The sequence below is a fragment of the Epinephelus fuscoguttatus genome, linkage group LG14 (assembly GCF_011397635.1).
Source record: "Epinephelus fuscoguttatus linkage group LG14, E.fuscoguttatus.final_Chr_v1".
Lineage (NCBI taxonomy): Eukaryota > Metazoa > Chordata > Actinopteri > Perciformes > Serranidae > Epinephelus > Epinephelus fuscoguttatus.
In genome coordinates, this window is record NC_064765.1 from 21,287,241 (window position 1) to 21,571,464 (window position 284,224).

The 284,224-nt window shown below is 40.8% G+C and overlaps 9 protein-coding genes and 1 non-coding gene across 22 annotated transcripts; 5 read left to right on the plus strand and 5 right to left on the minus strand.

Moving 5' to 3' along the window:
* The first annotated feature begins 13,254 nt into the window (after positions 1-13,254).
* eml1 (EMAP like 1) lies at positions 13,255-90,091 on the plus strand. 6 transcript variants are annotated; one of them, XM_049595736.1, is made up of 24 exons: positions 13,255-13,424; positions 59,040-59,222; positions 59,448-59,501; positions 64,349-64,487; positions 67,208-67,336; positions 67,518-67,546; positions 70,430-70,456; positions 75,912-76,041; positions 77,563-77,712; positions 78,575-78,644; positions 80,631-80,741; positions 81,620-81,715; positions 82,653-82,787; positions 82,964-83,063; positions 83,255-83,406; positions 83,921-84,046; positions 84,687-84,818; positions 85,837-85,904; positions 86,042-86,130; positions 86,320-86,417; positions 86,764-86,851; positions 87,072-87,167; positions 87,251-87,381; positions 88,148-90,091. In XM_049595736.1, the coding sequence occupies exons 1-24, from the start codon at positions 13,397-13,399 to the stop codon at positions 88,271-88,273; spliced, it is 2,487 nt and encodes an 828-aa protein (XP_049451693.1). In that variant the 5' UTR covers positions 13,255-13,396; the 3' UTR covers positions 88,274-90,091. The 6 variants fall into 6 exon arrangements, with proteins under 6 accessions (XP_049451693.1, XP_049451689.1, XP_049451691.1 ...); XM_049595732.1 differs by lacking the exon at positions 13,255-13,424 and adding an exon at positions 31,515-32,170; XM_049595734.1 differs by lacking the exon at positions 13,255-13,424 and adding an exon at positions 31,515-32,170 and having other exon boundaries at positions 80,634-80,741.
* LOC125901486 (U6 spliceosomal RNA) lies at positions 38,872-38,981 on the plus strand. Its single transcript, XR_007450980.1, has one exon. It is a non-coding gene; the product is annotated as a U6 spliceosomal RNA (small nuclear RNA).
* Positions 90,092-92,785: 2,694 nt separating the features above from the next.
* evla (Enah/Vasp-like a) lies at positions 92,786-155,292 on the plus strand. Of its 4 annotated transcripts, none has more exons than XM_049595740.1 (14): positions 92,786-93,212; positions 133,138-133,306; positions 135,542-135,722; positions 143,292-143,349; positions 143,607-143,668; positions 144,567-145,514; positions 149,731-149,984; positions 150,186-150,301; positions 150,574-150,601; positions 150,935-150,977; positions 152,186-152,246; positions 152,503-152,560; positions 152,685-152,742; positions 154,004-155,292. In XM_049595740.1, exons 1-14 carry the CDS (start codon positions 93,208-93,210, stop codon positions 154,039-154,041), a joined length of 2,079 nt encoding a protein of 692 aa, XP_049451697.1. In that variant the 5' UTR covers positions 92,786-93,207; the 3' UTR covers positions 154,042-155,292. The 4 variants fall into 4 exon arrangements, with proteins under 4 accessions (XP_049451697.1, XP_049451696.1, XP_049451699.1 ...); XM_049595739.1 differs by lacking the exon at positions 92,786-93,212 and adding an exon at positions 100,746-101,030; XM_049595742.1 differs by lacking the exons at positions 92,786-93,212; positions 144,567-145,514 and adding an exon at positions 100,746-101,030.
* Positions 155,293-158,189: 2,897 nt separating this feature from the next.
* Positions 158,190-165,249, minus strand: degs2 (delta(4)-desaturase, sphingolipid 2). The gene is made up of 3 exons (XM_049595752.1): positions 165,091-165,249; positions 160,940-161,682; positions 158,190-159,410 (listed from the first exon to the last, which is right to left on the minus strand). Exons 1-3 carry the CDS (start codon positions 165,170-165,172, stop codon positions 159,267-159,269), a joined length of 969 nt encoding a protein of 322 aa, XP_049451709.1. The 5' UTR covers positions 165,173-165,249; the 3' UTR covers positions 158,190-159,266.
* A 1,553-nt stretch (positions 165,250-166,802) lies between these two features.
* On the plus strand, positions 166,803-173,734 carry yy1a (YY1 transcription factor a). Its single transcript, XM_049595750.1, has 5 exons — positions 166,803-167,418; positions 168,404-168,554; positions 171,534-171,594; positions 171,842-172,000; positions 172,245-173,734. Exons 1-5 carry the CDS (start codon positions 166,920-166,922, stop codon positions 172,425-172,427), a joined length of 1,053 nt encoding a protein of 350 aa, XP_049451707.1. The 5' UTR covers positions 166,803-166,919; the 3' UTR covers positions 172,428-173,734.
* An 8,229-nt stretch (positions 173,735-181,963) lies between these two features.
* On the minus strand, positions 181,964-192,486 carry tpp1 (tripeptidyl peptidase I). The gene is made up of 13 exons (XM_049596356.1): positions 192,406-192,486; positions 191,864-191,938; positions 191,113-191,252; positions 190,779-190,929; positions 189,202-189,323; positions 188,118-188,302; positions 187,815-188,013; positions 185,811-185,999; positions 185,107-185,179; positions 184,651-184,771; positions 184,406-184,567; positions 183,485-183,610; positions 181,964-183,262 (listed from the first exon to the last, which is right to left on the minus strand). The coding sequence occupies exons 1-13, from the start codon at positions 192,414-192,416 to the stop codon at positions 183,122-183,124; spliced, it is 1,695 nt and encodes a 564-aa protein (XP_049452313.1). The 5' UTR covers positions 192,417-192,486; the 3' UTR covers positions 181,964-183,121.
* Positions 192,487-194,539: 2,053 nt separating this feature from the next.
* Positions 194,540-203,695, minus strand: mis18bp1 (MIS18 binding protein 1). 4 transcript variants are annotated; one of them, XM_049597061.1, is made up of 16 exons: positions 202,671-203,695; positions 201,845-201,982; positions 201,434-201,711; positions 201,139-201,215; positions 200,857-200,978; positions 200,637-200,706; positions 200,315-200,439; positions 198,566-198,726; positions 198,393-198,462; positions 197,610-198,315; positions 197,320-197,498; positions 195,938-196,071; positions 195,714-195,853; positions 195,546-195,633; positions 195,369-195,423; positions 194,540-195,057 (listed from the first exon to the last, which is right to left on the minus strand). In XM_049597061.1, exons 1-16 carry the CDS (start codon positions 203,530-203,532, stop codon positions 194,960-194,962), a joined length of 3,303 nt encoding a protein of 1,100 aa, XP_049453018.1. In that variant the 5' UTR covers positions 203,533-203,695; the 3' UTR covers positions 194,540-194,959. The 4 variants fall into 4 exon arrangements, with proteins under 4 accessions (XP_049453018.1, XP_049453017.1, XP_049453015.1 ...); XM_049597060.1 differs by having other exon boundaries at positions 194,540-195,054; positions 200,616-200,706; XM_049597058.1 differs by having other exon boundaries at positions 200,616-200,706; positions 201,139-201,212; positions 202,671-203,694.
* A 1,365-nt stretch (positions 203,696-205,060) lies between these two features.
* On the plus strand, positions 205,061-212,141 carry LOC125900377 (serine protease HTRA2, mitochondrial-like). The gene is made up of 8 exons (XM_049595321.1): positions 205,061-205,761; positions 208,123-208,327; positions 208,929-209,123; positions 209,663-209,695; positions 209,877-209,985; positions 210,110-210,179; positions 210,279-210,374; positions 210,478-212,141. Exons 1-8 carry the CDS (start codon positions 205,295-205,297, stop codon positions 210,641-210,643), a joined length of 1,341 nt encoding a protein of 446 aa, XP_049451278.1. The 5' UTR covers positions 205,061-205,294; the 3' UTR covers positions 210,644-212,141.
* A 121-nt stretch (positions 212,142-212,262) lies between these two features.
* Positions 212,263-230,500, minus strand: hif1aa (hypoxia inducible factor 1 subunit alpha a). 2 transcript variants are annotated; one of them, XM_049595320.1, is made up of 15 exons: positions 230,198-230,500; positions 220,149-220,339; positions 219,385-219,536; positions 218,518-218,602; positions 217,806-217,915; positions 217,484-217,686; positions 217,184-217,290; positions 216,891-217,038; positions 216,385-216,689; positions 216,098-216,300; positions 215,896-216,018; positions 215,533-215,780; positions 214,450-214,549; positions 214,265-214,355; positions 212,263-213,495 (listed from the first exon to the last, which is right to left on the minus strand). In XM_049595320.1, exons 1-15 carry the CDS (start codon positions 230,227-230,229, stop codon positions 213,332-213,334), a joined length of 2,262 nt encoding a protein of 753 aa, XP_049451277.1. In that variant the 5' UTR covers positions 230,230-230,500; the 3' UTR covers positions 212,263-213,331. The 2 variants fall into 2 exon arrangements, with proteins under 2 accessions (XP_049451277.1, XP_049451276.1); XM_049595319.1 differs by having other exon boundaries at positions 219,385-219,539.
* A 6,958-nt stretch (positions 230,501-237,458) lies between these two features.
* prkcha (protein kinase C, eta, a) lies at positions 237,459-274,425 on the minus strand. The gene is made up of 14 exons (XM_049595811.1): positions 273,651-274,425; positions 264,796-264,859; positions 260,478-260,631; positions 260,353-260,387; positions 260,175-260,257; positions 256,001-256,130; positions 255,766-255,899; positions 254,930-255,061; positions 254,489-254,662; positions 251,847-252,001; positions 243,764-243,902; positions 242,892-243,080; positions 239,155-239,301; positions 237,459-238,986 (listed from the first exon to the last, which is right to left on the minus strand). Exons 1-14 carry the CDS (start codon positions 273,999-274,001, stop codon positions 238,837-238,839), a joined length of 2,037 nt encoding a protein of 678 aa, XP_049451768.1. The 5' UTR covers positions 274,002-274,425; the 3' UTR covers positions 237,459-238,836.
* Between the last annotated feature and the right edge of the window lie 9,799 nt (positions 274,426-284,224).

Consider the following 284,224-nt stretch of genomic DNA (forward strand, 5'->3'; position numbering starts at 1 on the left):
AGAGAAGGTGGATGACACGCAGCGCAGGGCCATAGGTTGGAATCAAACCCAAGCCATTGCAAAGGACTCAGTCCGTTTGGGGTGCACATTCTACCTGTTGAGCTAGAGGTCACCCTGAGGGCTGCTATTTTTTAAAATCTGGGTTGAGTGAATTTAAAATTTGTGGTTGCTATTGATGATACCTTGGCTATTTAAATATAGCTAGTTTGTGCAGAAGTCCCAATGCCATGCTAGTTACTATTCTCTCTGACCTCTCTCTCTCTGTGATCTACAGTGTTTTATACAACAGTTAGTTCCGGCCCTGCAATCTGATTGGTCGAGAGACAGTAAAACCGTGATGATATTGGAGTACAACATCACGGTCATTTCACTGTGTATGTATCACTGCGCCTCACAGCTGATTGCAATCAACAATCAAATCAAAACTGACGGTTAGTGTCAGTTAGGTCAGCAGTTGCGTTTTAGGCTAATTAATTCATCTGCTGTCAAACAGCCAAAAATATGGATTTATTTCCTAAAATAAGTTTTGAATTGAACTATGAATGGTCATCAGAGGAAGATGAGGGAGAGGAGAAGCTGAATCCATGTGAGCACACATCCAGGTTTGTCAGTGTTTCATCAGCAGAGCTCAGTGACTTAGAGAAAAGCAACATAGTGTCAGATCAGAAGGCAGAGTCGGCTGTGCCTGTGAAGCGACAGTCCACCATGCAGTCACCACAGACTTATTTCACCAGCTGCACAATTAATGGAAATGTGCAGATAAATGTGTATAAAGAGTAAGTGCCTGGCGCACCATGTCTGCGTTACATAGCAACGGTGACAGCGGAGTCCTGAGGGAACTATTTTTGTTGGCGGAAGACAAATAAAATGCTTAAATTATCTATTTTGTCCTCATTTTTCAACATTTCTTAATCAGCCTTGCTTTTTTAACTGCGGCCTCGTGCCTATGACCGAATCACAGCCGTGACGATATCACAGTACAACATCACTCCCTCTCGTGTGATATTGCTTAATTAACTCCACCTTCTAGTATTGGCTCAGCTCGCTTGGAACCTCAACTGAGGTGGTACCAAAGAAGTATGGGGCTGCCCATTGTTTTGATGACCCAAAATTCCAAAGCCCTGTTGAGTGAAACATGTCGCATTGGACCGAAAGCCCATTTCTCCGATAGTCTGTTATCCTAAAAAGAATCGCCCATTGCTACTAAATCCGGTTTCTCCGAAAATGCACACTCCCTGCAGTTAGACAACCCAATCACCAGAATTTTTTTTGCACTGTGTGCTTGTGTAAACTACAGATAACAATATTGTGGTGAATCTGAGTTTAGGCGCGAAAATCACTTGGTTACGCTAAGGAAAGTATCATGTGTTGGCTTAAAACTCCCAAAGTGGGTGGCACAAATGTTGCTGGAAAAGCAGGGACGTGTCAGTCAAGAACACCTGGATTCGGTGGCTCAAGTGCTGCTCAGAAACTCAGTGAAGGTACAAACACAAGACTGGTGGCTCAAACACTGCTGGTAAACTGAAGCTAACTGCAGCGAGTTTGTATTTGCAGAGAATTGGGACTTTGGAGCATTGGGCATTTTTTTGGTGGGGATAATGGGCTGTAAGAGAATAGGGCTTCTGGTCCAACAGGACATTTTTCAGACTAATGGGCCTGCAGAATTTTAGGCTGTCAGAACAATGGCATGGCAACAAAAGAACTATCCACATCTAAGGTTAACGGAAAACCAAAATAGAGCAAGTCGAGTTGAGTAGAAGCGCCACGCTGTACCATGCAGTGGAAAAGTGGTTTAAGTAAACCAGTCACACAGAATAATTTTTAAAGCATTTATTCACATCTAAGGTCTCCTCCCTGATAATGATCTCCCAGTGATAAGCTTTAATTTATTGAAACGTACAGCTGCAGCTCATCCTCCTCCACGTCGACACGGAGAAGAAAATGTCTGGCGTCTGTGGGGTTTGTCTTGGCTCTCCTTTTGACAGAGCTAATGGATGTTCTGGCATCGTTCGCAGCTTGCACATGTTTTTATGATGAAATGTTCTGAAACTAATGCTGAGTGCTGATGGATTCATTAGGTTATTCGGTTGAATTTAGTATATTCACAGCACAACAATGCATCTTTCCTCATGTTCAGGTTTGTCGGAGCGCCTCGGGTTGGTGGATCAGCATCAGGATCTGCGGTTCTTTCAGAGGAGGTCTTCATAGTTTTTGTATTCTCAGTTGAGTCTGAAAGTATTCCCTTTCTTCCCTCTGACTTTGTTTATTTAGCTGGAAATATGTGTGGAGGTTTGAAGGTTGAGCTGCTCTGAGACCTTTTTTGTTTGTTGTCTTATGAAACCCTTTTTTTTTTTGTTTAGGGATGTTTTGATATTTTCATCGCAGTGAAACATTTAGAACGATCATGTGGTATTGCTGTCCTCATGTTCATGTGTGGCACACTGTTCCTCTGTTTTTAACCGTGTAATTGACAAGTTGGCCCTTTTTTTTTTCTTCTAAAGGTTGAGGGAACGAGCGGGGGAGGAGACAGATTGTTTTTTTTACTCAGCTCCATACTGCTCCATTTCTGTTTTTTTAAGTTTCCAGTTTCACCGACTTGTTTCCGTCGGGTTTTATTCATGACCTCCATCTGGAAATAATATATGTTCATGAAAACAAGCCATCAGCAATTTTAGGGAAGAGTTGTGTGTGTGTGTGCGCGCGTATGTGTGTGTGTGCAAGTGTGGGGAGGGGGACATTAGGGCCTCTTCTGTCGGGTTCAGGCTCCACCAATGTAACAGTGTTAGTGCAGCGAGAAAGACATGTATGTGTAAGCTAAGAACCGAAGCCTCCATCATCCCCTCTTAAAATCCTGCTGCAATGCATTTGTGGTCTGGCTAAAGTCTTTGATTCGAATGCAAAGTTAGTCATCAAATGTAAGAAAACCGCAGCTGCTGGGAGAAATTACGTGTCAGGCAGGTCTTTGGCAAAACGTTTGACCTTGGCTCAGCCTAAAAATATGCATTAACTCAGTGAAAGCCTGCATAGTTCTGCAGGAAAGAAGATCTGGCTTGTGTTTGAGTTGCTCACAGCAGCGTATGCAGCCTGTGACGGGAGAGATAGAGCAGATATTCACTCGACTCCAGGCTCACAGAACACCTCTGTGCCTGTCTGCCGCCTTGGCTGTGGTACACAGGAGACCGGCCGGTCACACCTGAGAGCCTCTGAAGAGTAGCCAGACATTTAGCCGGCCTGTCCCGAGCACAGAGGCTTCTTAGTTTGCAGGTCTGTATATCTAACTGTCTAACTGACTATTTGCCTGTCTGCCTGGAGCCGATACGATCTCTTTTAGAGCCATAATGGCTTTAGCAGGCCCTGAAGGAGAGAGAGCAAGTAGGTGTGTGTGACGAGAGGTTTTCATTTCTGTCTGTCTGTGTTGGGGGTGTGTGGCTGGATCATGTTTTAAAAGCCCTGAAGTTAACCCCAGTCAAAAGGTTTATGCCTACCACTAAAGCCACAGAGGCATCTTGAAAGGTGTAATAGCTCAGCGTTGTATCCAGTGACATCTCCGTGGACCCACTGCAGAGTTACCCAGCATACAGTGAAACTGATTAGCAGAAGTGGTACTGAGTCATTGTTTTGCAAGTCCCAAGTCAAGACAGGCAAGTCCCAAATCCCAATGCACAAAAGTAATGCCAATTTTGAATTTACACAGATTGTGAATGCTTTTTAAGATTTGTATCTATAGCTTGTTTGTAATCACATGACTGTTATGACGTGTAAAATTCAGATGGAGAGCAGGAAGTGATATATCTATAATAAAGAAAGGTGACTACATAGAGGATTTGGACTTGCAGGAAGCAGGTATCATTAGAAAACTGAAACTCATGTTGGATGTGAATCATATTTTTCCCACAACTTGACTGATTTGCCAGGTGTGGACACGATCATTGTTCCAAATTACCTCATCCTTCAGATCTCCTAATATTACTAATGTTGCATGGCGAGCCGATGTCTGTGCATAACAGTCTAGTGGACTCATAACCATTTTGTGTGCAGTTGGGTCCACAACTAAAACGATGGCTGTCTTGTTTTTGGCTGGGTAAAACAGTCTTATGTTTCAGCTCTGTACACACTGCTGTTAGGTTCAAGTTACAAGGTATCCTTCGTTACGTTTACTTAGTATTTTCTACCTGCTACATAAACAGTTCCCAGAGGTCTGGTGAAATGCTGTTAAAAATCTGGGTCATGGTTAAAACAAGCACTCCAAAGTCGACAAAAAAAAAAGCCATCCGTCGGTGTTTGTTGAATGTGTCCAACAAACACCGACCACAGTGGTGTTTGCATCCTGTAAGATTATAAAGCCAAACCCTGGTCTTTATTCCTAAACCCAGCCAAGTGCATTATATATCTCTAGCGTTGTTGAACTGACCTAGAGCATTTATTTTGAAAGAGACTGTATGTACACATAAATTTCCTGTGAAAACAGAAGTGTATTTTGAAAGAAGATAATGCATGTTACAGGCAGAACTTGATACAGCATCCCAGAACGTCAACAACCAACGAACCCACTATTTTCAAGACTGAAAGTGGCCTTTGTCTTTTTCTTTTACCCATTTGATCGATTGGAACAGCCGTGAACAGCACAAATCATAGGTATTTGTGCAGTGTTGGTAGTCTTTGCCCCCAGTAAACTGCCCTCCATCTGGACAGTGCAGTGACGTATGACATCATATGCTATTGTTGTTTGTGGAAAAAAAATGATATACCTGTCAAGCTAATGTTAGCTAAGCATTAGCTCGCTAACTATGCTAATATTAACCTCGACTTATGGTTCTTGTCAACCTTAAAATGTTGACTAAAGCTGGAAGTTGTTTCATCTGTCATTTTCGACCCGTACATTTTGCATACTGCAGTTTGTTTGTTGACAACCATGTAATTCATAAGTGAATGAGAAGATCTGTGGCACAATTTTTCCAACTGGTGTTCAGTAACATAACATTACTTCTACATGGTTCTCTCCTGCAACTACAACACTGAATTCTATTGGACTGGTTTAAACAAAGTGGATCCGGGGAATTAAGTGTCGACTATAGTGATCATGCTGATTCATTAAATGAAGGGAATTTTTTTGATTTGTGGCACACTTTTTAAATATCACTTTTAATCTTTTGGGTTTGAGGAAGGCATCAAGTATTTTGAAGTCAAAAGGCTCAGTCTAAGTGAAGTCCTCCGTCGCCATTGTTAAAATCCAAGTGCAGTTGCAAGTCTGGATTTTTTCAAGTCAAATTAAAAGTCACAAAATTTGTGACTCGAGTCTGAATTGAGTCCACACCTCTGCCGATCACTGCTTTGCTCTACTATCTGCCTCAAAATGGAGCCCTGGAAGAAGAAAACAGACTCCGAGCCAGCTTTTGAACATTATTTATTTATTCCAGTGTTTTTCTCTCTGCTGTCTGTCTGTGTTTGGATAGCTTCACAACTACAAAACCCTTTTTTGGTTATGAGATCCCCACATGTTCTTCTGCCCTGCATTCCCTCCCACTACATCACAGCAGCAGTCTGGGTCATTTTTCTTTTGAACCTCTCCCTCTCCCCCCTCCACCCCTCTTCCTCACCAGTCCATCCATCATACAGAGTCTGTGGAACCTCCTTTCACCCCACCCGTCCTTCCCTGCTGCTGCCGCTTCCCTCCCCTCTCTGTTTGAAACGCTCCTCCAGGCCAAAACCTCCGCAGTTTCACTATTAATTTAGGCCTCCGCCGCTGCTGTTAAATTGTTCCACTCCATACATAGCTTCAACCCTCCATCAGTGACCTCCTCCTGCCAATCTTCCACTGCTTCTGTCTCTTTTTTCCAAGTCAAAGCCCACAACTGCTGCGAAGCATCTGGAGTTTCCCCCGTCTTTCAGCTGGCTGAGACCTGAGGGCAGGACTGCTGTGGATCAGGAGCTGTGGTGTGTGTGTGTGTGTGTGTGTGTGTGTGTGTGTGTGTGTGTGTGTGTTGCTGACTAAAAGTCCTGTTCAAATCAAAGTGCCTGCCTTTTGTTGCGTGCTCTGGAATCCCCTCCGTCACACCTCAGCCGTTTCCCAGCAGGGGGACGACTGCCCCCAGCCAGAAGAAGACTTCCTTCTTTACAGTTAATCCTCTACCACAGAAATACACCACAGCCCCCCCCCTGAGTCACACAATTATGCACAACTCATTGCATTCAGGACTTTTAATTTGATAAGGTTTTCCCCATTCCTTTAAACACACGAATACATTTAGGCCTCATTTTGCACATCTGATCTTTTCATTTCGTACTCAATTAACAAACATTATCCTCATTAATCTAATTAATCTTTTAACATTTAACACTGATGTTTTGTTATTTTTCTTTGGGACAACTGTGCAAATGTGTAAGCCTGAGAGATGAGGAAGAGTAAGTGCTATTTGGTGCACAATTTATTCAAACTTGTTCATATAAATGTACAGTATATTTACGGTTGGTGATCAGATGTCTGGCTGTCTTTCTGAAGTCCGATTCAGCAGCAGCGACTGTCTTGTTGTCCCCCGTGGAATGGGCCGAAATTATCAGGCAGGACAGTGAAATCAAAATGAACCAACTTTAATTGCATTCTCTCGTCTTGGGCACAATGCAGTGCAGCCTCAGTTGCATTGTGTAGGTTGTTAAACCTGTGGAGAGCTGTGAAGAGAGCTCTTTGCCACAAGTCCCCAATTAGGGTTCTGCCCACACAGCCATAAAACAGTTAGTGGAATCATTCAGAGGCTGTTAGATTTAACGCTATTAAGAGTTCATTAGTACCTGCATACACAACTGCTGCTGCCACGGGAGGATGATTAACACAGACCCGTTAAAGTGGGCAGAGGCTTTTTCACTCATATTAATTAAGCTCCCTTGTGGCTATCACCTGTAGTGGTCCTGACTCAAAATATATTTACACTCAGTCAGTTTTTATCTTTAGTGCAGTGTGACAATAGTACATCATATCTGCTGTATGAAGTGAGAGGATCCAAACAACAGGCTTGAACTGCAAGTCTTAATTATTAAGCTGCAGCTAAACTAGTAATAGATTAACAGTCTTATATGGAAGGTTTAGACTGCCAACTGACAATACATCTTTAAACTTGGTATAGTATAATTAATCAATTAAATTGTCATTTTTCAAATTAATTATTATATATTGATTATAATATGTGTATAAGTTATATTAATTATAATAAATTTAATTTGTTAATATACATACTGATTATTATTTTTCTATTGGTGATATTTAACTGAGTTTTAGAATATTATTTTAGGGCTTTTCGGGCTTTTAAACGATAAATCAGAGTAGGCCACTGATTACACAGCACTATACACACCATCACAAAAAATTATAGTACAGTTAAGTATAGTACTTTTTTTTTTTTGTAAATTAATTACACTCAGAATGATATCCATGTAGGTGGAGAGGGAGATAAACTAAGAACAGTAAGAAAGGGAAATAATTTAAGAGGCACAAGATTATTGACACGATATTATCATATGGGTATTGTTAAGATGATATCAGTATTTCAATTTTCAATTCATTCATTCATTCATTCATTCATCTACTAACCGCTTCATCCTCTTGAGGGTCGCGGGGGGGCTGGAGCCTATCCCAGCTACATCGGGCGAGAGGCAGGGTACACCCTGGACAGGTCGCCAGACTATCGCAGGGCTGACACATAGAGACAAACAACCGTTCACGCTCACATTCACACCTATGGACAATTTAGAGTCACCAATTAACCTAGTCCCCAATCTGCTGTATGAGGTATACTGTATGAGGAAGCCGGAGTGCCCAGAGAGAACCCACGCTGACACGGGGAGAACATGCAAACTCCGCACAGAAGGGCTCCCACGCCCGGGATCGAACCGGCAACCCTCTTGCTGTGAGGCGAGAGTGCTAACCACCACACCACCGTGCCGCCCAATTTTCAATTCAATTCAGTACAATTCAGCTTTATAGTAATTTCACTATACATTTGTTGTCCAGGACAGAATGAGTGAGCACTTCTCCGAGATCTTGGGTGCAAAATGTTGAAATAAATACCCATAATAGAACTATAGTACTAAAAACAAACACTGAACACAAAAAAACACCCTTAGCAATAAAACTACTATTAAAATAGACACTAGCAATAAAGACAAGCAGTAAAACAAAGATAGTCCCGAAAAACAGATAAAGTAGTTCAAAGTGCCCTGTACAGGTATAACACAATCATGTGTACAAAATTAAATTAAGTTTCCAGCGCAGATACGGGTATAAAAGTGCAAATAAAATCTTAGCAGCAGAGTCAGGTGTATTGGCAATATATTCAGCTTCCTAACAGCCTGTGTAAGAAAGCTTTTTAGTATCTTGTGGCTCCAGCTTTGATACTCCTTTGTATTGTTTGACTGCGGGTATTTTTTTAAATAAGATTTACTTCAAAACCCATATAACACCCCTACGGCTGGAGAATATGAAGTCACTTGCAGAAAGAAATTAAAAAATAAACAAGACAAAACACTGCAGTGAAATATTGTTTCCACTCATAGCATGAAGTAATTAATAAGAGACAGTTCACCCCAAAATCAACAATACACATTTTTCCTCTTACCTGTAGTGCTAGTCATTAGTCCAGATTGCTTTGTTGTGAGTTACAGAGTGTTGGAGATATTGGTCTCCGAGATGGCTGCCTACTCTGGAATAGCATGTTACTAGATGACACTTGACTTGTGGTGCTAAAAGCACCCAAAAAATACATTTGATACAGGTATGAATGTCTCTTTCCAGAAGTAATGACCTGGTTAATCCACAGACCTTGCTGTGAGCAGTTCCATATAGGAACTATTTTCTTTCTATTGAACTACACCCATAAACTGCATCACTGTGCAGAAGGAAGCATGCATCTACTCATAGAGGAGAGGCTCAGGCTCATGACAGCACTTCCTTAGATGCTTCCTTCTGCACTGTGATACGGTTGACAGGTGTAATTTAGTTGAGAGAAAATAGTTCCTACATTAAACAGCTCACAGCAAGGTCTGTGGATTATCTTGAGTAACTGAGTCATGTGTCTGGAAAGAGACATTTCTTTCGAGCACACAGAATGTATACAACAAGGCAAGAGCATAGAGAAACACATCTAATTTGCTGCAGTAGATAGAGTAGTAAAGGAGACAGGAAACCAAGATAGTTCATGACCAGGAAAAGTAATTAGCCTCTTATCTCCTATAAAGGGCTGCTGCACTGAGCGCATATTATGAACTGAAGAAAGTAGCAGCAACTTGTTGAGAGACACAGAGGCTGAAGAAGACAGGGACTGACTGACAGAGGGGAGGGGAGAGAAAGAAAAACATCCGTGGAAAGAGAGAGTGGTGTAGCAAGAGGTCAGCAGAGACTTTGTGAGACAGTGACAGTGATGGAGAGAGATAAACTGAGGAGAAAGGCCAACATACAACAGTGGTGACCTCGATAACGCAGAGGTCACCATCCAGTTTGTAAAGGATGATCCATCATCTGCTATAGTGACACAATAGTTTAGGCAATTTAATTCAAATGTTGGGAAAATACTTTCCATCATCTATTAACAATAAACAATATATGTCATTAATCAAGTTGTATTTAATTAGATAATGACATACAATAAGATAATGTCTGTTTATGCACTTATATTTTTGTATCAAAGTTGTAACTGGTTAAACAGAGTACATTTCAGGGAGTGTCCACAGAGAGGGATCAGTGCCACATAAAAAAAACAGACCACACTGGCTTTGAAGGAAATTACAAACGGCCACTATCCATCTGGTTTCCGGACAAATCACAGAGCAATTATTGCTACCACTTTGATGTTACTGCTACCCTAGATAATAGGCAGCATTGTGAGGCCACTTGATTTGATTTGTCAGAGGGAAATTACACAGTTGACCATGAATCACTGCAAAATAGATTTACTTATTTTTGACATTTGTGAGTAAATGTTTTAAAAGAGAAATAAGTGTATAAATGTAGGGACAATGCCACACACGTTCCACAGGATCCATATTAGGTCCCATTTTATTTTCTGTCTATATAGAAACAGTAGTGTTGCCTTGTTGCTGCAAGTTAGCAATATTCATTAATATGCTGATGACATGATTCTGTACTGTAGCACCAGTAGTGGCACCACCAAGGGGTAGGGGGTGCCATAGTCCCATGATTTGCTTTTATCTTTTGGACCCTCTAGAACCCGCAAGTCTTCTGGAAGTGGCCTTTTAATCATCCCTAAAGGAAGAACAAAAACCCACAGTGAGGCATCATTTCATAACTATGGTCTACGTCTGTGCAACACCCTGCCTGAAGACCTAAGGGCCACAGAGACCGAGAGAGAGAGAGAGAGAGAGAGAGAGAGAGAGTGCTTTTAATTGAACTTTATGTCTTTTCTAATTGTTGTCTTTTTTTTAAATTTTGAATTTATTATCATTGTGTATTTATCAATCTATTTACTTTTATTAATCTGTTTTTCTAGTTGGCATATTCTTCTATTTTGTTACTTACTTATTTGTTTATTTTACCTTATTTATTTACTTTTTTATTGACTGATTTAAATTTGTTTTCTATTTTGAGTTTTTATTCTGCCTCTGGTGTTTCCCCACTTACAGCATAACAGCGATCCTTCAATTTTAGAAGGCTCATTCCCAGTAAATGTTTTGTTCCTTACAATCAATGTACTCCTTCAAATTAAAACTGCATATTTGTCTTTTTAAGGAGAAGAACAACCACCTCCTGAAGAACGACGAATCGGCTAACATGTAGAGATACATAACACATTAAAACAGGATTGTTGTGGAACTCAAAATTATTAATTAGTAATAAAACATTTAAAAAAAACAAAAAACAAAGTATATCAGTATGCAATTTCTTATCTCCCATACTGACATAGTTTTCAACTATCTTATATACTACAAGAACATAAAATGTAACATAACAACATAAAACCCTAAAATTTTCAAAATATCTATGCCACCTTGAAGCACCACTGTGTGCATTTACAGTGGCTGTTTAGAAATTTGACAAGAATATTACAAAAAATACTTTCTTTCTGATTCAGTAAATCTTGTAAAATGTGATTTTGGCAGTTGGCTCAGAAATTAGCTGAAGTTGGAAGTCAACATGTTACATTCATTAATTAAAGAGAAATAATTTTTTTCCTGCATTCCAGACAATGGACATGACTCATAATGATCTAAAACTGAAAGGCTGTTAATCATTGTACTCTTGTGTGTTTAATAAATGCTTTAACTGTCACTTTGATTAATGATGGCAGTCTTTCTGTGTATAGGATACTAACTTTGCTGTCTTTTGATTTGTGAATCTTTTCCTCACAGCTAATGAACTGTTAAACTAATATTTAATTACCTTATACCACCATTTGATGACACTCAGTTGCTACTGTTCCTTTTATGTCTTATTGTAGCATCTGTTTTAGTCTGCAAACAGGTCTTGGTGCTGTCTTATTATTGTAATATATTTATAACTGATTGCAGTAATAAGCCTAATGGATATAGGTAAGATCTCCAACTTTAAGTGTTAACTTTAAGTTTGTCCTCAATGTCCTGCTTCAGCCTGACTTCTCCCGATAACCTGATTTCTTGTGTGCTGGTAATGTTGCGTTGTTTATAACCAATGCAAGATAAGTCCAGAAAACTCATGTTAAACCACTTTACAATCTAATTAAGCATCATTTGGGCACCGTTTTAGATACTCTGGGGTATATTACCTCAGCCAAAGTAATTGCATGCGATCATTAGCGTGTAAAAACAGTCATCATGGTGGATGGTCCACTTTCTGTTTGCCCGAGTGAGAGGGGTCGAGAGGTCTTTATGGGGTGAAGGTTTGGGTTGCGTTTGCAAAAGGGCCTTCAAGCTCTTCTGCAAACAAGAGCTGGAGATCAAACATCAAAGCTGGCCATGGTGTGAAGGCTGGGGTGCTGTGTTAAATTAGAGGGGGGTAGGTGGGTGGGGGGCATTGACAGGTCTGAAGGACAGATAATTGAACAAGAAGCTCCTCCAACATCTCATCCCCTGTGTCCTCTCAAAATCTCAAGATAACCCATGTCACAGGCACTAAATCTTCACCTTTGTGACACTGGTCTCACTTGACAAGTCTACCGTCTGACCCTGCCCGGTCACATGCTGAACCTCTGCCTCGTGATAATCCTCCCAGTCAAGTGACAAAGGGTCAGCTGAGTAAGCTGAAAAATAATTCAGGAATGAGGGTTCGGAAAAGTTGGCGACGAGCTTAATCAAAGCTGCACAGTATGTTAAGTATGTTCTGAGGAACATTTGTGCGCTCCAGTGGGCCAGTAATCTGCACAGCATTACCAAGTGCCTGGCAAGCACTTTTCTTTGTTTCCTCCGTTATGAAAAGACTTTAGAAGGAGAGGCGAAGCTGGCTGCAATTTTTGATTCCCTTCCATCATAGATTCTTCTTTATGTTGCCTCTTAACTTCTTGTCTCTCCACCAAAGGAAGAACTTTCTGTTTTTCTGCTTCCCTGCCTGTCTGTGCTCAGTAGAAATTGGCAGCAGCAGTGCAGCTCCTCGTAAACTTGGACTCCGGACTATTTATTAGATATAAAACAGACCATTGAGATTAAGTTTGGCTGTCAGAATCAGCACAGAGTCACTTGACCCTGGAAATTTCTTGGTATCCAGGCGCTGGAGCAACTGGAGACAACAAAGGACTTCTCCTCATGTGAACACGCTGCTATTCAATGAAACACAAGCGCCCCCTGCAGGTAAGAAAAGCTACTACTGCCTTAAAAAACCCTGAGCTTTTCTGGAAAAATGCCATGGTTTGGCCAACCTGTCTCTCAAGGGATAAGAAGTTTACTGGAACTTTCTGTGTTTTCTGTTACAGGCTCAAGGGATAAGGAGAAAAATCTACTGGAAAACAATCATTACATGGTCTGAGTTTGTGAAGCAAGAGCTCTGCCTTCTTGTTTTGTTACAGGCTACACAAAATAAAACCGTTTTCTGCCTTTTATTTTCTTCAAATGGCGAGATATGTGTTGTAGCTACATGAGAAGTCAATGAAATCCTATCTAAAAGGGCCTGTCATATCTAAGGGAAACAGTATCCCATGGGAGGTTTGTTAGTTACAAATTTAGTATCCAATAGCATAGTGTGCGATGCTTGATTGGCATATCCACTGGCCACTGGTCAGATTGTTGAGAGAGGGAGAGAGGGAGAGAGGGAAGGGGGAGGACAAGGAGACAGAAAGTAAAGTAAGTAAGCTAAACACAGAGAGAGTGTGTGACAGTGTGGAGCCTAAAACAGAGAGTTTGACCAGAGATACTGCCGTAAAACTAAGGAGTCACAGATTCAGAAGAAGTTAGAAGATACTCTCCTGATCCTCTTCTCTCTGTGGCCATGTCTGACTGTGAGGGGCTCCCAATGGGTGAGGAAAAGCTTGAGCACGTACTGTTCTCTTGTGCACATGTGCATACATCTGAGAGAGATATATGGGACGCTTATCTGTGCATACATCTTTGTAAATTGTTTGGATTTGCATGTCTGTCTGTGTGTGTCTGTTTGAGGAAGGGGGTCCATCCTGTTTTTGTCTAAGCCCTCCACTGGGACAGCTCACCCGGCAAGTATTCAGCTGCAAAGAGGAGCTGGTTCAGTTTTGGCCCTTATATGGAAATTTGGAGAGAAATCCCCCTGGTTTCATGAAAATAATGCAGAGTGACTCTGTAGGGGTTTGGATCAAAGATATGGAGAGAAGCGAGGAAAGGATAGATGGAGGTAGGAAGGTGGTTGTACCTTGTGTCACATGTGTGGATACAACAGAGCTGCGTGTGACCTGTCTGTTCCAGGGTTGCAACGGACAAATGGTACAAAGATGTGTGTATGTGCAGGTGTCTGCTTGTGTTTCATGAGCGTGCATGTATAGTGTGTGTGTGTGTGTGTGCGTGTGGGGCTAAGCATTAAGTTAAGGGTCATTTCCCACAAGAGCAGCCAGGCTGAGAGAGGAGCTGAAGCCCTTACTACCGCCTTGCTGACAGACTAACAGAAACAATCAGTTATAAATAGAAACCTTCCTCTTGTCTTGTTCTTGCACTCACTCATACAGTCACACACGTTGCAGTCTCTTGCCCTTTTCCTCTATCTCATCTCTCCTTGTCCTTTTATCTAGCCTACTATTTTTTTCCTTTTCCTCTCCTCTCTGGCTCAGGCTGTGCATGATTCTCTTCTCAGATTGATCAAACATGACTCAGCAGTATGAATACTGTTTGATGCTGTCAATTACAGGCCCTACAGCCTTGGCAGCAGCTGCCAAGACTGTGGTTATTGCATTTGACGGGCTGCTGACCACACCTCCATTATCTATCATATCATAACTCTAATGGATTTGCCAGGAAATTGCATCAAAATGCTAAAGCAGAATCGCTGTGATTTACTTACTGGTAGAAGAACCCCTTAAACTCAACAAATTGATAAAATGGCACAGTAGCTAGTGTAATTTTAAGGAGTTGAAATCAGTGTTTCCAGCTTTACACTACATTTCTGACAAACAGCCTTTTCATAATGTAAGAACATATGTTTGTATGCAATACATCGGTGGGCCAACCAAGGATATTTGGGAATGAAGATCTTTATCTGAAGGAAACAGAACTTTAAGAAGTATTTCACTGCTGGAAAGAATGTTTTTTCATAAACTGGGCTTTCTCTGCTGTAGAAAGACGCAAATACTTTTGAAATTGGTGCTACATGACCAGAGAAAACAATGGAAAAAGGCTGTGGCCGTGGCTTTTGCTCAAGAGGTAGAAAACCTACAAGGACCAGAATGCACCGTGCCGCTCCTGCCGGTGGGTGACGCAATGCGAACTTGGTAGTTTAGCGAAACAACATGGCGGCCGGCTGGAAGCGAACGGTTTCGAATTACAGCCAAAAGGTAAGTTGAAATATGTTTCTGGAAACATTTTAGGCGAGAAATACACGACGCAGAAACCGAATCTCGGTTCATATTTTATCAGCACTGCTTAGTTTTACCGTTTTATCTTATTATCTTCAGCCCTCCTTTTTACAAAACAGGAAAACAGAATGGCGCCCGCTTCTCGTTAGCAAACACTGCACTTGTAGAGATCAACTGTTTGGAAAGTAGGCTATTCTAGTAGCCAGAGAGTGAAGTATGGGGAAGGTTTCACGTTCAGTGTTAATAAGCTGGTGCCCTCAGACAAAAACACTGAATGCATTATGTCCAAATTTTGTCCAAAATAATATTAAATGTGCTTAACAACTAAACCAAAGGTGTTTTCAGTTAAGCTAATTTTAGTTGATGAGACCTCTTTTCAGGGACTGAACTATATGTGGACATGTACTATAAACTGTATTCAATTAACATAGTTTTTAAATGTTCTTTATTTAAGCAACAGTGTAAAAACATTAAGTTGAAAGTGTACAAACACAACAATAACAGAGAGCCAGGGGGATACCATAGCACACAAAAATATTATAAGGCGAAGTGCCTTTTTGTTGGTTGAATCAAAGAGCAGTTTCATGTAGTGTCCGACATCCTTCAGAAAAACACCAAGATGAGGTTTATTATTGCTAAAATTATATTTATGGATAAAATACTTTGCCAAAATCGTTACCAAATTAATTCTAAAAAAGTTTTGTCTTCTTTTTGTAGTTTTTGAGGAAACCAAACACCACATTTTTCCATGATAATTTAAAGTCTTTAGAGATGACAAATCTACAAAAGGCCTTCAGAATTTCCTGGTGTGAAAATAATGCCAGAAATGGTGTAAAACATTGTTGTCATTTTTATATTTCTGCGTAGTGATTGGCAGGGTAATGTTTATGAATTATTTTGAAGGACACCTCTTTAACCTTATTCACATTCAAACCTTTCTTCAATGTCATTTACAAAGTGATCATAATATGCCATGACATGTGGAATAGAGACATCATCTTGTTGAAATAGGGCATGTATGGTTCTGTTATATTCAATAACATCTTTCTGAGTCTCTTGTTAGCTTTGTTATACCTGTAAGTGCGAGACAAATTACACCTTTTATCATTCTCCTGTGTAGATAAATACTGCATTCACGTGCTCCTCGGATGGTCCTGTTTTTCAGGTTGGGAGGTCATTCTTCAGACTTTGGCATGTTCATGAGTTTTAAGCCCTCATGTGGAAACAACATGAATGCTACAAAAAAAGATGTGTTGAATTTTCATGCTTCATGCATTTAGATAGCGCAATAACAGTCTGAAGCTTTATACTATGAGGTGATTTTGTCCGAGACTTGTTGCTGTACCAGCACTTCCCCTCAAACTACTAAAATATTGCTTTACCTGACTAATGCTAATACATAAGTTTTCTAACTAATCTCAGTGACTCTTTGTAGACAGCAAATTACAAATTACATGCGAGCAAAATTTGACATTCAATAATTAATAAAACGTTTATTACCGTTAACCGAACATTTACTTTCATCCACTGTGTTTCTGCATATGCGACTTTAGCTTGGTGACTCATTTACCAGATATTTCAACAACACTTGAGGGGGCATTTACATGAATTTTACCACGTGTAAACTCATTTTTCAGATTATTCTGACACCACAGGAATGCGAGTTTTGTGACCTCATACATTCCCATCAGATTTCCCACCTACCTTCAACCTGAGCAGAGGTTTAATGAGCCGGAATAACTGAAAACACCCATGGGTGTTTCAGAGTGTTCAGAGTCTTTAACCCTTCTCATACCAGCTGTATATTTTATTCAAATTATGTGTTGTACGTATGTATAACATAACGTAACTAGTTTTTTTTAAGTTTTAGGAAATAGGTCTTTCTCACAGCAGCCATTTTCATTCGAAGTAGCAGGAAAAGCACAGGTGTTACTAACACTAAGAATGGGCTTGTTGTACTCAAGTGTCCCAGTAAGCCATGACGGTGTGACAGCCAGCATGCACATTATACCAGGACCATGAAAATGAAACAGCTAAATAGAATTCAGCCATTTTTAATTCCATTGTATTAACCTGCGCTGTTCCAACTGTGTATTTAGAATTGATGGTTAAATTTGAACATTGCAATGACATGATACAATTAGGCTAGATGCTGATAGTCAGAATATGATTTTACTGTCAGCTTTATCAGGCATGGGACAAAATAAACAGCAGCAGCAGTTCAGCGAGTGTCCTGCAGGCGGCAGCACTAGCATATTTTATGAAATGTGGTCCTGATGATGGGGGAAGGAAAAACTCAGGGTCATGAAAAATGGGAAGTTAAATGGGGAAAAAGGGATTAAAATTGGGCTGGGGATACAAAAAGTGGATAAGGTGTAAAAGTGGAGCAAATTATATGGGACAAAAGAAGGGTTGTGAGTGGGAAATGAGAGAAGAGAAAGGAAGATAGGAAGTAAGGAATATAGAGGGAGACATGGGGGGATGAAGGGGCGAGGAGTGAGGCGGGTGGTGGCTGTCTCCAAGGAGATCAGTTTGGTGAAAAATGAAAAGCAGGGCTGGTCACCATGTGTCATAACTGAGACTTATGGGGACACCAATAGGTGCTGACAAGTCTTTATTTGATAGAAAACCATGCAGCTGCCACCGCCTGCAATACAGATGCTGTACATGGAGACTTGTGTGTGTGTGTGTGTGTGTGTGTGTGTGTGTGTGTGTGTGTGTGCACGCGCGCGCGCACGCCACAGTGAGTGTGTTCAGAAATGCAGATGAGAGATGAAGACGGCATCATGGCCCGCTGACGTCAGCCCTCCATCTGTGCCCTGAATATGAGGACAAGTAGCTTTGCTGATGTTAAACCTATTCCTCATGTTCGCAGACAGGCTGGAAATGGGTCATTTGAGACAGGTTTGAGCACAGTCACCTGCAGTTTTTGTGTGTGTGAGACACACAGGGAAGAGCATGACTGCCACAATACATGCATTAGAGTAAAGTCTGCAGCAGACGCCAGATTTCCCCGGCAGAGTTTATTTTAGGTTGTATCGATCGGAGGGGCTGAGTTGCTGTGACTTTGAAAGGAACAGGAGAGGAGAGACAAGCAAGTGCACAAAGAGACGGAGTTAAAATGACCAGTAAAGCAAAATAATCATATGAAATGGAACAGTGTATATGGTATATGTACAGTGCAGGCTTAGAGAGAAAGAGTAGAGCAGAGTTCTTGGTTGTTCAGGAAATGGGGGAAGGGTGTACATGGATGTTTCAGCAGCCAAGTCAGATGTGATTAATGTTGTCGTCGCTTGAGAGAACACACAGCCCTGCACACTCTGGGATACACAGTGTGATTCCATTTTGCACACTATAGCTCGGTTGGATTTTCATAGTAGTGACCAGGTGTATTCAGATAAATGGACTGTTTTTACAGTCGTAGAGGCTTGACAAATTATAACATCTCCCACTGACCTGCAACTGGCTGTTTCCTGCTTTTTAATGGATATATACAGTATCAATCACATTAGTATATTTCCATGGGCTGCAGTCAGCTGAACAACATTCCTGTTCCACTTCCGTGTCCAAGTTATGGCTCATTAACATATAGATTAGATGTAGAGAAGTCAATGTGGCTTGTAACCCTTCTTCCCCACTCTTGCGGCATCATTAGTGTAACGGCGAGGAGGTCAGGCAGTGAGGAAGGAGGCGGGAAGAGATATTAAAGGTTGACACAGAAGCAATAAAGGCTCAAGTAATACCCACAATGTGATTTGAAATGGCGCCACGATGTTATGAATGTCGTACTTTTGTGCAGAATAATACAGTAGATCCCATTTACTGGCACATTCTCCATGTCAGAAGGAGTGTCCCTCTTTCTGTCCATTTGCTTTTTTCCTCGCCTGCCTGCTTATCTGCTCATGTCAGTCATCTCAAAGTGTCTGCATGTGTGCTCACTGAAAATCTAATCCTGCTCTCTGCACATATACAATATCTATTGCATGTCTGCCCACTTCATCCTGGAAGAAGGAGCCCACCTCTTTTGCCTTTCTTGTTTCTTTCCCTTTACCTTTAAAGGATTTCTTTGGGTAGTTTTTCCTTATCTAAGGATAAGGTGCACAGACTGTAAAGCCCTTTTAGGCAGATTGTGTGATTTGTGATTTTATATATATTACTCGACTAAACTTTACTCTGATAGTTATGTTCAGTAAAAGGTGAACCTTTCATCTCTGAAAAGCACATTTTGGTGACACAGTGCTGGGTGTGGGAGTTGGTTTTGGTGGATTACCCTTAAAACTGGGTCACATATTGTATACAAACTCCTGGGGCTGGTCTTGAGTTTACATTTTCACCCTACAAGGCATTCCACATTTGAGGGATGAACACCAGTAAATTGTCTGCATGTCACCTAACAATTTACTTATTTGGTCATTCAGTCTCACTTTATTTGGACTGCTAAGTGTTACTACCCAGTAAAGATTAAATATGTATTATCACTTGTCATTGGAGGCAATGTCCCCCTCAATATTTAGAATTTGCATTGCCCCCCAATAGCAGCATTAAGAAGCAGAGGACTTATATTTTGATACATTTAAAGATGTTTACACCATAAATTGATGCAGAAACGGCAAAAATCGGTGCATAAAAATTCACCAGAATGCAAAAGAATAAGTGTCAGATGCTCAAACTCCCAAATATCCTGATTTTATTTGTGCCCCCTCCTTCCCCAACATTGAAACAAGACCTTTGCCCTTGATAGATGCTGTTTTGTTTCTTTTGGACAGAGCCAGGCTATTATTTCTCATCTCAAGTATTATACATTGCCACATTTAATGTTGCATCCATTGCAGAGTAAAAACAAGTCACATTAAAAAGATGTGGAGGGAGCCAAATCAGCAGCTAAAGCAATGAAGAAGCTGGTATCCTGTGTCTGCAGGAGAGCAAAGCTATACCGAGACGACACTCTTGAAAAGGCACCACGTTGGCAAATGTTAACATTCATTGGTCGGTGCAGGAGAGATTCAGTTGCAACTGGGCTGGGCCTAGCAGTTTGTTAACAGTACAAAACAAGTAAAACCAAACCATTAGCGTTACTGTATCTTGACACAAGTGAGATTTATGTTAATCAGTGATTAAAAGCACCGGCTGGCGATCACACTAAGTGACCCTAATCAGACACGTCTACAATATTGCCTAAACATCAGGTGCAAGCTGGTCGGAGCTAAAATACTGTAATGCACTGGGTGACATGTTAGTGTTTAAGTGTTATTATGAGTGTTACTGTATCTAAAAGATAGGTGTTCACCCATGACAAAAAAGACTGTCAATAGCAGTTACTGAGATTTCCAGGATGTAAGTGATAAATTTAAAAGTCTTGACGCCTGTCAGTCATGCCAGATGTAGAAAAAGCCAGTTTTGGGAGCTCTGCAATGGGAGGCGAAGTGAGATGCTAATGTAGAAAGCACACAGCAAAATTTTAGAGTTTAAGAGTTCTCTTATTTTGCCTAAGGCTACGACCCGCAGTGGCCTGTGTGCTGTTTGTTCAACTGCTAGTGAACCAGCTAACTTCTCTTTGCTTTCTTGCTGAGGAATGGACTCTACAATACCAGCTAAGTGCTAATATGCTCACTGTAGATCTTCCAGTGGTGACTTCTACATATACTGTGGAACCACTGCCGTCACTGACGTGCGTGAGGCCCTTCTGCTGTGTTTGACAGTAATGTCTGTCATAGCTTTGACTGCCAAACACTATTCAGCCCAAAACCTTTTTGAATAGTGAGGTAAGACAGAGAGTAGGGCTGCCACTAACGATTATTTTCATTGTCGACTAATCTGTCGATTATTTCTTCGATTAGTCGACTAATCATTTCATCGAAAAATGTGTTAAAATGTTGAAAAATGTCGGTCTGTCTCGCCCAAACCTCAAAATTACATCATCTAATCTTGTTTCATACTCACGCCAAAAGGTTTTAGTTCACTGTCTCGGGAGAGTGTGTAAAGCTGCCAATATCTGAACATAAGAAGCTGCAATGAGAGTATTTTGGGGTACTTATATAGTACTTTTCTATGAAAAATGACTCAAACCGATTAGTCGACTACTAAAATAGTCACCAATTATTTTAATAGTCGATTAGTCATCGATTAGTCGACTAATCATGGCAGCCCTAACAGAGAGACTGAGTGGACTTGTTTTATTATGCACTAACAAAGAACAAGCAGAAGAGTTGAACCTGGAGGAGATTTTGGAGGACTTTGCGCCGCACAAGACTCATAGAATGATTTTCAGACAGGTCAATGCAACAACATTGACAATAATAATTCTTATTGTTAAAGTTAGATTACTTAATTTCTGTAGCCTAATAATGCTTGTTGCACCCTCTGCTACAGTGCCCATAGCTCTTTTTGTTTATTGGTAGTGCTTATTTGTGTAAATGTCTCTTTTCTGGTTAATTCTTGTAAGGCTACACTGAGGAAGGTGGTTGTATATTTATAATTTATCAAGTTGTATGCACCAGCTGCAAATGTCTGATAAAAAAGGAATTTAGTGTTGGTTTGGACATGTATGGTCACCATCCAGGGACGATGTAATGTTGTTGCACTAGTGTAAAGTTAATATGTTAATACACTTTATGTTGTTGTTGATGTTCTTCAATTTAATTGTTCTATCAGATAGCATCATCACGTCCTTTTAAGTATATAATAGTACCATTTACTCAGAACACATTTTAACTAACCTACTTTTTACATTTATCCGAGTAGAGTTTCAAGCAATTCTTACAGTACATTTACTTGAGAAAACTCTTTCCACCCCTACTAAATTGAATGCCCTGATTGTTTGTCAGTCATCATGAAGTGCTACCAATGAAGCTGTGCTATAGAGAGAACCAGCATACTATATTATACAAGTCGTGGTGGTGAATTCTTCAGCGCTGTTTGATCTGTGACTGACAGGGTTATATATTCCCCAACACAGAAAAGAGGAGCTAGAGTAGGACATGTAACGCTGCTCTACAGCCTCAGGATTAGGAGCTATTTACAGCCCAAAAGCAGATTCTCCTCTTCTACACTCACGTGCCATGTCTGTCTCTCTCCCAAAGTCTGTCTTGACACGACATCCGTAGAGACTTAACGGGGGATAGGGCTTTTTTTTCTTTTTAAACCCCAGCCACCAAACACTTTCACTATCATTCACCTTGAATCCAATAGTCATGTTTATCTTACAATGCCTGCAGCCACAGCACCGTATCACGGTCTGCATTTACAGATTTCATTTAAGCATTTAAGTGCTGATCAAGCATTAGTCAGATCAATTTTAGCCCTACAATGTTATTGAAAAGGCAAATCGATCCAGTTTTAGGGTAAGAAACAGAACTGCTGTTAAAATCTTTAAAAAGCATAATTGCACCACAGTGACTCTGGCAAAATACACTCCCATGACTCCCTCTTTCTCTAAAATTCATAAATGTGGGTCTTTGTAGATATTACAGAGTCTGGCAGGGGATTTCTACATGCATAATACTCTTAGAGGCCATGACCAAAAGACTGCACTAAAAACACAAGTGGTGACCCAGTTTTTGTGAACCATAACATCATTATTTGGCATCGCTGTTGCTTGTGTGGCCCAAAACACAAGTGCACGGCAGTGTGTAGCTGCCATTTGCTTTCATCCTATAACCTTGTTTCTCTGCACTGATATGCTGGAGGAAGCTTTGTTAGTCGACTGCTGGGTTCAATGCAATATTAATTTATGGATAGCAACAACCATTGAATGGACTGCAATGAAATTTGGTAACAAACATGGCTCCCAGGCAATGAATCCTAATGATTTTGGTGAGCCCCTGACTTTTCTTGTAGCCTTAGCTACAAAACATTGGTTGACATTTGTAGTTAAGAGTAGTTAGAAGTAAAATATATTAACAACTGTTGGATAGCCATGAAATTTTGTGCACATCTTCATATCAGGCCCACAGAAACAGTGCAGGACTTTGAAGCCAATTTTCGTAGTGGCCAAATAATAGAACTACAACTTCAGAGTCTGTCATGTGATGCTTGGGCCCAAGAAGATTCCTTCCAATAGACTTATATTGTGAAACTGATGTCTGTAAATGAGCAGATACATTTTTTTGAGTGTCACAACCCCCAAGAAATTATTTATTTAATATGTGGGATTTGATCCATTCAGTCCAATAATATTTAAAAAATGTTAAATCAGTCAGTTAAATCAGTTTATCCTCTGACAGGTTAGCAGAGGGCTAAATTAGAAGTTAGCCGCTCCGCTGGCGAAAGTCTATAGTGCTTCTGCTTTATGGGCCCTACAGTGCAGAAGATCCAGGTAATTTTATTCCTGGGGAAGTTGAACTGTTTTGACTGAAAAACTTTAATAAGACTAATGGGGCCCTGCTCAGATGTTGTATGCAACTCTCTATATATCCATTATTCATGTCTACTTCTGGATGAATTGTAATAACTTTGGTGACCTCCTGACTTTTCATCTAGCTCCAACATGAGATAATAATTTAAATTTGCCCAGTGCTTTGCTTTATGACCACATACCTTCAAAACTAATGGCATTTTTTTCCAGCTCAGCTGAGTTTCGACTGTGTAGTGCTAATTTACCAATGTTAGCCCGCTACAACTCTATACTAAGATGGTGCACATGGTAAGCATCAATATCTAAATATCATCATGTTAGAATTGTCATTGTGAGGCTGTTAGCATGCTAAAGGTAGCATTTATCTGGCCCTACAGATCCATAGGCTCGCTAACATGACTATAGCTCGATAGGCTTATATAGCTTCTTACATTAATGATGTAGTGCTAATGGCAGGTAAGAGGATAGATTATTCATTGGGATAAGACACAGATCATGGATGATGTCGTGGGTCTGAATCCGGCATATGATGCTATAAGAGTCCTCATATTCTGCATGATGCAGCCATCTCTGGTTTTCTTTGAAGCAGAGCTGTGAACAAAACATTATCGCTCTGTTGGATTCTCCCCCCTCATTGAAAGTAGGTCACATTTCCTCCACATAATTCATGACGACAAAAACTTTCAACAGTTCTTTATGGGTTTTAGTTGATCTCTCTCTCTCTAACAAACACACAGACACATACAAGATGGTGGCTTGTCAGTTTTCTGCTATTGTTGGACTACACCTTGATAAATTGAACATCAGCTGAAAGCACTGACGCACCGTCATAGGCAGTCTCTTTACTTCATATTCTTGACGCTAATGTCTGCTGTGAGGAAACCGTGGTGAGTAATGAGTTCATAATTCAGTGTCATAAAATGTGTTTTAGTCTGGACTCTGCGCCCACACTGATAAGCATGTATTAGAAATGACGGGTTATTTCCTCCAGCAGGTGGGAAATGATGTATTTCCAACAGTCACTCCGTTGATATACTCTCTGCTCTCACATTCAATCTATCTCCCCCTATCTCTATCTCTGCACTCCTGTCCAGAGAGTTATTAGAAAGAGTGAACCTGTCAGTCACAGACAGCATTACATCCTTTGCTGCTCTGGCCTCTTCTCACCATCTAGGTGCATCAATAGCACAGCTGCTGTTATGAGATGTCAAACTGTCACCCCCTGAGAATTGATCTTGGTTTTATCTACTCAAGCCTCAGGTAGGATAAGATACGAAAATAAAACTGCTATGTTCAGTAGCAATGGAGGAAGTTGGTCATTTTAGTATGAAGGAAAAGGATAGGCCTACACAAACTGTAGATTTAAAAGAGAAAAAAAATAGAGAATAAAAATAGTGGGACAGGATTTAAGGACATAGAATAGACATTTAAAAATACATATTTTTCCCCTTACCTGTAGAGCTATTTATCAGTCTAGATTGTTTTGGTGTGAGTTGCCATGTGTTGGCAGTATTGACGGTAAAGATGTCTGCCTTCTCTCAGTCATAATGGTGCTCAGCTTGTGGTGCTTGACATACCAAAAATGAAAAAAAAACCTAAACAGAAAACAGCAATGTCTCTTTCCAGAAATCCTGACCCGGTTACTCAAGATAATCCACAGACCTTGTTGAGAGTTTCATGTAGGAACTATTTTCTTTGTACTGAACTACAACCATATCACTGCACAGATGGAAGTTCGAATCTACTGTTAGCTCACCGAGCAGCACTGAGCTAGATGATGTTACATCTGACACTGTCACAAGCACAAGTCTCTTGTCCATGAGTAATATGCACACTTATATTCAATAGAAGGCACCTTTTTATTGTTGCCAGGCAACCACAGACTCACCTCCTTATTCTAATCTTCCTGTGTAATCAATGTACTGTAATTTTATTCATTTTAGTTATTTGACAGTAGTATCTAGCTGCTGAAATGTTCAGGCAGAGGGTACTTGCTGTAGCTCTGGTTGAGGGTGAGAGGTTCTCAGCAAACGGTTTGTTGGACACAGGGGAACAGAGATCTGTGTGGGTACATGAGACCCTAAAAAGACGGTGGATCGTGGGGAGTATCATCAGTTGGTTCACTATAGTATAATTCGGGGGCAGTTTGACAACCTGCTGGCTATCGTCGAGCTGTATAGCTCTGGGTATCCAGCAGCCGCTACCACCGGTTTCTCCTCCATTGATTACCAACTGTATACTTGTTGTTGTAACCACCACATAGGACCCACCACCTCTCAAATCATCCAATCGGACAATGGGAAAAAAGATGACGTAGTGCGTTTTTCCACTTTGAGTTGAAGTTTTTTCAACTCGAGGAGTTCAGAGCGGTCCGGCAAAAACAGCAGGCGGGTCACAACGCAAAAAATGCGTGCAAAAAGCTTCATTCCCAATAAAAACAATTACAAAAAGGCGCATCCAGCTGCTAAAACACATCCTGTGTGATCGGGGCCTAAGAGTTTGCTACAATTTAGGTACATTACTGAATCCACTTTTACTTCTGGAAACTCCCGTCGACAATGGCCTTGAGATGCACCCCCGTGGAGGACTTCCTTAAGGAATTTGATCCCGTTGGTTTCGACTGTGGGAACATCATACAGGCGACGTTGATCTCAGTAGGATTCAAACTCTGGACCACATGGAAGACGAGTGCTCTAACTACTACACCAGGGAGGCCCGGTCTTTCAGGCACATCGCTGCTTTGAGCTAAATGCTAACATCAGCACACAACATGTTAAAAATGACAATGCTAACATGCTGATCAATATGTTCATGTTTGCTACTTTCACAACTTTACTTGGCGTGTTAGCATGCTAACAATTGCATGGTATTGCAAGGTATTTAAAAAAAAAAAAAAAAAAATCAAAGTTGTGGACAAACAAAATTTTAACTTGATGATGGCATCAACATGTGTACCAAATCTCATGGCAATCCTTTGTTGTTAGAGGAACTGTTGGTTATGACAGAATTCTAAGAGCTATACCGCTATGTCTATCAAAAGATTATTTTAGGTCTAAAATTTGTGTGAGTCTTTTACTGCTTCTTTGTAAGACACTAAGTCTGCAAAAGGACTGGACTCTGAACTTCATGTTACTGTTACCACCAAGGCAATAAATGAATAACACTCATATCACTCCTTCCTGTTGGCTCACCCTCTTCACCCTGGCACAGGCTTATATTGGGTGACCTTTGCTACCTGCTGCTACATTTACATTTCAGATTTTGCACGTTTTTTCACATCGAGTGAAAACACAATCCCAATGTCATGTTTGACTTTTGAGTCATTTATGAACTCTCAGCTATAGTCATCTTATTTCTTTATTCTTACTTCCCTATATCTTGACAAGGACGGTTAAAAACCCCTGTAAATCTTGAACTTTAAATCTGTAAATCTGGGACTTGGATACTGTAATGTTTAACTAGCTGGAGCAAACTTTCACACAGCTTGCCTAAAATATTTTCATTAAGATTGAAGACAGTGTTTAGCTGACTAGATGGACTGACTGTAAAGAATTATATGCGTCACCTGATTTTGTTTCAAATTTAATAAATCATTAAACCCCAGGTTGGATTAATTCATGGTGTAACGCACAAAACAGCCCAATAACCAGGACAGGCACACAGATGGTGACTGGATCATACAGAGGATTGACCTTGTTTCCTCCTTAGCTCTGGATTTGATTGTGTATAATCCTGGCCCACTGACAGACTGACTGATCATCTGTGGATAAAACCAATGTCAGCAGTTTCTTTTAAAAAAAAAAAAAAAAAGAAAAAGAGGGGAAAAGGACAACGAGCTCAGTTTGAATATGACCTTCAAGTTCCTCCTGAGAACCAAAGCTGTAAAAACAGAGTCAGCAGGCCGGGTGAGAAAGCAGTGGAGGCCTGATGCCAAGTTTTGCTGAAGTGTTCTTAATCAAGACACTGAATCTCTGCTAGTTGCATTATGCTAAGATAACGGCATTGACACTGCAGATTGTACAAAAACATTGTACTAATTAAAATCTCTTTTGTTTTTGTATGATGTGTGCCTTTTGAACCTCTTGATTTTCCCCTTATTGCCCCTGAAGTTGCTTTAAATTTACAGAAAGCATTAAAATCATATCTATTAATATCATATATGTACCCTTTACAGTAAGTTACAGTATGCTTACACTGACTAAAGCCGGCAGACACCATCTTTTATTGCTGTTTTCATTACATCATATGAAAGTATTCTAGATTGTACATCATTTTGTACACACATTTGTAAAAATGGAGTCAGTGGTTAAGTTTTAGTGGTTCAACCAGCAATTATTTTATTTATTTTTTTGACTACATGGGGGCAGCAGAAACAAGTTGTGGACACAACACAGACTTATCAACACTTTTTAAGTTGATATGGTGGACTTGTTGGCAAACACTTGCTTCCACCTTCAGTAGTTACGGAAAAGTTACTCTCTTTTAGTTCAGTTTTGGTTCTCCACCAACTCCTGAAGGGGAATATCGGCGTCTTTCGCTGCTAAATGATCCATAAAGGCTCAAAAAACTGCTAACACCTGCTAACATTTGGCTTTTTAATGTAATGGGAAAGGTTACAATTAGCATTTACATCTGAGGCAAATGACTCTTCAGTGGTCACGGGTAGTTATTGGCTACAGCTCCGATTATTGATGGAAACACAACACCTGGGTGAACACACTCATTTTAGCCCATAACTAGCAAGATGCAATGATATGGCATTAGAAAATACCTTCCGTCTCCGCTTAAGCAGTGTTTAAGCATCCCTCAAAATTAGTCTGCACTGAGTTTATAAGAAAGACTGAATTAGTAACAGATATATAGAAAGAAGTAACCACCGTAAAGTTTTCACTGGCCTCCATGCTGCTTTCTTCTGTTTATTAACCTGTTTTCTGGCCTTTCTGTGACATTGAACATAACACACCAAAAGAAAACCCCAAAAACCCAAAAAACCCACACACAGGAAAAGGCAATGTCATCTGCTGCAGAGTCCTGTACACAGCTTTAATCTACTGGCAATGGGAAAGCATTCTATTGCTTGTTTTTAGCGGGTTTTTCAATGTGTAAAAGACCTGTGTACACATGCTAATGTTTTGTGGAAAAGGGGTATAATGTTCACTGGCTAATTGCTAACTTTGTCATTTTGTGAGCAGGTAGTGTAAAGTGGGTTTATAGAGATTTTTCTCTGAAAACAGGTGTCTGCTGTGGCTGAAAATAAAGCTGTAAGAGCTGTGAGAATGAACCAAAACAGTAAAGACAGATTGCCTGTTGCACTATTTGCTGGTAGATGTGAGATATCCTCACACTCTCCACAGCACTATCCTGTTTATATTGTAAGTGTGTGTGCGTGTGTGCACCCTCTGAATTCACTGATGGGTGGTGTAAGGGGGGGAACAATGGGGAGTTGTGGAGAGGGGAGGGGTGGCAGAGCAGCAGTGATTCCACCACCTGCCACCCGCTGCGTAGTAGGTGGGGTTTGGGGATCCATGGGGGGGATTTTGGGGGGAATATACCCCAGTTTTAGCTGCCTCATCTCACGTGAGCATATGCGTTGAGAGGCAGACACACAAAACCCAGACCTTTGCCTAATCTCGATCCCAAATCTGTCCCAGAATGAGATTTACAATAATCTGAACCCCTTCAGACAAAACACCAGTTTGGCTCACAATCCTCAGACCAAAAAACACAAAGGATGTTTACAATGTGTGCTGATTTGACTCTGGGTGAGAAACTGCATGAAATTCCTCTCTGTATCTGAATCAAAACATTAGACGTTGTTGCCTTTGGGTGGTTAAAAACATCTGAAATATGGTTTCATATTATCTAAAATAAATGCAGACACCTTGGTGCATTTTTCCACATCGTTGCTGTAGATAAGAATGTGCAAATGGTGTGAAGGTCAAGACATAATCTACTTTCAGCGTGTTTTGAAATGTAATATCCTTGTGATTTGACTGAACAACTATTGCAGTCCTCAAATGCAACATTGGCATACAAAGAGCACCTTGTTTTCTCACATAATCCTGGCTGCGAGTGAGGGTGGTCGACCTATTGGTGGCCCGATGTTATTGTGTAATAAGTGAAGCGGAGTGCAGTGTTTTCCTGAGGAGGAGGAGGGAGAGAATACAAGCGCCGAGGTCAACAACACAGAGGCCTTGAACCATAAAGTGATCAGCTGTTGTGAGGTGCTTCACAGCATCCTTTTTATCCTTCCTTTAAAAGTCAAATCTAGCCTGGCCACCTTTAAACCAGACAGGATTCTAGATATTAGGAGAGATACCTGCACAAAGACAACCTCACACAGCCAGATTATATCACACCTGCTGGGCTACTATAAAAACACAGGGAGAAACAAATGCGTCCTTTCATGGTCTCTCCCTCTGCTGTCTTTAGAGCGTCCCTGCCTTTGTGTGATTTTGTCGGCTCCGTCTTGTGATCTAGCAGGAAAAGGGGGCAATGTTTTACACATGAATATAGGCCACAGACTCTTTAGGCTTATTATTTTTCCCTGTGAGCTTGAATTATAAATAATGCAGAGAGGCCCCCCTTACATGCACACACAAAACCCCCCAGTTAGAGTTCAATTTTTTAGGGTATCCCCCTTTTCCCCCCTCGCCAAATTCCCCACCCTGCTCACTTTTTAATTTGCTCCTTCTTTCTTTACCGCCCACCCTCTTCAAGCACTCTTCCTTTTTCTCCTCCATCCCCTCCCCCTCTATCCCATTTATTTCTCTCCTTCCTCAATCCCCTAGTCTCCCTTTCATTCTCTCCCCCTCTCGTCCTTGTTTTAAGGATCCCTCGGTCTCTGTGCAGTCTGCAGCGGGGCAGATAAGACAGACAGAGGACAAAATGGTAATCATGTTTGGCCACAGTGGAGATCCCCAGGCAATGTTGAGTTTTGAATGTTTGGCTGCAGGAAATGCCGAGGAAAATGTGACGGTGGTTTTGTTGTGGTGTGTCCCCGTGCAACTCCATACCATTACAAACACACGTGACTCTACGTCAGTGTGTGGAAGGGCGTTCTGTAGTAACTGCTATATATTGACTGAGGAAACCACAGAGACTTAGTCATTTTGGGAACCAGCCATTGGTTTGGTTTCCTTCATTTCTAATTTTTTCATCTCTGCTATACACTACGTAGTTCCTCCATCTTCCCTTTTCTCTTACTCTTCTTTCCTTTCCTCTCTTCTTCTTTATCCTCTCCCACTGTATATCATCCTCTCATCTCCTACCCTAATTTCTCCCCTCCTCTGCTTCTCTTTTATCCTCTGCTCTCCTCTTACTTCCTCTTCTACCCTACCTTATCCAGTCTCCTTTCCTCCTCTCTTCTCCTCTCTTCACTTTTTTCCTGTCCCTCCTTCTCCACACCTCTCTTGTCCTCTCTGCGCCCCTCTACTCCTCTTTCCTCTTTTATTCCCTACTCTCCTCTTTCCTACCCTACCTTTTCACCTCTCCTCATTGGTCCTCCTTTCTCATCTCGTCTTTTGCTCTCCTCTCCTTTCATCTCCTCTGCTTCCACCCCACCTTGCCCTCTGTGCTCCTTTCCTCTCCACATTCCTCTTTTATCATATACTCCTTGCCTTCTCTCTTTTCCTCCTTTTCCTCACCTCTTTTGTCCCCACCTCTTTTATCCTTTCCTCTTTTCTCATTTCCCCTTTTCCCCTCTCCTTTCGTAACCTTACCTTGTCTCCTTCTTCCTCCTCACCTCTTTTGTCCTTGCATCTTTTATCCTCTCTCCTCTTCTCATTTCCTCTTAATTTTTTCTTCTTTCCTTTTCTCTCCTCTTTCTCCTCCTCTCTACTCCTACAATGTTCCCGTATTCCCTTTCCTCTCCTTTCCTTCTTTCTCCTCACCTCCCATGTCCTCACATCTTTTATCTTTTCCTCTCTTCTAATTCACTCTCCTCTTTTCTGCTCTTCTTCCCTTTCTCCTCCTTTCTCCCCCTCTCCTCTCCTACCTTGTCCCCTAATCTCCTCCTCCTCACCTCTTTTGTCCTCACCTTTTTTTATTCTTTCCTCTCTTCTGGTTTCCTCTCCTCTCTTCCTCTCTCCTCTCCCACCAGCCGAGAGGAGGAGGATCTATCCGACAGGCCCAGCCCCCTGCGCTCTGACTCGTCCACACTTTGTGACAGGGGAAGGCTGGGCTGTCCCGAGCATTATCTAAACACTCGCACACACACCGCCTCTGACACACACACACACACACATATATGCACACACATGGACACACAGTAACTGCCTGTGCCAGAGCCTGCCTGCGCTCTCAGCTCAAGCCCTCTTAAAGCTGTTTTTCTGCTGGAGATCAGCGAGAGCTAACGACACACAGCTGCCTCTGCTGAAGACAGAAGGACAAGAGGAGAACAGAGGGAGGGGAAAAGAGGAGCAGGAGGGAGGAGAGGACAAGCACAAGAGGAAAGAAAACCACCAGCAGCCTCTGAACTTCTGTCTCTCCGGCGTTCCGGTGCAGTCATTCTTCAGCAGGGAGTGTTTTCAGCTGTAGTTCAGGACTTTTTTTGTAAGAGGGGGGTGGAAAAGAAGAGGAAAAGAAGAGGGGTTGGAGTTCACATGACATAATCAGAGTGAATGGGTTGCCATGGTGACTCACCCAGGGAGCCTGACCCGTGCAGAGTGAATGGAGGGAGCGCCTTGGACGCCAAGTGAACGATAAACTAGTGGAGGGGAGTCACCAGAGAGAGACAGAGAGAGGAGAGGAGAGTGAAGGAGTGGTGGATAGCAGAGGGAGCAGAGAGGAGCGGAGCAGAGGTCGAGAATGGAGGACGGGTTTTCCAGCTACAGCAGCTTGTATGACACCTCATCACTGCTACAGTTCTGCAACGGTAAAACTAATCCTCTCCTCACTCTTCCTCCCCCCATCCCCTCCATTCCCCCGGCTGCATGTTGTTCCTCTGGACTTGACATGTCACCAGCTGACTGGCTAAACTTGACACCAAGTCGATGTGTGTGTTTGTGTGTCTGTGTTGCAGACGTGAGCTATTTTAGCTCCAGCTTTTAGGGCTTTGGTGAAAAAAGGAGTGCAGTCTGTGTGTTCTTGTGTAGCTCAACACGGTGTCATACTAGAAAGCAATTGACTTTGAACACAGAGACTTTGGTGCATATTTGAATTAAAATATCCCCCAACTCCACAGGGCATTTAGGGAAAAGCACACTGTCGAATTAGCAGGAAGTTTCTGGAATCAAGGCCAGAATAATGTCAACAGTCTATGTGAGCCAGCAGCCATCAGCAGAGCTAATAAACAAAGACAGAGGGTGGATGAAGAACAGTCCTTTGCTCACAGCAGCTGCCCTGATTACTCTGGTTCTGCTTGATGTAGTGAGCGGTATGTTATGAATATATTTCTCCCCTGTTGGCTGATTGCGATCGGTTTGCTGAAGGAGACAGAACAGGGATGACAGAACAGGACACCATTGCTCATGTTGCTCTGCTGCACTAATGTAATTTATCTGCTGGCAGAGGGTGAAACCATACTTCATGCTGCTAATGTTATGGGTGGGAGAGGGTGACTCAGGGAAGAAGGAGAAGCAGCATGACACATCATTATGACATCAGTTTAGGATTTATTTCCAAGAAGCATGAGTTTCTTTTTGGAAGAGTAAAACCTTGTAAGATTTATCTCCAAAACTACTAAACTATGCTGGAACAAGGTGGATGAGTATAACTCAAACATGTCAGAGGGATTTTTCTCTCCAGTTATGTGAATGAGTGTTGCTCAGTTGGATGGGACCATCACTGCCGACATACTGACGAACTACAGTTAGTGAGCCCCCTACACAAAGGGGATTATCCCCAACACAATAATAGAGACTACTACAGTAGCAGAGGGACTTTAAACAAAGCTGCAATGGCAATTTGAGCTTCAGTGAACCAGCTAAATGAAGACAGAACTCAATATATCATAAGAAAGAGGAGTAACCTCTTGCACTCGTCAGTGTGGCATCCCCACTGCTTTTAATTGACGTGTTGATAGAGATATAAGTATTGGAAATGCCTCTGATACTGGCTAAAATGCTGGACAAGGTATCGGTGTGCTAGTCTTTGCACCAACCTGATACCACGTAGTTCATTTATAAACGTTAAATACATTTCACAACGCGATAAAACAGCCAGCCACATCCCAGAGTATCCTTTATCAAGATACTGAACCCCAGATTACTCCCAGTGGCTGTTCCATCGGTTTGAGCCTGTTAAAGCTGTGTAGCAGGTGGCACCTTATACGGTAGCCTCGGCCAGCAGTGTATGAATGTGCGTGTGAATGTGACTTATAGTGTAAAAGCTCTTTGAGTGGTCAGAAGACTACAAAGTTGTGATACAGGTGCAAGTCCATTTATCAACATCTCTATTTTGAATGTGTATCTAACATTTATCAGTGTGTACTTGGCAGCTGCACTGACTGTTTGGTGGTTAGTGAGTGTAAGCTATCATTGCTGAAGCACAGAGTAATGTAATTGCCATCAGTGGATAATGAAAAAGTCAATAATATTTACTGTGCTGTGTAAGCACCAGCCGTCGATGGGATGAGGGAGCGCTGTTGTCTGACAGAGGAAATCACAGATGTGGAGTTACACAAAGGTATCTCCCTCCATGGATACTGGGTACCTCAGTACTTTAATGAATCACTGAGGCGAATCCAGTTAAAAGCTTTTATCCCTTATGGATTTCCCTCATTGAATTTATAGCCCTCACAAGAGAGGAGATGCAGACCGAGAAAGAGATGAGTTATAGAAGCTTGTAGTTTGGGTTTTATGTCATCCAAAAGTGAAAGATGTCTAAAAGATTTTATATGCAAATATAGAATAGAGGGGGACTAGGTTAATTGATAACTCTAAATTGTCCATAGGTGTGAATGTGAGTGTGAATGGTTGTTTGTCTCTATGTGTCAGCCCTGCGATAGTCTGGCGGCCTGTCCAGGGTGTACCCTGCCTCTCGCCCGATGTCAGCTGGGATAGGCTCCAGCCCCCCCCGCGACCCTCAAGAGGATGAAGCGGTTAGAAGATGAATGAATGAATGAATATAGAATAGAGAGATATGACGATTAGTTTCCTGCACTTGTGTGGCTTTTCTTTGTACATCAAATCCATAAATGACTTATTATATGATACATCAGCTTCACTTTTGATGGTGTGTTCCACCAGGAACAAGGAAACAGGAATAGCTCACAGATTAATTCTAGCTAGAAAACTGAGTCACCATCCCATATGTCACAATAGTAAGAGCTGATTCCAAGTAAGTGAAAGTAACTGAGGAAAAGGACGAGAATTTACCCTCTCTACTCAAGTGTTGTATTCCTGTGTGATGAGCAAAGTGCTGACAGCACAGACGATAACAACTCAGGTGGGCCGGCTGGATTGACCTGAAAAACAGGTGTAGCAGGTGTTGTACAGTAACAGAATTAGATCTAAGACTTCCACAGAGAGGAAATGACTGACCTTCAAAAATCTCCGAAATTACAGTGTAGTGGCAGGTATAGAGTTTCAGCAGAGGTAAAAAGTTAAATATGTTTTGCCCTCGAGGCTCAGTGTTATGGTGACAGTTGAGAGGTTAGTGTCAGAGCAGTCGAGCCCTTCTTCAAATTTGGACTACATTCTTTTTCTGCTCTTCTTCATCTTACATTACTTTACTTAAAATCTGGAGAATACAAACTACTCTTTGGCCACTCAGTCTGCATTTAGTCAGCTTGTGATTACACCCTCCAAGTTCTTTTAAATGATTCCTCTTTTTAACTTCTGGCCAATCATGACCGTCATCAGTTGGACAGCCTGTGAGGTGTCTGACACTCGGGGTTGTTTGTAATCCTTTACAATGTCATGTTTCCACTCAGAGAGAAAGTCGATGAAATAAGACGTGCTGCTGTTGCCAGGGATTTTCCAACCTCTAGCCTCTAGCCAACCTCTCTCTCTCTCTCTCTCTTTCACTTCACACACACACACACACACACACACACACACACACACACACAAACCTATAACACACTTAAATTCACGGCAAGGGAACAGCGCCTTGTTCGATGTTCCAACAGACTGCTTAATTGGGTGAGCCTTAGTTAAGATGTGCGTGTGTGTGTGTGTGTGTGTGTGTGTGTGTGTACAAGCTGCAGTGCTCACACATGAGCAGGACTCGTGTGTGTGTGTGTGTGTGTGCAGGGCCTGTAGGCCAAAGTGATATCATACTGCTCCGCCGCTGCCGTCCAGCTGAACCCAGATCCACTCAAAGCAAAAGTCAATGATGTCATCTGTTCGCCTCTCTCTCTACCTCTCTCTCAGCCCGTGTGTTGTGGAGCATCCAACCAGACTAATGTTCAGAGACTAGGTCAGCTAAACTGCAGAAACACACGCAGACTGCATGCTTTGTCCTCAGGAGGTTGAGGCTAGCTCAGGCTAGCTGAAAATTAGCCCCATTATACACTCGGACACACGGACACACACACTGATTAGAGCTGATGGAGGAAGTGGATCCCTTCAGAGAAGCTGTTTTTGTTTCTGTGTTAAATCGATGAAATCACATTTGGAATCTGCTGGTCCTGGAGCAGAGGACAGTTTTGATTAGATTAGTCTGTGTTGTGTGCCTGGTAATTAGATTGCTGGTGTTTTTATAGAATTTACCAATGTTCAGACATCAGATGAGCAGGATTCTTGTTCGTTTTAAGGCCCAGACTCACCAAACCAACATCATAGAACTAGTAGTGACAAAGGCCTCATGGCACCTGTGTTTTGGCCAACAAGTTGTACATGAATGCACCACAAGAACTTCAGCCTATGGCCAGCTAGCATGTATGTTCTGTGCCTGCTTAAAGGAAATAACTCCCCATACCAGCGGGCAGCAGTAGTCTGTACTGATCATTCAGAAAGGGAAACTGAAAGACTGATAGCACAGACTCCAAGACGCTAGTTAGTCAGTTAGCACATTAACAACCCAGTGTTGCGATAACAGAGGATATTTACTGTTTGCGAGTAAACAATAATGCTAACAATTATTAACTGTTTCTGCTAAAGAGCTACATGGCAGTATAACAATAATTTCGCGATATAACAAGTGTGTTTTGATCTCATGCCCTCTTGACTTGACTTGAGCTCTTTGTTTGCATTTCGCAATCAAGTTTCTCGTCTCCTGCACCGAGCTCATCTGCCAATCAGAGTGATTTCATCCACTGATGGACTCTGCCTTCCCTGACGTCAATTCAACAGACTGAATTGGCCCAAAAAAACCCCGGCAAGGGCCAACTATTGGCAGCAGTGTCAAACACACCACAAAAACTAGGGCTCAAGATGCCCAACATTGGTTGACGGTCAACCATTGGTTTGGTGTGTCAGGGCCCTTAAGGAACGGAAAATATGGATTTGATATATTCATCACTTTCCAAGGCCGCCGTGGTTGTTTTTTCTACTTTTACTGCTGCTACATTTCAACCAACTTTTATCCAAATCTCACCATAACTTTGAAGTTTGATTTCATGCATTTGTGATTGATTTCCATTCATGTCTCTACAGTTTGCATATCTGCTCACAGAGAAATTGCAACCCTTTTTTTTTTTTTTTTTACACAATAATAAACCATAGTCATATGACATGCTTCTCTATCGTCCTGTCCTCTTAAGCTTCATCTTCTGGCTTTTAAAAGATGAAAGAAATGTATTTTGACACCCAAATGGCAGATATTTTCACTTGGTTGGATTATGATGGATGTTGTAGACTGTTGATTAATATGTCAGTTATTATTATTGCATAATTGATCATTTGTTAAGTCTATAAAATGACAGAAAGTAGTGAGAGCCAAAGTCTTAATATTTATTCTGCCCAAAATCCCAAAACATCACAAACTGCAGAAGTAATGACATTGCCATCAGCCTCAGCTGTACTTTGTATTTAGTGCTAATTAGCAAATGTTTCACACAGAGAACGACTGAAGCTAGTGGCTGCATGGAAGGTAAAATAAACTTAAGTCCAAAAACTTTTGAAAGGCTATGCTCTGGACTATGATTGGCAATTATGTTGAGTACATGAAATGTGTAGCAAAAACCTGCCCAATCATTAGTGTAAAATCATGAGTTAATGCGCTTCTCTGTTCATTACCTCCTGATGTACCAAAAGCTCACGAGAAAATCTGTTAATAAGTAAATCCGGCTCACTTACAGTGCTGTAACACTGATGATCACACACCCGTGTTCATCTCAAAGCACCCAGCCGCTCCATCCAAACAAATCCATTCGCCTGCGTTCATTCGTGAGATTTGTTCATTTACCTTTTGAGCTAATGATGTCTGCTCAGATTTGGATCAAACGGCCTTTTATCTCCGGGCTCCACACTTCACGCTGTACACCCACAGGCACACTGGCAGAGCCCTCACCTTACCAGCAATGGCAGTGTACCATGATGGGAACCAAAACGTGCCAGCAAGACAAGAGGCGGGGGCATGTTGGGGAAGGGAAGATGGTACAGAGGAATTAAGAGCAAAAACCAGCAAAGTGAGTGCATGAGAAACACAGACTGAGTGCAGATGGGTGAGACAGGCATGCAGGGCGGAGAGCAGAAGTTCATAAAGACAGAGGCTCATTTGATGTTTGTTGGAGGTATTTTGATGCACAGTGGAGGTGACACGACTTCATCCAGTCTCCTCCCCTTCCTGGCTGAGCATCTATAGCTATCTCCATCCAAATCCTGATTCATGATGGCACTTGTAGAGGGATTAGGACTAAAGCCCCGCTCACGTTACCAACCGCAGTAAACAGGGGATGCCAGGGAGGAGGAGCCTGAGGTGTTTGTTTGTGTATGGGTGAAGTGTTGACTTTTGTTCTCCTCAGAAGATATTGATATTAATAGGTGTTTGATTTGTTGTCAAAAATTGCCTTCTAAAGTGAGAAATCAAAGTAGTTTCTGTCATGCCTTGCTGTTGAGGTTAAAGGGATGGTTTACCCCAGAATCAAGAATACACATTTTTCATTTTACCTGTAGTGCTGTTCATCAGTCTAGATTATTTTAGTGTGAGTTGCTGAGTGTTGGAGATAATGGCCGTAGAGATGTCTGCCTTCTCTCCAACATAATGAAACTAGATGGCACTCGGCTTGTGATGTTCAAAGAGACGATAAATACATAAATAAATGATTTTAAAAGCTCAGTAGCAATGTCTCTTTCCAAACACATGACACTCGGTTGCTGAAGATCAGGGGTGTCCACACCTTTTTGAATTGGGACCAAATTAGACAATGTTAAAATACCTAGGGGCTTCTTAAGTGTTTCATCTTTCAGTGAAAAATTATTCAACTTTCCGACGCTCCTGAAAGTAGCGGCCCTGGCTGTCAACTTTACGCATCTTTTCTGTGCATGTCTGCTACCTAGCAGTAAATGTCTGTTACCAAGTAACCATTTCGTTTGTTTGTTTACCACCTGTTTATGAAAACAAATTAGCTCGACCCACTTAGTTCCTACTTGATGAACGTCTACGAACTGTATGACAGTCCAACCATTGTGAGGAGAAGGAAAAATGCAAAGTGACCCTATTTGATTAACAAATATTGCGTGGCAGGCCGTGTTACAATGTGTAACACATGTACTAAATTGGGAACGCTACAGAGTAGATTAGCGTGGCCCCTGACGCAAGGATGCCACGCACAATCGTGAAGCGTTCTCACAAATATTGTGTGGCGGGCCACGTATAGTATATTTTAAAAGTCAAGCTGAGGGCCATTTAAAATTGGTCACTGGGCCACAATTGGCCCTGGGGCCGGACTTAAGACATGCCTGCTCAAGATCATTCACGGACCTTGCTTTTAGCTGATTAACGGAGAAACTATTTTCTCTCTATCAGACTACACCTGTTCACCATGCAGCAGGAACAAGTAAGGAAGCGAGGCCATTAATGTTTACATCTCGTGCTGCTGAGTGGATGCACGCTTCCTTCTGCACGGTGATGCAGTTGATGGGTGTAGGTCAATAGAAAGAAAGTAGTTCCTTCATGAAACTGGTCATAACAAGGTCTGTAGATTATCTTGAGTAACTGGGTCATGATTTCTGGAAAGAGACATTGCTGTTGAGTTTTTCAAATGTAATTTTTGGGCGCCCAGAGAACCACAAGCCGGGTGTCACCTAGCTCCACTGGCTCTCAGCTTAAGAAATACTATGTATCTCCTCCTCCTGCTTATTTTCTCCCTCCTCCCTGCTCTTTTAAATGATCTATCAGAGCCTAGTAAAACCTGCTGGCAAGCTGACCTGCACTCTGATATTTCCTCCTCTCACATAAAACTGCACAAAATGTCAATAGTGAAACAGTGAAAGAGGGGAGTGTTAGGAAATGATGTGTCTCTCTGCCATCACTCATCTGTAACTGTAACATGTACCAGAGTGGCAGTTTAATAAATATCGACCTGGATGGGATAGCTCATCCACTACTGCTGATTCATTTAAAGGTTGGCATTGATTTTCTGTTGCTCTGTCAGTGAGAGCACACACCACTCTCCATTTCCTTTATCTCACGCCAGCCTCCCTCAGTGTCGCTGGATTTTTTCTATTTTTACCACTCTGACTCTCCCCGTCCTTCACCTAGCTTTGCTTTCCCTCTTTCTCAGCTCTTTCTGTTTCCTCCTCACACTCATCCCGACGTCAAACTCTCTCACGCTCTCTGTTTGATCTTGTGCGAGTGCCCCAAGTGGAGCTCAGAGTGCTTTTCTGTTTTCTTTTTTTTTTTTTTAATCTCCAGACAGCCAGATATTGAGCGGGTGGTTTGGGCCTCTGTAGTCACGAGTCACACTACCCCCTTCCTACTCCTTATCTCCCTCACTTTTTTCTCCCTCTTTCTCCTGATAATGGTCCGACTTGCACTCGTCTTTCACGTTCACGCTGCAGAATAGAGATCCATTAACTGTTACACAGAGTGACGGTGTGTGCTCATTGTAACTGTACAGCTATATTGTGTGTGTGCAGCAGGCTACAGCAGCAGATTGTGCTGCAGGAGAGTCAAGCTGTGTGTGTGTGTGTGTGTGTGTGTGTGTGTGTGTGTGTGTGTGTGTGTGTTTAAGATCTGTGGGAGCAAGCAGATCTGTGGCTGCCCTTGTATCCCAGTTGGGAAATGATGCCACTTGCATAACGAAATCAGTCCGGTGTCCTCGTAGTGGCAGTCCTGCTCTCTTCATGTGCCTTAAATATTTGAAAGTATGTCATTCTATAGACACATACTGTATACAGAGGAGAGTATACTTGCATAGTGTGATGGGTTGTCTGCATAGATGAAGGTTGGGCCACAAGCCAGGATCATACTGAGCCAAGATCAGATCATACTCAATAGCAAACAGCAGCACAGGTGGACATTTTAGCAGAAATGTGCACAGCCCCAGTAATAATCTGTTCAGTATCTACATACATGCAGAGAAATGCCATGAGATAAACATACGCACACTGACTCAACCTCCTGTCAGTAGTCTGTGTTCATTTTGTCTGTATTTGTGCAAGTTTTCTGAAGGTTTATAGACACAGACCAAAGGGAGCAGTAGAGATATTAGGGACAGTGCAGTGTATTTCCAGCAAGACACAACCATAGGACACAACAAAGACATTTTTAAAAATGGTGTGACAGAGCAAATCAGTGAAATAGTGAAAAGAATTCTCTGTCCATGTGTGGCAGTATATTTAATGGCTTCACAGACCATCTGTCTTCAGTGCTACCTCTGTTAAAGGTACATTATTACGACTTCCTCCACCGTCACTGTGTTTGTTGTCAGAAATTTTTGATTGTGCCATTCAGTGGTTGTACCTGTGTCAACGTAAAGGAAGCATACGTGAGCCCCGACTGTGACCCATAAATCTAAAGGGCACTAAGACCTAGACTGAGTGACACTGAGTGACTGAGTCATTATTTACATCTTCATAAACTGTTCCCCCCCTAAAAACTTTATAATGTTTTATGATATGTAATGTTCAGGACTGCAACTAATGATTACTTTCATTATCATCTAAAAATGTAATTATCATTATCATCTATAATTTCCCAGACTGTGTGAGAAATGGTCCAAAACCCAAAGTAATGCAGCACATCTCACATTGAGAAGCTGGAACCAGATTGTTTTCTGCAGTTTTTGCTTGGAAAAAAATTACTCAGATCATTATTCAAATATGAAAATAGTTGCCATTTTATTTTCTGTTGTTTAATTTTTGAACAAATATAGCCCACCCTTCAGTCATAATGTCTGAGCTTTGTTAAAAAGCTTAATAAAATCGCTGTTGCTGCCCTTTTTTTAAGGCTGAACTTCAACCGTTGTTGAAAAAAGGTAATAAATAACAATATATTTTATCCCAGTACTCAGCATATTGCAACACATTTAAAATTGCAATAATATTATCGTGATAATATCGTATGGTGGATCCTCTGGTGATTCAGACCCCTAATATCAGATACGTTTCTCAATATTAAGGCACCGGTGTCATGATACTTTCTGTTGAGGCAGAGGCACTGTCCTCCTTTTTCTGCAGACATGTTTTATCTGCTTAAGATCAGTTCCTGACAAAACTCTCTAAAAAATATTTTTTGCTCTTAAGCTACACAAATATTGTTATGCATGGCGTGGTTATCTTGTGATACTGTGCATTTTATTCAAAAACAAGGTCAGAGCCGGCATGCTCATGGAAACAGCCTCTTGGTGAGCCAGCGGGCAGAAGATACCATTTGTTGTCTGAACTGAGTTTTCCCTCTCCTCTCTTTCTCTCTCTCGTCTTTTCCTCCACTGACACACATTCACGCAGCCTCATCCTCATCCTCATGACCCACTAAAACAATCAGGCATGTAAAGCAGGAGTGTGCGAGTTCCTGTGCTAAATATACATACTGACTCTGCGTGTGTGCTAGCAATGCTGCTGGCAGTCCAACATGAAAAGGAGAAGCATTCACTGGTTATATGTGTGTGTGTGTGTGTGTGTGTCCATCTTCAAGTTTACTATGTGTGTTTGCATACCATAACAAGGTCAGGAGAGGAGACACGCAGGCTGCATGAGTCCTTGAACACAATGTCATAGATGGGTAAAAATACCATGAAAGAGCCAGAAACAGAATGGAGTGGTGCAATGCTTCCACATGGTAACACTAAATATGCTCAGAAGGACGTTGGCTTTTACCTGTGGGGGAGGGTGACTGGTAATAAATTACACAAGTCAGCAGAATCCCGTGGAGAAGCCATTATTTTTAGTCTGTTCTTGCTGCTCAAAGTATCACCAAAGCTATTCTGTCCAATCAGAGAGACACAAGAACAGAAATGAAGGATTAAATTATGAATTTCTACACATGAAGATGCTGTAAAGTGCACTCAGGTATTCAAATGTGTTTCAAAATAGTATGCAAATGATTTCCCGCACAGATCATCAGTGTGTTAGTGCAGGCATGTGAGTACGCGTTCATGTGTGCACATGCATATCTGTGCATATGAATGTCTGCGCATAAATCTCCCTTTTAATCTCGCAGCACATCACCAAACCGTTTAGATTAATTTAAGATCAATTCAATTACAGTGACAAGGTGAGTGTTGGCTCCATTATATTTATGGTAATTGTCTCCATCAGTCTCCAGTGGGCCTAAAGTCACGGCCTGCTGGTTTTGTTGCTCTTCATCTCTAAACCCTGGCCAGGATTTCATCTGGCCAGTTGTGATGTGAACAGATATAATTAACCTCTCAGTGCCCGTGGTGCAGCTCCCAGAGGCCGCCCAGCACCCTCCCTTTCTTACACCTGCCGTTAATGGAGGAACCAAGGGGGAAGCCCCGGCTCTGCATATGTGTGTGTTTGTGTTCGCGTGTCTTCACCCGGACTGTAGCAGATGGAGATGGCGAGGGAGAGGAGGAGAATCCCATTAGAAATTCCATTAAAAATAGATTCATCAGGAACACAGCTGCGGAGATGAGAGGAAAAGGGGGTGGACATGATTATTTGGTTTGCTTTTCCCTCTATTGTTGCCAATTTGTCAGTTTCGATGAGGGGTTAAAGGAATATGTCATCCCCAGAATGATCATATGCACGTCAGTTACTCACTGTGTATTAGGTTGAATTTGGGAAGAACACAATTGTTTTGAATGGCTTTATCTTTATAAACTAGACAGTATGCTTTCATCTTCCAGTAGTTCTAGTGCAGCTGCAGTGCAGTATGATTTGAGAAATCTTTCACCATAAACATCAGTGGCAAATGCCATATTTTGTTCTCAGAATCAAAGAGCAAAGACTTTGTTTTACAGCGAAGGTCAGTTAGGCAGCCAGAAATATTTCATAGGAGAGAACCAGCTACAGATCCCAGTCTGAATCACTCAGAATAAAAGCTCTGCTGATTTACAAACAGCTACTCTAACTATACAATAATACTGTATACAGTTAAATATGCTTATATGTTAAATGCACTCCTTTGACCTTCTTCAAAATTAAAATGAGCGTGTATTATTTAAGGTGCACAGGGACAACCACAGCAAACCAAAAAGGGTTGCAGGCAATTTAATGGGACATGTGAGCCGACTGTGATCTGACTCCACTGACAGGCGGCTTCTTGTCTTGTTGTTTTCATGTATACCAGAAATGACAGAGCCAGATCTCACATATATGATGCTGGGAATGCACAATGCCACAGTGAATTAGGTGTGAGAGGGGAAAAAAATCAATGTTTAGATGCATCACGGTTCTTTCTTGAAAGATTATGTCTTGATGTAAGAAGTCAATAATTGGAAATTTAAAACCCAATTCTTGACATTATGATCACCTGTTAGAATTCTGTAAGACCAGACCATACATTTCCTAAACGGCTAAACCAAATGGATGGTAAAACATAACTGACATAAACATGCATTGTATTCACGTTCTGAGCTAGTTTATTCGTTGAGTTTTGGTGAGGATGGCTGAGCGTGAGCAACCACAGGTGGATACAATCTGACCACCTTAAAAGCTAATGTATGGATGCATTCTGGCCTCTGTGAAGTTGAAAGGAAAAGAGACCTGAAAAAAATACATCATACAGAGAAATCCAAACTTTTGATGCATCAGGATCAGGGTCAGAAATTACCTTTTTTTTGTGTACCTGTCTAGCACTGTGGTTGGTGAATTCCAAAATCTACCAGCCACTCAATAGATTACCATACTTCTTGTGGCTGGTGAGGGAAGCAAATCCTGCAGCTACTTGCATATTATACAAACATTTGGCTGATGGCTGGTGTTGATCAAGACTCATCATTAATCGTTTTAAAATTGCATTGTAGTCCTAGGAATCAGAATCAAATCATTTGGTGCCTGGAGATTTCCACACCTACAGTGAACACAGACGGCTGGATATCCGTCTTCCACAAGAAGACAAAACCTATTCATTAAGCTTTTAGCCACACACAATGTATGACAATGTTATAGTAAATCTTTAGGCACACTTGGCCCCTTCTCAAGGCGCCGACTCTGGGAACCTCAGTCTGTGCTTAGGTTAAATCTGGGCAGCTACCACTGACAATAAGTTAAGCTCAGCAGCTGCACTGACACTGATTGGTCCAATCAGTGACCTCTCAAAACTCCCAGTCAACCATTCATTAGTTGGTGGAAGATCTTTGACAAAATTTGAGAGTAAAGCAGAATACTTTCAAAACATCCCTGTACAGTCCTCTTGATTTGAAACCGTCCCAAACAGCTGTCCACTGTGACCACAGAGCAAAGAACATTTAATAAAGTGTCCTTGTGAGATTTTTCGCTCACTCAGTCTAAACATAGCTGGATGTAACAGGCGCAGGTGTGTTTTCTGTGTGATGTCAAAGCTCTGCTTATGAATACATACTGCATGTAGGAGCTGACGTGGCCGGTTGTGCGGAAAGCCAGAATAGTAAATCATCACAAAATAACTCCAGTAGGGGTGCATTGGAGGGTTAGTCTGAGTGGGTGGAAGTTCACTTCAAAGATCAGCCTCTCATTGGGCGGAACGAGCCACCCGCTGAAGTCCCGCCCTACCACCTCTGGTTGCAGTTTTCAACACGTCCTTTACTAACTTTTGTGGTGTTTGATCTTGCGGGGATGTAGCCATTTTTCTGTCATGGTTCGCATCCTGTAGGCGATATTTTTGTGGGCGTGTTACACCAAAACCTGTTTCCCCCAGGCAATATTTTTGCAAGCGCACCGTTGCTGTTGCACCGCCAAGAACGATTGTGATTGGCTGAAAGAAATACAAGCAGCCGGGGCGTTTTTTTCTCCAATCTTAAAGTGAGAGTCGGCCCAGCCAGACCTTTCTTTTCTTGAGAAAGGTCTGGTAAGCGAGACTATTGGAGGGTAGAATTTGTTTTTTAACATTTCTTTCTCCAGTGTAGTTGTGTAATGGTGTTTTTTTTTCTGCTGCCAGTTCTGCCACTGTATGTTCTCCCCCTCCAGATGGCAGATATACGATTGGCCGATGTTCAGGATGCTGACAGTCTCTGGCACAGCGTCTCTGTATGTGTGTGAGACCATCCTCGCACCATGGAAATCTGGTTTCCCATAACAACACTGTTACTGGATGGAACAACATGAGCACACGCGCACACACACACACACACACACACACACTGGATAGAACAAGCATCCCGCCTCCTGTTCCTTCCTGGTTGTTTGTTACTGAGGGACAAAGCCCTGTTTTATGTGGAGAAAGGTTGAGACTGAGAAAGAGGCTTGTGTCAGAGCCTGGAGTCAGAGCCTGGAGTCTCGCTGCCAAGCATGACTTAGTGCCTCTGTGGTCTGTTTCTGCCCTAAAAGTCACAGCCTGTTGTACTGTTTTTTGCCAGTTCCCTTAGTTAAACTCCAATTTAGACCGAGATATCTCATGAAATTTATTTTGTTGCTGTCCTCTGAGCCATGCTTTATTTACAACCTGTTCAGGTCCAAATCAGCTGTGTTTTGATGAATATTGTTGCCATAACAACTTTTACTGAGTCAGCACACAGCCCCTTTGTCATTGAGAGGCTGGGACTGTCTGTTAACAATATTACAGCTATTATGGGATTTGTTGACAAGAGAAAAATTGAGAATACTGCCAGAATTATTACACAGCTGCAAACTGAAAAACACGACACCCTCGTGATTAGTTTGCAAAGCAGATATGCCCTGTTCTCAGAAGTGTGTGCAGGCTGTTGATCCCTCAACCCTCTCTGCCACCGTGCACCTGTCTGAAGAACCGATGAATAAAAGTTATTGAAAAGCCTTTAAAGGTTTTGACCTTTTCCTGCATGCAGGGAAAGAGATTAAAGCACAATCTGCGTCGCTATCACATCGTGTTCTGTGAATTGCTCATGCATGAGAAGGTAATTTGAATCCAGCATGAGAATGGTGGACTCCATCGCTAACAATGAATACTGTGTGGTAGGGTTGTCACGATACTAAAATTTCAAACTCGATATCGATACCCAAGAAAATATTCAACACTTGATACCATTTTCGATACAGCAGCAAAAAATTAAGAGGCATGTCATTTTTTAAATAAAGATCAAAACAGTAACATCAATGATAACAACAAAAATCCCCCCAAAATAAATAACAACCAGAAACAAGATCTGTCCATACAAATGTATTGTATCTATGTAATGTAATGTAATGTATCTACAGCCCTGTTTATTTTCTGTGCTTCTGGTGAATTGGCACCATGTTTTCATTGCTGATCAAATAGAGTTGGTAGTTTAGGCTCAGGATGCTCCTGTTTCTACCTCACTATGTGATCAGAGAACCAGGGCTTACGGGAGAAACCAAACTTTTTTTCAGCTTCAATCTGTGACTTTACAGTTAACATAACTTTTCAGACACACATAATTGTGTTGTCCTGTTAAACTAACATTGTCTATTAATGTTACTGACGGGAATGACTGATGAAGTTTTCTGCTTAGCTCCCACAGTAACGTTAGAAGTTATATTTTAGTTTGATGCTGGCGACACCAGCTGCTCAGCTGCTAGTGAGGGGAAGGGCTGTACCCGCTGTCTGCAGCGTGCTGTGTTCACTTCACTAAATATTTCCAAAGAGCGCTTTTTCCTTTATCATTTTTGACCAAAACTGGCTGCTCTGATCCTCCTGCAGCCGCGCTGGCCATATTACAACTCAACTCAACGCTTGAGTATCGATACTTTTCAGAGTATCGATACTTTTGACAACCCTACAGTGTGGAAATGTAATTACATATTGTAAATACATTTCCGACCATAAAACAGTGTGTGAAAAACAGAAGAATTGGGACATTATGTTAAACTATTCCCCAAAATCCCTATTACATTGTTAGCTATGTACATTTTCAACTCAAACTTAAATTGCACTTGCCATTCTTTAAAAGTCAATATGATTTTAATGGCACCACTACAGGGATGCTTTCTGACTCCAGCTACAGCTGAGCATAATGATGCTCCCACGCTCTGAACTCTGCATATCCTGTTAAACAATCTTCCTCTAAAGCTAATCTCTTATTCGAGTGAGCAACACAGACGAGAGCAAGAGAAAGACAATAAAGACATATTACTGCCAAGCCCCTTTTTAAGCATAATCCTTCAGTGGCTCTTTTTCCTCCCACAGTCAATTCATTTCTAGCCTTGTTTCCAGACTCCATCCCACCACAGTTTCCTGCGAGGGAGGGAGAGAGACAAATAGAAGGAGAGGTGAAAGAGGTTACAGACGGGAAGAGAGAGAGAATACAAATCAAGCCTGCTGCTAAGATCAAACCCTCTGAGTTTAGGGATCACTAGCACTGAGCAAGATCTGCTCCACATATCCAGCATAATCCCCCCGCCACACCACGAACACTTCCTCTTTGACAGAGGAGAGTGTGTGTAGGAGTGTGTGCGTTTTGTTAAAGCAGGGTGTTGGGATAGTGGTGTGTATATACAGTATGTGTTTGACTTAAGAAGGAGTTATTCTGCCTCAGTGGGCCATGTCTTTCTACTTTCTTTTTTTCCCCTCCTTATCTGTTTCTCTCTCTTTGGCTTCTTCACACTGTCTCAGAAAGCTTTAGGGACTGTACCAAAATAAAATCAATAAACCAGAGTTCAATCTTATATTTCATCCATTTAAAAATGCAGGACCATCCCATGCATTATAGTTTTATTTGGACTCGGAAAAAAGAACTGCAACCCCCTCTATGCCTCCTTTGGTTGTGACATACATCTACGCGCTGTCCAGCTGGAGGGCAAAGACTGCCACACTGCACAAATGACTGTGATTTGCGTTATTTACGACTGTTCCAATCGATCACATCTTGAAAAGAAAAAAAGTTTCCAATGAGTCCCAAAAATAGCTGTATGTAAAGGAGAAAAGTAAAAAATAAACAATCCACAGAGAAACAGTGGCAGCTGTTGGATCAAAATCCTCCGTCTCTGGTCTGTAGGGGTCAAATGTAAATGTTAACGTTAAGGTGTTGAATAGAATTTGTCTTGAGTTGGTATAACCACACAATTACAATTTGCTGTGACAACTTCTCTGGTTTTTAGCCACGACCAGGTTTTAACAGCGTTTCAACCATAGACTGTATATAAAGATGGATGATGTGTCTTTACTTAGCCCCACTGAACAAAAATGTAGTGATCTCCACAGTGTTGAGTTCCGGCCCATACACCCGTCCAACCAATCACAAGCAGCACCACTGATCGTGAGCACACCAACTGGCACTCATAGCTGTCAATCATGACATCAAATCCCCTTTTTATAGCATCAAATAACTAATTAAAACACTTGGACATACAGCAGCGTGATAATAAATACCTAAAATGACAGAAACCACCTTTTGGGAAAAATGTATTGGATGTGTACCTCGAGTTTTTCAATTTGGTTTAAAGAAAGGTATTTGCACATCAAACTGTCTCAGATACAGGTGCGTCGGAAATATCACTCGCGTCTTTGAACTGAAAGTCCCGCACACTGCTCATGCTCAGCTTTACAATTTATTGATAACACTAACGTTTCTTTCTCCAGGACCTTCGTCAAGAGTGTTAAACACCATTGTTACCAACATTGAGCTTAAGTTGAAACTGCCCCACCTTTTTCACAGGTGTGCACTGGTGTGCACCATATGTCACGAATCCCACAAACGAACACCCTTGAACACTTGACGAAGGTCCAGAAGAACCGAAATGCTAGTGTTATCAGTAAATGGTGAAGCTATGGGAAATCAAGATGTTTTGGGGTCACTTTTGGGGAACTGTCTTGTCATCCAACTTTATATACAGTCACCAGACCTTTGGTGAATGGTTGACTTAGTAGGTAGAAAATAATAGCTAAAGTTAGCTAGCTAACATTAGTATGTTAGCTAGCTAGCATACTAACATTGTATGAATCACATCCTAGATGAGTTTCAGTTTTCTGATGATACCTGCTACATGCAGCTTCATCCAACTTTTTTATGTGGTCACTTTCCTGTATTTCCATTTTGGACAGAAAATGGATTCATCACTTCCTGTTTTCCATTTGAATTTTGGTTGTTGTAACAGTCACATGAGAGCAAACAATCTACCATCGCAAAATATTGGGTTCTAAAAAGGGGCAATGCACAATTTGGAAGGAAACTTAGCACAAATTTATGGCAAATAAATCTGAATTTGAATCATATTTTAGGCCAACTTCATATAACAGAAGAACCAACCTTTGGCAGAGGTTAAATTTGGTGTCATGGGAAAAATAAATCCCTGAAATAGGGACATGTTGTCTCCAAATGGCACAGCGTACCTTTATGACTCATTGTGCTCGCTAGAACATTCATTTGCAATCTTTTAATAATTTGTGTACAGCCCCTCATGACTGTGTAGGCAGACAGAAATGCTGCTGGTGTTTGTTGCATCATCTGATCACACACACAGCCATACCAAGTTCTGCTCAGTGGTTTTACAAGTGTATGTGTGTTTGGACAGTCAGTGCTTTATGTGTGGGTGTTTGAGTGATGGCGAGAGCAGCAAGGTGGGGGAGCTGTATCCCATTTGACCTGAGATTGACCCCAGGAAGGATGTAGCTGATGGGAGGAAGGAAGGAAGGGTTTAACGTGTTCGTACAAGGACAGTAGGATCTCTCGGGGGGGTCGTTCAGCCTCTCTTCATGCTCCTCTTTGACCCAGACACACTCTTTATGACTTACACAAGCACACACACATTCACAGCTCCATCTTTCTCTCAGTCTTTTCATCATGAAAGCAAGCTCTCGCTGCTATGCTTCTCTTTCTGTTTCTCTTCTGTATTCTTCACTCAGGTCGTGTGCGAGGACTTCCCCTCCTCTGATCCACCTCTGTTTATTTATAACTCCTAAGCCCCGGTCCAGCAGGAGCCACCAGAGGCAGCTTGTAAACAAAGCGTCTTTCTCCCTAATCCGGCCACTTGATTAGCTAATTCACCTCCAGCGGGTCATCTGCTGCTCGCTGCAGGTGACACACACAGGACTGATGACACTTTAAGTACACTTTCTTCCTGCTCCATTCCTCTCTTTCTCTCTATTCTTTCTTCAATCTCTAACTCAATTGGTTTTTCCAATTTCTCACTCTGCTGACACGAGCCTGATGGATGGTTTCAGTCATACCTGGGGCAGACCGCAATTTTCTACATGCTGCAATTTCAAGCGTGACATTTTTCATGTGTTGTACTCTGCATAATTTCTGAATTAATTTGCAGAATTTGCCATTCAGCAACATACATGTAATTGTTTCTTTACTTTTTAGTCATGCTACCATGTGGCTTTGTCAGTCGGTCCACTGCGTTAGTCCAGATTGAAATATCTCAACAGCTATTTGATGGATTACCATGGAACTTGGTACAGACATTGACATGGTCCCCAGTGGATGGATTTTAATAACTCTAGCTTACTCTCTAGTGCTGTCATCACATTAAAGCTAGAATTTGGCCATTTTTGGTTTATGACCAAAACAAAGTCATCGCCAGTGGAATTTTGGATCCATCTTTTTTTTTGAAGAAGAATGAGTTGGCACAAATCTCCTCAAACCTTTTACTGAAGAGTTGCAACTCTTGCAAATTTGCATTGTTGCCATTTTGAATACTTTTGATGCAAAATATTCTCATTTTCGCAAAGACCTCTGGTTAACTTTCGATGCCCTCAGCATGTTGGTATTGTCATTGTAAGCATGTTAGCATACTAGCTATCTCTATAAACTGTTTGTAGGCAACGGGACAAATTTTTGGTATCAGAAGTGTTCTGGTTTCCGTTTGTCGTCTGTGTCAATACATTATATGAGTTATGCATTGATGTGATGCATGAAAAGGTTTGCCATCTTGAACAGCTACCTATGGCTACACCACTTTGACAAACCACATACACTCACCGCCGCATGCGTGGCTCACATTGACACAAGACTCATATTGTGTATTGACAACTCACATTTGAATGCCAAGTAGACAATCCATGTGAAGACACAGAATACATTGGCCAAAATGCTATCTCAGAACCTGTCGGCTAGAATCTGACAAAAGCTTTACATGAGCTTTTCAAAAATGTATCTGCATCCATATTATGCAGATATCTGTTTATAAAGTCCCTCCAGGATTTCACTGGCTGTTTTGGGGATTGTTGCGGCCTGGAATGCCTGATTTCGTGGCAGCTTTTCTAAAAACATTTAGTGCAAGTTGCTCTGTTTATAGGCATTTTTTGCAATGAAATTGCGAGGTCAAGTAAAAATTGCATTCGGAGCTTATTATCATGAGCCTTAACTGCTTCCCACAGTAGAATCTATTTGTGATGGGGGGAAACAGGGCTGAACAAGGACCATGAGGCGTTCTCTTGCTGATCTCTCTGCTCAGTTAGCATGAGCGAACAAAGCATACTTGTCATATTTTGACGATTGGACAGAAGCCTGCACATCCAACACTGAGCCTTTTATCTCGCAGTGACACTTAAATGGCTTGACTCGTTGTTAAACCTAACTAATAACAGTTGAGTCACAAAGTCAAATTTGTAGTAAAGTTGCAATGATTGAACAACATTTCCAGGGTCACGCAGAACTCACAAGGATAGGCTGAATTTTCTATAATTGTTATGGTTGCAACAGCGCAACATTGTTTAGGGACTGTTTGTAGAGATTAGCCAAAATGATCAGTGCACAGAAGGGGAAATGTTGGCTTGGATATCTGCTGGTTATACCGGATCAGGTGCAAACAATCGTCCTTGCCCCCAGAAGCTTTCTGTCCTTAGACTGATAGCCAGTGAGTTCTGATATTGGCATAATAGCGTTAAGCTTAAAGCACTGCTATGCCTAAGTACAGCCTCACAGAGCTGCTAACATGTCTGACTCTTGTTTTATTACCCAGGTTATTCACTGCCCCACCTTCATTCACTCTTATTCAACTCTGTCACCATCTTCGCTCTACCATTCTCCCTGCCTGTCACTAAATCACTACCACTTTTAACTCTTGGCATAAAATTTAATCCTGCATGCCACTTGATTATGATTGGGTCTGGACTTCCATTAGTGGAGCCAGCAGCAGACTGAAGTCAGGTTGTTTAATAAGTGTGATGCATTGGTCTTGGGAGAAATGGCTTTCCTGAAGGCGTAATCTGCAGCAGCTGAACTGGCACTACGGCAGCGCACCACCTGGCTGTGTGCATTCATGTTTTGAAATTAAAACCAGTTGGCAAATTACTGTTTGGTATCTGCATCCAGCAAGTGCATAGATGTGCCAGCAGTGTGGTATCAGTGCTCCCTTTCTGTCTCTGAAAAACAGGAATGGTTGTCATAATGTTGTGACAGCCCGTTTCCTGCAGTCTCTTGTGTCTTTGATGTTTTGCTTTTCTGCAAACACTGGTTGTGGTTTTTCAAACCCCCCCATTGTGGCGCAGCGTAACCTGGCTGCTGAACTTTCCATCAAGTCAGTTTAGCTTTATTGTCTGGGTTCTCTGCACCGCTGGGTGAAAAGAAAATAGACATCAATCACTCTGGTTGTCAGCGGATTATTGTCAAAGTGCGTGAACACATGGTGGGACAGCTGCCATCATGACATTTCCTCAGAGGGAGTTTCCTTAACGTCATTTTCTTTGATTCCTTGAGTGTGTATTTATATTCGCATCCTGGCATGTGTGTTTATTAAGTATACGGATGTGGAAGTCTGTAAATGCTCTGGTGAAGGAGTGAGTCAGCTAGAAAGCCAGACGTCAACACTGGGCTGCTGCAGAAGATATTTTATACATGAAGTCGCCGTGCATTGCTCTAAATATGAGAGTGCTCCCTCAGCGCTGAACAGGAGCATTTGCCCAGGACTATTTTAGTCTTTATACTCCTTCAGTGTATTGATCCTTGTGGTTGATGAGAGTGCAGGAGGGGGTAAGTGGGTCAGAGCATGTGTGCACGCTCCAGTGTTCATTATTGATGGCTGTGAGGTCAGTAAATGACTCACAAATAAGGTGGTGATGAAAGTAAGGGGGGGTGGGTGTGGTTGTTTTAGAGCAGGAAAAATGAACTGAGGGGAAAGCCTGTTTTCTATTTGCCCTTCATTGAGTCCCTGTGGCTGAAGTGATGGACAAGCACTTAGGCAAGCAGGTGGTCCGGCCAGAATGACATTGCCTCACAGAGGAAGGTAATAGGGAGCAGCATGTCACGATGCATTAGGGTGAGCAGATAGATGGGCTCAGAGATCCGTCTCAGATTTGTGACCCTGCCACATATTGACCAGATAATGAAACACGGACAGAAAAAGACACCGAGAGAGAAGCTGAAGAAGACTGACAGAAATGAAGTAATTTAAGCAGCCGGCTGACAGGTGTGAATAGCGCACTGGAGCGAGAGGAGATCAGCGGGGTGTAATGATCTGCTTTTGTGGGTATGAAAGAGAGATGCGAGTGTCTGGGGGTGTATGTGCTGATGGATTTGTTGTGAAATGAAGATTGACATCTTACTGATTCGGACTGTCTGGACAGACAACATGTGACCTGAGCCTGAAGAGTGCTGTCACACAAAGAGAAAATAACCCACACTCACACAACTGTGCTGTGGTCAGTGTCACACCATCGACACACACTCCTCTGTATGAAAATAAACACTAAACTTAAAGGTGGAGTGTGTATGATTTAGGGAGATTTAGTGTATCTAACAGTGAGGATTGCAGATTGCAACCAGCTGAAACGTCTCCTGGTCAGAATTCCCACAGTGTTCATTGTTCAGGAGGTTTTTACTGAGAGCCAAATTATCCCCAGAAGTCTCTTCCTCTCCTGAACAAATGGACTCAGTGATTAAAACCAGTAAAACACTGAATTAAGTAGCTTCACGTCACAAGTCAGTGTTTCCCCTGCACCCTTCAACAGATGATGGGCTGCTGCCCCAGCAATTACAAATGTGTGCTCTTTTTTTCTCAGGTAACTTAATATGTGCTCACCTTTTTTTCTGATACAGACTTTCAGGACGTTAAAACACTAAATAAAACAGTTTAACATTAAATAATCAGTGTTTTTCTGATGCTGCTCGTCACGATGGGCTGCTAACTATGCCGGCTGACGTGAAAACTGAAAACATGAATGGTCCTTTCTACAGCCAGTGTTTGGTTTGTCTTTTCTGTGCTACTGTAGAGACATGGCGGTGCAACATGGCAATCTCCGTAGACGATGACGCACTCTCTATGTAGATATAAATGGCTCATTCCAAGGTAACAAAAGCACAATAATTCTTATCTTCAGGTGATTTTATAATATTTAGTTTCTGCTAGTATATCGCCCTGAATCCTACACACTGGACCTTTATGCCCCACTGACCTTTTCTGATTTCCGTCGAGCCTGTGAACGCCTTACAGGGCGTCAACTTGCCCCAGAGGTGTTAACCAGGGAGCAGGGTGACAGACGGAGGATGTTAGCGCAGAGCTGGGGGAATCATGGTCGTGACAGCCAGTCATTGTACTTCCACGACTGATGGTATCATGCTGTCATTGTGTCAGTGTTGGGAGCAGACCCAGAACAGATGCTGAGCAGATAATAGAAGCTTTATCTGTGGATATTCACCCACGTTCACATGTGAATATGAACAAGGACTGCTTCAAAAAAGGCGTCTCAGGTGAGCAGAAAGTTATTAAGATCCTCCGAAAAAGGCTTTATGTTTTCAGACAGAGAAGTGAGATTGGCGTTACGAAACAAGTAGAAATCTCTGGGTAAGTGAATGTATAAGCATATTACATGTAACTGCTGGGAGTGTAATGTATTAAATTATGCACCTGCAGTTTTCATCTGCCTCCATTTGTCCAGATGGGGAGTTTTCATTATGGAATCTCACTTGGAGGGCCGCTGCATTGTCAATGTGAAGCAGTGTGTCAGTGAAATCTTTTCTTATGCGTCCAACAAGTCATTAATCACAAGACACCAGTAATGGCAGTGACAGTGACTAACGGGACACTTCTGTGTGTGTGTGTGTGTGTGTGTGTGTGTGTGTGTATGATGTACACTATAGCTGGTGTGTCTCTGTGTGAACAGTAATTGGTTGATTCAGTCATTCTGAATCTACTCAGATTTCCATTTTCTGCTACAAGCATCAAGTGTCCCATCTGCCTAATGCACCAATTTACCATCCTGTCTCATGGAGGGTGTCCCCGACTTAAACAATTCACAACCGTCTAACAGGCAGAGGATTTTACTCACTAATGGAATTCGTCCACTCATAAACAAATCTGTGAAATTGCTTTTTCCAGCATGTTCTGCCAATTAAATTAAAATGACTTCACTGGACCTTGTGGGATTATGTACATCTGAATACTTGCTGTGGTGCATAAAGAGTGTGTGATGGTCTTGCAAACACAGAGACTCACAATTTTTATGATTATTTACACATTAAGAACTACATTTTGAAGATTGCAGTGGTTTAAGTAAATGTATCTGCATATTTTGGAGATTTTCTTCCAGAAAATACTCAATTTTTACAACGATTAAGACTTAAGAGTTTCAGGCATTAATTGAAACATTTATTGGTTTTTGATTGGTTTTCAATTGATTGAAATAGCATTTTTTATTGCCAGCAATAATCTACTCTGTATCAGGCCAATACTGTCTCATAGAGCTATATCTGGTATCGGTGACAACGGAGCAAATCTATTTGATTCAATTCAGTGTTTACATCCGATTATACATGTGCGCACTACATCAATTAATGTAACTAAGTACATTTACTCAAATACAATACTGAATTATAAATTTGAGGTACTTTTACTCTGCTTGAGTATTTTAATCTCATGCCACTTTCTCCTTCTATGCTATACTTCCAAGGAAAATACTGTTCATAACTTATCACTTACTTTAATTAAGAATTTTGCACACAAACCATATAAGAATATACAAGTGAAGCTGAAACAATTGATCAATTGATTGACAGAAATATTTTGTTATTTTCCATGCAAAAAAGTTAAAGGTTCAAGCTTCTCAGTTATGAGGACTTGATGCTTTTCTTTTTAATTAATTTTTATTATTTTTGATTTATTGAATTGATTTAAAATTTATATGCATGGATACTTTTACAAACTAATACTCAAGTAACATTTTCAATGCATTTTTACAAGTAATTTTTATAGTGTGGTATTAGTACTTTTACTTAAGTAAAGAATCTGAATACTTTCTCCACCTCTGCGTAGTTTTATGAAATTGTATTGCTGTATGCTGGAATTTCCTTTTTTTTTATTGCCAAGATATTTTTTTTTTGGTCATAACAGTTTTATTTTATTTAGTTCCTGGTTCACAATTTATTATTTTGATAAAAAAAAAATTCAGTAAATTGATATGAAAGCAGCATTTAAATCAAGCCTGACGTTGCATTACACATAAATGAGTGATCCCAGTCACTTCCACACAGGCACACACCTTATGGGATTGTCACTAAGTATCGGCAGTGACCCCAAACTCAGTTAGATTAGGTTAGATTGGTGCACCCTTAATCATTTTTCAAATTAGAATAGCAACAAACATCAGTATTGTACGTCTTCCATGATAATATGATACTGAAGAGCACCTTTGCAGTTTCACAAAGATTTTTTTATGTGGAGGCAGGTATTTGATGGGAGGCTCTGGTCATGTCCTGAATCCCCTTAGCAGCTTTTGTTTATAGAAGAGACGCAGAGGTTCATCACACCAATTTGTTTTCACCAGAAATCCAGATACTTCACACATTTCACTGTGTTTAAAACACTGTTGTACTTGATAGTTTAAGAATCTTATTTACAGAAGTCAAGAGCTTCCTCAGATTTCCATAATGTTAGCGGGCAGTCGGGTTTCAGCTCCGACTCTGAGAAGGAACACAGACTGCAGATCTGCCTAATCACCAGATGCCTGCTCTCTAATGCATAATGCATCAGACTGTTATTACAAGTCTGCAGGGAACACACAGCAGTGATTTACATTAATATTTCATCAAGCCACTGTGACATCAAAGTCCTAATGGGGGAGACCTTGCGTGTGTGTTATCATTAATGGGGGGGACCTTGCGTGTGTGTGTTATCATTAATGAAGTGGACCCTGGTGGCCTGTGCTTGGCCTCCATCGGGGTGTCAGGTGGAGAGATGGTAATAATATGTTAAGTTAGTTTGAACTCAAAGAACAGATACGGACAAACAGGCTCATGAATAAAGGTTTTAATGGAAGGACGGTTGGCCTTCTTGAATCATACGAGGCAAAGGCTTTCACAAAGAGTCTGAAAGTATAAAAGCACGAACACGGTTTGAAAGGAGTTTGCTGTTTGTGTTCCATCCCTGACTTCTTTTTGTCCTTTTTGTCTACGTCTGCATGAATTAAAATGTTAATGTATATAAACAGATGATAATAGAGTCTAGGACCCAAGTAATTTCAGGTAATGGTAAGTAAGGCTGCACAATACGTTGTTTTTTATCTTCACTGCCATGATAATTTGCTTGATAAACACATTATAAAATACCTCCCAAAATCCATGTATCTCCACTAGGAGCGTTTGATCATGCATGTGAGTGTGTGTATCTGTCGGTTCGTAGCTAATCACACCAACTACTGGACGAGTCAGCCTAAAATTTTGTGTACAAATGTATGACTTTATGCTCAAGGTCCTCCTGTGGTTGCCGTGATTCAGAATTGTGAATAATCTGTTTTATTGACTGTATTATACTTTTATAACCTGCTGCCTCCTCACTCCTCTTAATAAGCTAGTAGTTTTCTGGAGTTTTCTGGAAAGTTTTCTGGAAATTGGCTCGACTAAAAGCAACAAGCCTTACGGTCTGTTTCAGGGCAAATTTTGGCATTCGTTGTAGCTCAAAAACTGACATCCATTGAAATGTTTGAGCTCATTTTGAACCAGAGCATCTGCAGATTAATTTCATGCCCGATACGTCATGATCCACTAAAGTTAGGCACAATACAAAATGGAAAAAAGCCAGTTTGTTATCTTCGCTGCCATCTTGACTGTAAGGGAGACAGGAAGGACAATTTAACTGGGTGCAGCTCTGCAGCGTGTATTGTCTAGAGGGACATTGATCAACTCTGGCGGCAGCCTGGTGGAGATCGTCACTCTTGAGTTCATTTTCCTTGTTTGATCATGAAAGAGCCTTGAAAAGGATACAAGTGTTTAACTGTTTTATGTTAAGCTAAGCTAACCATCTTCTAACTCTGGTTTCATATCGAAGTTTTCCCCTCTAATTTGTGACAAAAAATTGAATAAGCATATTTCTTAAAAAGTTGAACTATACACTGACAGCACTAACTGACTTAATATATTTGATATTATGTAAAAGGCAACTATATGCCAGCGTTGTGACACATGTTCAGATCTCTAACGTGAGCTCCCTGTGTTTCCTCAGATGACAGTGCGTCGGCAGCTAGCAGCATGGAGGTTACCGACCGCATCGCCTCCCTGGAGCAGAGGGTCCAGATGCAGGAGGATGAAATTCAGCTGCTGAAGTCTGCTCTGGCCGATGTGGTGCGCAGGCTCAATGCGTCCGAGGAGCAGCAGGCCATGGGGTCACGCAGAGGACCTACCAAAGGTAACATACGTACACATCTTTCATGGGTTTATCAGTTACTTCTCCTGAGATGTCGAGCAACAGGGTCTGCAACTTTTTCTCCCTTTCCAGTTTGTTCTCTTTCTTTCCTAATAATGTCTCCTTCCCTTTAAACCCTGCGTATTTCCTTCCTTTTTCTCTCCCTCCTGTCCTCTCTCCTCCTGGCATCTGTCATGTCGTTAAACGTGTTGTGCGTCATGTGTATAGACCCTGCTTTGATGAGAAAGTCTCCCTCAGCAGACAGCAATGTTGGGAAGCCAGGTAGGCTGACTGTGAAGTCTGTCTGCACTAACCAGGCTCGGTGTTGTGTTTACCAAAAGCACATTTCAATCACTGCCTGCCAGTACTATGTGGTATACAGTAGTAGTATTTCACCAGGAAGCACACAGTTACTGTCAGTAATGCACTGCCTGAGGTCAACGCACTGAGTCTGAAGACACAGATGGAAACAGATGTATTGTTAATCAGGGGGAAGTTTATGTCTGTTGTGTGTATTGACCAAGGACTCACTGATAATTAAAGTTACAGCCCAGTCGCCAAAAGAAAATGTTGGCATTGTACATTCCTGCAAACCACAGATACGTTACATTTGCACGCCTCATATGTATCATATTAGTGTTTCTGAAGTGACTTGTATACGAGTTAACTTTGTTATCAGGATGTGGAGGGGATGGTGGATGGCAGGTTAAGACACGATGCCTGCCAAGCTGCAAGAGTGTGTAGACCAACAAACAACTTAACCAGTTGTAATATAGTGAGTCAGTGCTGTGTTTCCAGCAGCTTTTTAGGCATCAAACATGGGTGTTTTTTTAGCACCCTGGTGCTCTTTTTCTAGCAGAGATAGTGCCACAAAAAGTGTTTTCTACTGAGACATCACTGCTTTTCTAGTGGGGATTGTGCTTCCAAAATCAGGTATTCTAAGCTAAAACATGATCTTTCCAGAACCATAACCAAGTGGACCTAGCCCTAACCACACTGAAAACAATTTGCTTTGGCTGGGTAACTTGAATCCCACTCAGTGTCATCACTTATAGACAAACACAGGCAGAGTCCAGAGTTTCAAGTTCATTTTAAAGTTAATTTTAAAGCACAGGCAAATGAATGATGTTGTTGTCCACAGGTAACAGGTGTAACAGGCAATGATGATTGATGATTGATTTGACTGACAAATGATTTCTGAAAGACATTAGAAAAAAAGAGGATGAAATCAAAAGGCATTCACCATTCATGTGGCCTTAATGGCACAAATAAATGACATTAACATGAAACAATGGTCACAATACAGTATTTAAAGGCTGGAAACAAGGTGCTAAAACTGCATTAATAGGCAACAATTGCAGTGATTTTTGAATATTAATTCAAAGGAGATCAACTTCAGATGACTGCTAATGTTTTCTACACTAAGCAACATGAATAGTCATAAAATAACACAGCGAGTGTCCCGGGTCACGAACAACTGAACAAAATGAATAAATGGTGACGTGGCACACAAAGCTGGCAGCGTGCCAGTGTGACACATAACAGACACACTAGATTCAAAGAAAAAAATCAGCCTCCTTATTCCCAAACAAGACAATAAAAGTGGACTCACATGGGCAATCACTCATCGGGTCAGTCAGTAATGTTTGGAGGATTGGTTGAGATAGAATAACACGAATTGCGGCCCTCTGACGCTTCCTCCTCATACCTGGCTGTATTCAGTGCGCCCTGTGCGTCCGGGCGGTTTATATAGAGTGTACAATAAGCAGGAGCAGGCCGTGAGACAGCGACGGTCAGAGGAGACAGAGGGAATTCTTCAAACACACATTAACCACAGCGTTGTTGAAATGTTAAGTTTTAAGGAGCCCACTACATAATAACATACATATATAACGTATCTGTGGTTTGCAGAAACATCTGATCATTTTTTTCTTAGTGACTAGATGATAAAGTTATCAATGAACTGTCACAACATGGACACTGTTCAAGGACACTTAGCCCCTAAAATTAATTTCCCCATTAAACAAGAATGAGCCACTGCCGATGTGTGTTGTTTTATTCCCTTTGTTTTATTCTTCTATTTCTTCCTGTAACTTTAAGTGTCAAGTTAATGTAGTGGAAAAAAGTACAGTATTCCCCCTGAGATAGCAGAGTAGAAGTAGCATGAAATAGAATTAGTACATGTACGTCTGGATATCACATGCAGCATGATCTCATCTGTTCCTTCAGTAACATCACTGTGACAAATGTAGGAAGCTGACTTAACAAAGTAAAAAAAAAGTAGCCAGGCCTTTTCTGTGTTTATTGCGTAACTTTGTCTGCATGTGTCGATTCTCAGCTGAGGTGTGTTTCTGGACAATTTGTCTCTTTTATAGCATTCTCACCCACGAGGCTGATGAAGTCTGCATGTGAAATCAGCTACACTTCATGCCTTTTTATGTCTTCAAATGTGCATCACAGTGATGAAACAGGAACAGATTATGATTCGGAGCCGCTGCCAGTTTGGGTCTCCAGAGTGACTGTGGACGGATGGAGTTTCAGTTTGATTTGGGAGCTGGAGGATGACTCAGACTCAGAGCTGCTTTCCCTTATTGTTCTCCACTTTTAGCTGCAGGGAGTCCGCAGCTTGCTCCCCTCTGCTGAAGCACGATGATCTGTTTCAGGAAGCACAACGCATGCATGCAGGCTGCATACAGACACACACTCAGAAACACACACATTCGTCTTCTTTAACATGCTAACAAAATTACAACCTCAGTTTGCCCCTGCTGCGTAATTACTACATTAAAGATAACAGAGCAATGTGTGTGTGTAGGCCTGTGTGTGTGTGTGTGTGTGTGTGTGTGTGTGTGTGTGTGTGTGTGTAGGCCTCTGTGCGTGTGTGTATGTGTGTGTCTGCTGGATGAAACGGGGTCTATTAAATATTTATCACTGCAGATAAAGCAGCAGCTTGGATTTGTTATTCTGGGCTTGCTGGCATGTGCTGCGTGTGTGTATGTGTGTGTGTGTGTGTGCATGTCCCTTTTGTGCTGTCAAACCACCTCCTGCCAATGATTTGTAAACACATCATCTGTACAGAAAAGTGATCAAAACAGAACAATATGATCAATTATGATAAATTTTGTTCATTAATATTTGAATTACATTTAGGATTTCTTTTGTGTAGGATCTATTGTGCTGTCTCTACTTTTACTCTGTGCAATTATTTCATGTCTCTTTGAACACTTACTGAACAGCATGATAGCGTTGCAGAGGGTGTGTTTAAGCAGTGCAGTTTAATTTAAGTTTTTAATTACGTTATCACTGCATTAAACAACAGCAAAGAGAGAGCGTCTCCTATTCCACACTCAATTAGATAAAAACACAAAGTTAATAATGTTTGTTTGCGATTTAAAAATTACTTTAATGTGATCATTGTGGTAATTATGACCATTTTTTAATTCAAAAATGTAATGACAAATGGCCGTATATAAAGATGGGCGAATTGACAGCCACCCAAAAGTGAAGCCAAACCATCTCGATCGCCCCCTGGTGGCTGGCTGCAGTATAGGTAATAGCACTGTGGCTTGACCACAAATTGGAAGATCGGGAGTTTGATCTCTGGTTCCTCTAGTCAAATGTCGAAGTGTCCTTGGGCAAGACACTGGACCCCAAATTGCCCCATGTTAGTGGTTAACTGATGAGCAGGTGGCACATTGTATGGCCTCGGCCACCAGTGAATAAATGTGTGTAAGTGGGTGAATGTGACAAATAGTGTAAAATCACTTTAAGTGGATGGAAGACTAGAAAGACGCTATGCAAGTCCATCCAGCCAAGTCCAAACCCCGTCCCCTTTATGTTATTGGATGGGACATGGGCCAAACTAAAACATCAAAGTATGGTAGTAGGTAGTAACAGTGATTGTTTGTGTGATAAGTTTGGTTTGAACTGGTTATTTGATGCTTTTAAAACAGGGTGTGACATCATAATTGGCAGCTTTATGTGCCAACCGGTGTGCTCGCAATCAGTGGCGCTGCTTGGGATTGGGTCATTGGATGCTATTACGCAGACTCTGGCTCCAAATGATGAAGATGGCGGCTGCTGTATCCAAGATATTTTGGCTTAATTTTTGTACAGTGGGAGGACATGGAGACACATTGTCCACCTTTGTATACAGTCCATGACTCACAGTTAATGACTCACAGTTGACTCACAGTTAAACCATATTCACATGGACTCGTAATACTCATGTAAATAAGAAGAGATGAACTGTAGGAGCAGTGGGAACACATTAGAACAGAGGTCTTCAACAGTTTTCAGGCTAAGGAGCCCTTAATTCAAAGAGAGACAGAGCAGGAACCCACTGATACATGTAACATATAATGCTGAGTTGAGATGATTCTCTAAATGTTTTCATGTCTTTTCTTGTTGATTGTAGCTGCTAAGTCAGCAGCAGTTGTAGCATGGCGAGGTGCCTTAGCCTCAATTGCTTCACTCTCACCGGTAGTTTCTGAGTCTTTTGTCAGAATAATTACAAAACAATCATTGTGGCTCACAAGAATATCCACAGACTTATAATAATAATGCAGCCAGTTGCCCGATAAGTTTAAATAGTATGTAAATTAGCTCACCTCACAGTTGATTGATAGGTGCTGCACGGTGTTTTAGCGTTAGCTAGCACACATGATTGCACAAGAATTAAACAGATAGCCTCTCATTAATGTTGTGTACTGTACATTAAATAGGTTTTATGAATAGGCCAATTCATCTTCGCTGCTAACATGTTGGATTCATGCTTATGTGTATTTTCAGACACATTTTAATTTAGAAAAGCAGTAATTTGACCTTGGCTATCACTAAAACCAGTGATGTTGTACAATGTTGCATTAACAGAGTGATCTTCATAAACCTGTTACCCCGTTGCATGCTGGGAGGTTTTCCAATACACCCTCTGTGCCCTCCTGGGATGCCGCAGTATTTAAATAAAGTTTTGTAGATTTTTGCTCAATTTCACTAATTATCAAGATAATTAAACACCAGGAAATGCAGATGTTACTCTAATGACACCACAGCAGCAGCTGACTCTGGTACTAGTCTTGTATCCAGCTTCTTTTTCTGAATATATTGTTGTCATCCTTTTTTTCTTCCAGCCAGGCCAATGATCGCCACCCTGCCATTACGGCCCACAGTTAACAACGGGACCATCCTACCAAAGAAAGGCAGCAGCACTCTGCCCTCCCCGTCTGGATCTGGGTCCAGGAAGGACAGCAACGCACCGGCCAGCAAGAGGTAAAGAAAAGGAAAATTATTTAGACTTTTAAGGAGGTCTTCACTTTTTTTCACTACTAAGTCGAGTGTTAAAGTGTTTGTAGTGCATTGTTTCTTTACTGAACCGTCAGGCCTTGTTAACACTGTTCTAAATGTGTTAAATCCAGATAGGTCAGGTTGTGAGGTCTTGCATGTATCACGTCTTTCTCTCCAGACATTTAATTTGTCTCGAGACATTTTTCAGTTGTCTCTGTCTGTGCCATGTCAGATCATTGGAGCCATACATCTTCACATACAGTATCTGGCTTTTTATCAGCCAAAGCGACTGACATTTAACAGGGCTGATAAACAGAAAGCAGTATTGTCATCTCTGCATCCCTGTTGTGTGTGTGTGTGTGTGTGTGTGTGTGTGTGTGTGTGTGTGTGTGTGTGTGTGTGTGTGTGTGTGTTTTTAAACATGCATTTGGGAGCACAGGTTATCAATCTTGTCTGTCAGGGGAACAATAGCCTTTTCCCGTCTCTGGATGACATTACCATAATCAGATGAAGCTCAGCAGCACACGGCAGGGACCAGCTCCAGTCCAAACAGCTGTGAACTCCCCTGTGGCATTGTTTGCTTGATTTTTCGTGTGTAGTTTTATTTCTGCCTCGGGGATGTTTTCCAATACAGAAATAGAAAAATGTAATGCTTGCTGACTCTCACGTTAGGGTTTACTGGAGAGGACAGTTAAAAAAATTGCTCTGCAGGTTGAAATGTAAGCAGTTTGGAGATGGTTGATAGGAACACAAAGAAAGATTGTATCAGTGCAGGAAATTTGATTTGGCCTTGTGTTTGTCCTTGTTGTTCCTGGAGTTTTCTTGTGCTTCAACCTTAATTGACTCTTTTACTTTATGATTTTTTGAACTTTGGGCCTGTGTTTGAAATGTCAGGCTGGGTGACGCCTAGAACAAGCTCTAGTAGAGGGATACCATATTCTTCATTATCTTATTTATATATTGACCTTTTTAAGTTGACAAATTTGGATGTTTTGACTGTAAAAAATACTGGAATGAGCCAATTAAATACGCATTCTGTCCAAGTTTTTAATGCCCTCCAGGCTGTTTGCACACCCAGCACATGATCTCAGTGTCTGATGGATTGAAATGAAGCTAATGAAGTACTTTTCCTGCTGCTGCGCTAAATTGGAGGGGGCTTAATTCTGACTGAAACAGAATGTTCAAAATGTTAGGGTCACCTTCTTGACATTAAACTGTAAAAATCCACAGTCCCCTTCTTAGAAACCTCCTACATTTTTAATTAGTGTAGATTTAAAGGTCCCATATTGTCTTTTTTTTATTTTAAAACAGTCAGGAAAAGGTGCTACATAACTGCAGCGAAAGTGTTAAAACGCTCAATCTACAGAGAAATGCACAAAGTCTATATTTTAAATGACGCCTGTGAAGTTGTGATGTCACAATGTCACGTCTTCGGCTGCAGTGACAGTGCAGAGACAATATGAAAGGCTAGGAACCTCTGACCAATCAGAGTATACTGGGATTTTCAGGAGTGGGACTTAGAGAGACAGGTGCTAAATGGAGCGTGTCAGACAGACGGTAAATACAGGGTTATTCATAATATGGGACCTTTAACACTGTAAGATAGATATTAGCTTGAGTGACGTCAGTAGTCGTCTCCTCTGTTTGTCTTTGCGTATCGTGTTGACTCTTTCCCATCTCTCCTGTCTTGCATGTCCACCTTGCACTGTCTCTCTGATGTCCTTCCCAACCATGATGTTATATCCTGTTAATGTTCTGTCCACCTACAATGTGATGTCCTGCCAATCTGTCCAGTCTGTCCTCTCTGTCTCGCCCTTCCAGAATCCTCTACCTGCCGCTCAGGTGAGAGGATCGCCAAGTGACAGTCTGTCACCGGTCACGATATAACATCATGGCTGTGTCATAGTGCTGATGCATACTAACAGTTTATGTTTTGTTAGTTCCTAAATCATCATTAAGTTGCATGATAATTCCAACACTGTAACATTTCTCTCATTGCCAATATTATACTGTTTGTTGTTTTAAATCATCGTTCTTTGTTTGTGTTGTTTTCCGTCTGTGTGTGGGATTAGTCTAAACTGCAGATTGGTCACAATCCCATCAGTGTTGGCACACACACAACAGCCTGCCCCAATGCCCCGTGGCCCAATTACTATGATTCCTCATGGGATCACACAGCAAACAACAGTTTCTCTCTCTGGCTCTCTCTTTTTTCTGTTCTGTTCTGCTCTTTACTGAACAAACACACACAGGCTCTCCAGAAGGGATAACAGCCACTGGCCAGTTTTAGGGTTTGAATAGACTTTTCTCCCATAGGGTGGATTAGGTGACTGGGCCTACTGGCCATTGGATTGCTGATGGAGCCTTTTCATTGTTACAAACAGGCAGGCTGTCTGCAGCGCCAGTATGCAGATTAGCACAGGTCTGTACAGTCATTGTAGTTATGATCAACAGAGTGGACAAGTGTAGGGGAACAACAAATATCCACAATTCTTTGTTTCTCTTTGGTTTGGTGCAAACTGCTGCAAAGAGTCATAAGTTTAAGACTTTTTTTTTTTAAATGAGCTGAATCATGAAATAAAGCTCTTCCTTAGATGAAAACTTTACCAGAGGGCAGTTTTAGGAAAGCAGCGTCAGGTACTTTTATGACCTATTTATTTCCTGTCTCTTTCTGCCTCTGGCCACCTCCCTTCTTCTCACCGCAGCACTGTGAGGAGAGCCAACTCAAACGAACATGTGGGAACTCTCACGCGGAAAGATTCAGGCGACTCCAAGGGCAATCGAACTCGTGCTGGATCCACCGGCAGCAATTCCAGCGGCAAAAGAAGTGACAGGTATCACTGAGGTCACGGCTGTATCAGCTTTCTCCATTTAGTGGCTCACACATTCACCTTTGTAGTTTGACACACCAAAAAAGAAGCTGATCTCCTTATGAAGCTCTTTTAAATCAGAAACATACAATGGTTTATCTGGAGGCGGGAATGACAGCTGTCTGTTTACTCATCTACTTTGCAGCAAACAGAGGGATCCAGTGTTCAATGCAGGTAAGAAGATAGAGAGATAGTTTCATGCTATGATACAACCCACTGAGAGACATTACACACCACATGCTCAGTGGCTCCCTGTGTCAGTTAAAGGTCAGTGCAGTCCCGTCAGAATGAAGTTTGTATATTCCCAAAACGAGACAAACATTGATGTCATCTATAATTTTAGACAGTGCCTTGAGCTGTTTTCTGCACACAGAGGGCCACTGAGGCTACACTCTACATGATGTTGTGTCTTAAACATTCATCCTTCCCATAATCCATTCCTTCACAAAACTCCAGTCTACTTCATCCATTAATACATCCTCACATCCAAACTTCTGTTCATGTTTTGTTTTTAATAAGCTCCTTCTGCGCAGTTTAAGTTAAATTTTAGTTGTGTACAGTGTACGTTTTTTTCATTTGAATCTCATTAAATTCTGATATCTTTCTGTTTGGTCTCAAAATTGTGACCATTTTGAGGATGGGTCATCAAAACTTTGCACTCACAACCTAGTGACTGAGGAGACGTGGAGTAGAGGGTGACACAGGAGTGGATTTTCACTCTTTTCCCATCTATCTTCCACAAAAATAATCCTGTCTTGTCCTAATCCCAGAGGAGTGACTCATCCTGTTCCATCCCATTGCCTTAAAACAAACAAAAAGAAAATAGCCAACATGATCTCATCCTTATTCGTCATATTTGGCACAAGCCCTCAGTGTTACTAAAATGACACCAGGGAGCAGCTTTTTTGTGTTACGTCTTGAAGCAAGTAAGAAGGGGTCAGTGGTTAGGGTTAGTCAACAAAACTACTCGGTCACGGTCAGGAAAAGATTGTTTATGTTGCTTAAAAAACTCTTGGCTTTGAGTGCCACAAACACAGCTAAAAAGGCAGCAGTGTGTCGCAACAAAACATGTGGCTTTCAGTGGCTTGAATGGGGATGGAAAGGCAGCATTATGTAGTTAAAAAACATCTGGCTCTGAGTGGCACAAATGGTGCAGCCAGTGTTGTTGTTTGATGGTCTCAAACAGCACTCCCCTGGGTCATAGTGTGAGTTTGTTGGACCCATCCACCTGAGCAGACATTCGCACTCTTGAAACTACTAACTTCTAATAATGGGATGGGTTTATGTTGGAGTTGGTGGAAAGCCTGCTGCGTCTCACACAGATGCTAAACAATGCCCCCGACATCGTTATAGTGACACTGGTGTATTTTGATGTTCTGGGAGTGAGACCAGTCTGAAATAATGTTTATTCACATTAGAAATGCATATGTATATATAAAACCCTGCCCACTCCCATCGACTTTCTTCCTGTCCCGTCCCAGTTGAGAGATGAACACTGAAATTGACTCCCACCCTGCAGAAATCCCACAGGAATCCCAAATAACGTGGAGTCCTCACTGCAAAATGAGCCGCCCAGAGCTCTTCAAATTTACAGCTAACCAAACTAGCCTAACATTTATAAAACTGAAATATATTTGCAAAGCTTAAGGAAGTTTGATACACGTTAGGTTTTTGTCTTAATAGTGAGCATTTCTCAAATCTTTACAACATAGGTGGCGAGTGCAAAGTTAGCAACACCCAAAGTTATTATGGCTACAATAATAAAAAGACCCATGTTACAGAATACTGGAATGTCCCTTTATTTTGTGGTAGCTGTCTTTATCTGAGCAAAGCGCCCTCCGACCAGTGTTAGCTCATGATTTTTCATATTTTTCTGGCACATCTTCTCAATAGTTTACGTGATATTCATGAGCTAGGAGATATTTACAAAACATAATGAAGAGTTAAAGAATCACAGGAGGAGCCACACATTAAGATTTGAGTTACATGTATCCAGAGCTACAGTATGTACAAGACAAGTGGATCATCTCACACACAGTTTGTTCTTTAACACAAAGGAGGAAACACGAGGTAACAAGACAATGGGAGTGAATATGAAATGAAAGGAGTATTGATCAGAAGCTCCATCTCCAGCATGCTATTGATTTTTGTGTAAATGGAACCGCTGTTTTTCATTTGGTTTACACACCTGGCTCCATCTCTCTTCAGTTTAGGCTGAACCCTAACAAAGCCTAACTAGAGAGGCAGATGCATTTTGAGAAGTTAAAATGGTGTGAGTGTACTGCTGAACCACTCTGTCTAACAACACTGTACCTTTAGTATTTTTTTTAGTTTGAGGTCCAACTACTGCAAATAATGAGGTGTTCTTTGGATTTGCAAACTGTAACCATTAGATTGTGAGGTAGAAATGTTAATCATCATGCACATGTAGCCTGTTTACAGTCTTTACAAGGCTGCTTCTACCTGGTGGAAGATGCTGATTGTTAGTAGAAAATGAGCCACAGGGTTAATTATTACTGCTGTGCACCACTTATTGAACATTTGAATTAATTACAGACAAATAATCTCCTGCAAAACGGCACCATCAGGGTACCACCATGGACATAAACTGCCACTAGGCGACAGTTAACCAATACAAATGATAATTGCAGCTGTAAATTCTGCCAATATAATGCTTACCTGCAATACATGATGTGATTAGATGCAACATGGCTCGTTTGATACAACAAACTGTGCTGCAAGTGCCAGCACATGTGTTTGTTTGTTTGTTTTTTTACTTTTGTACTAGTCAGAAACAACAGTTTATTTTTTAAAAAGGGAAGTAAGCAAGTCACATCCGAGGAGCAGAGGGTGGGACACTGTCACACAGAAATGAGCAGTGATTAATTTAAACCATTAAGGAAGGAGCGCTGATTTATTAAGAACATTAAGGACAGAAGCTGCTGTTCCTTAACACCAGGAAACAGGAAGTGCACTCATATTAGGACAGACCAGGAAGTGAGGAAGCCATGCCACCCTTCACCTGGTGCTTGTGTCTTTCTCTGTGACCTTTACAAGGGATGCGACGTGTGACCCACTGCAAAGGTAGGCTCCCCCCCCCTCCCCTCGCCTAAAGCCCTCAGCCTACACAGCTCTCTGGACACTGCATTTTGATCTCTGCACATGCTCTGAGCTGCAGTGCAGAGGCAAAGAAAGAAATCAGGACTTTAATTTTGAAATTCTAACTCATATCCTGTTTGGATTTTTCTTCCAGAACTTTCTGGTGATATCAGAAACTTTAGAGATTCCCTTTGGTGCAGTGATCAGAGAGCTGTCCAGACGGGGGCAGGAGTGGGTTGACAAAGTGTGTGTGTGTGTGTGTGTGTGTAAAAGTTACAATCCCTTTATTGTTCTTAGACTTAACTAACACACACACACATGCATACATCCTACCTAACCTCCACTGAGAGCTGCGTCAGAGTGTGTTTGCAGTGTTTGCACTTGTGTGTCTCCACACTTGTTTAACTGCAGACGAAGCTGCTGCTTCACCAAACGTGTGTGTGTTTGCTCACAGCCTCACTTTTTGCTGGTAGGCATTTAGTCTCTGTCACCATAGTAACAACACAAAGATTTCTGACACACGCTTCATCGCAGTCGCTTTGAGTTTTCCTGCGAACACTTAAATCCTCTGTTCTGAGATTCCTTGCTGCAGCTCAGAGCAAAGTAGATTGCCGCTACTCTTATTATCTTCCTGCTCTAAAAATGAATATTTGCATTACAAACACATTCAGTTCCTTTTTTGGGTAGTTCCTATTGAAGTCTGTTTGATTTTGCTGCTTGTAGTTTTCTCACATGGCCTGAAGTGTCGTCTTTTTGTGTGTAGTCTCCCTCAGCAGAGTATTTACAAAGCTGCCAGGAGTTTAAATGAGACTGGAATTAAAGCTCATTTCCTCATATATATTACTGTTTAGCCATCATTGTTACAGGATGGTTACACGGGTACTTCAGCCCTATAAATGACCATTTATAAATCACTTACTCACCCTGTGTTATGTTGAAAAAGTTTGAAAAGAAAGAGAAAGAAAACTTTGTTGTTCTCTCATGTCTCCATGGTGAACCAAGAATCCAAAAATAGAACATTTTTGATGTATTAAAGTCATACGAGACTGGATTAAACTCAAGTAAAACTATATTGGAACATCTGTGTATATGTTATTGGTTACAACTCGTGCAGCCAACAAACCTTTCTGCTGGGAGCTAAACGGAAAGTGAAACTTATCTATGCTCTCTTCAGAGCCAGACTCCATTGACAAAAACAGTAATTTTACCTCGCTGAACACATTAGCTGCTGGTCTACTGCTGCCCTGATCAGTAAGTTCTTGTTATTGGGTTACTTCGGTGTTTTAAAGGGTTTGTTCAAATTCACCAAAGTCACACAATACACAAACTAACTGATCGAGGCAGTGGTAGACTGGCAGCGAGGTAAAATTTGTTTTTGTCAACAGAGTCTGGCTTTAAAGAGAACATAGATTAGTTTAAATTTTAGTTGAGTTCCCCATCGAAAAGGGCTGTCTGTTTGAGAAGTACTGAGCATACGACTGGATCAGTGAGACTTGGAATATACTGCACAAGTTGTGTAAGAGTTTGTAAACGGAAATTTTTTATATTGTTTTGCTGTTTTTAAAAAGAGACCCCCGTTTCTTTAATTATCCAAGAATTTTCTCAGTTTTTGGTTTCTTCGTTCACCAGAGGCATTCAAGAAAAGCTGGTATTCCTCATGAATTCAACATAATATGAGGTGAATAACGGATACACAAATGATCATTTGGGTTGTGAATTATTCCTTTAATCCTTTAAGATAATCTTGACATTTTACCCTTGAAAGTATCTGGACCAGAGGTTCTGACACCTAAAAATGAGGCAGTGTCTGCTTGTGTCCCCTCACCACAGCACATCAACAGTATACAGTACAGGCCAAAAGTTTGGACACACCTTCTCATTCAATGCGTTTTCTTTATTTTTCTTTATTTTCATGACTATTTACATTGTAGATTCTCACTGAAGGCATCAAAACTATGAATGAACACATGTGGAGTTATGTACTTAACAAAAAAAGGTGAAATAACTGAAAACATGTTTTATATTTTAGTTTCTTCAAAATAGCCACCCTTTGCTCTGATTACTGCTTTGCACACTCTTGGCATTCTCTCCATGAGCTTCAAGAGGTAGTCACCTGAAATGGTTTTCCAACAGTCTCGAAGGAGTTCCCAGAGGTGTTTAGCACTTGTTGGCCCCTTTGCCTTCACTCTGCGGTCCAGCTCACCCCAAACCATCTCAATTGGGTTCAGGTCCGGTGACTGTGGAGGCCAGGTCATCTGCCGCAGCACTCCATCACTCTCCTTCTTGGTCAAATAGCCCTTACACAGCCTGGAGGTGTGTTTGGGGTCATTGTCCTGTTGAAGAATAAATGATCGTCCAACTAAACGCAAACCGGATGGGATGGCATGTCGCTGCAGGATGCTGAGGTAGCCATGCTGGTTCAGTGTGGCTTCAATTTTGAATAAATCCCCAACAGTGTCACCAGCAAAACACCCCCACACCATCACACCTCCTCCTCCATGCTTCACAGTGGGAACCAGGCATGTGGAATCCATCCGTTCACCTTTTCTGCGTCTCACAAAGACACGGCGGTTGGAACCAAAGATCTCAAATTTGGACTCATCAGACCAAAGCACAGATTTCCACTGGTCTAATGTCCATTCCTTGTGTTTCTTGGCCCAAACAAATCTCTTCTGCTTGTTGCCTCTCCATAGCAGTGGTTTCCTAGCAGCTATTTGACCATGAAGGCCTGATTCGCACAGTCTCCTCTTAACAGTTGTTCTAGAGATGGGTCTGCTGCTAGAACTCTGTGTGGCATTCATCTGGTCTCTGATCTGAGCTGCTGTTAACTTGCCATTTCTGAGGCTGGTGACTCGGATGAACTTATCCTCAGAAGCAGAGGTGACTCTTGGTCTTCCTTTCCTGGGTCGGTCCTCATGTGTGCCAGTTTCGTTGTAGCGCTGGATGGTTTTTGCGACTCCACTTGGGGACACATTGAAAGTTTTTGCAATTTTCCGGACTGACTGACCTTCATTTCTTAAAGTAATGATGGCCACTGGTTTTTCTTTAGTTAGCTGATTGGTTCTTGCCATAATATGAATTTTAACAGTTGTCCAATAGGGCTGTCGGCTGTGTATTAACCTGACTTCTGCACAACACAACTGATGGTCCCAACCCCATTGATAAAGCAAGAAATTCCACTAATTAACCCTGATAAGGCACACCTGTGAAGTGGAAACCATTTCAGGTGACTACCTCTTGAAGCTCATGGAGAGAATGCCAAGAGTGTGCAAAGCAGTAATCAGAGCAAAGGGTGGCTATTTTGAAGAAACTAGAATATAAAACATGTTTTCAGTTATTTCACCTTTTTTTGTTAAGTACATAACTCCACATGTGTTCATTCATAGTTTTGATGCCTTCAGTGAGAATCTACAATGTAAATAGTCATGAAAATAAAGAAAACGCATTGAATGAGAAGGTGTGTCCAAACTTTTGGCCTATACTGTATGTTGGGAATGGGAAGAGTTTATTTAAGGACTAGTTTTGTCCCCTAAACCTCTCAGCAGTATTTCACAAGACAAAACAAAATATAATTGATTTCCTGGACCAGACAGTGTAATTTGGCATTATAGAGAAAATGGGAATTTTCTTGAAAGAAACCTAAAAACTAAAAAAATTATCTATTTATTAGTAAGTCATTATTATTGGAAATTTAAATCTCCGTGTATGTTGGATTGTACGCTGCCTTGGCAAATTTCATGTTTTTGCGTGTTCAGCTGACTAAGAGAGTTTAAATTTCACTAGTTAGCTTGAATCAACAATGAATTTGTTCATCAAAACATTATTTCTCTTGTCTCCTGCCTTATTTATTATCTTGTAACCCTTGGGTTAACCTTAGTCCAGACGTTTAGGTCTCAAATCAATGATTTATATCAGTGAGGCAGGATTTCACTGCTGAGACAGTTAGAAAAACTCCAAACTTCTTAACTACTGCTTCAAGATAAGATCCCAGTGTTTGATGATAGCAATCAACATGTCATTGGTTAATAATAGGAGGCAGTTTTCCTACTTCCCTTTTGATAGTTTGTGTTTTGCCAATTTTATGATGCTTTTACTAAGTGTTATATTAAAAAAAACAGCCATTACATCTGTCTAACTTATTTTACCCACCTCCTCCACCCTTTACGTTTCTTGCTCCTTCGCCCTGCTCATCCCCATTTGACCCCCATCCCCACCCAACTGGCCCCGACAACCTCCACCACTCCTTGGCTCCTCTGCTTTGTCCCCGTCTTCATTATAGTCACAGTACAGATTTACCTCAGCCGCTCTGCCAAAAGGACGGGGACCAGCAGCAGCTCTGCGGCTTCGTCTGTAACAACCCGTTCAGCCACCAGCCCCCATCAGACGTCAGAAAGCAGCAAGGCAGTCATGGCCAGAAAGGGCGTTGCCGCTAAGGCGCCCCCAGTCAGAAAGACCCCGAGTTTTAATCTCCAGTTGAGAAAGTCAGGGAGCTTGTCATCGTACTCTCCCCTTGATACACCCAGTTATCGCAGCCCCATCAAATCTCCCAGCCAGTACTTCCAGATTTGTTACTAACTGAACAAGTTGAGGAAGACAGAATAACAGCACTCACTTAGATATCATATGTTTATGTGTCATAGCCGGTCAGTACAGAGCCAGAGTCATGGTTTTATATCAGATTATAAACACCACATGGTGTTGTCTTGTCACTTTACATTTCATGTGTCTCATACCAAAGAAGTTGCACAGAGATAGCAGGTTTTTTTAGCATCACTAAATAAAATCTCACCCATAAGTCCATTTTATTACCTCATATTTTAGTCTTTTCTTTGAATGGGCTTGGGAAAAAAATGGACATTAATAGTTTTGTTTGTTTTGGTTCCCTTAATGTTTTTCTGCATGATTTGTTTTCCAGTGTTAGCATGTTTTAAATTGATGAGGATTTCTCATTATCCCATTTTCTAAGCTTGGATCTGTGTTGTTGTTTTTTTCATAACATTTCCATTGCTCTGCTTGTGTCTGCATTTTATGTTGGTTAACCTCTGCTGTGAGCCGAATATTTATGAGTTTTGAAAGTGTTTGCAGTTCATTTTGCGCTCTCTGTTGTCATCAGAATGTATTTGAAATGACTAATAAAGTCAGTTAAAAAGCTATTTCGTTTGTGTTTGCAAATTCTGTCATTTGTTGTCTTTGAGTCCTTTTCAAAGCAAAAAAAAAATCAACATATCACATCTCTTCATTATCTTCTAATCTTGTCACACAATCATCAACATTGTCACCCTTGTCACTCACATCATAATAACCCACTGTATAATGCTTCAGTGTCATGTCTGTGCTTTTGCATACTTGTCATATATTTAAACACAACAGCATACCAGCAATCAAATCTGTTTTTCTACATGTGCATTGTCTCATTGATATTTTCTGTTGCTTCTTCCAGAGGAAGGTTATGTGAAAATGTACTTGAAGGGCCGTCCCGTCACCATGTACATGCCCAAAGACCAGGTGGACAGCTACTGCCTGGAGGCCAGAGCCGAGCTGCCCAGCAACAAACTCAAATTGGACTGGGTGTATCCTTTTTTTCCTTTTAGTTTTTCTTGCAGGGGGAATCTTCCGAGGAAATAACAAGTTTCAAATCCAGTCCTGCTCGTGATTTGGAAAGTTTTGAAAAGTAATCTTCTGAAGAGAGTAAATCCAGATTGGCCTGTGATGCAGCTGGGAGAGGAAGCTGACAAATGTGTCGTCTCCTCTCCCCCGGCTTGTCAGAGTAGATCTGCTCAGATGCTTATTTTCACTGTGTGGTGCTGCCGCAGTCGGAGACGGGCTCATCGCTCTGCAGCCTGCAGTCAGTAATAACCTGCACACAGCTGGCAGGCTGAGGCGCAACGAGTCAGCAGCTCCTCTTGTGCTCTTTTATTTTTATTTTGTTTCATTTTGTGGTTTCTCTCTCTTTCATTTGTTGATGAAAGACTGAATGTAGTGTATTGTTCAGTCTAGCAGAAACCCGACGGGAAAAAAGCCGTAAGGGAGACAAAGCAAAGATTAAATCTGAGAAGAGAGAAGAACACACGCACACACAGAAATAGATACGTGGGCTGCATAGTTTGTATATGTTGAATCCAGTATGAACTAGATACATGTGTTTTAATATTGGAGAGAGTCGTTAAGATACATTTTATTGTATTTTTGTGGTTTCTTACGTTCATGTGACGTTCAGAACAGTAATATAGCAACAAACCAGTGTTTGCTATGTAAAGATACAGTGGAGTAGGCCTAATGGCGTCCTGAGCAGAGAGTGATGTCACACACCCTCTCTGGAATCATTGGGTTCCCCCCAGGTTAACACCATTAGCTGCTAGCTGCCGGCACAGCTATGGACAGGTTATGTCAACGCGATAATGTCACAACCATGCAAGGTGGAGTCACGAAACTTTGCAAATATGTAGTTGCGATCATAATGAAGTTGGAAGATGGGTGTGGTCTGAGCAAGGGTGCCAGAAGTAGGGAAGGGGCCTCCCCACCCCATCACTACCACTTAACGCACAAAGTGGTAGACACAAAACGAGGCCTGAAAGAGGCATAGGCCACTTCCCTAACAAGAATTGTGATCTATAAAAACAGACATGATGGTAGAAACTTTGACCAGCTTACGAACATTTTGGAGACTGGAAATTGGCGACGCAGAATGTAAGCCTGAACGTAGAAACTGTCAAACATTTTTTGGCCATGCCATTTTTGTTTTTTGTCCATACATAGATTTTTAGTATGTATTTATAAACAACACCCTAGGTCAACATTTGCTTTAAGTTGCAGGTTGCTGTATCGTGGCTGGAGTGATCCCATTGCAAGATGGTTTCTAGTTTTCACTATTGATTTGATCTGCCAATTACTTTCATATCTTGGTCTATAAAACATCAGAAAACAGTCAAAAACCGAAAGAAATTTTGTGTATTATCAGAGAAAACGAAAATCAGTAAAGTGAGAAGCTATACCTGGGGATGTTTGGCATTGTTGCCTAAAACTAGATTATTTGTTTCAGCTCTACTTTAGATATCATTCCAGTTTCATTTCTTGACCTTTTTGATGTCCAGTTATGGTTACCGCGGTCGAGACTGTCGCTCCAACCTTTACTTGCTGCCCACTGGAGAAACCGTGTACTTCATCGCCTCAGTGGTCGTCCTGTTCAACGTGGATGAGCAGCTGCAGAGACACTACACTGGGCACACAGATGACATCAAATGGTGAGAGAGACTTTGGGATTATAAAACACACACACACACACACACACACACTCACTCACTCACTCACTCACTCACTCACTCACTGTCTCTGTCTCTGTCTCTGTCTCTCTCTCTCTCTCTCTCTCTCTCTCTCTGTCTGTCTGTCTCTCTCTCTCTCCCTCTCTCTCCCTCTCTCTCTAACCAGAGGGGCTGCTCCCACTGCTTCAGTCATGTACTGCAGCTTCACATCACATCTGTCATCCACCTTTCATCTCTCTTTCCTGTTAGATTTGATATTTGCACCTTTTCTACACCCCTAAAGTCTGCAGAGTTTATTCACAGAGTGCTTTCATTTCTTTAAACCCACTAAGTGCAAAATAACTGTAATGAGGGAAGGTAACAAGTGCACTCAAGTGCTGTGTGTGTTAGCATGCAGGCATTTGGTGCACGAGCATCAAAGGGAGAAAGTGTGTAATGTGATGAGTTACGCTAAAAAGACACAGCCATAATTATGTTATCACGCTCGGAGGTTAATAAAAGTTCAATTTATTAATGAACACGTTGGATTACAGATCAAAGCATGGATTGCAAACAGATTCTTAATCCTTTGAAGACAAAGTGTTAAAGCTTCACATATGCTACGAGTGTTCCTACACCGCCATACCCAAAAAGCGTATGAATTTATCTTAAACTGTTTCATTTCCCCCTCACATTAGTACAGACAGCGTGTGGTAGCTACAGTGAATATCGTATTCACAGCTGTAAAAACCTCCTTTCATGTTCTCGGAGCACGTTGCTCATCTTTATTCAAACGGCTCTTTTGATGTTGAAAGGTTTTTAACTGTTTTCATGTCTGTTTTTTTCATGTCTTTCTCTTCACCAGCTTGGCTGTCCACCCCGATAAAATCACCATAGCAACTGGGCAGGTGGCTGGCACCTCTTGGGATGGAAAAGTAAGCGAGGTCTTTTATTGATATTACATCATTTTAGCTTTCAGCATCTGATCTGTGAGTGGAGTGAAGAGTTCTGCTGTATGAAATTATGTTTACCCCGATGGTTCAGAAAATTCTGAGTGGAGCACATTACACTGGTCTTTGAGTCACAGCACTGGATTCCCATGCGTCAGAGGATAGATTTCAAAATCTTATTACTTCTCTATAAAGCACTGAATGATCTTAGGCCTAAATGCATCTCTGATTGTACGTTATGAAACATCCAGACCTCTCGGATCATCTGTGACAAGTTTCCTCAGTGATCTAAACCAAGCAAGGTGAAGCAGTTCTAAGTTTCTCCACTCCTCACCTGTGGAGCAAGGTTCCTGAATACTCATTTATATCAGTGCTTCAAACATTATTGTCCACAGCAGCTGTCCAGTAAACCAGATGCCTAACTTATGTTTAATCTGTAACTTTGTATTCACTTGCTCTCACTTCTTGTTGTTAATGTTAGGGTTGAGTATTCAGTACAGATAATGTACTTTTTATGAGTACGAGTATCATATGAGTAAAATGTGATGTGTACCCGTGATAAAGGAGAATCCTCATTTGGGTAGCTATGTTTACTCTGTTACACTTGCAATAAAAATGCCCTGAGGCTCAATTCTGAGGCTGTTCTGTAAATACTTTTCTCATATGTAATAAATATTGCAACTTCAGATCAATCCATATCAATTTCAGTCTTAAAATAACAACTTCTGATTAGGCCCAGCCCTCTTTTTATTTCACCCCCACCCACATCTGCCAATAACTCCACCTACTCCGAGTAAAGATACAGATCACTTAGTTGGTGGAACAGATACAGACACAGATCCACATAATTGTGTACTCGCTCATCCCTAGTTATTCTCTTTCAAATGCAGTTTCAGTGTTTTCTTAATGTCTTATCCTGTAAGGACTTTAAATACAAGTTAAAAACAATAAATAAGATGAATATTGAGTACAGAGAAGGCATCATAGCTCAGTATCAGTAAAACCATATGTCTTAAATCACAAAATTGTAAATTGTAAAATCAAGTAAGAAATTTTAAAGGAATTGCCGCAGTGTGACGTCTTCAAAGAAAGAGTTTCAGGCCTGTATTAGCCAAGTCTTTGCTAGTTAAAGGCTAGAGTGAATAAATACGTTTTTAGCTTTCTTTAAAAAACATTTAGCAAACTAGTTACATCTCCTGGAGTTATATCTCCAGGTAGTGTGATCCATAGCTTTGGAGTGTTATTGACAAAAGCTGCATCCCCGATTTTATTTGGCTGTTGCTGATCACAGTGTTCTTGAAGGCAAGTACTTAACAAGGGCGTTAGTTCAGGTGTACTTTGGTCCTTGGCCATTTAGGGCTTTGCATAAAATGAGGACCTTGAAATCAATTCAAGTGTTAGAGGAAGTAAGTGCAGAGCAGCTGAACCTGAGGTGATGTGCTCTCTGCACGTAGTTGTGGTTAATTGCTGAGCTGCAGAGTTTTGAATGAGCTGAAGTCTCTCTGTGGGTTTTTTGGGGTGCCAGTAAAAAGTGCGTTACAGCAGTCAAGTCAACTTGAAATAAAGGCATGAATCAGCATCTTTTTGATTTATATATGATCATACTTAAGGTATTTTTCTGAGGTGGAAAAATTGTGTTTGCATCACTTTATTAATGTGGGACTTGAAGCTCAGACATGAATCTAGGATCACACCCAGACTTGAACCTCTGATTTAAGGAACCTTTTCCAGTGTGTACTTCAGTGCCTCTGTAGAGCACTTTGAATTGCATTGCTTCTGAATGGTGCTACATAAATAAACCTGTCTTGCCTAAACAAACAGACTCAGATGTTAAAAAACATTCCCTCTGTGTTCACTTATATATTCACTGAATTCAGGGAATGCTTCAGTAAGCCTTACATCACATCATACTGATGATGTACCTCTCCTGGTGTTGTGTCCGTGTTTATGTGTGTATTTTGTTCTTGGCAGCAGCTGGCTCCTCATGTCCGTGTGTGGGACTCTGTCAGCCTCAACACACTTCATGTTCTGGGTGCAGGATTCTTTGACCGAGCCCTGGTCTGCCTGGCTTTCTCCAAGTCGGTAAGGAAACACCACCGATTCTTTCAACAATGAGGTTAAAGGAAGAATTCACCCCTCAAATGATCATTTGTATATCAGTTGCTCAGCCCGTGTTACACTGAGCTTGTGAGGAAAATTTTGTTTTTCTTGCTTCCTCCACATTGAACGAAAAATCCAAAAACTGAGACGATGCTTGATGAATTGAAGTCATAAGCGACTTCAATTAATAAAACCAAAACTATGTCAAAACAGCCTTTTGCAAACTATCACACAACTCGTGCAGTATAATCCAAGTATCAGTTATCCAGTTGTATGCTCCATACTTTAATTTTACCTCACTGATCATGGGTCTACTGCTGCCTCTATCAGTTTGTTTGTATTATTGTGTGACTTTGGTGTTTTAAAAAGTTTGTTTGGATTCACCAAAGTCACACAATAACAAACTAATGGATAGAGGCAGTAGTAGACCAGCAGCTCTCATGTTCAGTGAGGCAAAATTACTGTTTTTGTCAGTGTAGTCTGGCTTTGAAGAGAGCTTGGATAAGTTTCACTTTGAGTTCAGTGTACTGAAAGGGCCGTCTGTTTGGAAAGTACTTAGCATACGACTGACTCAGTGGACGTGGATTATACTGCAGTGTGAGTTGTGTAAAAGTTTATAAGCTGATGTTTGGCTGTAGTTTTGCTGGTTTTAAACATGCCCCCCTTTTACTCCAATTCATCAAGTATTTTCTGTGTTTTTGGATTCTTCGTTCAGAGTGGAGGTACGCAAGAAAAAGTTTTCTTCCCAAATTTAACATGGGCAGAGTAACTGATTAACATACAATGATTTCAGGGGTTAAGTATGACCACCCATTTTGTCAGTAGATAAACATGACTTTGTGTCTTTTTCTGTCTGTTAGAATGGAGGAAACACACTGTGTGTTGTTGACGACTCCAACGACCACGTCCTCTCTGTCTGGGACTGGCAGAGAGAGGACAGACTGGCTGAGGTCAAGGTATGTTTGTGCGTGTTTGTATGGTTGTTTTTTGTTTGTTTTTTTTACCTTTATTTTAGGATTTTCAAACTACTCAGTACATCATTGTAACAACAAAATATCTTTACAGGTAGAAAAACTAAAAACAAGCTCTAGGACTTCAACATTGTAAAATAAAATACATATACACAGCGATAGAGGGTTTACTGCTCCTCAGTTAGACTGTTTCACTACCCCTGAGATACTCGAGTACAGGGCTCCAAATTCACCGAACCTTAACCTTTCTAAATATATTCATCAGCTCTCTTTTCTACTTATCATATGTTGGTGCACAGTCTGACTTCCACATAAGTAGAATGAGTGTCTTTGCCACCACCATACCAAATGACACGGCCTGATTTTCATACTTGTCTGCCAGTAACACACTCGTGGCACCTAGGACAGCAACTAGTGGGTTAGGTTCTCAGTTCTTCTCAAAGGCTTTAGAGAAACATTCAAATATACTCTTCCAATAAGTAAACGATTTCTGACATGTCTCAAGTGAATGTGTTGTCCCGTCTGTCTGCCTCCTTACACCTACAACAGAGAGGGGAAATCTATGGGGAAATTTATGCACACTTTCAAGACTCTCCTCCCAAATCTCATTGTCTATCTCTTCACCCAACTCTCTCTCCAAAGTCTGTTTAGTGCATTTGTGTTGACCTCAGTATGCCTTTGTATAATATAAAAGTAGGAAACTGCTCCCTTGGTACAAGGATTTAAGTTGTTGATACTCTCAGGAGTCATAGGAACATATTTTCTCAAAATTAGACACATTATTTGGAGGCTAGGATAGTGTGTGTGTGTGTGTGTGTGTGTGTGTGTTAAGACGTAACCTGACACACTGCTCTAATTATGTTTCTGTTAAAAGTGTGCATGTGTAGTTTCACTGTTTCTTGATTTATGTGTTTCTGTTCAGTGCTCCAACGAGTCGGTGTTCGCTGCAGACTTCCACCCAACAGACAGCAACATCGTGGTGACCTGCGGCAAATCCCATCTCTATTTCTGGAACCTGGAGAAAGGCGTGCTGGTCAAGAAGCAAGGACTGTTTGAGGTGGGACGCCAGACTGTTCCCCACATGTTATGTCAATACTGTACAGCAATAAACTCTGATGTAGAGGCACAAATGCAATCATGACTGTCAGTGTTATGATGTATGATCCCATTTATAGCGACACAAAAATAATCAATGGCCGTAAAACAAAATGTGTGTTCTTGTGTTTCTTGCAGAAACAAGAGAAGCCCAAGTTTGTGTTGTGTGTGACCTTTGCAGAAAATGGAGACGCCATCACAGGAGACTCAAGTGGGAACATTTTGGTGTGGGGAAAAGGCACGTTCGTTCATTCATCAACCCTTATTTATACCAAAGTGGTCCAATGTGATCTCTTTGTGTCTCTGATGTATCTATTGATCAGCCTGTCTGTCCATCTCTTAATCTGCCCTCCTCACGCACTCGACCTTTCTGTCCCACTGTCTCCAACTGAACCTGCTCATCCATCTCATCCCATCTCTGTCACGCAGGCACTAATCGTATCAGCCACGTCATCCAAGGAGCTCACGAGGGCAGCATCTTTGCTCTGTGCATGCTGAGGAACGGCACGCTGGTGTCTGGAGGGAAAGACCGCAGGCTCATCTCGTGGGACAGCGGCTACCAGCAGATACAGACAGTGGAGGTGAGGGACAAGTTCAGCAGGAATCACGAACATTAAATATTCCAGTGCTGCTTTGAAACATAAAAAATTGAAGTTTATAAAAAATACATGTGGTACTTTTAGGAATGATTTAATTACAGTAATGCATGAGTTTATGCTCAGCTTCTCTGCAGCATCCTAATGATCCGACCTGCTATTACCACACTCTGTTAATGTTTTAATAAAATGTTAAGCTGCAGCTCCTTCTTTGAAAGTAGGTTGCTTATATTAGCCAGAAATTGCACTCCTGCCTGAGGCGGCGGACTGTGCATTCTGACTACTGCACCATATCATAAATATTACAGAGGACGAGATGGGATCGTGCTCTCAGTGAGATTCATAGATATTTATAGTGATGAGAATAATGTTTCTGTTGTGTCTTATTTGCTCTGTAGAGACGACACTATGCAGTGAAATATTGGTTGATGTTTATTCTGGCCAATGCTGGATTCCAGGTGAACAGATGGTTTACGTGATTGTTGTGTTTTCTCCACAGGTGCCTGAGTTGTTTGGTCCCATCCGGACCATAGCAGAGGGCAGAGGGGAGACTGTGCTCATCGGGACCACCAAGCACTTTGTCTTGCAGGGCAGTTTGGATGGAGAATTCGTTCCAATTACACAGGTAGATGCAACAGCCTCAGTACACTTGTATGTATCTACATCGTGTACCAAGATGCAGGGCTGTGACTAACAACTATTTTTATTAGTGATTAATCTGCCAGATACTTTCTTGATTGAGAAGAGCAGCAAAACCACAGTTGTATTAGCTGGAACCTGGCAACCTGTGGTATTTTGCATGAAATGAGTAGATGCAGTTTAATTTTCTGTCTATTGATCAACCAATTAATCATTAAAGGACAGTGTTAAGGATTAAGTGGCATCTAGCATACACCGCTTCCCTCATTCCTGCATGTCTGAGAACCTACAGTGGTGTTCAGGTGATGTAAAGACACAGAAGCAACTCTCTAGAGCCAGTGTTTGGTTTGTTTGTTCTGGGCCACTGTAGAAACATGGTGGGGCAACACAGTTGGCTCAGTGGAAGACGGCCCGCTCTGCATGTAGATTTGAAGGGCTCATTCCAAGCTAAAGAAAACACAACAATTCTTTCAGGTGATTACACACCAATTTAAACCTAGTTATGAATATTTTCAATTGTTGCGGCTCCTTTAAGGAGTCGTCCAAGCACTTAACAAAGTGAAGGTCACATTTGAAAGGCTGTGATGTTGTAGCAGATGAAGAATCTCCTCTCCTCTCTTCTCCAGGGTCACACTGATGAGCTGTGGGGTCTGGCTGTCCACCCCTGGAAGCCTCAGTTCCTCACCTGCGGTTATGACAGGCAGGTCTGCCTGTGGGACTCAAGTTCCCATCAGCTCATCTGGACCAAGAGCATGGAGGTAAGATTAGTCAACACTGCCCCCTGGGGTCAATTATGGGAATTACACAGCACACAAGAAGTGATGAATCACCCACTGTTTTAGCAGGTCCTTTAGAGAAGACAGACACTGAGCAACTAAAATGTACATTAAAACAATCAGAGTAATATGAAACGAAATATGTTGCATATATGGCTTCTAAACTAGTTGTGATGTCACCAAATCCTGCTCGTACTTACACCTCCACTTAAACTGAGATTAACTTGCACTTTTTAGTCCAATTAAAATCGGACTCTGGTTTGTTGTCCCCCTTGGTGAGATTTGTTTAGGCAGGTGTAAACACAATAATCACATGGACTAATATGATCACAGTGAGACCCTTGAGAGGAGGGCGTCTTGGTCAGGTCCCAAACGATCTCTGGAGTCGTTTGTGTGTGATGGGAACATGATCCGACCTTGATCCGACCCAACTACCTCCTGTAGCCAAGTGTGCTTTGCATTCTTGGATGCGATAGAGCACACAAACTGTAGCAGCTTGCGTAGCAGTAGCAGCAGCAACTAGCTAATATTAGCTCCCTTGTTCTGCTCAGTTATCTGAAGGCAGCACATCTTCTTTGGAAAGTGTAAAACAGTATTATATTTTCAAGACATTTCCTTGAAGTGCATTTGGCGCTCTGCTGGTATAGATATGTTGCCCAGATAATTATTACAGCATATTCCAGCTCTGCCATTGCTTCATGTTAAATTGCATTACCAGTGTTTCTCTCACAGAAATATGCTCTAGTCCAGAACACAGGACTTTCTTCCTGTATTGACTTTCTTGCTCCCTCCCCAGATGCATCTGACCAATGAGTGCAGAGGACGTTCTCTCATGGTTTATAGTGTTTTTGAAAAACAGCCTTTTAGTTTTAAACCCTGCACATACATCATTCTGCGCTGTGAAGCTCAAACATCCAACTGAAGTCACACTGAGCAAAATACCTTTTTTCTTTTTTAGTGGACGTGGACATAAATATATTTTTCTTCCTGTGTCTGACAGGATGCTGCCCAATCAGCAGGCTTCCACCCATCTGGAGCTGTGGTTGCCATAGGAACGCAGACTGGCAGGTAGGAGATCCCATCACCAAACAACATTAAAGAAATGTTTACATGATTTGATCAGCTAAAAAAGAAAACCGTCATTGGCACAATCTTCTAAAGCAGATTTTAAAAGCGAGGTTATTGAGCTGTCATTGATCCTGCAGGTGGCTGGTTCTGGACACTGACTCTAAGGATCTCGTCACAGTGCACACAGATGGGAATGAACAGCTGTCCGTTATGTGCTACGGGCCAGGTATGGTGATAACTGCTGACAGAGTGTTTCCCCTGTGCATACAGAGTGTTTTCACTGTCTGTTGTTATTTGTTACAGCACAGTGTGTGTTCACGTCAGGGGAAAATAATAAGAAGGCAAAACTTCAAAGATGTACATTTTGTTTTATTTTACCGTCAATAATCTTCGTGTCTTCTTTTGTGTTATTTAGATGGTAACTTCCTGGCCATCGGCTCCCATGACAACTACATCTACATCTACGCTGTGGCGGAAAATGGAAGGAAGTACAGCCGAGTGGGGAAGTGCTCGGTGAGCACCTGTATTTATAATCCCCCCCTCATCTGTGGCTCCATTATTTTTAGTTCCTCCAGGCATCATCTTTATATTTAGTCCCCTCCTGGGCTCTATGTTTGGGCCTCCGCTCTGTACACCCTGTCCTCACTGTGTGTCGATGCAGGAGCTGTAAAATGGTAAATGACAACAGGCTGAGTCATACAGTGCTGAGTCTACGTAAACATAATGACTGAGGGTGGCCATATCAAATCCAATCCACATTTTTAGAATCATTTCTGGAGCTTGAAAACCATACTGCCTCTAGTCCAGGAATACAATGAAGCTAAATTATCTAACCTGGTCTTTTTGTGTCACATCTCAGGGTCACTCTAGTTTCATCACCCATCTGGACTGGTCAGTGGACTCCCAGTACCTGGTGTCTAATTCAGGGGACTATGAGATACTGTATTGTAAGTATGATCATTGTCATTCACTCACAGCCAAAGACAAAGACCAGACTATCCCTTTAATTCAATTTCTTTTCACATTTCAAAAACAGTTTACATGTGAACTGATATACGTCTAAATGATCAAGACAGAATAAGAAACATTTTTGTCAACATAACAGCACCCATAATATTAACATATGCTAAAACATGTTGTGTACTTTGTTTGTGTGTCTTTTCCTAGGGATCCCGTCAGTGTGTAAACAGGTGGTCAGTGTGGAGACCACCAGAGACATAGAGTGGGCCACCCACACCTGCCCTCTGGGTTTCCAGGTCTTTGGTAAGTGAAGGCTCCTTACTTCTTTTTCTCTAGGTGTGTGTTTGTGTTTTATTGTCCAATTGATAGTTGTCTCTGCTCCTCAGGCTTGTGGCCCGACGGCTCAGACGGCACCGACATCAACGCTGTCTGCAGGTCCAATGATAAGAGCCTCCTGGTTACTGGGGACGACTTTGGGAAGGTCCACCTGTTCTCACACCCCTGTTCACAGTTCAGGGTAAGATACTGTGTACTGTCCTCTCATTCAATACTGGACCAATTTTAAAAACCGTGGTTCCCATTGGTCACTCAGGGTGCTTTCACACCTGCCCTGTTTGGTTCGGTTTGGTCTCAGTCCGGTTACAAACGAACTCTGGTGCGGTTCGTTTGTGGTGAGAACGTGTTCTGACTTTGATCCGAACCAACTGCAGTCACATGACACATTGTTTGGGTTAAACATGAGCATGTTACAGTCCTGGAGGATTATTAATGTGCACCTCCTCCTGTACTGCCTTAATATGCACATTCAGCACATCCAATGCATCAAAACATTGTTTTCTAGTTGGAGCCGCACCTCGTTTCCAAACTGTATGGTTTGCCTAAAATGAACAATGACAGCAATATAGTCCACGATGACCAGCGCTAAAATCAACCTGCGTAGTTGTCCCTCCATTGTGACATTAGAAAGTGTCACATTTATCTTGCAAGTGTACTCTGCTTCAACGTTTTGTTTACTTCCTGGATTTTTCCCACATGGAAATTCTGACCAATCGAGAGCAGCTTTCTCACACAAGGCATGTTAACTGGTCCGCTTGTAAATGCTGCCGTGAGAACACGAACCAACTCTAGGCAATTATACAACTTTGTAACAAAATTAGTCCCTGATTCGGACCAAAGCAAGACAACTCTACGTCTGAAAGCACCTTAGACACAAAAACATGGGACTAAAACTTTCATTCACAATTTATTGAAAGGCAAAGCTCTTTATTTGTTTTTCTTTCCAGGCTCCCAGCCATGTTTATGGCGGCCACAGCAGTCACGTGACCAACGTGACTTTCCTGCATGATGACAGCTACCTGGTGTCAACTGGAGGGAAGGACATGAGCGTGATTCAGTGGAGGATAGTCTGAGGAGTCGACTGAAACAGATACTGTTGGTTTCTTACTGCTGCTGGGGCCTGAACCCCAGCTGAAGCAAACTGAACTGAACTGAACTGAACTGCACTAAACTGAACCAAACCAAACTTAAATTAACTCAGACGCTAAAAAAAGGTGGATCTACCTGAACTGAAGTGAATTGACAGAAGAGGAACTCAAGGTTTTTCTTCCTGATCTGAGATGAACTGATGGACGTGTTAAAGTGCGGTTGCTTGAAATACAAAAATAATAATAATTCCTGAATATTTCACCTTTTCTTTATTCACACTACATGTACAAAAGCAAATTTTCCACGTACTGTAGCCAAGTCACCAATGACACAAGACAAAACAAATCGGATCGAATCCAACTAAACAGAACCAAAGGCTCTGACTTTCTGACTGCATCTGTATTGTTTGGCTTTCACTGTTCTTGTATCGTGCGCACTCCTGCCACAGATAACGGACTGAAGAGGTTCCAGACTGAGTATCGCCACCGTGCTGGAGATCCAAGAGCATTGGAGCAAAAAAAACTGTATGAAAAGGAAGGAAGAACATAGTGATTTTCTAATTGTTAAACTTTCTTTTGTTTTGTATTTAACAACTCAGGAAAGCACTAGTGAAGCGGGACTCCTCCCTGTTACTAACAGTGACACATCGAAACGAGCCCTGAACACATCTCACTAAAACAATAATTAGATTCAGCTGTCGTCCAACCATTACTGACTCATTTGCCTTGACTCATAGTGTATGAAATCGACCCATACAGTCTGGGCAAATGCTGAAATTGGTGGACATGATAATTAGATACAGCAAGATCCAGTCAGATGTGACGTCACCTAAACTACGATCATTTAAGGAATATCAGCATTCAGAGTTAGGAATCATTTTCTACGACATTATCTGAACATGTTCTATGTTTTTGTGCTTCCAGGTCTTTAATAAAAGGCACCTTTCCTATTATTTATACATCATGAGGCAAATCCTTCACTGCCACTTTCAGTTCCTTGAGTTTTCCCCCGCAACAAATCCCCGTTTAGTCCCAGATGTGTAAATATACTGAGAGGCTTGAAATAGACACGAGCAAAATAAGGGTGCATATACAGCATTTGAAACTGTTTCATATTTTTTGGGATGCATTGTGTGTTTCCTTTGCCTTGAGGTGCAGGGAAAATGAAAAGCATGTATTGGGGATTTTTCAACAATGTGAAGCCTTTTCAAATCTGTATGTATCTGTTTCGGGAAGAGGAAGGATGAGACCATTACACTGTAACTGTTTACGTCTGATGTGCTCCTCAGTCGTGCATCATCAGTCACTGGCGAGATATTTAACTGACTGACTGACTAATGCACTGCTTCAACCTGATGAACATGCAGCAGGTGTATTCACCTGCACAACACAACAAGCAAATCACCATTTAGTACTTACCGAAGCTTTTCGTGAACCAATGATGTCTGCTTTCAACCTTCCGAGCTGCGTTCTGTCCGTACACCTACTGTACATCACACTCCTCATCTTATGGTTAACACTAAGACAATATTACACACGTGCATGAATAAATAAGATTTCTCTGACGGGGGTTCAGCAGAGTTTTAGTATGATCATAACTGCCACTTATATCTGAGGCATGTTGGTGTTGGGTTGATGGTTGGAGTTGTCCTATCAGGAAAACCACTGAACTTTAACAGCAGTAATATGAAGTCACCACTCTACAGAGTGAATGTAACGTGATTTGTCTTACCACTAAACACTTGGGGTTGCAGAATACCACTGAACATTTAACATTTGTCTGGAAGTAAATGCAACATGAAATTCCTATGAGGCTGTGTCTTATATTTTCACCTTCATCGCTGTGTTTTTATTTTGTGGGTTTTCTTTATTTTACAGTCTTTATTTCAAGAGGAGGTCTGATCACAATCTCTAAGAGATGGCATGTGTTAAATTTATATTTCTGCATAAAACTGCCCATAAATGCCAGTAATAGTTCTAGTACTGAGAGTAAAAGAGGTTTGGGCATCTTAAAGGAATACTTCTCCCACAAAATGACCATTTGTAAATCAGTCTCATATGCCTCCTGGATAAACGGAGAATCCAAAAATGCGGAACGTTCCTAATGAGTTGAAATAAACAGAGACATGTTTAACAACAGCAAAACTATATCAAAACATTTTACAAACTTGCCCACAACTCATGGTATAATCCGATTCTCATGTATCCAGTCGTACTTCCCAAACATATGCATTTTCACTCAAACTTTATTCAAAACACGAGTCTAAACCAGTTGTCGGCAACCTTTACTGTCAAAAGAGACATTTTGGGCCAAAAAGCTCTCAGATAATCTGCCTGGAGCAGCAAAATATATTTGAGCCTTAAAATGAAGGTAACAGTAACATCACCATAACTTATAGGTCTACATGAGCGTTTTTTAATATGTTTTACCACAAGGTGGCTACTCAGTGGTGGCCTATTCATGATTGTTGGGTACTTTAACTTTGCAGGGTTGGCGGTAAAAGCAAACAACTATGTCCTGGTCTGTTAAATTCTCTATTGTCCTCCCAGACTTTCCCTCTCCTTTTTCCGATCTGGAATCCATAGCTAGCTTAGCTCGGGGGATCCAAGACAAGCTGACACTAATGAGGTTTAAAAAAGTAAAGAAAAAGGTGATAGGCTGTATGACGCACATTTAGTTGATTAACTGTAAAATCATTTTTTATTCTGTGTAGACTCTTAAAAGGATTCATGGGGTCGGTGGAAAACAGGGTTACTTTTCTTTTTCAGCATAAAAATATTACGTTGTTTATTAAATTGACAACTTATTTTAAGAAGTTGGTAAAAATCAAAAACACTTGACATTTTGAGCAGGATGAAATTAGAATAAATAAGTTAGAGTATCTTAAATAAAATAGTTTGACCACTAAATATCAATACAACTTTTGGATAAATATGAATATGGTTCAACTAAATTAACTCTTTCAAGGTCAAAGCAAATTATGTTTGTCAGATTATAAAAGACTTGAAGGATTTACTCAATAATGTCAGAGTTGGAACTACTTAAAAAGAGACATGCAAATTGTTACCTTATTTTTTTCAAGTTGGACCAGTGATGAATTTTTTTTATTATTCATTGTTTTGTAAAATGATGAACATCTACAGAATGTACATGTAATTCTTTACACACAAAAAAAGAAAATGTTGGAGCTGATGGTCCTTTAAGGTTATTGTGCGATGGATTCATTGGCCATTCTCCATCTGAGATCACACTGGGCTGTGTGTGGCCCATGAACATTCATTCATTCATTTATTTTTTCCACTCATGTCCATCCACAGCAAACAAAGCCACAATCAAAAAATTATAACACACAATCCATGATCGAGAAGGAGCAGGGAGAAGAAAACAGTCTGATTTTACCTGCCTCTCTCTCAAAACACACATAAATAAGAAACAGACAGTCTGACAGTTGCAGTTAATACCCAGTACCTACAGTAATTTCAGATGGAAACATCACTGATTAAACAGAAGAATGAGAAACCAGAACAGCTCCTACATGTCAACTCCATATACTGTAGTCCAGTTATTTTTTTCTTTATACATTTTCTTAAACTGAAAAATAGTTAGATGTCCCTTTAAATCATTGTCTAAAGAATTCCTCAGTTTAACACCTGCCACTGAAATACACGTCTGTTTTAATGTCGTCCGTGCAAACTGGTGCTTAAAGTGAAATGTTCTTCTGTGCTCAGCTACAGATAAATAAAAGCACACATGTAGAGTGAGGAGGGTTCCAGCAGAGCCTTGGACTAAGAGGCATCTGGTATTTAAAGTGCACAATGGAATGAGTGACCAGTTAAATAAATATGAATATAAATAGCAGTGTAATCTAACTGTGTGAGAGGGACAGAGGTGACAATGTCCTGTGTAAACTTAAGTACGGCAGAATAAGAACAGTACAGGCTTCTCATTGCCTTGTGATCTAACACATACACACACAATATTCCTTTGTCTTCACATGTTCTATATGAGATTTCCATGACAGTTTATCATCCATTATCACACCCAAGAGACACTCAATGTAAAGTCCATCTGTAGACAGTGAAACCATTTCATCCTTCTTTTGTAAGTCTTTTTTATTGCAGAAACAAAAAACAGGCCTACAGTGTCCCACTTTATTTGTACATTTTTCCATCTCACATCTTAAAATAAAAGTCTGTTAATACAGTGTATTTAGTTTATAGTCCCCAGCTGTTGGGCCAATGTTGGAGGATTAACTTTATGGCTTTCCTGCTACTTGATAAAAGTATCTTTAATAAATACTTATCTGTGTTTGGGACAGTTTCAGGTACGAATAAATAGACTAAATCAATCATAATTATCTTATAAAACAATTTCATTCTTTTTTAGATTTGCAAAAACCATAAATTTAGTTGTATCCACAGAGCCATGGGTAGAGGGGCGCCATTAGGCTGCACGTGCGCGTCTTCTCCACAGGTGGGCAGCATTGAGCCGGCCTCTCCACCCCCTCTCCCCTCCTCGCACGCAGCATTAGCATTTCCCCCCCAAATCTCTCCACCTCACCAAAACACTCCGAATGGGAAGAAACCATGGCATGAAGGAGGCGGCGGCTGACCACCACCGTTCACCGTCTTCTACCGAGCGCGAGCCCCGGCTGAACATGGACTTACGGATACGCAGCGGCGCGCGTGGAGAGCAGAGACAACGGAGCACAAAGCGGATGGGAGAAAACGCTCGTGTCCTCGCTTAGCGTTCCTGCAACACGACTCATCATCTAATATCTCTACAGAGGCGCATATAGGGGACGCACGGTGGGCTCGGTGAAGCCTCTCAGACTGTATACAGGAAAACAAGCGGACTGTCGGTTGTGTTCAGCAGCCTCGCCAGTGCCATCATCTCCGGCTGGATAAAAGACGGGAGAATGAGGTAAGCGGCGGCGGCGGCCAGCACCATGCGCTCTGTTTGACGCGTCATGACAGATGCGCACCGACACTCAGCCTCCAGCAAACTGCATTCATACATTCATCTTATAACAATATACAACAATAAGAGCATCTTAACCAAGCTGTGGCTTATTTCTCCCTCTCGTTGAGACAGGATTGTGAGCACCCAGGGGCCCACCCACAGGGCCTCAGCTCCATATACGCGTCCTTTACCAACCCCAACATATACAAGGCGATTAATGTGCATCACTTGTGCCGTTTCCCCTCTGTATTAGCCCTCTATTGTCACCGCCGGACCCGCCCAGCGTGCTCAATGCAGGGTTTAAGCCAGGCTTAGGTTGTCATGGAAACGACAGCATCATGTATTTCTGCACATACGGTGCACCTGGTTGGAATAAAGCGGCGAATATGGCCTGTGCGAGCGGAATAGGATAAGTCAGGGTGCTTATATCCATCGCAGAAGGAGGAGGAGGAGGAGGGTGTTTATTCTGGTGGTTGCCAGGCAGGTTATGAGACGCCCCCACCCCCACCACCACCCCCTTCCTCACACATACACCTACATAAGCCCACTCCATGACTGATCCACACATGCACATATGCAGCCTATGGAAAAATGTCTGCTGTTTAAATCCTCATTGTATGGACAGGGGGTATTTTCAGCCTTCCCCCTGCTTGTGTTGGTATGCAGTATGCCCCGAGGGCCAAATCTTCTCCAGCAGCAGCAGCAGAGTCTCTGTATTTTGTTCTATTTATGAAACCATCCCTTTATACTCCCCCACCCCCCCACCCCCCCGCTGCCTATAGTTTGACTCCTCTGTGCCTCCGTAGCTGCAGCCTGCATCATTTTGTTTTATGGCTTCAGATTCACTCTGACAGCTCTCCTCAGATACAGTACACTCTCTGCTTTTACTGTAGCTACCAGTGTGTGTGTGTGTGGCTGTCTGGGGTGTGTAGTTCTGCAGTTCCTCCCTTGAGAGAGAGGAAAGGGAATAAGGGTAGGAAGAGAGAGAGCCATAGGTGCTCTCACATCTGGATATCTTGTGTGAAGTCTCCCTCATCCACATATTTCACCCCTCTCCTGTAACCTCACACAGCTCTCAGCTCCAGTCGCTGCACTGTTTTGCTCTCCAGACTGTAAACATGTAAGATTCATATCTTCCAGTCCAGTTGGATGCACACGCCGTTTCCTCTTTTCTGCAAAGCCGTGTGCTGCTCACGTCCCATCCTGTGTGTGTGTGTGTGTGTGTGTGTGTGTGTGTGTGTGTCGTTGCCAGAGGCAGATCTGCTCTTTGACTCAGGCCCAAAAGGGAAGTCTTAAATCTCCACAAAGCAACAACAAGGTGACCCGGCTCCTCTTTCTGCAGAGTCAAGATGAAGATGTAATTCAATGAGATCATTTGTTCAGCGTCACTGCCTCCTTTGCTGCGTTTATGTAAGGGTTATGTATGTCCACGCACGTGTTGAGAAGGTTGTGCACGTATGTGAGTGTGGCTGGGATATTTTTAGTCCAGTAACAGTGGTGGTTTGATTATGGGATGCGTTCTCTCTGTTCTCCTTGTCAGACTGGCTACTGTCATTTGGTCGGCTGGATGCATGTATGTGCATGTGAGGAACAGTGGAAGAGGGCAAAATGCGAGGCGTCCGTCCTGGACCGTTAATGCAGGATGATTTCTGAAGCTGCTTGTTGTGGTGACTCATCGTAGGAGAGGTAGAATGAGCGAGTGCAGCCAGTGGAAGGTAAAACGCTGAGTTATGCATCTCACTGCAGGCCGCTGCTGCCCTGCGAGCTGATCAGAGAGCAGCTCCTCCACGTGAGCCGGCGTCACCACGTACCGCCACAACACTCACATTCTCCAGGGTTTCACTGACACAGCCTTTCAAGGAGAGCAGGCAGAGGCAGGGTGAAGGAAATGGACTTTGAAGTAATTAAATCACAATCAGACAGGGCCGGGGATTGTTTACAGATTTGTCGATACTACTGCCCATATGACAGCTGAATTTATCTATGTGAGTGATTTTTATATAACAAAAGAAGCTGGAGTTCTCAAATATGAATCACAACTAGGGCTGCAACTAATTATTGATTTCATTCTCCACTAATGTGCCTGTTATTTGCACAATTAATCAGTTAACCGTTCAGTCTGTAAAATGTCAAAAAGTTGTGAAAAATGCTCATCACAGTTTCACAAAACCAAAAGTGATATCTTCTGTTTGCTTCTTTTGTGCAGCCAATAGTCCAAACCCCCAAAACTCTTCATTTACTGTTATAAATGACTAAGAAAAGCAGCAAAATCTCATCTCACATTTGGTTCTAGCTTCTCACATTTAAGAAGCTCGAACCAGCAAATGCTTCTTGGTTTTGCTTGAAAAATGACAGAAATGATTCGATTATTATTGATCAGCTAATCTATTAATCTAGTAATCATTGCAGTTCTAAATACATGTTAACATGGTTTAAATAATGTAAAATCGGGCTACGCAATCGATCGAAATATTGTAATAATCCCAATATTGTCAAGTGCAGTCTCCAAATTCTGAATCGCAGCGGCTGTGTCACAACGTACCAAATAAATAAAGCATTGTAGTGCTACAGACATACTCCAGAAGGGAACATGCGTGTTTGGTGCAGACCCCAGCAACAATCACATCATCATCTTTTTTTTAGTGAATAGAAATGCTAAACTTAGCATTCCCGCTAAAGTCATGACTCATATCACAATGGCAGTATCTGTCAAAATGATCACAGTATGATTCTTTTTGTGTATTGTGAATCCCTATTGTAAAACTGGCAACATTTAAATTTAAATCAGACACTTTCTGACCAAACAATATGTAAACAAGATGACACATCTCACCAGACATTCAATGCTACTGTTTGGTATTTGAAACCTGCGATACAGAAGGACATGCTTCTGTTAGGGAACGTAAGTATTGTCGAGTATGAAGTAAAGATGCTGGGTTTTTTCCACGAGGTATACAAAGTAGGGCTGCAACAGTTAGTCGACTAATCGATGACTAATCGGCTAGTAAAATAATCAGTGACTATTTTAGTAGTTGACTAATCGGTTTGAGTCATTTTTCATAGAAAAGTACCCCAAAATACTCTTATTACAGCTTCTTACATTCAGATATTGGCAGCTTTACACACTCTGCATGACGGTGAACTAACTTTGTTTTTTTGGTTTAATTTGGTGCTCACTCTGACACCGCTACTGATGAGGTGTCGCTTTCTGACATCGGTTTGGCTCCGCCCACAATAAACTTCATCACTGTTTACAAACACAAAAATGGGCCATATAGTACTTGACTTTCAATACCCAGTGCTAAGCAAAGGTCGGTCATATCAGGTTCCGCCAACATTTCCCAGCTTTGAGAGGTTATCATGTGGATGGATTACTGAACAGGCCTCTTGGGCAGAGGCCCAGGGGCCCCTTGGCATTCACTTGCAGAATATCACTCAAAGAGACACGTACAACCAGGAAGAGACTCAAAATGACCGCACAGAGATACAAAACGATTACAAAGCAACAACAGACACAAAACAACAACAAAAAGAGGCTTAACATGTGTGAAGTCTGTGTGTCTTGCTTAAGTGTAGGAGAGGTTGTTGGGCTTTCTGCATGTCTGGACCCAGGGCCCCATTGTCTCATAATCCACCAATGGGTTATCAACAATTTTTCAGCCATGCTAGCAGCTTGACCAGGATGGATGGTGATGTCTATCTTTGGTTCAGACTAAAATATCTCAACAGCTATTGAATGGTTGCCATGAATTCTTTTACAGATATTCATGGTCCCCAGAGGATGAAGCCCACTGACTCTGGTCTGCAAATTTATTTGTGCAGTACTTTGGTTTATGATCAAGTACCTGCAAAACTAACAACCCCCTCAGCCTCAGCTGTTAGCATGCTAACACGCTAAAAGTAAGCTGGAAACATGGAAGATAAATATGATATCAGCTAAACATCAGCCTGTTTGCGTTGTCATTGTGTTGTCACAGAGCTCTTATTATGTCTGTAGACTAAAGCTAAATGAGACGAGTGACACCATGGGGTCAGATTATCTGTATCTGAGGCCATATTGTGAAATACACCAAGGCTAAAGACATTTTTTCACAACTCGACACATCATTTTACCATCCTTTTTTTGTGTTAAGTCAAAAGGGTATCCACTTTATTTCTATGGGATATCATCGCAAGATAAAGTAATTTATGTCAACTTTTATTTACTAGAGCAGATTTTCAAAGGGTCCAAAGTTCATGTACCCCCTGTTAGTATGTGGTGACATTGTCTTTTAATTGGTTCTCTTGAGTCACATGCTTGGGGCTGCCTTTCACAAGCTTCTCACAACGCTCTGCTGGAATTTTGGCTCATTCCTTCTGACAGAATTCATGTTACTCAGTCAGGTTTCAATGTCCTGTGCCGAGGTGTATTTAAATATATGGCCTCAGCTGTATCTGCAGGTGGACAAAGAGCAAAAACAAGATGTGGATTAATCAATATTCATGTGAAAACGATAACACAATATTCAGACGACTGATAAATTCTGCATACATACATGCACTCGAAGAGGACTGTCTCTCTGTGGTGATGTTATAACAGGGATTTAGTTTCTTCAAAATGACAGTGTTGAAGCTGTTTTTTCTGCCTCCTGTAGATGTCAGCAGTTACTGACAGCAGTGTGTTGCATTGTGCTCTGTAAATGTGTATCTGGCCACTTCATTTCTTGACACAATATACAATTCATAACTGCAGTTTCTCTAGATCAGTGCTTCCCAAGGGGATAGAAAATAAACCTGAGGGGGTGCAAGAAGAGTCAGGGTAGGAAAACAGAACAATCCTGTGTATTACTTTATTTTTGTTTTTGCTTTTTTCACATGTGAATTGCTGAATAGTTTATCCTTTTCAGGCTCCTAAAGACAATTCAGATAACACAGGGGAAAAGATCTTTCCGTAGTTAATGTGGTTGTTACCCACAGATATGTGGATGCAGTGACAGCAGGTTGCAAGTACACACTGCTTTGTTTTAAAAGGAGACAAGTCAGAAGGACTGAGAACTACTGTCAATGATTATCTTCATTCAATTTGAGCATTGGCTTTTCTATACAGTAAATGCAAATACCATGTGTTCCTTAGTCTCTGCTCTGCACTCACCACATACCATATACTATGTATAGCCTACGCTGAACACCACAAACCATCATACCCAGCATCAGACTGTAATCAGGCCATTTTATAGCAGATCCCATACATCATATACAAGCTTTGTATTATTGGAGATTGGGTGTGTAATTTGGCTTAATGGAGGTCAAACAGGCTGTTTCAGATGACACCAACCACACACTAATCAAGCCAGCGTCCTGTAGTTCAACCCCGTTTTAACACTGTGTGTGTACACAGGTGTAGATTTTGTGGGGGACGCACGTGACACATTCCCATCAGCTATTAGAACGTGCATTTTTCTATAACAATGAAAACACGAATGTATATGTAGATTTGTATTTTGAGAAAATTTATTTTGACACAATTTAACCTTCACAGCCAGTAACAACCAGAACAACCAGTGGTTTCCCCAGGTCAGGATCACTCACTGGACCTGATTTTAGAATCAGTACAGTATTAAATATCTGGCAAAATATGCAAATATACAAGATAAGAAGTGTTTTCAAGGAGCAAAAGCAAAACCAGTGCCTAATACAGTAACAATAGGAGTAAGACAACTACAAGAGTTACTGAAAATTAACTAAAAGCAGACTGCCTGATAATCAGTGTTATACTATATAACCTCAATTAGTAGCCCTGCCTATAATTGAGACAGGCCTTTAATTCCTTTCACAAATATGATCAAATTGTTTCTTTAAATCAGTATGAATATTACTTGTATAAAATTAGGCTTTGAATAACATATCCATTATGTGTTTGGTTTGATTTATTGACACAATTGATACATAGAATTTAAAATAATAAAAACACATGTCTGCAATTGTCAGGGATGGAACAAGAAAGTCCAGTACTTATTTACATCTTTGTCCCTGTTGTGTTACGACACTTGTTTTACGGCACCCGGCATACCAACACAACACCACTTTTTCCTGTTGAAACAATACTCACAACTTGATTTAATTTTTATTAAAAAAAAAAAAAGGTGATTCTTTTGATCGATGGGCTCTTATGGACTAAATGAATATAAATAACTTACTGGCCGATCGCTGATTGGACGCATATTCTGACTTTATGACAGCTTCAGAAGAAGGGGGTCACCACTTCTTTTTCATAAATCTGAATTACTTACGGTCTTCTCTGGTGCTCGTGGTTTCAGTAAAATGAAGTCAACCAAGCTAACGGAGTGTAGCGTCTCCATATTAACCAGTTTTAAAAGATTTTTCAATCTAAACAACTAGCTAACGTTAGCTCAAGTGGGTCGTCGACAATCCATCCAAAGAACTTCTATAAAAAATTAACAGCTTGGCAACCAGACCAGGCCTCTAATTGAGACAGGCCTTTATTTGGCAAAATGTGTAGCAACACCAGGCTAGTCAAAGGGACTGGGTGTTTAATTGGGACCAGGCTTTTAATTAAAGTTTTACAGTATAATCATATCACTGATTATCAGGCGCAGTCTGCAGGTGAAGGACTCCCATACCCTCTGTTTCATATCTGCGTCCCCCAGCATTGAGTGTATGTTCTGTAGTTGTGAGTCAGCTGTTTCACTTCCCTCATATACATTCACACAGTTCGGCCTTGGATGTACATTAGCGTCTGCCACTAATGTTTGATGCATGTTCCTGTTGGCTATTTCCTAAAAGGCCTGCTTTGTAAAAAAAAAAAAAAAAAAAAAAAAAAAAGACGATTATCCTGTATTTCACTGACCTTCTGGAGTCTGTTGCATGTTTCTTAGTATTTTCTAAACCCACAAAGTCCCCTAATCTTTCAGTGGACCACAATGCTCTTTGTTTGTTTCCCACACCTCGGCCCGCTGTGACAAAGAAGCTTAATAGTCTAAGTTTGTTGCGGACAGATGGACCACCAGGTTGAGGACAAATTCTGATAACGCCACAAGGAAAACACAAATGTTACCCTGGATGAATAAAGGCCTTTGTTGCTCAAAAATAAAACGAATCATTACATCTACTCCTGCGGTGCGCTCAATTTTTGAGCTGGAAAGTGCGCCCTTTTATGAAAGCCGGGCTGAATGAATGAAGCGGTGTGTTGCTGTGTGTTTCCCACTCTGTAGTTAATTGGTGATTAGGGGTTACGGATTGCTTTTATTTTTAAATTCTGTTGCCGTAGAGTCTATTTAAAGATGAACCGTTCATGCTATAGAAAGGCGGGTTGTGGAAGCACTCCTGTTTCCTATATAGGCTAACATGTAATTTCCATCCAGTGGAAATGATTCCTTGGAGGTTGAAAGACGGCACTCCACAATCCTCAAAGCGGAGCGAGGTGACTGGTCTGCTCCGGTCACATGTTCTTCTTTCTCTCTCCCTCTCTCTTGCATTCCCTTACTCTGTTGCAACACTCCTCATCTCCCTTGCTCACTCCTTCCCTCCCACTCCTTCTGTGTCTCAGTCTTATGTTTGCTCTGCTGGCATTGTGGATCTTTTAAACATTTTTTCTGGGGATGTGAAGAAGAGGGAAAGGTTGGATTTGCTTCAGTGTCAGACAGCATGTGTACCGCTCTCTCCTCTCACACTGACACTTCCCCCTCTCCTCCATAATCTCTCCCTTTATACCTCCTTTCATCCTTCGCTTGAGGACTAGGCTGTCTTCTCCAGCGACATGTATTCCCTGGACGATTTCGGGTAAGCCAGCACCACTCCTCATCATCACCTTTGCCTGTTTTTTTAGTGTTTCTGTGCTGAGTGGTGTGAGTAAAAGGAAAATTGGCTGTGGAGTGTGCTGTAATGATAATGCTTCTCCTAGGAGTGCTGCTGTTTAAAGCCTGGCTCAGCTCTCAGACCACAGAATCTGCTGGCGTCTTCAAATTCCATCTTTGTAGGATTGTTTGCAACAAAACCTGCATTTCTTTACGTGTCATTCTCAGCATTGTCCCAGCTCTACATGCTGTTTTATATAATAATGCAACTGTCTTAAGTTGGAGAGGAAGCAAGGAAAAACGGGAGAGGAAAATCTCCTCTAGGAGTTGCCGACTTTCTCTGGTCTGTCTCCTTCTTTTCCACCCCTCTGTCTGTGTTTTCTCTGGAGCCAGCTGTTAGCAGAGACGCCTGATTGGTTACCCTCGAGCAATCTTTCATTGGTTCAGTCTTTTTTTTTTTTTTTTTTTTCCTGGGAAGAAGGAACGAGTCCCTCGCAGTCTGTCAGTCTGTCCGCTCAGCTGCTCTCTGTCGTTCACAGGACGGATCCCATCTGACTCGTTGCATGTGTGAGAAAGAAAGGCAGGAAGAAAGGGATAGAGCGCGCTAATCTCTGAAAGGCTGCACGAGTGGGACTATCAAAAGCCAGATGATACAAGGATAGAGGGGTCTCTGTATAATATGGCCTCGGCAGATTACAGCGGGACGTGGTGATTTGTTGAAGCTCAAATACAGATGTGGAGCGCAGAGTGGGGCAGAAGAGATAACATCGGAGGTTTACGCTTGACCGCTTGCACTCTAGTAATCTACTGTAAAGTACAGTACATCACAGGGAAAACCTCTCTCACAGTGTGTCCATTATTTATCAGGTGCTGCTCATACTGACGTTCAGACTATAATACTGCAGTGTAACAAAACAAAATTTATATTTATATTATAGCATCATTTCAAAAACACATATTTCCCTCTTACCTGTAGTGCTGTTTATCAGTCTAGATTGTTCTAGCATGAGTTGCAGAGTGTTGGAGATATCAGCCGTTGAGATATCTGCTTTTTATCGAATATAATGGAGCTAGATGGCACTCAGCGCCAAATAACATACATTTGAAAGACTCAACAGCAATGTCTCTCTCCAGAAATCATGACCCAGTTACACAAGATAAACCATAGACCTTGTTGTGAGCAGTTTCATGTAGGAACTAATTTCTTCCTTCCGAACTACACCTGACAACCGTATCACTGCGCAGAAGGAAGTGTGCATCTACTCATGGACGAGAGGCTTGTGCTTATGACAATGCAAGATGCAAACATCAATAGCGTCCTCCTCGGCTGAGCTGTAACGTTAGCTAGTGGTGCTAGGTGAACTCGCAGTGGATGCACGCGTCCTTCAATTCAGTTTTATTTATAAAGCCCAGTATCACAAATCACAGTCAACATCCCGGGGCGGTTGTGGCTCAGAGGTAGAGTGGGTCGTCCACCAATCGGAAGACCAGCGGTTCGATCCTTGGTTCCTCCTACCTGCACGTGTGAGTAGCAGGTGGCACCTTGTATGGTAGCCTCGGCACAGTGTATGATGTATGTGTGTGTGAATGGGTGAATGTGACTCGTAAGCGCTTTGAGTGGTTGGATGACTAGAAAGGAGCTATACAAATGCAGGTCCATTTACCATCCATTTACCGTCCCTCTGTCCTTTGGACCCTCACAGCGGATAAGGAAAAACTCCCCCCCAAAAAAACCTTAAACGGTGGGAAATAAAATGGTAGAAACCTCAGAAAGAGCAACTGAGAAGGGATCCCTCTTCCAGGATGGACAGACATGCAATAGATGTCGTACAGAACAGATCAACATAATAAATTAATTAACAGTAATCCGTATGACACAATGAGACAGAAAGAGAGACAGAGACAGAGAGAGATGCAGGACAGACAGTAATGACAGTCGCTACAATAATAGTATTTTGGTGGCATATATGTTAATATATGACAGTTTATATATGTGCTAATAATAATCATGTGTGTAAACTAATGGTGGAAGTATGACAATAATAGTAGCAGTAGTAGTAGGACCATGACAGCAGCGTAACCACAAGGCAAAGCTGAAATTTGAGGGAACCTGCGAGACAGTGGGGCGTAAAGGTTTCCTTCTGTGCGGTGATAGGGTTGGTGAGTGTAGTTGTTGCTCTCAGTGAGGACTGTGGATTATCTTGAGTAACTGGGTCATGATTTCTGGAAAAATCATGTTCCATTATATTAGAGAGAAGGCAGACGTCTTTACGGCTGATATCGCCAACACTTGACATCTCACACCAAAGCAATCTTGATAAATAGCACCACAAGTAAAAGGGAAAATATGTATTTTTGATTATGGGGTGAACTGTCCCTTTAAGTGTTGCCTCTAGCAGGTTTCTGAATTTCTGTTTAAATCTTCATCTAAACAATCCTGTTGTTATTTCTTCCTGTTTAGCTGTCATTTATTCTCGTTCTTGCCCCTCTCATCCTCCACATATTTCAGCTGACAAATCAGTAATGGCACAAATTCCAGTTAATGACACAGGATACAAGACTGTATTCAACGCTGACTGAAACTGTGTCAAATATAGACAGACTTTTATTCCCTTTGTCATTTCGTACCCCGTCTATGTATCCTCTGAAGTTCCTGCAAAAGGAAGCGGCGTTTCCCTTTAAGGATCAGGATTAGTGACAGGACTGGAAGGTGGAGAGAGGCGGAGGAGAAGGAGAAGAAGAGGTGGGGGAAGGGTGTGCATAGAAGTGGGGGGTTGCTATCCGTATTGTCCATGACAATTAGCTGGAGGGCATATTGGCATCGACAGAGATATGTAATGAATAAGTGATGTCGTTATGGGGGTCAACATGCTGATTTCACTCAGGGGGGCTTTACTGCAGCTCGCTGTAGATACAGTATGATACCGCTAAGTGATCTCCGTATTTAAGACGATGATTCCTAATCAGTATTTCATCAGAGAATCCTTAGTCTCATTATGTGTATTGATTAGGAAAACTAATGTAATGGAGCTAGATGGCACTCAGCGCCAATATGAAACCAATACTGGAACCAAATAGCTTTGACTGTAATGGGTGATTGTGCTGAACAATAAATGCCTCTACTTGCTGAGCCATTGTATCTACATTACTAATGATGTTTTTGTCTACCCGTCTAGTTTAAGATTAAATATTTTTGGAATGCAGTCGTGAAAAATATCCTGTATTCATGACATCTCTGTCCTCAGAGCTTTATAATGTGAGCTGATGAAAGTGTGCCGGGTGACACTGCCCACCTTTACACTGTGGTGGTTGTGTAGATCTTCTGTGCTGTCAGGTTGAAGATGTGTGTGAGGCATCTGCATTTTGCCAAAAAATACACTTAATACCTTTAATGAAATTCCTCCAAAGTCTTCACTACGTATATTATATGAGTCTGGACAGGCACGCATGCAAACTGTAACTGTTTTGGTTGGCCGAGACTAACAACCGTGAGGTGGTAACTCTTTGTTCTTTCATGGTTAGTTTATGATCTGATACACATTCTCCACAGTGAGAGCTTTGTAGTTAGACGGCCTGTCATGCTAATTACTGTTTTGATCTTAGAGACGTCAGCAACAATGATTGAGGTCATATCCACGTATCATACCATAATGCCTGTTGTGTTTACATGCGTGTTTGTTTACAAAAGAATGTCACCAGAATTTGATGCCGAAATAAACAGCAGGCTTTTCCTGACCATTATTAGACTTGGATACAACACTGAATAAACAGAAAAACACTACACTGAGACACATTTTACTGTCATTTCTGGTCGAATTTAAAGTTCATTGCGCTTTGAGTTGGTGCACTTGCATTATTATGCTATCATCATTGTAACAGTGGCATAAAGTGGTCTTAGAATGACAGTAATATTGTTTATCATAATTATTTCGGGGACAATATAATGTCCAACAAAAGTAGTCATTGTGACAGGCCAAATAGTAAGTGTTACTTTAGGCACCACCAACATATTGTCACAGAATCAAAATCAAAAATACGTTGTGAAGGGATGCTTCTTCACCTGCTCTGAGAATGCCCCCTGATGAACTATTGGATAAAGGTTCATGAATGAATAAAAAACATTAGACTAACTTTGAGTTCTGCCAGAGGCTGTATGTTCTCAGAAACCCACAAATGACATCTCACTGTGGAGCCAGGGACTTTACTCAGACCAGTACAAGGTATGATAGGCAGTATGAGAAAGCAAAGACACTGGAGGAAACCAGGTGAGCCCTCTTTTAAGGAGTAGTTCACAGAGCTCGCAAAAGTTGCACCATATGAACAAATCTCCTTCAGTTCTAGGACAGGATGGAGAAATAATGTGGTGAAGCGGAGAAGCTACTTGGAGTACGTTGCTGGTGTGGACGTATCTTTAAGTGGATGATACGCCATGTGCATGGTGCTCTGAGAGGTGATCTGAAGATTGTGGTGCATTTTATGTAGGAATATAGATTTTTTTTAAAGCATCACTTATGTATTGCTATTTATACATTTTTATATTATTATTTTATTGAGTTATTCTTTTTTTCCCCTTGTGTATGTACATACATTTGATTTATTAACACTCAGTGACACTGTTTTTGTTAGGAAAAAAAAAATCAATAGAATATTATTAATTTTAAAAAAGGCATCAAAAATGTGCATTATGTTACAATGTTGAACACTAGTTTGTAAAATATTTTTAAAAAATAAAAATATGTGTATTATGCTGCTTTACAATGCATAAAACTAGTATTGAAAGTTTTAGAAATACAAAAGTATGTGCACTATGCCACACTGTAAAACACTGTATGAAATAGAAATAAGAAGAAAAAGTATGTATATAATGTGTAGGATAGGTTAAATATACATTCAAGAGAAAATGTAATTGAGGTGAAGTAATCACTATTAATGAGATTCTGTATGAAGATTATGAACAAACTCAATCAGCAGCCTTTAATCGAGAGGACATACAGTAACACTATTAAAAGGTGAAATGAAACATTTGTTGTATGTGTGAAAATGTGTTTAGTCCCTAAAACAAGGACATCAATCACTGTCTTAAAGTCTGAGTTACTTTGAAGCTGTTTTTTCTTTTATTTTATTTTTGAGAAATGAATCTGTAAAGACTTGAATTTAATCCCTGAGACAGACTTCTGACGTGCAGAGCTGCTGCAGCTGTGTGTACATTTATTTTTGGACAAAAAGACCATCAAAGCCACAAAAAAGTGGAGTATTTTTTAGGAAGTGTCTGAGGAAAAACAAAACAAGTTCTTAGAAAGATAAAGCGATGTCTTAGAGGCACTCCCTGGTCAAAGTTGAGATCTTCTGAATTTTCATTTCCTCTGGTTTTGCATTTCATTTTGACTTAAATTGTGCCTGTGAACGGTAACAATGTTCAATTTCTGAACGAGTTTTAAATATGCTACTTCTAATGTGCATTGGTTGAATGTATTTCTTAATCACGTCTGTGTTATAAGCAACAGTCCCACCCTGGGACACAGAGAATCACATGTTTGTTGCTCAGTGCGATCACTTGCCCTGCAGCAGTTTTCGCCTGTTACCATTTTGAAATGTTAGTGAGCGGGCAGTGTCCCGTCCTCGGGGCACAGCAGAGACTCGTCTGTCACAGATCGAGCTTGTTAACATTTGCCCGGCCCGCCGCAGAAATGTCCCGCAGTCCAGCTGGGCCCCCAGAGCCGCGGACGAGCCAACGGTAATTCTGCTTGGCACAGGCGTTACTGCGAGCCCCGAAAAAAAAACCCAAATCCCTGTCGACTGATTCTCCTGTTTGTCCAATCACTGCTGCCTGTGACCCTCATTTAACCAATCACAAGTGGCATTTTGTGCCGCAGAGTGGCCTGTCACGCCCCATGGCGGGGTGACTCTGTGTCGTGTGTGTTGTTTGCTGTCACCGTGGCATATGAGGTCAGCTATTAGAGTTGAGGGCAGTGAACCAGAGAGGGCAAAGGTCAGAGAGTAATATTCTGTCATCCTTATGCCGTCAGTCCTGGGACTCTGTGTGTGTGTGTGTGTGTGTGTGTGTGCGTCAGTGAGAGAGAGAGGGACAGAATTAATCTGAGTTTTGTGTGTCTTGCTCCTAATGGGTGTATTTATTGCATGTTGTGATCATATTCATCATCATATATGATCATATATTGATCGTTGCGTGAGGACGACTTGTAATTGGTTGAATAGTCACCACTAGATTTACGGGGAACTGTGATTCCATCGTACTCCAGCTCTGTCAGGCTGTACTCAGTCACAGCCGTGCTTTGAACTAAATGTTAACATCAGCATGTTAACATGCTCACTAAGGCAATGCTAACTTAGTTTAGCATGTTTAAAGTAATAATTTCAACATTCATTCATTTTCCGTAACCGCTTATCCTGCTAGGGGTCGTGGGGATGCTGTAGCCTATCCCAGCTGTCACTGGGCAAGAGGTGGGGTACACCCTGTACAGGTCACCAGTCTATCATTTAAACATCATCATTTCATTTAAAAGAATGTCTGTTAAGTCACTACCTGTCCCCAAGCAAAGTAACACAATGGTGTTTGAGCCTGTTGCCCACTGACAAAAGCATTTGTTGTTGTATTTGCAGCATTACTAACTGGGTGTCTGTGGTGACAAACGACACACGGTTAGTGATCCGCAGCAGTTTGCCTGCCAAAGAGGGTAGCCAGAGCTTAAGCAAAAGCCTCGCTCTCTAACCTAATTGTGTGAAGTGGTGTTCTGTTGGGTTCTCTGCTGGCGCTGCGAGTAAACGGCAATGACTACAGACAATGAAACTCCACTGATGAATTCCCTTTTCCACCCAAATTAGTGTGTATGTGTGGGATGTTTTTTAAATGTGAGAAGACCTGTTAAAAATAGGGGATAGACATTACCAGTAGACCAGAGCAGTGTACCCTGCTCTGCTCTGGTGTGTCACATAGGGTGACAACGGTATGAGATTTTTCACGGTACAATAATCGTCTCAGAAAATATTGCAGTTTCAAGGTATTACAGAATTTATATTATTATCACTCAGAATGACCCTTAAGGAATGAAAACAGACGGGTTATTGTTGGTTGAACATACGTTTTATTACTATAGTTGAGACTTGAAACCATTTTGTTAATGGAAGTATGTGTAAAAAGTCTCCTCTTAGAAAATAACTCAGGTAAAGGGGAGATTCCCTGTCCAGTTGCGTTTTTTTTTTTTTTTCCAATAGCATAGATAAGCAAATGTACACAGTATGATAACCCTCAACCTTAATATCATGGTATACCTTGAAAACCGCTATATATCACTGCAACCCTAGTGTCACATTAGACATCACAAATGCGCCAGAGAACAGGTTAGTAAACAGTAGAAAGCAGCATGGAGGCCAATGAGAATGTTACAGTGATTACTTCTTTTTATATCTCTTACTCATTCAGTCTCTCTCAAACTTAGTGCCGACTAATTCTGAACGATGTTTGAATGCTGCTTGGAAGGAGACGGACAGCATTTTGTGGCAGTGTGTCATTGCATTGCACCAGAAAAGGGGTGAAAATTTGCTCTCCTGGGTGGCTTAATTCCATCACTTCAGATCAAAGCCAATTGGAGCTGGAGCCAATAAATACCTGTAACGACTGCAGAGTCATCAACGTTCACATTAAATATAAAAGCCAGATGTTAGTGGGTGTTAATGGGTTTTGGTGCAGTAGGAGAGGGGCTATAAAAGTTTAATTAGTTTAATGAGTATGTAGTCATCGGCCAAAGTATTGGACAACATTTCGGAACTTTGACCTCATGGTGGCGCTAGATGAAGACAAAATATCAATTTTAATTCAATGATTGCAGAGGGACATCTCACTCAGTGCCACAGATCTGACCTCATGGTGGCTCAGCAGGTTAAGTCAGAGGATCCAAGTCAGAAGGATAAGACCTCTAGTGGGAACCAACCATATACTCACCGGCCACTTTATTAGGTACACTTTGTTAGTACCAGTTTGGACCCCCTTTGCCTTCAGAACTGCCTTAATTCTTGGTGGAAACATTCCTCAGAGACTTTGGTCCATATTGACGTGATAGCATCAGACAGTCCATGATGACAAATCTCCCGTTCCACCACATCCCAAAGGTGCTCTATTGGACTGAGATCTGGTGACTGTGGAGGCCATTGGAGTACAGTGAACTCATCGTCATGTTCAAGAAACCAGTTTGAGATGATTTGAGCTTTGTGACATGGTGCATTATCCTGCTGGAAGTAGCCATCAGAAGATGGGTACACTGTGGTCATAAAGGGATGGACACGGTCAGCAACAACACTCAGGTAGGCTGTGGTGTTTAAACCATGCTCAGTTGGTACTAAGGGGCCCAAAGTGTGCCAAGAAAATATCCCCTACACCATTACACCACCACCAGCAGCCTGAACTGTTGATACAAGGCAGGATGGATCCATGCTTTCATGTTGTTGACACCAAATTCTGACCCTACCATCTGAATGTGGCAGCAGAAATCCAGACTCATCAGACCAGGCAACGTTTTCCCAATCTTCTATTGTCCAGTTTTGGTGAGCCTGTGTGAACTGTAGCCTCAGCTGACAGGAGTGGCACCTGGTGTGGTCTTCTGCTGCTGTAGCCCATCTGCTTCAAGGTTCGACGTGTTGTTCGTTCAGAGATGGTCTTCTGCAGAACTTGATTGTAACAAGTGGTTATTTGAGTTTCTATTGCTTATCTATCATCTTGAACCAGTCTGGCCCAGACTACTGCCACTCACTGGATATTTTCTTTATCGGTCCATCCTCTGTGAACCCTAGAGATGGTTGTGTGTGAAAATCCCAGTAGATCTGCAGTTTCTGAAATGCTCAGACCAGCTTGTCTGGCACCAACAACCACGCCACGTTCAAAGTCACTTAAATCACCTTCCTTCCCCATTCTGATGCTCGCTTTGAACTTCAGCAGGTCATCTTGACCATGTCTAAATGCACTGAGTTGCTGCCATGTCATTGGCTTATTAGCTATTTGCATTAATGAGCAGTTGAACAGGTGTACATAATAAAGTTGCCAGTGAGTGGAGTGTGTATACCTTTTATGGCATAATTTAGTCTGTCAAATAGTTGTTGAGATATTTTGGTCCGGACCAAAGTGTTGGACTGATCAACTACAGAGCCACAGTGTTAGTGTGACTAAAAATAAACTTGTCAGTGCTCTTGAACAAACTATGTGGCTCCAGTTTTAATTCATCTGGACTACAGTCTGGACAAATTGCCTCCAGCCAGTGATAAAGCTGATGAGAAAAATGTCCCCTTGTGCTTCAAATTCTGACTGAGTGTTGGAGTTAGTCAATTACTCAGTGGATGTTAATGGACATTTAGCACGCACACCTCTTCCAGTTAATGTGAGTTGTACATGTTGGTGTATATTCACCCGCAACATCGATCCTCTGAGGTTAAGGGCATCCCAGTCAATGGGAACTGGCCACAGTATGGACCACTGGTTGTTAATACAGGCTGTGCTTAATACTGGGTGGCTATGGCAACAGCAGGCTGGAGTGGAGAGGAGGGGGGTTAACAGCAGCAAACCCCAACAACAACCCCCCACCTCCACCGCATACACACACTCTTTAAACATTAGTGTGTGTGCACGGGGGGTAGATGCTGGTTGAGACGGATATGAGGTAATCTCCCTTGGGTTAACAGTGTGACAATAGCACAGAGGTTCAATCTCTCACACACACACACACACACACACACACACACACGCGCTCATCTGTCAGGCAACAGGCTGGTCAATGACTTCATCTCTGCCAGTCTGTCCATCAGTCATCTCTTTGTTACCGGATGGATCATCAGAGCGGATGCAGCAGTGCAAGAATTCAGATCTGAGGGACGTTTTTTAATCTCATGCCATTTTTAAGTGTTTTTGTTTCATTGGTGCAGCAGCCGGCGCTCTTGTTCATGATGTTTGCCGCAGGCTCCCAGCAGGAGGATTAAACTGCTTTTAATGAGTTATAGTTAAAAGGTGATGGAGCAGCACAAGAGGGAGTTTGTGTCATAGACAGACCGCTGCTGCTGCCGTTGCTGATATTGTTTTCCTGTTTACCAAAATGGACATACATCGGCTCCAGGTGCTTCGTTACTGCCTCCCTCAGAGTGTCAGTGACTCAGGGTTGTTTTACAGCCACATCGCCGCCAGGTTTGTACCGACACTTGTGTGCGAATGTGTGTGTATGGTCATTTCTTCTTTTAGAATATGTCAGCGATGAGTGGTGGAAGTTAAATGTCAAATGCAGCAAGGAAACGAAAAGAGGTGAAAATATTTAGTGGTGAATGAAATGGTTGAGTTGTAATTGTGCATTTGTGTGATATTTTCGTAAGCGAGGTTCAATCACTGTGTGCGAAGAAAGTGTTATGATATTCCAGCAGCACAGACAGGCAGATCTTCCTCTGCTGTATTTTAATCAGAGCCTAAAATACTAATCTGTGATCTTAATCTGGCCGCAGCAAACTGTTGTTCAGACACAGAATTTAGGTTATTTTGGATTAGTTATTGTGTGCATGGATAATTTGATTTGGCGCCAAACTGCAAACAAAACAGCTCCCTGTTAGTGTGCATGAGTTAAGTGTCAGAAGTTGTGACTCTGATCTGTTTTGATCTCTCTTTTTTCCCCCTCCCGCCTGGTCGCATCTTTTCAGTCAAAGCCAGAGATGCTGCCAGAGAGATGCAGCCCACTGTGTGAACACCGAGCAGCTTCTTTATTCTAAACACTCGGCAGCCTCACACAGAGCATCTCTGAATAGCAGGGCCCTGTAAGCGCTCCATACATGTTTAATTCACACAAACACTGAAGACAGCATGGCTTCTGGCTAAAATGGCAGATCTTTCGGGCCAGTGCCCTTCTCCCTTTCTCTCTCTGTTTTCCGCTGGCAGGACGGATGATATGGAGAAGAGATGGAGGGAGGGGAGGGAGGTTTGGTCGCTGTTGCCGTCCCAGATGAGAAGTGTGGGATCAAACAGCCCTGTTGGCTGTCTTGTTATCACCAGGGAGAGGAAGAAGGGATTTAAAAATAAAGGACAATGAGGTTTTATGTGTACAATATGTGCAGCTGCTGCTTAAAACTGACCTGAACCACTCACTATGTGGGGCACAAGAACATGCCAGAAACCTGATGGTTGCAGCATCATGACTTCAGTCTGCTTTACTGATGGCTGTGATAGTCTGATACAGAGAGACAATCACAGTATATTTATTTTACTTTTTTTTTTTACATAAATTTCATGAAAAATCACTTTCGTTTTTATTCATACAGCCCAAAATCATAATTTAGAACAAGACCGGAAAGGTTGTGCAATATTTCCATTGAGTCTCAATATGGATTATGCTGTGTTCACATGGAGTCAGACAGACAGTAGACAGCAAACTGGATTTAATTATGTGGAAAGAGCAGGACAGTAAAATTAGGTGAGGCTTGCAAAGAGTATTGGCAAGACAGCATTGCAGTTCACACTTAAAATATCTTAACTTGGGGCGCCCTGTAACTCACCTGGTACAGCAATCGTCCCATGTACAAAGACTTTGTCCCTGCCGCAGCGACCGAGGGCTTGATTCCAACCCACGGCCCTTTGCTTATGTCATCCCCTCTCTTCCCCTCCCCTTTTCATGCTAATACTGTCCTGTTGACTAAAGGCAAAACGTCCCAAAAATATCTTTAAAAAAAAACAAAACTCTTTTGCCATGGTTCACAATAGAATTTACAACTGGATGTTACATAGCTGCCTTCCAGGGAGAAAACACAGGCAATCTGAACCATTACTGAACATTACTAAGATAATTACATACATTTTTTTAAAAAAGAAGTGTTTTTAATTTAATGTATTTTATTCTTTGTAAACAATAAAGTGTCACCATCGCAACATATCATCATGCATGTATTGTTTTACTGTCCTGCCTTTCCTTCAGACTGTTTTTCCTGTGTTGTCCCAAAACATCAGGAAAAACTACTCAAAAAAACTCAGGGAAAGCAGCAGTAGAGGGATCTCTCTTGCAAAAAGGTGTCATATTTACAAAATAGGGAGATCCAATGATGTTTGGCTGCAAATAAGTTTTGGGCAATAGTGAATTATTTTTTGCAAAAATGTGATGAAGTGTCTTGATTTGTCAGGTATAAAATTCACTGGACAAAAACAGACATTGCTGTCCTGTTATTTTAGCTGCACACCTCTTTTCAATTGCTTTTTCTGAAAATTTACTAGATCACAATTAAAATAAATAAATAAATAAAAATACAGGCTGTTACCCATATGCCCTCATCCTCATCTAGAGTGGACAGAAATTGCAGTAATAGAAAAACAATATGGAGAAAAGGAATGACAACAACGTGTAATAATATTACAGCAAGTGAAACTCAGTGTAATAATTTAAAGGGAAACTTTGATATTAGATTTGATGAAATTGGTTCCAGTATTGAGAGAGTGCTGCAGCCGACAGCAGAAAAGCAGGCTGCACTGTAACCATTTTGGGTGACTGTGCACTGTCAGGCTCATATTTATTTTTTATTTATTATAAGTGTCTGACAAAGGAATAAAATGTTTTTCTTTACCTTTAGCTTGATCTGGTGTGTTTATTACTGTGTCTTGTGAAGAGAGAGGAGAAGCGCACACCAGGGTTGGAGAGGTGCTGACCATTGACGAAAATATACAAATTTGAAAAAAGATGTCAGGCGCACACTCTAAGACTCGATGCAAAAATGTTTTTTTTATTCAAGTACCAACGTTTCAACTAAACCGTCTTCATCAGAGTATCATACCCTGATGAAGACGGTCTAGTCGAAACGGTGGTACTTGAATAAAAAAAAAAAAAAAACATTTATGCATCGAGTCTTAGAGTGTGCGTGAGTCTTTGCAGTAAGACAATAACTAACAGACTGGATTATGCCAAAGGTGAAGAAAACTGTTTTATTTCTCTGTAGGCTCCTTTCCATTATGGTGTCAGGCAGTTAAAACAATAACATGAGCCTGTCAGTGGCAAAATAAGCATTTTTAGTGGACATACATTGATAGTGCACTATTGCCATGAAGGTTACGTTGCAGCCTGTTTAGCAGCTGCTGGCTGCAGTGCTCTCTCTCAGTACTGGACCAGTTTGAGTAATGGCTGTCTCCATGAGTCACTTAGACACAAAAACATGGGAAAATATGGTCCAGGTTGAAAAATACAGAAGTTTCCCTTCAACATGGCTGCTACTGACCATTTTTGGTGTTGAAAGAAATCACATTAACATGTATATCTATATATTGTTGTACATGTGAGTCACACAGTCCAGGAAATGCAGAATATAGGTCACGCATTCTCTGCCTCTGAAATAACTGTGGCGGCACTGCATACTGATACATTGTGGCATGAGATTGAGCTTTTTGCACACAACTGGGACATTTAGCTAAGAACATAAGCACATTAATGCGGTTTGCATTAATGCCATTAAGACGGCGGTACTCTGCTCTCTCCCCCTCTCCCCCTCTCTCCCATTTGGGGCTTAATTGTGGCCATTTCTGCAGTATTACACAGTACTTTGTGTATCAGTGGGCCAGGGGTTAAATAAACACACCATGGTGCAGCACAGTTATCACAATCTGGACACCATGATGGATCAGGGATGTTGAAGCTTGGATGACGTGTAGATTATGAGAATCTGAACTGCTGTGCTGCTATATAATAGTCTCGTTGTGCATGGAACTGTGATGCATTAGTGGAGATATTTTAATGCTGTTAAAGCTTAGTTTGAACTCCGTTCAGTCCTCGCCATTGTGGTCTTAGTCATTAATACTATAAAGGCACGTTGCTTCAATGTTTAATACTAATACCCAACATAGAAAGCACCATACATACAGTGGAAAATCTAGAATGTGGCTCTGTAGGATAGAAACATAGTGTCTTTGGTGCAGTCTGTGAGTGTTACTGAGTTTTATGGTGTTTGCAGCTGAAAACCTGCAGTTTGAGTCGATGCTGCATCCAGCTACTGATTTAGTGTTTCTAACTTTACTGTAGTTGTTGCACTGTCTCTAAAAATTTATTATAAAAAACAACTAAACTTAAAGCTCCAGTGTGTAGATTTCATGGGATATATTGGCAGAAATGAAATTAATGTCAGTTAATATGTCAGTAATTTTCTTTACTGGATAATCACCTGAAAATAAGAATAGTTATGTTTCCGTTATCATAGAATGAGCTGTTTATCTACATACAGAGCAGGTCCTCCTCCAAAGAGTCCACCATGTTGTCCTACAGTAGCCCAGAATCATAGATTTGAATAATAGCTAGATACCAGACCCCAATATGACGCCTATTCATTCCTTTAGAGTTGCTCACCTGGTGCATCAACAAAAAGTTTTTTAGCTTCCGACTTATTCAGCAAACTGAATATGTGCAGTAGTCTTTCTCCCTCTGGCCCTGCCTGCGAGTTCCCGCTCAGCTCGTAGACTTTATATTGTGATGATATCACAGATATTCAAATCTCTTTTCTAGTCTTGAGGAAAGTTTTACAAATATTAAACCATCATTATTAACCATCTCAGAAATTCAGAATAGAAAGATTCATAATTGGTCTTGTTTGCAGTCTGAGGTGTCCTGTCAAGTTTGTCAGACGTGTCTTGTACAGTGGTGGTCTATGGGGAAAACGCTTTTTTGGCTGCAGACTTATTAGCTGAAATACGGCGAGTGACCACTGGGAAAAATTTGCCGCAAGAGTGAGCAGCTTTCCTGGCGGCCTGCCCAGCATGGACTAACCAAGCACTGGCTGTAGATAGGACTATTTGCATTTTTGCATCGACCATATTTCTCCTACACGCTTGGCACATGGCAAAAGTTTGCAGGGTGCAACCTCAGCAGCTAGATGCCACTAAATCCTGCACACCAGACCTTTAAAGTAACAATTTGCCATTTGAAGAAATGTGCTTATTTACTTTCTTGTCAAGAGCTAGATTGCAATCAGTACCATTCTCATGTCTTTAGGCCAACTAGAAATATTAGTCTATATTTAGCAGATGCCAGCAGCCAGTTAGCTTACCTTATTTTAGCTTAGCTTAGTTTAGTTTTGCTTAGCGTAAAGACATGGTGGAATTCTCACAATTTCAATGCCAACATGCTGATGATGAGCAGGTATAATATTTGCCATGTTCACCATTTTTAGGGTGTTAGCTTGCTAATATCTGCTACTTAGAAAAGTACAGCAGAGGCAAAGAATCATCAGAGTTATTACAGTTGATCTTGATGGGAACATTAGTGTCTGTACAAAATTTCATGGCAATCTGTCCAGTTGTTTTTGAGATCTTTCGGTCTGGACCATAGACTGTAGAGATGGACGATATGACAGCTCTGCAAAGTTGAAGCCAAAACATCCTGATTGCTCCCCAGTGGTCATAAAACTCGTCACCCTCCATGTCAGCAGATGTTTTCATAAAGATGGTTTCTATCATCTTAGGGAGTTTTGATCTCACTGGTGTATGTTCAAGTGTGTCTGCATTTTTTCTCTGAGTTTGGTTTTAATTTGTTATTGATTCTAGAGAAAGGGGGGTGATGTCATGATTGGCAACTGTGGTTGACTCAGTCAGGGGTTTGTATGGGTGGGACTTTGATACCGCAGCCCCAGCTCCTGATTAATACTATGCTTCAAATGATGCCACTGGCACAAGATAGCAGCAGCAGTACCTGTGATATTCTGGCTTCATTTTTGTGCAGTGGGAGGAAGTGTAGACACATCATCCATCTTTATATCAGTCTAAGGTCTGAACCAAAGACATGGATCGATCAACTGGCATTGCGGTCCAAAAACAAACACAAAATACAGCAGAACTGAGTAATTGTTATAAATTTAATATGACATGCATAGCAAGATAGCAGGCGTAACAGGACATTAATAATAACCCTATATGTCTGTATGTGACTCTTCTTTAGTTTTAATTACCCTCTTCCATTTACAGTAGTTTAGTAGGAGTGTTACATCCCATGGAGCAACACCACTGCAATCGCTGAAATCTGGCATCCATCATGTTTCTCGCTGATTCTTCCAAACGAGCTAACTGTGCTTAGTTTGCTCACTAACAAATGACCAGGCTTCACACTGTTTCTCAGCAATAAAGTTGGCTTGTGCTGTTTTTAGTCCCTGCAGGCTTCCTTCCCTCTGTGTGCCTGTGAACAGTACTTTCCCCATGGAGCAGATTAGAGGTCTTGTACGAGAGTTAAGTCCTGGTTAATTTAGATTTAAGACTGCAGTGAGGTAATGATCTGCCTGCCAGGCTCTGTCTCTAATCCAGGCAGTCAGACAGGCCTCTTCCCTCTGTCAGCTGGACCCCAGCAACACCCATCCAAATGCACACACACACACACACACACACACACACACACACACATGCATCCATACTGTAAGTGTATACACCCCCACCTATGCTACACGCAGGCCATGGCTCTGCCCCAAATGCCCAGTGGAGACTATAATCCTCATGGTGACAGAATAATAACATACAACTAATGAAATCCATACACAGTAATCAATCTGCATGTGTGTGTGTGTGTGTGTGTGTGTGTGTGTGTGTGTGTGTGTGTGTGTGTGTGTGTAGGAGGGGCACGGGTGGGGGGCTTGTAATGCTATCTTTGTGAGTACCAATATAGACTTTGTTGTGAAGACATCTGTGCATTGTGAGGACATTTAGGTTCGACAGTGGACTGCTAAAGGTTAAGACTTGGTTTTATGATTAAAAGAATACTTCATCCACAAAATGACCGTTTGTAAATCAGTAATCATGTCGTGTTACCTTGAATTTGTCAAAAAAGCTTTCATGATGAATGATGATTGAGAGGCATGTTTAACAACAGCAAAACTCTATTAAACATCAGTTAACAAACTCATACAACCGGTGCAGTATGATCAAAGTCTCATTTTGTATGCTCAGTACTTCCCAAATGCTTCCCAATGCATTTTTAAATATAGAATATATAGATTCTCTTTTTAAATAGTAAGGTTTAAGTGAACATATATAGCTATTTTTAAAACTGGGTTTTTCCCTCCTTACCACACAAGCACTGTTATAAGTAAATCTCAGTCCAAATGCAAAACACAAATGAATTGCTGTCAAGAGCATGCCAAACCAACAGGCGGCAATATAACTGTAACCCCAAAGCCACACAAAGAAGAGGATGATGGAAAATCAGAAGCCTATTAAAAAGCTATTACTGGAAGGCTATCGGGGGCAGTGACCTCTGTAGCGTATTGTAGAGTGGAAGAGTCACCATACATTTATGTGTTAACATGTACAAAGTCCTGTTAGCAAGGTTAGAGCCAGCGCTATTTTTGCTTGGTCCACCATTGCACGAAATGTTGCCTCATTTGTGAAGCCACACAAAGAAGATAACAGCTCACACCTTGCCGTCACAAGCCAAAAACTCTGTTTTCGGGGTCCACACGTCAACTCTTAAAACAGAGTTTCTGAAAATCTTCACCCTGGATATTGAGTTTTACAAAAGGTTCATGTTCAGGGACCTAACAGTTTGCATGTAGATGGAAGGCCAAAAAGCATAGACGAATCCATGTTTTCAAATGTACCCATGAATGTTTGGACTGTTAGGGTTTGGTATTCAGTAGTTAGGGTTAGGGGTTAGGGAGTGTATTAAGTCAATGAGGTGTACAGGTATAGAGAAACAGAGAGGTGAAGGCTACCTTCAGGAAGACATTTCAGGGTTAAGACCAATTAATTGAGGACGGCTTGCCCAGCTGTGGACAAAAGCAGTGTCCCTGACTGGGAGAAGGTGGTTAAGCTTAGGGTTAAGGTGAGAGTAAGTCCCCAGGAAATGAATGTATTAGAGCTGGGCAGAAGGATGATGCCAGTGCCATTGCTAGTGGCAGTCAGTCAACAATCACTGAGCCCACCATCGCGACTTCATCCTCCTATGTCAAGGGTGCAGGTTTGCAGTGACACTAATGGCGTTCATTGCGTGCATAAAAGGTAACAATTCTGATTTATCTACCAGATGAACTGTAGGCTGCCAGATGGGCAAAGTGAAACCTAAGTTTGTGTCCACCATTGTGAAGATTTGCCACCATTACCGTATCTGTATTACATTACATGACTACATTACTATATCTCCTCACATGTGCTTGGTTGACTGACATTATTTACTATTATTTAAATGTCAAGTAAGCCCAAGTAGGTTATGATTAACTTACAAAAACTTTACGTGCAATAGTCCACCTTCTCCCCTTTCTCTGTCCGTCTCTCTCAAACACACACATGTTGTGGTGCTCCGTCCTTGTCTCAGTCCTCAAAATTGTGCTACAGTAATGCATAAAGCTGGCGGTTTGCAAGTCAGGTTTGGTAGTTGATTAAAAACCCCACCACAAACCCCTAAAAAATGATGTCATCCTGCATCACAGTGTTTCACTGTGGACATCATTTAACCCTAGATTGTGTGTAAATCTATGTAATTTCCCCAGAGTGACCAAAGTAAACATGTTTGTGTGTGTGAATGTGTGTGGCTGTCTGTTTCTGTTGCCCTAAGATGGCCCTGCACTAAAAATACCAGTGACTGTTATTTTGGGTGTTCGTACAGTATGGGTACTATAATATACTGTGTGTGGGTGTATAATTATGTCCCTGTGTTCCTGTTTGAAAAAGGAGTGGCAGGACATCACAGAGGCCTCAGTCTCAGCAAGATGAGCCTCTGAGCTGAAGTAAAACTTGAACGTGTGTTTGTGCTTTACATTTCACAGAGTTTGTAAGATTATTGGGCCTGTTTACATCTCCCTTAGAACGTGCTTCTTAAACAGATTAGAGGGTCCCTCTCTCTCTCTTCACCCCAGACAGCCATAACTCAGATATGGCAGCATATTGCTCTGCTGCCATCGTTTGTTTACCAAACCTCAGATTGAGCTGTAAACCCTCCCTGACACTGACTGCATGTCTCTATTATCTACAGTACCGACCAGGGATGCATAAAACTGTGTAATTATCACTCCTGCTGCACAGGAAGCCTCTCTGGATGCCTCCGTCTCTCTCAGCCGGCTCTCATTGTGCAGGAGGTTATGATTTTTTTAAGTGAGTTAATTAGCATGAAATGAATTGATTAATTGGGTCTGTGAAGGTGTCACCAGCTGTGCAGATCGACGGCTGCACCTCTAAGATGCAGCAAATAATCAGGATTAATTTTTGGCTTCGTCCGTACCTCTGATTTGACGGTTGGAAAATTAACCTGGATTTCCTGTTGGTGTCAGTCAAACGATCAGGTCTCCTCTCATTATTTTAGGCAACAGTGTTGCCCTTATTAGCCAGCTGAGTTGAAGCATGAGTGACAGAGGCATGGTGCCCCTTATAATTAACAAGATTCATATGCAGGTGATGCCTTTATATGCATATTATTTGAAGCGGAAAGGTTTGGTTCTGGGAGGATTTTTATGTTTTCCTACTCTGATTCAGCGCGAATCGAGGAACTCAGGAAAGACTTTTTTTCTGTTTTCGCATGCAGTTTGTAAATTAAACAGCTAAACTGTCCTAGTTTAGCTGTGTGTCTACTATTTTATTCTGTTATTATAATAAAGTAGCAGCTGTGTTAGGAAAATGCAGCTTTCTCCAGCTCTGTGGGTTTCATACTGTGCACTCATCAAAGCATTCTTTCTTGGAAAATAGCTATCGCAAGTACAAATACAAAAATCCTCTTGTGAAACTTTTCTGCTGCTGTGGCTACAAGCAGGAAGTGGATTTGAGAGGTTATGTCTTTAATAATAGAGAAAATGATCAACTAGGGATACAGAAATGGTTTAAGTTGCATGACTGATGTTCCCAGTTTGAGTCCAGTCAGGTGTTTCTGTTGCATGTGGCTCTCCATCTTTGTTTCCCCTCATTTCCTGCCATCTCTCCACTGTCATAAAAAGTTTACCCTTAAACGACTCATACTCATCACTGTCTTTGTCGTTAAACATACAGCACCACTTGTGTATCAGTGGCTCTGCAACCCTGTGCTGATGGGGCTCTGCTCTGCAGCTTTGGTATCCTTTGGTAGTGTTTTAACATTTAGTCCTCGTCACGGAAACAAAGGCCCAGCAATTCTGAAATGCCCCCATGAATACTGTTTAGAAGAACATACAAGTGACAGTGTGCAGTTTTTTACATCAGCTTTTTATCTTTGGAAAAGTAATTAACCTTTGGGTATAGCTTGAACATGACCGTACAGGAGCTAAGCTAGGCTAACTGCACAGTTGAGGGAAAATTTAAAGGGTAAGTTTGGTATTTTCAACTTTGACCCCATTTTACATGTTTTTGTGTCTAAGTAACTAATGGGATATGAATTTTTTAAAACCAGTTTAGTATGAAAAGAGACTACTTCAGATGGCAACGGTGAAATAGGTTGTAATGTTTCCATGGGGGCATGTTTGCAACATCACTGTGCGTCCACTAAAAGTGTTTTTTTGTTTTGTTTTGTTTTGTTTTTTTCTCACTGACAGGCCCAAATTATCATTATAGTGTCTGACAACATTGTGGAAAGGATTCCTACAGAGATAGACCTATATATTAAAGAGTAAGATCCTTTTTGTTTAACCAGAAACAGTCTCGAAACTGCTATCGCCAAACCCACCAGACTCCATTTGAATAAACAGTAATTTTATCCTTGTAAAGCACACTTTATTCAGAGTCAACAGAAACACAATAAAACTCACAAAACCCAATTTGTCTGTCTTTCTGCTGTTCCAACATTCATCAACTCTTGTTTGGTTGAAATAAACCCTAAATTCACCGAGTTAGATGTGAAAATATGCTGGCTCTGTACACGCTAAAATTACTGTTTATTTGAATGGAATCTGGTGGGTTTGGCGATGGCGATTTATAGGCTGTTTCTGATAGAACAAAGAGGATCTTAACCTTTAACAAAAAGGTCTGTCTCTGTAGAGATACTTTCCATAATGTTGTCAGACACTTATAATAACAATCTGAGCCTGTCAGATTGTGGCCAGAGTTGTTACATTGCAGCCTGTTTTGTGGCTGGAGCAGTTTCACCAATTGTTGATCCCATTAGTCACTTAAACATAAAAACATGACAAAATAGGGTCCAGGTTGTTACCCTTAAACGACTCATACTCATCACTAGTTTTGTCATTAAACATACTGCACCACTTGTGTATCAGTGGCTCAACAACCCTGTGCTGATGGGGCTCTGCTCTGCAGCTTTGGCATCCTTTGGTAGTGTTTTAACATTTAGTCCTCGTCACGGAAACAAAGGCCCAGCAATTCTAAACTGCTGTCATGAGCGGGCCGCGCGGGGCCGTGTTGAATGACTCATCATTTGTTCGGGTCTGTTCGGGTGCCTTCCACTGTGAACCAGCAGGATGAAACAATTACCCCGGCAACAAAAGCTAATTGCCATGATAACAGAAGCTCTGCCCTCGGGTGCTACCCAGAGAGAACGCAACACACACACCCCATCACCCCAACCCACTCCCTCCATATGCCAAGGAAACACTTTCCCAGCCTGAATACAACCAGTGATCTAATCAGGATGCTGACGAATCTTACAGGAACACACAACTGCTGTTCCTAAATACGCAAACCCAACATGTATACAGTCGTTTTTCATCAGGTTCAGGCATCAGTTCTTCCTGCGCTGAGATGTCTGCTAATGGACTGAAACACACAGCCGTGACACTGTGTGTGTGTGTGTGTGTGTGCGCGTGTGTGTGTGTTCATGTATAGGATTTGTGTGTAGGAGGGAGGGGGGGGCACATATGTCTAACCATGTGTGCAGGGAAGTGCTTTGCTTAATTCAAAAGCCTGGGAATGTGGCCTCCTTTTCACCGCTCGCCTTATGAGGCTTATTTGACATGAGGAAGTGCTCAGTGTGGCAGAAGCCTTCATATCCTCTCTGCTCTTGTTTCCTCTCTGCTGTCTATTCATCTCCTTCTCTCTCTCTCTCTCTACTCCTCATCTTTTTTTTCCCTCCTCAACCCTCTCAGGCTGCTTTTTGAGGTGAATATTATTCAGTCTCTGCTGAGAAATCTGCTTAGTCCAGCAAAAACAAGGTGAAATGCTCAGGCAGTGACTGTTGGCTGAATCAAGTCAAGCTGATACTGTTTAAGAACCAGAATACATGTGTTTCCTCTGCACCAATACAAATATATTGCCAGCTAATAGCAAAGGAAACATTTTAAATATTTGTGCTCTCGTTTGCCTGTCAGTGTGGTGTGAGAAACGCTCAGTATTTCTTTCTTTATTCATGAGCTGGTAGTGGGGAAGTGCTTATGCATTTTTAAAGATGTAGTCTATAGAATACACAGGAGGGAAAATACCAGCAGGCTGAAACCTTCAGAGGATTGGAGTGGCCTGAAGAGAGAAACTGCCCAAATGTCAGCTGTTCATTCGAGTTCTTTGCTCCTCAGGGAAACTGCTCAGAACGGCTTCAATCAATATTTTTATATTGACAAAAGTTCACGACTATTTATGTGAAAGGGGTCACATGTAGTGATGAACCACAGAGAAATATAACCTGACTCTGCAGTTTCCTGCAGCTTGACGGAGCATTTTTGCATCTTTGAGCTCCTTGTTTATGTTTTATTGTTTATAACTTACCATAAAACTTCAATGTTATTATTATTCTATTATTTGTCTGAATCACTGAACTCAACCGGCTTATATTTGGGACAGGCCTTTAATTCCTTACACACAAAACTGTCACAAAAGATGAGAAATACAACACTCACAACTAATTTTTATGAAAAACCCTTTTGATTCTTTTGATGGGTGTACCCTTACAAACTAGGGGCATACGATATATCATATAATTTACCTGGCATTTTGGGAATCAATACATATTCTGACTTGACCACTTTGTTTCTCTTGTCTGTCAGGCTGGTAAATCTGAATGAATTACTGTATTCTCTGGTGCTCGTGGTTTCAGTAAAATGAACCTATACAAAGAAATCCACACGCACATCCAAACCAAAAAACAGGCAGGTGCTGAGCTGAAAACAGTGCATACAAAAGAAGATTAAAACAGTCGCGCACTGCAGGGCTCCAATGCTCAGTAGAATTTATTTGAATACAAGTAACATTTCAAGCGTCAGGCTCTTCATCAGACTGCTACTCTGATCAAGAGCCTTTACTCGAAACGTTACTTCTATTCGAGTAAAATGAACCTAACAATTGAACTGTGGAGAATCTAACCGAGCTTATGTTGTGTGTAGCATCTCCATAGTGACAGAAGTTTAAGCATTTATATTTGTATGTGCTATCTGAACACTTAACTGACAGTTACTTTAGTGGGTAGCCAACAACCTGGTTTTATACATCCAAAAAACTTCTAAATGAACTGCTTGGCAACCAGACCCAACATCTAATTGAGACAGGCTTTTACTTGTCAAAATGTGTAGCCACACCAGGCTAGTAAAAGGGGCTGGGCGTGTATTTGGGACAAGGCTTTTAATTGACATTTTACGGTAGTAATTTTATTTGAAGGCTACTTTCCATTTAGGTAAGCCAGTTTTAGTGTTCTGTTATTGTGCCTACTCACTCACTGACATGTCTTACTGGGACACTTAATGGAATGGAGCCATTGCTGATTTTAATAAATGTGTCTGCTGTGAAAAGTTTCTACTGCAGGCTTAAATCACTATTAAACCAAGGGTTCCTACATATTTTCCTGTTTTAAGATTCCATACTTTTTAAGACTCAACTTAAAGACTTATCCGTAGATTTTCTAGATCATATTTGACACCTCAGAACAAATAGCTATATGTTTATTTATTATGTCAATGACTGGTTTTAAAATCCAACTGTTATCATGTATGTTGCCAAATAATTGCCAGAACACTGTAGCTCATACAAATCAGTCAACACCATTCAGTCCACACACCTACGCACGCAAGTTGGACGACGTCCCACTGTCAAACACCTCTGCCCAGAGAGGAAGTAAACTAAACAGTGCTGCCTATACTCGTATTATTTTATCTTAACATATTTGGATAAATAATATTCTGCTGTTGTTCCCCACCCTGTATTGTTTGACTCCTTTGTAAGTAAGAGCTGAAGATGAGTTGAAAATCACTGCATAATTTAGAGGGTAACACAAGCTTAATATTTGGTTATTTGCAGTGCTATGTATATATACATTTAAAAAACTACTGTGCTTTTCTTTTACACCTAATTTAGTCATGGGTGTCTTTATTTGGTTTAGTTAACTGCATTCTCGGAACCCATCGGCTGTATTTGGTGTCTGACTTCCGGCAGACGGCGATACAGCCTCTGGGGGCAGACCCCCAATTTTTTGGCATTCCGGTTTGATTTGGGCAGAGGAGGCGAATTTCCGTTTCCAACTTCCATTTATATATAAGTAAATATGCTGAACCATTGTGATGGATTCAGAGTTTGCAGTGACATCAATTATGTTCCGCCTCCGCCTACAAACAGCCTACAACCGGAAACCAGGGCTCTTCCGCACTTCTTCCAGAGGCAAGATCTCTGGGGTTTGCCTACAGACTCTACATTCTGTATATAGAGACTAAGTTAACTGTAACTGTGAGGTCAGTGGGAGGCAGAGCTGTTGTGCCGGCTGTGATGTACAGGTGTAGGAACAGCTCTGCACAGGAGTGTGCGTTCAGTCGCCATCATTCTTGCCTTGCTTTCGGTGATGTCAAGTTCACTCTGGCCAGCACTCTGTCAGTCTGTGGTAGACGTTTTGGCTGCCTGCTCCAAAAGCCATGAAAAACACTTTGCTGGTGTGATCAAATTATGTTTTAGAAATTCTGCATTTCATATTTTAGAAAACAGATTTGGGATAGTAGTCTGGACACAAATATTTTTCCATATTCTCTTTTACTTTTTTTCTATACTTATTCAGACCTGGAAATTACTAAAATCAAATTCCATACTTTTCCATACTGTGTATAACGAACAAGGATGAATCATACACAGTCAATATATCATCAACAGAAGTCCAATTAGCAACAATAATTTGGGCTTATGAAGCTTATCACTTAAAAATGTCTCTTCTTTGTGATTAATATATTCTAAAATAATGTTTTCTTTAGTCTGACCTTCAGTTTTTCCTGTTTTCCTGCTCTGAACATCAGTTTGATTCATCACATTATTTTAATGTCACTGATTGTGATTTTCAGCAACAGCTGACCTTTTTCAGATGAAGCCGTATCGCCTGCTGTCCCTTCATCATAAACACATACTCACTCTGTTTTCTCTATCATCTCTCTACTCTGCTTATACACCTAAAAATTTGTCCAGTATGGAGCATTTGAGCAAAGTGGGTCTCTTTCTTTTTTTTGGTTGGTAGTAGCAGCTGTGATGTTGAGCAGCTATCATGTGCCTCATTGTGCCTTGTCTCCTCTTTGTCATGTGACCCAGAGAGAGTACGCTACCCTCAGTAATCAGATCACACACAGAAGCATTTAGCACGCTGTCAGAAGTGGGAGAAATTAGCTGAGCTGCTCTGTGAAGATCTGGCTTAGCGTTTACTGCAACCAAAGAAACAAGAAATCGTCTTCTTTTTTTTGGTTCTCCATCCCATGATGTGTCGATTGAGCAATGTACTGTATGTGGAGGAGGAATAGACGAGACGGCCGCTTTATTTCTGACTGCTCCAAGAGAACTGAAACCGTCAGCTTCAAGCTGGAGGCGCTCCATCCCTCTGGCCCAAACTGCTCCAGAAATAGGGCCTGTTTTTGTAAGAAGATCCATCACAGAGGCACAGCCACCTCCCTCCTCCCCTCCCCGCCTTCTTGCAGGGAGCCTCTGGTGGTCTGTCGGGTCTCTGAAGTGGAGAGAAGTGTCAGTTATGTGATTAGAGAGTCTGTTAAACTTATTTAGAGATGTAGGAAACATGACGTCTGTAGTTATCCCTTATGGTTTTACATGCAGAATGGGAGGTTCTGCTCAAATGTCGAGGCAGTGAACTTTTCAGATCTCTATATCCTGCAGTTATCAGTGATGAAATGATGATTTGTTTTTGTTATTCCTGATATATAAGGAGTAAGATGACATTTGCAGGAGGTTAAGGATGAATCTTTGCGTCTGTGTCTGTCCAACAGGATTGTATCTGGAGTGACTCGTCAGATCAGATTCTGTGCTGTATCTGAATGTATTTGAGGAACTTTGCTTTCACATCTGCTTGTGTAAAAGACAAATGTGTTTCCTGTTTGATTTTCAAGTTCCTGTTTGTCCCTTGGTGGAGGATATCTGTTGTGTAACCATTTTCCAGCCGTCAGCATCTACATCCAGACTTACTTTTTGTGTCTTACTGTGTTTAACCATTCACAAAATGTCTCTGCACTGGAATCATTGTCACGAATAAATTGTGTTGTGATGTCTCTGATATGATATTGCTGCTGGTTAACTCGGCAGCAGTTGTGCAGTGGGGAATGATGGATATTTGACACAGGGAGGGTGGTTGTAATCGTGGGAGTTGTTGCTGAAATCCATCTGTCAAGTGAGCTTTAAAGGCTTTTCCCCGAGGGAAGACATGATGTTGCCGTGCAGTTTATTCTCAGACCTTCTGATACTGTTGCGTGGAAATAAACATCTTTATGTCAAGTGTCAGACAGGTGATTTACTCTGAGATACTTATGATGAAAAAGAGTTTTAGATCAGAGAAAAATCTCTTATGCTGCCTTGCTTGCCAGATGCCTAATTTAACTTAAATGGAAAGACACACGCCCACCAAACTTTTTTAATTAGAGAAAATAAAATACTTATTAAGGGACTCCATAAAGACTTTTTATGAAGTATAGAATCCCTCTCTTAACCATGTTAAAAAGAAAATCCATTGCCAGCTTTTCCGTAAAAAGGATAAAGGGAGAATTAAGAGGAATTTATATTTTTGTGGCAGACCATACGCCATAGCCTACGCATATGGCCTACGCCGTGGTAAGAATTTACACTTGTGCGGTGGTGTGTCTGTGTCTCTCCGCCGTTACACCTCCAAAACAATGGTGGCTTTCTGTGAAGTGCTGTCAAGTTTAGTTGATTCAAAACACACATTAAACATGGCTTAATAGCGAAAATTTCAAACACAAGTACAAAAATCAGCTTCACTATAACTCGCAGCATTCACAGACAAACATTTGTCTTTATCTGGACACATTTTCCCCACTAATACAACATGCTAATGTCATTAGCACAAGTCTATGGCATTTTACATTGTATAAATTAGCATAGTAGCTAGCGAACTTTTCCTCTACTCATATGAAGCCAGGGACAACAGCAACATTTAACAAAGGTAAGGTTACAAAATTCAGCTCCATTACAACTCACAAGGTTCACTGACAAAACAACTGTCTTATACTAAACACGTTTTCCAAACAAATACAACATGCTAACGTTATTAGCACAAGCCTATGGAATTTTGCATTGTGTAAATTAGTTTAAAAAAGAAAAGAAAAATGGAGATGGACGTAGTTTGATATCCAGCCCTCACACTGTTACTGTGTTTCATTTTGAATTCCTTCCATGTGAATTTTAGGGGAATTCATCCAAATTGCACTTTATTATTTTTGCAAGAGTAACTCTCAGGTATGCAGGGTTTAAGTGAAGCCAGTAGAATCTCATCACTATGTCATCGCTGCTGAGTTATTTGAGGCCGTTCAGACGACCCCAGGGGAACCGGAGAGCAGACGATGGCAGGAAAAGTGAGAGGAAGCCGGCTGGGACTGAACCATGTGTTCAAGCGGTCCGGGGGGGGGTCTCTCAGGTGTCACGCTGTGTTCCTCCTGCAGAGCGGCACCTCGAAGGAAAGGTTGTCAGAGGAGGAAGGGGGGCGGTCACATGTTGGCATTTGAATGTTACTGCCGTCCTCGGGGCCTGAAACAAGTCCCAGTCCTCGTTAACTGCTGTGAAAGACAACCTCATGTATCTGCTTCATCGTTATATTATTTCTGCCATTTTTATTGTGAATGTAATTGTGCTAAATTGCTGGAGGTTTAATATTACGCCATATAATCTCATTCACCTCTGGCTCTGCATTAAAAAGTCAAGGTAACAGAACAATTAATCACACTTTTGGCTCTTGTCACCATTTCTGGCTTTTTTCATACCTTCATAACTTAAACAGCTTTGAGCTGCTGGAACACCTCTCTAACGGGGTCATGCATATCTCCAGTGTGTCATTCCAACGTCTCAAATGTTATTATTTAGCAGAAGTTAATGTTTTAATGGTTTTAAGATGTGACTGCAAGGCACAATCATGTGCACTCCATACTGAATATCTTGAAACTTTGTCAAGGAGGAGAAAACTTAAAGAAAATTTAAAGCTGCAACTGTTACTCAATCAAATTGTTAATTGAAGGGGTGAATGAAATATCAAGTTTGAAGACATCATTTTGGGCTCTGGGAAGATGTGATGGGTGTTTCCACTACTTTCACATTGGATGCATAATAATCAGCAGATAATTAAAGTAATTTGCCGTAAATTATAAAGCTGCACTCTTACACCTCTCCCTCACTGGATGCGATGTGAACAATCGAACATCAGATTGTTTCAGCTTTTACCAGTGAAGACGTCCTGACCTAATCTGTGCATCAGCAAACAGGCTAAGTGCCACCCCGGCTCTATTTTTGCAAAGCTTTGCGCACCTCCAGCCTATTTTCAGAGGTACAGCAGGCTGTTGCTTAGGCTCAGTCAGAACTCGAAAGGGTGTTGTTGTCATGCGTAGTATATCTGAACAGGTTTTCATGCTCCATCCACCAGGGTTTGCTTGTTTGCTGTATGTTAGTCCGCCTCTTTTTTCCACCCAATCCTAGTTACTGTTGCTGCTGTAGTGGCCATGTCATGCTTATATGAACCACTGCGGTGATAAAAGGAACACTTCACTCCCTGAATGACCTTTTTTTTTCAGTTAATCAACAAATTACTGAATTTGTGAAGAAAACTTTGTCTCACATGTCTCCACAATGAACGAAGAATCCAAAAACTAAAAAAATTCTTCATGAATTGCAGTAGTGGGCCCCTTGCCCACATTTAACCACATTAAAACTATATCAAAACATCCATTTTCGTAGTGTAAAACAACTCCTGCAGTATAGTCCAAGTCTCATTTATTCAGTCGTACGCTCAGTGCCTCCCAAACTCATGCATTTTCACTAAAACCTTACTATTTAAAGCACTTGCACATCTGAGTGCCAGGGCAAGTGTGCTCGTGTTTATGCAAAGATGTTTCAAATATTGAGGTTTTAGCAAAAATGCATGTGTTGTAGAAGTACTGAGCATATGATTGGACAAATGAGACTTGAATTACACTGTACAAGTTGTGTGAGAGCTTGTAAACAGATGCTTTCATACTGTTTTAAACGTGGACCCCTTTTACTCCAATTCATCAAGAAGTTTTCTCTGTTTTTGGATTCTTCGTTCAACATAGAGGTATGTGAGTATAAAGAGTTTTCTTTACATATTCATTTTGTACAGGAAGCATCCTTAAAGGCTCTGGCATACCTTGACAGTCAGCGAGCGCATCAACAATGCTCTTTAGTTTGCTTTTCTTGGCCCTCACACCTTCAGACTGCTAATGTGAGTCTCAGTGCCAGAGAGCCGGTCCCTGAGGTGCTGAAAGTGAAAATTAGAGAAGCGTTTAGTGACTTCACAGGTTCTGCGAGTTAACCTCACCTCCGCCAGTCCTCATCCCCTCGCCACCTGCTGTTATGTGTTTCCACCTTCAGACACATATGGTGCTAAGGTCATAACAGTAGTCACACACACAACACAGATGGATCCTTATTTTGCGAGCTGTATCTCTTGAAAGTGGTCGTTTTGTGATGTGATTTATGATTTGTCGAAGCCACATAAGTCATCAGCCACATGTCTCGTTTTATGAATGAATTCCCTTTCGGCTGCGTGGTTGTGAACGTGATTATTTTATGCGTCCTAGTAGCTTTGTGATGTGCGACTTTTCATTTGCTTTTCACCAAACGAGCCTCCAGCTGGCGATACACTTGCTGATCAAACACTTGCGTTTTTAGCACACTGTATCATTAACCGACACATCACGCGCACCCCTCAAAACACTTCTTCATGCGCTGTAATGGTGCGACCACACCACAGTAAAGGCCAGGAGGGAGAGGGGAATTTTCCAGGGTTCGGTTTTACGTTGAGGTCTTGTTTATAGCCTTCAGAAATGGCACCCACTCTCTTCTCAGCACACACACTGTCAGATATCTACAGTGGCAGTGTGTTATTCCTAATGTGGTAACTGCAGAGAGGTGTGGCTCCCCAGTGCCCCCTCAGCTAACCAGATAATTACACAGTAACTCTGTTGCACTGGTTTCACTTTAGTGACCACCAGCACATTTTCACCGTGCTGCTCAGCAGTAACAGTATGAGAGTTAACGGTGCAGGGAAGCATCTCTATAATCTAATACTCTCCACTGTTCTAGGGAAGAGTTTAATGATACCAATGCTATTATCAGTTCTGATTTTTGATCAGTTTTCTGTGTTGAGTTTTTTAGCATCAATGCAACGATTTTATTCTCACTGTTTCTGAACACGGTGTAGAAATTAATTTGAAATAAGTCATGCGTGTGACTTAGCATGGTGCTGACAGTGGTGGGCAGAGTACTGACAATCTATACTCAAGTTAAACTAAAAATTATCGATTGAGAAACACACTAGAGTAAAACTTTTGATTTTTAATGAAGTAGAGTAGATATCAAACAAAGACGGACAGCCTATACAGTTGAGATATGAACAATCTCCCACTCCTTCTCTTCCACTCCCCCCCCCCCCCCCCCCCTTCCTTACTGTAACATCAAATATTAATGTTAAACATGAAAAATTAATGTAGCTTTAATTAACGTTAGCCAGCGAGCTACCTTTTCCCTTACAGTATAGGCAACTTTCCTTAATGTGTTTCTTCCAGGCAGTTGCAACCTTGCATCTGCAGTAGAGTTGCTCCTCACGTGCTCTCACTTCCACGCTCAATCCCCTCATTAAGAGCAGACTAATAACAAAGGTATAAATAGCAAATGTAGCAAAGTATAAATACTTGAGTAAAGAGTAGAAGTAGAATTTCAAAAAAGGAGCATAAAAAGTGTTTGATCCTTTAAAAAAAGCAACTTTTTTATTCATGTGTTTGTTGTTATGCGTCATGTTACTATAACAGGATATTTACCATCAGCATTGGACTTGATGCTCTGTTGTGAGGCAGTGGAACTTGGGTGCAGAGTGTCAAACACATGGCATTCCTGGAGTTTAAGCTCATGTTGTGTGGACAGATTTCCTAGCAGATTGCTGCTGTGTCAGCACTTACTTAAAATGATCATTTTAGAGATCATTACAAGCAGCACTGTTGTCGTCTTTCTTGGTGAAATGAAGCCACGCTCTGGACCGTTCCTTCCTCTCCACCATGACTCCTTCTGGTTGCAAGTTTCCAGGAGTGTAGATGCACGAGTTTGTTGTCGTTGTTTGTTTTGCGATCTGCAACTGTCAGATAAATGTGCAGGCATCAATGAAAAGAGTCAATCAGCTCCAAGGCAAACAATGCTGATGGATTGGACAGTTTGGAGCTGGCTCTCAACTGAAACTCATCCTGTCCCATCTATTGACTGTTAGGAACTGAATCCCATTTTCCACCTAGAGCAACCTCTTTGGTCTTGCCACAAACTAAACAAGCTCTGGTCAGATGTTTTAAGTGCTTTTCAGAAGTACACAACTGTGATATTACACCAGACCCACGCACTACCATCCTGGGTGGAACACAACATCTGTTAGCCCTATCCCACTTGCAACAGAAGACAATACAATGCGGCATGATTGTGGCAAAAAGGAATATTTTAACTGTTTGGAAAACTGGGGATGTGCCTTCTTTGAAGACCTGGTTGGCAGAAATCACCAACTTGTTACACATGGAGCGACTTAGATACAGAGATTGTTAGATTGTTGATCGCTATGGAAATGATTTATCTTTGTTAACATGACAAGGTGTTTAAATTATCTCAGAAATCATCAATCAAAACTATATGTTTCAGCTTCTATAATAAATTAAGTTAACCACTGTATGCCCCTTTCCACAAACAACAGAACATTGTCACAATATTTAACTGGATTCCTCTTACGTTCCCTTTTCTTTCTGTCTTCCTTCAGTGAACAGAGTATCTGTCAGGCACGGGCCTCAGTGATGGTCTACGACGATGCCAGTAAGAAGTGGGTGCCCATCAAGCCTGGGCAGCAGGGCTTCAGCCGCATCAACATCTACCACAACACTGCCAACAACACCTTCAGAGTGGTGGGCGTCAAACTGCAGGACCAGCAGGTGAGAGGCTCAGGGAAATAATCAGCATCACACTCTCGGTGATGAGAGGACATTTCTGATGCTTTGGCTTCAGAGCTCCATTCTCTAGCTGATGTGATGTTTCTGTATGTGTTGTTTTCAAGCACTTTCATGTCAGTAAGTGCCAAGTTGGATATGTCAGAGCTTTCAGAAGTACCTCAGTTTCTCAGTTGGTAATTAAGTAATGATGATAACTCTATACTACATCAGTCAATCAGGGTGCAGGACCCTCAGTAGCTCTGCAGGTAGAGCAGACGATCTATGTACACGGGCTAAGCCCTTGCTACAGCGGCTGCAGGGTCAATCCTAGCCAACTGTCCTTTGCTGCATGTCATCTCCTCTCCTTTCCCCCGTTAACACTTGAACTGTCCTATCAAAGAAAGGCCAAAAAAAAAAAATCAATGTGTCATTAGCAACAGAAAAAAACAGTGGATGTTGTCACACGTTTTCCATTTTAGAAAATATTAGCGTTACATTTATGCTGTTATATACGTTTTTTTTTTTGTTTGTTTGTTTTTTACTTCAAAGAAGAGTTGTTTTGAAGAATACTTTCCTATATTTGCAATAAAATATATGTACTTCTGCTCCGTAATATTGGGCTACACACGTCTAGCTTCGTTTATAGATCCACTTACCTATAAATAATGTTTATGCTCAGCTCACACACAACTTAGATTGTCCCTAAGCAAGAAACTTCTAATTTGGCCATCGCTATCTTGGTTGTTTGGAGTCTGAAGTTTTTATATTTAGGTGAGAGGCTGATGCTGTGAGGAGCGAGGGGTGGATCTGACTGAGAGGCCGAGGACACTATCCACAGACAGCCTGTCACTCAAAGCACCCTGCCCTTAAACGGTTTAGTTAATAAAAATTCACTTCCTGTTCAGTTATTATAAATGTTGAAATTAGCTATAGAGACCAAAGCCTTTTTGGCACCAGACTGTAAACATGTTTATTTCTGCTGTAAGGTTGGGCATTTTAGTATGGATGTCTGTGAGGATTGACTCACTTCCGGAGCCAGCCTCAAGTGGCCGCTCAAAGAACTGCAGCTTTGGCACTTTGGCACTGGCTTCATTTTTCAGCCCTGTAGGTTGCTGCTAGCTACTAGTCAATCATAACACTGTAGACTGAATGAAGGTGTGGCCCTACTTCCTCCACTACCTCACTTCAATTGGCTACAGCTCAGGATCAGGGTAGAAGATCAAACGCCTTCGTCTCCCTTCAGAAGAGACACATGCACATCTCTAACCTAACGTCCAGACCTTGTTTGCCTTTCAAATGACCTGAGCAACAGTCATGTTATGCCCTCTCTGCTTTGTCAGCCCAAAACACTGACTTTTTATCACAGAGGACCTGTTTGAACATAATACATTTGATGTAATAGATTACATCTAATGAAGTTACTCAAGAAGTGTTTGACAAGATACTTTTTTACTCTTACTCAAACAGTTATTTTTATGAGTCCTATTATTTCTACTTGAGTCAGTATAATAACTAAGTAACAATAGTTTTACTGCCGTTTCTGTTCTGCTCTGCTCACCACTGGTTTTGCCCTTTTTAAAATGCAATATTTTTTTTTTTTAGCTTGATTTACAATTAATGCCTTTTAGGAATTTGTCAGTGCAAAAATTTGTGTTCCTTCTACTTTTAAGATGGATTGAATGTAATATTGTTGAATATGTGACATGATCATCTCAAAATAAACACAGAATAAACCTGATGCTGATTTTTAGTGTTTAAAACTGCTGAAAAAAAGTCGGGGCGTCGGTGGCTTAGTGGTAGAGCAGGCGCCCCATGTACAAGGCTGTAGCCGCAGCGGCTTCTCTGTCCTATCAAATAAAGGCTAAAAATGCCCCAAAAAATACCTTAAAAAAAAAGTGACAATGAATTAACCCAAAATAATATCTGAACAGTATTAACTAGTATTCAAGTATTGTGTATAGTGTGGAATTTGAGGACACATTTTAGATACATTTGGTGTCTGGTTTTCTACCTTAGAGGTTAGAATATCATAGTGTGAAGTGTTGTAGACAGACACTGGTATTTAATCTCCAAACAGCTGGTAAACTGTGTGGGAGAAGAGTAAGAATCTCCGTCCACTCCCTCAGCACCACCTGCTGAAGTAGACTGAATGAAATACTTCATCAGCAGCTGTCAATACTTCACCAACATGTCTGGCCAGCGTTTACTCACAGCCTGTTTTTCGTTCCCTTATCAAAGGTGGTGATCAACTACTCCATAGTGAAGGGCCTGAAATACAATCAGGCCACCCCAACCTTCCATCAATGGCGTGACGCCCGCCAGGTCTATGGGCTGAACTTTGCCAGTAAGGAGGAGGCCACCACCTTCTCCAACGCCATGCTGTTCGCCCTCAACGTCCTCAGCTCACCTGACAGTGGAGGTAAGGAGTCCTAACTTGAGGGATAAGTGAATCTCTCTGATAATTAAATGCACCGTTTTGAACACTATTTAAAGGCCGACTGTCTGCGTTCGTTTTCTGGGTTTTTAAAATGGAAATACCCACTCAGCTGTTAGCAAAAAGCAGTGCTGTAGGTTACAGCGCTGATGCCCTCCTCTCACCTCCCTCAACCTACACACACGCCGCTCAGGCTTGAGAAAATAGCATTTAGACACTAAAACATGTGGCATTGCATAGCACAGTGGTTTGACTACATAAGGAACACTGATAGGAAGCTACAGAATGACCCTTTAATCCATCCCATTATAAATTTACCTTTTATTTATGGATGCTTTCATGGAGTACTGAGGTGCACATTATGTATTGGACTTCCTGTCTGACAGTGAGTTTTTTCTTAGATGTTTTCAAATGAAGAGGCTCGTCTCAGAGGAGGAATAAATGATTGAAGTCTTTTGAATCTTAAGATGGTGTTGGAAACCTGCTAATGGAACCTTTTGGTTCAAATTACGTCTGGCGGACTTAAACACTCATCTGCGAGCAGTTTAAATCTATTTTTGCTCTCAGAAGAATGTCAGGTAACCACAATCGAATAATCCACATAGTTTTGGATGTTTGTTTTGACTACGTAGACGTTCTTTAATGGACGCTGTCTCATCAGACTCTGTCCTGTTTAACAGGACTGTGTACAGACGGCCTGTTGAGAAGACAGTATTAAAGCTATTCATTTAAATGGCATAATAATCTTAATTGTTGATTATGTGACCACATTCAAAACACTGCAGTAGCCAGACATTATGAAGTGCAGCTGCTTAACTAAGCTGCACTACCCTCTGCTGGTTAATAGCATGTACTGCAGCTACACTCTGCACACTGAACTGCACTGTAACAACAGTATCAGGAGCTGTTTGGCTGCTGACGGGAATTTGTCCTTATTAAAGATACTTTTTTTTTTTTTTTGTTCATTTCATATTAATTGCAAAGCATTACTTTAAATGCCTCCCAAATTAAAAGCATAGCACTCTGTACAGCTTGCAGCTTGATTAGACACATGTAGTTAATTTGGCAGATTTGTAGTTTTGGGGTTTTATACATGGACAGTGAATGAATTTTGTTGGAACCCTGCAGTGTATTTGAAGCCAAACTCACGCCTACTCTTGGTTTACAAAATAGCGTCTGACCAGCTCTGGTTACGCGCTACTTATAAGCTGTGTGTGTGTGTGTGTGTGTGTGTGTGTGTGTGTGTGTGTGTGTGTGTGTGTGTGCGTGTGTGTGTCTAAGATATTGAGAGAGAATATCTGCGAGTGTTTAACTGTGGTGTCATCCCATCCCATCCTTGTGACTTTCCTATTGGTGGCTAAAATATCCCATATGGAGCCTCAGTGTCGAACCCCACCGTGCTCACATGGCAGCCCGACTTTTTTTGGGTGTATTTGGATGTGGGATCATGGGCCTCGACATGCAGGGCAAACTTACCTACCTAAGCTCTCACTTAACCGCATTACTTGTGTTACTTCTCGCTGAAAGTATAGCATAGTTACAAAGAAAGTATCGTGTAGTCCTGAGCTGGCTGTGGAAAATCATGCTGACTCCAGAGATTTCACCTGGTGTCCTCAGAAGGGTTTCTTCAGCTATCATCATCCTCAGTAAGTGACGGTCTGCAGAGGAATATGTCCCCTGGCCTTGCATGGTAACAGAAGTTGAGCCTATTTGTTCGGGTGTGTAGATAATCATGCATCGTGTTGCTTTCAGTGGTGGAAATTAACTAAGTATATTTACCCAACTGCAGTCTTGAGGTACATGTTCTTTACCAGAGTAATCCCAATTTATGCTACTTTATACTTACACACCGCCTCTTTTCTGCTGGGAACATTGTACTTTTCACTCCTTGCCAGCTCCTCTGACAGCTGTAGTTACTGTTGAGATTCAAATTTATATGAACAGACATGATAATCTCACATAATAGAGTGTATTGTTGAATATTAAACCACAGGTTCTCAAGTAGGGACAGGTGATACCAAACTTTTTTAATTCAATATAACAGTTTTAGAAAGAAAAAGATCATTAAAGATTAAGGACAATCACATGACACACACCATATAAAAACGCATGTATTACAAATTCATCATGGGCCTCTTCTTGTCCTTGTGACTTCCAGGGTGAGTTGTTTTTAAATGTTTGAAGAGGTTACTCATGTTGCTGCTGTGGCCTCTTATGAAGAACTGGCCCCTGTGTCTAGTTGGGGCTGCTTGTGAAGTTTCAGATGTGTGTAACAAGCAGTTACACCAAAGAGGGATGCAGTATTTCAGTAAACCAAAGTGTTGAGCTTTGTTGATCTGAACAGTGTATCTGGTCACACTGGGAGATTTACCAATCTGTCATGGACTATTGGCAGTTTGTGCTTACATAACTGAGACAGGTTGTGCTTAACTACACCAGCAGCCTTATTATGAGTGATTATCAGATAGATACTATCAGACATCCAGAGAACATTCATATTCAGAGAGTACAAACACGTCAATTTTAAAGGTTCTATAATGACATTAAGGACAGTTATGTAGCAACCCACTGTTTGCTATGTAAAGATACAGTTGAGTAATGGCTTTCTGAGGACAGAGTGATGTCATACTGCCTTTGTTTGTGTTGTAATCTGAGCTTCTCTGTTGGTTGCTGTGGTAGACTGTTCAGCGGCACGTGCATGTTTGTGCGTGTGAGTTTATGGCTAGCTAATTGCTGCCGCTCTGCACTGCGCTCGTACCATGGTTACCACTGATAATGTTGTCATGGAAGCTTAGTGCCCATCATGCAGTTCCCCCCCAGGTTAACAATGTTAGCTCTGTTGCTGTTGTTAGCGCTGCTTATGGAGTTAGCCACATTAGCTGCCACCTCCATGTTGAGAACAACATGAATCAGGCTCTAAACCATAGATATGCTCTGACTGTCATACACTGCTCCTTTCAGTGAAGGTGGCAGAGTGTCCACGTGTCCATCTGTCTGTCTTTGTCTCATTCGTGCTGCGTCTAAGAAGCCTGTTGTTCATCATCCATCATGTTTTAATGCTACGGCCTTCTGAATGTTTAAAGACAGAACAGCGCAGTACAAGAGGGAGAAATAATTGATTTTCCTTTGATCACATTAAGACACACACACACACACACACACACACACACACTGGTCTCCTGAGCTTCCATAAAATGCCTACAAGTCTGATCAGGCCCCCTCTTCCCGTGAGCTTCCTGTTCTTCCCTCACCATGGCAACAGCCTGCACCATGTACCATTCACCACGTCGGTAGCGGAAGCACACATACGCATGGATACACACTCAAGACGACCCAGCACGGGGTGATAATTGTCTCCCTCACAGCATCGACCTCATTAACGTCTACACAAAGGTTATGAGGTGTTAACTCTGTTTCGAGACTGACTCCCTGAAGTGTCACCTTAAAACATACTGTAGTTGTTGACAGGTGGATGGCAGGAGTGTGCAGGACATGATGTTTTCGCTGCGTTCATATCTGTATCTTTATATCCTTATATCATTAATTGGAGGTTTATGTTTCTGCAACAAACATTGCTGCTGGTGCAAACAAATAGAAGAAAAGGAGTCATGCTGATACTTAAACAAACGGCCTGTATTTACAAAGCCCGCAAGGTGTCAGAGAGCTTTGCTGTCAACCGACTCTTAGCATGGCGTTCATTGTGATCTGAAAGCTTATTCAAGATCTGGGTTGCTGTTCTAAAATGCTTAATTAAGACCGATCAAAGGATATAGTTATTATTTCAGTGTCCGAGAAGGAGTGTTTTCAACCGTCACAATATTTGCTAATTTTAAGGTGCAGTTTTGTCAGCAGAGCACATAATTACCATGCGCTAACAAGCAGAGATGAGGGGAGTGTCAGAGAGCGAGGGAAACAAGACATCATCCAGGCGTCACTTTTTTTTTCCATGCTCCTCGTTACGGTAGCACAACAAAAGAAATCCACTAACCAGGTCAGCTGTGGCAGAATAAACTGAAGCATGCTGTTATCAGCAGGTGATACCTGCATTTAGTATTTTAGTCTGTTGCTGCCTGAGGACAGAAGGGTTGAAGCAAAAGTCAATTTTAATTTATAGCCCACAGTCACACATTTGTCTCGACAGGAAAGAAAAATGTTGCATTTATTTTTCCTGTGTGTGTGTATATATATGTATATATATATATATATATATATATATTTGTCTTGCTATTAGCTTGTCAGCTGCCTGTAAAGCACTTTTAATTGGACTAACCTGCATGAAAGGTGCCGTCAAATGAATAGTGGTTGACTGATCTGATTTAGATTTGATAGTAAAGATAATAAGTTAAAGAGTCTGCAGCAGAAAGAGTCGCATTTTAGCCAGAAACCCTCATAACGCATGAATAAAAAGCTCTTGTAGTGTTCTATCTGAAAGGCAAGTTTAGTTTAGTGTTTTGGGAGTTTGTTCCAGATATGTGGTGCATAAAAAAACCTCTCTATGTTTAGTCCAGACTCTGGGGACACAAGGCACACCTGTCCCTGAAGACCTGAGAGGTGTGGATGGTTCACGCTGTAGCAGAGGGTCAGAAATGTTTTTGAGCTGTAAAAATTTCAGTTTTTTAATAACTATTTTGAAGCCGGTTATCTGACAGACAGGAAGCCAGCGTGAAGACCTCAAAACTGGAGAGATGTGGTCCACCTTTTGGTCTTAAGAGCACTTGAATCCAAAACTAAGAGTCAAATAAAAAGCGTACATTACATTTGGTACTAAAAGGGGCCTAAGAATTCTCTTCAGTCCTCGCTGTGATCCACATTGTGCTTCCAAACTGTTTGAAGCCACAGCTCTGCCTTATATTGACTGCCCCAGTCCCTCCACCCACCACCCCCGTGCTCCAGACACAGCGAACGGAAATATCACCCGTGGGTGTTCTTGGTGTCACGGCAGGCGTTGAAGTTTAATGACTGGTATTCTGGTGATATGTGATAAGTGCTCTCCCTGATGCGCCCTGTTAATAGCCGCCCCAGAATGAGGCTCTAACTCCGTCACTCAGCGGGGGGGCCGAGGAGTGTCTGTAGCTGGTCAACAAGCAATGTGCTAAACTGAGAAGATCACGCAGCTGATAACTTGTTGACTTCTCCAAACAATGTTGACATACTGTCAAGACAACAGAGCTTATCTTTTGTTGATAGGATTTTATTGCTGACTAGTCCCGTGTGTTTTTACTCCCTCTGACATTGTCATAAGTGTTTTGATTTCATATTTGCATTTTGTGTCCCTGTAATATATCTGTTTATTCTGCTCTTGTAGTATTCTTCCCTGCTGTGGTTTACTGTTAAAATTCCTGTGGCTGACAACACGTTGAGCAAATTACATTATAAACAGCTTGCTGGCTCTCCTGGGTAAAGTCACAGCACCTCACATGAGGCCTGCTGCTGTCGGTTCAAGCAGTAAACACAGCTCCTCGTCCTGCTCTCGCTCCTGCCACTATTCTATATAAGATTATTATTATAATTTTGAGGGCTTGTCTACAGATGGAAATGTATCTCATAATTACTCCCCAGTGATCTCACACATATTACACAAAGGCTGAAAGATGTTACACACATGTTGCACATATGTTTTTTATCTGCTGTGACTCCACAGCACGACTACACATTTAAAGGAATAGAAAGCAAAGCTACCGATGCGCTGTCATGCTGAGCTACTGTATGTAACAAACGAAAGTTGCATAACATAGACAGAGGATAGAAGAGAAAGACCAGGAACAAGGAAAAAGGAAGAAGCATGGGGGGAAGGGGAAAGAGCAAATACAAACATGAAGTGAAACAACAAGTTTAGACAGAAAACGAGAAGAAATGAGATAAGGAGGGGAGGAAGTTTAAAGAGAATGACGGGTGAGGTGTGACGGATATCAGGAGTCGGCGGGCATCAATTTATAGCATTAATGAGCCGTCCGTCACAGATCAGCATGATATTTATGTCACAGAGTTGTGTTTCTCTCTGTAGGACGCTCATATACTGTCTGTACTGGCTGTATCGCTTCTAATGGTGTCTACTGCAGTAAACGCCTATATTCAGTTTTGAAAGGGGGAAGCGTTTAGCATGTGGAATTCCCATTTTTATGATTTATCAGTTAATTAATCAATCATTAGTCTATAAAACACCAGAACATTGTGAAAGAGGTCAGTATATCTCCACAGAGATCAAGATTGCTTATGTTGCCCAACAAACATGCAGTTTACACTGATTAAAAAAAAACAGAGACAAAGCAGAAAATGCTCAGACATGGGAAGCTTGAACGACAGACATTTGGCTTTTTGGCTTAAAGGTGGGTCTTCACCATGCAGGATTTGTCTAAATTCAGTTTATAGACTCATACAAAAGTAATACCTCTACAAAAGTAATACCTCACTAGTGGTGGTGTGTTTATCTGCAGGGACTCTGCTGTCTGCCTGTATTTTCTTCTTATTCTGCTGTTCCTGTGTACAGCATGCAGGTGAGGTCAGGAGTTTATAAAAAGGTAGCGACCAGGTGCCAGACTGTAAGCAGGATGCATCCAAGCGAAAGCTATGAAAATCATGGACACAGCGCAGAGCAAAATGCAAATATAGTGAGGTGAAACAGCAGGCAGACGAAGGTTGTTCCAGCAAGAATGAATCTGGGGCTGGGTATACCTTTGAAAAATGATCTAAAGATGAATGATTATCTAAATGTATAAATCTTCTGTCGATCGACAAACTGTTTCAGCATTAGAATTATTAAAAAGTGAAGAGAATTACACATAAAAGGAGAGCTGTTGATAAGATGTGTCTAGGAGCACAGATGAGGGGGTGCCCTGGTAGCTTGCGTGGTCGAGCGAGTGCTCAGTGTACTAAAAGCTGAGTAGCGGCTCAGGTTTGAATCCGACCCGGGGCCCTTTTCTGTTTCACGCCTGCCCCTTTCCTCCCTTTCCTGTCCATCTCTAGCTAACCTATCTAATAAAGGCAAGAAAAGCATAGTACAGATGATGGCTGATTTCATTTTATGTTCCAGCCAGATCACTAAGGTCCTCCACTCAGCTTTACTTGTAAATGTTCCTCATGTGTCCCATAAAAGTACCAATGAGAGTGCCTTCTGTTTTTATGCCCCTAAACTGTGGACTTCACTGCCTCTAGATATCACAATGAGAAGGTTTCTCTGTATTTTCAAAGAAATTAAAGACCTAGCTTTTAAATCAGGCTTTTAATTGGGCGTAATGTTACAACCTTAGTTTTAATCATTGGTTTTTCACTTTATTTATTCCCTGTGTTTATTTTATTTTATTCTATAAACTCTTATTTATTGATTTTTAATCTTTTATTGTTGTAATATTTTAGTTTTGCAAAACTTATCTTATTGTTGCCTGTTTTATTCTTTATTTTTTTATCTGTGTTGTTGCGATTTTGCTGTGTGACGCACTTTGGGCCGTGTGTTTGTATAAAAGGTTCTATATAGATACAGTTGAGTTGGATTGATGATTAATTGACTGCTGTTTGAGGGTTTTTTAATGTTTGTTTTTCTGTCATTGTGTCTTTCAGGTCCAGTCGTCCAGCGCCAAAATGGGCCCTCCTCAGAGGAAAGCGAGGCACAGAGGAGGTATGTCTTTGCACAGAGAAGTAAACGTTAATATGTATAATATGAAAGTTCTGAGCATATTAAACGAGACATATCAGGTGGAAATACTAAACCGAGCATCTTAATCCTCTTTGCTGCTGCTACTTATAATCCTGTGGCACCATGATCCTCTCCAGATCTGAATTTAAAGACTGTGACTACACACCAGACTGGATTTATTGACACACAGTGATTAGAAAAGACACCTTAAAGAGGAGTGACATGCTTCCACTTCACAGGATGATGGAGCAACATCAGATGCAGGCGCACAAGGAGAGGGAGCGACGGACGTCAGGATCAGGTGAGGCTTAAACAAACACACCCACGCCCAGCTATACACTCTCCCTCACGCACAGGCTGCTCTGGAGACTGAAATGAATCGAAGACTGCATATTGTGTTCTCCTAGCTGCACAAGCCTTTTTTAAAAACAAGAAACCCTGTCAACAGAAAGACCTCGCTGCGCACTAGCTGTCGACAAATAACCCCACTGAGGAGCAAATTGATATTTGCTCTGCTTTGTGTTTTTTTGTTTTTTTTTTAATGAGGGATGTTATCAGTGTTTGGTCAGTCAGAGCACACTTTACTTTCCCAAAGCAAACAGGTGATTTTATCTTGACCAAATACCAGAGATTCCAGCCCCTGATACAATAGGTTCCCAAAGGTAAACAGGCTTTCCCAGTGTGGTTTGTGTTGGTGTTTCCTGCCTTAGTTTCAACCACTGCTCCCCAGTCTGTATGCCCTTATGCTTTTTATCCATGCACACATATAAATGTTCAAGTCTGCCCCTTAAAGACACACTCAGACTTAAACATCCTCCTTTGTCCCTGCTGTCAGTGGCGATATCAGTTACCCCCCTGTCCCTGCAACATGCTCTACTGCCATCTCTTTCTTCCAGCTACTGTTGGGGGGGGAAATGCCATATGCTTTCTGACCATGGCTCAGTCATGTTGCATTCTGCTGCTTGTTCTTTTTATGATATTTTGATTCTTTCTTATTTGCTATTGGCTTCCGTTTTTTGGATTGCTCCTGATTTTCTCATCTTTACTTGCTTGGTTGCTCAGTTGGTTGCTTTTCATTCTTCTCACGTTTTTCTCTTTTCTGTTTTCCTTTGTTTGTTGCCCTCCTTCGTCCTCCTCTTCGTCTGCATCTCCTCTTCCTGTCTCTCCTCTCTCTGTCTTTCTCTCTCTGCCCGTCACAGTCGTTTCCACTCTCCAATATAAAGTGTCCACCCCTCCCACCCACCCAGACACTCCTCCCGAGTACAGACAGTACAGAGCTAGCACACTGCCACCCTCCTACGTCCGCGTGGCCTCCTCCTCTCCTCCTTCCTCCTCTGCCTCCTCCTCTCCCTGTCAGGAGAAAGAGGTGGGGGCTGCTAGGGACAGGGCCCAGCTCTCCTCCCAGCTGTCCACCTCACTCGCCTCCGCCTTTTCCCCAGTCCAGGCAGGAGTGACCACCCAGGGCCGACAGGTCCGTCAGATCCCCCTGTCTCCTCCCACAGCAGCCCGCCACCTACACCTTCAACAACAACAGCAGCAACAAGACATCATGCTCCCCCCTAAACACGGCACCTGGTCTGCCTCCCACTTGCAGCAAATGTACGCCCAGTTACCCCCCTCCGCCTCCCCTCCAGTTATGATGGCCATGCCTGTGAAGCAGGGTATGCCCCAACAGCCCAGCCTCCCATTGGCTCACCCCCTCCCACCCCTGAGCACTAGGATGAAGCCCCCACCTCTTGACCCAAACGCCGTGACGGGCCATCACCAGTACCCCCAGCACCAGCCCCACCCTCACTCCAACGGCCAGCCAGATGGCTCCTACTCTCCTCATTCTCAGCATCTGCCACTCACCCCGCAGTACTGCGAGGCCATCCCCCTGCCTCCTCTGATAGGTCAGACAGCCCCAGGCCCCGCCCCCAACCACCAGCCCCAGTACCCATCCACCTTCCACCCTCAGCAGCAACTGCATCTGCAACAACAACATCAACAACAGCAGCAGGTGTACCACCAGCAGGCCCAGCCCCCCACCACCACTTCCTCCTCCTCCTCCTCCTCCTCACCCCCCTCTTACACTGCCGTGTCTGACGGGGGCTCGCCCAAGAAGACCCCCTCCCCCGTCCCCCAGCAGACCCCCACGGTCAGCAGCAGTAAGTATGAGGAGGAGAGAAGAGGAGGTAGTCTCTCAGCAGTGGGATGTTACTTGTGTACAGTGTGTGTGTGTGACTGTGTGTGTGGGGGGTGGGTCATGTGTAAGGGAGTGTATTCTCACTGTAGTGTGTGCACCTCACCCACAATGCTACATGAGAGCATGAAAAATGCACGTGTCACATGCACACAATACATCAGCACTTGAAGCCCCTACACACCCACAGTCCGCCTCCACACAGGTGTTTTCACTGATGTCGTCTGATCAGATCTGTTCCCAGGATGAAACAATATTTATTAAACAAAGTATTTACACATCGTACTCATAGACTGTATAAAAGAAGTGGACGCCGCCTTTGAAAAGTGCAGCCAATGTTAAATTGCCTTAAACCTGCGTTCTTTCTAATGGCCAGCAGGGGGCGACTCCACTGGTTGCAAAAAGAAGTTCAATTGTATACAAGTCTACGCAAAAATGACCCTACTTCTCACTTGATTTATCACCTCAGTAAACATTTTCCTAATGAGTTTATGGTCTCAATCACTAGTTTCAGGTCTTCTTCAGTGCAGCATGACGTTCATTTTGTAAATTATGGTCACATTTAGACTAAAATAGACAATAAAGCAGGGTATGCTTTAAGGCATGTCTATGACAAGTCGCTAAAATCAATATCTTGGTGCAAAAGCTTAGCAATGCGTATCCATGACACTGTGTACATTTTAATAGCTTTAAACATAGCTGGAACCTTCACAGTCTGTTTCAGCTCACTGTAACATTTTAGTCACCTAAAAATGTCTTGTTCAGTATTTGGTTATACTAAAAGACTCTATAAGATGTCGGCTGTTCTTTTTTCCAGTAAGTAACGTGTTTGTTTAAAGCCTGTTTTTCGCTAGTCAAAATTAGCATCCCAATTAATATGACAGATAACGTGAATTACAGTGCACCAGCTGATTCGTACCTGAAACCAGATCTGTTTATTGCCTATCCCCTGACCAATGGCCTGTCCTCACCCTAATCATTCTAACCCCAGCCATCTTTGCAAATGTGCAGGTTCCTGGAACGAATTCGGCAGCAACATACCTTGCCAACCCAAGCTAGCGCTAGCTGATGAATTAGTATTTGCTATGCTAACAGTACCTAGCCTCATCGGGCTGGTATGGGTCTAGACTATATGGGTCTTTACCCATGTGCTAATCTAATGGTAGCTCCACCCGCTCGTCCAAATACAGTGATCTCTGGCTCCAAAAAGCCACCATGGCCACAGCCTAATACCAAACTCAAGGTTGGAGTAGACAAGGTTGGTTCAGAATACTTTGAAATGTAGTCAGTTACTGAATACAAATTACATGGCCATTTTTGTAATGAGTAACATAATCCAGTGAATTATAAAAACAAAAAGTGTAACCTTATCCAATAACTTTTAGATTACTTTTGAATTACCTACTACTACTTTAAAAGCAAACATTGAAAATATTGCACCTTGTCCTAGAAAATGGTAAAATATAAATTATTTCATTAAACTCAGAACATTTTCAGTGCCAACAAAAAGCCTTTTTGCGTTTTCATTATTTACAGATGGCCAAATCAAATTACCCTGAGAAAAATCATATTGGCACATACCACAGGTGCACTGAGTGTATTTACAACTTCCACTACACATTCATGAAGTGTAATCTTGACTGATTGTAGTTTCTTATTTACAGATGGTTATTTGAACCCTGCTTCAACGCGACATTGCAGTGAATAAACATGAGGCCAAACTGAGCAATAATCTACTTTCTAATTCATTATGCTTGAAGACATGACTCACCTTATAAGTAACAAGATGTAACCCTAACTCAAACCTTCTCTTATGGCCTAACCCTTCATAGCTAGCGAGCTGCTAATTTAGGTGTTGATGCTTGCACAGTGTACCGGTTTTATTCATTGACTACATTCTAGCATCTATAAACTCAAGGCTTCAAAATTATAGATAACAAACCAATGTTTGGCATCACGGTGACTACGTTCACTTATTTTATACAGTCTATGTACTATATACTCTGTTTGATCTGTCTGTTGCACCTGTAACTTTTAGCAATGTTATTAGCACATAAAATTGTGTGGCCTCCATAATTTCCAGAATATCCCAACTCGGTTGTAATCTGACTAGAGTTCTAATCAGCCAGAGTAAGTGAAAACACCTGTGTGGGTGTGCAGAGTCCTTAGTTTTAGTTTAGTGTTAGCACAGCACAGCAAAATAAAAGGCCTTTGTCTTAGCAGGAGAAGCACAGGTGTTACATACAACATAAACAATGGCTCTGATACCCGAAACTAAAGCAGCTAAATGGAATTCAGACGTATTAATTACACCTGTACTTCTCTGTCTGTGACGTGCCAGAATGTCTTCTGTGTAAAAAGTCTACAACTCTAAACATGCAGCCAAGCAACCAAGGTATTTTTACAAGCCAGTATTTGAATATTCTTCACCAGCCAAGTCAGTCAGCTAAACTCAGTCCAGCTCAACGGGTGTCTAAATTCCTGAAAACCACACCAAAGGAAAAATGTCCCTAAAATGTCATAAATATCATGCAATCATAAAACATCATCAGGGGAAATACCATGTGTTTGCATGGGTCATAACCATCAGGAAGCCAGTGACAGCAATGGATCTGCAAAAAACATGAAATATACTTTATTTATGGTTGTTTTGATTTGTGCAATTATTTTCTGTCCCCTAAAATCAGAGGACTGCGTTATAAAGGGCTTTAATTTCGACACTTTTCAGCCGATGTACGTGAACACCCTCAAGTTACACACCAAGTCTGTGCCTTAATCTTAGTACATTACAGATCCAATTGTGCTGGAATACAAAGAAAACACAGAAAAATATATCACTGTCCAGGCAGCCTGAGTTTTTTCAGTCACTTAACTGTGCACCTCAAAGTCATCCTGCAACTTTAAAACTTACTTGAATCAATCCAAGTTGACACTCTGTCACCTTTATTTTGTCCCATTATTGTCACATGGTTAGGGCAGTGACAGACGGTGACTGTTATAAAAGCTGCAACAATGTTTCAATGGTTTTTCTTGGCTGCCACTTTGACAAGCAATGTTGCAAACAGAGACATTTTGAAAGGATACTGTGCAGCCTTCAGTACTTTGTTGCTTTAAGCTGGCTCAGATATTTGAGATTCCTGATTGCACCGCCTGCACCAACAAGGTGGAGTTTTCAAAAGCATTCATTTGCAGCTGTATTACCCTGAGACAATGGGTATGTTTACATGCACAGTAATATTACATCAATATTTTGAATATGACAGTATTCTGAATTTTGTACAGGTCACGTAAACAGCATATTCTTTTTGGATAATCCAAATTAGGCCTTATTCTGACTGTAGCATTGTTTGATAAAGAAAGTTTAATATGTCGGTGTTATTCAGGTTTTAATAGCATTTATTGGGACACATACACAACACATTCAGAATATGCATCTCAACTGGGATTTTTACTGCAGTTTGCTACACATGGCCTCTCGCCTGTTTACCGTCAGCTCTGTGCGTTGTCATGGATGCATTGTACATGAAGCAGCTCACTAACAGTTTGAAGAAGGGGTAAAGATGCATGCCTAAAAGGAAAGCCCACACTTCTGGTTAGAAGAAGTGGTGTTTGCAAGTCCGGCACTGGTGGAAAACTTTGAAAAAATCCTGGCACAAGTGACAGTCATTCCACTTTTTTGACATGATAAACAACATACTAGGAGACATTAATCGCAGTATGCACAGCTGCATGTAAACAGAAGTATTAGTGGAATAGTCATTTTCATTAGCCACGTTAACGGCTTAGAAGGAATATTGTCTTTTTCCGAAGTAAGGGCAAATACCGGAATATTTTGTGCATTTAAACGTAGTCACTAATGTAACTTTGATAGTGCACTAAAATGAAATAAAATCAATGGCTGCCTGTAAAGTAGAAAATGTAAAAAACTTTATTTAATCTGTACATAATCAGACAATCAACCAAACAACCAATATCACTCTATCTATGTATAGTTTAATCATCTCCAGTTTATGCACATGTGCTGTCCAGTGGTCCGAAGTCTTGTAGTAAGCAGTAGTGCTCTACAGTGAGAGTGTGTAGCATATCCCTCTTCAGACGGTCTTCACACAACCTTCCAAGGGGCAAAAAAGATCAATCAGCCCATACAGCCATTAACCAATATCAAATTGTGCCCCTCCCAGGCCCCCCTGTCTCTGCAGGTCACCCAGCTATGCTTTCTGTGGCGCCTCCTCCAGCTTCAGTTCCAGCACCCATGGCTGGTCCTCCAGCCCCGCCACCACCACCGGGTCCACCGCCCCCAATGGCCGTGCCCCCACCCATGCCCCCTCCACTGCCTACTGGTGGAGGGCCTCCTGGGGGCCCGCCCGGGGCCCAGCACCAACCCTCAGGGCTGGCTGCAGCACTGGCTGGAGCCAAACTACGTAAAGTACATAGGGTGAGCCTCCATGGCTGAAAGCTCAGGAGATGTAGATCCAGTCCTTCTGGTTTTACGTTATCAGTAGTTAATTACTGAAGCTTTGCTATTTGTGTGTTTAATGGGTTAGGACGGGGTAAAGAGACAAAAGAGTGTTCTCAGTCCCAAAGCTTCCAAAGCAAAAAAAACTGCAACCCCTTTTTTTTATAATGTGTTCTTCAGGATGAGAGCAGTCCGCCTGGGTCTAGTGGCAAAAGTGACTCCAACCGGTCTAGTGGAGGCAGTGGAGGTGGTGGGGAGGGACTGATGCAAGAGATGAATGCCTTACTAGCTCGCAGGTACAACAGCTACACAAACACACACACACCCGTCACCTCTCCCTTGAATTAATCATGCAGAGAAATATGAGAAAATACCTGTTCTGTCAGCCGTTTATCACATTTCATAACTAACATTTTCATTTTTTTCTTCCTGGTTCTGCCTCACTTACTGAAAATGTTTCTCAAAAAAAGAAAATAAGCTGTTTTACGAGTATTACTTGTGCCAGTTCCTGAACTATTTGTATGTGTGTCTCACTGTTTGCTCATGTACTTATTTCCTCCTCTCATAGACGGAAAGCTTCAGAGAAACCTGATGAAGTAAGTCTGTTGGAGAGATTGACATTTTAGGGAAATGTTAGTGTTAGATAAGAAGATTGCTCCCACTGTCATATCTGTCTGTTGAATATGAGCCTGCAGCTCATTAGCTTAGCTTAGAATAATGACTAGAAGCAGGGACCTCTAGAGGTAACATAACATGGGGCGTCAGGTGCCTGAACTCTTTGAAATTGTGCCCGGTCAAGAAATAGTTTGGCACCAAACATAAAAACACAAAAAACAGAATAAATGTATTTCCCAAAATGTGAACCATTCCTCTAAAAAGTGACAGATTTCCTATTGTGCAGTGATGATTCATTTTTCTCTCTCTTACAGGACGATTCTAGTGGTAGAGGGCCAGGTCAGCAGAACTCAACAGGTACAAAACAACCCTCTCACCTGATTATTGTATAGCCAAGTCCCATAAAACTACACATTTTAAGACATCTTCTGCTCTGTAATAAAGCTCACTGTTTCAGAGTTGCTTGAAGTTATTAGGGTCCGGGCAGCTAAGCTGCCAGGACGCTATTGTAATCCTAGGTATTCTTCTTCTTCTTTCTTCTTCCAAGGAAATCATACTTCTCATGGGTGAAAACTCACCAAACTTTGCACAAAGGTCCAGTCTCATGCCAGATATCCTCAGCTGTAAACTCAAGCCAATAGTCCTGATGGTGGCGCTACAGCAAGCGTCTAAAGTTCAAAACTTTGAAAATTCATAACAAATCAACCATACGTGCTACAACTTCACAACTTTTGTACATTTAAACCTATTAAAAATTATGAAGTTCATCACTCTGTTTTTTTTTCAAAAACTGTAAAACTTCTTAAACCTATCTCCTCCCACAATTTTTGCTCAATTGACACCAAACTTGCTACAGAGCATCTTCAGACTGTCCTACAAAAACTATGTTTCTCCGATTTTTGATTTATCAAAAATTGAGCCTACAGTGCATCAAAATGTTTGACTGTAAACGGTACTGTAAACATATACATGCAAATTCTTGCAAAATAATTCTTCAATGTTCATGAAAAAAATGACAAAATTCTAGAGTCATGGTAGATGATGTGTGGCAAATTTCAGAATTTTATCTCAAAAACTGAATTTTTGACATCATTTTGAATTTTGCTCTAATGTGAACAATTGGAGTCAATGTAAAAATGGAAATTTTAAACATCAGTTTTTCACTTATGGAGCAAATCAATCATTGTTACAAACAAATTACCAACATCTCCATGCTGTCTAGATGCAATATGTGTAGTTTCAGATTTTTGTTTCGATAACTGAATTTCTTACAGTGGTTTGAAATCTGCTTTTCCATGCATGGACGGCTGCTAAACCTGCACGTCTGGCTTAGTCAATTTGTGAAGCTACACATGAATTGTCACTGACTAATTAGCTCAGTGAGATATAAATTGATCCTTAGTCTCAGAGGTTATGAGTTTAAGCCTCAGCTGATGCAAAAGGCAGATTGTGTTGCTAAATTCCTAAATGTCTTCCAGTTCTTCTGCTTGTTGCTCAAAATGTCCAGACCCGACCCATCACTGCGCAGCAGCTATAATGTTATTTATTCTTTTCCTCTTTGCCAGATGCTGTGAAGAAGCCATGGGAACGTTCCAACTCTGCAGAAAAGTCTTCACTGGTGTCCAGGTCTGTAGATAAGAGGAGGAGGAGTTTAAAGAGTGCAGTCTGAATATTAAACAGCAAACCTCAGGCAGTAACCACAGGGATTTCAGCATGAATCTCATTTTGTTGCACGCAGGCACTAGTGGGAATAACAGAAATTAAATATTGAATGACCAAGAATTGTCTAAACTGTGGTTATGTTTAACAAAAACTTTCAACAGCATATAATCTTTAAATATGTAGTGTATAATGTTAATTAGTTTATCCTTCTGTGTTGCAGAGTGAGACCCATCGGCAGCACTAGTGAATCAGACACAGAATTTGACAGGATGAAACAGGTTGGTTTCATCAATATCATCAGCAGTTTATCACAGTAAAGGATTTTATGGGTCTTGTACTTTGTAGATTAATGATTTACACACCCTGTGTTACTGAACTCACAAGCAGGTTTTTTTTTAACAGGAAATTTTGGATGAAGTTGTACGTGAGTTGCATAAAGTGAAGGATGAAATCATTAATGGTAAGCAGTGCAGTGTTTGTGAAGTTCATTGGTATCCTGGAGCACAAAGCATGTTTAATCTTTAAGCTTTTCCACTCAATAATGAAAAACTTTATCAAATATTGACTTGGTATCTCAAAAAATGTTAACTTTCCTAAAAATAATGACTTGGTATCTAAAAAAAAAATAATAAATAATGACGTATCATCTCAAAATAATGAGAAACTTTATTGGAAAAAAAAAAGACTATCTTAAAATAATGGAAAACTTTCTTAAAAATAACGACTTAGTATCCAAATAATGAAAAACACCCTCAAAATAACTGACTAAATATATTAAAATAATGAAAAACTTTATCAATAAAATGACTTAGTATCTCAAAATAATGAGAAACATTCTTAAAAATAATGACTTACTATCCAAAATAATGACTTAGTATTTCGAAGTTATGAGAATCTTTCTCAAAATAACGACTTACTATCTTCAAATAATTAACTATTATCTTGAAATAATGACTAGCATCTCAAAAAATGACTTAGTAATTTGAATTAATGACTTAATATCTTGAAATAATGTCTTAGTATCCCAAAATAATGAGTCTTTCTCAAAATAATGACATAGCATCTCAAAATAATGACTTAGTATCTTGAAATAATGTAATGGCATCACAAAATAATGACTTAGTATCTCGAAATAGTGGCTAAGTGTCTCAAAATAATGACATAGCATCTCAAAATAATGACTTAGTATCCCAAAAATAATGAGAATCTTTCTAAAAAATAATGACTCAGCATCTCAAAATACTGACTTAGTATCTTGAAATAATGGCTTACTATCTCGAAATAATGACATAGTATCTCGAAATAACGTCCTAGTATCTCAGAATAATGACATAGTATCTCGAAATAACGACTTAGTATCTCGAAATAATGACATGGTATCTTGAGTAGTATCTCATTATTTTTAGTTATTAAGTAAATATTTTGAGAAAGCTTGTCATTGTTTCAAGAAGGTTTCTGACAGCAATGACTTACAGGATCTTTTTTTCCACACTGGCAGTAGTGAGCTCCAGTACGTTTTTACTACTCCCTGGCAGTAAATATTTATGATCTTGAGTAAAATCCTCAAACATAAAAAACTTGTGACATCATTGATAATCCGTTGTAATTCTATTTTTTCCACACATTTGATACAAACAGAATACATGACCAGCAAAGTATGATGCTGAAAGTTGTTGCTTCTGAAATTTTCACTCTCTGAAATGCATTCTTTATTCTTGCAGCCATCAGACAAGAAATTGGCAGAATCAGTACATCCTAATCTCATGTGAGTAACAGTAGGAGGAGAGCAAGAGGAGGAGCTGGAGGAGGATGGACATGCAGATGCACAGACACGAGGACCAGGGGAATGTTCTCTCAATGTTTCTGTGACCTCGCGACACCACTGATGCAAGTTGCAGAGATGTTGTGCCAACATTTGAGTCTGCTGGACAGCGAAAATGGAAGAAAGAGACAGAGAGAAGGGGTTAATGAGACAGAGGAGCAGGAGAAACAGAAGGATTAAGAAAGTTTAAAGGACAGACGAACTCAAACAGAGGATGAAAAGTATGCTGAAAGATGAATTGAGGGATGGAGGAAGGACATTCGTGCTGAGTTTGGTATTGTGGTCCTCTCTGTGCACCTATAGACTCAGTCAGCCCGGTGTTGCAACTCTTTGTTCTCTGTTCAGTCCAAGTCTTAAGAAGAAAATATTTTTGTTTTCTAAGTTTTTACTGTTTTATTATTTAAAAACTGTGGTGATAATGATGATGCTGTTGATGACAATGAGTATTTTATTGATATTATAGAAGGAGAAAGGAATCTTGCACACCATTTATGTCAGCCTTTTATATTTTCTATTATTATTTTTTGTTTAGTTTATCCCTAACTATTTCATAATAACAAGCACAATATGGGCATAATGGTGCTGCAGACTCACCTGCCCTCAACTGGCATATTTAAAAAAAAAACAAACAAACAAAAAAAAACAGGCTTTTTATGACCTTGTTCATACTGGTGTTGTGTGTCTAACCTTTTCTCTCCAGAGATGTTAGAGAATTAATGTTTGAACCACAATTAGCCACTTAAATTACCTCTTTCCTCCACATCCGAGACTTAAAAACATTGCAAATGAGCAATTATTCTATTTTTTGGCAATTAATAAAATAACACACAATAACAGTCTGCTGTACAACTCCAGTGTGATCGAGGAACACGTTTCTCTTTACCTGTTCAGATGTGCGAGATCATTGAAACTTGGGGATCATTCACAAAACAGGCCGATAACTGTAAATGTGCCACCTGGTTTTACCTAGATATAAAACAATGTAGTACTATCTATTAGCCATCCTATGCTTTGTGAACCTCCCAAGTATGCATGAACCCCCCACCCCCATCTCTATGAATTAGTTTTTTTATTTGGTTTGAGAAAAAAAAAAAATAATACAAACGGTGGTACATTTATTATAGTGGTTTGTTTCCATGAAGGTTCCCCTTTCTGCATAAGAGATGTTGAATTTGATAATGGTAGCAATGTGAAAAAAAAATGAAGGGGGGTTGCTCTGGCAATATGCAAATCTTACCTAGATAAGAATGTGCAGAAAGTGAATGGTAGGCCAATGTGATGGTAGCTAAATGTGTCTTTGAAGGAAGGATTTGGTTGAATATCGGTTGTTGCATTCTATCCACTCTGTCCGCTCTCAACTACGTTCTGATTTAAAAGCTGGAAGTAAATTCATTCAAACAAAAACAACCATCTGCCATCTACGCATTATCCTGCTCTGTGTGTGTGTGTGTGTGTGTGTGTGTGTGTGTGTGTGTGTTCTGTTTGTTGTGCACAGTTTACACCTAAAGGGGATAATTTAATGGTTTTTAAAGGAATACTTCACCCTCCAAATGACCACATCTATGCTCTCTTCAAAGCCAGACTCCTTTGACACAGTCATTTTACCCTGCTGAACTCGAGCAAAGATCCTGACGGCACATCAAGTGGAAGCATCCATTCTTCGGGTGCTGACACTGCTGAAACATTTAGTTCATTAATCAATTACAGAAAATTAATTGACAACAATTTGATCGAGCACAAATGCCTGTCAACCCTGGTTCCAGGCTCTGCTTCAGTTTCTGTTTTATATCATTCTAAACTGAACATCTTTCCACTTTTGGACGTTTGGTTGGACAAAACAAGGAATCTGAAGACGTCACCTTGAGCTGTGTCAAAGTGTGATTTGCATTTTTTTCCTTTTTTGCTATTTTCCATAAGTGTGGACTAGTTTATTGTGTTATGTGTGGCTTTGTTGAGTCCAAACACTTTAACACACCTTAGTCAAACAACAATGCTGCTTTCACATGCTTCTCAGATGGTCCCAAATCCTGAGTAGGGAAGTTGTTCATCTGACCTCATGTGGTTGTAAGCTTTTAAGCCGTAATGTGGACAACAGTGATGCTACAGAGGGGATGTGTTGTATTCTATTGCTAAGAGTGTTTTAAAAACACATTTATTACAGTTTGAAGCTTTGTATATTTTGTCCCAGTCTCTGCACGAGCACATCCCCTAAAACCACTAAAGTATTGCTTTATCTGATTTGTTATCAGGGTTAATGCTGATAAATAACTTTTCTAACTAATCTAGGTCACTTTATGTGAAGAGCAACTAAGGCATACAACCTACCAGGCTATCGCATACCAAATTATATAAGCAAATATTGATATGCAATGCATGAATTAATTAAAAGTTTCTTATATCTTATGTTTTTGTGTAAAATGAACTTGGCAAGTCATGTACCAAAATTTTCACCAACTTTCTGTGTTGTTCTGACTTGAGTAGGCGTTCTTTTGAATTTCCTTAGTTGGGAACTCGTTTTTCCGCATATTCTGACACCACATGAATGCAGTGTTACACAATCATCCCAACTGACCAATCAATTCATCAAGAATGTTCTCTATTTCTGGATTTTGTGTTCCCGGTGGAGGTATGCTAGAGTTTACTTCACACACAGTGAGAGATGTATACACAAATGGTCTTTTATGGGTGAAGTATTCCCTTAAATCAGTGGTTACCAACTGGTCCAGCCACGGGGTCCAGACTTATGGGGTCAGACCAGTCTCATAATGAATGAACTCACACAGGGTTTTTCACAAATGTACATGTTCTGGTTCGCAGTTGTATTTCGGACTCACTAATGCACACGATCTGTTTTGCAAATGGACACGCCCTGGTTCACAAATATAATTTTTATGCAAACTTGCAATATAAATTCGCAAATGCACACGATCTGTTTCGGAAATGCACACACTCTGGTTCACAAATATAATGTTTATGCAAACTTGTAATATAAATTCGCAAATGCACACGATCTGCTTCACAAATATTATTTTGAGGCACACTTGTAATATAAATTCACAGATCATGTGAATCGCTGAATGTGCATTTACAAACTGCTTCTCATTTGTGAACCTCTCTACATTTGTGAGAGAAATCTGTGTGGTGAATTTTTAGACTCCCCTGACGTCACACTTTTAAACCGATCGCAGAGCTACTGAACTACTGTTTGCAGTGTTCAAACAAGACACGCAAGACTGAAACGGTGGAAGAGACATGGATCAATCTCAACCTGTAAGTAACACATTTATCTTATTATTCCCTCGTTGTAAATCATGTAATGTTATTGAATTACAATGAGTTGAAGCATTCTGCTTAGCCAAGTAACATGTTTGAATGAAAGTGTGGAGAAAATGTAAGGAGCCATATGATTGGCTGAAAGCGAACACACCTGATTAACTGATGAATCTGTCAATCAGAATCATAAATTTGATTGACAGATTTATCAGCCAATGGTGATGTTCGTTGACCTGCGACATCAGGGGAGTCTCAAAATTCACCACACAGATTTCTCTCACAAATGTAAAGAGGCTCACAAATGAGAAGCATTTTGTAAATGCACATTCAGCGATTCACATGATCTGTGAATTTATATTACAAATGTGCCTCAAAATAATATTTGTGAACCAGAGCGTGTGCATTTGCGAAACAGATCGTGTGCATTAGTGAGTCCAAAATACAACTGCAAACTAGAGCGTGTGCATTCCTGAAAAACCTTGCGTGAGTTCATTCATTATGAGACTGATCTGACCCCAGACTTCTCCTTAGCCATTAGTTCAAAGTCCACACAGATTAATACACTTGGCGACATACTTGTGTTTAGCCATGTTGTTGGGCTAGTTTGCTGTCTCTGTTAAGTAGCTATCAGTTAGTCACTCACTCTACTGCAGGAAACGGCAACAGGAAGCCCTCTAAAATAAAAGGTTTGTGCAGGAAATTCACTGTACTTCAAAATAAAGTGTCCATTCAGAATGGACCCATGACCCACCAGTTGGGAACCACTGCTTCAAATAATATAAAAAGAGCTCACATCTGGTCACCACAAAACAGATAAAGTAATATTCTTTATAGTAGCTTATAGCATCATCTTATATCTTTTTACATTTTTTCATTTACATTCATTTAAATAGAAGCAACAGAGATGACGCTTATCAATCATAACACATAGATTAAGTTGTACATACAGCTGGACAACGTTACAGAAACACCATTCAATACAATAACTCTGTGGTAAATATTAATTTTGTAAAGCTTGTTGCTTATTTGTCTTTTGCAATTCATAAGTGTTGATTTGCTGTAGTGTGTGGAGGACCAGTGGTCACAAGAAGACTCTAACACTAAGTAACATGAAATGAGTTAATTCACCAAGCATGAGACTCGAGTCTGGATTTTGCATCATAAGGTGTTTCTATTATTTTGTCCACTCTGTGTAGATGTAATCAAAGCAGTCTACAGCACGATGGAGCAGCGTACAAGCAGAATGGGGCGTCACTGAAGAAAAGGCTCCTCTTACTGGAAGGTAAATTTCAATGCTCATTTTCCCCTCAGCACTGTTCTGCACAAATTAAATTAGGTAATCCGAGAGGTCTCGTGTGCCTCGATTCTCACATTCAGAAATATAGAAGACATAATGCTTGTAGGCAGGAAAGGGGCACCACAGAGTTAGTGACATCTCTGTAAAATCTCATGAGAATGTTTGTGACCTTTATCCTATAGAAATGAGGATTTCTTACGTCTGTTGAAATATTTAGCTTTTTATCATTGTGCTGTTTTCAGTGCCTCCTGGATACAAGGAAATGTCATCACTGTGTCACAACGATGAGCCATCTGTTTGTAGCAGGAATAGAAGCATGAATAAATAGTAGGGTAAGGAGACCATGTAGCTGTATCTGAATTATCTTACATTTTCCATGAACCGTGTATGTATGCAACTGAAATGAGCACATCATGCACTGGACTGATTAAAGATGTTAGAACATTTACTCACTGTGACATGAGAGAAAAACACATTTAAACTGGAAAATGTAATAATATTTTATAGGCTAATGGTCCATAGATTTTTTTAATAAACAACTGAAATTCACATTCCCGTTAAAAGGGAAACATAATATGATTGATCCACAGATCTATCCCTGCTTGTTAAGCTTGTACTCCCGTTTGATTCTGGCGTAGGGGCCGATGCTGTCGTCGAACACAAAGTCCCATAATACCCGAATCCAGGAAGTGTGTTGAGGGAGGGAGTCGTAAAACTCTGCTGCGATTTGCTTGACCTGCCAATAAAAAAAAACAAATCAAGTGAGAATGAGAGCTTCTAAAAACAAATAAGGATTTGAATTGTACATCAAATATATATTTATGACATCTTAACTGCAGTTGTAAATTGTCGGAAGCACCTCAGAGACTCAGAGGTCTAATTCACAGAGTTCCCACAAATTTTTACCAATTCGTTTTCAGAACATGTTTGGGGATTTTTATGAACACATTTTAAACAACAGCACAAACAATGATTATTCAAAACTTTTCCAAAATGTTCTCTTAATTCCAAACCATTTCCAGGCCTGGAGACATTTTTTCTAATTTCATAACTTTTCCAGGAATTTCATGACCACGGGAACCCTGAATTCTGTACTGTGGGGGTGCTTTATACCAATGTAAATTCAACTGAATCTTGGAGTGTTTGTTGGACAAAAGAATTTGAGGACACCTCCCTCAAGCTCTTATGAAATTGTGATGGACATTTCATACAGTTTTCAGATATTATATAGATTAAATGATTAATCAATTAATCAACTAGCACCTTATTTCACTACAACAATCAGATACAGACACAGAAGCATATATTTCACTGTTTGTTCAAACCATCCAAACACAACGCAGAGTTTGTTCTCGTTAAGATCCAAAAAACAACATCCTAAAAATATATCACATAATAGTTCAAAAATTGATCATCTAAAAGAATTCCTTATATTCTACATTCTGTAAGCCCTCACTCATCACTTTACACTTTATTCCAGGGCTGGTCGGCCATCTTTGACCTTTTGTGAGCTCAGTCACTGGTATTTCTTCATTTCTAAAGTCATACTGGGTAAACTCCCTTTGTACATTTGTACTTTGATTGAACAGAGATCTGATTGTAGCCATAGTCTGAGATCTCAAGATTTGGTTTTGTTGTCTGTTCCTAGTGCTCAGACTGAGCAGGGACACGACATGAATTGGTCTCTCCACCTGATTTTATAGCTCTCATAAGTACAAGGATGAATGACTCGGTAGGTTCTTGACATCGGGTGTAGGTCTTCTTATATTTCTACATGTTACTGTATATCTTTTATGTTTTTTATTGTGCTGTTGTTAGGCTGTAACTTTTCGTGTGCTGCTGTCTTGGCCAGGTTTCCTTTGTAAAAGAGGTCAAGGATCTCCACGGGACATACCTGGTTAAGAGTCTGTTACATTAAAAAAAAAATTCAATTCTCTGTTAGAAAAAAATAGCTCATAAACTAAAGAACTGTCAAACAAGCTGTCAGCTGTGCCAAAAGTTTGGTATCTCACTTTGAGATATTATCATGCTTTTGTGGTGCTAGACAGGCGGCAGTTAAGCAGTTACAACATCTGACTTCTCACATGATAAATGTTTGCAGTTGATAGGAAAATGTCACAAGTGGAATCTGCTGATACCCTTTATGTTTACATTCTAAAATACAAAAGAGGCCTCTCTTATCTGCCCACACCCAGAGGTGATGCAACTCAACTATCCTTATTCACTACAACCAAACTAATAATAGTCTTGGAAATGATGACTCACCTGAGGTAGTTTACTGCCAGGTATACTGGGGAAGTCATGGTGCTCCATGTGATACCCAACATTGAAGGTGATCATGTTCAGTGGTCCATAGTAAGAATATGTCTCGTGTCCCTTCAGAAACATGTAATGCTCAGCTATGAAATGTCCAGAGATAGGATGCAGTCCCATACACAGAATCGAACCTGCAATCAGGTAAACAATGGGCTTCAGGCCCCATAGATAGTAGATAATTAAGTCTGCTGTGAGCTGAACAACTGCGTTAAGGATCTCTAGCTGACCCACTGGCTTAGGATTGACCACCAATGGGCGAAGGGCGTAGAAGAAGGGCTGGAGGAAGAGCCAGAGGACTTTCCTGGCTGGGGTGCAGAAGAACCATCCTTCCATGTCTGTAGGGATGTCAACATCCAGCTGGTCGCCACCCAGATACCGATGATGGTCGATGTGGTACTTCTTAAAGGAGGCAGAGTAAGGCAACCCAATCGGCAGGTTGGCCCACATGGCAAACCAGCGGTTCCACTTCGCCAGCTTGTTGCCAAAGGCCACGTTGTGAGAGATGTCGTGGATAGCCAGAGTCAGGGAGTGGTTGATGCAGCCTCCAAAGGCGTAAGCCCAGAAGATGACCCACTTCCAGGAGAGGTCGTGGACCAGGTAGCAGGCCAGGAACTGCGTCAGGACCATGCCGGATACCACCCACTTCAGCTGGGGGTCCGGACCCATCAGAGACTTGATCTCTGGATATTTGGCTGAGGAGAGAAGCAGACAGATAAAGGGATGGGAGGGGATGTGGACAGAGATAAATAGGGCTTGTGTTGGCAAGAATCGATTGCTGTCATGATACAGATATTGCGATACTGTCAGTAAGGCGATATAATGCGACTTTTAAAAAATCTAATATTAGAAAAACCATCAATGCTAGCATTGTGCGCTTTATGACTGCCAGTGTCAAGGGCCTGTGTTATTTGTGTTTCAAACATATTTTAGTGTACTGTTTAGCTGTAAAATGAGAATGTTGGATGGTGGGCAGTGCTTCGTACTTCAGTTGACTGTTTCCAACATAGTAGCCGGGTCACAAACTTTCTCATTTTACAGCTAAACAGTACACTAAAATGCGTTTCTTAATGCAGCAACAGAAACTTGAGTAATATTTGATCAGCGCTGCCTAGTTTGACAATCTGACAGCAGTTCATGAGCAGTGATTAACATGATTGACAACTGCGTCAGAAACTTCTCAGCTCTAATTGGTTGTTTTCAGTAGGAAGAGGAGAAGGGACAAGATTTTTTTCACCAACTATCTGTCTTATGCACTTCTTTCCAACTAAAGTGAGTTTCAGCAAATATGACACAACGTTATTTTTATAAAGATTTAGGGGAAACAAAAGGTATAGGGAGTTGAAAAGCAGAAGACAGTAAAGGGAACCTTAAGTAAAAAAGGAAATAAGGGATTAGGGGAGTAGTTAAAGGGGAGGGGAAGACGTAACGGATTCCTTTCATTTTTCTAAACATATATAATTACGTAGGAGTTAAAGAAAGGTAAATGTCAGTCATGAATCCAGCAGGGACAGCTGTTAAGCATGACTCATTCACTCTCATTTTCCAAAGCTTGATCACAACTTATCACTGTGTAAAACTGTGACACTATGGAACGTAAAGTACACAGTCGAGCATGTTGTATGGTTCCAGCCCTTCTCCTGGGACGGGCCTGCTGACAAAAGTCATGTTTAATTGGCAGAGGTGTTGTTTTGCTGAGGGACATGAAACTGAGGGAGCTACAAGGGAGTGGTTCAAAAACATTCACTGTTAGAAAAAGAGCTTCGTTTAGGCCATATGACATTTACAACATAACAGACTCATTCGGACATACAGGTTCTATTTGTTACACCGGCCACACCCTACAGCCAAACTAACACAGGGGTTAAAAAGCATATCCCATCATGCATTAAATGAAAGATAGCCATGCACCATCAGATGATTGCTCATGCAAATCTGGCCTGTTTCTTTGTGTTCAGCTCACTTGTGTAGTGGCTTTATCCATACAGGGCTCACCCTGGTAACTAACAATGGTTTCAGTGGCATTTCTCCTGCATGTAGGTCTGCCCTTTACTGACCAAACCAGCCTTATTTTGTTAATGTTTAGCTAACAGGAATTCCCTACTGCCCTCTCATGTTCCCTCATTTCTAAAATAATTTATCAAGACACCCCCTATACAGTCCCTTTTTATCTACTGTATGATTTGAACTCATTTAAAAAGTGTGTCATTTGCTCATGCTATGTACAGTCATGTTTATGGGCTATACATCCTCAAAGGTTGGCGTTGTCGCCCACCCAAAGGGCAAAAAGTTAAATCAATAACCAGACATCATAAAAGGCATTGCTTGAACTGCTTAAGGCGGTCGGGCGGAACATGCCGTACAGCCAACATTGGGTTTTAACGTCACCATAACAGAGAGTCAAGTCATTTCATTTGTGGACACATACTTAACCTATATAAGGTTTAAGCCTCAAGTTTCAACAATAGTTTTTGTCAGATTTAACTGCATGCTACAAGTCAAAATGACACTTAAATTGCACATATTTATTTCAGTTCTTTGCCTGATATCAGAAAGAATTGTTAACCCAAACTCACTGGAGTGGGCGGATTCAAAGGTCTGGATCCAAGCTAAATAAATTTTCTGGTAGCGCTAAAAGTGATCAACCATCAGACAGCATCACAATCGTCCCTCATCCATGTGACCTCTACTGTAATGGTAGTAATTGCAAGTTTATGACATGCAAGCTGAGCCACAACAGACTGCAGACATGCCTTACTGGCCGTTCAATACAACATAAAACCACTTGTCAGCCAATGATAATGTAAAGGAAGTGAGGCTCACTGACCCCTGACACCCACGCCCCTCTGCCTCTCCCATAGGTGCGGGGCAGGGGATAATTAAAAGAAAAAACACTTTAATAATTCAAGGCACAGTAGTGTCAACCTGTCACCTTCTAGATGTGCTTCTTTCACACCAGAGCAACCATGCGTGACAAAGCCAAGATCGAGTGTACATCAACAGGTTTAGATCTCGTTTATCTAAACTGTTTTTAATGGATTTGGATAGTAAATCAGATGGTCGAAGCTGGCTGCACGCGATACAGATTTGGTGAGAAAATAAGAAGGATCATATGTATAACACACAGTTTAGACTCTTGCTTTAATCAACTACAGACGTGGTTTATTGAGGCAGTTTGTTAAATAAAGGTTACTCCGCCAGATCCCCCGACTCTCACTAAGCTTGTCTCCTCACATGCACATAGCATTGCATTTTGTCATGAGCAGGGAATGTGTCTTGTTACCTTGCAAGCCTGGAGGCATTGTCAGCTATACCTGCTATCAATATGCTGCTATTGTCTCCCAAGTTAGAGAAAAAAAAGGCTGTGAGGGAGGATGGTTTACAAAAAGAGTAGGTGGTGGCCTGTAGTAGATTTTACACTACATAATGATTTTTGCTCTCTGTCTCATGGGGGATAAAATAAGCGTATTTGCTGGTGATACCCACACCCCCTCTGAGAGCTTTTGGTTACAGAAAATACTGTAAATTATGCAGTTTGGATTTTGAGTCAAATGCAAGAGAAAAATGTGAGAAACCCACATAAATGTAAATGATTTAAAGTCACATTTTTAAGTCAAGTCAAGTTTATTTCTATAGCACATTAAAAACAACTTCAGTTGACCAAAGTGCTGTACAGGCTATGCATGTAAATACATATAAACAAATATAAATAAAATAAATATAAACATCCCTCTCTAAAACACATGGTAAAAAATTTTAACGATTTTTTTTTATATTAATTTTTGTTTTTTATTAATACTGTAAGCTCCAAGGGAGTTAAAGGATATTTCTACTTGTGCCTAAAATAATCCTTTAACTCCCATCAGCATGTCAATGAGTGACTTACAGTCTAATTCTGTTTATCTTGTCAGTTTCTGCGTTTCCCCTGCATCCATTGTGGTCTGATAGCTCGTTAAGCAACAGCTTGTAAACAGGTTTAACCGGCTACGATTTTAGAGAAAAAACGGTTGTAGTCAGGAAAAAACACAAACGCACCAGGTTGTTACACAAACTATCAAAGCATAAACAAGAAGCCTTTTTATTTTTTTTTTATAATTTCTTACCCAGGATTTCTTTTCTTCTTGAAGTGTGCGGCTGGTCATTGTAGACCCATTCAAAGTCGCCTCTTCCACCTGTCTTCCCCATGACTCTCCTTTCTGTGTCTGAGGCACACAGCTCTGTGGCGTTATGTGTGTCATCAAGCCCTCACAGTATCGGGGCACACCCACTTACACAGGTTGCAGGCTGCAGGTGTGAAGTTTGATCATAAGCTCCTCCCCCCCGAGCTGAGGAGGGAGGGACACCTGTGGTTGTGCACCTGCTGAAATGTATGCAACCGTCCCCAGCATGCAAACAACTTCCCCCATACAGTATATCAGCTGACACACCTGTAATGATACCACTGTATGTTTATAGGCATAATGTAGGAATGCTCACTGGTATCAGTCCTGACAAACTGCTGAAACTGTTGTTCATGCCCTGTCACATGTCATATGTAGAATGTAGTAAATGCTTATTTTGCATTTTTATTATGTAACACTTGAACATGTTAAACACCAGTGAAAGTATATATAGGTGATGCCAAGCATAATATAGAACCAAAACCATAAATATGCTGACATTTCCAAATATATTTATTTACACCTTAAATTTTGCAATGCACACACACACACACACACATATATATATATATATATATATATATATATATATATATATATATATAACTTGAATTGCTGCAATAATTGTGCTGACTGACACTTCAAAAGATGCTTAATTTCTCAAGCTATGCACTAATATTGCTTTTTTTGTCAGTTGTACTCTTATATTAAAGCTATATGATCTTCATATATAAGGACAGTGCTGGACCTAGCAAATTATATATATATATATATAGATATATATAGATATATATATATATATATAACGTATCTATCTATCTATCTATAAGGTTACTTCTGAAATGTAATAAGTTTCAATTAGCTAGTTACCCTGTTAAAGAATATAATAATATAATTAATATTAAGTAAAATAAAGTAATATAAAAAATAAAGTACAAAAAAATAATAAACGAAGTCATTACTGCACAGCAATAGATAGATAGATAGATAGATAGATAGATAGATAGATAGGCTAATGTTCGAGTAGTGCAATAGTGTTAGTAGTGTTGTTTTTTCAAGCAAAAAAAAATTATAAACATTTGTTGGTTACAGGTTTTGAAATGCCATAATTTGCTGCTTTTTTCTGTTGAATGTTTTTTTTATAATTAATAAATGAATAAACGGCAAGTCAGACAAAACAGGTAATGTGAATATGTCACCTGGCCTTTTGGGAATCATGATTTTCAGATTTCATTGACCAAGCAATTAATCAAATTAACAAATAAATAAGTAATCAGCATATTATTCAGTATTTAAAAGAATTATTATAAGCAACCTCAGTTTGCAATTACATATTAAGTGGAACTAATACAGAAGCTCAAAAGTTGTTCAAGAAGGCTGCTTTTACATTAGTTTGAGTTGTGAGAGATGATACTTGAAATCATTATTATATGTTGTGATTAATACGACCATAAGTAAAAAAAAAAATAAAATAAAAATAAAAAAAAATCTTATAAATCAGTGATTACATATAAACATTGATGTCAGTATCTTTCCAGGCATGATTTAGAGTCTGCAGCAATAAGACGCTGCAGGTAATGTTAAAGTTCTACATTTGAACGGGACTTTTTTGTCCAAATCTCGCGAGACTCAAAACTGGAGCATTGTGGCGGCGAGAGTACAGCAGTGTAGAGTTGTTGTCGGAGAGGGAGGAGGAAGGCTGAGTGGAGACAGGAGGGAAAGAGAGAGTGCAAAAATATAGCATATAAGCAGGAGGAAATACAACATTGATCATGGCGTCGGGGGACACCCTGTACATTGAGACGGACGGGTCAGAAATGCCGGCGGAAATAGTGGAGCTGCATGAAATAGAAGTAGAGACAATCGAGACAACAGTTGTTGGAGACGACGGTGAACACCAGCCCATGATCGCCTTACAGCCTCTTGACACGGATGATCCAAACTCGATTCACCCGCACCAAGAGGTGATTCTGGTGCAAACACGAGAAGAGGTGGTGGGTGAGGATGACTCTGAACTGCACACGGATGATGGCTTTGAGGACCAAATCCTCATCCCAGTACCCGCCGTGGAGGAGGACTATATCGAACAGACTCTGGTTACTGTCGCCGGGAAAAGCTCGTCGACAGGCCGGATGAAGAGGGCTGGAAGCGGAAAGAAATCGGGCAAAAAGAGCTACCTGAGCGGGGGAGAAATGGGCAGGAAATGGGAGCAGAAGCAGGTCCAGATAAAGACTCTGGAGGGGGAGTTTTCAGTGACTATGTGGGCATCGGGTAAGTTCAGAGTCCTGAGTGAATTCTTTCAAGCTGGCCCCTCGCTTTGTTCTCAGCGTGTGTGGCCGGTGACAGGGCCCAGTTGGGGCCTTGTCCTCCGCTAAAGTAGGAACTATTTCCCAACTCCGAGCCACTTAAAATCCATTTGAAATGTTTTTGTTTTTATGGGAAGCCATGTTTTATGTGTCGATGGGCGCCGCCATATTTCCCCGGTCTAGAAAGTATGGCGGCCCGAAAAAATGGCGTTTATTTGGCCGACGAAGATGGCGGCGAGAGTGGGAGCGAGTGCAGCTGGCTCCGCTAGGCCGCTGTGGCGCAGTTCAGTTCAACGGCAGCGCTGGTGGTGCCTTCAGGAACCCCTCATAATTTACACTGTCGAGGCTTTAAACACACCACGTATGTGTATGGTTCAAGCGAACTAGATCCTATTTCCAAAGTAGTTCTCTGTTTGCTAGTGCTGTGCATCAGCCATGGAAAAGACATTAATTTCAAACGAATTATAACATTATACCAATTTTTATAATTATCTAGTGGCTATGTAAAACATTATATTTAAACGATGACATTTTTTTTTAAAATAAAAACATAATTAAAAGGTAAGGTTAAGACAAGTGTGTGCATTCATGTGCTTAACTATTAGCATTCTGCATTTAAAAAAGGTGAAATAGATTTCTTTGAATCCCATATTTCCCTCTGTGTAAATTTTAAAAAGCACAGTAGCGTATTTGGTGGTTATGTCTTCAACATGTTTGGTAAATGCACACTTTCCAGCCAAAGTCTGTATTTCCTGTCATATGTTTCCATTAGTAGTAAATAAGTAATAGACTGGAACAAAATACTTTGAGGGCTGGGGTGATGTAATAAAGGTTTAGCTCTAGATAGCTTAAATCAGTTCTTCCCACATGTTCTGCTACTGTCTTATCAACACCTATCTATCTATCTATCTATCTATCTATCTATCTATCTATCTGTCCCTCACATTCAGATGACAAGAAGGACATTGACCACGAGGAGCAAATCACTGGTGAAAACTCTCCTCCAGATTATTCTGAATACATGACAGGGAAGAAGCTTCCTCCAGGAGGCATCCCAGGCATTGACCTCTCAGACCCCAAACAGCTGGCAGAGTTTGCACGGTAAGTAGGCTGGCTGTGCCATGATAAATATAGTATTCAGACAACAGTTTTCAAACGTTTACCTTACTTAAAAGGAACATTTTTTTTTTTAAAAAAAAACTGATGGTGTGATAGAAATAAAGCAGTTCATATTTTTAACCAACATATGCTGCTCAGTTTATTTGCAGTGCTGTGATGAAAGCAGTATGTAGATAAATACACAGGAGGCCTGGGGCCTGTATCACGAAGCGAGATCAACCTTTCCTGGGTTACCCAGACCTATCCTGGGTTGACTAACCCTAACAATGGCAATCAGGATAATCAGTATCACGACACTGGATATCAACTCGGTAACTCGACCCAGTGTTGCTTTATCAAGAGCCGTGAACGCGCACGCAGCGGACCAGTCACAATCATGAGAGAAGCGCAGCGTCACTGAGCGTCCTCACAGAGCGCCGTATGTGAGGGGAAAAAAGTATTTCTCGTGAGGATCAGAGATTAATTCTACTAAAATATGAGGTGGAGAAAAGCAACATTACAGAAAAGGCCAACACCGTGGCAGCTGCAGGAGGAGGAAACATGCGTGGCAACGCATAACGGGATGAATAATATTTAGTTTTAGTTTAGATTAGTTTATTTGCACATAATGTTAAAAACAGACAGTATAAAATTTGCAAGATTAAAAAAAGAGAAGTGCAGGAGAGGTTAGAAGCCACTAAAAGCTTATCAAAGAAATTCCCCTGTCAAAACATCAATGAAATCACATAATAGAGAAGAAGAAAAAAATGGGTAAGGAAAGAAGAAAGAGAGGAGGAGAGAGGGAAAAATCAAGACAAAACAAGGTAGCAAATAAAATGATGTGTAGGTTAAATTGCTCATCACTGGTTCAAGTAGCTACAGTACCTGTACCTGCACATCTGACACTGATCACACCCTTGAATCCCATGAAATCAATGCTGCGCAGGTGAATTGTGTGTATTACAATTATCGTCCAATATCATTGCGTCTGATAAATTGGTCTTCTTTGTCATAACGTTATATATGCTACAATAAAGCTTAAAGCTGACGCCACAATTAAATCATATCAACACCAAATTGATAGTCTGAATAAAATCATCCTGATATTGAGCTGTGTTAGAAATTAACAGCTGCGCAGAAATATACCTAGTGTCCCTCTTTAAAAAACAAAAAGGAAAATCCCTCAAACACCATGAAGTGCAGACATGATAGGCTACTTTCCACATTTCCAGCAGCAAAGCTGTCAGTTAGGCCCATTATCTTTAACATGGATCATTTCCTCCAACAAAACAAAACGTTGGCACTAATTAATGGTGCTTTTAAGTGTTCGCAAATTATCAGTTTCTTTCTTATGACATTTCGACTTCTTTCCACTCCTTTTTGAACAATATTTTCATTGTCTGTTGTTGTTGCTTTCTTTTCTTTTTTAATGTTCAATATAAACTTTCAAATCAAAATCAGTCAAATTAATTAAACTTCCCGTCATGACTGGGCTGCATTTCTGTCAGCGGAGTCATTTTTTTCCGAACAGCTGATTGGCAAGTGGGTGGTGCTTTTTATAGGATCAGATTCAACCCCGAACTTACCCTGCTCCGGAGCAGGATAGCCGTTCAGAGTAAGTTACCATGGTCATCTACCTCGATAAGAACTGAACTGGCTTCGGGAGACCGAAAACCCAGGGTTAACCCTGAAGTTACCTCGCTAAGACATTAATCCTGCTTCGTGATACAGACCCCTGGTCCATTAAACATTCAAATTTTACCAGGAGTTTTGTTTGTTATGTTTCTAAAGTAAACATGTCTTAGTGCTTGTCTGTTTCAGGAGTGCAGTGGCTGGGTAAAAACTGTGTAATAGGGGTTCTCAAAGTTTTAATTGAGCCAGCATATGATTAAGGGCTCTAGAGGAAAACTGCACCCATAGTTGTCATTTCTAATCTGATGGATTTGGTAGTGGGGCGCAGTTTGAAGCAGTAGCTGTGAAGTGTATTAAATATAAGCTATTGAATGTGAAATTATTGATGGATGATAGAAGTATAATGTGTTAATTTCAGGTCGTGTGAAGGGGCTGCACAAAATGTTTTTGAGGGCCACCATTGGCCTGTGGGGTGCACTTTGAGAAAAATAACGTACTGTACTATACTCTTCATTTTTATGACTAATTTATGAGATACTATAGTGTTATATACTATAATAGGACATTTTATGGGGCATACTAATGATTTTGTTATGATTTATTTATCTATATATTTATTTATTGGCATACTATACAATGGTTTTTAAAATATTTTTATGCCATGCTATACTGAGATATTTTTACACCATTTTTTATGACATTTTGTGTGACATTCTGTGTGACATACTATACTATGACTTTTTAAAAAAAAAAAAAAAAATTAATGTCAAACTATACTATATTTTTTTATGCCATACTAAACAATGGCTTAATTTATCTTATTTTTATGATATGTTTAAGCTATACTATACTGTGGCATTTTTATAGGATACTACGACATTTTTGTGACATACTATGATTTGACTTTTCTAGTGATATTTTTATGCCATATTATACTGTGGGGGTTTTAATGATATTTTGACTACTGATACATACCGTACCATGACATTTTTATTTTTTTTTTTTTTGCCATATTATGCTATGACTTTTGATGAAATGGCATTTAATTTATACTGTGCTTTTTTATGGCATTTTTTGTAGCATACTATGATTTTTTTTTATGACATTTGATGCCTTACCATATTATGACTATGAGTTTTTTAATGATAATTTTATGCCATACTATACTACGACTTTTTAATGACATTTTGATGCGTTACTATACTATGACTGTTTTTAATGAAATTTTTATGGTATATTATACTATAATTGTTTTGTAACATGACCTTTCTATGACTTTGCTATGACATACTATACTGCAGTTTCTTCTGGCATACTATAATAATGGGACTACTTTTATTTCTGTTGCAGAATGAAGCCAAGAAAAGTGAAAGAAGACGACGCACCCAGGACGATAGCCTGTCCACACAAAGTGAGTGAAGTGTTCTGTTTATTACACCACTTTATACCTTTTTGTGCAAAAGAGGAAGGTTAACGTACATACATGACCAGATGCTTACCCAGTTGTATGTTATGTCTTTGGTATCGGCTTTACCCAACTGAGACATGCTTGTGTTTATTACAGTGGTATGAAGAGCTGACATTCAGTCGCTCCGGCTACAGTGTAAACATGAGTATTTCCTGAGTGATAGGCTTCATCTTGTCTCTCTCTTCCACAGGGATGTACCAAGATGTTCAGGGACAACTCGGCGATGAGAAAGCACTTGCATACCCACGGGCCCCGTGTGCACGTATGCGCAGAGTGCGGCAAAGCCTTCGTAGAAAGTTCAAAACTGAAGAGGCATCAACTCGTGCACACAGGAGAGAAACCTTTCCAGGTCAGTTCCTTCACACTATTTTTCTTCCTCTGGAGAAAGCTGCATAATTTTACTTTGCTTTATTAGGGGGAGGAACATTAAAATTTGAATGTATATACAGAAATGTAAACTGACTTTGTGTAAGAGTAAGTATAGGCAAACCTTGCTGCGTCATGTTAAATATGAGCAGTTGAAATGATATTAGTTAATCTGTGATCCAGGCTGAGACGTGCAGCAATGTTAACTCCATTTCTCTCATCTGCAGTGCACATTTGAGGGCTGTGGCAAGCGGTTCTCTCTGGACTTTAACCTGCGCACACATGTGCGTATTCACACTGGAGACCGCCCATATGTATGCCCCTTTGACGGCTGCAACAAAAAATTTGCCCAGTCAACCAACCTGAAGTCTCACATCCTCACACACGCCAAAGCCAAAAACAACCAGTGAAAAGACGATGTGAGCATACACTGGAGGACTCGACCTGTATCTCTGCTCCTTGACAGACAAACTTGTGTCCCGTGGCCTGCTTTGTTGTGAGATAAGAAGTCCCCTTTGTATCATCTCTAGATGAAAGGCTTTTGAGAAGCGACCTTTTCTCAGACTTTTTGATAAACTTATGGAGGTTTGAACAATGAACTCGTGAGAACCCCGACCCCCTCAGGCCTCCTACCCTCCTTTGGCGCTACCTGGATGGAACAATTTATGCTTTCTTCTTGTGAAGATGTTGATTCATGGATCTACACCTAAAATGTATTTATACCTTCACACAGCCAGTTAAATATGTTTTTGCAATAGATGTCAAATTTGCATCAATCCTCAGAAATGATACCTTTTCAATTTTGTACTTTCCCCCAAGTGTGCATATTGTACACTGTTTGACATAAGCTCTGTGGTAATGTATGTAGTAAGACTGTCCCTGTAGCTCCTCTTGGGCTTCACAGTTTGTTTTACCTCTCCTTTTCCCTTTCATGTGAGTGTGTTTCAAGGGGGATTGGGTGGTCTTTGCATATTTTCATTTTGTACAAGGCAATATCAGAATCATGTAGATAATAGCCATGTGATTTTCAATATTGATCACTGATTAAACTGTTTTTCCCCCTTGCACTACCAACACAGAAGTGTCATTTGTCCTCTCACAATTAAACGCAACCTTAAGTAACAGGTTTGAAAAGTTATTCAGCTGTGTTTTAGTAGTGGTAAGTCATTTCGAGAGCACCTGTGGTGACATAACTGGGATATGGACTCATTTATTTTCAGAAATATTGTATATTTTCAGACAAGAATGTAACATTTTTAAACAAATCTGAGCCCATGGAGTCAGTGAATGTGTTCTTGATATTAACCTCACAATTTATTAACTAATGAAATGAAAGTGTTTAAAAGGTAGATGTAGCATCATATTTACAGTTAAATGTTGATAGAATGTGTCATTGATATTTAAGGTTGCCTCAGCAGTTAAATAATAGCTGATAAATTATTTCAGTTTTCATTTCCTTGTTTGATAACATGTAGAAGGACAAGAATAAGAAGTGAAACAAATTCTGGTCTATTTCTTCATTTTATTTTTCAGCACACTGCATATACATTATAAAACTTCAACTGAGCAGCTTGAAAGTGGTGTCTTACACAGCTGGTTAATTGTTTAACAATGTTTTAAACACACTGAACATTGTTTCTGTCTGACATGACACAAAGGCACAATGGACTCCAGCAACAATGTAAAAAATTTGCATTGGAAATAAATGATTCATTTTGAGACTTTATTGTAATAAAAACTTGCTTTCACTTTGCTAGCTGCAATATCAAATGTCAGTAGTTGCAATGAGGTCTTCAGTTGTGACACCAATATCATTTTAGGGCTGCAGCTCAAATTATTTTCATTATTAGAAACCGGAACTGTGAAATGTTTGACAGTTTTGCATTTTAAAAACAAAAAAGAAGAAACAATTCAGTGATTATCGGACAAGTCTGCAATTACTTCCACTTCATTTTATTTTGCACAAGCATTCAGATCAGCCTTCACACTTCAGATAATCCGAACCACCAAATATCTTTTACAGTTAAAAATCCATCTTTAGTAAACTCACAGAAGAACACAACAAAAACAGTCTTTCTCACATAAAATACATCTGATCTGAGGATTTACATGGTTGAAAGATAAAAACAAGTACAACAATGCTGGTGGGCAGAGCTGCTGAATCACTTTTCACCCACATATGACAGTGCATTTGGTTAGTTAGAAGCTGCAGAGCAAACTGCAACAAACCAAAGTAAAATCAAGTTTTCAGAAAGGTCCTGTTGATCTTGAGCCATGTACTGTGTGTTCCCATTTTATTTCAAATAGATGAGCAATATTTTTTAAAATTGCATGCAAACGTAGTCTATTTGTTAATAAATGAAATAACTTGTACGTAGCTTGTCCCTGCAGAGTAGTATGGCAAAACAGTCATCACATTTGGCCGTCTCACTCTTTCTACAACCAAAGCTGTATTTAATGTTACGCTAAATTTCCTGATCTGGTAAAATGATTGCATCCAGTATATAGATTTTTGATTGACATCTGGCATTAATCATATTGTATGTATATAAAAACTTATTCAAATAGGCCTATGTGTATATCTAATAGGTGGACTGGTGTGTATCTTTAAGTATGTTTTTGTTCTTTATGCATAGCCACCAGTTTAACAACACGCACCACTGCTGTGTATCTAGGCATGAATTTAAGGCATGACTGTTAATGCTAATCTGCCTGTAAGAGTGTTTGAGAGATTCAGAAAGAAATCTAGGTCAATTAAAATGCAGTGAACAGCACAAAAAAGCAGGTCAGACTACTACGTAAAGCAAGTCTAAAAACAAGCTTTAAGGGGTGACTGAAAACAGACTTTACTACAGTAATGACTTGCATCAAATAGAGCTTAGAGGCGTGGGTTGAGGAAACCCAAGACAGGCAGGTTGTTGACCAACTGCTGGTCAACAATGATAGAAAGCATGCCTCCAACTACAGGGGGTTAATACCTGGAAGGGAGGTAAAAAAAAAAAGAGAAACCTGATGAAACACAATAAAGTGACCAATCATGAAAACGTCTCGGTATAGTACGTCAAAAACTTTAATATTATAGTATGTCAATAAACGTCATAGTACAGTATGTTGCCAAAATTCGCAAAAATACGTCATAGTATAGTATGTCGTCACAAATCATGAAAAAAGTCATAGTACAGTATGTCATCAAAAATCGCAAAATGTATGTATGTCGTCAAAGATCACAAAAATACGTCATAGTATAGTATGTTGTAAAAAATCACGACAAAACATAGTATAGTATGTCGACAAAAATCATGATAAAATGTCATAGTATAGTATGTCGACGAAAATCATGATAAAATGTCATAGTATAGTCTGTCGACAAAAATTATGAAAAAACGTCATAGTATAGTATGTCATCAAAAATCGCAAAATGACGTTATATTGTAGTATGTCGTCCAAAAATCACAAAAAAACGTCATAGTTATAGCATGTCATCAAAAATCCTGAAAAAACGTCATAGTATAGTCTGTTGACAAAAATCATGAAAAAAGTCATAGTATAGTATCTCAAAATAATGCCATAATATAGTATGTCATCAAAATTCATGAAAAAACGTCATAGCACAGTATGTCATCAAAAATCCCAAAATAACGTCATAGTATAGTATTTCGTTTTCTTGATTTTTAGAGACATACTATACTATGACATGTTTTCTTGATTTTTAGCGACATACTATACTATGATGTTTTGTTGTGACTTTTTACAACATATGATGTATTTTCATGATTTTTGACGACATACTACAATATCAGGTTATTTTGGGTTATGGTATGTTATCTTGTTGTTATGTTATGGTATATGTTGTAGTATGCCGTCAAAAATCACAAAAATACGTCATAGTATAGTATGTTGTAAAAAATAACGACAAAACATCATAGTATAGCATGTCGACGAAAATCATGAAAAAATGTCATAGTATAGTATGTCATCAAAAGTCACGAAAAAATGTCATAGTATAGTATGTCATCAAAGTTCATGAAAAAAAGTCATAGTATAGTATGTCATCAAAAATCGCAAAATAAGGTAATATTGTAGTATGCCGTCAAAAATCACGAAAATACGTCATAGTATAGTATGTTGTCAAAATTCGTGAAAAAAGTCATAGAATAGTGTGTCGTCAAAAATCATGAAAAAAACGTCATAGTATAGTATGTCATCAAAAATCCCAAAATAATGTCATAGTATAGTATTTCGTCAAAATTCGTGTAAAAACGTCATAGTATAGTATGTCATCAAAAATCGTAAAATAACGTCATATTGTTGTATGTCGTCAAAGATCACAAAAATACATCATAGTATAGTATGCTGTAAAAAATCATGACAACACATCATACTATACTATGATGTTTTGCTGTCGACGAAAATCATGAAAAAATGTCATAGTATAGTCTGTCAACAAAAATCATGAAAATACATCATATGTTATAAAAAATCACAACAAAACATCATAGTATAGTATGTCGCTAAAAATCAAGAAAACATTTCATAGTATAGTATGTCGCTAAAAATCAAGAAAACATGTCTTAACATAGTGTGTTGACAAAAATCATGAAAAAACGTCATAGTATAGTATGTTGTAAAAAATCACAACAAAACATCATAGTATAGTATGTTGCTAAAAATCAAGAAAACATGTCATAGTATTGTATGTCGCTAAAAATCAAGAAAACATGTCATAATATAGTGTGTCGACAAAAAAAAAATCTCAAAATAACGCCATAGTACAGTATGTCATCAAAAATCCCAAAATAACGTCATAGTATAGTATGTTGTCAAAATTCGCGAAAAAACACCATAGAATAGTGTGTCATCAAAAATCATGAAAAAACGTCATAGTATAGTATGTCATCAAAAATCCCAAAATAACGTCATATTGTTGTATGTCGTCAAAGATCACAAAAATACGTCATAGTATAGTATGTTGTAAAAAATCACGACAAAACATCATAGTATAGTATGTCGCCAAAAATCAAGAAAAAATGTCGGAGTATAGTATGTCGTCAGAAATCATGTAAAAACAACATAGTTTAGTATGTCGACCAAAACTGCAAAAATATGTCATAAAAAATCAATAAAAAATATATCATCAAAAACCCTGAAAAAACTCCATGGTATAGTATCAAAAATCATGAAAAAAAGGTCATAGTATAGTATGTCATCAAAAATTGCAAAATAACATCATATTACAGTATGTTGCCAAAATTCGCAAAAATACGTCATAGTCTAGTATGTTGTCACAAATCATGAAAAAAGTCATGGTATAGTATGTCGACAAAAATCATGAAAAAAACATCATAGTATAGTATGTCATCAAAAATTCCAAAATAGCGTAATATTGTTGTATGTCGTCAAAGATCACAAAAATAAGTCATAGCGTAGTGTGTTGTAAAACATCACGACAAAACATCATAGTATAGTATGTCGACGAAAATCATGAAAAAATGTCATAGTACGTCATCAGAAATCATGAAAAAACAACATAGTTTAGTATGTCGACCAAAATTGCGAAAATATGTCGTAAAAAATCAATAAAAAATATAATATAGCATGTAATCAAAAATCCTGAAAAAACTCCACGGTACAGTATGTCTTCAAAAATCATGAAAAAAAAGTCATAGTATAGTATGAAATCAAAAATCACGACAAAACATCAAAGTATAGTATGTCGACGAAAACCATGGAAAAAATGTCATAGTATAGTATGTCATCAAAAATCGCAAAATAACATATAGTATGTTGTCAAAATTCGTGAAAAAACATCATAGTATAGTATGTCGTCAAAAATCATGAAAAAACATAGTATAGTATGTCGTCAGAAATTGCAAGAATACGTCATAGTATAGTATGTTGTAAAAAATTACGTAAAAACATCATAATATAATATGTCGTCCAAAATCATCAAAAAATATAGCACGTCATCAAAAATCCTGAAAAAAATGTCATTATGTAGTGACGTAAAAAACTAAATGAAAAAAAAGGTCATACTATAATACAGTACAGGCCAAAAGTTTGGACACACCTTCTCATTCAATACATTTTCTTTATTTTCATGACTATTTACATTGTAGATTCTCACTGAAGGCATCATGTGGAGTTATGTACTTAACAAAAAAAGGTGAAATAACTGAAAACATGTTTTATATTCTAGTTTCTTCAAAATAGCCACCCTTTGCTCTGATTACTGCTTTGCACACTCTTGGCATTCTCTCCATGAGCTTCAAGAGGTAGTCACCTGAAATGGTTTCCACTTCACAGGTGTGCCTTATCAGGGTTAATTAGTGGAATTTCTTGCTTTATCAATGGGGTTGGGACCATCAGTTGTGTTGTGCAGAAGTCAGGTTAATACACAGCCGACAGCCCTATTGGACAACTGTTAAAATTCATATTATGGCAAGAACCAATCAGCTAACTAAAGAAAAACCAGTGGCCATCATTACTTTAAGAAATGAAGGTCAGTCAGTCCGGAAAATTGCAAAGACTTTAAATGTGTCCCCAAGTGGAGTCGCAAAAACCATCAAGCGCTACAACGAAACTGGCACACATGAGGACCGACCAGGAAAGGAAGACCAAGAGTCACCTCTGCTTCTGAGGATAAGTTCATCCGAGTCACCAGCCTCAGAAATCGCAAGTTAACAGCAGCTCAGATCAGAGACCAGATGAATGCCACACAGAGTTCTAGCAGCAGACCTATCTCTAGATCAACTGTTAAGAGGAGACTGCGCCTTCATGGTCAAATAGCTGCTAGGAAACCACTGCTAAGGAGAGGCAACAAGCAGAAGAGATTTGTTTGGGCCAAGAAATACAAGGAATGGACATTAGACCAGTGGAAATCTGTGCTTTGGTCTGATGAGTCCAAATTTGAGATCTTTGGTTCCAACCGCCGTGTCTTTGTGAGACGCAGAAAAGGTGAACGGATGGATTCCACATGCCTGGTTCCCACTGTGAAGCATGGAGGAGGAGGTGTGATGGTGTGGGGTGTTTTGCTGGTGACACTGTTGGGGATTTATTCAAAATTGAAGGCACACTGAACCAGCATGGCTACCACAGCATCCTGCAGCGACATGCCATCCCATCCGGTTTGCGTTTAGTTGGACGATCATTTATTTTTCAACAGGACAATGACCCCAAACACACCTCCAGGCTGCGTAAGGGCTATTTGACCAAGAAGGAGAGTGATGGAGTGCTGCGGCAGATGACCTGGCCTCCACAGTCACCGGACCTGAACCCAATCGAGATGGTTTGGGGTGAGCTGGACCGCAGAGTGAAGGCAAAGGGGCCAACAAGTGCTAAACACCTCTGGGAACTCCTTCAAGACTGTTGGAAAACCATTTCAGGTGACTACCTCTTGAAGCTCATGGAGAGAATGCCAAGAGTGTGCAAAGCAGTAATCAGAGCAAAGGGTGGCTATTTTGAAGAAACTAGAATATAAAACATGTTTTCAGTTATTTCACCTTTTTTTGTTAAGTACATAACTCCACATGTGTTCATTCATAGTTTTGATGCCTTCAGTGAGAATCTATAATGTAAATAGTCATGAAAATAAAGAAAACGCATTGAATGAGAAGGTGTGTCCAAACTTTTGGCCTGTACTGTATGTCTGGCCTGGTTCCAGACCATAGACCCCGCCCACTCAACTGAGTAGGCTTGCATTACTGGTCTGGCATACTTCAATGAATTTGCGATTTATCTTGTCCAAACGACAAGTCAAAGCTGAATTACAGATATCTATAATGTCATTCTGACTCGTCAAAACTACACTTACAGATATCTGTAATTCAGTTTTGATTAGTAAGATTCAAACTATTTTTGCCATTCATGTGTATGGGGTTTGTCATTATAGATATCTACAATTACATTATGACTATCTATAATTCCAGTTTGAGATATCTACAACGTCATTTTGACTAGTCATAATTCAGTTGTAGATATCTACGTCATTTTGACTAGTCATAATTCAGTTGCCAATATCTACAACGTCATTCTGGCAATCTGAAACTCAATTCAAGATATCTAGAAAGGACCATGTAGATATCTTCAATTGATGATAATTAAAGATATCTTGAACTTGAATTATAACTAGTCAAAATTAAACTGTAGATATCTCAAACTGGAATTACGGATATCCACAATTCAGTTGCAGATATCCGCAATAACAATTGCAGATATCCGCAATAACAATTGCAGATATCCGCAACTACATTGGAGATATCTATAATGACAAACCCCATACACATGAATGGCAAAATAGTTTGAATCTTACTAGTCAAAACTGAATTACAGATATCTGTATTAGAGTTTTGACTAGGCAAAATCTAATTAGGGATATCTTGAATGAGAGTTTTGACTAGGCAAAATTATGTTGCAGATATCAGCAATGAATATCCACTCTAGCGATTAAATGTTAAAACGGCTTGCCATACGACCGCTATCCTACAGACCACATTGACGATGCTATCGAGGTATTTCGCCACTACTCGCGTTAATGGAGGACCAAATTAAGGAAGCTGCTAAACTGGATTTGACGGCGATGCAGCTGAGCGTGCACGAAGACGGAGACATTTTAAACGGGCAATGGTCGCTTGTTTTCGGCACCCCCGAGGCATGGATACTAATGACGTCAGATTCTGGGTGAGTCGTTGCTCTCTACTGATTGGTTAGGGAAAAAAATCAAATTCCCTCCCCCTTGTAAATCGCCTTCAATGGAAGCCATGTCAGACTGAAGGTTCTGGGAGCTTCAGTCTGACACTCAGGCTATAATATGTCGTCAAAAATCACTAAAAAGGTCTTAGTATAGTGTGCCATTAAAAATTTCATCGTATAGTATGTCATAAAACGTCATGGTATAGTATGACATAAAATGTCATAGTAGAGAACATCAAAAAGTGTCATAGTGTAGTATGTTAAAAAAAACCAAAAACGTCCTACTATGGTATGTCAAAAAATGTAATATTACAGTGTCCTACAAAACCACATAGTATAGTACATTAAAAAACGTCATATCATATTATGCCAAAAAAAGGTCATAATATAGAATGTAACAACCATCATAGTCATAAATGTAAAATGTTTTCCCCCTTGCACTACCAACACAGAAGTGTCATTTGTCCTCTCATAATTAAATGCAACCTTAATTCACAGGTGTAAAATGTTATTCAGCTGTGTTAGTAGTGGTAAGTCATTCAGAGACAAATACTGCAGCTGCTCAGAGACTGTGAATAATCAAACAGCTCTGGGTCACTCAGCACCTGTGGTGATATTACTGGGATGTGGACACATTTCCTTTTAGAAATGTTCCATATTTTTAGACAACAAAGTAACATTTTTAAACAAATCTGAGCCCATGGAGTCTGACAGTATAGTGCTTTCAGGATAGATGTACAGTTAAATGCTGACAGAATGCGTCATCTGCATTTAAGATTATTGGTGACATGTAGAAAGAACAAGAAGTGAAACTAATTCTGGTCCATTTGTTCGTTTTATTTTTCAGCACACTGCATATACATTATTCACAATTATATCACCTCTTAAAACTTCAACTGAGCAGCTTGAAAGTGGCATCTTACAGCTGTCTAACAATGTTTTTTAAACACACTGAACATTGTTTCTGTCTGACATGACACAAAGACACTAGGGAGTCCAGGGACAATGTATAAATTTGCGTTGGAAATTAATGATTCATTTTGAGACTTTTTTTTTTTTTGGAAGAAAAACTCTTGCTTTCACTTTACTAACTGCAATCTCAAATGTTAGCTATGGTGAGTTCTTCAGCTGTGACACCAATATTTTATGGCTACAGCTTAAATTATTTTCATTATCAGAAACAGGAACTGTTAAATGTTTGGCAGTTTTGCATTTAAAAACAACAACAAAAAGAAGAAACAATTCAGTGATTATCAGATTAGTCTGCAATAATTTCCACTTCATTTTATTTTGCACAAGCATTCAGATCAGCCTTCACACTTCAGATAATCCCAACCACCAAATATCATTTACAATTAAAAATCCATCTTTAGTAAACTCACAGAAGAACACAACACAGTCTTTCTCACATAAAATACATCTGATCTGAGGATTTACATGGTTGAAAGATAAAAACAAGTGCAACAATGCTGGTGGGCAGAACTGCTGAATCACTTTTCACCCACATATGACAGTGCATTTGGTTAGTTAGAAGCTGCAGAGCAAACTGCAACAAACCAAAGTAAAATCAAGTTTTCAGAAAGGTCCTGTTGATCTTGAGCCATGTACTGTGTGTTCCCATTTTATTTCAAATAGATGAGCAACATTTTTTAAAATTGCATGCAAACGTAGTCTATTTGTTAATAAATGAAATAACTTGTACGTAGCTTGTCCCTGCAGAGTAGTATGGCAAAACAGTCATCACATTTGGCCGTCTCACTCTTTCTACAACCAAAGCTGTATTTAATGTTACGCTAAATTTCCTGATCTGGTAAAATGATTGCATCCAGTATATAGATTTTTGATTGACATCTGGCATTAATCATATTGTATGTATATAAAAACTTATTCAAATAGGCCTATGTGTATATCTCTTAGGTGGACTGGTGTGTATATTTATGTGTTTTTGTTTTTTATGCATAGCCACCAGTGTAACAACACGCACCACTGCTGTGTATCTAGGCATGAATTTAAGGCATGACTGTTAATGCTAATCTGCCTGTAAGAGTGTTTGAGAGATTCACAAAGAAATCTAGGTCAGTTAAAATGCAGTTAACAGCAGAAAGAAGCAACTGCAGTGTAGCATTAAAAATCCCAAACCACCACCATCCCTGACCTAAAAATAAAAGGAAACAGTTTGCAGCCTTTTGAAGAAAATAAAAATATAAAAGGAGTAAAGATTGACCTTAAATGAACAGAAGTGATAATGGCGGATGAAAACGTTCCTGAAGACTGTTAAAACTCTGTGTTTCAACCTCAAATGAGTTGAACATAACAAAGAGGCATAAATTTAAAGTATAGGCATAGTTTTCTCTCCATTCCACCGTCGTGCCTTTGGATGTGTGTATAGTACCCGCTCTCAGAGCAGACGGCATTTTCACTCTGCTAGCAGGGCAGCCAGCAGTGCAGGGTAGTCTGGTGTCCCCCAACCTGTGACAGGGTCCCATGATGGTACAGCACAGAAACCTTGACCCTGAACCTGTTCGTCCAGACAGCCCATGTGACAGCCTTCAGTCACCTGGAGACAAGGATGCAAAGAAACCAAACCATGACTACAAAACTTTTGGCAAAAGGTTTTCCTTTTACTTTAACATTCCATGCAATTACGGTAGACTACAGATACAGGTCTACTAACTAGTGGCTACTGGGTGTAGGTTGGAGTGCTACATAAATCAAGTCTAAAAACAAGCTTTAAGGGGTAACTGAAACCAGACTTTACTACAGTAATAACTTGACTTACATCAAATAGAGCCTGTCCTTTGAGCTTGTAGAGGCGAGGGTTGAGGAAGCCCAGGGTAGGCAGGCCCTTGAGCAGCCGCTGGTCATTGATGAGAGAAAGCATGCCTCCAACCACAGGGGTTGACGCCTGAAAAGGAGAACAAAAAATGAGAGATGTGATGAAACAAAAAAAAGTAAGCAATCATGAAAACGCCATAGTATAGTAAGTCAAAAAATGCCATAGGTAAGTATGTCAAAAAGTGTCATAGTATGGTATGTCGAAAAATGTCATTGCATGGTACATCAAAAAACATCATAGTATAGTATGTCATAAAAATGTAACATTATAGTATGTAAAAAAAAAAAAGTAAATAAATAAATAAAAAAAAAATCACAATATAGTATGTCATAAAAACCATCATAGTATAGTATGTCATTTGAAAATGTCATAGTATGTCAAAAAAAAGGTCACAATATTGTACATCAAAAAATGTCATAGTACAGTATGTTCAAAAATGTCATAGTATAGTATGTCAAAGAATGTCAAAGTATGGTATGTCAAAAAATGTCATAGTATAATATGTCGAAAAATATCATAGTATAGTATGTCAAAAAAAAATATATAAAAATGTCATTGTATAGTATGTCAAAACATGTCATAGTATGATGTGTCAAAAAATGTCAGTATATCAGACCCAGCTGGAGGGTTAGGTCACAGAGGGCCATTGAAAATAGTCCCCTCTATGCTACAGTAAATAGGTGGTTATGGCCATGTTGTGTTTTGATTTTGTGTGTTTCTTGTTCATCTTACAAAGTTTTTGTAAAACTGGGCTTTCTACTTACTTTACTCTTAAGAAAATCACTGTACAGCTACTTATATGTTCTGTGACACTGTCAATGCTCAATTCACAAAAAAAGTATAACCAAGTTTAATATATTTTACCGAGGTCCCGGACACCCAGGGGACGGGTAATCTGTTGATGACCACCCAGTAGTTATCCGACAGGGCAGCCATGTCCGGATAGGCCCTGCCGCTGATATTGTAATATGACTTAGGAGGGAGGGCTGTTCCAACAGTCTTCAGATACCCATTCACTGCGCTGGCCTACAGGAGCACAAACACACAGCATAAAGTACACTGTCTGCAATAACTGAGCGTTAAAGGAGATGATGACCAGATATTATTACCTGGTAGTCAGGCATCTTGAAGACGTTGCTGAAGCCTCCTCCACTGATGGAATCTGTGACCTCATATGTGACCTTAAATGGGTTTTTGAAGGAGGTTCCTCCTACTGTCGTCACATATGGGCTGGGAACAAGAGGCAGGGCATAGAGCGTTAGATGTTAAGCACTTTTCCACAAACCTGTTAAGACTAGGAACATTTTTGAGAGTGCTTTTGTATTCATTTCAAAACCTGCACTACACTGGATGCTCTACATGAAAGAGGAGGGTTGGATGGACTTATAAACTTCTGTCTGCAGCACTGCAATTTTTCACTTTATACATTTAAAATGGAACATCCATATGTCTTTGTATATTCATGACACCAATATAATGCATAAGACAAAGGCCAGTCCAATCACATGCTTGTATCAGTGTCATGCAGAGACTGTTTTGCTTTTGGATCTGTAGACATGTTTTACCTTGATGCAGGAAAACTTGGCCTGAAGGTGTTTTGTCCTTTGCCCAAATGTCTGCAGCCTGCACCACTGTCACCTGAGCATGACACAAAATCGCAGATTAAGATTGATGTACGAGACGCTCATTAAACAAGATCAGAGACGATGTGGCAGGTTATCACGCAGCACATCTGACAGAAAACTGGAAGCCTTTCCAGTTTTGTTCCAAACTCCGGAAAAAGCTACAGGTCAAAAGATAACGTGTAAACCTGTTTTTCCAGAGCCAACATGCCAGGTTGTTTATTTATAACAATAGTGGTGTATTCATGTTTCAAGAAGGATAACGCTCTGTCAGTAACAATGGAGAAAAGCCACAGTAAGTTGACACGTTGCCCAAGAGACCGAGGGTGTCTTGCTTTTGTTACATCATCAGCTCCCCCTCAGGCCGTTATAAAACTTACAGCTTACATGTGATGAAGAAATGTCTTTTGACTACTGAAAACAGGATGTTTTATTTTACTAACCAAATTAGAGGAATAAAAACTAAACAAGAAACAAATGAGGTCACAATCATCGCTTGTAACAGGAAAATGTCACAAGGTGAAACTGTCCTGTAGGTTTACTGATATAGTATAGATGAAGTGTTGTTTGTGAGTGTTATTAAATATCTCTGTGTGCAACAAATACAAAGCATGTGGATGTGTTTTGCATACTTCCTCCTTACTGACCAGAAGCAAAGAGCAGAGAGATCCCTCTGACGCCAGCCTTCATAAACTCCGTATTGATGCGCATCATGTACGCGGTAGACAGGCTGTCTTCATCGTCTCCGTAGCTGATAGTGTGAACCCAGGGCAGGTCGGACATGTTGCTGAGCAAAACCATCCACTGGAGGAAAGGCTCCTGGGACTCATGACGGCCTGAAGGACAGTGAGGAAATCAAAGTGTGTGCGTGAGTTTCCATAGAGCTTAAATGTGAGTGGTCAGACTGTAACAGAAAGTCAAAAAATAAATGTGTATTAATTTTTGCTGGCTCTATTACTTTAACTTTTATGCTGTTTTATCTCATATTGTATGACTTTGTTAGTCTCTCAACACCTTATATTTCTTTTACTGTACTTTTTCAATTTTATGTTCTCCTTTCAGTTCTACACACACACACACACACACACACACACACACACACACACACACACACACACACACACACACACACACACACACACACACACACACACACACACACACAGAACTGACACCGTGATCTATGCTCTCTTCAAAGTAAGCAGACTGTGAACAAAGACCATAACTTTGCCTTGCTTAACACAGGAGTTGTTGGAAGTGTTGTTCAAAGTTTCGATTTATCAATTCTGAATGTCTGAAGCTGTTTTAATACTTGTTTTCTGCCGTATCAATACACCAGTACCAGCTGTGCTTGGTGCTCTCTCTCATTATTCATATTTACACATTCTGTTGTTCTGTGTGTTTGTTTTTGTTTGGTGTTTGTTTGTTTTGTCTTCCTCATAAGTTTTTGGTCTTCCAGGGATTAATCGTATTTTTATTTATTCCTTTATTATTATTATTATTATTATTATTATTATTATTATTATTATTTTATCATCTCTTGATTTCTTTGCTGTATTTATCTGCTTTGTATTCCTTTCTTAAATGTATATATGTGTGGGGTAGGATACTATCATATTCATTATTTTCTTCCTATTTCTTCTCTGTGATTTCCATGTGTATGGGATATTGATTGGCAATAGTTATTTTTACTCCCTTTGAGGGTGAGATGGAAGAAGACTCGTGTGGACTTGAAAGGATTTTTACCTGACGCTCTGTTGATGTTGTCTTTGCATGCTTGCCTTCCCTCCTCAGACTAATGGGAATATAACCCTTAACAGGAAGCTGACTGCTGATAACATATGAGCGGTGTTGTGCTGCCTCTGGTGACCTGTCTGTTCAGGAATCTGTCTGTTTTTTTCTCCTTTTTTGTAATTTTGTGTTTTATCAAAAAGAGACTATAAAAATACAGTTAAAGAAAAAAAAAAAGACATCATGTGGTCCCCTGGTATTAACCAAGAGAAAATAAACTGACACTGTCTTAATAAAAAATCTAAATGTTATGCCCTAATGTCATTTTATCCTTGTAGTTTTGATGGTGCTGAATACTGACATTTTTTTTTAAAGGTATTGTATCAAAGTTAGAAATTCCAATATCCTGACAACACTAGCTGCTGGTCTAACGCTGCCTCGATTGCTTGGTTTGTTTGTGTTGTGTTATTTAGTGACTCTGGTGTTAGTTTGGATTCACCAATGTCACGCAATCACACAAACTAACAATTGAGGCAGCAGTAGACTAGCAGCTCCTGTATTCTGTGAGGTAAAATTACTGTTTTGGGCCAAAAGAATTTGGTGGCATTGAGGAGCGTGCAGATAACTGCTTCAGTTCCCTGTCAGAAGGGGCTGACAGCAAGGTTACGCAGTGAACATATTCTAAATATTGTGTACACTTAAACTGATACTGTTTTTTTTTTTAGGTGGCTAAAATATGTTTTGCTGCTTCCCCCGTTCACAGCAGTACGTTGCTTAGCTTCCATGCTGGTACACCTGCCTGCTACTCCAAACTGGGGGCCTTCTGATCTCCATCTATTGTAGGTTATTAGCTCACTGAGAACAAGTACCCACTTGAAAAAGTCTGAACTATCCCTTTAAAGCCTTGCTCTCATACAAACCTGGATTGGTGAAGACCCATGTGGAGATGTTTGCCCCAGTGCTCATGATATACTCTATATCCAGACTGGCCTCCAGTCCAGCCTTTCCCGCTCCCTGAGTACCTACAACACGGTCCACCTGGGAGAGATGCTTGAAGCCTCCGCCATACATGCTCATGAACTCGGCCAGGTCTGCAGGGCTGTAGTACTGCTCCAAGAACTAAAAGAGAAAACAGCTTCCTAAAGTGTCTAAACTAATGTACACATGTCTGACAGCAACACAACACAGCGATTTATTATGAACTCATTATGAGACAGTCACACCTGAGCTACAGCCTGGCTGTTGTTCTGAGCTGTTCCTACATCAGCTGCTGTGAGGTTATAACGAGCCCTCAGGACAGCGGGAGTCACTCCCAAGTGAAGCCCTGCCTTCGACTGCTTTCGCTTCCTGTTGGAGGAGGCTCTGATGAGGTCCTGACCTTTAGGAGGGAGACGGTGAAGACCTCCAACTGTGAACACACACCCACACACACACACACACACACACACAGTAAGTAAGCAACAATTAATTTGGGGAAACTTGTTAAATATGGCACACATGTTTATGTGTATGATTGTGTGCGTGTAAGGAGGAAAAATAAAAAAAATAAAAATGTTAACAACAACAAGCAGTAAAACAAATCAATAGTTTACTATTTAGATGTGTTAGCTATTGTAGTACGGAGGGCCCTGGCAGGGATGTGGAGGTGGGGCAGTGATGTCACCAGCAGTAGTGGGTCGTTTGTTACTGGGGTGAGGACAGGTCAATGTCTGTTAGGACTGGGTACTGAACTTGGCACTTTTATGGGTACCGACCGAACTACATCAGTACTACCAAGTACTGTTTCACAGTTAATCCACCTGTGCCAAATTTTGTTACCTGAGAGTGCATCTGGGTGAGAACAAAAGGTTTAGACAAAGAGGCACAAATGCCACAAAGCACTCAGAAGCTTGGAAGCCAGCCACAGAGCTCCAAGGCCGGCACCGTAAATTTAATTTTCGGTATTACAGAGAAAGTTTAGTATCCAAAAAAGGTACCAGAACTACTAACTGTGTTGGATCAAATGTACACGGTGCCGTGGTTTGTATGTATGTATACTGGTTCGTGCTCAACAGGTAGGTAAGCGATATTGATGAATGGGGCCCAACATCTGAGAAATGAATGTCTTTGGTTGTTCTTTTTTTTTTAAAGGGCATTTTCCTTTCTTTTAATATGTAATCGAATAGTAGAAGGTGCTCCTGGGATGTTGGGGTTGTTTCTTTCTTTCCAGTTTTGTAAAGTTCTGTAATTAATTACAGTGTCTAACCTACGTACACAGCAATTACAAATAACAGGTGAACATTTTGCAGCTGCAGAAACTATTCTCACCAAAGTCCAGGTGCTGGTGAACATCATCATGAACAGAGTATGGAGCTGAAGACCTCACCACAGACTGGCCGTCCCTCGTGTAACGGCGGAATTTGCTACCTGGAAGCAGCATCTCTGCAACCCTGAACACACAAAACAAACAAAATCATAAACATATGAACTAATACACTGTTAGGGAGGGATGGGAATTGGTAAGACTTTATTGATACCAATGCCATTAGTGCTTCTACTCATCTGTCTTGTTCTTTATTGATTCCCTTATTGATTCCTGATCAATATTCTGGGTGAAAAAATGTTGGCCTACACAGGTTTGCAGCATCAATTATCAATTATCATTTTCTCTTCAGTGTGAACACAGTGTGGTAACAGAGTAAAAAAAGGTATGCATGTGACAAGGGTCATCATCTGCAAAAGATAATTACTTATACAGCATTCGTTTTCATTTAGGATTCTTAGTCAAAGAAAATCTGTTCAGCCTGCCTGCGTGGCACTAATGTTATACCTTAGAATATTTACCCTCGCTAACGGGCATGCTGCTCAGTTGGGAAGCAGTAGCACTTGCAGAAAGATGTTTCAGCATGTATATTGATGTTTCCACCCTAACTTAAAATGATCCTTTTACTGGCAATACAATGCACTGTTAAAGCCACACTTTGAACCAGCTCTCTGCCATGACTCCTCCTTATTGCAAGTTTCCAGCAGCACAAACACAGGAGATGTCAGTGTTTTTTGCAATGTGCAACTGTCAGAAAAACATGCCGGCATCAATACAAGGAATTGATAAGCTTGAAGGCAAACGATTTCAACAGACTGGACAATTAGGAACCAGTTCTCTGCTGGAACCAGTTTTGGATTCCCATCCCTAATTGCAGATTTTAAACAAACTTACTGGCTTGTATTTAAAACTGATATAACTCCAAATAAGTTAAAATTATTCTATGAGTGCAACTGTTTAAAGATATAGTATGCAGGATTTTCCTTAAAAAAAAGTATAGACTCATACAGAAGCAATCCCTCTCAATCATCACTAGAAGTGTGTGGGGTGTCTTTATCTGCAGAGACTCTGTTCTCTGCCTGTATTTTCTTCTTATTCTCTTTCGGGACATTTGTGAGTATGTAGCCCCACAGCGCTCAGGTGAGATCATGGCTTTATATAAAAAGGTAACAACCAGGTGCCAGACTGAAAATATGCAGATATAGCGAGGCAGACTTTTACTTTCACTTTTGCTGGTGAGCGTGTTTATAATCAGTAACCAACAATCCCGCATACTATAACTTTAAATTTACTCCATGAGTGCACTTGTTTAATTGCGGCCAGTAAGTAGAACAATATCATTGTCCAACAACCTTGGCCTAGATTTATGACCTGCAAAAGCCTGCAGCTGAAAGTTAGTGTGATTTTGACCAGTAACCACAGAAAGAGGAACAGTCTCACAAGATAACAACACGGCCTACACGTGATTTAAACAAGGAGGAAGCTGAGGCAGAAATGATTGGGTTTTTTGTGTAAAGTGTGTCAAGAGCAAGTAGAAACTACTGAGTAAGCAGAACAAATGTATCTTAAAAGATATGCTTACTCTGCAGTCATGGTGCACTGTAAAAAGTCCTGAGTGCGAACAGTCAGGCAGTTTGTAATCCCATGGCTCTGCAGCCAGTGATGCACCACCTTCTGGGTCAGCTCAGACGGGCGTACCAGGGAGGAGACTTCCTCCAGGGTTAGGTGTTTACCTGCAGAGGACAAAACAGGCCTCAGTCATATAAAAAAGCCTTTGTCTCATCAGTTACAGCTGTTTTTAAACTGTAAAACCAGAGCACTGACAGAGTTAGAAACAGAAAAGTGACAAGCGTAAGCTGATTTTTTTTTAGGTTACTTGAAGACTACTGGCAATTATCAGCCATAGCTCTACCTACCATATTGTGCTGAGTCAGGGTCCGAGACCTGTCTCAGTGTTTCCTCCAGCTGGTCAGTGTTTTGCTGCTTCAGGGCAAAGGTCAGCTCCAGCTCCTCTGAGGGGTCCACACGACGCACATGAGTCCAGTCGTCTGGTATCCTGAGGACAGATGAGAACCACTTCATGACATTTCACTAAGAGAGGCTTCACTTCACTGGACACTGCGAAACTGAATACAGAGCTGCTGACCAACCTGTTGAATTTCAAGTACTGATGACCTTGTTGTGATTCTACAGTGAACTGAGTCGGTAATTTGAATCGATTGATTGGTCCAGATTTGTGCCAACCTGTCCTGCAACTCATGAGATCTTTACAAGGTTTTTAAACTCTTGAAAACAGCCACAGACATTACAGGTCCGAGACACCAAAACTGTTCAGTGAGGGAAAATCTGAACCTGGTTTTGAGACTGAATTTGAAGCCACGATTGCAAACACAAGTCACCAGAGTATAATTCCCTAAAATCAACCCACAGAGCAGTTGCAGCGATAATAACTGCAAGTCACTCTATATATCATTTTATGGATTTCCCCTTTTACACCAGTCTCAGCTGCACACTTGGGCTGTCAAAACTGATCTGTATCTACATAAAAACTCAATAAAGGCTTGACTTTCAAATTACACAAAAAGGGTTCAAGCAAGGTGAGATACAAGGATAATTGCATAGATGACAGAGGGATAAGGAAATGGCTCTTAAAATGGATTTACTCACAAGACATCTTGGTCATATTCCAGATATCCACTCCACACCACCGAGCTGAACAACAAGGGGACTGAGAAGGTCAGTCTGTGGGAAGAAAGAGAAACAAATCACTGCTGAACAAACATGTCCACATGCTGAGATTCATACGCACATACATGTCCCGGGGAGATATTACAAACACGTCCTGACTTCGATGTGTTGTCTCAGGGTTATAAGAGGAAAACAAAGTCTCAATGTGACTTAGCTCAGTAGGTCAATGTACACGGGTTTCTCAACACAAAGACAGACTCGTATAAAACGGTCTGCTCACTATATTTGTGACAAAAAGACACTTTAATATTTATATTAGCTTTAGCAGTATGTGAACACCTTAACCTGTTCTGTTAGCAGCAGCTATCTGTCTCTATTTAGGTCAACACACCGGTTAAAACTAAAAACACGCCACATTATGAGTCACGTTTGAAAGAGCTAACGTTAGCTGATTCATTTCTGTCCTGGTTTCACCTATAAAACAATATTATAACATAAGTAAACTTATTTAAAGCACTCACAGTGTGTTCATCGTGTCCTCGGCTGGCACACTGTCTAAACTCGGCTGTGTATCTGCTGGGCAGGCGGTTATAGCCCCAGCGGTCACGTGACAGGACTCACGTGACTTTGTTAGTCACTGGGGGGGTTTTTGCACGCGCCGTCTGACACATTCAACAACCTTTATCTTATATACAAAGGGAACATTTGGGAAAGGAATCTGTCGCTTTATATCGGACTATATCTATGATGCTTTTGTACTTTGCTTTAAGGATGTAGAGGTTAGTTGTCACACTTTTTACTCTGGTGTAAATTGCTCATCATCAAAACATCTTTCAATAGTCATTTCCACATTAAATTAAAGCTTAAGGTCTTGGCTTGAAATATGTATCCCTTTCATTTTTACAAGTTATTGTAGCAAGAAGTAATTAACCATCAAAGACACTCTGACCCATTGTTAGAACCAAGCCTATCACAGGGTTGGTTGTCCCTGTAATTATCAATGGGGTTCCAGGGGGACAAAAAGATTTTAAATAGTTTGATAGATACACCAAGTAAGTTTTGGAATGAATACCACCCAACTGTTTGTTCGAATTATCCTCTGTAATGAAAGGTAAATGAAGGAAACTATGGTGGGTGAAACAAAAACATGAAGGGCCCGTCCTAGGCCCAATGTTTTGCTCACCAGATCCATCCCCCTTATAAAAAAAAAGGAAAGGAAAGGCCACTGATAAAGTTTAGCATCCCCTTCCTCAGGTCTGGCGGTTTGCTCATCATATTATCAGCTTCCTCCCCCCAACCCTACAGAAACTGGCAGAAAACATAACAAACATTTTAAAAAAGAGACTGTTCATCAGGGTGAGTAAACCCCCTCCTAATTCTCTGAGTGTTGCCCACCACTGATACCAGCCTTCACCTGATCATAAAATAAGTTTTTAAATTGATCTCTCTTCTCACTCTGATTAGAGTTGATGCCGGCTTTTCTGTTGCTGCAGCGCTGCACCCTGTGTTTTAAGGTTGCTCTCTCTGATGGTTGGCTCGAGTCTTCATTTTCATTGTATGTCTCTTTGTCACTCTATATAATGTTCTCTCTTAACTGTCTGTATGTCTCTGCACCTGTTTTCACTTGTTTTGTTATCACCATGTTGCACAATAAAGTAAAAAAAACAAACAAACAAAAAAAAAACCAGACAGGCTCCATATGTAGATATAAACAGCTTAAGGTAGCAAAAACATGGTTCGTTTTTCAGGCAATTATAAACTGATAAAAAATGCCCTAAAGATGCCCTTAAATCCTACACACTGGACCTTTAAGACAGAGGGAATGTTGGATATCTTTTATCATTCTTTGAATCAGAAAATAGCCATTTAAAAAAAAAATCTGTTTTCACCCTGTTTTTAGGAATTAAATGTTATATAAATCAGGTTTTGAATATAATATGAACAACTCTACACCTTCAGAATATAGATAGGAAGTGGACATTTCTGGCTCAGAGTAAGACAAATAAATACATTAATTAATTGTAATTAATTATTCAAATAGCCTCAAAATTTACCCTTCCAAAGTGGACAGGTAGAGTCAAACATATTAAACATATTAAAATGTATTAAAAGTGAACACTACAATATAACTAGTGTTAGTGTCATTTCTGTTGTACTGCATGTGTGATTTATGCAGACAGCAGTGCTCTTCATGTATTGCATATAGCAGTGATATTCAACTCACGGTCCACGGGCCAAATTTGGCCCCTCAACCATTTTCTTATTCACAGTGAAAATAAATTGATTCACAATGGGGGTTTCTTTTGTACTTTAAATTTACACAAGGTGCTGAAGTGCATAAAAAGGCATCAAAATGGAGCTTCTTTATCAAAAAAGTACCAGGGAACGCCCTTGCCTATGTGTGTGGGACTGCTGCGAGTGGCCCCTGGCCTCCTGTCATTTTGCTAGTTTTTTTTTTTACATTTTGTTAAAATGTGGTATTATTCAATTAAATATGTGGTTTGCATAAATTACCAAAACAGAAATCTGAACAAAAATAAAACTTTAATGTGTATTTTGGTTGTTTTCTTTCCTTTAGTCTGAAAGATTACTTGTTATGCAACATATATATAATACACACAAAGAAACCATGACTACGAATTAAAGAATGTTTATTTAAAGAACAGTTACAGCTGACTTCCGAAAAAATTCAAAAACTATATTTACAGGTACATACTGGAACAGTCAATTTTTTTTTTTTACAGCATATTCAAATTTTAAAGAAATTTCCATCTATTTACTGTACAAAAGGCCACACTGCCGAAACACTACATGTGTCTAATTTTTTACACTTCTCACTGCAGGTTGTGTTGAAAGGTTAAAATCAGTGACTCTGTTCATGGTGTTTGTTTCACACTGAAGAGATCAACTCAGAGTTTACATTTAAAAAATAATTCAACTCCAAACTGCAAGTTTTATTGTTCAAATCATGAGTTTGTCAAGGGAAAAAGTCACATCCCTCCTCTGTTCCACTGATTTTAATTCATTCAAACAATTTTTGATGTTTTTATTTAAAATAATGACTTTCAGCTCCAATCAGTTGTTGTCTGAGAAGTAAAAATCCTCCTCCTCTTCACTGTCAGACAGCGCGCCATTGTTTCCTGGGAACATCTCCCAAACTACAAAGGTGTCTTCTTCAGGTGAAAAAGGAAAGAAACAGATTGTGTTACAAAACAAATGCAGAAATATCAGCTTTCAATTACAGCAGCAAAAATGTGTTCAACAAACTTCTGAAAATCTTAGTGTGAGAATCAACTATTAAACAAAGATACATACAGTAACGGACAAAAACCAGAACTACTTCACAGTGTAATGAAACTACTGCCTTAGCATTAATGAATATGACGTTAAACAGTCTACCTGTGTTAATAAAATACAAGCATTATAAAATTCATATCAGTATTAGCTGTAGGAGATTGTTTTGCACATCTCTCAGGAATCCTACCTGCGTTACCACATCTTCTCATTGATCGTTTAACAGATGGTGTGGGTGAGAAACTCTGTGACAGACAAAGAAGAAAATCGTTATTTTACTAATTGAATATTAAAATCCCCCTGATTCAGGATAAAAAGAATCTCAGAAATATAATATATGAATACTATTAATATTATCATTAATTACCTTTGTCTTTGAAGTCTTTTTGCAGACGTTAAACTGATTTTTTTTCATCCTCTTCTGAAGCTGATAGACGTACTTGTCATCATTGGTCCTTTAAAATCAATACGAGGTAAGTTAGTTATGCTGCGGTCACTTCACATAAGCTTGATCACAGAGGTCAATGTCGTTCACCTGCTGGGAGAACCCATCATGCCAGGGGTGATATGCAGGCACTGAGGAGTCTTCACTTCGGGGAAACCTGCAGACATGGGGGTCAGGGGCGCCATGTCAGGCAATCTGAAGTCGTGCTCACTCGGACAGATGGAGGGTATCTATCCGTCAAGACAGGTGAGAGGGTTAGCACACATTTTGTACGATCTCCTCATCATGAAATCTCGAAACAGAAAGAAACAAACCTCGAAGCGTTTATTCTGCATGTACGCAGAACTGAACACATCCTCAACATCGTCTCTGGGCATAGCCTCCAGGAACTGACGCACCTGCTGCTTTCTCTTGAAGGTCCCCGCTCGGGCCGATATAACTGCATGATCTGTAACCAGGCATAGAACACAGCTTGTCAGATCTCTACAGTTGTGCATGTCGTCTCTTTTGCAAACCAACTTACAACCAGCTCAAGCTTCTCCTAGTCAGAATTCCTTCAGTGTTCATTATTCAGGAGGTTTTTACCACAGCCGCATTACCTGCAAAGATCTCTTCCTCCCCAAAACAAACAGACCAGGTGATTTAAACACTGAATAAAGAACTTTCACGTATATAAATCTTTTTTCCCTCGTCTCGGCGGGTCTTTTATACTATGGTGGCCGACACAAAAATGTGAACAGCCATGTAGAAGCCAGCCTACTGGCTCCTACAAGCCCTATGTACAGTCAGTATTTGTTTTGTCCGTTCTGGGCTACTGTAGGAACATGGCAATCTCCATGTATGAGGACTCTCTCTCTGCGTAGATATAAACGGTTCATTCTAAGGTAACAAGAACACTACTCTTATTATTTTTAAGTGATTATACACATAAGAAAACATTCATTCATTCATTTTTCACTTAGGGGTCATGGGTGTGCTGGAGCCTATCCCAGCTGACACTGTAGACCCTGGACAGGTCACGAGACTATCACAGGGCTGACACATGGAGACAGACAACCATTCACACTCACATTCACCCCTACGGACAATTCAGAGTCACCAATTAACCTGCATGTCTTTGGACTGTGGGAGCAAGCTGGAGTACCCAGAGAAAACCCACGCTGACACAGGGAGAACATGCAAACTCCACACGGAAGGGCTACCTCTCCCTGGGGTTCAAACCAGGAACGCTCTTGCTGTGAGGCGACAATGCTAACTACTCCACCACCATTCCATTTCTGCCAATGTATCTCCCTAAATCCTACACACTGGACCTTTAAAGGGGAACTGAGACACCAATTTGATGCACCCAAAATCTGTTACAGGTTTTTGGAAAGTACCACTGCAAAACTATTACAACTACTACCAACTCATTAAAGGGATAGTTCACCACAAAATGAGAAATAACATATTTCTCCTCTTACATGTAGTGCTATTGATGAGTCTAGATTGTTGTAATGTGAGTTGCAAAGTGTTGGAGATATCAGCTGTAGAGATGTCAGCCTTCACTCAATTATAATGAAACTAGATGGCACTTGCTAATAGTGAAAATCCCTGGAGATGCCTAAAGGTAATCCAAGTAATTCACCAGGAACTGTGAGCTAAAGAGGCTCCAGAAAGCAGCGAGCTTGCATCCCAAACTAAAACCTTTCTCTACCTGGATCTTTCGGTGCTTCCACATTTTCCTTTTTGGTCTTCTTGGATTTCTTAGCAGGAGTCCGGGAGGTTCCCTGGGATGTGTACTGGCAGTGGCACTCTTCTGCAGAGCGTGTTCCAACCATCCTCGCCACCTTTGTCCAGTAACCCTCCATGTGCTTAGGATAGTAGGACACAGCCCTGGATAACACAAACACATACACCAGTAAGACATAAGGTTATGATACAGAGAGATGCAACTCTAAATCTGCAAACTGCTACTCTCTCAGTCTGTAGATCTACAAAACGTACTGCTGTAGCTTCATAAGCTCTGTCTCTGTCCACGCGTCTTCATCCTGCTGTTGTGGTATCGGAGTGATGCCTTTCGTCGCCTTGGGTTCCTTGCTGGATTGTGTCAACTTAGGGGAAGGCTTTTTGGGTGATGATGACTTGCTGTGTTTGCTCCGTTTATGTGTTTTTCGTGTTACTTTGGTTCTCTTCCTCACATCCTCCAACTCCTCAGACGACTGCGATGAATCGTTTGACTCTATTACATAGTTTGGCCGTGACTTTAGAGCTCTCCTGCTTCTCCCCTTGTGCGCTTCTTTTTGCTGCTTCTTCCTCCCAGTGACCTCTTCGGGTGATGATGCTGATGTTGTATCATTAACAGATTCTTGGGATGCTGAGGTCGCTCGTTTGCTGCCTGAGGCTCCCACTGAAGGCCTTGTGGTGTGATGTGTCTTTTTTGTTGAAGTCTTTTTGGGTTCACTTTGCTTGTGAGGGACAGTATCCACGTAGAGTGTTCTTTCTTTAGCTGGACGCCTTTGGCTGGACCGTGTTCTCCTGCCAGACCTCTCGTCAGTGCTGCTTTGTGTCTCCACAGGAGGTTCAGGTGAATGAGAGGGTTTCTCTTCAGGATTAACCCTGGCTCTTGCGTTGCGTTTGCGGAGTGGAGCCTTGACTTTCCTCAGTGGTACTGATGCTCCTTCGTCGCTGGCTGATTCACACTGCTTACGACCTGGACACACAGAGGACAGTTATCTGCATGCAGCTCATAACTTATCTTTACCTTATCTTAAGTTATCTTATCTTTACCTTCACTGCAGGGCAGGAACACATGGACGGGTTTCTGTGACGCCCTCGTAGACACCATTGTAGTGACCTCCTTTGAGTTACAGAAATTAACATTTGAAATATCAGTTACTTGTACATAAACAGAGAAACATTTTGGATTATTATAAGTCCTGAGCTCAACTTTAGGTGCTTACAGGGATGCAGATGGAGGTGTCATAACATTCATGGATTGTGACATTCATCTGTGCATCCAGAATGACTCTCCCTCCTTTCCAATACTCCAGAGGTGGCTTGATTGTGCGACCACTCCGGGACACTTTTGCAGAAGACAATGAGGCTGGAGGGCAGGAATCAGCTGGAGAATCAGGAGGAGAAAATAAATGTAAGATAAACTTACCACAGATTACAAGTGTCAACGTGAGGATAAAAATCTGAGATGGCATTTTTAGCCATGTTAGCAGCTCCGGAGATGGCAATGTCGATTTGTCAGTCAGCCGCTCAACCACTATGGTCTGCACGGAAAAATCTCAACAACTGTTGGATGGACTGTCGTGAAATTTGGTGCCCATTCATGGTCCCCAGAGGATGAACCCCAATCCTTGACTTTATATCTAGCAACAACCATCAAGTAAAAATTGTCCAAACCTTCAATTTACCTGCAAAACTAGTGACGTCCTCATCAGCTTTAGCTGTACTCTGTGATTAGTGCTAATGTTAGCATGCTAACTCACTAAGCTAAAAGGGGGAGCATGGTAAAGCCAGCACATTAGCAGTATGATAGTGAGCACATAAGCATGCTGACATTAGCATTTAGCTCAAAGCATTGCCTTACCTATATAAAGCCCACAGATTGGAAAATAACAGACGTAGCTTCTGTGATGTCACCTCGAGTTCAGCATTCTGGCTGTCACCATTTCTTTATTTTCTTTTTGGAGCCAGAAGTGACCATATTTGGACAAGGGTGGACCTATGGTGGAGCCAGGGGTGGGTCTAACTGAGAGCCAGAGGTGACAGCCTGCCAGTAAAAGTGTCCACGCCTGTAATGTGTAATGCTCAATAAAATTTAAACAGGTGACTTATATAAAAATTCACCCCCTATGCAGTTGTCATTAAGGGGGAAGTTAGCTACAGTTTTTTTGTACCAGGCTGTAAACATATTAAACTGCCATAGGCATATGCTAATAACGTTAGCATGTTGTATTTGTTTGGAAAACGTGTTTAGTGTAAGACAGCTGCTTTATCAGTGAAACGTGTGAGTTGTAATGGAGCTGAATTTTGTATCGTTACCTTTGTTAAATGTTGCTGTTGTCCCTGGCTTCGTTTGAGAAGAGGGAACGTTCTCTAGCTGCTAGGCTAATTTATACAGTGAAAAATGCCATAGGGTTGTGCTAAAAACATTAGCATGTTGTATTTGTGGGGAAAATGTGTCCAGCAAAAGACAAATACTTTGTGTGTGAATGCTGTGAGTTATAGTGAAGCTGATTTGTGTACTTATGTTTGAAATTGTCGCTATTAAGCCATGTTTAATGTGTATTTTGGTTGTGTTTGAATCAGCTAAACTTTACAGCACTTCACAGAAACCCCGCCGCCAACTAGTGTTTTGGAGGTGTAACTGCAGAGTGACACAGACACCACCACCACACAAGTGTAAATGCTCACAACGGCGAAGGCCACGTGTGTAGTGGACTATAAATTCTGCTTTAGTCTTGTTACAATTACAATAAATCTCTGTGTGATGCATGTGTATAAAAATGAAAATGGACCAATGGGCTGCTGTTCTCCCTCTCAAACTAATGTACCAAACAGAGAGCACAAAATAACAAGAGGTGTGGGAAAGGCAGTGGTTTCCACAGATCTCTTAACCAAAGAATGCATCCTTGATTGTTCTTGTTCAGAGGATTTATTAGCTTGGCTGTTAGCTAAAGCATTCATCTTCTACTTACGTGTCTTAAAAGTGTTTTTTCTGTGCTGCTTCACAGAATGGTTGACGGAGGAAGCCCCAGATTTTGTCTTCGATGTGATGCCTCTCCCCTCACTGTTCCTCTCTGTTTCTCTGCTGGGATCACTACTACAAAACAAAATTCATCTCTTCAAAAAAGCTGACTTTTAAGAGCTAAGGATTTGTGAAGTTTAAACCACCAAATGGTTATTTTATCTCATGCCTAATAAATTCAACGTCCCCAGCCAAAACAAAACAATCTTGCACCTGTAACAGCATAAATAGGACAAAATAAATATTCTTACTCTCTTGACCCTGACAGAAACCTTTTGTAAAGTGCTTCCCAGTCTGGAGGAAAACCATTAGTAAACTTCTTCAGCAGCCACTTGGGAAACTCTGCAAGCAACAAGTTAAAAGATACATAAAAAAATATTAAACAACGCAGTATTTACATTTGCATTAATGTGTAACTTTTCTTAACTTCTTTATGACAAAGTAAAACATATTCTCAGTGGAAAATATCCACCCACACAGAATCTGGCTTACCGGACTTAACACTCGTGTTCATCTTGCCAACTAAGATGTAAACCCTGCCGGAGACCGTCTTCACCACAGACTTTGAAACCCTTTCCACGATGATGTTACTGTTCCATGGTATGTTGTCGTACCTGGGCGGAAAAGAGAAGTAAGAAACATCCCAGAGTTCACATTAAACCACACATCCAAAGCATGTTTGTCTCTGAGGGCAATCTGACAGTTGGTTACAATAAACTTTGACTGCATTGGTGTTTTTTTTTTTTTAACCATAATGTGATGAGAAACACTTACTCGTGGATTCCATCTATGAACAGGCCCTTATTATTCTTCCTCAGGTACCACTTTCTGAGATAAATCACACTCTCCTGCTGAAGAGGAAAACACAAGCCCAAGTAGGAGCAGTAGATTAGGAGAGTAGAACTGTTAATAGGACAATATGATCTAAAATGTGCCTGCAAATTAAACCTTGAATGGTTCAGCCTGACTTTGCATGTTAAATCAACATCAGACTATTTAATTTCCCCTAATGTCACCCCTTTTATCAAAGACTTGCATATTAGCTTTAAAATAAGTGTCCACTACTCACACTTGGGAATTTTGTGCGCTGGGGCCATCTGTTTGGCTCTTGTTTCTTCGGTATGGAGATCCGTGGCGTATTGAGTACAAGCGGGTCTTCAAGCAAAACATGCTGCGGCGATACAGCAGGGTTCAGGGCATCCTCAGAGGGATCTGTGTTGAATTGGCTGTCAGCTGACTCTACTCTGGACCCAATGACAGGAACCGCACTGTCTGGAACACCTCTAAAAGCAACATCCTCCATGTCACCTGTGTCGTGAGACGTGTCTCTGGACTGATGGAAAGCATCTATAAGAAAACATCAAGAACACAATGCAACATGCAAACATGACACAGAAAAACCAAAACAGGAACATACGTACGTCAGCTCAAACTTTTTGCTTTGCTAGATTCAGGTATTTCCACTTCATATCACACTCACCTGCGTCAAAGAGATCCCTCGTGCTGCTGCTGACTCTATGAATTTCCTGCTGCTCCTTTCTGCTTTCCCTCTCCTTCATGTAGGCGAACATCTTGGCTGGAGACATCGTAGGAGCTCTTTCCACATTAACAAGGCAACCTGTTCAAAACAGCAAAGAGGCGTCAGTCAATTTCTTCCCCTCTAAGTGATGATGCAAGCAAAAGAGTTTCACTTCTAACAAAGCAGGAAAAGGGAAAGGAAAGAGAAAGACCATTTGATTTGATGAATGCACACACACACCTCCAACATCCCATTGGGTCTGGGGGTTGTTCTATAGGTAAAGTAGCGGCAGGTGGTGGCCTCCATCAGTCAGCCCCTTCTCCAGGGTCTGGGGGCGACTGAAGGGGGGGAAACCCCTGCAATTTCATTAACTTGTAATTAATGTAATTGAATTTTAAAAAGAAGACAGAGGTAGGGTGTGGGTTAGGAGAGAGATTTTTTTTTTTTAATTATTATTATATTTATTTATTTTTCTTGTTATTTTTTTTCATTAATATATTCATTTTTCTGTCTCCTTTTTTCCTAACTTAAGTTTGCTTAATCTATCTGCAACGGTTCCTCTTATTCAAACTCAGCCCCCTTTTCACTGCTTCATCAATACACACCAACACACACAAAATGCCACTCAATGCTCAAATGTTTGTTTCTTGTGTTAATTGTTATTTTATACGTCTTGTCTCCCACATAGTGTTGTCCCTGTCACGTCTTTCACTTGTTTTGTACCTGCATCACCTACTAAAATAAAATAAAATAAAAAATAAAGAATAAAGCAGCAATAACATCTCACGTTTCTTTCTGAGGATTCTTGGTGATGGGAGCACTGTTTCATGAGTGAACTGGTTCATCTCTGACGGCTCAGCAGGGAATCCTCTGACATTGCCCAAATCCTCCATGTAAATCTTGTCGTCCTCACTGAAAGCACTGGAGGTTTTCCTCTCTTGTGGCTGACTCATGGAGTCATCGCTGGCCTCCTTTGTGCTGCTGCTGACTTTGTTAAACTCCTGTGGCTCCCATTTTCTCTTCCTCAGCCTCTTCCTCATGGGGGGAAACATACAGGCTGGAGACATCAGCTTGTCAAGGGGAGCACACTCCTCCTCAAACACACTGCTGTCACAGTCCTCCTCCACTGGCTGTGTCTTAACTGGAGTCCTGCTGGTCACCTTGAAACCGCCCATGTCTCTGACCTGAGGTGGGTCTGTGTGGCTCTGCTGTCTGTTGACCAGAGAGGAGGGGTGAGACACAGCTACTGCCTCCAGGAAAGCTCTCTGTCTTGGTGTGCATCCATGTCCCACCTCTGTCACAGGGGGCACTTCCTCCACGCGCCTGCTAACGTCTGAGTATCCGAAGGTTTTCCGAGGAGTCGATATGGGTGAAAAAGTCAAAGCCTGAGCTTCATCGCGATAGAAACCAGACGTCTGATTCTCCTTGAGCTCCTCGCTCATCCTGGTGCTCTCTGCTCTCTTCCTGGGCGACCTAAAAACTGCTCCGTGTTTCTCTGTAACGTTACACAGCGGATCCTTAACCGTAAACGTCCCGTCCCTCGCGCACATCCCTTCTCTCTGTACTTTGGATTTTAACTTCGCAAATATCTTGGCAGGAGATTCAAACCGCGGTTTAGTGTGTTCTAATAAATGATGATACGACGCCATTGTTTGAGGGAAAAGAAAAAACTGTTAATTTAAATCCGAGGAGTATGCTAGCAGCTAGCTGGCTAGCCTGCAAATTCAAAATTTCTCTTCGCTGCCGCCTTTATCTGGAAACTGACGCACTGACAAAATACATACGTCACTTCCGCACAGGATTTAAACCTTTCACTTTAAGACGCGATATCGTCTCTATTTAGTTTTTCCACACACTTTGGTAAAGTTAATTGAATATAGAGCGTACCTCATGAACATCTAATAACTAATAAAGGTTTTAAAAATATCTGTCGAGCTATTAAATAAATATTACCCCACTTACTTCTATGAAAAGAGGTTAAAAAGCATTTATAATTCCATAATTTATTTATTGTATTTCAACGGTGCAAAAGGGACTAAAAGGTGCATCAAATTTTCCGCCTTAACTGTACAGTAATTGGTGCAATAATTCAACTACAGCAACTATTTAACCGAGCAATATTCTTCGGTATCAGGGGTGTAAATATGGACAGTGCAGGCAGTGTAACTGCACCGTGGCCTGTGGGTTGGAGGGGCCCGTACAGAGAGCAGGCCCTTGCAAGTGATTCAGATTGCTACCTTGGAAATATACCTGCGTTCAAAGATAAATGATAAAAATCTCTGAAGGCTCAGCAGGAATTTTTTTATTTTAATTATAAAGATGATGCCATTTGCTATATATGTCCACAAAAAGGCAAACCCATCTGTGTCATGGTTTTCTGTCTTCTTTTTAGTTTTTTAAAGTCAGTAGCTATCTAAAACAAAATGATACACTTTTTTGTATAAGCTATAAATATACTATAAAACTATTAAATGAAATGATCATTTGTTTTACTTTCTTTGATATATTTGTCAGATATGCAATGATGATTGCTGAGTAACATGTACGTTAATGTTGTCCAATGTCAAGTCTCTATTTGAACATATGATAACTGATTTCCAAACCTGGGCCATGAATAGATTTAACCGCTACTTTAGTACTAACTAAAAAATAATTGTGACTAAATTCCACATTCATAATGACAAATGTTGTATGGTTGAGCCTCCTGTCACCATTTTCTTTTTTAAGAAACCCAACTAAATGCTGAAACTTACCTCAAACAACACCCAAGCGGTTAAATATTCAACTACAGTTGTAAACTCAACTATTGTTTTATGCATTTTTAATTAACCACATTATTTTATATATTTATGTATTTTAATTTCAAAACACTTTGCGTATAACAAAGAAGTATACAACAATTGCCATGAAAGAAAATAACAACATGCCAGAGTGTTGTATTAAAAGTCCATTTAAGCCTTTGCAGAGCCACAAGAAAATGTGTGTCCTTTAAAATATTAAAAGTCTTTGTAGATTTTTATGTCCTTCACATCTTCCAGTACATTTTATTTATTATTAGCTATTTTTAAACTGTTATTTCTATTTTTGTCCTATGGAGGGCAGTAAGACAACAAGTCGCATCTCAAGTGCAAAAAAACATCGAAGAAGAAGAATAAGTGTACTGCGCATGCTCATTCTAAAGTCTAACTTCCGGGCTGAGGTTGTTGATTTATCTGTCGCTGTGAACTGTCAGGTGTCGATAACGGTGAAAGTCACAAGACCTGTTCGTGTTGTATTGTTTTTATTTGTATGAACAGTGTGTTTATTACATGTAGTACAAAACGGACCGCTCTTACTGTAAATATATTTGGATTTAAAAGGTTGTTTTACTGTTTAAAAACTCCCGGACCGGTGTGACTGAAGTGATGCAACATGGCAGCAACTCCCCTCACTAGGTGTTTTCTCTTGGCACTTGGGAGACACAGTCGGTGTCAGAGCCGTGGACTTAACTCTGTGGCAGAGAGGACAGTCAGCAGGGTGTCCTCTGTTGTGATATGTGACCACAGCGGAGCAGAGAGGAACACAAGCCTGGATAAAGGACCCCCGGTGGAGGAGTGGGACAGACAGGGTGGTCGGGACAGCAGCAGGAGCTCCTCTCTGATCAAGTCAGTGTCGGTGGGTTTGGGACTGTGCGGTGCGGTGCTGCTGGACAGCCAGAAGGATGACAAAGTGAAGGACGGAAGTGTCTCCATATCCGGGCGGATTCGTGAACTCATCCTCCCCACAGCTCAGTGTGCCTCTCCCTATAAACCCGACAGCCCCCGCTACAGATATAACTTTATTGCAGATGTGGTGGAAAAGTCCACTCCAGCTGTGGTGTACATTGAAATCGTGGTCAGGTGAGTCGACTGAAAAGGTGCCATATGGAACAGTAATGTCAATGAAGTTACAGCATATGTTACACCACCTTCAAGGCTATGTTATCACTACAAGCTTGTTTTTTTTACTCACACCATTTATTATTCACAGTTAGTAAAATCAGTGACCATTTTGAATAACGTTACCATGGGCACACAATACTAGTAACACAACATAAAGAATGTGATGAAGCTAATCGCTGTTTCTTCCCAATTGTGAATAGATGCACTTTTTGTAACTGTGAACGAGGAGAAATGTTATATATCTTAAAATGTACTTGATTGTGAAGGAGAAATGATTGAACATGTGTTTGTAGACTGTTTACATGCCTCTAGTTTTTGGTTTGATTTACAAAGGGAACCCTTCATAACATTTTAAAAACAGATGTCACACTAGCAAATATTGATATATTACTAATTTTCAACAATCCCAGTTTCTTGGCTGATGAAAAGTACATAATTAACTTGATTATTTTTTTAGCAAAAAATTACATACATAAGAAAATAATGATAGTAATGCATTTTATTTAAGGACACCTTGCAAGACACAGTTAAAAAACAAACAAGCAGCAATGTAGCCATAGACCAAAACAACAATTCAGTAATATACAGTAAAAGATAATAAAATTATTTGACAAAAAATTGTAATTATAAATTTTAGGTATAAAATCATCATCATAAAGTCGTCCTCATCAGTGGAGGTCACCGTATTTGTGTCACCATCAAATCAGCCCGAGTATGGCAGCTTGAAAAGGTGTGTTTTCAGACAGGATTTGAAAGTGGAGAGGGAGTCAATATTGTGAATGTCGTTGGGGAGAGAGTTCCAGAACGACTGAAGGGTCTAGAACCTGTGGTAGGTGGGGATTTGAACTGCACTGCAGAAGAGGATCTAAGAGTACGAGAGGGTGTGCAGATATGAAGGAGTTCAGACAGGCAGGAAGGGGCTTGGTTATGAAGGGCCTCATAGGTGAGAAGCAGAATCTTGAAATCAATGTGATATTTAACAGGATGTTGTGATGTTGCTGCAGAACAGGAGTGAATTCTGTACCAACTGGAGTTTATGAAGACACTTGAGAGGGGAAAATTATACATTTTTTAAACATACCAGTTTAAAGACAAACTTGACTACTGTTGAAAAATTAAAACTAGAATATTATAAATTGGCAAAAACAATCAGATTATTTAGTCATTTCAGTTTTGTTTCATCTGTTTAGCCTATACTGAGGGTTTTTTTCCGTTATGTTCCTTACTTTTTCCTACATTTTATTTGTTGTGCAAGTGCATTTAATTTTACATTATTATTATTATTATTATTGTTATTATTATTATTACATATATTTTCTACAACTTTTATACTGAAAATCTGGAATGTTTATATTCCATGTATTGAATGTATTCTGTAAAATTTTGGGGAAAAAAGAATGTGATAAAGTGCAGTAGCCACATAGCTGAGATGCCTTTGGGTCAGGTAATGTGATGTTATTTTGCTGACTTAGTGTCACATCTGTGTGGTAGAACAGTGACTAGTGATCATTTTGGTATCTGTGTCAAGCTAATCATTTACCATCTAAGATGACAAAGGTCCATCATAAAGTGCAAAGCTCACAAATAATTTATTTAATTTATTAATATCAGCAACTGAAACATCCAAAGCATTTAATTTGATGACGTGGAAAACAAGGGACAGTTTTTAGTTGTGACGTTATGATCAGGGGATGTGTGGTATTTAGTGCACATTTATAAATAGATATTAGAGTTGCAGGTTATGTTCTGTTTAATAATTAATTACTCAGTTCAACACTTGAGCACTAGATTGTCTTTTGTCACAGCCACACTTCATGGCCTGGGACTGGTTTGTGATAGAGTGATTAACTGTAACTCTGTGACTATGTGAGTGTGCTCTATTGGATCTCAACCTTTCTCCTGTCAATGACCCCTAAATTGATAAACATTAAAGCATGGAATCACATTTGATAAGATTTCGCTTCAGGGACCTGAAAAGATTTTGGTTGTTAGGTATGATGTCTATAGTTGTCCTCAACTACAGTTGAGGAAATAACCGTGGAGGAAATGAAACTTATGATCAGAATTGTCACTCATAAGACTCTGAGCCACTGAGCTCACTTCTATAGTGAATCGAGTAGTGAAAAGAAACTATTCCCCATTTTCTGGGGACCACCTGTTGAGCACATTATCAACTGCCATGATGAGGCCCTCAAGCTGGGGCCTGTTTACTGGATCTTGTTGAAGCAGCCTGTTTGTCAGCTGCTAAAACAAAGTTTGGGGGTTTTTTTGTTTTTGCTTCCAGGCTGAGTTTGATCAACTGCTTTTACTGTTTTACAGAAACCCATTTTCAGGAAGAGAAGTCCCGCTGTCAAATGGCTCTGGTTTCATCATCAGCAGTGACGGCCTCATCGTCACCAATGCTCATGTTGTGGCCAACAAGAGAGGCGTCCGCGTGAAGCTCAACAACGGAGACACGTACAACGCCACTGTGCAGGATGTTGATCAGGCGGCAGACATTGCCACCATCAAAATCACTTCAAGGGTGAGCAACTAACCATAATAATCTCTGCCAGAGGAACTGTTTGTTTTTTTACTTCGCTTGATCCATGATGCTTCTATTACAGTGGTATAAGCAGGGATGCAAGCTGTCAGTATCATGACTGTAACAGACAGAATCAGAAAACCAAAAGAAAAGAATGCAGTCAAAATTAGCAATATCTTAAGGAGACAACCTTCAAACTTCATTCTTGTCATTATTTAATATGGATTTTTTTGCATTTTGGAGTCTTGGTGCTCGGCTGTACGCCTACTCAAGAGGTCATGGGTTAGGTTTTGATGACAAAAGCTGTATATAAAGCAGCGTTATAGTCCCTTAGCATCATAAAAATAGTCTCAATGAAAACCCCTGTACAACCGTTGAAGCATGACTATCTTTTGCCTGAGAATAACAAGCCTGTGATTCATACAGTCAACTGAAAGACCACCACAGCAAAATGAATGGTCTTCAGTTCCCCTTCGAAAAGCTGAACTGTGATAGCGTATGACTGCAACAAGGAAAAAAGGGCATTTATAAAATAGGAAGCTCTATTATTGAATGACCTAAGAGCTGCTCTTTCTCTCCACCCCTCTCCCCCAACATGCAGAATCCTTTACCCACGCTCACCCTCGGTCGGTCGTCTGATGTTCGACAAGGAGAGTTTGTGGTCGCCATGGGAAGCCCGTTTGCTCTACGCAACACAATCACGTCAGGAATCGTCAGCTCGGTGCAGAGAGGCAGTAAGGAGCTGGGACTATCTAAGACCGACATGGACTACATCCAGACTGACGCAGCCATTGATGTGAGTATTCTGAATTTAACTATGTTAAAGGATGTATACGGATCAGTCACAACACTATAACCGCAGACAGATGAACGGCATTGATCATCACATTACAATGCAGTGTTCTACTGGCACACCTTCGAGTCCTGGCATTCATGTGGATGCCACTTGACACACACCACCCACCCAAACACAGTTGCAGACCAAGTACACCCCCTTGTGGCAATAGCTCTCCCCAATGTCAGTAATCACCAGGTAGTGCCGCTGCCACGACGGAGTGTACTTGGTCTGCAGCAGGAACATTGTATTGTAACAAGATGATCAATGTCATTCACTTCACCTGTCAGAGGTTTAAACGTTGTGGCTGATCGGTGGATGTGTGTGCACAGAGTTACCATGGTGAGGTAAAGAGGACAACAGTTGTTTTGACTGCAGTTTAGCTGTGTTGCTAGGATGTTAGCAACAAAAGTGTAAATATGTTAGGAAACAGGAGAGACTTTACTGTGACTCAGAAATGTCTCATATTAATGTCACATGTGACTGATTTGTTTTTGCAGTTTGGGAATTCTGGAGGCCCCCTGATTAACTTGGTGAGTCACAGGATCATCACATTCAAATGACACCAAACCTGTTCTGTGACTGCGGTGTGTGACGCCTGAATGGACAACACAACTGCTCGTTACTTTACAGACTCCGATTGAGGTTGCTGGACCTTAATAACACATCGGTGCATAAAGCCTTGTCTGAATGCATTATCTCTCCTCTAATTAGGACGGTGAAGTCATCGGTATAAACACCATGAAGGTCACCGCAGGGATCTCATTTGCTATTCCGTCCGATCGCCTGAGGCTGTTTCTCGATCAGGCAGCAAACAAAAAGAGTAAGAATCAAAAGCTACACATCACACACTCCTTCTGTCTCCCACATGCTCTGTAGCATCCGACAGTTCTCTCTTATGACAGATGTTATTTTTACACATCCTATTTTTGTGCATCTCCTTTAAGATTCTTGGTTTGGTGAGTCAGAGGCGAAGCGGCGGTACATTGGTGTGATGATGCTGACGCTGACGCCGAGGTAAATGCTTCACAAATAGAAATGCCCGCAGTGAGACTGGGTGGAGCGTCATACAGTTACAGCACCCCTGTGTCTAAATCTGTTTCTGATTTGCTTCAGCATCATCGCAGAGTTGAAGCTGAGGGATCCATCCTTCCCTGACGTGACGCATGGCATCCTGATTCACAGAGTGATCATGGGCTCCCCGGCCAACAGGTGAGCAGACCAAGCGACTGTGGGTGCGGCTGTGTGGCGGAGGGTCCTTCTTGCTCTTCATGTTTCAATGTTCATTGACTGAGCTTGTATGATGTTGTTTCAGAGCTGGCATGCTCCCAGGAGACATCGTGCTGGAGATGAACGGAGTGAAGGTGAACACGTCAGAGGAGATCTACCAGGCCGTTCGCAGCAGCGACAAAATCACCATGATGGTGCAGAGAGGAAACGAGTTGCTTCGGCTGCAAATGACTCCAGAGTACACAGAGTGACAATAACTGCACGATTTAGCTTTGTCATGCTAACCTGAAGGAGGGATGGCCTCATGATTACATTATGTTTAAATGTACAACTTTGAGCTCCAGTATTTGAAGACTTTTGTTAAATAAATTGTTGGTAGGAAAGTCCAGCAAAAAGGCTGCAGTGTCAGTATGTATCCCCAAGGTTTAAACTTATCTGCATCAGTCTTTCTCTACATGTCTGATGGCTGTTAACAACACAATGGTTTCAGTGTTATTTCTCAATTCAAGCTGTGTGAATGGTCATGAACCTGACAGCGCCTAAAAACTTAAAACGCATTAACAGTAGAGTATTTATTCCCAGGTTTCTGTGAGTACAATAAATGTATTTTCTACCTCTACAGAATGCTTCTTCTTACTTTGCAAAGCAGCAAAACTAGTCATGCGTCAGTGTTTCCACAGCTTGAAGCACAATGAGCCTCATTCACCAATATATTCCTGTTTTTTCCTTCAATTTGTACTTGAGAAAGGTCAACATCATATTCATGACATATTTTTGAACTGCAGAATTGTTCGCACCCATGTTCTCATGACCATGAATCCCATTGTCCTCCTAAATTGACAGTGTGTCAGTAAATTGCAGTTGTATGTCTATGAACCAGCCAAATTACAGTTTACATCCATACAGTATGTGTCCAGACTCATACGTAGCCATGACAATGACAGTAGACAGTGCTTCAAATATGGATGCTGCTGGAGAGACGCTACTAATTCTAAAACACTGATGCTTCACACACATCTTCAACCTGACAGCACAGATCTTTACAATCAGCACAGTTTCAAGGTGGACACACAAGATTTGAGTCACCAATTCAGCATCTGACTAAATGTTCCTGAGAACACTATGATGTTTAAATTTGACCTTCAACCTTTTGGACATAAAATGTCATCACTCTGTTGTATGCTGTTAGACATTTGTGTGAAATTGTCATAATTAGTGTATCAATCCTGAAGTTATGGTTAAAAACAGTGACCTTTGACCACCAAAATCTAATCAGTTCTTTGAGTCCAGGTGGACGTTTGTGCCAAATTTAAGGAAATTTACACTACGAGTCACATTCACCCATTCATACACATTCACACACAGGTGGCCGAGGCTACCGTACAAGGTGCCACCTGCTACTCAGTTTTTAACACACTCACACACCAGTGGAACAGCCATCAGGAGCAATTTGGGGTTCAGTATTTTGCTCAAGGACACTTTGACATGCAGACTGGAGGAGCCTGGGATCGAACCACTGGTCTTCCGATTAGTGGATGACCCGGACGACCTTCTACTGACGCTATATTTAATAGTAGAAGATATAAAATAACAGAAAAGAACAATGCATGGGATGCTGTTACTTGTTACTCTGTAAATAGATCTACATGGTCCTGGAAGATGTGTTACCTCCTCAAGGGATGACCTGCAACATTTTGTAGCAGCAGTGAATATACTATGTGGGTAGACCTCAGGTCCAGAAATAGGTCCACTTCAAGCCTATGAATAGCAACACTAATTATTGGATGGCATGGTTCCTAATTAACACAGTTGTTAATGGTGAAGGAGGCCCAGCGTTTGTAAACTCAAGTTAATGAAACCTGAAACAGTGTACTTTATTAAAGCCATTTAATGTTAGACGGCAACAAGAAGCATGAGAGACCCAACAATATGGCATGGATCAATGGTATAAACAGACTACCGTTAACTGAGCAAACAAGTTTGACAACTCACGAGTGCTAGAACGATGACAATGATCACACAAGTATCAGAATATCCCACTTATTTTAAACGGACTGTTTTTGAGTATGTCACGCACAGTAAAAACCAAAAACATGATTTCACTTCATGTTAAGAGAAAAATGCTGATCATCCATGATAGAGAGCAAACAAAGAGATGTGAAGCTGCTGCTCTCAGATTTCAGTTTGAGAGCAAGAGTCAGCGCCATGGAGCCATATTGAGTAAATTAAAATTTCCCTGGTATATGTACAGTAACACACACTTACAGTAAAATAATAAAGTGACATGTACTGGACTGCTACACAATTAAATGCATTTACCTCAAAGACTGATAGCTAGTAAATGGAGATAACATTCAAACCACCTAAGGCTTAAACAATATGTTCATACTTCTGGACTAAAGACATCTTGTTAGGTACGAGTACTACAACATACAAGTATGGGAGGAAAAATAAAATTGTTCAAATCCCATTAAAACGACTTTAAAAAGGCTTAATATATATTGCTGGTAATATTTTTCTTTTTAAGAAAATATAAATTGTGCGACTGAAGCTTACAATACACTGCTGGCAGTAGCGCCAGGGTCTGGTGACCTGCTGGAAAAGGGTCATCTGTCGAGGCGTTGTGTGCTGAGAGACTCCCCGGAAGAGAGAGGAAACAAAACAAAACAAAACAAAAAAAACACGACAATTTGGACATCTCATGATGTCTGAATCCCTTGCACCAAAACCCAGATGCTGCTATGGTGTTTGTCACGGTGGAATGCTGCAGATATCACATGGGGTGCACAAACAGCAGCCAGACTATAGTCAAACTCATACAGATACATAAATAAGGGGCAGTGGGGGTGAGGTTAGGGGTCGTGGAGAGGGAGTGACAATATGAGGGAGGAAATTGTAGTGTCCAGTCTAGTCCAGCAGTGAGCAGGCTAAGCATTGACTCAATTGATGTGGTCCAGAGCGCGCAGCAGTTCCTCCCCCTGCAGCAGGTACTGGCGACCCTGCAAGGGGGCGTTGACCTCGCAGTCGTAGCGGGTAAGCTGTGGCAGGGTAAAAAGGGAGCTGGTGCCCTCTGCTGTGCTGCCCAGCAGACGACTGGCCACATCTGAGGAAGGACAAGACATTTAGGAGATGGGTTAATTTCCTTATAATGAAATCTACGACTGAATATGTCTGTCAAAAAACTTGTCTCTGACTGCAGTGAGACGATGGAAGGCAGCTACGTCAATAAACACTTGGGAGTGACAATATCAACATGCTATATTGTTGATGGAAAAAAGATGAGACTTAACTCTCTTTATTTTTACTGACACAAAAGCGCAGACCAAATTAGACTTTTTTTCCCCCCAATGCTGCAGTTCTGTTCCCTGTGCTGCGTGCACCATATCAGGACTACACCAACAGCACACAATGAGCCCAGTCAGGAGGACTTGGAGTAACCTACTGAAGTTATAATTAAACAATAACAATCAGCAGGCTTAGTCGAGAGACAGGAGGTTATGTTTGGCCCCACTGTTTTATAATGTTTTGTAAGAGAGCATTGGACCCCAGGCTGGTTATTGTATCATGTTGGTCCAAAATAAATGTGCAAAGAACATGTTCCCACGTCTGGATGATAGCACCAGAGCACAAGATGAGAAGCTTCCTACAAAGCTGCATTCTTCATCATTCAACCTGTGTTTTTTATCAGATACTGATGAGATATAAAATCTTATGTGACACAAGTTTGGCTAAAATGAAAAATGAAAGACTGAAATGTTCAATAAAAATGATCTGAGGACTAAAAGTAAAAAAATGCTGACAAATTTAACATGATAAGAGTTAAGGTTCAGATGGCGGTATGCAACAATCTAAAATGATTTATGTTTATTCACCTGTAGGCAGCAGAAGTATGGTCCTGGTTGTTCCCGACTCTGAGGGCTTCAGCTTTTTGCCCTTCTCCACGTGTTCCTTGGACAAAGTCCCCTGGAAAGAATCATCAAATACAGACACTCAAACCTTCCATCTGTACATATAAAGTATGATCTGCAGTACATTAACGTGGATGTTGAGGACTTACCTGTTCAATCATCTCTCTTACGTCATCCAGTTTTCTTTTGCGTTGTGCATTTTGAGCTGCCAGGGTCCTGAGCGAGACTTCTTTGTCCAGCTGTGGGGTCCTGTGGCACAGCAAGAGAGGACGTGTTACAGTTTAGAACAGATTAGAAGTAATTCACACTCCTGTCCAGTTGGTGGCTTGTGCGAATTGATTTACTGGTGTCTGGTCTTGTCTTTGATCTCATGTGCATGACCTCGTTGTCTAGCTGGCATTATCACTACATCTAACTGCAATATATCACAGCAGCTGAGTGTCCTAAGTTTCTTTGACTTCTCTGTGTCTGCTTATCTTTTCTCGTCACACCTTAATAAACAGGTTTAGTGCTGCAGAGTGAACCAGATTGATGCTCCGCCACTTTTTTTCCTCCATGTGAGGAAATAAAACATTCACATTATCCAGTTGAATTTTAAACACATTTTAAAGCACTTTAAGACTCACAAAAGCTTATGTTATGCAATAGAGCCACTCAAAACAAAATGAATGATCAAAGTTGTCATACTGATATTTGAACATCAACTCAAACATTGAGCGACATGCAAGAAAACATTCCACCTTAAAAGTTGCCAGTAGCTACCAGTGGTAGCCCTTGAGCAGCACAGTCAATTATATCATTTTGTTCCCCGTGTAGAGCTGCCAACTGTCAACTAGTAAAGATGCAAAGGCAGCAAAAGATGCTTTCATTTAACAGTTACAGTTGACTAATATATGTAAACTTGTCACCGTGGGAACAGCGGATACATAGCCTTTGAAACAAACCACAACTTAACTCTGCTTGTCACATCATAGGCGCACATATCGAAACAAATAGCACTACACCCCTGCTTAAAAAAAGCTTTATCTAAAAGCTTGATCTGTATATTAAGTATTGAAAAATAAAAACTTTAATGCTATTAAATATGTCTTATAATCATAAGGAGTTAAAATAACAGATAACAGATTACTACGTAACAAAATAGGACCCTGTCCATCAAAATGACAGACAAAGTCTATCGCTATCTCTGCACAGCAGAAGTGATAAGCTGATCCCAAGGCGATATTAATTACCTCTTAGTAACGATGGTGACAGGATGACGGGCGCTAAGTGGTGCTGGGGAAGCTGTGCGACTGCTTGGTGCGCTGAATGGGGAGCTGGGATAGCTGTGGATGTCCTGCGTGACGTGGACTGGAGAACTCTGGAGGGATTTGACTGACCCACAAGAAAGAGGCTCATCTGGGGTCAGACTGCGCAGCTGGAAGTCATCATCCATGGGGATGTAGGGCGCTAACATCTCTAGATCTAAGTCATCCATTGTCTGAAGGGGAGACAGAAAGGTCTTCTGAATGAGAATGCAGAAACTGTTTTGCTGTATTAGATCAACAACTTGGTTTTAATGCAGTAAAATCTAGACTATCTCCTGGGATGATTACCTGTGTGCTGAAGGGGGTCTTCGGCTCTGTATCAATGGCAAACAGCTTCTCCACCAGGTCTAGTTTGAAATCTGAGCTCATCTCTGAGTCCATGGGGAAACAAAAGTCCAGCGAACTGTCGGTCTAAAGAGAAGAGTACATTCGTAAATGGACATAAAAGTTTATTGACTTTATTGAAAAATGAAAAATAACTGGGTCTGACCTCTGAGGAGCTGTGGCTGGTCGATGTTGTGGAAGGTGCTGGAGCAAAGCTCTCAGCTTTGGCAACCTCAGAGCTGGTGGTGGTGACATCGAGAGGCTCGCTGGGTGGCAGAGGGGAAAGAGGCAGAGCCAGCTTGTCACTGGTAGAGGGAAGCATTACATCATTGTAGAGAGGCACCTCCTTCAGCAGCTGGATGTCCGAATCTGTAACAGAAGGCACAGGGAGGTTAGATGGTTCCTGATTCCCACTGTGGAGAACTTTCGGTGTGTGTACACGAGACCACGAACCAGGGCAGCTGAAGTCCAGGGAGATGATGGCATCTCCAGCAGCTGGCGCCAGCAGGGTCAGGGCCTCTGGCTCTTCTTTCAGTTGGTCATACAGGCTAACCAGAGGCTGGGCCTCTACCGCCTGAGTGAACAGTCTGATCACGTCCAGCTCTGGAACTTTCTCCTCCTCCTTCAGCAAGGTTGGAGACATGTCGGGCTGGCTGCTCTTGACTACAACCTTTTCTTCCCCCACCTGTTCCTCCTTCACTGGCTTCACATCCTCAGTTTGCTCCAGAGAAAAGATCATTTTCTCCTCCTGGATGCCACTGTAACACAGTTATGAAACTGTAAGACTGAGTTGACTGAGTATTTTTAATGGTTCTGAAAATAACCACAAGACCATTCACACTGTCAGTAATCTTTTTTTGTAGATGCTATTTCTCCAGCTACCTCACTACACTTAAAGCAAACCAACACACTGACAACCTTTCTGAAAAGACTGACTCATCGAAGAGCATTAGTAGTACCTGAGCACAAAGTTGACACAGACAACACACTGTGGCTGGGAGTTCTTGTTGTTGTAGATGACAGTGGCTTGTGTTTCCACCCACACAAAGCCTCCCCTCTTAGCCAACATCCGGTACTGGCCTGTGCTGACCTGGCCCTTTGCAAACACTAAGAGCAGAGAGAAACAAAAGGGGAACAATATTAAAGATAGATATACACATTTTGTTAAAAGCTTGGCAAAAATAACAGGTGGAATTTGTTGTGGATTCAAGAGCAAGTTTTAATTCACTGCACTCTTTGTGTTCATGCTTACAGTTGTGGTGAGTCTTGGTAAGATGGTCTGAGTCCAGAGCGTGATAGTACTCATACACAGAGCGATTCAACAGGTCATCTGGATCATAACCCATGAGCTCAGTGATCCTGGACAAGCAAAAAACACAAGAGTTGAGTCTCCCATTGCAAAGTAGTCTTCTGTAGTACCTACACAGAACACTAGGTGGCTCTCTGTGACTATGCCAGTGAGAGTTTGGCATTAACAGCCAATAAAAAGTACAACACAGCTGAATGGATCCATTTTAAGCTTCTCAACATTCACTCAGACGAGCAAACTCACCTCTCGTCACAATACGTGAACTTCATGTCCATTGTGTGGCGGCTGAGAAATGTCTTGGTGTCCAGGGGGACCTCGATGTTGGAAGGGTGTTGGATGGGGTCACAGATCAAAACCAGGTAGGGGACAGGTGGCTCCTTGTGCCCATTGGAAGTGTCCTCAACATTGTTGTCATATACACGGATATGACCTGCGCAGTGGAGCACCTAGAGAGCGACAACAGGGGGGTCATAAGACTTTAATGACCATTTCCAGACCACAAGAACTGACAGACAGTTTTGACATTTTTAAAGAGTATTTCCTCATTGATTGCACAGAGGCCTACCTTCCATGTAGCTGATTTGACGTTGACAGTACGGCCTCTGCTTGTGAGAGTGCACTTCATTCGGAGGAAGAAGCTGCGCTCTGTGTTTGGTTCCTTGGTCTTTTTGGAGCCTGAAAACAATCAAACAGGAAGAGAAGTTAACTGCCTCTGATCATAAACTTCTGCTAGCCGCTCACATTTGCATTCTGAGGGGATGTTAAGCAGTAAAGGACTGTGGTCAGACATAGCAAGATAATTAAAGGAAGTGGAGTTGCAGCCTAGTAGCTGAAATAATATCAGTTTCTATCAAAGTGCCTGGCAGACAAAGCAAATGTGGGCTGCAATGAATGGCATGCATTGATAGGCATGCATTGATAGCAAATTATATTATGAATCACATTTCAAAGGGTTGAACGGGAATTAGTTTCACTTCAAAGCTCGCCTGATAGACTTGATTGAACTCGCTTTAAGTTCTACAAGAGCAAACATGTGTTATGCAAACAAAAAAGGAGGTGTGCCAGTGATGTCGCGTTCTGTTCCAGTAATGCTGTGTGAAAGGTCACTGAAAACACCAAACACCAGCCAACTCTGATCACTTTTAAGTGAGATAATAATAACTTGCTCTGACAGCCTCCTGGTCTGCACAGAGTGAATTCCCTGCTGAATGGAGCCTTGAGTGCTAGTGTGTTCCCCTACTCTGTCCACTAGTCAGCTCACCGTTGGTGTCCCTCACCTATTTTGTGGATCAGCATCTCCCTCAGCTCTTCCTGGTCGCAGGGATGTATGAAGTCATACACACTGTGTCCAGTCAGGTCAAACTGCAGCAGAAAGAGTGAGGACAGAGTATAAGTCAGTTTACCAAGTAGTTTAATTTTATAGCTGTGCATGTTAGACACTGCATGGTGACTCAAAATCTTCTTCAATAAAAGGCCTAACGTGTAAGACTTGGCTATATATCTGTATCAGTATCTATAGACAAAACAAAACCCAAATTAACCATATTTTTTTGCTTCTGACTCTAAGCATATTTATACCAGGTATCAACATGCGTCCTGGGTGATCCGATCACAAACGAATAGCGCTGAATACACATGTAAACACCCACCACGACACATTATGATATGACTCAGTGCACAACACAGTGGTTGTTTTGGTATCATTGCGCTAACGCTCCTTGACATGCCCATTTTGAGTTAGACGAAGTGTTGCATGACCGTCGTGACTGACACTGGAAGGAGATGTGTTGAATTCTGCTGACACAGACATCTCCAGCTGTACCGGCACAATTACTGACATGACTAGCAAGCATGCTAACGAGCAACTAGTAAGAGTATGGATGCAATAGCTGTGCGCAGTGCCCTTTAACCCTCTAGCGTAAGTGACATAGGCAGTAATAAGATCTGAACAAAGTGGTCATCTTGAGACGCATGATAGACACAGGTGTGAACAGCGATGTATCTCAGCTGTCCACCAGTGTTCGGATCACAAAAACACATGATAATACCAGGTATTAACAGACTCACTGTTTCCCATCAACCTTACGTTCTTTACTCCTGTTGTGTTTTTAAAGTTGCCACCCAGCAAGTCAAATCAGACCAACCTGTGCCAGCCCCAGGCACCTGTTGACATTCTCAGAGAGATAGATCATATCTCCGTCTTCAGACAGCACCATGAGAAAGCCATCGAGAACCTTTAGGTAGGAGCTGTTTAGTTGTATCTCAAGCTCTGTTTCCTCATCTGCCACTGGCTCATCTGCTGGAGATAACAAAAAAGGGGAGGGAAGAAAGATAAGAAAGAGCGTGACGATAGTAGGGAGAGAAAATAAAACACGAGGACATATAAAGACTTTGTTGTAAAAAGAACATGCAGGGCAGGATACTGAGACACCCAGAACATACAATGCACTACCCACAGAAAAGTCTGCAAAGGGATCTGTATCAGTGTTCATTACTTAAATCTAATGACTTAATGTAACCTTGCCTGGGTCCAGGACACTGACTCTGTCAACTACATACAGTTAACAGCTTGCTTGGCAATGTTTAACCATCTATTGCTGTTTTTTCCTGCATCTAAAACTGGCCTCACTTTTTCTTTCAGTCTTTTTAGGGTGTCATTTCTGTCAGCCAAAAGATCCTTTAATTTTTAAGTTATCTGTGGCTCATCACAGTGAAAAAAAAAAAAACCATGTAATTTTTGGCACCTTTATCAGAACAATTTGTTCTCAAGCTGCCTCTAAGATAATGAAATAATGAAAATTGCTGCACAATTTAATTATCACTTGGACAACAGAATTGAATGAATTAAAAATGACTAAGTGCCAAGCTAAATTGTCTACTCACAGTTACAACAACTACAGATACTGACCAGCACTGAGCAGTTTCCTCATGCGCAGGTAGCTGATGGTGAGCCTCATTATCGAGGCCTTGTCCAGGCCGGAGCTGACGCTGTGGGGCAGGGGCAGCTGCTGGGCCAGCTCGTAGAACACCTCCGACTCCTTCCCACGCCGGCATCGTGCTGCATCCCTTGACTTCTCCTTCCTTCGCTCCGAGCTCACCCTGCGGGAGACAGGTGGTGGGTCAGCCACAGCTTGGCCACGAACTAGTTTCGATCCAGCTATGCACACTACAAGAGCTGACATTCCTCCTTCCCAACTGAGTGTGTGTACAGAGTCTGGATGGCCACCGGCCTGTCACTTGGGAGGCTGCAGCAGCTGGAGTCTGCAACAAGCGAGCTCACAGCCAAGCCTCCGTCTGGACCCCGGTCAGACTCATTTACATACATGGCTATCTGCAACAGTTTTATTGGCTGCTGACCACAAGAAAAGGAGACCGCCCCCTAAAAGTGATAGGCTGGGAGGTGGGGCACGGATTCTCCTGTCTGTCTCTTGGTGCACAGCCAAGCTACAGTGCGACACCAATCATACTGACATTCGTCTGGCTGGGCGGATCTACAGGGAGGAGCATGATAATACTGGCACTAACTCAGACAATACAAAAATACAGATTGAGTGACACCTTCAAAAAGCAGGACAAACAAACTGTGATCACTTTACATGAGCATGCCTTGTAACTGCTTGCTGCTCGTAGTAGCTCCATTATAGATCCAACATTTATCCAGGCAGTTATCCAAGCTCTGGCTAATGGACTCTCACCACACTATAAACAATATCTTAAGACCTGGCAGTATTTTAAAAACGACAAAGAACAGCAGACTTTAAAGGACACAAGGACTTTCGCAATTCACTATTTAATCATTCACTCTATTTTATTGAGTTCTTGGCTTTTAAGCTAAACACTGGGCTTGAGCTGTAGCAAGGTTTACGGGATACTGAGGTATTTAGAAATCAATACCATCAAAAATACAGACACTATCTATTAAACTGAATTAGAGATGCTTCATTAAGGCAATGCATTATAGTGCACAGTTGAGCTGAGAAAGATGGGGACTGTGAGTGGTGGGGATAATGTTACAGGACTCGAGATAAAGAATAATGCTGCTGCCCCTGTTTGGGAGTATTGCCACAAAGAACCTTATCTTGAGACGACTTCTTCCGACCATAAAAGCAGTTCATTAGCCGAATGATTTTCTTCAACCCTTTGTCTCCTTCCACCACGGCAGCAAGTGTCATCATTTCCTCCAGCCTGAAGGGTATTTACTTCCTATCTATTCATTATTCAATGGGTCATAAGTATCTAAGGTCCAGGTAAAGCAAAAACACACTATGTGTACTAAGTTTGTCACAAAACATGTTATTAACCAACCAGCCAAATTTGAATGATTAAAATAAAAAATCACCATGTATATAAAATTAGGTTTCAAAATTGTGAAAAAAATGAGCTGGGGATTTAGAGCTGATCAAGCCGCTGCAAAGTGAAGTACACTCTTAAGGTGGGGACATAGTGTCTACATTGAATGGCCGTGGAGAGCTGCAGTCACGTGGATGTGCATGCGGTTCTATTCATAGTAAAACTGACCGTCCACTTCAGCCCCTGGCAGTAAACAGGAAAGCTTTGGGGTGAGTGCACTGTCCTCTTATTGCCGACATAAAAACACAAATATCCAAATGAAAACTAACTTCACTATGGTGAGGCAGGTGCAGCTGGCTTCAAAGCAGTGTTTTGGACTAGAGTGGAGCACGAGATTGAAGCATGCACAGTTGGCGCACTTGCTATGCCTCCAATCAGTCACAAAAGACTGGCTGCACACAAGAGGTCCAGAACCAGGGAACAGGAGGTGCTGCACGGCTGTGCTGTACCCTCATGGTCAGCAGCTAACATTAGCACGAAGCACACAACAACAACAGCAGGCAGTAACTGTCAGTGGGCCAGGTAGCCTATTTGGCCAGAAAGACTGTACGGTACGTTAGTGATGGCTATTAAGCTTGTCTTTATATTATTGTGGCATTTCACAGAGATGTTTATTCATGTACTTCTTAAACTGAAAGAGCAAAGAGAGCTCGTGGGACATAGCAAACTCAACATTCACAATGGACGAACACAACAACACTGATGCTATGAGCTCTGACATTGGTAGTAATGTAGTATATATATATATATATATATATATATGTGTGTGTGTGTGTGTGTGTGTGTGTGTGTGTAGTAGGGGACGGGTTAAGGTAAGGATGGCAGCAGCACATCATCCAACAAGCTTTTAGGCTGAAAAAATCCTGGAAATAGAAATGGTGAAACGGTTTTACAGTCTCGCTACACAACTCAATAATACACAGTTCCTGTCTTTTCGCGCATGTTTTCAACAAGTATTTTCAAACATTTATAATGTGTTTAAAAAGAAATCACTGATTTTGCTTCACATGGTCATTAAACCATGAGCACGTGTGAAGCTCTCATGACCGATAAACAAACTGGCTATATCTGTGACATAACTGCGACACTCAACCTGACAGCTGCTGACTTTATTCCACTATCTTTCTCACAAACACAGCCTCACAAGCTCAAATGCATTAAGGTGACACTGGAGCAGCATCACAACAAAATGGATGGCAGTTCAAAAGCCCTTGAGCTTTGAAATGCACACCGCCTAATTAAAATTGATCTGTTATGTCCTTATAGCATTTTCCAGTGGCCATGTTGTTATTTCAGGCTCTGCCTACTGTGTATCAAGTCTCCAGGCAGGTATTGCAAGTACAGAAGGGTAGGGAGAGCTTTTAGTTTTAGACCTAAACTTTCATGCAAATACAGATTACAAAGTAAGCACTCTGGGGTAAAAAGTCTGAGCAGGGCCTTTGTCTCCAGGGCAGCAAAAACCCTGGCACTGAGCAATGCCTAAATAAAATGTATGAATCTGTAAACACATGAGGACTTTGTGTACAGACAGTTGCTCAGGTGTCTGTGTACATAGTCGCACAAAGCACGAACAGAACTCCAAGGCGTGATGTCCTAACTGTGCAGGTAACAAACAAAACAGAAAAACAGAAACCAGTCAGGCCTAGGAATTTATTTTAAAAAAATATTGACATCTAATTCATGATAGATCATGGCCCAGCCACACTTATACTGGATATCCTTCCCTGCTGACCTAATCCCCATTTAATGACAAATGCCTGCAGATACAAATTACATGTAACTGAGGTTATGGTGGTGCGTAAAGCAAGAATCCTCCCTTCAAACACGGTTATGTTTGCTGTAATATAAACATGTTTTAACCCAGACTGCAATACAGCTAAAAGCCTATCTATTCATCCACATTTTTGGACACTTGCCAGTTCCATTGATAAATATTTATCTGTCCACCCCCACCGGACAGACCCAGAGTATGAAGACATCATGAAAGCTGATCACTGAGTTACCTAACCTGCATTCTGTATTGTAACAACACAGCTCCTTTCTTTCAAGCCTGACTTTTGGCTCCTGTTGTAACCATGGCCTTCAACCTACATTCATGGATATAAGTTAATGTATATTTCCAGGGTGAAATTACCATGAATGATTAACAAACCATTGTACACACTGGGAACATCCCCTCACTAAGCTACTGGCTAAGCTTCTGATGATCTAATGACATATAAACCCCACATGCTGTTCTCAAACTGTGGCCCTATATTGGAGGCTGGAGGATTGATTCACACAAGCCTTTATACAATTCTGTTTTCCTCTGTAGTAGCTGCACCCCATTGTATCGCATGCTTTTATGTAAATGCTATTCAAATGAAGGGCAGCTGTTATATTCTACTGCAATACAACCAGGGTACAAAGTGTGCACCATCCACCAGCCAAACGCTGGTAAAATATTCAAGTAGATGGTGGAACTGCTTCACTAACTAGCCACAAAACAAAAGTAAATTGTTGAGTGGGTGGTAAAATCTGAAGATTCAGTGGCCATTTGCCCAATAGACAAAAAGGTACATGTCCACTCTGCCTCAGAGGACGACATTTAACCAAGCCTACATTCAACATGACACCAGTACAGCGTCTAAACCACTGTGTTTTACTACAATACCAAAGATTCAGAGGAAAACTGAAAACTTAATTAAACTTACAGATAATCAACAACAGCAGATTGTATTGGAAGCATAACCTCTTTTCACAGTACGACTCTAAAGAATACAGACCTTTGACATAAAATACTACTTCCTACTTTTGTACTTGTTTTTGTATTCTTCTGTCCTATTGAGTAATGTCACACTTCATGATAAAAAAGTAAAACTGTGCTTATTTGATGAACCTCCTCGACCGTTTTCAAACTTACATCAGGGAGAAGAAAACTGCTGTTATACTTTTCCATGAAACGTGGGATAAAAACATAGTTCCCTTGATGTTAAAACAAAAGTGAGCAGAGAGGCCACGGTTACATAACACTATTAATGCACATGGTCATGCATGCCTTGCACTCCTCTGTCTGATAAGCCTCACCGCATACAAAATCACATTTCCAATTTTGGAGCTTTAATTACTTGTTTTGTTTTCCGACAGAGCCAGTGCTATTATATAACCAAAATGTATTTGAGTAGTAAACAGATATGAACAGGATTGTTGGTGATTAATTGGTAAACAACCTCTGTGTATGATGAAATTCATCCTCGCCAATGCTGCCAAAGTTGCTTGTGTATTTTGTTACTACGAGGCTGACCTAGTTTGCAAGAGACATGTTCTCTCTTTCTGTCATTCCTGTTTAGTGTGACAGTACACTCTGTCTTATCTATTACATAACCCAGCTCAGGGAAACACCACAGCTAAAATCGCTACCCAATATGGGAAGATAAGCAAAGCAACGCTGAAAATAAATCTATTTTACAGCCAAATGAACTTATGGCGTGATATTAATACCACAGAGTGACATTTTGGAAAGCAGCATTGTACGAACATCCCCTAAATTCTGGAGTATGATGCTTTTAGTGTAACATAGTTTGAATATTGTAATGGATTATAAAAATCAATATTACTCCCTATTTTTGGAAGTGGAATAATGGAGCTGCAGTTCGGTATAATGGTTTAATGGCTGTTATGTAAGCTATTTTCTTGTGTTCGGCTACTCAACAAATAGGTCTAATTGATCACTTAAATTAAGAAAGAAAAGGAGGGAAACTCTAAATGGAAACTGAACTGACATGTATGCTGAATGTGTAACATATTTATTCAATTTCCTTGGTGAAAATATAGTTTTTATTTCATCCTGCATCATTCTGCAAATGTTTCCACCTGAGCTAGTTCCATTTAACGTGACGAAAGACCATGAGAGGTGGTTTAAAGCTCTGAAAGGCTACTGAGTGCACCTTGAATTAATATCATTTTGTCATGTACGGGAAAAAAAACTAGTATATGGGGTATAAACACCAGTTATAAACACTGCTGGGTTTAAAATCACAATTACAGCAGTCTGGGGAATTGCTGGAGTTTGTCACATTTCATATACTACAACAGATTGTTGGTCTAAATACATACAAAGCAAAATCAGGTTTTTATGTATCCTCATACACAATATACCCTCTGCTGCATCCAAGATTTTCACCAAAGTCTTACAAGATTAAGTTCAAAGTGCACCATAATAAACTACTTCCATTAGGGACTCTTGGCTGTCCTTCTCCACTGGGAGGTTTGATCCTGGCAGACATACTCAAATTTACCAACATCATAAATTATTCAGCAAGCTAATCTAACTCAAAGACCTCTACAAGTGATTACATTTGGCCAGTGCATAGACTTTTCATCCTTAAAATGAGCCTCTACATCAGGTTGGGCTAGTCTGAATCAGCGGTCAGCCTCTAACTTTTTAAGTATTTCACTTACTTTGATTTTCCATGTGTCGTCATTTACAAAGCTTCATCTGACATGGGTACTCTGGAGTGTTAAAATTACTGCCTTGGACAACTGACTTATGCTTTGCATGATAATATGAAAGGATTCATTAAAAAAGTAGACATGTATAAATCTGTCATTCTTTTAGGTTGGACTACAAATGCAATTGTGTTTGGTTTCCCCTGTAAGTGCAGAGGAAACAGCATTTCAAGAATATCTAGCTTCAGTATTGTGATGTATTTCTGAGTGAAACAGGATATGCACTCGGAATATAACGTTAGGAGGAATTTGATTTGATCACTGAAAAATGGGTATGTCATGACGGCCAAAACAGTGAGGCCCTGACAGTGACACCAGATGGGATAGTAGTATCCATCAGGAAGAGAGCAAGACGCGGTCCACTGAATGCTGTAACGTTAGAAAAAAACATTAAGTATGTTGTATGTTGCTGTGAGTTTTGATTGAGGAAAAAACGCATTTGATACTGTTTTGTTTTTGTTTTTTTTTTAAAAAAAAGAATCACAATTAATCGACTGAATGATCATCAATGTTACCAATAATCAATCACGGATAATGCTTACAATTTGCAACCCGAGTGCACCGTATGGCTGTGGAGATTAACGGGTTCAAGGTATTTTTAATTTCCTCTTGACTTAAAATGTGACAAAGGGAAAGACGGGTGCCTGGGAGACAGGCAGATTTTGCATTTGCTCAAAAGTCAGTATTTTGGAACTTAAATCATTTACACTGCTGGCCTTTGGTCTTTTAAAGCATATCCAGTCAGATCACAGCAAACCCAAACGCTATTTGTGTCTCAGAGTTTCCAAAGTATATAGGTCTAATTTGTAAATGTCTTTTCTGGGACAGTTATTCATGGCAATCTGGCATCATAATTTAGTTCATAGTTATCATCATTCATACATAGTATTTGCTAACAGACAGTGACATGAACCCAAGGCAAAGAAAGAAGAATGAAATACTGAAATATTTGGGCACACGTTGGACATATGTATTAGTAAAGCAAGAAGTAGAACCGCACAACTGCACAGCACATTGACAGATTTCAAATGTGCAATATATTCAAGACATGATGGATTGGGGGTAATGTTCTCGTACTTCTTTCCTTGAATTGTTAATGTTGAAAATGAAAAAAGATCCATCATTACACAGATAAATGTCGGAATAACATCTTACTACACAATGAAACACTTGCAAAAACACTCTGATATGGTGTCCTTTTATAGACGTTACCCTCCAGGGAAGAGCAAGTTTCCTGCACTATTAGTCCTCACAATTAGAGCTTAGAGAGTTTAGACTGCTTGTTTTCCTTTATATACCTTACCTGCAAAACCCACTTCCTCTGCATTTTTAACACATTAACAATACCAAGATCAGCAACAGTGATCATCCACAAAAAGCAGAGATCTAGCAGTACGATAAAAGAAATACTTCAGCATATATGTCCCTAATTTTTGTCTTCATTCTCAAAACATAAGAGAAGAAAAATCTGCGCACAAACAATACATACCTCTGCCCTGCACCTGCAAGAGACACCATTTCCTTTCAAGTTCTGACTAGCCTGCTCAGAAGTGTCAACTGTACTTGAGCAGCAAGGCAACTTGCAATTTACCGAAGAGTGAATCGCTACACACATTAGGCCACTCCTATTGACGTCAAGCCCTAGTGATTAAGAGATGACAGAAATAATGCCAAAGCACCTCTCAGACACCAGCCAAAACTGCATCAAACCAGATCACAGCTCTTGATTGCTCTGGAGATGAAAATATTTATTGAAACTGAACAGGATGTTGTCCCTTTACCCTAGGCCTACGCAAAGTGCCAAAATTTTAAATTGGCAGAGACTGAGTAAAGCCCATAAGGCAATTAGATGCACGCAACAACAACACATTCTCAGCAAGGGTTATTTAAGAGAAAAAAGGACAACACGGGCCAACAATTTTACAAGTCAGTCCTTGAGTTAGACATTTTAACATATGCCACTCAGCCATTTTGGCACAAGTGCATGACACAGACACCTAAAAAAACATCTTGACAAGGGCTCAGCAGGATATAAGCATGAAGGATGACACAGAACTTAAACTCTGTGGAACAAATTGCACCCACAAAATACCGAAAAACACTCAGGATTTCATCTGTATTTATACAGAGGAGCTGTCTCTTGTTACCCTCAATGGGAGAATTTCACTGTTGCTATTTCACCCCCTCACCCGACAGCGGAGGAAGCACCCAGTTTCCGCTTTAATGACTCCGCTGACCATCTGTTGATCACTTCTCAAGACCAACCCTTTTTACCGTATGACTTTTTGGCCTTGCACCTTTTGTTCCCGTAAGAACCGTCTTTCGCCCCATCTAAATCTGTGCAGTAAGTGTAAACCCAAACTGGAGCCAGGACTGTTCTGTGGCAAAAATCAAGCTTTGGACACAAGAGACTGAGTTTATCACCTATCTGCATAATATGCATGTTTGGCAAAGAAAAAGAGGCTCAGATCAGTAATCTGCTAGATGCAGAATCTAGGCATGCACAGGTTGATTATCCTCCTCTACGGTCAATACTAATTACTGTGTTCCAACTGAAGCATGTCAGGAAACACCGCGAAGGTCAGTTACAAATTACACCAAGTGTGGACTCTGCCAGGCTTAATTAATAGTCTTACTCAGTGACAACTAGTCTAAAAAAACCTCACATCAGCCAATGGTTACTACTGTTTGAGAGTGGCAAGGAAAAATTGATTTCCAGTAATAAGTGTAACGTTAGTCAATAGCAAAATGTTGCACTAGACAGTAACATAAAGTTCTATGCGGTTCATTCTCTGTATGTATTTGTTCGTGGCTCACAAAGGGTTTAACCTGAGCCATGAAATTCAGCAATGACAGCAATCATTTCTCATCCATACATGGTTGGTAGTATTTGAGTTGGGTTTTTTAATGCAATGGTACCAATAGGGGCTTGGTATCCACCAATGTGCAAGCTCAGGAATCTCAGAAATGAATTATATGGGAACAACTCAAGTATTTAACTCAAAAATATCCTGATATCGTGATTTTGTCCATGTGACTCAGCCCTGTCAAAGTAAGCATGTCATTCCAACAAACCACTTTGGTCGCTGGTGAACTGTTATTCACTTAAGAAGTAACCAAAAGACTAATTATGGAAACAATTTTAGGCCGCAACCCTTGTTTGAAGTGTTTTCTATTGAAACTGGCCAGGTGAAGGAACCAGCTTTTGTTCTGCACCCTACTTTGTTAGGTCAGTTATCACCAGTTCCCAGCACACTTTGAATTATTTAGGTAGGAAAGAAGAAATCAAAATGATTCTTAATTACCAAATGGAGCAGATACACTTTGTTTGTTTGCTGAAGAGTAAAGTTACACCTCAACCTGAAAACAAGTTTTGGGAAACTTAAAGTAGATTTACATTAACAAAATGACAACTTTGTATTTAAGTCTTTTAGCTATGAGACTACCCCTCTGATCAGACTTTATTGTAGACCAGTAACAGTGTTGAAAAACAAAGAGAAATTCAAACCAAGGCCAACTTCACTAATCCTAAATATTTCATCTGAAACTACACACCACTCTCCAACACTGCTCACATGAGCTCTGGCAGCTTTTCACTGAATACTATCAAGTTTGTCACAACACACACAAACACATCCAGTGATGTACTATTAATAGGATATAAAGCTATGTGTGTCACAGTCAAAACAAAGGTAAATAACGCCAGTGTGTTATCTGAGGGGTCTCAACAAAATACAAAAGAGCGTAGTGGTATTAGCAGACAAGATAAAAAAAATAATTAAAAACACGATATATCAATATAACGTTAAACAAAGTTAAATCAACTAACGTAGTTAGCGTTTAGCTACACAGTTTAGCTACACAGTTTAGCGTTAATGACTGCAGTTCAATGACAGCTAACGTTAGCTAGCTACATTAGCCGCTTGCTAACGGTAATAGCGTCGCTAGCGGACGTATTTTGTCGAATAAACACGCGAAACTGGCAGTTAACCTTGAAACAAAGCCCACAGTGTCACACCGACAGTAGCACTTAAATCCCAACAGAAGACCAAACTTGTTCAGTCAGCTCTTAAACAACAGTATAGCCTACTGCGTAGCATTAGCTACCACTGCCGTTACCTTTTCTTTTCGGGTACAATTCCTGTGTCCATGTCAGGACGAAAGGACCTGAGTTGAGTCTCTCTCTCGGTATCAAGCTGTATCTGGGCCCGTCGAGAAATGAACCAAAATCCTGCGATTAATCACTGATATGAGTGCGTAGATCCTCAAGCGCCTTGCATACGACTTCTCACTGTGTATATTTCGTCAAATAAAACCAGCTTTCCTCCGCTAAAAACGGCCCATTAGTCTACTCTTCTTCACGGACAGTGCCACGCTGGAGAGACGTTGCTTGCCGAGACAATGTTGCACCGTAGAGACACTCCTCCCCCTGCCTGTACGGGCACGCGCAGTCACATGCCTTCTACAGCGAGGACGCGCACCGGAAACCCGGTGAAGACAGAACAAACAAAAAACGAGCTGGAATTTTCGACCAACAATGCAGTGTGTAATTCAACTGTGCATCTGTATCACCAAAATAGACATTACGGGGTTATACGGATTAGAGTGTTTGGTTATGTATTCAGCGGTTTTACATGTTCCTCCAGCATGCTCTAGTCTGTACAAAGTACCATTGTATGTATAAATATCTAGATTAGTAGTTTTTGCTGATGCATGTTTTGTTTAGTGTCCCACGGTACAGGAGGAAGCTGAGGACAACCACTGCTGTGCTTTTACTGTGTTGGGTATATGTCAAGTTCAAACTGTTTTTTGTTTTGACCAAAAACACACAACATGACACCCTTGTGTCAGATTTATGATACGTGCCTTCCATCCATTCCCCCATCCTCTAAATTGACCCTGTCCTGAGATGTCCCTCTTCAGTTCCCTGTGTGGCTTGTCCCTCTCTGCTCTGGCAAAGTGTTTTTATTTGTTTGGCTTTACATAAAAGTCTCAGGACTCTCAAACCAGATTACAAATCATTGTGTCTCTTTGTAGTCATTTTTTGTCTCCTTGTTATTTTGTGTCTCTTTTAGGTCATTTTGTGTTTCTTTGTGGTCATTTTTTTGTCTCCTTGTGGTCATTTTGTGTCTCTTTGAGGTCATTTTTTGTCTCCTTGTTGTTTTGTGTCTCTTTTAGGTCATTTTGTGTTTCTTTGTGGTCATTTTTTGTCTCCTTGTGGTCATCTTGTGTCTCTTTGAGGTCATTTTGTATCTCTTTGAGGTCATTTTTTGTCTCTTTGTGGTCATCTTGTGTCTCTTTGAGATCATTTTTTGTCTCCTTGTTGTTGTTTTGTGTCTCTTTTAGGTCATTTTGTGTTTCTTTGAGGTCATTTTGTGTCTCCTTCTGGTTGTTTTGTGTCTCTGTGGTCATTTTGTGTCTCTTTGAGGTCATTTTTTGTCTCCTTGTGGTCATTTTGTGTCTCTTTGAGGTCATTTTTTGTCTCCTTGTTGTTTTGTGTCTCTTTTAGGTCATTTTGTATTTCTTTGTGGTCATTTTGTGTCTCCTTGTGGTCATTTTGTGTCTCTTTGAGGTCATTTTGTGTCTCTTTGTGGTTGTTCTGTGTCTCTTTGTGGTCATTTTTTGTATCCTTGTAGTTGTTTTGTGTCTGTGTTAATTATGTGTCTCGTTGGGGTCATCTTGTGTCTCTTTGAGGTCATTTTGTGTCTCTTTGTGGTCATCTTGTGTCTGAGGTCATTTTGTGTCTCTTTGAGGTCATTTTTGTCTCCTTGTGGTCATCTTGTGTCTCTTTGTGGTCATCTTGTGTCTCTTTGAGGTCATTTTGTGTTTCTTTGTGGTCATTTTGTGTCTCCTTCTGGTTGTTTTGTGTCTCTTTGTGGTCATTTTGTATCTCTTTGAGGTCATTTTTTGTCTCTTTGTGGTCATCTTGTGTCTCTTTTAGGTCATTTTGTGTTTCTTTGTGGTCATTTTGTGTCTCCTTCTGGTTGTTTTGTGTCTCTTTGTGGTCATTTTGTGTCTCTTTGAGGTCATTTTGTATCTCTTTGAGGTCATTTTTTGTCTCTTTGTGGTCATCTTGTGTCTCTTTGAGGTCATTTTTTGTCTCCTTGTTGTTTTGTGTCTCTTTTAGGTCATTTTGTGTTTCTTTGTGGTCATTTTGTGTCTCCTTCTGGTTGTTTTGTGTCTCTTTGTGGTCATTTTGTGTCTCTTTGAGATCATTTTTTGTCTCCTTGTTGTTGTTTTGTGTCTCTTTTAGGTCATTTTGTATTTCTTTGTGATCATTTTGTGTCTCCTTGTGGTTGTTTTGTGTCTCCTTGTGGTCATTTTGTGTCTCTTTGAGGTCATCTTGTGTCTCTTTGAGGTCATTTTGTGTCTCTTTGTGGTCATTTTTTGTCTCCTTGTGGTCATCTTGTGTCTCTCTGTGATCATTTTTTGTCTCCCTGTGGTCATCTTATGTCTCTCTGAGGTCATTTTGTGTCTCTTTGTGGTCATCTTGTGTCTCCTTGTGGTCATCTTGCGTCTCTTTGAGGTCATTTTGTGTGTCCTGGAGGTCATTTTGTGTATCCTTGTCATTGTTTCATGTCTCAGTGTGGTCATTATGTGTGTCTTTGTCATTATTTTGTGTCTCTTTGTCGTCATTTTGTGTCTCTTCGTGGTTGTCTCAGGGTGCACAAGGAAGCTGGAGAACAACCACTGCTGTGCTTTTACTTATAAATGTCAAGTTTAAACTCTTTTTTGTTTAGACAGAAATTACATAACATGACACACTTGTACCAGATTTATGATGTCTGAGCCTTCCCTCCAGTACCCCATCCTCCAAATAGACCCTGTCCTGTGGTGTCACCCTCCAGTCCCCTGTGTGGCATGCCCCTCTCTGCTCAGATAAAGCTTTCTTTTGGTGGCTGTACACAGAAGTCTCAAGACTTTCAAAGTGGATCACAAATCGTTTGATGAGCTGCTTGTGTTTGTGTGAACTGTACATATCATAGAAAGGAGAAAGTGATTTACTGGGTTGGTATGTCTTCACCTCACGCCACCAGACTGCCCACATTTTTCACAATGTTACAGCTGCGTGTGCAGTCTCAGGGTGGTATTCTACACGATGATGTAAAAACTTTGTTTAAATGTACTTGTAATTAGAAAGTAGGTCACCCAGGTAATATTTACACTCACTGGCTTACAGATGGTTTTGGTTATTTTCCTGAAGTGTTTTTAAACTGGATTTCTGTCCAGTCAGGCTCCTCCTCCTCCTCCCATATCACCGGCAGTTATTCACGTCATCCATGAATCAGCTCTTACATAGGAAGAGAAGCATTTTAAGGAAATCTCCCAACCCAAACCCCTCAAGTCAAATGTCATTCTTTATTGACTTTCCTTTATGCTGTATTACCTTACAGCTCTTCAACCTCTTGCATAGCTCATGTTGGTTGTTACATCTGGCAATGACAATTAGGCAAAACTTTGGTTTCCCCTTCCCAGAACTGCTGGCTGGGTGGCACAATACGTCAGAGCTGCAGACTTTGACTTGAGGACAAACAAATACATGACCAGAATGGCCTTATGTGGCTTTGCTTTCTATTCACTTAAGTCCAGTTCAATTAAATAAACTTTATTCATCCCTGAGGGGCAATTGTGAATTTTTGTAGACTTATGAACCAGAGCATAATTAAGGTATAAAGCATAACATATTAACAGTATGAATTCACTCTATGCAGTATTTGCACTTCACTTGAGTGTTACAGGTAATTGTAATTGTGTCTGCAGCTTGGCAGAGTGTAGATTAACCTAACTCACTCTAATAACCATATTCCTACATAAAACTGTTTCTGCACAGCACCACATACTACTTACCTTTATACTTGCATGCAATGCTGATGGAGAAAAAGAAAGGGATCTGTCTGGTAAATGTAGTCACCGTGGTAGAGATTACTAAGTCGCAGCAAACAATGTTTATTTATTTAGTCATTCTGATAAACTTCGACTGCCAGGAAGTTGGCTGCAGTGCCAGACACACCTTTTTTTCTGTGCTATTCGTCATTTCAGAAGGGTGAACACATGATGCCACCTCATACATTGTTTTATTCCAAGCCCTGCCAGTTATCTTTGTAAGAGCAAACATTGTGAGATTAGTATTTTGTTGTTGTTTGTTTTTGTGGCACAAACCTGTCTTATGTCTTGGAAGTTAAATTAAAATACACTGAAGGCATGGGTGGATTATGAGACAGCGGACCCCTGGGCACTGATATGCAAAAGGCCCAACTACCCCTCCCACACAGGAGCAAGACACAGACTTTGTAGAGTGTTAACCTCTTTTTCGTTGTTTTTGATCTCTATATAGTCGTTATGCATCTTTTTTTTTGTGGTTTTGTGTCTCTGTGTGGTCATTTTGTGTCTGTCGTCATTTTGTGTTTTTTAAGGTCATTTTTTGTGTCCTTGTGGTTGTTTTGTGTCTCTTGGAGTTTATTTTCTGTCTCTTTGCAGTCATTTTTTGTCTCCTTGTGATTGTTTTGTATCTCGTTGTGGTCATTCTTTGTATCCTTGTGGTTGTTATGTGTCTCTTTGTAGTCATTTTGTGTCTCTTCCACGTCATTTTTTGTCTCTTCTTGATCATTTTGTGTCTCCTTTTGGTTGTTTTGTGTCTCTTTGTGGTCATTTTTTTGTCTTCGTGTGGTTGTTTTGTGTCTCTTTGTAGTCATTTTGTGTATCCTTGTAGTTGTTTTGTGTCCCTCTGAGGTCATATTTGTCTCCCTGTGGTTGTTTTATGTCTCTTGTAGTCATTTTGTGTCTCTTTTAAGTCAATTTGGTCTCCTTGCAGTCATTTTGTCTCTCTTTGTGATCATTTTTTGTCTCCTTGTGGTTGTTTTTTTTGTCTCTTTGTGGTCAGTTTTTTGTCTTCGTGTGGTCACTTTGTGTCTCTTTGTAGTCATTTTGTGTATCCTTGTAGTTGTTTTGTGTCTCTCTAGAGTAATTTTGAGTCCCTTTGAGGTCATATTTTGTGTCCCTGTGGTGGTAGTCATTTTGTGTCTCTTTTAAGTCAATTTGGTCTCCCTGCAGTCATTTTGTCTCTCTTTGTTTAAGTTTAAGTTTATTTACTTTATTAATCCCCCTGAGGGGAAATTCAATGTTTTCACACTTGCTTGTCAACTACACACAGGTCTGAAAGACACACACATGCACGAACAGGACCTATACATGCACAAAGTGGAGAGATGTCAGAGTGAGGGGGCTGCCCTTTGGTCAGGCGCCCCGAGCGGTTGGGGGGTTCGGTGCCTTGCTCAAGGGCACCTCGGCAGTGCCCAGGAGGTGAACTGGCACCTCTCCAGCCACCAGTCCACGCTCCATATTTGGTCCGGACGGAGACTCGAACAGGCGACCCTCCGGTTCCCAACCCAAGTCCCTATGGACTGAGCTACTGTGATCATTTTTTGTCTCCTTGTAGTCATTTTGTGTCCCTTTGAGGTCAATTCTTGTTTCTTTGTCATTGTTTTGTATCTCTGTGTAGTTTTTTTGTTTTGTTGTTTTGCCTGTTTTTGTGGTTACTTTGTGTCTCTTTGCAGTTCCTTTGCATCTGGTTGTGCTCATTTTGAATCTCCTCCTGACCGGTATGTGTGAATTCAAGTGACATTTTGCCAGTGAAAGTCCGGAAGGCCCCTGGGATTGTTAGGCCCATTCAGCAATTCAACCATGACTGAAGGGACTCCGCTGTGTAACAACAACATTAACACAAAGCTTCGGAGAAAGATGTTGAAATGTACAAGATTGCATTGTTGCTGCAATAATGGCTTTCGTCTGATTGGATTCTGCTGTCTGAGTCAATTCCTACACAGGCTGGGGTGCTGAGCGTCTATAAACTCACAGAACTCATCGTGTGTTGATTTATCAAAGGCACAAGTGACAAAATTAAGATTTCTACGGGGAATCATTTTGGTGATGTCTGAGTCTTTTTCATCGTCTGTTTAATCCACCAGGCAGGATAACAGGGTCAAACCCTGATTCTATCAAGCAGTGCAGAGACACTGCTGGCAGTCTTCAGTGAGTCTCGGTAATGAAAGCTGAGACAAGGCTCCTAAATCTTTCCTCTCATTCAGACGTTACCCTGAGGAAAGCTGCAAAATGGGGCCACGATAATGGGGGAACAAAAAGGCGAGTCCTTTAATCCAATGTCCCATTCTTTGTATAGCACACACCGCCCATCTCAGTTAGTGAACGCTTAAGGTAGATTAGCTGACTGATGTTAAGTCCTTGAGATCAATGCACTTTTAATCTTGAGTTGAAATGATCTTCAACAGGGATTGAAGCACTATAGGAAGTGCTTAGTTGCCGTATTAGCCTCCACTCGGTCTTTGTATGTAAACACAACTTCGCATTAGCTCGTTTTGTGCTGTGAAAGCACAGCAGCACTGAGCTCAGTGTCAGTGTATAAACAGGCATTTTTGCATCTGAAGCCACCAATTTACTGTATTTAGCCACACAATCCTCCACAGGATAGGGGGCTGAGGAGATAAACAGATGTGGTGTGGAGCCTGAAGACTTCCTGCCTCCAACTAACAGGAAGAGTCCATCTCCGTTCTGTAAGGTCGGGGCTGCTCATGTCTGTGCAGGTTCGGCACAGGGAAAACTAGATTCCTCTCACGGCAAGTGTCTTTATTTCTCCTTTGTTGCTGTTTCAGTCGGTGTAATTTATATTACCAGTGGCACACACTGTACTGTATTCATGCTTCTCGAAGTTCCCAAAAGCATGATTCTAGTATTCTTGTGTCTTCCTGTTTCTATCAGGGGCGACAGTAATGACGCTGTGTGGTTTCCTGTTTATTCTCTACTGGTTTGTAGCAACAAAGCAAACTACTGAAGGGCCCTCCACTGTCCTGATTGGCCGATGTTACTTTAAAGTTTTAAAGCTCTCCCTCTGTCTAATATTATGTTCCCACAGCGAGGGTGGTTAAGTGCTCAGCAGGGAGAATATTCAATAACTTTCTCGGATTTGCATGTTTGAAAATGCCCCCGTGTGAGCTCTCATTACCCAGGCAGTCTGCCCACAGACATGGAAGTTTTCAAAGGCTCTGTGTTCGCTGAGAGAAAGAGAGTGTGTGTGTGTGTGTCTGAGGGAGCAGAAAGCAGTGGACTGTGAGTGATTACTGTTACCCTTGAGAAACCCTAAGACACACCAAGACAAATCTAACAATTACTAAACACCATACTAGCATTATTAGTCTTCTGGCTCGAGAAGATGTGTGGGGTAATCTCAAAACTTCCCAGTCAGCGTGAATCACGGCGGAGCTTTCACCTCAGATGAAATGTTGCATCATCTTCAACATGCCTGGCTGATCAAATTACATTGAGAATCACTAAGGCAAAGTTTTTGTGACAGGGTGTGGCTAATAAGTGGGTCAAACATGCATCATTTATTGTCTGAAAATGACTGCAGCTAGTTAGACAAATTATCCTTTCAAAATTTACATTCAGTCAAGAACTTCACCTAATGTAATGTTTAACATTATTTAACTTTTTGTAATGCCCTGAAAAAAGCTGCACAGCTGCTTTTCAAGCCTCATTTACAGAGACACTTCTGTATTTTTCAACCTGGATCCTGTTTCCCTGTGGGTTTTTTGTGTCAATGTGACTATAGGAACAGTTTTCTAAAATGGTCCTGCACTTGCAGCTGGCAGCTACGAAACAGACTACAATGTAATCCTTCAGGACAACAGCACACTGTCAATATACGTCCACTAAAGGTGCTTGTTCTTGCCACTGACAGGGTCATCTCACAAGTTGAGTTGCTGCAGGAGGACAACAACAAACAGACCGAATCAACAAGAGACAAAGAAAAATATTAATTTTCTCTGTAGGGTCCTTTCCATAACATTTTCAGACACTTAAAATAACAATCTGAGCATGTCTGTGGCAAAAACAAGCATTTTTAGTGGACGTGAAATTATGGTGCCAACATGTTTCAAAGGATTACATTGTAGCCCGTTTTGCAGCTGCTGCGCTCAATACTGGACCAATTTCAAAAAAACTGTTGTTCCCATTAGTCCCTCTGACATAAAAACATCAGAAAATAGGGTTCAGGTTGAAAAATAAAGAAGTTTTATCCTTTATTCTGAAAGTGTAGGGATTCGGCTATCATGTATGCAGTGTTTGTCAGTCTGTGAGTGTTTGCTTTTTTCCACAGCGGGGTCACATCATTGAGAAACTATTTCATCTGCTCACTCAGTCCTTCCAGGATTTTAACTGGCAGCTCAATTTTTCTGGGAATCTCTGGCAGGCTGGTTAAAAGTGACTCTGGATTTCTTGTTGTCTCTGGACAGCGCCAGGGCAAAAATGAAACACAGACCATGCCCTTGCGCTCCAAAAAGTGCTTTTTCATTTAACTAGAACTCATTCAGAGCAAAATGTACACTAGAATTCTGAGGTTGGGCACTTTCGTTAAAACATTTTACAACACATATCAAAATACACAACTTCCACACAGACACTTGCACGAAGGTGTCCAAATCGAGCCGTCACGCAATCAAAATTAAATGTCATTTCAAAAGCTGATCACGTGCCACTTTTTGGGGGAATTACAGGAGTGCTTAAGAGTTCATCAGGTTCATCCCTGGATCTTTTGAAGCGTGACTTCTCGGCACTTTGCACCCTCATGTCTCTGGGGAATGTGGCAGCATCATACTGTATGTACAGCTGGGAACTGTCATAGACAAAGCCACAGACACCGAGACGAGTCAGAGTGCAGGATGACTAGTGGACCAATGAGGAGACCCTTAGCTCTCCAGCAGTTCAGGCGAGGTGAAGGAGAAGTTACGAAACTCTTCCTGGTTGATGGAAGGGATCAGAGGGTCTTCGATGGGAGTGAGGGTGGGCTCTTCCTGAGTAAAATCTGGGTCAAAGTTGTTGACGTCCTCTGGTGTTTTCTGGAGGGGAGTAATAAAGAGCAAATCAGAGGCAGCAACATTTTAGCAAAAACCTCAGTCACAGAGACAAGGTAAGACAAAGTCATACACTACGTAATGTCTGCAGAGTCTTAATTGTCATTATCACACACTTTATCATGCCATCATAAATTAATTCATGTGACTTACGATCCTGGGCTTGAAGGGCGGCTCTATTTCTCTACGATTCAGCTTCTCCCAATCGATGCCAATGAAGAAGGGGTGGCTGGTCACAGCGCTCTCTCCACCATCTGAGGCCACGCAGCCCAGACGTCGACCCGGGTTTTTGGTCAAGAACTGTGACAACAAAAAGATGGATGAGTTCACAGACTAAATAAGACACTTTTGAAAATCAGTAAATTATGAAGAACACAGAACAACAACAACATCAAAGTAGTATCAAAGGGAAATCAGTGAATTTTAGCAGATTATTGATGAGCTATACAATGTGAGGAAAATGTGACACATGTGAACTAGATCAGACCAGTAAGTTTTGGGAGTAATGCCAAACTGGATATGAGCCAGGGTGACATCCAGTCACTCCCCGCCTCCTAACACACACACACACACACACACACACACACACACACACACACACACACACACACACACACCCTGGATTGTATCTGGCGCCTCCCACAATGCTAAAGTTGAAGAGTTCACCTAAGTTCGATCAAGTGCAGCTACGGTGTCTCAACTTCCTGGTGTTGAACACAATAAAACAATAGAACCTGTTGGACTCCCAACTGTGTCTCTGCCACCAAAGTAGTCGTGGGTGGTTGGAGGCCAGAGGGAGAGAGCCAAACAAAACAAACTCAAAATTGAAAAACTTTATTTTAACTCGCCTCTGGGAGAAAACTGAAAAAACAAATGTGTTTTGGACAGCTCTCTCTTTTGGCTGAGGAGTGTGTGCACACCTAAGGGCAGGCGGTGACATTCAGACGAGGCCACAACAAACTAACGGACCTCCGTCTCCACAGTGACAGAGGCCAGATTGACCCGAAGTCATTGGAAAAGATCAATACATCTTGCTATATTGGCTCCAAACACTATTAAGTACCAGAGGCCTAAACAACACCACCTGCCTCAGCAAAACAAAGTTCCCAGAGACAGAGAAAGGAGATTAGAGAGAAGTCAATGCAGATGAAGAACGGCACAACAGGGGAGATGAAAAGATAGAGGAGAGGATGAACCAAAAACAGCCTACTGCTGGTTTTGTGTGGTTTAGTCCTGTAACACACTCACATGCCTCACTCACACACATTTTATGAAGCATGCAAATACTTGCAGGCAGCTTTTGTTCTCAAGCGATGCAAGAGCACCATAAAATCAGCTTGCAGAGACTTGAATCCTACATCAACAACACAACCCTGTTTATATCAAGACATCTTTTTCGGGAGAGAACCATTACAGTTTAATGCGTTTTTATGCAGTTGCATGCAGGGATCTGCAGCTGCAGGTATGATTCTGATGATGAGCTTTGCAGTTAATTAGCCAAAGCTTTAAAAAAGCCCACATCAGTATACTAGTGTGGTCCTTGAATTAGACATATGTTTGAGTTAGACAGACCCACAGCAGGGTTCAAGGAGTCCAGACATTTACAAACCACAAACCTTGAGAAAAACTTCTGCACTGAATCTGATGCCATCATTTTTTCCATGGCTACACGTCAGCTGTGCCATCCTCACCACCAAAACTGCCATGTCAGCATTACTACATTAAAGTTCCCACTCCCCCATGGCAGCAGAAAGACACAAAGCAATCAGAAATTAATACTGGAGCTGAAACTTCAAGTCGATTATTCAAGTCGTCAGCTGGCAGAAAATTTAAAAAATTAACAATTTTGATTGAATAAATGAATCCCTTTGCTATAACAGCAAAAATATCAGGGCTCCCACACATTTACCAGTGAACTTTTCCATAATATTTTACCCCATTTCCATCATTTTTTAAATAGTTTAAAATAGGTAGGCCTATAGAGCTTGTACAATGCCATAATGAGGCTCTTACTCCAGTGAGTCATGCCCTAAGAAAGGCATTGTAGCAAAACATGTAGCATGCAATACAAGCAATGCCTTTGTGTCTTCACATACAGTAAGTATTAACGATATCTGGCATGGCTATAGCAGGCGTGAAATATGTGCCAACGCTGACAGTCTGTTGAGCAACCTTTTGGTTTTCTCAATGCTTTTTCCCTTTAGCATGGCCGACCAGAGGTGCTTCCCCTATGTTATCAATGTCTAAACTTGTTGTTCATATTTCCCAGGCAATAGTGCCTGCAAACTTAACTTGCTTATTAGACCAGTGGTTCCCAACTTGTCCAGCCACGGGTCCAGATTTCTCCTGAGTCATTAGTTGGAGGTCCTAGTTAAATACTCACTCTAAAGCAGAAAAAGGCACTTCAAAATAAAAGCTCTGTGCTGGAAAAATAAAAAATGTTTTTTTTTTTTTTAAACAAACTTGACACGTTTGCCTGTCACTTGCTGTGCCTGTGACCCTCTGTTTGGCTGCGACCCACCAGTTGGGAACCACTGCATTAGACATTCCTGCCACCAACTAGCTGCACACGCCAATGTGTATCAGGTGATGCTAGTAACACTTTGACGGTGACACAGTGCAGCACTAGATTTGAATTTAGTTATACAAGGAATGTATGTCACGGAACGTTAGACATATAATTGGATTTTTATAAACACATTTAAAAAAAAAAAAACAGCCAAAACAATATATATTCAGAAGTTTTATAAAACAGACGTTAATTCCAAACCATCTCCAGGCCTGGAAAATGGTTTTATTTCATAGCTACTCCAGGAATTTCATGACTGTGGGAACCCTGGCTCCTGTACTGTGGTGGTGGTGTTTTATAGCAGTGTAAATCGAACTGTTTGTTGGACAAAAGAATTTGAGGACACCTTCCTTGGGCTCTTGAAACTGTAATGGTCTGATATTGCACAGATTAAATGATTAATTAATTAAAAAGCAACAATGAAAGTAATTTTGTCACAGCCCTGATTAATAGCGTCATCTGATAATCCACGCCCCCCTGTTCTAGAGCATCTTTACACAAACCACTGAAACAAACATCAGTTATTATTAAAAACGTAATTATTCTCAAAAAACTCAACTGAAAGTGAACTTGCTCAAAGTAACGAGGAGATCCCTGCAACGGATCAGCCGTCAGTATAAATAGTGCAGTAGCGCTCAAATCCTCTCACACTGACAAGCATCTTTACATAACGTGTGACACTGGCAGCAGGGACACAAATCACCAGAGGAGATCGGCCCTGTGCTTCCTCAAGCATGTTGGAATAACAACAAGGATAAGGGGAGAACAGGGTGCAAAGAGGGCAGGAGTGGAGGGAGGAGGGGGGAGGGAGGAGGGGTCGTCGTCGTATTTATAGCCTGTGTGCTGTAGCTGGGCAGTGGACCATGCCTTAATATAGTTATGTAAGAGAGCCGAGCCGGGCCAAACAGCTGGCTTGCAGAATTCCACAGGGCTGCCAGTCACTCTGCAGTCAGAGAGTGTCAGTCAGTCTGAAGGACAATAAATAACACACCCTGATCAGAGACAACTAGATGAAAGGTTTTGATCCTAAAGATACCACCAGCAGGCTCTGCTACACTCTCCAGGAATGCTGGGAATTTAGTAAATGATCCCAACTTATTGGCTTTTCTCAACAACGCTGGTCACAAGTCCAGCGAGACATTGATTTTCTCTGTCATTAGTTAGGCAGCTTCTGACGTTTCCTGCTATTGTGTAATGAGAAAAAAAGTCCAACTGAGGCAATCTGAGGGTAAATGTCTACGGCAACACCTGGCGTTCATCCAGCTGTACCCATGGTGCAGTTTTTAGAGTTTATGAACCACTTAAAAAGATGCACACTCACAGCTTTGAGTATATTCACTGCTTCAGCGCTGAGCCAAGACGCATAAACAATCTCTTCATTGAGGATGGATTCAAAGAGGTCGTCTTCGTTTTCGGCCTCGAAGGGGGCGTGTCCCGACAGCATCTCGTACAGCAGCACCCCGAGAGCCCACCAATCAACAGAGGGCCCATACAGCATCTCCTGCAGGATCTGTGGAAACATGTCGCAGCACACTATTAAATTTAATCATCACAGACGCACAGAGAGCGCTACAGCGAGCTTAAAACCACTCCACTGGGTTCAGTTAGTAGACGTGTTGGATTTGTGAGGCTACACTGAGGAGCAAGTGTGAGGGGAAACCAAAGAGGCCTTTCATAAATCCAGACACACAGTCTTGGTCAGAGAAAAATCTCTCAAACATGAAGACACAGACCATCTTAATCCCTCATTATGAAAACCAAGTACGTCTGTAAAGGCACATTCTGATGAGGGGATCAGGGCCTGTCAAGTCAACAGAACCCTTCACAAGCTTGACCTCATGGGTATGCTGCCTTCCAGTAAGTCAGGAGGGCGTTTGGAGTGCCGGGCAGTGACCACAGTGTTTGTTTATAGTGAGGTGGTGTGATGGAGAGAGGACGGGACTGGGAACTGCATCATACGAACTCAGAAGACCGGGGCTGCAGGAAGCCAAGTGTGTCTGAATTTATTTTTTGCTGAAATCTGTTGGTTAAAAAACTGGAATATATAAGACAGCAGCAAGGTACCTAAAAATGTCCTGCGTCACAGATGTGGAAAAAGGATCCAGAAGTCTGAGATTATTTGTAGTTTTGGGTCTTGAGCTGTATGTGTATAAAGTTACAGTGTGTTTATTCAGCACAAGTGCAGAAACTGACCTCAGGGGCAATGTAATCCGGGGTCCCACAGAAAGTTCCCGTGGCCACGCCTTCAAATATGCCCTCTTTGCACATGCCAAAGTCCGCCAGCTTACAGTGACCGTCTTTGTCCAGAAGGACATTGTCCAGTTTTAGATCTCTGAAAGACAAGACAAACACAGACACAGAATATTAGTTTTGGGGTGTTGTTATCCAGCAGACATAAATGGAAAATAACAGAGGCTGGAAGGTTATCAATGATGCCAACAGCTGCAAGTTTGTTCTCGGCATCCAGTCGCACCCAGTTGGTGTTGTTTCTAATTATATCAAACAGAGGTAGAAATTTGTGGCCAGACAAAAAAGAAGGTCTTCTGAGGACATTGGAAATATCTGTGGTGGCAGGAGACGCTGACAGAGAACTCTTCAACCTTTAAATGGCAGCCAGGAGCAGTCAGATGGTCACTTACGGACATTGCACGCCATGTCTGTATTTTCTGTCCAAAACTGTTGCAAGGTTAAAAATAAATACGACCTTACGCTGTGTCAGTCACGTTTGCACACTGGCTTTCAAACTTACGACCAAGAAACAGTGAAGACAATGTGGCATACAGGAGAGAGGTATAATAATACCTAGTAATAGGAAGACAACGATGAGGAGGAAGAGGATGGGGGACCGCACACAGACAGAGAGCGACAGAGTGGAGACAGAGAAGGAGGACAGGTCAGCCCCTTCAGCTTCCAGTGGTGCCAAAGACACAGACAGAGAGTGGTGACAGTCAGGGAGGTGCCTCCAGTGGAGAGAAGAGAAAAGACAGCAAATGTGTCTTTTCACTTTGTCTCATATTGCAAATAGCAAAATAGAAAAATAGAATGCATCAGACTCAGTGTGCAAGGGTTCTGTGCATTACAATCAGTGGTGTAGTGGCAGGTGACTGGGCAGATGGGCAGGCTACAGAGGGGGAAGTGTATGAATTCTCCTATAAATTCCAGAGCCTTTTTTGCCGATAGGTGGGTGTACTGTACACAGCCAGAAAAAGAGGTGGGTTTACCCCGTATACCCTCTGCTGCACCGCTGGAAACTATTTTTGTTGGATGGAGGATTTCAAAAATGCACATGGAAAATAGAGACTCAGTGTGCAAAGGCCTTCAGTTTGGCAAGAAGGGTAAAGTGCTCTGATGTCATTATTCTGAATCCAGGAGAAGCAAAACCTGAGCTGCTGTTCTTTTTGTGGAACAGATTCTTTAAAAATAGTATATCAGACATGATCACGTGTACTGGAGGTGGACACACGGGTCACATGAACTGGACTTGAATCAGACTCCAGTCCCAAATTTGATGACTTTAGACTCAACTTGGAAAAAAATGAGAAAAGACTTTCAACTCTACTTGGTTTTTAACAGTGACTTGTGACTTGACTTGGACTTGAGCCCTTTGACTTGAAAATACTTGATTCCTTCCCCAAAGCCCAAGTGTTTTATTGAAAAAGTGTGCGACCCATCAATTAATTTCCCTTTGTTTCCTAAATCAACTGATGCTAACATTATTCATTCCCAGTTTGAACCAATCCAACAGCATACAATCAATAGTTCAATGGTGTTCATTATGTCTTTAGTTTCTGATAATGACTTTAGTTGTTCTTTTATCTCAGACATGTTAGGATGTTACATACTCTGGCCTTGTCCCAGTCCATAAGATGATTTTCCCTTTTGCAGTCATCTGTGATGGCTGATTTGTAGGTTTCTTGTTGTGCCTTTTCTTTTATTGATCTTGTTTGTCTTATTTTCGTCTTTCGGAGACAAAAATAAGACAAACAAGATCAAGGGAAGGGAAAATCATCTTATGGACTGGGACAAGGCCAGAGTCAGACACACCGAGGACAACAAATACCGGTGCTGGATCAGGGAGGCTACTGAAATAAGGAAGCAGGGCCCAGGGACAATGAACAGGGGTGAGGGGGCATACATGCTCTCCCACACCTGGAGCAGCGTCCTGGAGAGGCGGTGGATGGACAGCAAGTGGCGTGACCGTCCAGTCCGTTTTTGACAGGATGGTCACACCACCCTAATATCGGCTTCTGAGGAAGGCAGAAGTTTCCGCCGAAACATGTCAAGGTATCTAACATCCTAACATGAGATAAGTTTCAGTTAGGACGTCCATTTTTGGGTTATAGATGTGGGTTGTTTCCTCTTAAGCAAATGCATGATTTATGATTTTGTGGGTATATCAATAACACTGACTTTAATTTAACCACTGAGATTAATTAACACATTATCATATTTTCTTATATTACCAAGGTCATTCGACTGAAAACAATTTCATAGTGTTCTGTGTCGTTAAACAAAATGAATGAGCGTCGTGGCATAAAAATGACTCAAATAATAAATAATAAGGCACCAAAAAAAACCCCAACCGCTCGGGGCGCCTGACCAAGGCAGCCCCCTCACTCTGACATCTCTCCACTTTGTACATGTATAGGTCCTGTTTATGCATGTGTGTGTATTTTGGACCAGTGTGTTAATGACAACAGAGTGAAAAATTGAATTTTTCCTTCAGGGGGATTAATAAAGTATAGAAAATAAAAATTAAAAAAAATAAAAATAAACAAAGGCTCCACAGAAAGCAATAACATCATGTCTTAATACCAACTGTACTGAAAGGAAATGTATTGTAATATCAGTGGAGGTATCTTCCCCTGTGCTGTCTGTGCATGTGAAAACCTCTCTAACCAAGTGATAGATAAGATCTCTTCCTCTGTGTTCATGTCAACTGGTGTTTTGTCATCTGACAGAGAGATTAAACTCTCTGAGCGTGGGCTCTGGAGTTGAGCTGTACTCTGTAATCAGGTGACCCAACTTTGAATCAAGGTCATTTCACAGAGACCAACTGAGGCTGAATAGAAGATACTTTTTAATATTGCAGGCTGACTGATGATAAATGACAGCTTTTGGGTGATGCACACAACTTAAAAGGGAACTGATTTTTTACATTTTTTTATTTCCTGTTCCTCCCTGCTGAAAACGCAAAAAGGATCCTGAGTGATGATAAAAACAGGAACACAAATCCTGAATGAAAAAGAGACAGGCAGACTGTTGGTCAAGCAACACGAGTTTGGTTGGATTAATCTGGATTGCTCTTCTCTCGCTAACGTAAGCCGATTGTGTAACCGTGACTCAGATATTCATGGCGACTGTCCCTCGCAGCCTCAAAAACAGGCCAAAAGGGATCAACGCTGATGCTTACACATCACGACCACTCAGCCGTACAGTACACAGTTTAGGATATGTTAGAGCTTTATACAACAAGAATAACAAAACTGGATGCCAGTAAATAGTTTCATGTTAAAGAGGGTGTGTGTGATATACGCCCACTTCTGCTATTTCACAAACATTCTCCTGCTCCAAAGCACTTTACAGTATTATTGCTGTATATATTCTAGTATAAATGTGCTCACTGAGAAATGACTCTCTAACCCTGGCAGTTTTACTATGTACTCTCATCACTGAGCTCCACAGGATCGCACATCACTATGCAAATAACCCACTGCACTAGTGCTCCTGCACTCCTTCATCCGCCCACCTCAACACACTGGAAAGACAAGCCAGACTTTGAAACGGCTCAGTCAGACAGTGTGGTAGCTACTTTAACACTATACGTCTGCAGCTTTGATGTAAGGAAACTTTATCCCATTGCAAGACACATCTAACTGGGTAAGAGATAGAGTTGCACTAATATGAAAATTTCCAAATAAGAGAAGAGGAAGTGCTGATTAACACTATGACGCACATACTGAGAGGCTGTTTTTTTTTCTCTGACGGTGGTAAGAGGGTATGAGTGCATCTGGACAAACTACCACTTTTGAAATCTATGCAAATACTGAACGCAAATAATCTATGCTCTCAGGGAATACCTTCCCCTCAAAATGATCATTTGTTTATCATTTACTCACCCCATGTCGCCTTGAATTTGTTAAAATTCCTCGCCTGCTTCAACAGTGAGCAAAGAAATTAAAACTGAAAAAGTTCTTGATGAATTGAAGTACATGGGGGCCGCGATTAACAACATCTATTTACAGAGTCTCACACAACTCATGCAGGATAATCCAAGTCTCATTTATCCAGTCGCATCTTCAGTGCTTCCCAAACACATGCATTCTCACTAAAAGAATAATATATGAAAACACATAAATGCAGCACGCCTGGGCAACTTAATGGAATACATGAGCAGAGTTCAGGCAAACACACTTGCCCATGCGCACTACTCGTATGTGCTTGAGCAACAATGCATGTGTTTGAGGAAGTGCAACGATTACACTTCCTGAGAGCTTTCAGGAAGATCATCCTGTCGCAACCTCTGCTGCTGTCCTTCCTTCACTGCTCTGTGGAAAGTGTCCTGACTTTTGGCATCCTGGTGTGGTACAGCAGCAGCTCTGCAGCTGCCCCGCAGAGTGAGATAAAAGCTGCTCAGAAAATAACCTACACACACGCCTACCTGACCTAGAAGACATTTTTACCTCCTGCTGCCTCCAGGAAACAACAAACATCCTGAAGGACTCATCTCACCCTGCCCGCCATCTGTTTGACCTCCTGCCCTCAGGCAGACGTTATCGGACAATTAAAACATGCACCAGCAGACTGCTGAACAGTTGATACCCCAAAGCCATTATTACACTGAACGCCGCACTGAAATCACACAGCCGGTAATATTCAATTTTTATACTTGCATTGTGTGCAGTGGATTTTGTTGTATTCATTTATAAGGTCAATAAAAAGGAACTGAGCTGAAGTACTGAGCATACAACTGGATAAATGAGACTATACTGCACGAGTTGTGTGAGAGACCGTGTGAGAGAACGGGTGTTTTGATATAGTTTTGCTGTTGTTAAACGCTGCCCCCTTTTACTTCAATTCACCAAGAACTTTCGCCATTTTTGGATTCTTCGTTCACTGTGGAGGCATGTGAAACAATTAATGTTTTCTTTATGAATTCACGGTAACACAGGTGGAGTTTTTGGTAAACAAATGGTCATTTTTTTTGTGTAAAATATTCCATTGAGGTCACGATTAAGCCGTGTCTTGTTACACACGATGCATTAAAGTGCTCTTAAAATAAGAGTTTGGATGAAATTATTTTAAATTTTGTTCCCTCCTTATATGGTTTGCTTTCTAGCACTGTGGTAGGGACAAAATATTTGACACTACAAGACTACGCCTCTCTAGTACAGTCCCAAGAACAACTTTGTTCACAATGATGGCATTTACCGCAGGGCGTCTGTACTGGATTGCATGACATTTAGCAGCTGTTCATGACACTGTGTTCACCCCCCACGGACTCTCCAACGCCAGCCTGGGTTCAGACTGTTTAAAGTCTAGATGTATGTTAACTGAATAACTACGGCATTTTTTTAAAAACATCTTGAAACTTCTTTTTGAGGAGAACAGTAACAGGAAACACGCTAAAGGAAATATATGTAGAGAAATACATCTAGCTGAGCCACATAAGTTGTGCATGTTACACAACACAGTAACTGAGGCTGCAGTGTTATTTTAAGGAGGCAGCATGAGCTCTGCTCTTCTGACACTGGCCTGATGTGCGAGCAGCTTGTTATTTTAGTTGTAGCATGCTACTGACGTGAGGCCTCTTCAGCTAACAGTCATGCTATGTGGCGCAGGCTGACACAGAATACTTGGACCACCAAATATAACTCAGGATTTCGCTCACATGATGCCCCCTTCCTGACCATCACACACTGGCAGGAAGCCCACTGCTCTGCCATTCTACTTCCCGCAACAACAACCCAGAGGTCTCAAAGAACATACTCAAGTATCTGATGCAGGAATATGAGCAGAAAATTGATTACCATACAAAAACATAATCATTAAATGGGAGATCGAAATGAGTTCAGACATATCACATGACACCTGGAGGGAAATTTGTACTGAGGCACAAATTCCAACATCTGGCAGGAGTTTAAATGGAAAGTATTAACACGATATTTCCAGACTGCACAAGTAACAGCTAAGTAGGCTGCATCCAAGTCAGACAAGTGTTGGAGAAAATGTGGCCCACAAACTGGAAACCACATTCATGCTTTCTGGTCCTGCCCCAAATTAAGGAACTTTTGGAAGGATGCATTCAATGCCCTGAGAGCAGTATTCCATCAAAAATATCCCCAAATATCCCTGAAGGGTTTGAGGGGAGGGCGAAAATGTATCTATTACAAATCCTCTCAGGGGCTGCGATTAAATGTATCACAATCAGATGATTGAATCCTGAACCTCCAACATACAACATCTGGATTAAAAACTTATGGGAACTGTTTGAGATGGAATAAATCACATATGCATTGAGGTTGCAAAGACCAAAATTCATAAAGAGGTGGAGTCCTGCAATGAGTTTGTTAATGCAGTAAGGGAGCTCTGAAATCCATATCTCACTTTTATATTTGTAAGTTCACTCTATTTCTTACTTACATGTTTTTCTTCTTCTCTTTTTACTCATCTTAAACCTGGACAGATGTTACGGCAGCTGAAAACTTTGCACAATGATCAAAGTACTATGTGAGCGATGTAAAAACTGAATTTGCATCAAATGCTTAAGTTGGTATAAAAAATTAGTCCAAAAAAACCTCTAAAGATTAAGTTATATCGTTAAAAGTGTGGTTAAGATAAAATTAAAACTGTGACTATGCTGCCAGCGTACACTCTGTGGCAGTCTGTCATTACACTGTGCTTGCTACAATAAGGTATGGGCCTTAAAGAAAATACAGGTGATAATGGGCTTCAAACTGCACAGCTCAAGTTGGCTGCAGCACACTGTGCTCCAAGACCTGCTTGGAGAACATGAATGGGAAAAAAAATCACTGAAGAATAACGACAGTTTGAGAGAAGGCTGAGATGAAACCACAGGGGCAAACTCAGTGTATGACTGATGGCTTCAGAAACTGCACTGATGTTTCAACTGAAATGGGAAGTGAAAGAATGATGGCTGAATAAACACAGTTGACACATCCATCTTAAAAGGAGTACAAGTCATCAAAGACAGATTAAACAAATGGGCAAAATTGATGCAGCAGAGGACAAATCACAGTATCATGAGTTTTATTCACTTTTGTTTGATAATAAAAAGAATATTTTTCATGCCATGAGGTTTTTCTTTTTATATCAGTCCCTATACATATTCTTTATAATTTTACTGTGCAAAGTTCCTATGCACTTTTCCTTCTTTTGCAATAGTGTTTCATACTTACTGTGCATTAATATTTGTATATTTCAATCCCATCATGGACGTTCATTACCTGTCTTAGTGAAAGGTGTATATAGCTTTTGTATTATTTTATTTTTTTACTCATGTCTTTATCTTGTTTGATGTCACTTTATCCCCTTACTTGTGTCTCTTGAGCTGCTGTAACGAGTGAACTAACTGTTGTGGGATTAATAAAGTCTGTCTCATCTCATCTCATCTCATCTCATCTCATGTGAAAGCAGGTTAGTGAACAGTAGAAAGCAGCATGAAGGCCAGTGAAAATGTTACAATGGTTACTTCTTTTTTATATCTCTTAATTATTCAGTCTCATTGTCAAATTCGGTACACAACGATGTTGGAGCACTGCTTGGAAGAAAACGGACAGTATTTTGTGACAGTGCGTCATTCCATCATGCCAAAAAGGGTTGTAAAAATTAGCGCGTTCACCTGAGTGTTATATAGAGCCAATTGAAGCTGGAGCTGATAAATACCTGTAACTAACAGAGTCACTTGTCCTAGGGGTTAACGCCATCTCATCTCATCTGTAGACTGCAAACCCAAGCCAATAACCCTGATTATACTATTCCATATAATGACACTGCACTTTCCTTATTTTCATGAATTTTCTGAAGTGCTAAAACTACGAGACAGTGGTTCTTGCAGTGTAAAGAATATGAAATCTCAATATTATATTATTACATTCTTCATTTTAGGACTCAACACAAGGTAAAATATCTAGTTAAGATGTAGAATTACTGCAGTAGACTATAACATAAAGCTTTTGGGAGCTTTCTGTGCACACATATGTTCTACTGTATTTAGCACAGCAAAGCCCATTAAATCGTGCTCCCTGATTCAGACCTGTAGATGATGCCTTTGGTGTGCAGGAACATGAGAGCGGAGGTTATCTCTGCTGTGTAGAACCGTGCTCTGGGCTCCTCGAACTTCCTGGACTTCTGGATGTGGAACATAAGATCGCCACCATTCACAAACTCCATCACAAAGAAGAGACGGTCCTGCCAAAGGAAGCAAAGGGAATGACATTTATACATGTGCACACAAACCACACAAGGTTCCCATGTTATTATACAGTCCAAGAACCAATGACTATGGACATGCTGAGATTGCTTCAAGGATGATACATGTCTGCTTCTCATCAATTTCACGTCTGTTTAATGGATTCCTGCACAACTCATTGAAGCTGAGAGTCAGCGGGGCAACTGATCAAAGCCATAAATCTTCCTCTCTCATTAAAGGCTGTGGGCGATATGTGATCTAGAAAATCAGACCCTGGAGGGGGAAAAAAATATCACTGTAGGAGAGCATGATGCAGAGATCTGCTCATAAAGCTTCCTGAAGTGATCACAACGTTCAGCTACAGCTGACTCCGTTTAACCATTCTGTGGCTTAGAGTGGCTGAGTATTTTCCCTGAGATTTATAATCTTTAATAATAATAATGTGCTGCACAAGTAAATCAGGCTGAACTCTGTGTGCCGTGTAGCTGTGAGGCTGTAAAGGGAATCTTAAAATTCACACTAGAGCAGTTTCTTGATTGTACTCTCTATTGAGTCTTATAGCGTTGTAAAATTTTAAGATGCTAGTCACACTGACATTTGAGCTCCAAGGTGCAAGAAGCATTTCATCTCAAAAAAACCTGGTTCACTGTTTTACGTCAGTTGAATTCCACAGTACTACTTGAGCATTAAGGTAACCGCAGAAGATGCCATTTCCTACAGTGGTCAATTTGAATTCACAGCCTATGAATGGCTGCCTCTGGGATTTCCAGAGTTTATTTATACTGGTTTCTTTTGCAAGACATTCTCCAAACCTGCGTGAACTTGATGAGTTTGATGCCTGGCGTTGCGTCATTAGATTCAATTTGCTTTTTAATGGTTAAGATGAGCAGCTAATGATAAAGTGCTGTGCTGAAGGATAATTTTCCAGAGAAACATCATCTCCCCCTCAACACAGAAGCAACACATCCCCCGTACTCATCGCTTCTCCCACGCTTTCCATACCCACTTGCTTAAATTTCACACTTTTGTTTGTAGAAACGCTTCAAAACAATCTTGGATGCTTTCACGACCTGTTCAGGAAAAGCGCGACAAGACACCTAAAAAAGTGAGGGTAAGGTTTAGTGGTGGAACAAAGGCTATTCTGAGGTCTTGTGTGGGCTTGAATGGATCACGGGAGCAGTGTCATTGAGACAAGCCTTCACTTTGTGCTGCTCTATTTTGATCCGAGGTTAAGTAGGTCAGCGCGGTTCAAACGATGAAAGCAGATTAGGAGTTTCCTGTCTGTGCTGGGAAGATCAGCTCTACCATCTGAGCCTCAGTCACTCCCAACACCCTCTCAGGCACAACACTGGGAAACTGCCGCCACCTGCTGACCAATGTGCGCATGACAACATTGTATCCTAAATCCACACCACACACTAACTGTATCCACTACAGTACATCTAACTGTACCATTTGTGTGATGAGCAAACAAACCAGCCCTTGGCCATTGTGTACTAAGAGGAAAGTAAAGCAATATGTGCAGATCCAGATTAATGGACCGAACACAGTGTGTGGAGTAATACATTAACAATCACACAAATGAATGCCACGCTATTTACTAACATGTAAAGTATATATAAACAGGCATACAAGGTATTCAAACAAGATCAGTATCAATACAATCTTTGCAAAGTGCCTGTGCGCGATTAAATACAATCAAAATACCTGAAAGAAAGAAATACTGCATACTACTGCCTCATCTTAAGCAATTCAGGATGGGAGGGCAACAGAGATCTTTACATCCACGAACGATCCAAATACAGCATACAGGGTGTTTTGAGTTTTCCACTTTTTGAATGCACAGTGATCTTCTCAAATATCAACACTTATTTATACCAAATTTGATCCGAAAACACTTTTCAAGGAAGGCAAGGGAGAAGGTGTTTGTTATCCATCCATCCGCTTATCTGGGGCCAGGTCGCAGGAGGCAGCAGGCTGAGCAAAGCACCCCAGACGTCCCTCTCCCCAGCAATGCTTTCCAGCTCATCCTGGGAGACCCCAAGGTGTTCCCAGGTCAGACGAGATATGTAATCCCACCAATGTTTTCTGGGTCTGCCCCAGGGCCTCCTACCAGTGGGACGTGCCTGAAACACCTCTAACAGGAGGCGCCCAGGAAGCATCCTGATCAGATGCCCAAACCACCTAAACTGACACCTTTCAATGCGAGGAAGCAGCCACTCTACTCCGAGCTCCCTTCGGATGTCAGAGCTCCTTACCCTATCTCTAAGGCCAGTTGTATTTGCAGTCTCATTCTTTCAGTCACTACCCAGAGCTCATGACCATAAGTGAGGGTTGGGCATAGATGGAGCAGTGAATTGAAAGCTTTTGCGACTGAGGGTAGAATGAGGTGTTTGTTACCTCTGTTGAATTGCAAAAATGCTCTGATTGTCTTCACAATAAAAGCTTACTGAATTGTAAAAGTGCACGTGTGTATCTGTACTGACCGGCGTCTGGAAACAGCAGTACAGCTGTGTGAGGTAGGGGTGACAGCGGGCCAGTGACAGCACCCTCTTTTCTGTCATGGTACACTCCACATCATCGTCTTGCAAAATGATGTCCTTCTTCAACACCTTGACCGCGAAAACCCGATCTTTGCCATTTAGTCTCGCCAGCATCACCTGCAGACACAATGTACTGAGTTTAAATTCAGTACCACCTTGATACAAATCCCATCAGAACAGATGAGGCATATCCATTCACATACTGTAGATGTATTCAAGTATTGGAAATGCTAAATGATATACTTTGTTACAAAATCTTTTGAAAACATTCCTGAATTAATTCGACCAGCTTCCCACTTTCTAGTCTTTCTCATTGTTCATCTACTGTGTGTCGTCACCTCATAACACAGAGCATTTCTCATTATCCTCTCTCTTCATTCCCACCTTGCCAAAACTGCCCTTGCCGAGGACTTGAAGAAACGTGAAGTCTGAGATGCCCAGCCGAGGGGTCTCCTGCTGAGTGGCCGTACTCCCCTTCCTTTCAGAGGGCGTCCTCATCTCACCTGCACTTTTGGCCTGTCAGTGAAAAAATAAAATAAATAAATAAAACGGCACTCAGTTCAGCCTAATTGTTTAAGCCACATTTAAAGTTCCCATTAAACAAATAGCCGGATGCTACTTGATCCCACATATTTACATGTTTCCGGTACAAACAGAAAGCTAGAGAGGGACTTTTTGCAGATATTGATTGGCCATTGTGAGTGTGTGTTTAGAACACCCCCAAAATTCAGATTAACAGTAGCTACTTGTTCAACATTAAGACAGCCATGAGGACAGCCTGCTCTCTCTCGCCACCATTACTGTCCATGACTGTGGATTTTACCGACAAATCGGACAGGGACAAAATGGAGAAAGTAGACAACTACGATGAAGTCGTTTTTGGAGTGAGGCCAAACATGTTTGAGCCACGGTAGGCTTGTGTCTATATTATTATTCAGTCATGCTTTTCCAAGACATAACGTTAGTGTCCACCCCCAAATGCAGGGTAAGTCATCAACATTGTTTTTATGTTTTTCCAGGAAATGACAAAGTCTAAAATGAACACGTAAAAAACTACTTTTTTGTTACTGTTGGCCAGATACTGGTGATGATCAGTGCAAGACATATGCGATTAAAAAAAAAAAACAAAAACAAAAACAAAAAAAACTTAAATGTCTATTTGGATTTCATGGGAACTGAACAATGATTTGACTCAATCTCAAAAAACGTAGCCTTTGTACCACTGAGTTGCGTTTAGCGAGTCCTCCAGCCTGCAGACCCATCGCTGCAAGCGTATTGGCCAGTTCCACACTGTTGACCCCACAGTTGGGAGCGACGTTGCTTCTGCAGCGGATGTGAACGTTCATTTTGCAGACTGAAGAAGAGAAACCACACAGACAGAAGCACTCAATACAAAGCCAAATGAGGACATTTGAGATCGTGATTCTGAGACACAAATGACGACGCAGGTCTTACTTTTACAGTGCAGCCCCTGCCGGACTATTCCCCACAGCAGGGAGCCACAGTGGTCACAGAAAGTGGGCGACTTGTAGTTGTGGATGTTGAACATGTGAGGCACGTTGATGCTGAAGCCTTGGGTTATGGGCTGCGGAGAGAAGACATAGTGTGAACTAACCACTGTGTTGCAACAGTATCGTCAACCACACGTGTACATATTCTAAATAACCTTACATTGCCACGTAGACTTAGTTCCTATTTTTGTCATAGCTGGACCTTCTTTCAGTTTATTGCTGCACTTGCTTCTGTCTGAATTTCCCAAAGGAAGAGAAACTTCTGACACTCAGCGAAATATTGTAAGACAGTGCAAAAATGGCATGTTCAAATGCTAAAACGTGTATTTAAAGAAACATACAAAAATGCTACAACAAGCATGTGTGGAAAAGTACAGTGTTCTGGCTCAGTGACCAGCTCAACACAGAAACAGGAACCTGTGCATACTGCTGATCACTGCAGGTGTCAATCAGATGTGTGGGGGGGGTGTGTGTGTGTGTGTGTGTGTGTAGGAGGGGGCTGTAACAGGTCTGCTATATTTTGCACATCCTGTACTACACACAAACTGCTTCAGCGGTGAAAAATAACAGCAACAACTTCACTGCTTGAAACCCTCTGACACACTGTTTCATATGTTACTGCGGGTTTCACGATTTTCATACTAAATCAAAAATCGATCATAATGAGCCTTTAATTTTAATCATCAAAATCAAAAGCAGAGTCAATGATTCTCCCAGTATGTATTTTCTCTTAGCCTGCGGCTGCACGTTTCCAGACACCATGGCCGCTGCCAAAGTAGGAGATGACGGAAAAACAACAGGACTGGAAAATCCTCCTGTTTCCCTGAAGTCAGCGGTGTGGCAACATCTTCCCTTCCCTCTGAGTTATGTAAATGACAAAAGTGTTGTTGACAGAAAAACTACAGGTTATGCTACCTCGGGCAACATGACAAATATGGCAGGGCATATTTGCAGGCTCCACAAACAAGCAGATTTGACTGGGAAAACAACATTAACACAGGCAACTCTTTGTCCTCATTAAGGATCTGGGTTTTTCTAACAGGTGTGGAAACTCAAGCTGCTGTTGTAAAGTACTCTTCAGCCATCCAGTGCAGGGGTCATCAACTACATTTGTCCAAGGGCCAGACTTTCAAAATTATACAACATTTTTAAAAATACAATAAAATTATTTTAATAATATTGTTACAGGGGCGGCACAGTGGTGTGGTGGTTAGCACTCTCGCCTCACAGCAAGAGGGTTGCCGGCTCGATCCCGGGCGTGGGAGCCCTTCTGTGCGGAGTTTGCATGTTCTCCCTGTGTCAGCGTGAGTTCTCTCCGGGCACTCCGGCTTCCTCCCACAGTCCAAAGACATGCAGATTGGGGACTAGGTTAATTGATAACTCTAAATTGTCCATAGGTGTGAATGTGAGCGTGAATGGTTGTCTGTCTCTATGTGTCAGCCCTGCGATAGTCTGGCGACCTGTCCAGGGTGTACCCTGCCTCTCGCCCGGTGTCAGCTGGGATAGGCTCCAGCCCCCCCGTGACCCTCAAGAGGATGAAGCAGTTAGAAGATGAATGAATGAATGAATATTGTTACATTAAAACAAAATATTAAACAAGAGCATGTGAAATAAACTAAACATTAATTGACAACTATGAGTTGGTCCCTTTGACTATGTCCACTCCACTGAGATGACTGGAACTAAGCGCCGCGCCGCATGTGTGTGAGTTTGAGGGAGGGAATGACAGCGAGAGGGAAAGAGATGGTGAAAGGTGGACTATTGCACACACATGTTTCTGTATGTTAGGCTATTAATAACTTTCTTGGAATGCAGCTTTGTCACTTTTTGATGCATCACTGCTACTGATAATAAGCTGACAGATGGATCTACGACTTCTTTAGGATCCGGTAGTTGAACACACAAAAAATGGGTTTGGTAAATCATTCATCATAAACATATTTCCATCTCTATTGTTTAAATTGTTGCTTTAATATAGGAAAAAATGTTAGAAACCCTAAATATTGGAACGCATTTTTTTCCTCCTCACTTTTTCTGAATTAATTTATTCTCCATGGGCAGGATTGGAAGCTTTGGTGGGCTGTATGTGGCCCATGGGCTAGCAGTTGATGATGATTGTGGCTCTTCTTTTTATGCTTTTTATGTAGTTTGTTTAATTGACTGGTGAAATAAATTATTGTTATTCCATTTTAAATAAATTACTTAAATTTGACCATCTGGCCTTTGTGTGGTACCAAAAAAACAATATGGCAAAATATATCATGGCATGACATAAATGACATCTATAATGGAATAAAACCTATTATCTGTTGATCTTTACAAACCAAAACTTAAAAATGGCCTAGCCTTAAGTGCTGAAATAAAAAAATCTAAATCAAAAACTGAATCAATGCTAAAAACTTTTCCATTCCAGCACTTCTTGGATCTCCACTTTTTCTCCCACCAAATAAACTCATAGACAATCCAGCTGTCTGGAGAGGTTGAGAGTGTGGGCTCATTTCCAGAGACACTTTGGCTTCCTCGATTTTTGCCTCTCAAGTCCCATTTCCGCCAACCATCTTTTCCAACCCTCCTTACCGGACCCTACATTTCAGGAATGGCGGAGACTGGGTATTGAGCGCTTCAGGGATCTCTTCACGGATAATAGTTTTGTATCGTTCGAGCAACTGACCGAAGAGTTTAGTCTCCCTAAGTCTCACTTTTTTAGGTATCTACAAATAAGACACTTTCTCCACTGTCAGATACCAAACTTCCCTCAGACACCTGATATGAACATTGCTGATGCACTTCTCAATTTACAACCATCACACAAGGGTTCGATCTCCATTATCTACAATAAGCTGCTGGGCATAAGGCAGGCCCCACTCAACAACATTAAAATCGCATGGGAGCAAGATCTGAATCTAACCTTGTCTGAGGACATGTGGGACACCATTTTTAAGTTGGTTAACTCAACTTCTCTTTGTGCCCGTCACTGCTTGTTGCAGTTCAAAGTTGTACACAGGACCCACATATCCAAATCGAAATTGTCTCGCTATTACCCAGATGTAGATCCCTGTTGCGACAAATGTAAGAGAGAGGAGGCTTCACTTATCCACATGTTTTGGACATGTCCTAGCTTGGAGAAATACTGGAGGGAAGTCTTCCAAACTTTATCCTTAATTGTCGGCTTGGACATGGAACCCGACCCTCTGATTGCTCTTTTTGGCACCACAGGTGACACAGATGTGCGCCTGACCCCAGCCAAACGCCGAACTCTGTCTTTGACCTCTCTATTGGCCAGACGTGCAATATTGCTGAGGTGGAAAGATGCTGTCCCGCCCACCCACGCTCAGTGGTTGAGAGATGTTATGTCTTGTTTAAATCTTGAAAAAATACATTACTCAATTTGTAACTCCAAAGATAAGTTTCAAAAAGTGTGGGGACCTTTTCTGGAATACTTTCATAACCTTCAAACTAGCTAGGGATTGGATCCTTTACTCACAATTTGTTCTCTGTTTTTACGTCAGCAATGCCAAGTGTATAAATCGGTCCTCTCTCTGATGCCTCCCTTTGGCCCATGCATGGGTTCATAATTTATATTTATTTCTTTATTTTATTTTATTTTACTTTATTTATTTTTTTACCCTCTTAGATTGAAACCCAACTTCCAGCTGTTACCTGTATCACTCCAGGAATGAAGTACAATTGGTCTATTTGTCCTGTTTAGTCTCTTATGTAAAAGTCTGGCTTGGAAATCATGGGTGGGGTGGGTGGGTTAGATAAGTTCTTTTTGTTTTGTGTTGTGTTTTTATTTTCTCCCTACTGGGCATGGACAGGATTATCTCTCTCGACCTATGAGTTGATTGTGTATTTTACAAACTTCCTGTCAACACTTAACAACTGTACCATACATTTGTGAAAAAGTTCAATAAAACTATCTTTGAGAAAAAAAAAACTGAATCAAATCGGGACCTTAAAGTTAAAACAAACTGAATCATGAATTTGGAGAACTGTGACACCCTTATTTGTTACTCAACTGATGATATACAGTTACCAGAAATCCTGCTGTTGTGACCGCACAATGACCCTGTGTAGAGGAAGTGTTGTGTGTTATGTGACGGTCACTCTGTTCTCACCTGGTCCTTTGCTGGCTTCTTCATGCGTGGACACACAGTGACGACCTGCTGGTGGCATCGTTTGTGAACCACGCAGGTGCAGACTGGGAAAAAAAACAACCGCTCAATGTCAAACTGGCAAACCCGTGTTTGTATGTTCAAGTCACTGTGGCAGAAAGAGAACATAAAGTCTGCTCACCTTGGCACTGGTAACCCTGTTTTCCAAACACACCCCTATAGTAAGAGACAGAGAAACAATCAGATCCAGCAGTGTACACAGACATGTGCGGGTAGTGGTGATTCGTCCTTGCTCAACATTCTTACCAGATAAACTCTTTGCAGTGGAAACAGAAGGTGGGTTGACGGAGAAAAGTGGACATGAACTTGTGTCCGTTGACTTGGTGGATCCTCCGTTTCACAGCCCCCTGTCGCTTCCTTGTAAACTGCTTGTAGGTCTTCTTATTCACTATGGCATCATCTGACAGAAACAATACGTAAATAAATAAATAAAATGTGTTGAAATTGAAGGAGTGCAACAAGTGCTGCTGACAGTAAGTCAAAAAAGCATACACTGAATCCTAGTTACATGGATAACTGTTGCACTAAAGCAGCTATAATGAATATTTCTATATTAACGGTGGACTACTTGCATAAGAAAGAGGTCACTCATACTGTCAAACCCACAAGAATTATCATCTCTACAGAGCTCTATAACACCTTTCAGCTCTATGTTTTGGTTTTGTGACCTAAATCTTTACTGTTTTGGTTCACTCTTATCATTAGCTTTAGCTGCCACAGCAAGCAGCTGTTGTCAGCCAAAAAAACCCCCACTAAAGACCCACTGTACACTAAATGAAGTGCTAGATATTTCCTGCAGACACTGGCGTGGTGCTCCAAATGAAAACTACCATCTGTTTCATACTATATCTAACTTAAACGGCGATAATATGTCAGTGTTGTGATTGCAGCTGGCTGTAAATCGCAGGTTTAAATATTGTGAATCCAGAAAAACTACTTTACTGTCTGAATTACCAATTGATGAACTGTTTGGTAAATAAAATGTAAGTTAGTCATGAAAAATTTTCAATTTTCATACACTTTGCCCAGAATTTAATGAACAGAAGCAGAAGCTTTTCACATTTTAGAAACTGAAACAAGCAAATGTTTAGCATGCTTGTTTGATTAATGACTTAAACCACAAAATAATGATGGAAATTGTTGGTGAATTTGCATTCAATCGATCAATCAATTAATCAACTAACTATTTTGTACCAGTCCAGTGGTGTTTAAATATTTTCAATGCCAGCTGCAACAATGCCCCGCTGACTTGATGTTACCAGCCAAACCAATATCATGATATCACTGACAAAAGAACATCCTCAGTTTACTTTTTCTTCATATCAACCGACCCCGACTGTAACTTTGTATTGCGTAAAATTATGTGCATATCTTTATACCTTTGTGCACATCTGCACGGTGCGACTCTATGTGTTCTAACTCGAGGTAAATACGGAGCTATTTGTGAGATGAAAACCACACATGCTTTACAGAAACCTGCTGGCTGAGCCCCCGCAATTCTCCTGCAAACAACAGATATATTTGTGGCAGAAGTGTGAACAGGGGGCTTTACATTCATCACAGAGCGCTCCTGTATCAAAGTATATATGCACAAGCCTAACTACTTCATTTTTCTCTGTAAAAGGTCAAGATATCGGATAAACACCTTCAGAAGGACAGATGGATTTCTGTTTTGGTTTTGTTTTCCTATAACATCTGTCTCCATGAAAATGGAGTTTAAAGTGCATACTAACTGAGACCCAGTAATAATTTTAATTTAATTTAATTTAATTTAATTTAATTTATTTAATTTAATTTAATTTAATTTATTTAATTTTTAATTTAATTTAAATTTAATTTAATTTAATTTAATAATAACATATTATTTATCAACATTTAGTGGAATTGTTTTGTGATGATGTGACAATACTGTGATATGATTTTGCAAAGTCAGATTTCCAAATAAGCTGTGAGGACATTTTAATGTAAAGTAACTGAGTCATTTAAATTTTTGTTTCACATGAGCAAAGACTTTGGTCTGATGTAACCTTTGGAAGTGGAGCAGTTTATTGCAGCTAACATTATTTCAAAAATGTATTTCTTATGTTGCACACAATTTAATATGATGATATATATTAATATCAGATAATAACCCAGCCTGATTGTTGCCTGAAAAATGGCCAGAATGGTGCATTCACTGGCAATAAGTAAGCATAAGAGAGCAGCTGTCTCTCGTTGCTCAGTGTTGTTTGCGGTCTGTCACAACCTCCCTGAGGCTGACCAGCACACAGATAATGTGAAACTCTGAGGTCATGCGTCATGTGTATTTCAGCAATAGTGACCTTTTAAGTCATGTAACTGATGCTGTTGTACACACTGAAAATATCCATATAAAAAGGCTGAGCTTATGTCCAAAGTTTGGTGAGTAATGTGATGTTTGCTGGTAGTATTGTGACAGTATGGTGCTTTTCAGGAAAACAAACATTCCAGTGGACTCTGCAGAGAGCAAGAGAGGTACATAGAAGAAAAATGTTTCAGGGCAGTGCGCCAGGAGCTTTTAAAAGTTTGGAAAATGCAGGTGAAATCTAAAATTAAGGTAAAACACTGGGACTACCTTTGTTTAAGCTGTTAATGATGGATCACATGAAACATTATATATATATATAAATTGTAGGAGCCGTGGATTAAAACGTTTTGAGATGGTTTATATTTTGTATTTTTATATGTTATTTTGGTTAGTGTTTTGGGATATTATTATTTATTACTATTTTGTGATTGTGGTTACTGGGAGAGTCTGGTCACATGGGTATACGTGGTGACACTCACAATCTATATGAGCATCTCATCTTCACATGTGTGGGTTGGGTTTTTGGTGAGTGGGTTGCCATATTTTCTGTTGACCGCACTTATCTTTGTTCATTGTGACCATCTTAATTCCAAGTTTGTGCACATTATAAGAAGTTGATTCCTTTTCATTAATACATTTATTCCACGTATTCTTGGATCTCAGTGAATCGTTTGTTGGCGTCAGACGAGTTAAACAGGCCCAGTCTTTTTACATAAATTATATAAAATAAAACAAAAAACAGCCAATATTTAAAAAAGGAAAAGATGAATCTGTGAAGATGTTTTGCTAGTTTAAAACCGTGGGAGAGTATCTGCAAAAACTGCAATATTTGATGCATTTGTCATCAACCCAGTCACCAGCAAAAATGTTGGCATTGTGCATTTCTTTTTTTTTCTTTTGAAAGACATCACAGTGACTATGCTGTGGGAGAAAAGACAGGTGACGCAACAGACAAACATTCAGGCAGTTTGGTAAAATGCATGTTGAGGGTGTTGAATGGCATTTTTTGGTGTGTATGTGCGTGTGTGTGAATGTGTGTGTTTGTGTTGATGAAATGGTAAAGGGGGAATAAGTTAGAACAAGTGGAACGGGCGAAAGGAAAAGAGACACAGGAATAAATATATTAAGCAAAATAAAGTAAGAAAAAGAAAAAGAAAAAAAAACACCCACCATTAATTAATTCATTTTAATTTCTGCAAACCATGGATATGTGGTGTTTCTACATTATTTTGTAGCAAATACGCTGAAACTGAAACTGGAAAATGTTCTGTTACATTTCAACAAACACTGGGGTTAACGTGTGGTTAGGTTTAGGCACAAAAACTACTATTCTATTAAAAAAAAACGTTTTTGTGTTTCGGTGCCTAAAATACCACTGGAAAAACAGCTTCTAGTCACTAAAAACACCCACGTTCGGTACTTAAAAAGCTGCTGGTAAAACAGTGACGCACTGTTGCTAAAATACATCCAGTTTGTTGTTTGTTGGTTTTGAACAGTGGTCTGCAGCTTGACAGGTGTCTCTCCATCCCCTCTGCCTCCAGATGACAAGACCAGCTATTATACTTTGTCACTTTAGAAATGTTGACATGATACATACAAAACATTCGTGGTCTGTAGAAACATACAATGCCAACATCTTCTTCTGGCGACGAGCTGCATGTTTTTCATATGTAAATGAAACTTCAGTGCTTCATGAGGTTTGGCAGGCAATGAAGCATGACAGCAGCAGGTAAAAAAGGGGAACTTAATGGATGCCAGTTAGTCACTAGCGTACCAAACTTCTGCTTCAGAAGACGTGCAAGGTCACTTCCCACTTGTCTAATTTAAATAGCTCCATGTCATCGGTTAAAAGATCATATTATCTAGGCAAAGTGTTCATGTCTTCTGACGTCTGAAGAAAGCAAACCTTCCTCTCATCACAAAGGCCGAGCATACCTGACACATACTCAGGTCACACACAAACATGCACACACACCTATTCTGAAAGCCTCTTTTGTTACACAGCTACACTTTGGGTATTCAATAGCTCACAGATGATTATTATTCAAAACAGCAGGCGGTGTTTCACAAACTAGAAATGACAGTACAGTGACTAACTCAGTTGACATGAATAGCTGGCACTGGCGCTGCTGTTAAAGATAGTGTGAAAAAGAAACAGAACAGGGGAAGTGTGAAGGTGACATTTCGGCATGAGGACAAACACTAGTCGGCAATTTGAATCTACAGGAGCAGCCTTACCATCAGTGAAGGATCCAGTGAGTGTAATATGGATGAAGACTTTGCCCTCTGGCTCCAAGTCCATCTGCAGGCACACAAACACACAGTTACATATCTGCATGGTCAGATAGCTAAACAGAAACAGTATGAATAGATATTAAGATCCACAAACAAAAAGGAAATCAGAAATATGGCACAGTTGATGCTTTTAAATTGATATAGCAAAGAGTTGTTGTTGCTTGAGTTACAAGAACTGGGTTAAAATAGACATATGAGATAGCATCTGACATTTGAGCATCAGTCCTTAAGCTCTGGTGCAGGAAAAATGGACCTACGTAACCGCATATTTTTGCATTCCTCAGTGTGTACGTTATGTCTGAGGAATTTGGTCACTGGCAGAAAGACAACAAAGCAGGTCCTGCAGGTTGGGCTGGTTGTAGAGGTTGTGGTGATCTGATGCGATGCTCATCTGAGAGTGACGTCTTACAAATTCATGCATTTAAAAGCTACACATACAAAAGAGGGTCTTCCTAGAAACAGACAGCAACGTGGGAACAGAACAAGACACCCACTGCAGCAGCCACCGAGTGGAAACTTCGGTCACTGTACGCTTAAATAAAGATCTATTTATGCTACACACACACACCACTGCCTGGAAAATACTGTCAGCCCACAAAACACTGACACATCAGGTGTCTATTCTGGCTGCTCAGTTGGCACATTAAGCGTCAAACTTTCATTTCATGGAAGAGTTCATTTCACTTCATCTCAACCGTCTCCAGTTTTGTTTTTGGTTACCTGCTCATATCCTGTGTCTCTATCTGCAGTCTAGACAGCAAGTTTGACTTGTCCACTGCAAGGACTTCCTCTATGTGTACTATCTTTGGTATTTTCACCTCTGCCTACTCTGACCAAGCTCTTGAAAAGAACTTGAGAGCTGCGGTGCAGTTTTGAAATTTCTCTCGGCTCTGGTTTTGCAGCTTAAATGTACAAAAGGAGTCGGATTAAAGGACAGATTGTGTCAACTCTGTTTTTAAACAGTATTTACATGACCATGTGTGCAACCCAGATTCCAAAAAAGTTGGAACATGGTGTAAAACATAAATAAAAACAGAATGCAATGATGTTCAAATCCTTTTCTACATACAGTAGCTATAGTACATGCCAGTTTTACACATTTTCCAATGCAGCCTTCCACACAAAATTTAGATCAGACATTAGATTTAATTCAATAAAACTACACTGAAGAAGAAATTGTAACATTTAATACTTAAATTTAACTGTATTTAATAATTGGAGAAGCCTTTATTTGCAATGCTAACTTCAAGACACTTACTGTATAAAGAAACTAATCTCTCATAATGCTCAGACAGATTTTTGGCCCATTCTTCCTCATAAGTCGCATTTCTATTACAGTTTTGCGCAAAATGAATGCGATATTTCTAAAGTTTCAACAAAGTACAATTGCGACTTGCAGGTGTTTCCATTAAAAGGTGTTTTGCGTATGGGCCATAATTCTCGTAAAATCTCGTCCTGCGAGACTTCACTTTGTTTGCGGAAGTAAAATGGACATTCCAAATCTCTTGCAAGCTGGAACAATCATCTCGGTTGCCACTGCTGCTGTTGCAGTAGTCTACAACCAAAGACGAAGAGCGCAAGAGGTATTCCAAAGGCAAAGTCCTTATGTGTGGCAGCGACCACGGATAAAGGATTTCTGGAAGAGGATCGTGAACGAGGAATTCACCAATGTCACGTCCGGTCACGTATATTTGCGAAAAAACAGTGTTTCCATTACACTTTTGTGATATACTTCTATATCGACACGTCTGAAAAACCACCTCATGAGAGTGTAAAAACTTTTTCTTGATATTTGATATTTTTTTGAAATGTAGGCGTTTTTCATTACCATTTTTTTATTGCGATATTTAGGTTTTGCACATTTTTAGGGTTAATGGAAACACACTTACAGACAGTCTTTAAGCCTTGAAGATTTTCGGGAGGACTACTTGAGGATCATGAGAAAGAATTTCATTTTTAAAACTTCAACAATTAATGTCCTTAGTTCCCAAACACTTAAGATGTTGTTAAAAGAAAAGGTGATGTAACACATCGGAACATGTCGCAGGCATCAATTTCAGAATGAGTGTATATTTACAAAAACAATAAAGTTTATCAGTTTGAACATTAAATGTCTTTTAACTGTATTTGGATTTGCAGATCACTACATTCTTTTTTTTTTTAAGTTTTCTACAGCGTCCCAACTTATTTGGATTCGGGGTTGTATATGCAAAGAGTGACTGGTAAATGTCAAAGCCTCGTACTGGCCTGACTGTCACTGTGAATCCATTTTTAGCATGGACTATGAATTTTGTCCATCACTTGTATTTCTTCTTACCTCAGAAAGGAGAAAGGAGGAACAATAACGTCAATCAATAACTCTTTTGACATACTTAGAGGCATAGAGCAGCGTATCTTGAAAAAAACAAAATCCAAGGCAACTCTTGCAAAAGTTAAAAGGCCTTTATTAAATGGCTAGTTCATGACGAACATTAAAATCACCAACATGTTTCGGCCATGCTCACTGGCCTTCATCAGGGCATAGAGCAGTGTTTTAAGACACACTGGAAAAAAGTGAACCGATCCACTAAGGCTGAGCAAATTATGAGCTAATCTAAAATAGATGCGTGGGTGAAGGCAGCATGATACTGTAGTTCAAAAGCAGAACATTAATTGCTGTATCACAAAGAGGGAAGTTTCTTCTTTTGTTTTTTTCAGAAACAGGGGCTGGGCAAGTTTCAGTCAAGCAAGCAGTACACATTGCTGGAAAATGTTGAGGGGCCATATTTAACCCACTTTCAGTTTCAATGCCTCTCAGAAGTTGATATATTGTGAAATTTAAGAGCTCAAAGTGTCAAAGATGTCACAACGCAGTGCTATGTAGTGTCAGCAGGTGGGAGGCAAAGAAAACTGGCCTCATGTGTCTAAATGTCATATGGTGAATGTCTCAGACGGATGATGTCAGAGTGACATTATAAGTTAAAAAGAAGGAGTTGAGTAACTTTGGTTTGAGTGCATCAAACTGAACCGTGTGCACAAAAGGGGGTGAGGAGAGAAATGTGGATGAGAGCCAATAGACAGTGAGTATTTTAAAACTGAGCCCTCCAGCGCTGATCAGATGGTGGGAACGCTGTGATAAGCAGCAGTGTGGGCGTGTGGAGGCTTGTGCCTCAGTCTCTGCTGCCTCACATGTGAAACAAACCAGCCCAGCACTTCTTCAGCACAACAAAGCACAAAAAACCCTTCACAGTTTAGATGTGGCGGATAACAGCTTTGAGCTCGTGTCTTGAAGTGAGAAAGCCAGCTAATTGCTTCTTATAAAACTGAGAGTCGAGCTCCACTTTCACACCACTTCCCCTTAATGCTTGAGGGTCTTGGTGACAGTGTGTGCAAAGCTATGTCTATTGTTTTTTATTATTATTCCTAATAATGATCATGCACTCATCCCACTCAAACACACATCATTATCTACTTTTCTCACATAAGGATATATATTTCTCAACACTTTCACACTCGTTTTAGTCGTATGTAAATGCTCAAGGGGGAGAAATTGGCAGAAGCCTGTCTGAATATTTGTTAAGATCATAATTCATACACAACTTTTTTAATCCGTTTGCTTACATTTGTTTGCCCTGTCAAAGCAAAGTGTAATTCAAGTGCCTTGCCTAGACTGCTCTTCAGTGCACCTTACTTGTTTGTTTGTTAAATACTTGTGGACTTATGTTTCAAATTCAATAAATACACTTGTTTAAAATGTACGTAAATGCGTCACTTCTTCAACACCATGCCAGTGTGACTATCTCATACTGAATGTGAGAACCACAGAAGTGTTGGGCAGTCAGTGAGGTGTTGTGGTAGGAATTTACATTTTGTAAATCATTTCTACAGAGTACATATAAAGTTGAGGTATAAAGCATTTGTCTTCCATGTATAATGTTGTACAAGCTTCCATGTGCTTTTTGTTTGTTTTACATTACAGTTAAAGTAAGGTGCTTTTTGGCACACACAACACACTTTACTTTGTAAAGTTATTTCACTGGTAATCGAGTGTTTTGCTGCATAATATAAATGCACTGAGTGATTTAATTAACTTAAGGTTTAAAAAATGTTGACATTCTTTACAAAAAATGTGCTTAATTGACAAAAACTGTGTCTTTCTGTCTATTCTGTGTCTAACAGGAGTTTTTTGGTACGTAGTCGATACCACCTTAGCTTGCTCCAGGCCTGGACAGGCTCAGGTTACACTCACCAACACCTGCAGTGGCTTAAAGTCCTAGAGGGATGAAAATAAGCAACAAGAGGGAAACTCCAGTGTGAAGGAGCAGTTTTTTGTTTGTGTCTGGAAGACAGGGAGACTCATGCAATACTCAACATAAGGGCATTTAATCTGAGCTTTGATGGGGTCCATTTTAACCTTCAAGTGTGCATTAGGGAAGCAAAGTGTGGGGGATTTATCACAAAACATTTGTTTGTACAGGCAGGTCAAACGCTGTGCAGGGCAGGCAGAGGCAATGCAAGTCTGCTTGTGCACGATGCATTGCGGTGAAACAAGTCTTCATTGGGCAGAATTAACACTTTTCCAAAGCAGTGGTATGTGTGGTTGCACACCACATTTGCAGTTGATCACAGTCTCACTAAATGCATGATAAGTACAAGACACAAATGGTCCCTTCTCTGGTGGAAACTGTCCAAACTTAGACATGACAATGTGAATGTGTGATGGTGTTAAGCCTCTGCATACAAGGGAGCATTGATGTTTTCAGGCAGAAAAACAGGCGATGTTACTCATGTCGTCAGTGACACGTGTAGTGAACATTGCTCCGAGCTAAATTGCATGTTTTGTTTCCTGAACCTGCTCTCAAATACTGTTCAGCATGTGTTAAATCGCTCATGGACAGAACTACAATGTTTCCGTGTAGAGAAGAGTACGTGTGATGTCCTATGGAGACTTAATGAGACTTGTTCTGACTCTGACTTTGAATGTAGACTTTTATAATGTAAATCGATCTATGGGAGCTACGTTTTAACAGTATTTTTCTAGAAGTAATGGGGAAATACTATTAGAATATTCATGGATGGATTTTGAGACAATCGGTCCCTGTCCCAGCAAACAACAGAAAAGATATATAATACAAATATCAAATTGGACTGGGTGGAGATTTAAGGGGAACATTGTCTCCTTAAACGTCAAGGACTAGTAATTCATCCATCTACTGGATCTTATTGTCAAGACTGGATTACCATCATGGCAAAGCGGGTCATTTGTCAAGGTCTCCAGATTGTAGGCTTGGGGCCAGACACTAACCAGCATATAAGTACTGGTTAGTGTCTGGGTCTCTGGTAGGCGTGGGAGGATCAATACCCAGTGCATCAGTACTATTAATGAGCTGTATATGGACATGGCATCATCATAGTGTGCCTTTGGTTCAGAGATGCATCAGGGTGCTTGGACCCTGGTATACCAACAGGTAAAAGTCCTGCATTAAAAATCTCCCTAAAGTAAAGGTACATAAGTATAGTGTCAAAATATACAACATAGAGGTAAAAGTGCTCATCATGCAGATGGCACATTTCACATTACATCTGAATCTGTAAAGTCACTAAAGCTGTCAAATAAATGCAAGCATGTAATGGAACAAAACCAGCGCTGTGTCTCAAAATGGGTACTTCTGTACTACTTGCTATTTTGAGAGCATGAGTGTGTTCACACAGAGAAATGTGGCAATATGCAGTGCACTATGGTGCACTTACAATGGTCAAAAAGTTGAGTGTGGGATGTTGGACACTTCTGACCTTCAATGGTCCCTGCGTTGTCTACGTAGCGGAAGGTGCAAAATGTTGGCCACCTACCACGGTGAAAACTGACGCATTATACATGTGTATTTTTCACTACCGCTATACTGTTGTCAGATAGAAGCCATCAGTTTGTTTACTGAGTTAACTGCGTAATAATTTGGGGCCACAAACGATAATGGGAATACTAACATTAGCTTGCTAGCTAGCTAACAGCAGCACATCATCAGGCATGACATTACATGTTGTATAACTAAATACAGAGGAAGTCAAGTGGGCAAACAAACAGATATTGTGGCGAGTGACAATCATTCGTCAAATGTTGGCGGTAATGCTCCACTCAGATGCCATTCGTCAAGCGGTAGAAAAAAAGCTGTCAAATATTGCAACTGTCATTTCTGTTAAGTGTGCAATGGCCATGCTTGATTTTGCGACAACAAAACTCCCTCAAAATTGGTGCTCTATGCAAGTAATTTCACAGTGTACCATATGAGTGTAATTACAGAAGTATCCAATTTGAGACACAGCACTAATGCTGCGGCATTGCCAACCCCTACTCTGCAGGCAGAACTGGCCTTACAAATCAGGCTAAGCCATATAAACCATTCTTTAGGGCCCCTGGTCTACGAAATGTTTTTTTAATGAACAGAGACAATAAGTGAATAAAAACTGAAGCTCCTAAACAAAAACTGACAAGATTTTGTGCCATTTTTTCCAACAAAGACGGACGACAATTCATGTAGGCTAAGTAAGTAATTTACCGTCCCTTACAATAAAAGCACTCAAAGGATTCTGTGGTTACAAAAAAATAATCTATGGTGTAATAGAAAAATACTGTATTTACTGTAATCTAAAGATGGTGTTTCTGCTAATACTGTAGGTCTCACTTATGCTGCATTCACACTACAAGCAACACAGCAAGAGTGTTACCAGCTACATTACTACTGAGTTGCCGTGGAAGTGTTGCTCAAGCACTCATTATCATAGCTCCATCATCACAGGCTTGTGTGTCTGCTACTTGCCACTAAACAACTCGACTGGATGTCATCTAAAGTTTGCATTTGGTCGTAAAAATATCTGCTTTTTATTGATGCCTGAGCCCCATTTCAACATCACATTTCACCACCCCATTGCATCCTTGTATACACCGCAATACACACAAAGCTAGCATTGCATCAGCTATATATATATATTCATTCATCTTACGAAACCGCTCATTCTGTTGGGGGTTGGAGCCAGATGACATTGGGCAAGAGGTGGGGTACACCCTGGACAGGTTGCCAGACTATCACAGGGCTAACACATAGAGACAGGTAACCATTCACACTCACACCTATGGCCAATTTAGAGTTAACAATTAACCTAGCCTATATATCTTTGGATTGTGGGAGGAAGTCGGAGCACCCGGAAAAAAATCCACACTGACACAGGGAGAACATGCAAACTCGGCTACCCACCCCAGGGTTCGAACCCCCCAACCAAGGTTCGAACAAGGAACCCTCTTGCTGTGAGGCTACAATGCTAACCACTGCACCACTGTACCGCCCACTTCTGTTAGCACCAGCAAACAAAAGCTAAATAACACAGTGCCACAGCTAAGAACAAAACATATGATTGGTTGATGCTTCCCCGCATCATTGGAGCGCTGAAAAAAATTTGGGGGGAAAAGTTGGAGTAATAATTAAAAACAATCGTCAATTTTTGTTGTAAAACTGTGTATCGTGTATTTACTAGGGATGCGCGCGATTAGATGTTTAAACAATTAAACGTCGACTCCCTCGCACCACCAGAAATATTAGTCAGTTAAACCAATTAGTGTTTTATTCATGTACAAGGCCGCTTAACTGTCATGCAGCTGCCCGCCACTAATGGGTACTACAGAACCATCAGACAGCAGTCCCCCTCCCCGCGGTAATGCAGTAACAGCACGGTGGGAAATTGGAGAGATGTCTTCTCACAAAACCAGCACGGTTTGGCAGTACTTTGATCTAGAAAATTAATTCCGCAGCAATTTATCTTTTTTGAGAAGTTATATTATTTGTTAACTGTAAGTGAATTTTGTCAGATAATGTGCTGAGTTTACATTCATACTGCACGGCGCAAAATGCCTCTCATTTCAGCTGAAATTTAATTTTAAATTAGATGTTGTTTTATTAACTTTAAAGTGAATTGCTATCACTTTTGCCAGATAATCTACACAGTTCAATGTGCCCTACATTTCAGAGGCAATTTATTTATTTCAGATATTATTTTAGTAGTTAGCTTTTGACTGAGTTGCCATCACGTTCACATTCATACCGCAGAGCACAAGGTGTCTCGTACTTCAGTGGCATTTAAAGTCTGACATGGTTGTCGAAGATTGTTATTTAATACTTAAAAGGGCTCCTAATGCACACAATATTTTTTGGGACAATGTTTCAAATAGTTAACAATAAATTGTGCTAAATTTTGACTGTTTGCCCTTTTTTAGACTAGTCGACTAGTCTTAATAAAACTTTCGTTTAGTCTACAGGGACATTAGTCGCCAGGAACATCCCTAGTATTTACCCAAGCAGTTTTTGTTTTGTTAGTTCTTATTATTTTTCAACTATTTTATTATTTCATAATGCTGTTATCACAAAAATCATCTTGATAAAGGTTATATTACCACACAAAAATATCATGATACTATGCTGTTCCGATTTTCCCCCCACAACTGGTAGCATGTTGCTGTGCCGCTCATAGTTGAGAATGCAGCATTAGTCTTTACATGCTTGTTTGTACATTATGTGTACTTAAACTAATATTTACAACACATAATGTGATCACGTTACAATAGGGGGGGCCCAAAACCAAATCTTGCAAAGGGCTCCCAAAAGTCTGGGGCCGGCCCTGTCTCTGGACATGGATAATAGGGTGGGGATGGATCAAGAGGGACCCAAAGGTGGATGTTTCCAAGGCACCCCAATAGGTTAATCTGGCAATGATTGGGGTAATGAGGACTGGAAAACATATTTAAGCCCTTGATGTGTTAACTTTTTACTCACCCATCCCTCGAAAGTCTCCTCTGTGTTGGAGGTTTTGATGAGCTCCTCAAACAGGATGATGCAGTTGGCCACAAAGTCATCATATCCGATTGGAGTGTCGTGGAAAACCGCCAGCTCGATCTGTTTCCCGTCGTTCACGTTCAGGCAAAACTCCTCGTTGAATGTCGGCGTGTTGGTTTTCTGTTTGGTGAGAGTCTGTCCGATTTTGACCTCGTCCACCTTCACCACCATGTAGGGGTCCAGGGCCGGGGGGGCTTTGTTGAAGATGACAGAGTGTCGGAGGGAGAAGGTGGTCGGCTTCAGGTCCACCGCCTCTCCGATCCGGAGCTTCAGATAACCGTTAAACTTCATCTTTACAAAGCTAGTTTAGCCTCGCGCGCAAAGTCAATAACAAAGAAGCGAAAAATAAAACAAAGAAGTCATAAAAAAGCACTCACGCCTACTTCATATCAACACTGACCGACAAAAAAGCTATAATAAATTCATAGTTAAAATCTATTCACTCTAATTTGATACCAGCAGTTGGTCTGTGTGTGTTGCAGTCATGCTGACTGACCGTGTACCTGCTCACCTCCCGCCTCTCAGCACACACACACACTCACTGTCAGCCCCCCAGTCGCTCCGCTGCCTCAGTGTCTCAGTGTGAACCTCCTTTAAGAAGTTTCAGTAAATAGGAAGCCACAACACAGACATGCCGAGGAGGAGGCACAGGTTCCGCATAACTTGTCACGGAGCGCACAAACACACTCTCACAACCTGTCACTGTTGGCTTGCTGCGTCACATGATCGACTTTGTAGTTCTGGTTTTAGAAAGAGGAGTCTGGTACTACGCCGACCATGATGCATCACTCTGTTCACTGGAGGTGTTGTGGTGGCTCACCTGTCCCGTGCTGAGTGGGGAAATACCGCTGTCTAGTGGATACTAGAGTAAACTACATTGCAAGTTCTGTTTTTCCTTTCTCTTCCTAGCCTATTTGAAAATTTACATATAACATTTTAGGTCTGTACTTTTTAGGCTAATTGTCTTAAAAAAATAATAAATATTTAAAAATAAAAAATATATACATATGATAAAGACATTTTTTTGTTTCACGCCTTCATGCATCCTCACATAAGGATATCACATTTTGGGTTTCCTGCACCTTATAGGCTACTTGAGGACAAGGTCAGGCGCCATATAACAGAGACAGTAAATGATGGTTATTGCCATGTTATGCCATTGTTAATGTTTGTAATGTGCTGCCAATGCATATGTTGTATGTCACACTAGAGGCCGATGTTCTTGTGTTACAGGTCATGCCCATCACGCCACTTTTGATTCCGCAATGTCGCCAGACAGTCTAAAATCCCACAGTGGAGAAGCATGATGCCTGCCTTGTTTGTTTCTGTATAAAAATGCAAAGGTGACATAAATAGGGGACATCGTGGCAGCTCTATAGTGCAATCTGCAACAGGTTGTGTGTCCTGCTCCGATATAGAGCCGGTGGGGCCCTCTGCATGTCTGTGCCCAGGAGCCCATTGTCTCATAATTTGCCCCTGGCTGTGAGTGGTAAAGTGAGGATTTGACTGTGGCTTTGCTCAGGACACATTTAGCCTCAACAGGAATCTCATCTGGGCAGTCAATTTAGATATCATAAATGATGTGCACAATCAATAATATGATCCAGCCTTTTGAAAAGAGCTTAAATCCGTCTGAGTAACAATATAGCCCATTATTAGCAGAAGTTACTCATATTGCATTTAATTGTACAATTTTGATAACTTTTTAAAATGACTATTAAAGTCTTGTGCTCCTTTATGCTTTTAATCAACTAGCTCACTGTGCAGAGTAAGAATTTGAATACAAAACTCACGATCATCTTATAAAATTGTGATATTGTAGAAGTATTGTATTTTCAGATCCTTTATCTAAATTAAAGTAATAAAACCAAACTTTAAAAAATCCCTTAAACTTTAATTTCACCCAATTATTGATGGGAGGTATGTATAAAGGCACATGTTTGTGATTTTAGAAATGTCTACACTTTTAAGCCTACCTAAACCTAGGGAGGTGACAATTTTTACTTTCTTAATTTATTTACCTAAAGAATTCTACAAGCATTTTATTTTTTTTACTGATGTAAGAAAATGTTCATTTGTTTGCTCAGATTGCACAAAAAGTATTGATATGATACTGGATGTTACACGGACTGTAATAAATAAAAAGACAGATCCCACTGTTCTGACTGCATTTTAAAAAAAAATGCATATGGTGGTGTGTTCTTTATACGACAGTTTTCCTAAAATCAGATTTTAAAAAGCAATATATCGCAATATACTGAATCGTAACCCCTGTATCATGATATGTACCATATCCCCAGATACTTGCCAATGCACAGCCCTACTTAAACTATGATGATGCATAATGTAAACTCAAAAAATAAATAAATAAAGTACTGAATTTCATCACTGAAAATGGACAAGTCGGCCCTTGATGTGGGTCAAATGCTAAACAAAATAACAATCCCAATATTAAGCAACACATGGTTATAGTGTGAAAGTGAAATGTGAGACACAATGGCCGGTCACAAACCTTTGACATGAACCCTTGATCGGTGCTGACATGACTTGTCAATTAATCAGTTTGCCAAATGTCAGAAAATTAGTTTTTTAAGTACTTTGTCAGGCAAAAATGCTAAACATATGTTAGTCTCACCTTTTTAGATGCACTGATTTGCTGCTTGTAAATGGAATATTTAACACTGTAGAGCTGTTGGTCAGACAGAACAAGCATCTTGTTAGGTTCTGGGAATATGTGTGAGGAATTTTTCACTTTTTTTCCCCTAACATTTTATTGGCCAAGAGATTAATTGATCACTTGTAAAAAGCTAATGTAGCAAAAGAAAATTCCATGTGCTACTGGAAAATAAATCCCGAGGTGAGAATAAAGGATAAATATTCAAAATCAATTAAGTCCCTTGTGTCTTTTCTTCCCAGTGCTACTCCTTTCTCTTTTCTACTTTAAATGCCATTCTCTCCCTCTCTCTCGCTCTGAGGGTGCTGCACTGCTCCATCCATAAATGCCACGATCAAAGTCTCCACTTTATTGGTGTTAGACTTGACCTCTCACCCCACTCTGCCAAATGTCAGCGCTCCACATCTCTCTGCTCCAGCTGTTATAAATAAAGAGCCCGGGTCCTAGATCTTACACATCCCTGGGATACAGACTGTCTTGTAAACAACGTCTCAGACATGACCTTACTGAGCAGAGAAGGTCGTAATGATAAAGGAGGCAGATAGCGGATTGCCTCGGTGCAGGAGTGTGAATACACCCACAGCCATCAGCAGCAAAGGCTTGAACATTTGATGGGTTTAAGTGAAGCATTTTGCACCTGAAATTTGTGATGCAGATCACCTTAACAAAAGAATAAACATGCATGTGTATGTTCACCCTCTACATTATTTGTCCCAACACCTTAATGTAAAGGTAATGGTATGTTTGAACCTGGACAATATAGGAGAGGTCATGAGTGCTGAGTGCTGCTCACTGAGGCTCTATTTGCATATGATAATATGGTTTATGGTTCATATTGTCCAGCAGAGGGCACAGCAAGACTGCTAAATAAATTTCCCACCCTCCTCTTCCTCCCTGCTTGCCTCTCTCTTATGATGAAGCATCTTTTAAAGTGTATATATATCTTACTTAATCTCTCCCTTGTTTTACCACAGAGCCACAGATGGCATTTTTACGCTCTAAGGTGATTTGTTTTGTTTCTTTGTTCTGCCCGCAGTCCTTTTTTTTCTCCCTCTGTTTATCAACTCTGTGGTCCCACATCCCTTTCTCCTCATTCCAATCTAACTTTCTCTCTGTAAGTGGTTGTCAAGGCTATATCCTGAATTATGCACCCATGGGAGTATTCTGCAACTTCACACAACTCCCGACACCTCACTGAGAACACAGACTTGTGGGCTACATGTGTACATGTACACACACAGACACGTGTAAGTCCCAGACGCACACAATACTTCTGATATATCTCCTCAAGATGCCAAAATTTTATTGCACCCAAGCACAAGGCCGGCTACCAAAAGCCCCCCATATTTCAGAGCAGACTGATTCTCTGTATACGACTTAATTTCAGCCACCTGTAGAGTTTCCACATTCACGTCGCAGTCTACGCTCCAATTTATGTCCGTGTAACCCAGGACAGCTCAATCCTCTGGCTCCCTGCCCAGGTACACCCTATAGCTGCAGCTAATGAACCATAGCATTGGTGCCAAGCGGGGCAGTGGGGGAAAAGAGAGTATAGCCCAGATATGGCGGAGCCCGTTCCCAGCTCTTTTGACCCGGTGAGAGAAATCCTACGGGGCCTGTATACACCCCCACCACACCTCCTGCACCACCACAAACTCAATTACATCCATCAGTCACTGGGTTGCAGCAGAACTAACCCCCATTCTACCTTCACAAGACCCCAGCCTCTCCACAGGTAAGACTGTGTAGAAACCTACTGCTGAGGCACACATGCAAATACACACACACACACACATCCCTGGGGCTCTCCTGCATGGAAGCAGAGGCACTCCATAAATCACACCTGTAAAAGGTGATTTGGTACTAAATATGCTATATTCACAAGTGGTGTTTACTGCCAGTGCTCTACCACAGGAAAACACGACTTAAGATGGTATTATTCTGCAGAAATTCTACCACGATGTAGTGAGAAGGCCAAATGACTTTGTGTCATATCAAGCTGATTAAACTCTTTTTTAAAAGTCTTGTTTCTTTGGGTCTTTTTAAAACCTTTATTATGAAATAAGGGAAAAGAGAGGCGATGCCATACAACAACAGGGGACGTTGTGATTACATGCATTGGCGTAGATTTCGGGGGCAACGCAGCGTACACGTCCCCCTCAGTATTTAAAATGTGCATTTGTCACTCTTCAATGAAAACATGAAAGCAGAAGAGGACTTTTCATTTGACATTTTCACCTTAAAGTAACGGTGTGTAAGATTTACGCCTCGTTCCCACTTACATTTATGTGAGACCGCAACCGGAAGTCCGTTCATTCCTAAGGGAACCTCCGTGATATCTGATGTGCCTCCGTAATGTTTTGGTCTGTTTTGGTCCGGAATTTGCCTTGAGCACGTTAAAAAAAGAGTTGAACTTCTGTGGTGAATTTCAGGGAGACAGTGTGCTCGCTTAGCTAACAGGCTGCTAACTGGCTAACAGCCAGCAAGCATTTTTTGGTTTAAAAAACGTCTAATAGCCGTCTGCATGAAGACCTGACGTCTAGGCTAAATCACAGCTGAATTTGGGCTGTCAGTGAAAATTTGGTAGATGTCTAACCATAGCCAAAGTGTAGATGTCATCAATTATACGGCTGTGTAGAGACCATGTCCAAAAAATGGAGATAAACATATTTTAATTACTGTTGACTCTCCATACATGACTGAATATCATACCGCACGCCATCTGCAATGGCGAAAATTACATTTAATCAATTTCAAAATTAAATCGGCTAGATTTGGATTACATGTAGCTAGACTAAATCGGCGCTAAACATAGCCAATATGTTTAAATCATGACTATTGCTTGCTAGGATTTTCTTCAGTTCAGTTGCCTGTGTTGTCAAGTGAGTTTGTGTAATTAAAAAGAATGTGTTTATCTAGTTTTATGGTTATACGTTATAAACAGTCAGATCGTCATTATGACTCGTTCAGCCGTTCATACATCTTTTTAATTGAATATTTCACCATACATGTCACATACCTGACAGGACAACATATTCATCTATTTGCTGCCATGCAATATTGGTCCCGTTTTTGTCCCGGTAATGTTCCAAGCACATATTCCAAAATAAGCCTCTCTCCAATGGTTACAGGTAGTTTCTATCAGGTTTCTGTTCATCTATAAAGAAATGCACTTACTTGCATTGGACACAAGAGGCATCATTTGTATGTTTACAGATCTACGGACACCAGTTACATACGTAAGTTGAAATGAAGTGTTAGGTGGATTAAGTGATAACTAGTGATGAGGACCGCAGATTGCAACCAGCTAAAACTTCTCCTGGTAAGAATTCCGTGTTCATTATTTATGAGGTTTTTACCGGGAGCCAAATTTTCTGCAGAGGTCTCTTCTACTCCAAACCAAATCTGATGATTTAAACCAGTAAAAATACTAGATAAATCCATCTCATGTTAAAAAAAATAAATCTGTTTGAATCACGAATGACCCTTGCTAGAGCCCGTGTTTGGTTTGTCCATTCTGGGCTAATGTAGGAACATGGCATTGCAACAATCTCTGTAGACAAGGACCCGCTCCCTATGTAGATGTTAACAGCTCAATCTAAGGTAAGGAAGAAACAATTCACCAGAATACAGGAAATGAAGTTTGTGACGCTCAAAATTTCCTGTAGAAGTACCCCTAACCTCCTTTCAAATGTGTTCCACTCATTGTTGAGTCTGAACCTATACCCTTGATTACATGGTCAGTGTCTGAGATCTCTATTCATCATTACACCCCGATTTTCTTTTTTTAACAGTTGATTGGTGAAAAAGAAATCCTTGTTAATGAAGAGGATGTGTTTTTGTGAGGCGGGGGAGAGGAAAGAGGGACTGACAAAAATAAAGAGTGGTGTTGTGAAAAGTGGAGGAATGCAACTGTGAGAATGGTCGGAGCTGCGTTGGACAGCAGAGCAGAGTGAAGAGGGTGGTGGGGGCTCTGTCACAGCCCCTCCAAGGTAATTGGCTCCAGATGTGAGGCAGCGTGGCCCCAGCGCCAGCAAGGCGTCAGGACCGCATTAAGAGCTCAGCCCATGGCTTGCAGAGAGACAAGCTCACCCTGCTCACCACCCCAAAAACACAGACTGAACCCCCATACTGTGCTGCTGACCACTGGGCCTCCTTCAGGACTCTTCCTACCTCTCAACCCCTGCTCATCATCTGCCAAAATAACTAAGTACTGCAATACTTCTTAAAACATCGTAACCCCCCCCCCCCCCCCCTTGTTTATTTACCAAAGAGTTATTTCACCCTTGGCCTTGATTTCTGCGCTGACAATATAAAATATCTGTCATTCTCTCTCCAAGGCTTATTATGTCTTGGTGACTATGGTGACAGCAATCTTGGAGTCTATTTTATGTCATTGTGTTGCTGCTATTATGTTGGCCCTGATTGTGGACAATTCTTCCCCTGAACGCTGTTTCAGTTGTCTCCATTCAAGGCAGCAACATGTTTACAGCACACAATGGGCACAGTTGTCAGTGTTTTAGGTGGTGAGACAGGTTTGTACAACCTGTGGTACTCTGATATCCACAATGGAAGCAAGGTGAAGGACCTTACCCGTCTACACACACGCAGTATGAACCACCTGAGACACACGGGCTGAAAAGCAGAAGCAGATGACATTGTCAAGACTCGGGATGTTATACATACAGACCACTGCAGATGAGCACAGCCTTGTGAGCTTTTGTTGCACGAGATAACACTCCATTTGCCTCACCCTTTGTTAGCTGATAGCATCCTAATAGGGAGTCTATAGGCCTACTTTCTTTATTTGTGGGCCTTAAATCAATACGATTTCACAAAAAGCAGGAAGAAATTTGAGTGTAGAAAGAGTAAATTCTACTATGGCCAAAGCATCTGCTGTCTCAAAAAGAGTCCTCAGAGCGAGGAATGCTCTTACTGTGACACAAAGAGCATGTTTACTGATAGAGCATGGAAATCGATTAAAAGCAGAAAAGCAGCATGGAGTGGTGGTAGATGGAGAGAACGGAGAGAATGGAAGGAAAAGAAAAAAAATAGATGGAGAGCACTTCATCAGTGATGACACTTGCATATTGATGGCTTTTGCTGAGTTGCAGTCCGCCACCATGACTAACAAGGAAAACCACTCATCATGCCAACCAGCATTAAAAGGCTCATGTGAAAAGACCCTTGAAGCACCTTTCAGCCAGGAATGCCTGTTGAACAAGATTATGCGGGTAAACAGAAAGCAGATGTGCATGTTCTCAGCTCTGCTGCAGTTTCTGACATCCACTACCTGTGAAGGCATGTTGATCAGATGTTCTTGAAACACAAACAGGAAGAGGAAGTGGAATTCTGCATTGGCTCTGCTTTCTGCCAATACTAATTTGTCAAGGGCTGCAGTCACTTCACCGCAAAGTCAATCTGAACAATTAGACTGTTGAATGCTTTCTGCAGATGATCTAATGATCTAATCCAACCTTTGTATGTCAGATGAGCTCAAGTATCTCATCCAGTAGCTACTATTTACACTGTTAATCAATTACTTTCCTTTCAACTAACTATTTCAACTGTTCGTCTACTTTTCACTATCTATTAACTTAGCTTAGTTTTAGGTTGATATTTTAACTCTTTGTCACAAAGCTTACTTTTAGCTGACTACTTCAACTGTTTATCTTTTTACTTACTTTAAGATAACTCTATTGTTTAACTATTAGCTTACTTTTAGCTAAATATTTTAACTGTTTATTCCTTAGCTTACTTTTGCTAACTACTTAACTTTGCTAACTATCTATCTATTTGCTTACTTTAAACTAACTATCTTATTGTTTAACCATTAGCTTTCTTGTAGCTAACTAGTTTAACTGTTTATCTATAAGCTAACTTTAAGCTAATTTTTTATAATTGTTTATCCATTAGCGTACTTTTAGCTAAATATTTTAACTGTTTATCTATAGACTTACTTTTAGCTATTTCAACTGTTCATCCATTAGCGTACATACCTAACTATTTTAACTGTTTATCCATTAGCGTAATTTTAGCTAACTATTCTAATTATCTATAAGCTTACTTTTAGCTATTTTAACGATTTATCCATTAGCTTATTTTTAGATAACTATTTATTCCTTAGCTTACTTTGAGCTAGCAATACACTTGGCAATTTTAACAAATTATCCAGAAGGTTATTTTTAGCTAAATATTTTAACTGCTTTTCCCTTAGCTTACCTTTAAGTAACATTAACTATTTTAACTGTTTTTTTCTAAAAGCTTATTTTAAGATAATTATTTTAACTGTTTTATCTATTACTTGTAGCCTACCTAGTTGTGTATCTATTAGCTTACTTTTAGCTTAATAACTGTGTGTCTAACTTATAGGCTTACCCTTTTCTTAAGTATTTTAACTGTTTATCCATTAGCTTACTTTTTCTAACTACTTTAATGGTTTATCCACAACATCTTAGCTAACTGACTGTTCATCAATTAGCTAACTATTAACTTAGGTAACTATTAACTGTGTATCCACGGCTAACTAGCTGTTTATCTATTTGGCTTACTTTAGCTAACTATTTTAATCATTTATCCATTAGCTTAATGTTTGGTAACTATTTTAACAGTTAATCCATTACCTCACATTTTGCTGATTATTTTAATGGGTTCTTCATTATTTTGGCTAACCACAGTTTATTACTTTTAGCTACCTGTCATCTGTCTTGTCATTACGTTTTTTTTTAAAGATATTCTTTTGGGCTTATTGTGTGTATTATAGGACAGTTTGAGAAAGACTGGAAAGAGGGCAGACAGAAGGGGGATGATATGGAGGAAATGGCCACAGGTTGGAATCAAACCCTAACTGCTGCAAAGACGCTCTAAGAGGTGAGCTCAAGATCTCCCCTAGCCATCACTGGCAACAAAATAATTTCAAGTTAGGGTTAGGGTTAGGGGTAGGCTAACCCATGAGCCTACGTTCAGCTAGCCATTTCAAATCCATTATTTATTTTAACTGTTTATCCATAACTATTTCAACTTCTGTTTGCTTTTTAACTGGTTTCACACATCCAGTGGTAAACCGACTCAGGTTGTGAATGTAAATGTATTAAAGCTCGTTACACTTATTTGTAAAATTATGAATTGTTTATTTTTGTCATTAACATAAAGTATATGGCTATATAACAGCAATGTTCTAGTTGAATTAGCTGAGTTAAGTTGAATTTTCACCCACAAAATGATCATCAATTACTTGCTGTTATCAAATTTAATCTATCAAAAAATTGTATGTTTTTGGAATCTTCTTTCATTGTGGAGGCATGCAGGAAAAACATTATGTTTTCACAAATTCAACACAACACAGGTTGACTAATTGATATATAGATTATCATTTTGTGGCTGATGTATTCCTTTAATTAATAGTACCCCTCATTGGGAATCACTGATCTAATCCACCAAGGCAGTGCTATCTAACAGTAAGATATCAAACTGTGTTAAAGGTCAAAGTAGTGACACTGGGATTAGACCCAGCTGTTACCCAAAAATCCCTATTTCCAACAACAGAAAATAATTTTCAAAGAACACAGTCGACTCCTCTTAAAACAATACGAGAGCAGAGGCTGCCAACAGGGGATTCATTACAGCCCACCATCGTTCCTCCGCCTCATTCCATCCTTTAACCCTGGGAGATGGTGTTGTCATACTGCTGGACACAGGCCCGGGGTGTGAGTGAGTTTAACTAAACAAAAACACTCCCACCCTGGGATGAGGACTCATGCCCCAGTCAGACCTCCATAAAAACAGCTCTGGTCTGTGTTAACGTGCATGTTTCCAACACATGATAAAACTAGGAGAAAAC

What these genes read in the sequence shown, in the direction of transcription:
- tpp1 (XM_049596356.1), bottom strand. An exon ending in TCACCAGCACCTGGACTTTG is followed by an intron (nt 188,303 to 189,201) that starts GTGAGAATAGTT and finishes GTGTGTTCACAG; the next exon opens with TTGGAGGTCTTCACCGTCTC. An exon ending in ACAGCCAGGCTGTAGCTCAG is followed by an intron (nt 188,014 to 188,117) that starts GTGTGACTGTCT and finishes TTTCTCTTTTAG; the next exon opens with TTCTTGGAGCAGTACTACAG.
- prkcha (XM_049595811.1), bottom strand. Translation starts at nt 274,001, where the DNA reads ATGAAGTTTAACGGTTATCTGAAGCTCCGGATCGGAGAGGCGGTGGAC. An exon ending in AGGAGACTTTCGAGGGATGG is followed by an intron (nt 264,860 to 273,650) that starts GTGAGTAAAAAG and finishes GTGTGCCTGCAG; the next exon opens with ATGGACTTGGAGCCAGAGGG. An exon ending in GCAAGGGCAGTTTTGGCAAG is followed by an intron (nt 254,663 to 254,929) that starts GTGGGAATGAAG and finishes TTGTGTCTGCAG; the next exon opens with GTGATGCTGGCGAGACTAAA.
- hif1aa (XM_049595319.1), bottom strand. Translation starts at nt 230,229, where the DNA reads ATGGACACAGGAATTGTACCCGAAAAGAAAAG. An exon ending in GATGCTGATCCACAAAATAG is followed by an intron (nt 217,916 to 218,517) that starts GTGAGGGACACC and finishes GATTGTTTTCAG; the next exon opens with GCTCCAAAAAGACCAAGGAA. An exon ending in CCAGCCACAGCTCCTCAGAG is followed by an intron (nt 216,019 to 216,097) that starts GTCAGACCCAGT and finishes TCTTCTCTTTAG; the next exon opens with ACCGACAGTTCGCTGGACTT.
- evla (XM_049595739.1), top strand. Translation starts at nt 101,008, where the DNA reads ATGTATTCCCTGGACGATTTCGG. An exon ending in AGGTCAGCAGAACTCAACAG is followed by an intron (nt 150,978 to 152,185) that starts GTACAAAACAAC and finishes CCTCTTTGCCAG; the next exon opens with ATGCTGTGAAGAAGCCATGG. An exon ending in GAAGGATGAAATCATTAATG is followed by an intron (nt 152,743 to 154,003) that starts GTAAGCAGTGCA and finishes TTATTCTTGCAG; the next exon opens with CCATCAGACAAGAAATTGGC.
- LOC125900377 (XM_049595321.1), top strand. Translation starts at nt 205,295, where the DNA reads ATGGCAGCAACTCCCCTCACTAGGTGTTTTCTCTTGGCACTTGGGAGA. An exon ending in TACATTGAAATCGTGGTCAG is followed by an intron (nt 205,762 to 208,122) that starts GTGAGTCGACTG and finishes ACTGTTTTACAG; the next exon opens with AAACCCATTTTCAGGAAGAG. An exon ending in TCAGGCAGCAAACAAAAAGA is followed by an intron (nt 209,986 to 210,109) that starts GTAAGAATCAAA and finishes ATCTCCTTTAAG; the next exon opens with ATTCTTGGTTTGGTGAGTCA.
- eml1 (XM_049595732.1), top strand. Translation starts at nt 32,104, where the DNA reads ATGGAGGACGGGTTTTCCAGCTACAGCAGCTTGTATGACACCTCATCA. An exon ending in ACTGCTACAGTTCTGCAACG is followed by an intron (nt 32,171 to 59,039) that starts GTAAAACTAATC and finishes GTGTTTCCTCAG; the next exon opens with ATGACAGTGCGTCGGCAGCT. An exon ending in AACGCACCGGCCAGCAAGAG is followed by an intron (nt 64,488 to 67,207) that starts GTAAAGAAAAGG and finishes TTCTCACCGCAG; the next exon opens with CACTGTGAGGAGAGCCAACT.
- degs2 (XM_049595752.1), bottom strand. Translation starts at nt 165,172, where the DNA reads ATGGGGAAGACAGGTGGAAGAGGCGACTTTGAATGGGTCTACAATGAC. An exon ending in AAGAAGAAAAGAAATCCTGG is followed by an intron (nt 161,683 to 165,090) that starts GTAAGAAATTAT and finishes TTCTCTCCTCAG; the next exon opens with CCAAATATCCAGAGATCAAG. An exon ending in CTGGCAGTAAACTACCTCAG is followed by an intron (nt 159,411 to 160,939) that starts GTGAGTCATCAT and finishes TTTTATTGGCAG; the next exon opens with GTCAAGCAAATCGCAGCAGA.
- mis18bp1 (XM_049597057.1), bottom strand. Translation starts at nt 203,532, where the DNA reads ATGGCGTCGTATCATCATTTATTAGAACACACTAAACCGCGGTTTGAA. An exon ending in GGAAGCACCGAAAGATCCAG is followed by an intron (nt 196,072 to 197,319) that starts GTAGAGAAAGGT and finishes GCCTGGTTACAG; the next exon opens with ATCATGCAGTTATATCGGCC. An exon ending in TGCAGAATAAACGCTTCGAG is followed by an intron (nt 195,854 to 195,937) that starts GTTTGTTTCTTT and finishes CTTGACGGATAG; the next exon opens with ATACCCTCCATCTGTCCGAG.
- yy1a (XM_049595750.1), top strand. Translation starts at nt 166,920, where the DNA reads ATGGCGTCGGGGGACACCCTGTACATTGAGACGGACGGGTCAGAAATG. An exon ending in CAGCTGGCAGAGTTTGCACG is followed by an intron (nt 168,555 to 171,533) that starts GTAAGTAGGCTG and finishes TTTCTGTTGCAG; the next exon opens with AATGAAGCCAAGAAAAGTGA. An exon ending in CGATAGCCTGTCCACACAAA is followed by an intron (nt 171,595 to 171,841) that starts GTGAGTGAAGTG and finishes TCTCTTCCACAG; the next exon opens with GGATGTACCAAGATGTTCAG.